The sequence below is a fragment of the Sarcophilus harrisii genome, chromosome 3 (genome assembly GCF_902635505.1).
Source record: "Sarcophilus harrisii chromosome 3, mSarHar1.11, whole genome shotgun sequence".
NCBI lineage: Eukaryota > Metazoa > Chordata > Mammalia > Dasyuromorphia > Dasyuridae > Sarcophilus > Sarcophilus harrisii.
The window spans coordinates 244,922,132-245,147,499 of NC_045428.1; the positions used below are offsets into that span (position 1 = coordinate 244,922,132).

General features: G+C 34.1%; 3 protein-coding genes across 12 annotated transcripts; all 3 read left to right on the plus strand.

The window, feature by feature from the left end:
* The first annotated feature begins 5,682 nt into the window (after window positions 1-5,682).
* PAXBP1 (PAX3 and PAX7 binding protein 1) lies at window positions 5,683-44,930 on the plus strand. Of its 2 annotated transcripts, none has more exons than XM_023498900.2 (18): window positions 5,683-6,162; window positions 7,447-7,575; window positions 12,961-13,137; window positions 14,098-14,319; window positions 15,859-15,962; window positions 21,120-21,337; window positions 21,857-22,046; window positions 26,088-26,229; window positions 29,334-29,433; window positions 29,528-29,643; window positions 35,711-35,910; window positions 36,890-37,034; window positions 38,220-38,341; window positions 38,702-38,778; window positions 39,164-39,230; window positions 40,990-41,136; window positions 41,892-42,046; window positions 43,290-44,930. In XM_023498900.2, exons 1-18 carry the CDS (start codon window positions 5,808-5,810, stop codon window positions 43,405-43,407), a joined length of 2,784 nt encoding a protein of 927 aa, XP_023354668.1. In that variant the 5' UTR covers window positions 5,683-5,807; the 3' UTR covers window positions 43,408-44,930. The 2 variants fall into 2 exon arrangements, with proteins under 2 accessions (XP_023354668.1, XP_003763478.1); XM_003763430.4 differs by having other exon boundaries at window positions 5,687-6,162; window positions 26,106-26,229.
* Window positions 44,931-51,476: 6,546 nt separating this feature from the next.
* SYNJ1 (synaptojanin 1) lies at window positions 51,477-169,100 on the plus strand. Of its 8 annotated transcripts, none has more exons than XM_031959349.1 (32): window positions 51,477-51,581; window positions 52,553-52,694; window positions 80,882-80,968; window positions 81,881-82,148; window positions 83,220-83,445; window positions 84,412-84,495; window positions 90,002-90,063; window positions 95,433-95,529; window positions 100,412-100,581; window positions 103,523-103,604; window positions 108,701-108,853; window positions 113,129-113,294; window positions 115,556-115,579; window positions 121,372-121,563; window positions 123,929-124,013; window positions 125,846-125,986; window positions 126,296-126,488; window positions 126,755-126,913; window positions 127,976-128,132; window positions 134,298-134,415; window positions 134,531-134,746; window positions 137,739-137,817; window positions 141,067-141,229; window positions 143,287-143,508; window positions 145,636-145,773; window positions 146,514-146,552; window positions 148,600-148,647; window positions 149,914-149,952; window positions 150,070-150,140; window positions 156,600-156,708; window positions 156,981-157,201; window positions 166,125-169,100. In XM_031959349.1, exons 2-32 carry the CDS (start codon window positions 52,571-52,573, stop codon window positions 166,923-166,925), a joined length of 4,734 nt encoding a protein of 1,577 aa, XP_031815209.1. In that variant the 5' UTR covers window positions 51,477-51,581; window positions 52,553-52,570; the 3' UTR covers window positions 166,926-169,100. The 8 variants fall into 8 exon arrangements, with proteins under 8 accessions (XP_031815209.1, XP_031815210.1, XP_031815214.1 ...); XM_031959350.1 differs by having other exon boundaries at window positions 113,138-113,294; XM_031959354.1 differs by lacking the exon at window positions 166,125-169,100 and adding an exon at window positions 163,530-163,553.
* A 3,332-nt stretch (window positions 169,101-172,432) lies between these two features.
* Window positions 172,433-192,950, plus strand: CFAP298 (cilia and flagella associated protein 298). Of its 2 annotated transcripts, XM_003763431.4 has the most exons (7): window positions 172,433-172,684; window positions 179,278-179,445; window positions 181,230-181,297; window positions 182,066-182,224; window positions 187,262-187,393; window positions 192,225-192,320; window positions 192,666-192,948. In XM_003763431.4, the coding sequence occupies exons 1-7, from the start codon at window positions 172,546-172,548 to the stop codon at window positions 192,774-192,776; spliced, it is 873 nt and encodes a 290-aa protein (XP_003763479.1). In that variant the 5' UTR covers window positions 172,433-172,545; the 3' UTR covers window positions 192,777-192,948. The 2 variants fall into 2 exon arrangements, with proteins under 2 accessions (XP_003763479.1, XP_023354671.1); XM_023498903.2 differs by lacking the exons at window positions 172,433-172,684; window positions 181,230-181,297 and having other exon boundaries at window positions 179,368-179,445; window positions 192,666-192,950.
* The last annotated feature ends 32,418 nt before the right edge of the window (window positions 192,951-225,368 follow it).

Genomic DNA, 225,368 nt, shown 5'->3' on the forward strand with positions numbered 1-225,368 from the left:
AGAAGAATGTATGGGATATATGATCTCTTCTCAGCTCAGTTGATACTGTCAAAGAATATACTCACAGTTAACAGGTTTTAATGTGAGAACAAGATGATTCTATACCCTGAGTTATACTTATTACTTTTAACACTGAGAACAGACAAATTTATGAAGACTGAACCCTTGAGTTTGAGTGCAAGTTGAAGGACTAGGCTAGATATAGGGGATTCTATACTTGCTTCACTAAACCAAACTTCTTTTCCTTGGTTGATTAGTGACTGATTAAACACTTTGAGAAATTATACAAGCTAAGACATAAAGGCAGTAAGGCTAAAAAGATTCAAGTTTCAGACCCTCTTTGACATCTTACTTTTGAGACAATGGCAGAAGCTGGAAATATACACAGAATTAATATACTGGATTGTCACTGATCCCACACAAAATACTATTCAGCACTTATTGCTCTATAGTCATGAAAACCCTACATAATGACTTTGAACTTATATAGATCAAGGGAGATAGGACCAGACACACCACATGCCTGGGGCTTTTTAAGAGGTCTGAAACCAGTGCTCTGGCAGCCATTTTTGCAATTACGGGAAGAGAAGGGCCATTATAGTGCCCAGATAGCCTGCTTCAATGGGCAAGCAAGAGAAAAAAACTTGAAGACACTAGGCAGTCAGACCAGAGTTACCTCAGGAAATTGGTTCAGCATACCATCCAGTAACTTTAACAACAGAGGGATCCTAGAAAGCCCTGAAACAAGTACACCTAACAAAGAAACCACAAAGGTCAGGGTCAGCACAAGACCCAGATAGCTTGTATTCCAGGAATTCACCATTAAGCCTACAGCTAATGCTAGTAACATACGAAGGGCCCAAGGTGGAGACATAGCAGGAGAAAGGGCTAGCACAATGCACAGGCAGTCTCAGTACTGGGGAACCTTATAAATAAGCTGAATGTAACTCTAGTGGAGGCATCACAAGAAACATGTGTAGGAAGCAACTGGGCAAACCCCAAGACTAAGGGCCTTGTAAGAACTGCCTATTGCTAGTACAATCTACAATACCCAATAGGGACAGTTAGGTGTTTGTGGAGAAAGTTAAATCTCAGAGAGAGAGAGAGAGAGAGAGGTGGAGACAGAAGAGCTAAAACCAAAATCTATGATAGGCCATGAGGAGATAAATCCCAAAGTCAGGTCTTTTGGAGGAGTAGGGGTAGGAATAGGGGCTTAGTCCTTCCCACTCAATTCAGTGCTGCAGTGATAACAAGACTGAGCCTACCATGCTCACCCAAGAATGTGGGAGTCTGCAGTACCTAACTCTAGCACAAAATTCCACCTCAGAAACAGTGGTAGGAGACATTAGTAAGAAAAGAAAATCCCAAAAACAATGAAGAAAAATTAAAAAATATTAAAAGCTGAGGCTCACCAAAGAAAATAATAACTGCACCAAAAAATACAAGTAGAGACATACAGAAAAGAATGGCTTACATTCCTCGATTGATAATAGCAAAAAGATATGAATCGAAAGTTCTTATAGCCATATGAAAAAATGCTTCAAATTAGTATTAAAGAAATACAAATTAAAATAATTTTGAGATTCAACCTTATAACCTTAAAAAGGAAAATTGTACACATTAGAGGCTCCAGGAAAACAAATAACTTGCAGGGATAGTAGCCTGTCTTTAGTTCCTGATGCTGGGGAGACTGAGGCTGGCAGAACATAAGTTCAGTTCTAAAATGTAGTAGGGGAAAATCTGATCATATGTTTGAACAAAGTCAGATACTACCATAGTGAACTGACAAGAGAGAAGAATCACTAGTATGTATAAGGAGGGAAGAAATCAGCCAAGATCAGAAAAAATGAAGGAGATTAAAGCTTCTGTACTGATAAGATTTGACATCAGGCCATTGAGTGGCTGATAAATATCTAGCTGGGACAAGCTAGGGGGACCTAGTTTTAAAAAAGAGGGTATAGGTACATTCATAAACCTTGAATTGGTGAAGCAATTCTGGAAAACAACCTGGAACTACAATTATTCCTCAAATGTTACTGAATTATGAATATCCTTTGACCCATAGATACCACTATTCAGCCTAAGCAAAATTCATCAAAGAAAAAAGGGAAAGGACTTATATGTACAAAAATATTTATAGAAGCTTTTTATTTTTTATACATTTTTTATTTTCGAAATACCTACAAAGATTTTTTTTTTAATTTTTATTTATTTATTTATTTTAATAGCCTTTTATTTACAGGTTATATGTATGGGTAACTTTACAGCACTAACAATTGCCAAACCTCTTGTTCCAATTTTTCCCCTCCTTCTCCCTCCCCTCTCCCCCAGATGGCAGGATGACCAGTAGATGTTAAATATATTAAAATATAAATTAGATACACAATAAGGATACATGACCAAACTGTTATTTTGCTGTACAAAAAGAATCAGACTCTGAAATATTGTACAATTAGCCTGTGAAGGAAATCAAACATGTAGGTGGGCAAAAATATAGGGATTGGGAATTCAATGTAATGGTTTTTATTCATCTCCCAGAGTTCTTTCGCTGGGCGTAGCTGGTTCAGTTCATTACTGCTCCATTGGAACTGATTTGGTTCATCTCATTGCTGAGGATGGCCAGGTCCATCAGAATTGGTCATCATATAGTATTGTTGAAGTATATAATGATCTCTTGGCCCTGCTCGTTTCACTCAGCATCATTTCATAATACATACAAAGATAGTTTTCAACATTCACCCTTGGAAAACCTTGTGTTTCCTATTTTTCTCCCTCTCTCCCCACCTTCCTCCTGCCTTAGATTGAAAATAATCCAATACAGGTTAACATGTGCAATTCTTCTTGAACATATTTCCATATTTATCATGCTACATAAAAAAATTAGATAAAAAAGGAAAAAAGTGAGAAAGAAAAAAGCAAACAACAAAATAGGTGAAAATACTATCTTGTGATCACATTCAGATTGCATAGTCCCTTTTCTGAATGCAAATGGCTCTCTCCATTACAAGCCTATTGGAATTGGCCTGACTCAGCTCATTGTTGAAAAGAGCCACATCCATCACAGTTGATTATCATATAATCTTGTTGTTGCTATGTATGTTTTCTTGGTTCTATTCATTTCACTTAGCATCAGTTCACACAAGATTCTCCAGGTCTTTCTGAAATCATCCTGCTGATAGTTTCTTTTATAACAATTCCATTGCATTTATATACCGTAACTTATTCAGTCATTCCCAACTGATGGGCAGCCACTCAGTTTCCAGTTTCTTGTCACCACAAAATGGGCTGCTACAAACATTTTCGCACATGTGGGTCCCTTTCCCTCTTTTATGATTTCTTTATGACACAGGACCAGTAGAAACACTGCTGGATCAATGGGTATGCAGTGCCTTTTGGGCAGTTCCAAATTGCTTTCCAGAATGGTTGAATTTGTTCACAATTCCACCAACAAAGTACTAGTGTCCTAGTTTTATCACATCCTCTTCAATTTATCTTTATTTTTCCTCTCATTTTAGCCAATCTGAGAAGTATATAGTAGTACTGTACAGTTGCCTTAATTTGCATTTCTCTAATCAATAGTGATTTAGAGGATTTTTTCATGACTAGAAATGGTTTTAATTTCTTCATCTGAAAATTGTCTGTTCATACTCTTTGACCATTTATCAATTGGAGAAGGCTTATATTCTTATAAATTTGAGTCAATTCTCTATATATTTTAGAAATGAGGCCTTTATAAGAGTCCTTGGATATAAAAATTTTTTCCCAATTTATTGTTTCCCTTCTAATCTTCACTGCATTGACTGTTAAAAAAATTAAATTTAATATAATCAAAATTATCCATTTTGCATTTCATAATGATCTCTAGTTCATCTTTGACCATAAATTCCTTCCTTCTCCACAGATCTGAGATGGAGATAATTCCTTGTTCTCCTAATTTGTCAATATTATCACTTTTTATGTCTAAAACATGAACCTATTGTGACCTTATCTTTGCATAGGGTGTTAGGTGTTGATCAATGCCTAGTTTAACAGCTCTTTTTATAGAAAGAATTGTAAACAAATCAACCATCAACTGGAATATAGTATATGAACATCACAGAATTCTACTATGCCATTAGAAAATGACAAAAGTTTTCAGAGAAACTTATTTAGTCAAGTGAACAAAACCAAAACAATTTACACAATATCAACTTTGAAAGAGTAAGAACTCACATCAATGTAACAACCAACTGTGATTCCAGAGGACTGATGAAAGAGATGCAAAATGAAAATAGGAATTGATTGTTTGACTATGTATATTTGTCACATGGTTGTTTTTCTCCTTTCTAATGGGGGAGCAGGAAGGGTTATAGAAAGAGAAGGTAATGCATGTTAACATAGAAAAAAAAAGTCATTTTGTGTTCTCCCCCCCCCCCCAAGACTTCTTCCCTTCCCATGTTAATCTGCCTCCAAATAAATAACTGGATAGCGTTTATGTATCACTTTAAGGTTTGCAACAACAAAAAAGGCTTTACAAATTTATATTATCTCATTTTTACTCTCACAACTCCTCTGAGACAAAGGTGCTTTTACCATCCTCGTTTCACAGATAAGGAAACTGAAGCAATGTAAAGTGAAGGAACTTACCCAGAATTACAAAGCTAGTATCTAAGACTGGATTTATACCTACTGATCCAGTGCTTTATCCACTGCAATACATAGAAATGTTTCTCTTGGGTAAAGGTTAAAAGATCTTGGGAACGCGTCAGCAATTTAGAGGACAGAGGTTGTGTCAGTTTTGAAACGAGCTTCTAGTCTTAGCTACCGGAATACTTCAGTCACAGAAACTTAAGATAAAATTACTAACAAAGGCTTTCTTGGACTACTAACTAAAAATAGCTAAAGGTCAAAAGATGTCTTCAAAAACTCAAATTCTATCAATATTTCACTTTCGCATCAGGGTGAAGGGACCTGTTCGTGATCACAACCAAGAGGAACTGGAATTTGAACCCAAGTCTTTTGACAAAGAAATCCAGCACTTCTTTACTCTCTGGGTCAGCTTTGAGACACCCTGTATTTCCTACCACCATGCTTTTGTCGTTCAGATCATTTTTTTTATTGGAAGGGAGGGTAGGGGAGCCAATAAACCAATCAAAAATTGTGCAAATAAGTCAAGGACGCATCTGCCTACTAGAAAACGTAGCAAAAGAGGGGAGGAGGGCAGAGGTTGGGATGGAAGAGAGAGAAAGCGGGTTTTTGGTGGTTTAAAAATTAATTATAATTTTAAAATAACTTTCTATTCTCAGGGGTGGGTCCAAAAAAACAAAACAAAAAGCTCCGTCGGTTGCAGCTTCAGCTGTTCCCCAGCTCCCCGCAAAATCGCCCGCCACAGTCGTTCTCAGGTCCTAGTCTCTTCTGCTGGATTACAAATACCCACCGGCTCTCCTCTCCTCCTCTCAGGGCGCGAGGTGGGAGACCAGACCACGTGACGTCTGACTATCGATCCTGTAGGCCAGAGGGCAGGCCGTGACTTTCTAGCCGCACGTTCCCTTCATCTCTATGGTGCTCCCTGTTGTCGAATGCGAAGTTTTCGGCTTCTTTACCACCTTTGAGTCTTCCGGGCCGGCAGGGGGCAGAAGAGTAAAGTGCCTGTCCCGCGGGGAGCCGGGCTTCAGCCTGCTTGTGCGCGGGTTGGGGAGGAGGAGCACCGAGAGCTCGGAGTGGGCGCCTGCGCCGTGTTGGGCTCTGCGCTCGGTGCCGCGGCGTGTGAAGGCCGAGGTCCCCCGGACGCTGTGTCGGTGGGCGCCACTGCCACCTCCGTAGCGGCGATGTTCCGCAAGGCCCGGCGGGTGAACGTGCGCAAGCGGAACGACTCGGAGGAGGAGGAGCGGGAGCGCGATGAGGACCAGGAGGCGCCGGCGCTGCTGCCGCCGGGCGGGGGGGAGGAGTCGGGCGCCGGGGACAGGGCCCCCGGCGGCGAGCTCCAGTCGTCCCCCCTGGCCCCCGGCCCGCCGCTCCTCTCCTCCTCTTCCGCTTCGCTGTTACTTGGCCCGGGGGCTGACGCCGGGCCCGGCTTCCCGGCCAGTGCCGAACAGGGCAACGGCCTAAAGCCGCGCAAGAGGCCGCGGGAGAACAAAGAGGCGCCCCGGGCCAGCCTGTTGAGCTTCCAGGACGAAGAAGAAGGTAACCGCCATCCCTGCCGCCGGCGCCTCAGCTCCCGACTGGCTCCGCCTTCGGGGGGCGCCCCGGGAGTCCCCAACTCCCGCGGGCATTGGGGGGATCCAGGTTTTCCTGACACCCCCTCCCCCCCAGACACTCATACCGAGCGCCCTCCTGCTTCTTTGCCTCGTGTCCCCTCGGGAACGTGACAGATCTCCTCCCCCTCCCTCTCCCCCTCCCCCTCCCCCTCCCCAGATGAATTTTGTCCTTGTTTTCTAAATATTCCCACCTCGAAGAAGAAAGGCTACATTTTAGCTCCCCTCATCGGGAGAAGTTATCGGCCTCTACCTCTTCGCAGCTGGTGCTTAGTGCAGCAGCAGTCTGGTGGGAATTGGAAACCAGAAAAGGAAAAAAAATTTCTTAGAGATAATGTCACGAAAAGGAACAGTTTTGATAGAGATATAGACCTGTGCACTTTTTTTTTCTTTTTTCTTAAATGAGGAAGAATCCATGAAAAGTTAAAGGGAGCTCATAAAACCGTCCTATTATTTTTTCTTTACTTTTTTTTTAAACGAATTTGTCCAAGTGCATCTGATAGGCCAGTAGTGAAATGAATTTCTGATTCCTGGAAATACATACTTAAGGATAATGACAGTCGCTTTATATGAAATGGAGATGTCAGTTTTTCTTTCTGTCGAGTCTTTTGTTGCTTTGTATTTTTGAGGGCAGGATTTCTTTGAGCTAGAGACTGCTTTTTCTACAATTAAATGAAATTTTTGTAAGTGGCTTTTATAAACTTTAGGGTGATATATGTATTAAGTTAAGAGTTCCACCCCCTTTTTTTGCTAGAGTATCCCAAATTTTTAAACAAAGTTGATATGCCATGGAATGTTGGACTCCCTTTGAAATACCTTAAGCTAAAAGTGAATTAATTGACAGATTTTTGAGTTATTAAAAATATTAAAAAGTTTTAATATTTGGAATGTTAAAATGCTTTGTTGTTTCAGCTGTTTATTTTATCTTCACTAGCATAACAGCTTGAAAGTGATATAGAAAATTTGCTCTCTTAACTCTTTATTGAGGGGAAGAGGGGAGGGAAAGGGGAGAAAGGAGAAGACCAGAAATCACATTTATTCCTTTGGAGTTCCAAGTGAGTGAGAGATTAAAAACATTTTCAGAAGGGGTTAATGATTGCAGTGTATAACAGTTGATCTGAGCGATTTGGTTTTTGTAAATTGAATATAACATTTGGCAATTTTGAATATGACAAATATAGATGTCTTACATAAATATTTTCTCTTTTTAAAGAAACTGAAGAAGTTTTTAAAGTGAAGAAATCAAGTTATAGCAAAAAAATAGTAAAACTACTTAAGAAGGAGTATAAAGAAGATCTTGAAAAATCAAAGGTTAAGACAGAACTCAATTCATCAGCTGACGGTAAATAGAAAAGAATATAATATAATGACTGCATAGTTTGAATATTCACTGAATGTGAAATAATTTTGGGGGAACTTCTTTCCAATAAAATAGGTTTATTACATAGTTATGAAATCATAATGTGTCTAGTTAAAGAAAATATTAAATCTTTGTCACTAGGATTTTTTTCATTCCTATGGCATTATCTCACCTATCTCAGTCAGAAATAATTGTGATAATAAAAACAGAGAAGATTGACACCTTAGTTCCCTTCATCTTTCCCTCTTCCCTTTACAGGAGATATGTGCAGAGGTGATTTTGAATTTCAAGTTGATATTTCAATTTTCCAATTTCCAAAATTTTTTTTTTTTTTTTTTTAATGCATCTTCATGAGGATATGTGAATACATGGAAGCTGATGAAATCACCAACTGAGAAAAAAGAGGAGGCTTTTGACAGAACTTAGTGCATGCTCACTAATGGAGGTGAATAATGACTTTGCAAGAGAGATTGAAAAAGATCTGTCAGTTGGTAGGAGGGTTATAGTGACAAAGTATAGAATTTTATTTCTATAATAGAAAACCTCAGTAGGTGAGAATTATTAGAATGAGAGTATGGTCCATAGATTCAAATAATAACAAGGAGTCAGGGAAGATATGACCAAATAGATAAGATCTTTGGTGACCTTGTAAAGAGTATTTTGTTGTGTAATGGATAAACGTCTAGCTTTGAGAGGTTAGGAAGTTAATGAGAAGTAAAAAAGAGAAAGCAACATATGTAGAGAGCTTTTTCAGGGAGGTTGGCAATGGAAAATAGAAGAAGCTAGATATGGATATTGGAGTAAGGTAATTTTTTTTTTTTAAACAATTGGGGTTATCTGAATGTGTTTAGTGCAGCAAAGAAGAATGTAGTGGAAAAGGAGAAATTAAAAATTAGGAAGAGAAGGAATGAATGAAGGGGCAGAGGAGGAGACAAGAAGGGATGGGATAAGATGTAGAAGTAGAGGATTTTGGTACTGGCAAGGAGAAGGGCTATCTCTTCCTCTGAGGAATGAGCAGAGGAAAGAATAGCAAAATATTGATATGGTATGAAGTATAAAGTTGATGAGTCAGTAAATTATTAATTAAGCTCTTATGTGGCTTGCTAAGCAGTGGCAAATTTTTTTTTTTTTTTTTTTTTTTTGTAAAACACGTTTCTAGCCTTGTAGAACTAAATTAAACTAAAATTCTAAAATGGGAAACAACATGAACAATGAAAGTTATGAAATAAAATAGAACATAAAGTAAATTCATTACAGTCCAATGTGGAGTGAAACACTTAAGGGTAATAATTAGGTCAAAGTATGACCATCCCCCTTTGGCTGAAGTGAAACAAAGGTGCACAATAAATCATGAGCTTTTGTTTGTGAACTGGGAAGCAGAAATATTTGAATGATGGTAGCAGTTTAATTTGAGATTCTTAAGAGTAGAAAGAGATTAAGGTGGAGACAAATATAAATCATGTGTAGAACTCCTTGAGAAAGAAGAGGAAAAACATCTAGAAGCCATTAGAGAATAGCCATCAAGATCTGGATTGACTAGTGTAACTAGATGGAGTGAATCTGAGGTTTCTGATTGATGGTAAGGAAAGGCAGTGAAAAACATACAAAATTATTTTTCTTTGTGACTCAGGATGTTGAAAAAAAATGAGAAAAGATACTACTGGATAGTACTGGAGAAGATGGCCAGGGATACAGTATTTTTGATGAATATGAGGATACAGATCTTAATGATTGCAAGATGAATGGAGGATGAGAGGAAGAGATTTGTAAAAGTCAATTTTGAAACAATGGAATGGAGATCCATAGGATATAGTTAAAGGAGAGAATAGTAAGGGTAGGATGAGGCTAAAGTGGCACTGATATGAGGAGGGTAGTAGATATTGGTAGCATGGGAAGAAAGATTCTTCCTGGGTATTGATTTATTTTATTGGACTATGTGTGTGTTTTTTTGTTTTTTCTTTTTTTTACTGAGACAATTGGGGTTAAATGACTTGCCCAGGGTCACAAAGCTAGGACGTATTAAGTGTCTGAGGCCAGATTTGAACTCGGGTCCTCCTGACTTCAGCACTGGTGCTCTATCCACTGTGCTACCTTGCTACCCCACCACGTGTGTTTCTTATGAGGATGGCTTCTATATGAGGAGATAATTAAATTTGATCGTTGTTATTGCTAACATTTTAAAGAACAATTGTAGTCTTGGTCCCAGCGATTATAAAATGAAGTAGCTGTTGAGAGAGTAAATGTATGTGACAGGTGTAAAGTGGTTATTTGAGAAATTTAAAAAGGAACAGAAGAGGAAAAGAACAGAGTAAGAACCCTTAACGTAGAATTTTTGGATCAATGTATAGATTTCCAAGAGATCTATCAATTTAGATAAGAAATAAAGTATATCTTTATTTTCCTTAATCTCTACCCTTAAATTATGAATGTAGCCAGCAAATATTCTGAGAAGGGATCCACAGACTTTATCAGACTACAGGAGTCCATAACACAAAAAAAAGCTTAAGGAGGCTTGCACTAGATAAAACAACAGTCATATATGTTCATAGTTTTTTTAAAAAGTACCAGTAGAGATGAAAACCGCTAAGGAGGAGGGATAAGTATAAGAGATAGAGCAAGGTTTCAAAGACGAAAGAAAATAATGGAATTAAAAGAGGTATATCTCTTTCTGAGACTGGAGAAGAGGAGAGAATGGGTATAAATAAGTCTCTGAGGAAGATAAGCCAGATAATGTGTGTGGGATAACCTGGATCCAATTCAATTCAGTACAATAAGCATTTAAATGTCTGTTATTTGCAAGGTATAATTAAGAATTGATGATTTTTTAAATTGGGTCCATGTTTTAAGCAACTTTCTATTTGGGGGATAAAGTATATATACAGAAAGCTATCTACAGAGTACAAAAAAGTAATCTTTTGGGGGACCAGAAGATGGCGCTAACAGCTGCCAGTCATCAGAAAAGGCTTCCAGTAGAAATGAATACCAGAATTCAACCTCAAGTGAATATAGAGCTCTTAAGAGTTGGCATTGTAGAGGAAGAATATTCCAGCCATAGTGACAAGATGAAATGTTATATATAGGAAATCTCAAATAGGCCACTTTATCTGGTGTATTTGTTTGTCCCTTGTTCTTGAAGAGGACCATAACATCAGGAAGGTGATATCATGACTTGCAAGAGAATTGGATTCAGTAGCTAGATATAGATCAGGATGGCTGAAGAAGGCTGGAGATGCAGTGGAACACCTTAGCTTTTTTAATGTATTGTCTAATAGACCATGTCTAATTCAGTGATTAAGACTGGGTGAGAAATTTGAGAAAGAATGGCTTCTTTTACTTAGTCAAAAAACAAAATCAATCCCAGCAGATTCTCAGGTTTCTGGCCAAAACAGAAATAATTGCTATTTACACTCACTCTGAGCTCAAATTATAACCAAAAGAGGCTTGGATTGGGATCTATTATTGGTCAATCAATGAGAACTACAATAAGTTGGGTTTTAAGGCTTGCTTCTTGAAAGAGAAATGTAGCCTAAAAACCCCAAGATATTTTGCTAGATTTCAAAAATAAAATTTTATATTGCTTTGGGCAGAGCACCCACATGTAAGAATGATTCTTTGTGGACAGAGGAAAAGGAGGAAGGGAAAGAGGAAAGGAAGAAGAAAAGAATGAGTGAGTGAGCTGCATTGCTCAACAGGAATTGGGCAGTTGGGTCCCCAGTGAGGCAGATAGTACTAGAACCAATGGTTTTTTTGGTCCTTTATTTTTGAAGAGGACCATGATATCAGGAAAGTGATGTCGTGACTTGCCTCCTCCTAAGCTGTCTGGGCCCAGTATCAAAATAGATCCTCTTTTTGTCTCCCTCCCCTCATCCCCACCCTGCCTACTATGAAGAGTGTATGAAAGGGAGTGTTAATGTCAATTTTTCTTGAAGTAGAGGGGAAATTTGGAAAGAGTTAAATAGTTGTGAAGATGAAAATTAAAAAAAGATTGTTATGGATAATTTTTTTGTTTATATTAATAGCTTACATTAGCTGTACATCAGATTTTTAAATTTTTCACTGCTTAAAATATTAAGTGTAATAGCATTATATTCATCTCCTTAGAAATCTTCTCAGAACAAAGATTATAACAGTTGTCCTGGGTAAGAAGATTTAATAACAGTCTGGCTTCTAGCACAGGGGTCATAAATGGCTGAGAAAGAAGCATTGATGCTTGTGTAAGCAAGCTGTCCCAGGCCTGACTGAAGAAGGTACACATAAGACTTGATAAGTAGAAGTAGATATCTAGATTGTAGATTACTAAATGTCTATTGTATAACACCTCCTGCTAGGACTTCTCAACTCATAATATAGGTCTTAGAGTCATAGATTAGAACTGGAAAGAACCTTAAAGTCATCTAATTTAGGGTGTAAAAATAATTTTTAAAAATATTGATAATTTTCAGTTTAATTGATTTTCTTTAAGACTGTCTTTTCTTTAAAAACAATCTGATTAGAGTTCCATGGATTTCATCATATTGCCAAAAGGTAGATTATAACACAATAAAAGAATAAGAATTTATGATCTAGTCCAGCACTATCCTCTTACAGATGATGAAATTGAGTCTTTGGGAGTGAAATGATTTTCAGTTACAATTAGGAAATGTTAAAAAAGAAGGAATTCAAATACAAATCTTCTGACTCCAAGTCTAGAATTTTTCCAATTGCCTTACAGATGTTTTATTACAAATGATTGTTCTTCAAATTAGAAAAAAATGAATGAAAACCTTATGGTTTTTAAATCCATAAAACATATACTTGAGTAAGACCCAGTTTTAAAAGACTATTGGAGCTTATTCACCTTGTCATAGACAGCCAATTGCTTCAAATTCTAGAATTTTATGAGGAAGTCAAAGTTATTTGTACTATATCTCTATGTTCACCCACTTGAGCTAAAAAAGATCATTTTTTATACTGTTTAAGGGATTCTTAGAGTTAGTCAAACCTAATCAATACTCAGTTTACCAAGAATTGAACAAATCAGATCAGCTTTCAATAAACATTTATTAAGCACCTGCTATATGCAGGGCATTGTGCTAAAAATTCTTTAATAGTCATTGGAGAGGAAGAACAATTTTTATCCAAAACTTTAGGTAAAGAGCAAAATACATAATAAAAATGGAGTGTATGAAAATATTAACTTGGTATTCAAGGTAAATCTGCACATATCCTAGAGGCAGTGGAGATGGGAGGATTTAGAAATTTTCAAAGCATAGTTCAATAAGGGAATCCTTTTCCTTCAGTGCATCCCTTTTCCTCCTCTGATTGTATTTCTGATAATGAAATTTGGGGTGAGGAAATGTATCCTTTTAGAATTCTTTTTTCCTTCAGCTGAACAGCCTTTGGACAAATCAGGGCAGCCTAAGGATCCAAATCTTGAAGATGGGGCTATTATTTGTGAACATGGTGAAGAAGAAATGGAAGTGGAGAGTGAGAAGGAAGAAGAAAAGCCAAAAGTTGGTGGAACTTTTTCAAATGCTCTGTCTTCTTTGAACGTTTTACGTCCAGGTATGTATTTACAAAAAATTGATAATGCCAAATTAGCATATCAGTTGTAGAGTGACCTAAGACAGGTTGCTGGAGATCTCTATTTTCTGAAGGAGAAGACAGGGTTGCAATCAGTTTATTTTTTGTAACGTTGCTTAGAAGTAGATGTAATACAGAAGATTGTAGTCTCATTTCTAGATGGGGGTGGGGGAACCACTAAGGTTTTTCCAAGATAATGTGCATGTTGCAAATTTTATCTGTACAGAAGGAGGTTATAACTTGAATAAATATAAGCATGGAATTACTTGAAAATTGATTACTTTTCTTCTTTGTTCAAAAGAAGTCAGAATTCCAATTTAACCATATAAATGTTAATATCTAAACATCATCACTTTAGCCCAGTTCTGAAACTAATAAGCACTGTTCAACTGTCTTTTAAAAACTATTGATTTTAAATTTTGGCAAATTACTAAGAACCTTAAGGTTTGTTTATTTCCCTTTTGAGTAGTAAAACCTTTTAAACAATTTGTAGTAACATAATCAGTTTTAAAAGCAGTTGCCATATTCTTTATTTTATTTTATCCTATCCTACCCTTTATGCTAACTCCCTGCTCCTTGATCCTGTACTAACATTCTCATAGCCAGGTGCTCCTCAATTAAAAAAAAATACCTTTTTATTGATTTCTTTTAAAAAATTATTTTCAGATATCCTTCCCTGTCTTTTAGCTAGTTTAGCTTGTAACAAAAAAATTTTTTAAAAGAAGGGGGAAGAAAGCAGCTCAACAAAACTAATCAATGATACAATGTTTTAAACCCATAATTGCCTACTTCTACAAAGCAGGGAAGTACATTTTCTCTTCTGCAGGACAGAGCTTTTTCATAATAATTACTTGCCGTTAAGTTTGTTTTGTTTTGGTTGAACTTTAACATGGAAGAGTTTACCTGCCGAATTATATTTAGAAAACAATTATTTGTTTTTAGGGGAAATCCCAGATGCTGCTTTTATTCATGCTGCTAGGAAGAAACGTCAAATGGCTCGTGAACTTGGTGATTTTGCACCTCATGATCATGAACCTGGTAAAGGCCGCCTTGTTCGAGAAGATGAAAATGATGCCAGTGATGATGATGACGATGATGAAAAGCGTCGAATAGTTTTCTCTGTTAAAGAAAAGTCACAGAGGCAAAAAATAGCAGAGGAAATAGGTAACATTTTAATAGAGTAGTAATCTCATTAAGATCCTAATAAATGAGCCATACATTTTTAGCAACTACAGTCATCTTGTTAGCATGGGTATTCCCACACAGTTGGCACAAATGCCTTCTCATCCTCTACAATTTTTGTCTATGGAATTCAGGGAGGGGGAGGAGAGAGAGAAAGAGAGAGTGTGTGCGTGTACACACATGTTAAAAAAAATTGATGGATTCTAGTGCAGCTCTTAGACTGTCCATTTGGGCTTTCGTTCTTACTACATATCCTGCCTACCTTCTTGCCTGATCATACATTTCTTGGATGTTGTCTTTAGTATAGTATTTTATGTTTTAGTTGTCATTGCTGTTATTCTAGTACCTACTTTTTGCCTACCTTGCCTTTTATTTTTTTAAATCTTTGATTTTATTTTATTTTTCGCTTAACAAGTATTTCCTTTTTTTTTTTTTTCTTTTCTACCATGCCCTATATATCATCCACAATTTTGATTCTTTAGAGATTGCCTTGTTTGGAGCCATGCAGTATCAATCAATAGTCAAAGACAGGTGGTTACAAAAAAATATATTTGTGTTAGGAAACTACTGCAGAATTTTCCAAATGCCATTTGTCCTGCTGTTTTACTAAGTTTTAGATTCAGCAGATATTGGAGAGTCTGTCCATATAATTCTACATAATAAGTCTGGCAAAAAACATTTTTAATTCATTTGTTTTTTCCAGTGTAGATTGTTGAACTTATCTCATTAAAGGAGTCTTAGGATCTTGATAATGCGGCGGTGAAAAAGGGGAAGGAAAATTCTTGTAATTTTCTCTATTTTTAAGTCAGTTTTGTGACATAACTAAAGAGACCTACTAACAAAAATATCTGCAAAAGTCTTCCTTTTCCCTGCTCATTTCATGAACTAGAGCCAAATTTGTACATGTATATCATTTTCTTAAGTTTTTGATCATAAGAGAAAGTTAGAAACATGGATAATTAGTTCTGATGTCCTTATAATCACTTTAAAAAAATACCATCTTGAAAGTTGGTCCCACAGTTCTTTTATTGTCACTGCCAGCATGAATTTCTTTTTTTGTGCATTCGGTTTGGTCCAAATAACTTCTGAAATTTTAAGTACCAAGGTATAGTTCCACTGATAATGATAAGAATAGATTGCTTTTCTGTCAGAATAGCTGACAGATCTTATTTTCCATCATTTGTATTTGTATTATAGGTCATCTTAGTCAATGAAGTCAGTAGCCAATCTATTGGTGATGAAATTCTGGAATCTCTTTATACTTAGGAAGGCTAATCTTTGAAGAGCAGACTTTGTAAATGACATACTCAAAGTCTTTCCAATATCATTGAATCTATCAGGGCTTCAGTTACACTGGCATAGCTTTAAAGAACCCAAAGATATTTCCATATCAGGCAACAAAGTGTAGGACATTTATGTAAGTGTGTTCTATGTGAATGAAACTCGTAAGCAAGAAATTGAACTTAAGATAAGGCTTATTGGGATATATTTCGTATTTTTGAAAAATTTATGTTTGTTTAGGTATTGAGGGGAGTGATGATGAAGCCTTAGTAACTGGGGAACAGGATGAAGAACTAAGTCGATGGGAACAAGAGCAGATAAGAAAAGGAATTAACATACCTCAGGCAAGTCCTAAAAATTAATTTTATAATGATTTCTTAATGTATTTTTAAAGGTATTAATCAAAATCATTAGTTTTAAAAAATTATATTGAGTATTCTTTGTCAAATTACTTCAGCCAACCTTATTACATAAAGCTGTTAGCTATATCATGTATTATCAGATTTTTGAGGGGAATCCTATTAGAACATAGTCCTGTGGGGAGGAAAAGGATATTGAAATTCAAGTAATTTTATTTGATTATTGAGTCTGGCAACCAGTGAGTTTCCAATAAAATTACATATGGCTAATAGAAAAATGTTTATTGGAATTTTAGAAGAGGCTATATTAATGTTTTGTTTTTTCCAGACAGAGGAAAAAAAAATAGATTTTTCTGTTTCCTCAGATAAAATTGTTGGGTAGAGATATACCCATGCCTGTTATTATAACTCCTACTTAAAGAAGAAAGTGATAACTAATTTACACTTTTAGAAAATTGTAGACTACTTAACAGAAGATAATACTAAGTTGTAGATTCAAAGTAACAATGCCCAGAGGATATAGCTTATCTTGGAATATTAAGACCTGATTATGGGTGCTAACACTGAATAGCTCTGTGACCTTGAGCTTCTCTGAGCCTCAGTTTCCTCATCTATAAAATGGTACTAATAATATCGGTTTAACTCATTAGGCCGGTAGTAAGTTGAAAAGCACAGTGGTGCATGGACAGTTATTTGACATCTTCCATTTAAAATATGTAATATAAAAGATTTCTAACTTCATAATATAAATTACAGCTGATACCACCATTCTTGGTAGAGGTGTTCTGGTAAATGTTTAATCATCAACTTTCTATTGAAGGGGAGGAAATATATATCCACAATTTACTTTAAATTAAATACAAGTTTAATTTGCATTATTAACATTTTCTCTATTTTCTCAAGTCTAGACAGTCAACAAAACAATAAATCAAGCCCTGATTTGTAGCATTGGCTCACTTTGAAATTTTAAATAGTCAGCTCTCACAAGCCAGTACAAGCTGGCTCTTGCATACCCCAGGTTCTTAATCTAGGCTGCCTTTCCTCCTGTAAAATCCTGAAAAAAAGGCTGAAGGGACTTAAGTGACCCTTCCACACACTTTATTTGTTGGGACAATGAAGTGTTCTAAAGAAAGCTGAGACAGGGTTTTAGTGGAATGACATGGTGATCAGAAGAGTGGAAATTCTTGACTCTTGATAGGAGGTTGGAGAATAGATAAGTGTAATACAGAATACAAAGGATAAGAGAAAGACAGGTATACACTTAGTCCTAAAAACACAGATTTCAGGTTCCAGGAGGTAGCTGGATGTTCTGAGGAAAAAGCAGCTATCTGTCCTCCAAGGAATGAAAGCGTCCCAGAAACAGTCAGGTGAGATCATCCAATAAGGTTCAGAGGAAGAAGTAAAGAGTAAAGGTGGTGATGTTTAGGGAGTCTTTGTTCAGGGAATCATATCTCTTGTCTTTCTGGGACATTTATCAAAGACATAATAGAGACTCCCAAGATTCATCAATACAGATGATTCCTATGCATTCACATGGGTACAAATTATATTGCCAGAAAGAAACTAAGAAGTATTACCAGAGTTGATGAAATCATGGGCAAGGGGCCAAAATTATATTTTTCACTGAAGGCATTTTTGTAGAAGTGAGAAATTCATTTTAAAAAATGAATAACTGGCTAAAATGATGTTATCTGAGAATGAATTTTGGATTTCTGGACCACAGCTTTTAAAATACTGAAATGGAGTAAAACTAACAAAGACTGGTAAGAATGTATTTGCTGGCTGTCTTGCAGATCTAATCAAAAGGACTTTAAAAAGCAGAGATGAGGGAGAAAACTGCTTATGTATATCTACCAAGCTAGACACCATAGAGAGTAGCTACAATGAAGGCAGAAGAATAGTAGTCGGGACACCCAGAAGTTCACAGGAGACAAAAATCTAGGAAAAGAGCCAGTACTAAAACTTCACAGCTTGAAATGGCTATTCAAATGCCCACAGAGTAGGCAACAAGCAAGAGGAACAAAAGGTCCTAACAAAAGGTGAATTTGACCTCATAGGCATCAGAGACTTGGTGAGATGAATCCCATGACTGTAATGTTCAACTGAATGATTATACTTAATTCAAAGAATGAAGCTAGGTAAAAAGGGGGGAAAGAGGAGGAGGGTTAGTATCATATATTAAGGTGGTGTACTACTGAGAAAATCAGGAATCACAGGGAGGAAGCATGGTGGAGAATGTACAATATAATAACTGCAAGGGACCTCAGAGGCCATCTAGTCCAACTCTCTCATTTGACAGATGAAGAACTGAGACCCAGGGAGATTAAGTGACTTGCCCAGTGTCACACACTATATCAGAGGCAGGATTTGAACCCAGGTCCTCGTATTCTAGTGCCAGTTCTCTTTCTACTGTACCATGCAATCTGGGTGAAGATCAATGGAAAGAAAAACAAAAATAATGTCATTAGAATGTAACATCACTTGGGCACAAAGAGGAAATAGAGGAGAGAGGGACATGAGTCACCAACCTGGCACATTGGTTTGGTATAGGAGTGATAGGAAGATTCATCCATCCAGATATCACCTGGGGTCTGACGAAATTAGAGCTGCTTATACCTTCTTGAATTGTCTTAATGATAGTACTTCATCCTTTAAAAGGTCAAAGAGCCAAAAGGGGGACATTCTAGACTGGAGATAGAGGTTATTGAGATGGAAATGTTGGTAATCTTGGGGAGATCAGTTTGTCCTTGAGTTTGGGATACAGGAAGGGAAAACCAGGCAGTTTGGCATGCTCCCTGGATTATGAGGAAGGAGATTTCAAAGGAAAAATAGATTGGAGCCTGTGTATTAAAATATAACAAAGCTATCATTCCACAAACAATAGGAAACTCAAGAAAGAAATTTTGAAGACAAAGGGAAATAATTTCAGTGAGAAGGAAAAACAGACCATGGTTGAAGATAGTGATGTTGGTGCACAGGGAATTAACTAAGCAACTTAGATTTTAAAAATGAGTACAGAAGATGGAAGCAGGAGAAAGTAACCCAGGATGAATGTAAGTGCCTGGCACAGTGCTGTGATAACAGTGCCAGCAGGGCTGTTGACCAGAAAAGCAGAGGGTCACAGAGAGGTTTACCTAGCCATATTGGGAGAAGAAAGGAATAGAGCCTTGGGGTGAACTGGATGATGATCACTGACAACTGAGAAGGCTGTTCACTCTCATTTTGTTTTCTCAATAAAGGAGAAACACAGGAAATAACAGTTAAAAACAAGGAACAGGAATTTGCTACTCAAGATAAGTAAAGGAGATAGAGAGCACCTGACTGACTTTGAATTCAGATCATTTGGCAAATGGAAAGCACATTTTTGTATACTGGACAAATAGCAGGTGTGATTGCTGAGAGATCACTGCAAGATTAGAAAACAGTGTCCTGATTTTTATAAAAGGAGAGAGAAGGAGTTTATAAATTATAGGCCAGTCAATTTGACTTTGGTTCTTGGAAACATTTTAGAATGGATAATTAAAGAAGCGATTGGTGAATATTCAACTAAGAAAGCAGAGCTGGCATAGCAGGTTGTGCCAAATTAGACTGCCTTCCATCCCCTTTTTGATCATTATTATTAAATTGGTAGATTTGAAGGTGTTGAAAATAATTTACCTAGATTTTGGGAAATCATTTGATTAAAATCTCATGGGGAAAAAAAGGAATATAGACTAGGTAAAATAATAAAGTTATATATGAATTCAGAACAGATAGAATGTCTGGCCTCAGAGTAGTAATAAGAGAGGAATACCTTCCAGACATAAGGAGAAAGCAAATAACACCTCTGTGCTCTACCCTGGTTTAGATGTACTGTTTTTATATTGTTGCATAGTGATTTAAGAATGGATATTGATAAATTGAAGAGAATCCAGAGGAGGGTACTTAGGAAAATGAAAGACTTGATTTCATCTTATACATAAGGATAAATTGAAGGAACTAGAAATAGATGAAGGAGGCCTGTAGAAGAGGTGCTCAGGAAAAATATGAAAGCTGTCATTAGGTATTTTAAAGACTTTGATTTGCAAGGTGTGATTTGATCCCAGAAAGCAAACACTAGAACAGTGGGTGAATGCTGCAAAGGGACAGATTTAGGTTTGCTGTCAGGAAAAATTTCTCACAATTAGAGCTGTCCAAAAATGGAATCACCTGCCTCAAGTTATGGGTTTCCCTTCATTAGAGGTCTTCCAGCAGGAGCTGCATCACCACTTGTCATATGTGTTTTGACAGTAGACATACCTTCTGACTTTGGGTTAGCTAAATGACTGCTGGTAACTCTACAGCTCTGAGATAAATAGCTGACATTGGTATGTGACTTTTAAGGTTTGCAAAGTTGCAACTTTGTAAGGTAGGTTATGCAGGTTACAAATGTCACTGGATACAACTGGATACAAGTAGCATCATGTGAGGAAACTGACGCTCAGATGTTAGTGACTCATCCATGATCCACCTGTGTGGTAAAAAAGACTTCCTGACTCCAGTCCAGTGCCCTTTCTGCTAGTTGATGCTGCTTCCCTTTAAGGAGAGCAGAATAAACACTTTGGAATATTTTTTACAAACCATACTGATAAAAATTATCTTAATCTTGACTAAATCTTTTTTGATGATGCCAGAATTTTACAAGTCCTTAATTGGTATGCTGGGCTAAGAAGAAACTAGTAAAAAGAGCACAGGAATCAATATGAGGAGACCTGAATTCTAATCCTAACTGTCACTAACCAGTTCTGTGATCTTGAGCCAAATAATTTTACTTATCTGATCCTCAGTTTCCTCCTCTTTACATATGGAGTTGGACTAGATAATTTCTGAGGGTTTTTTTTTTTTTTTTTCACTTTTAGCGTTCTCTAATAATAATTCTGTCAATTGTTAGGCATCAATTGAAGGTCTGTTAAAATAAAAAATATATCTCTGTAGGCTCCCTCTTTTGTTCCCTTATGGTTTTTGTTTGCTTTTGAAGAAAGTGCAATACTAAATTTTAACTAATTTAAAATTTTAAATGCATTTTAAGTCTAAGTTGGGGGAAGTTTCTATTGGAATTGTATTTTACTCCATATTGACAGTTGCGTTGTTAGTATTTCATGTATCACATGCCTTCTTTTATAGGTTCAAGCAAGTCAGCCTGCAGAAGTGAATATGTACTACCAGAATACTTACCAGACAATACCTTATGGTTCGTCGTATGGCATTCCTTACAGTTACACAGCCTATGGATCATCAGAAGCCAAATCTCAAAAAACAGATAATACAGTCCCTTTCAAAACTCCCAGTAATGAGATGACTCCTGTTACTATTGATTTGGTAAAGAAACAGCTTAAAGACAGGTAGGGCAGATCAGCTTCTTAAAGACCTGTCTTCTAGCTTTCTGTTCCCTCAGGCAACATTTAGTCTGGGGTAGCAGATGCAGAATATCATCATTGAAGAGCCACTGGCCCATCTTCAGAAACTAAACAGAAGATGACATCATACTCTGTTCTGCTACCTCCTTGGATTACTTCTGTGGAAGCCTGGAAAAAATTATAAAAATGTCACCATATGATCTTGTTGAAGACAAATCTGATTTTCTACCTTCTGGACACTGAAAAAGTGTAGTCAAGATTTGGGGGGAGAAAGCAAAACAAAGAATGAGAATTTGGTTAGCCTATCAAATGTCTCTGAAAAGTCCTTAAACTGCTATATTTGAAAAGAAAAAAAAAGCAGTGCAGATGAAAAGTGCATTTGAAATTTTTTCATACTCTAACATTGGAACTAATTGCATTATAATGTAATATTGCAAGTGTCCTGACAACTTAAAGTTTTGGAGATGAATTTGCTATATTTATCCCTTTTTTTCCATTTCTAAGGTTAGACTCCTTGAAAGAATTGCACAAAGCAAATCGACAGCAACATGAGAAACATCTGCAAAGCCGAGTGGACTCTACCAGGGCTATTGAAAGATTGGAAGGGTCTTCTGGGGGTATTGGTGAACGGTATAAATTTTTGCAAGAAATGCGAGGGTATGTCCAAGACTTGCTTGAGTGTTTCAGTGAAAAGGTAAGAATGCAAAAATATTAATCTCTTTCAATAAATCAAAAGTTGGGGAATCTAGGTTTTATTTAGCACCTTTCTGGGTTTTGTTTTGTTTTTTTGTTTTTTTAAGGATTTTTTTTTTTCTTAAAGAAACAATGAAAAGATATGCTGCTTTACTTTCATGATTTTGTTAATAATTTTAATAGTATAACCTTTGATGAGTGCCCTTTCTCATATTATTTGAAGCATTTTTGGACAAGTTTTGATTTAATCATACAGTAGATTACTGATTTGGCTTGCCCCTAAAGCATTATAAGTCAGGTACTAATGTGATGGGATTTTTTTTTCAAGACTAGAGTTAAACTTTGCTTATTATAATTCTATACATAATTCCAAATACATACAAAATGACTTAATAATGTTTTTATTTCTTAGTATAGATTTGGTTATTTTTGTTTCCAATAGTATTCTGCTTTAAATTATAGCATCATCCATTTCAAGAAGCATTCATTTTGAACTACCATTTTTTTAAGTTGTCATTTTATTCTAAATGTTTGCTTTTAGAAGAATGTATTGGGCACAATTTTAGCATTTCATTTTGTCACTCATTGATTACATTTCTAATAATTTCCTCAGAATCTCCTTTCTTTACAATTGTCCTTTACTTAATTTTTCTTCCAAATTAGAAATTACAATATAGCTAAATATTTCTTTCCTGAGATTATAATGGAAAATGCAAAAAATGGATTATTTCATCCATTAGTTGATAAAAACCATACAGCATTTATTTTGTTCTTAGCTTTAAAAATGATAGTCCTCTTTTTGTCTCCACCTGCTCCTTTATCGTTTTTCCCCATGAAATAGTGTTTGGAAGAAAATTATATAAAGTATTAATCTTTATAGAGATTGAAAGGCTTTTTCTTTTGTCATTGTCTATGTAGATCAATGTATAATCTGTTATATTGTGGAAACATGGCTTGGCAAAACATTAACATTTAAGTATTTTATTTCCCTGCTATTTAGATATTGTAATATCTAAAACTAGGGATTAGTAACAGATAGTTTTCAGGCTGAATTTGGCTTCCTTAATGAGCCCAGGTCGCTTATGATTAAAACGAGTCCATGACTTACAGTAATGTATTGATATCCTGATTCAATCTTAGGGTTTTATTATATGACTGGCCTCGCTCTTAATATCTAAGATATATGGTCCCTCGTTAAAGCATTCCAATGAGTAGGGACGGTACATAAAGGAATAGTGAAGACATAGACTTAGTTTTGTTCCTACTCCCCAAGTATATAACTAGCAGAAAACAGAGTGATGTTATTCCTATCAACAGAGCTGAGCTAAACCTAGACATCATTGGGGTGGTCACCTTCTATGACTCAGAGATTACTGCTTCCTCTTTATCTTTTATGTTTTCACTGAAAATAAGGAATTTGGGGATTGGGTCTTATTGTACAGAGACTTGCATATTTGCACATATTAAGGTAAAGCCCAGTTATTTGAGAATATGAGCTTCTGAAAGAAAATTAACTTTAAGACAATTAAGCTTAAATTATACGATACTCTAATCATTAGTTGGATATCTGTTTAATGGATAATACAGCATTTTAAGTAACAAACAAGTAATAATTGTTAGCATTTAGGTCACTTGTGTTTTCAACACTTTTTTTATTTAAACTTAATAAATGTTAAGTTAAATCACACTCCATAATTAAGACAAAGACATGTAGTTTTGTAAAGAACTATGTAACATCTCAAAAAAAAATCCAATTTCTGGGAGTTTCAGCCCCCTTTTGGCTCTTTTCCCCACTTTTGTCCTTTCATTTATTTGTACTAAATGCTTGATGAATTTTTCCAGTTACAGAAAAGTTAAAAGAATGTATTGCTGTGTTATGTAGAAATTATTCTTCATACTTCATATTATTCATACCATAGGTCACACATGAAAAACATTAGAGGAGGGGAATTTATATTTATCTGTTGCCATACATATATGTCAGACCAATATAGCATTTGATTTTAATTCATCTCATGTAGATAGTTTATCTTTTACCATTGAATATTGTTTAGTTTTGAATAATTGCATATATACAAGTTGATTATGAAAATGCTGCAGAATTAATATTGTCATGAGTCATCTATCTTGGAACTATTTTTGGAACAGAGTTGGATTATAATCTTGAAGATTCAGATCACTGATGACACTGCAAGGACATTGCTTCAGTGCAAGACTACAAATTTGATCATTCCTCTAAGTTTTCCTCTTAAAGCTGAATTGTGCAACAGTAAAAAGTTCTAATGCTTCTAGATTTTAATCAAAGTCAGAATCTCTAGCTTTTGTTCTAGTTTCTAATTCTAATTTCTCAGTGTCTTTGTTTTTCCTTCTACATCTAGCCATCATCCTGGCTTCCAGCTTAGTAAAAGACATACTACTAAAATAATACTTAGTCATGGGGTTTTGTTTGTTTGTTTTTTGAGGTTTGAAGAAAGGAATTTTTTTTGGCGAAAGTCATTAAAGTAATTCTAGTTACATTTAAGTTTTGAATTGTGTGGATTCTTATGTTCGGTAGAATTTTCTGTGGATTTTGTTAAAAGGCATCCAAAATTAGGAAAATTACATTATGAGAAACTCAGAAATTTGAAATAATATTTACATTAATTCCATTAAAGAATTAGTATTAGAAGTGAAGGATGAATTTTGTAATTCTTTACAAAATATGGTTTGTCTTTAATCCTGTTTCTTGTGAGTTTAAGCATATTAGTCTTTGTTCTTTTTTTTTTAGTTGTTGAATATAATTAGAATTTTTCAGGGAGTAGGGTGTTCTCTGTTAAAATATAACACAAAATTACTGTAATTTCATCTGTAAAAACTGCTTAACAATAGTAAGTAAAGATTTGGGGACATTGTTGCCCTGTCTTTAGGGGCAAGAATAAAATGACTACATCATTTTCACCTTTCAGTGAACATTTGCTTTTTTTTTTTTTTTCTTGCAATAATCTCATGCAGATGTACAAAAACTTGTTAAACTGAGATGTTCTTTTTACCTGCCCTTTTTTGTCTTTGGTTTTATTTTGTTTTTTAATTATCCATTTCCAGTCCATTCCATTCAAGAAACTGCTTTAATATTTGGGGCCAATGTTTTTTAAAAAACAAAAACAAAAAAAAACCCAAAACTCTTAAGTACTTTCCATTTGTACTCACTATCAAGAAATCATAAATTGTAGCTATGTACATGTAATGGTTAGTTTTTTTCTGGAAGCTTCATGTCACTTAGGATTAAGAAATAAGCATTTATATTTTGTTGTATTATACTGTATTAATATGCTTTTTATAAAAGCTTTTGTGCTAAAGGAGAACCAGTAATATATTTAACTATAATGTTTTAATAAATTAGAAGCAGAGTTCATTGATTTATTATACTGATAATTTATGTGAAAACTCACTGTCTTATAATAAAATAAAGGAAAATAATTCTTTGGTGGCAAGAGGTGGAACTTCCTGACTATGCTTTAAGACATTAGTGCCTCATAACAGGAAATCCTGGTTGCTAACAGAGAGGTTAGTGAAACTATTGTAGTAATATTACCCTATTTGTTGATAGTTGCTTAAAAGTTCAATAAATCACTGAGTTATTTAGTGTCTATAAATTTTAGGGCAGTACTAAGATTATCTTAAATTATTCATTTGCCTTTTAGATTAATTTAAGAAACAGATGATATATATTATTTTTTGCACTGCCCAGTGATAATTGTATAGTTGACTTCTTTGTATTTTTGAGAATCAGACCTTTCTGCTGAGAAATTAATGATGCACTTTTTTAAAAATTTGAGATATTCCAAAAAATTTGGTAGGCAAATTTTATTGGAAAACATATTCAAAGAGACTTTTGGAATTGTGAACAGAATTTATTTGTGAACTATAGAAACACAAATTAATTTCTTGCATTTTTAAAAATTACATTTTTTTATTCTGACCATAGTTAGAATACTTTTTCAGAATTCTTGGATTAGTATGGAACCCCCGAATACTTAAGCAGCTAGAATTTGATGTTACGTAGTGTGTTGTATTTTTGCAGGTGCCACTGATTAACGAACTTGAATCAGCAATGCATCAGCTGTACAAACAGCGAGCTTCCCGCCTTGTCCAAAGACGACAAGATGATATTAAAGATGAATCTTCGGAGTTTTCAAGCCATTCAAGTCAGTCCATCTTGAAGGTTTTTATTATTCATTAAACAACCTTGTTTACTTAGTGCAGCTTAATTGAAAAGTAGATGTCTCAGAGTACTTTTTAAAAACAAGTTTCTTTCCTCTTGTGACAGGAAGATCTAAAAATAACATAGATTCAAAGTGTATTTTTTAAATTCCTCATCACACAAGAACTCTGAGATTTTCACTATTACCTTTTTTCTTGTAATTATTTCTGTCTTCTCTAGTCATGTTTCCTCTTCTTTAGAGTTCAGTCAATACCTCATATTCATGTTTTAACTTGAAACCATCTTATCTTTTTTTCCTACTTTTTTCAATTCTACACATAGTTAAGGCTAAATATTATCTTAACTTGATCACCCAAAGTTTGAAGACTTTAACTGATTGATAGGGGAAAAAAAAATTTTTTTAACTACAATTTTATTTTGTAAAAATTGTTACTATATGAATCAAATGTCAAAACTATAGCTTTCTGGAGTTTACAGTCTTCATTTAAATATATCTTGGATAAAGTATTTTTCCATATTTTTTTAAATGTCCCTTTCCATACTATGCTAACTTTAGCATACTAAATGTTTTGCAATATTTAAAATTGTAGGCTAAAATTTTAGTCTTTCTGAAATATTTATTCACTTTGTAAAAGTGATTTGAAAATGTAATAGTTATTTGCATATTTTTTTTAACCTGATAAGGGTCACATCCATATAGTGTACCAACAATACTTTTACTTTGGCCAAAGAGTAGTTTTATTTAAAGAAAAAATAGTACTGCAAATTTGAAGGGAAACGTGATTGTTAATCTCTGTTTATGTAGACTAAGTTGAGACTCTCATATTTCTTCCTGGAGACACCCACACTCATATATATACATATACATATACATTTACATATATATACACATACACATATATGTAGTTAGCTCAATCCATAAAAATACGGCTTTCTTAATTTCAAATCTTTGAGACCCTTTTCTTTTTGCCCATGCACTCTAATATGTTTTTAGACCATCAGAATTTTTGCTGGTGTGAAAATTAATTTCTTTTGCAGTTTCTTCTTTTTTTTTTTCGGGGGGGGGGGGGGGGGGGGGGTCTGTCTTTGCTGATATCACTTAACATTCATGATGACCTCTTTCTAAAAGAAGTGTTTGATTAGCAAAATAGGCATATCCTGTGAATTTGGAAGAGGCAAAGAAAAGAAGTGGTACCATTAGTGGCTTCCAGAATAAACTAGCCTGAGTTGAGAGCCACAAATGGCTTTTGATTTTGTTTTGAATTGTTGTTCTGACGTTTTGAAGATTTTGCCTTCTGCATCCTACCCTAAACATTTTGCTCAGGTCTAAACTAGATTTCTCTAACCTGAGCCTTTTGTCATTCAGTAATTAGCAACTTGTTGGGAAAAATCTCCTTTAAAATGATTAACATGAATTACACATTTTAGATTCTATAAGCAATTTCCATTGCTGCTTATAAAATGCTCATCAAAATGTATTTACACTATTTAAAGTGTTGCCTGTAATATATATGGGATTGTATATAATTAAACTGAAAATTAAAAAATAAATAAATAAATAATGAGTCAAAGAGTGAACATTATCAGATTTGAGGAAAAATAATGTGGGAAATGGTGAAAATCTCTACTGCTTCCCAAAGCAGTGTTAACATCCATTTAAAAGATTCTGAAAACTTATCACAAAGATTGCCTGCATAAATTAATTTATACTTTTGGATAATCCTTGCTACCTCAAAACAGAGGGATTGGAATAGAGATAAAAGGATCTCTTGACTTAGATGTTTTCCTAGATATTTTCCCTCAAACTTTATTATTTTTGTAAAGCCTATAAATGATGATAGTTAAAATATTATAGTACTATCCATACTTTAAATCATTTGTTTATTGAAGTTTGTTTTTAAGAAGTATGTTGGTTTGGGTGCCAAGGAGTTCCTTAGTTGAAATAGTAGATTGGGGAAATTTACAGAGCTCATAACCACTTTGGGGAGCATTCATGATTAAATAATTCCTCATTATTTATCCAAGTGGATAGGAATAGGGACTGGATCAATTTTTGCATCAATATAGGAAACTCCCTGTACCAGTATAGATTGGCACCTTCTCTTCAACTTGTAGTATTAGATTTCCTAAAGCATGGGGAGATTAAACAGATTGCCCCAGGAATTTGTCAGAAGCAAGTTCTGACAGATATTTTTAAAAATCCTGCAGACTATCTTAAGACTTAATTTTTTCTTTTCTTTTTTTTTTTTTTTTTTTAATTCTATCTTCTTCAGTAGTAATAGGACATTTTGAAAATAAGCCATTTTGTTTTGTTTTATTTTGTTTTGTTTTCTGCTATTGATTGTCTTGTTTTGGACAAACCCAGAAAACGAGGTGTGAGGGGGGAATCTTCACAAGCTTTAGTTGGTACCTTTTCATGTGTTACTTCTTCCCCTCAAATATCTCCTCATTTATCTCCCTTCTAGTCCTGTATTATTTCCTTTCAAAGATTCATAATTTAGAAATTTGGAAATAGGGATGAAAAAAGTATAAAAGGAAGAATATTTTGGAATGGTGAAGTTGGACTTACTGAGATCTCTCCTTCATGGTTCCAAAAGATAGTTGTGATTAAGAAATCTAATCTTGTTAGTATAGACAAAGTTTAAATAGAATTTAAATCACAAAGCTGTTTTCTTTCTGTGTCCTTGCCTGTCTTTCTTTGCTGTTTTTCATTTTATTAAGCACACCACATTTGAAATCTTCTTGCTTAAGGAAAACGTTTCCTTTGTTTAGTCAGGCAATTTAGATTTTTTAATTTTTGTGTGTTCATAATAGTATGCACCATTTTCAGGACTTAAGATCTGAAAAAAGATGAAAAGTGTTATATATACCTAGAGTTGTTGCCTCTTCTAAAAGCAAATTCAGTTTTTCTGCTGCTTCCTCTACCCCTTTCCCCAGGAACACAGAAATAATCAGGTTTGTTAACTGGAACCAATCACATTGTATTGAGATTAGCAAGCAGTCTGTCATACTAGTTTGTTCTATGCAAACTCTTTCCCCAGTATTGTTGATAGGAGGCTTTTAATTTGAGTCATTGATGTCTTACAGATAAAGCTCTGATGGCACCAAATCTTGATTCTTTTGGACGAGACCGAGCCCTGTATCAAGAGCATGCAAAGCGTCGGATTGCAGAGCGAGAAGCCAGAAGGTAATGCTTTCCCAAGTTTGTGGTCATTGTATGTGATGAGAGAGGTATTTTTTAAAAATCTGTTTTGGGGGAACTTGATACTGTTTATGTTTAGGACCCGTCGCAGACAAGCCAGGGAGCAAACCGGCAAAATGGCAGATCACCTTGAAGGTCTTTCCAGTGATGATGAAGAAACATCGACAGATATTACTAATTTCAGTCTGGAAAGAGGTTAGATATTTGTGTATTTAAATATGAAATTTGGGCATAGGGGAGAGAGATTTGGCCTGAAAGGCCAGGAAAACCTGGGTTCAAATCCAGCTTCTGCCTCATCCAGCTGGGTGATCTTACACAAGTGACTTTACCCCCATCGGACTCTAGGTAGCTCTGTAAGACTGAAAGTTTCGCAGAAAGTATTCATCTGCACTGGTATAGGGAATTTCCTGAGCTTGGAATATGGAGCCAAGGAAATTACAGTTCCATTCCCTATCCCTTTGTCTGTATTTTAGTCTTATTTACAGTTATGGAAGTAGAAACATAGAAGCTGACTGTGTGATTCTTGTTAAGTATTGTTGGAAGATGTTGAGTAAATTGCCCCTATCAAACTAACATAAATAAATACAGTGTTGCCACTGCCTATAATAAAATCTTGTGGTATGTATCTCGGATTTTGACATCTGAAGGAAAGAATTGTGTACCCCAGTTTGTTTCATTTGTAGGTTGCTCTGACCAGAACTTGATTACATAAGACCTCTTTTCATGTTCCACATGAATTAAAAGTGCAATCTTTTTTTCTTCACAAAAAAACTAATGGTATTAGTTGGCTGGTGTAATTCCTGAAAAATACAATATCATTTTTATCATGCATATAATTCAGCCACTAGGTAACTCCGTTGGAGAGGTAGCTGTAGATCTGTGAATCCTCTGATCCTTTTACCTGTCCAATCATTCCTCAACCTTCTTTGTAGGATCTGTCAGGACTCTGTTCTAGCTCTTTTCTTTTTTTTCCTCTGTACTTTCTTAGTAATCTTATCAGCTCTCATGGAGTCAACTATCAACTTTGTGCAAATAACTCTCATCTACATACCCATTCTGATATTTCTCCTGGCCTCCAGTTAAGCTTTTCCAGATGGCTGCTGAAAATTTCACTTGTCTCTGGAGACATCTCAAACTCAACAAGTCCAACCCTACAACTTATTTCCCCCCTAAACTCACTTCTTTTCTCAATTTTTCTATTCCTATTAAGAATACCATAATTTTTATAGAGTCCCAGTTTTGCGTCTTACAAGTTACCTCAATTTTTCTTTTCCTCACCTTCCCATTCAGTCATTTTCTGCATCCTAATCTGCCTCCAAAATATCTCTAATATCTATTCCTTTCCCTTCACTCACAACCACCATTTTGGGAATTCCTGTCCTCATTACCTTTCACTAAGGCTTTTGTTATAAAAGCCTACCAGTTGGTCTGTAGTTGCTCCTCTCAGTGGATCACTCTCAGGTATAAGAAAAACTTCTCAACATTTGGAACCCTTCACATTGTCTCCAGTCTGTCTTTCCAGGCTTACATGATACGTTATTCTCCCTAACACTATGATTTAATCATACTGGTATATTTGTTGCCTATCTCTTTTCCTTTGCACAGATGTCTTTTTTTTTTTTTTTTTTAATTTAATAGCCTTTTATTTACAGGTTATATGTATGGGTAACTTTACAGCATTAACAGTTGCCAAACCTCTTGCTCCAATTTTTCACCTCTTATCCCCCACCCCCTCCCCCAGATGGCAGGATGACTAGTAGATGTTAAATATATTAAAATATAAATTAGATACACAATAAGTATACATGACCAAACCGTTATTTTGCTGTACAAAAAGAATCAGACTCTGAAATATTGTACAATTAGCTTGTGAAGGAAATCAAAAATGCAGGTGGGCATAAATATAGGGATTGGGAATTCAATGTAATGGTTTTTAGTCATCTCCCAGAGTTCTTTCTCTGGGCGTAGCTGGTTCAGTTCATTACTGCTCCATTGGAGATGATTTGGTTGATCTCATTGCTGAGGAAGGCCAGGTCCATCAGAACTGGTCATCATATAGTATTGTTGTTGAAGTATATAATGATCTCCTGGTCCTGCTCATTTCACTCAGCATCAGTTCGTTTAAGTCTCTCCAGGCCTTTCTGAAATCATCCTGTTGGTCATTTCTTACAGAACAATAATATTCCATAATATTGATATACCACAATTTATTCAACCATTCTCCAACTGATGGGCATCCACTCAGTTTCCAGTTTCTAGCCACTACAAAGAGGGCTGCCACAAACATTCTTGCACATACAGGTCCCTTTCCCTTCTTTATGATGCACAGATGTGTTTCATGCCTCGGGATAATCTTTTATCTCTTGGGTGTACCTTAGCTTCTTGAAGGCTCATTTCAACTGTTATTTTCTGCAAGAAGTCTTTCCTGATTTCCCCCAATTGTTATTGCTTCAGTCTTACCTCAAAATTACATTGTTTTTATTTTGTACCTACTTAACTGGGTATTTGCTTTTTCTTGAGTGTAAGGACTGGATCTTTATCTTTGTATTTTTAGTGCCTAGCATAAGGCCTAGTAACTTATTGAAATTAGAAATTGGCAAAACAAAACATTGAAATGTTTTAATTGCTAAAAGTGTGTTAAATTAGGTAGTATTGAAATATGGTAATAGCTGTTGAAAAGAAAGCACTAGTAAAATAGTTGAGAGGAAATTTGAATTTCTCACTGAGGGGAAAAAAACCCTAATTCATTTAAATTTAAATGTATAGCCAATACTGTTTACTTGCAATTAAACGCTAATATGGCAAGTCAATTTTAATCCTATCTTATACATACTTTAGACCGTTTTATCAAATTTCATTGCTTTTAGGTGACAGTATACACTTCCATTTGTACTTTTAAAAAACTAACTTTCCAAACAAAGCTGATAAAGATAAAAGGAATCTTAAGTGAATTATAAAACTTGAGTTAATTTCTTAATTATTGACATTATATTGTGTTGCTTCATTATAATGCCTTCATTTCTGTAAAGCTTTCAAGTTTGTAAGACATTTTCATGAATCTTCACAACAGTTGTCTAGTCCTCTGATGTTGATAATATGCATACTATCTTCATTTATTGTTTAGGAAAAGATGTTTTAGAACATTAAATGACTTTCCCAGGACCACATAGATGTGCACAGAGAGACTATGAAAACTTGTTCTTTGCTTTGTCCCTTTTTAGTTTAGTTTTATGGTATGAGGTTTAAAGATTGGAAAAGTATAAAGCATCTAATGAAATGCATTTTCCAATTGTTATAACATTGCAGATTAGAATCTAAATTTCTGTTCTTGTTTTGTTTTAAATTGAATTTACTAACACTTGCTACTAAGTAAGGTAATTCCCTCTGGATACATCACCAGCAGGGCCCTCCTTTAGCTCTTGACTGGCCTAGCTGCCAAAAGCCTAAACCTTGTAATCCCCTACTACAGCTGCCTGAAGTCATACCTGGGAGATGCCAGCAAAACTTTCACACTGATATTCTTGTGATTTATTCATTCAGTTAGCATTTACTAAGCACCTTCTTAGGGACTGATTTAGCCTATACTGTTATTCTTACTGGCTTACAAATTCCTTCTTTCTGTTCTATTCCAATCCAATGTCAGCATAAGCACCCTTCCCCACCCCACTTTTTCTGCTCTCTCATCCTTGATCCTAGCTTTTCAACAAGCCATCATACGATATCTTTTTTTCTTTAAATTCATTCAAAGAATAACTTTAGATTTAATATCTCTTGCTTTAATTTTGGTTCATTTTTTTTTCCTTTATACTCTGGCTTCCAGGCCTAGCATGAAACAGACATGGCACTCTCCATGCTTACCAGTGATTTCTTATTTGTTAAAGTAGACGGTTCTTTTTCAGTACTTACCTTGCTAGACCTTTCTACATTCAATATTATTCTTGTCTCCTTATTTCTACTTCTTTTTGTTTCCTGGTTCTTCTACTTGTCTAAACTTTTGGGTTTCCTTGATTGGTTTGTTATTTATTTATATTCTTTCAGGCGTCCCCAGTATCCCAATACTTGTAGATAATAGCACAATTATCTTCCCAAGCATAAAACTTGGAGTCCTTATTTTCCTTCTCCTTCATATCTTATGCATATCCAGTCAATTGCCTTATTCACTCAATGCTTCCTTCACAACACTTTCATATCTTTTCTGTTCAGTCACAAAACCACCATTTTAATTCAAGTTCTTATCATCTCTTTCTTAGACTGGTCTTCCTGCTTGCAGTTTCTCTCCTTTTATCATCTGTCCCTTTACATAGCTGCTTTCAAAATAATTTTTTTTTTCCTAATGTATAACTGATCATGTCACTCTTCTACTCAGAAGCTTTCAGTGCTTTCTAGAGAAAATATGTACTTACTAATAACCTAGCCATATAAAACTCTATAGTCTGTTTCTAGCCTGCCTTTCTGGTTCTTTTTTCTTTTTTTTTTTTTTTAGGCCTCATATTTTTATTTTACTTAAATCTCCATTAAATCTTTTCCCTCTCTAATTCTCACAGTCTTACCTTAAAGGAATGGGGAGGGGGAAAGGAAAGAATAAACAAATAATCAAAAATTATTAACATAGGTTTCATGAAGTCTAACATTATATTCAGTGTACCCTATTATTAGTTCTCACCCCTGCTAGGAATAAAGGAAGACCAGAAAGTATGAGTACACATACTCTATTACAACACTATACATACATACATACTCAAAGGTATATTCAGAGAGAGACAAAAAAATAGGAAAAGGGCCTTATGTATAAATATCTTCAATGCAGCACTTTTTGTTCTAGTAAAGACTCTCAGAAAGGGGTTGCCCATCAGTAATTGGAATAGCTGACACAATTATGAAATGCCAATGTAAGTGTAATATTATTTTATCCTAAGAAATGCTGTGAAGAGGGACAAATTTAGAGAAAGCAGAGAAGACTATATAAACTGATAGAGAAAAATGACTAGAGCTAGGAGAAAAAATTATTCAACTGTTATGACATTGTAAAGAATAACTATAAAATACTTAAGAATTCTGATTAATATAATTTCCGATCAGGACTCCAAAGACATGTGATGAAACATATTTTCCACCTCTTGATAGAGAGGTAATGGACTAGAGGTACAAATGAGTCATGTTTTCAGGCATGAACAATATATACTTTAAATTTTCTTGACTAAACTTATGGGTTTGTTTTTGGGGATAAGTGAGTGGGGAAGGAGATACTTATGAGAGGTCCAGGTAGAAGTAGAAGAGTATGTTAACCTAACTCCTGTTTCCAAAGAAAAGTAGAAAAAAAAAAATCAAAACTTTTTGCAGAAATAACAAAGTTTAAAGAGACATTCTTTCTCCATTAATTTTCTTCCCATTTCAGTCTTTCAGAAACATTTTCCTTTAAGGCTTAGCTAAAGTGGCATGTTTTATGTAGATCCATTTCTCATTTGCCCAAAGGGAAGTGTTTTCTCCTAATTGTAGTAGAGCCCTTTTTCTGACTCTTGTGTCTTTTGTACTTAGTCTACTGCTATTATGCACATTTTCATTCATTCCTGTCTGACTTTCTGTGACCCCATTTGATTTTTGTTTTCTTTTGATAAAAATACTGGAGTAGTTTACCATTTCTTTCTCCATTTCATTTTACACATAAATAATTGAGGTAAACAGGATTAAGTGACTTGTCCAGGGTCACATAGCTAGTAAGTTTTGAGGCTCAGATTTGAACTCAGGAAAATGGGTTGGTTTTTGTTGTTTTGTGGTTTTGTTGTTTTTTGACTCCAGACCCAGTGCTCCATCCATTGTGCCATGTAGTTGCCTGGTTTGTATATAATAGGCTCTTTTTGAATGTTAATTTAAATAGAGTCTTTAAGAATAAAAATTTGCTATAATGCTTAAAATAATGGCAAAGAAAAACTGTTAGAATTTATATGGTACTTAAAAGCTTATAAATCACTTTATATAAAAATATTTCATGATGACACTATGAGGCATGTACTCCAGCTATTGTCCCTGTTTTATAAACGATTAAATGAATTTACGGATGGGTATAGCGATAAGTATGAAAGTGGAGATTTTAACTCAGGTTTTTAATGATGATAAGTCCAAGGATCTTTACTATAACAGATATGTATTGTTTTATTAATGGTTGTAAAAACCTTATTTTTGATTTCCTTCAGGACAAAATGTAGGATATTTTTCTTTTATACTTAAATACTTAGTAATGACCTTAGTGGTGTTTCTTTCCTAGATCGTATCTCAAAAGAATCCAGTAAGATTTTTGAAGATGTCCTTGAGAGCTTCTATTCGATTGATTGTATTAAATCACAGTTTGAAGCATGGCGTTCTAAATATTTCACTTCTTATAAAGATGCTTATATTGGTCTGTGTTTGCCAAAGTTATTCAATCCTTTAATAAGGTTGCAACTTCTTACTTGGACTCCTCTGGAAGTGAGTAGATATAAAAACAGTTACTTTTTTTTTTTTTTTTTTTTTTGTAATAAAATCGTATGTTTGATTAAATTTTTTTTATCTTAGAATAAGAGCTCAATATTTTACCCAATATACAATTTAGTTCCATCCTGGAATAATATGCAATGCTATTCTGGGCAGAGAGTATTATGTTAGTTACTAAGGATTATATCCATTGTAACTTTTGGCCCTACATAATAAACTACCTTTTGCTTTATAGTTTCTCAGCAGTTCTCCCATTTTTAGTCAAGTTATGAGTAGCTATATCATTGTCTTCCTTCACTTCTGTTCCAGTATACTGAAAATTAGAAACCAATCTTATCTCGCCATCCTGATGGTAAAAATACTTAAAAATACTTTTGAAATTACAAATAGTGTAATCCTATTCCTATGTTCTTCATTAATACTTATTAAAAACTTAATATTTTGAGGTAACAGTAAAAGGTAGATTAAATAACTGTCATGTGGGAATAAATGCCTTTGTATTCTTAGTCATAAAAATTTTGGAAGATATGCTATGACATTTAATTGTTCATAATAAAATAAAATGCCTTATATTTCTGTAATTTTTTCTACTCTTGAGACTATTTGCACATATGCTATTTCATTTGATTCTTGGCAAACATAAATACTTTTGAGGGAGGTAGAATTAATATTCTTTTCTCTTGTAATGTAGGAAAATTAAGACACAGACTAAAATGACATGTCCAAGGCTTAACATTTATTTTAAGTAGTAGAACTAGAATCTTGATGTTTTTCTTTTCATTTTTAAAAATAATTATCCACTGCTGAATTTCTGGAATATGTGCAGATAGAGTAAAAGGTGCTTAGTTCCTATTATAAGTTGTTGTCTTGGTAAAGTGTTTTAATGTACTGATACCCTTGTTATATTATTTCTACACATGATAAAAATAATTTGAATATATTATTCTAATGACATTCTTACTTGTTTTGCAAGGCAAAATGTCGTGACTTTGAAAGTATGCTATGGTTTGAATCCTTGCTGTTTTATGGCTGTGAAGAACAGGAGCAAGAAAAGGAAGATGTAGATGTTGCATTACTACCTACAATTGTGGAAAAAGTGATTCTTCCTAAATTAACAGGTATCATTTATTAACATAGTGACTTTTAAAATTTTTCTCTATTGTAATACATTTGTGTGGGAGGAGTTCTCAATTTATAAATAAGTGGCATTCTTAGGTTGTGTTTATAACTTGTTGGGAAAATTTTCTCATCTGAAACATTATTGTAGATATATTTAAATTCATCATCTTTAGTCCAAAATGTATAACATTAGTGCTAATTCTATCATATTTTTCTGTTTCTCTGTTCTCCAAGTTTTAACTGGAAATTTGTTCTGATGACAAATCAACCTTCTTAATATCCTGTTCTTTATTTATTTTGACTTTTATTCTAATTTATCTCAAATATTTAAAAGTTAAAATTTTTATACTTCAAAAGTTTTGAAAAGGTTTACAGATTTTTGTCTCCTTTGTTTCTCTATAAGATATTATCAGCAGAGCAGACTTTTCTTGAAAAATTCCATTGTTAGACAAATCCTGGGTGCTCTTAACTGTTGATGAGTATGACATTTATCTAGCTGGGAAATCTCAATTATGCTTTACAAAAGGGGTAGAAAACAACTTTCTGCTAATGTCAACAAATCAGAGTGACTAAGAATCTTGTTCTATAGTTAGTTTTTTTCTAATCATAGGAAGGTATCCTGCCCACTCTGTAAAAGATAACTCAGAACAGGAATTGAAAGTCACTTGTGAACCTTTAATCAAGAGAACTGCAATATACCAATGACAATTTTTAAAAACAGAATTTTGTTCAGGGAATGGGGATATCTTAATCTTTAATAAAGAATAAAGTAATAAACCTCTTTTCTATTTGCTAAGCAAAGAGATCTACACTAAGGATTGAATCAATAGACATCAGTAGAAGGTTAATGATCTTTGGGAACAGGAAGAGTAGAGGCATTTTAGGGACATTTTCTTTGGATTTAAAGTAGATAAAGGTGATGGGACAATCCAGGCCACCAACAAGGAGAAAGAGGAAGTAAATCTCCAGGAGCAGCAAGAGAGTTTTTCTATAGCTCTATTAACTGGGAAAGTAAGTTCCCAGAAGTCCTTGAATATAAAAAGTATTTGTAAGCACAACTTCCTGATTATTAAAACTTATTGAGTATTTTTTTTTTGTTTTGCTACTTAGACGTTTTTATATTTTTATTATATACAGTTTGCCTTTACCTCTATTTCAAGTAAGACTCATTCTTACCCAAATAGGAATAGCTGAAAATACTTGGGATCCCTTCTCTACAACACAGACATCTAGAATGGTTGGGATTACGTTGAAATTGACAAGTGGATATCCTTCAGTGGTAAATGCAGAAAATAAAAACACACAGGTAATTTCTTTTCATTACTAGTTGAGAAGCATTATTATGTTTAGATGGCTCTTTATTTTTGCCCATTGAAAATGTGAATGAGTATGTTACAGGTTACAACTTAACAACTGTCTATCTTCTCCCTTTACACTAGAAGAAACACTCTTTGTTATTAGAAACAGTATTTTAAGTTTTAAGTAATTCCTATGAAAGACAACTTTCATAAAAATTAGCACTTAGCAATTTTCATGAGTTTAAACTCCTGCAACATAGTTCAAGCATTGAGAAATGTGATTTGTTATAAGTTTTTATATTTTAACAAATTCAAAAATTACAATTTTTTAAATGGTCATCAATTTTTTTTTTTTTTACTATTTTCAGCTATATTTAAAAGCACTCTTACTAAGAATGAGAAGAACATTAGATGATGATGTATTCATGCCCTTGTATCCCAAGAAGTAAGTAAAACTTATTTATTGTCTACAACTTTCCCATTTTATTATAAATTGTCATTTGATTTTACTCATTTAATGAGTTTCAGGAGCCCAAAGAGACTTTGATAATGTAGTAGGCAAATTGTTCATTCATGAATAGGTAATAATATTTAGTAATTGATTTTCCATCAAATATCTCCCAAGTTAATGAGAACATATTATTTTATCCCTTAAATGTCAACTATATTTTAAAAAATATAATTAAACAGAAACCTAGTGCTGCCTTTTAAACCTTTTTTTGGCCTATTTTGTTGCATTGATGCAATAAACATTAATCAATGTTTATATCATCTGACTTTTAGAATAAAATATTTCAATTAATATTTTTTTCTTTCTTTTGTATATATAGTATCTTGGAAAATAAAAACTCTGGCCCTTACTTGTTTTTCCAGCGACAGTTCTGGAGTTCGGTTAAGGTAAGTGATCATGGCATTCTAGGGATATGTAATTCATAAATGCTGCCTTTTTGAAACAATCTTAGTAGTTAATAAAATTAATTCCAATATAAAAAAATATATTTACAGGAAAGCTTCCATTTGAAACAGGCTCATTTGCAGTTTTGTTATTTAAAACTCATAAACTTTCCAAGAGAAACAGTAATGGTTAGATTTCTTGGCTAACTCAAAAAAATTTGTTTATGAATTATAGGGTGATTGAACTCGTTTTTTCTGGGCATAGAGAAATTTTTTAAATTTGATTGACATCCCACCATTAATTTCTCCCCCCCCCTCCCCCATATCACTTTAGTCTCTTAAGTATCTGATATACTTGTAACTCATCATTTTTACATTCTTCATTATGTTTATCATGTTTCAGAATTATATAATCTTTCCACTTAACACAGACATTAGAGAATGGGTTGCAAAAAAGGACTATTATTGAACTTTTCATATAAGTATAAATGACTGATAATCTTCCCAGAACAAAGTGAGGTATTTTGCATTTGATTTATTGATAGAGAAGGGGCTATTGAATGCTTGGGAATCTTCCTAGATAGTCTGACTCTGGAATCAATGTCCATAAGCTGTTGCAGTTTTTTAAACTGTAGTAAGCAGTATGATTTATTTATAAAAGCTCTGAACTTAAAGTGGGGAGAATTGTTGTTCAGTCTCTGGCTCTTACAACCCTATTTGAAGTTTTCTTAGCAAAGATACTGGAATGGTTTGCCATTTCCTTCTCCAGCTCATTTTACAGATAAGAATAGCAAATAGGGTTAAGTTACTTGTCCAGCACAACTACTAAGTGTCTGAGACTAGTTTTTAACTGGTCTGGAACTTTGTGCACTGTGGTATCGCGTAGTTTTCATAGTCAGTTGGGTTTAAATCTACTCATCTGTAAAAGGAAAGTGATACTGATAATAGAAATTGTAATTTAGGGTTGGTAAAAATCCATTGTATAAACTATATGTAGTACTTTGTATCCTTATTTTAGCCACTGAACCTGAGTGTTCTCTAATGGCTCCAGGTTTTTTCAGTGTCATCAATAAATAGCAGCTGGTTCTGCATGTGAACCTTATTGGAGAAATTTCTGTGTGTTGACTATAAGTTTGTAAAGTGTTTTAAGTTTTAAAAACAGACCTAGAGAGGTTAAACTCATCTATTTAACTCAGTAAGATTTGTTCAGACATTTTTTGATAGAAACTTTTCAAAATCAAGCTACTTTTCAGTTTATATTTCTCATAAATACTGACTTGTAAGGATTATAATCAGTGTTGCTGATTTATGTGTAGATAAGAGGGTTTTCCATATTAAAGCAGTAATAAAATTGTACTGAATATGCCTTATTTGTTACAAGTAAAGCATCAGTGAGATATAATCCATTTCTTGTTTCACCTTTCTCAAATCTTAAAAAAAATATTAAGCTGCTCCCACAAAAGTCTTTCATTGCTTCAGAGTGGCATACAAATAAGAACATGGGTTTTCTATTCAATTGTAGTGTAGCTCATATCCTAGCAAGACCTACAATCTGGAAAGACTTCAAAATTGCTTTTTGAGAGCCTCTTTATTTTAGGTTAAATCATATTAAAACGTTTATTTATTTTTTTTTAAATGAAACCTAGTTCTAAAATGTTTTTACCCAATACCAGCATTTTAAAAAGTATTTTCTACAGTATACATATATACAATCTAACTTCTTATATTGCCTCACTTCTGCACTTTGTGCTTTTCTCCTCAGCTGTTAGGAAACTTTCTCCAGTGGTATGGTATTTTTTCAAACAAAACCCTTCAAGAATTATCCATAGATGGTTTGCTAAATAGATACATCCTTATGGCTTTTCAGAATTCAGAATATGGAGATGACAGCATCAAAAAAGCCCAACATGTAAGTTAACTAAGACAATATAATTTATTTTAAATTTAAAAAAAAAAAAAACTTTTGAGTATTTTGTAAAGTTCTCTACAACACTAGTAGAAAATATAAGAAACTAGGATTGGAAATTAAGTTAACCCACAACCAGTTCCGAATCCAATTTAGCATCCTGGATACCATATTAATAATTTTGGGGGTACTTTTAAGTACTTAGGATTAATTGTATCTGGTTAAACTAACTAAAAATGGTCAAATGATTATAAAGCAAACTGGTTTTCTTAATATTTTCTTAAGTATGTAATTTTATTTGCGTATTCCAAATTTTCAATCCTGTTTTCGAATGATTGTGCAGTTGATATGAAAAATAGTATAGGGCAGCTTTACTAGCTTTATTAGTGGTATTTTCTTGCTGGGATAGTTTCATCAGTTCTGATTCTTTTCAAGACTTAGGAAGTATTATGCTCTTTTCATTTCAGTTGTACTAATCAACTTGGTATCCATGATCCACAGAATAGGATCATTTAAAATATACCATACCTACATTAAAAAGTTGGTTTAGCTAACACATTTAGTTGATTTAGCTCAACACATTTAATTTCCAAATATGAGTATACTCCTATACTCAATTTGACATTGGTGAAATTAGTTAATCCTTTTTTCAAGTTATAAGCATCATCCCTTTAAAATAAGCCTCTTTATCTAGAACGATACAAAGTTACATAACTATATTACCTAACCTTGCTCACTACTTTTTTTCTACTCTACAGGTAATCAATTGCTTCCCCAAACAGTGGTTTGTAAATCTGAAAGGAGAAAGAACTATATGCCAGCTAGAAAACTTTTGTAGATACCTAGTTCACCTGGCAGATACTATTTATAGGAATAGCATTGGATGCTCTGATGTAGAAAAAAGAAATGCAAGGTAATTATTTGTAATCATTTAAAGAAGTTGCAAAATAAGAGATCATTTTATCAAGTAGTATTTAATTAAATATTTTAAAGTTGTGTACTTTTTGTTTTTGAATTGTTGGATACCTGTATATACACATATATAGTCACACAAAATACACATAAAAGGCATAGTATAGTGGCTGAAAGATTGGCCTTGAAATTTGGAAAATCTGAATTCTTGTCCTATGTATATGACCATGGACAAGTAAATCTTTCAGTGCTCAGATTGCTCAGTTGAGGGAATTTGCACACTAGAAGTTGGCTACAGGGTACATTGTTGAAATTTTAGGTTTGGATTTTTTCCCTTCAAAATGTGTGTCTATCTATGTGTGTGGTTTGATTTTGATTTTACTCCTACTCAATATATGCACATTACATAATTTATATATAAATATATGTATATGAATTGGATTGGCAAATTATGAAAGCTTGTTTTAAATTTGTTTGTTTTAGTCAATCTATTTTCAAGATGAAATTTAAGAAGGATGAAGCAAAACATTTAAGGCCAGATTTGGCTTGGGTACAATAGTGAAAAGGAATCTCTGGATGCCTATAAGTCAGCGGGGGTGGGGGGGTAAGGAGAGATCCTAAGAATCTTTTCTAGATAACTTATTTACTTGGTGGAGTACCATTCATGGTCCCAATTTTGGCTACACTAGTATTTACATATTAATAATAGCTAACATTTATAGAAAGTCATATTTGCAAATATAAAGTGGATTAAATTCATCAGAATCGCTCCAGTGATTGTGAACCAGGATAAATACACTTAGTTTATGTTTTTCATTTTACTTTTATTTACCCAAATCAACAGAGGTCATTTAATGAGACTAGTTTACTCAGTAATTATTTCAGGTTTGCAAGGAAAAGGATTTAATCCTATCTCAATATGGATTTCTTAATGGAAAAAAACAAATTATACTGATTATAGTATGCAGTAAAGTTTTATACATTTTTTTCATTTGAAGAGACTATATCAGACCAATACATATAGCATGTTGTAAGCTTTTTGAATAAACATTTTTTTCCTTAACAATCTGTTAATTAACTGTTAAAATTAGTTAATAATCTGTTAGTTAACAATATGTTAATAGATGAATTTTTAAACTAATCTTGTAATCAAAATGGAATAAGTTTACTTATGAAAATTAAATAATCAACTACTGCTTTTTTATTTTAAATGTTTTTCTTTTTTTTTTTTTTTTTTTTTTAAGGGAAAATATAAAACAGATAGTAAAACTTCTTGCAAGTGTACGAGCTCTGGATCATGCTACGACTGTTGCAAATGACCACAATATGAAAGAATTAAAGACTTTAATTGAAGGAAAATAGAACTTTCATACTGAAAAACCCAATAAGAGCTTTAAAAATCCATTCCTAATGTACAATTTTTGTATATATGTAAAGTTTCTTAAACTGTAAAGTATTGATTCTTGTTTTAATAGAACATAATTATATATAGTACTACAACCTTACAGGATGAGGAGGCCAGAATGATTACATTTAGGAATGTAGAGTGTTTTCCTTATTGTCCATCATACCTCTCTTAAAAAAATTTTTGTAACCACATACCATATTAGCCATCTATTCAGTTTATTGTCTTCCAGTACACTGGGTGTGTGTGTGTGTGTGTGTGTGTGTGTGTGTGTGTGTGCGCGCGCGCGCACATGGCTGTACACACATGTAAAATGTGTAATTATGCGTCTGTTTATACCACCTGGAAGTTACTTTCACACTGGAATTTTTCGGCATTTTCCTACTAAGAAAAGCCTTTTGATATCAGAAAATTCTTCAGTAGCACATTTTTTTAGGAAATTACTGCATTATTGCAACAAAGGGCTTGACATAAGTCACATAAATATTTAAACATCCATCAGTTAGAAACCAGAGATAAGATGATGACAATGACAGTATTTCCTTGAAATTGAAATGGTTCAACTGTGGAACTTACTGAGTTAATATGAGATTTTTCTCCCATATATTAGCTCTGTAGTTGAATGTGAGATTAAAGGGAGCACTAATAAATGTTATAGAGTAGTGTATAGTTGGAATGTGTAAATTGAATTTTGAAAACAACAAACCTACCATTTAATTGTCTGATCTGACTGCCTCATTTATGTTCTATTATCTGACCAGCTCAAACACATATATGGTTAATATCAGCAGTTTGTTGTTTGAATCCCACATACGTGAGAGATATATGCAATAAATACATAAAACACATTTCTGGTAAGTGGGTATATAAATAAAATTATAGATGATTGCCCCACTAAGGTGATTTACAATCCCATGGTCTTTAATATTTATATAGACATTGTAAATATTCAGAAATTTTGTTTCAAAGTTTACACTTATTCCGTGATTTTCAAGGAAAAAAAATAGCATTTTTTAAAATTAAGGAATATTAGTTTATATAATCAGATATAAAATTAATGTTTAGCCAAATAATTTTTAAATTTCCCTTTTGATGTACATTGCTGCTGGCTACTTTTGTTAGAATTTATGACACTTGTTTGGTAAGAATATAATATTTCCAGATAAAGCACTAGGCATATGACAATATCAGAGAGCACAGTGCTATGTACTTGCTCAGTGAATTCTGAAGGCTTTTGTAGGAAACATGCCTTCCCTTCCATATACAATTTAATGGAGATTTTTGTACTTCTTTGGTGACCTACAAACATTAGAATCAAAGCACTTCTTTACAGTTTGCATAGTGTAAATGGGTATGTTAACATGTATGGATGACATGCACACCAATTGGAACCTAAACTGTTTTTAATGATCCCCTTGGATTCCCATTTCTCATTATCTGCTTTTAAGAATCCTTTCAATAAATTGGCATTGAGACTTTTCTTTTTGTACAGAACATCCAGTTACTTTGGCTTTAGGAGTTGGAAAAAACAAACTTCTCTATAACATTGCTTTAGCAGTATGAAGTAGTTTTGTCTTTCCTCTTACCCAAAGGGTTTTCATTAATAAAATAAGGACTTCATTATAAAGTGAAATCAACTACCTATACTGAAAGTCTCTAAGCAACATCAATACGTTATATTCTGTTCACATCTTTTATCACATTTTCCTTGCAACAGCCATCTTGAATGATTCCCATTTTTCGAAAAGGTACTTCATGGGTAAGTAATTTAATTGGTGTTAGTACTTCCTCCAGCAATACAGATATCTATTTTTCTGTTACTTGGTTGACGGTCTCTAAGAATTTCTATGTTTTGAAAAATTCATCTCCCTGCAGCCAGGGGCTTGGTCTTCAGACAACAGTACATCCGGCTTGTACTGAAAACATTTCTAGCTTAATTTAAAACTTAGAGATAATCTCCATACCATCATGAAGCAGTCCTACTATAGTGGAGAGCCTTTAATAAGATGGTTGCACTGAGGCATGAATGTTTTAGTACTGTAACCTGTGGTCAAAACTAATACAGTGCTTAGCGCACATCTGCACTCAGTAAATTATTGTTGACTGATTTAACCTAGTTTTTCATTCCTAGTTCATGTGTCCTTGGTTCTGTTTACTTTGCATCAATTTGTGTAAATTCAGGTTTCTTGAAAAATTTCTTGTCGTTTCTTACGGTATAATAATATTGTATTACTATCACATACCACAACTTGTGTAGCCATTCCTCAATTGGTGGGCATTATCTCAATGTCCAATTCTCAACCACCATAAAAAGTTACTGTAAATATCTTCTTTCTCCCCCCACTCCCTCCCCTTAAAAAAACTAACAAAATACTTTGGGATGCAGGCCTAGTAGTGATTTATTGCTGAGTCAAAAAGCACCTTGGAAAACTAATCAAGGAGAGAGTTTAGGAATTGTTGGACTTCCTGAAAACCATGACCAAAAAAATAGCCTGAGCACTATATTTCAAGAAGTCCTAAATGAATAGGCAGCTGAATGGTGCAGTGGATGGACAGAGCACCTGCTCTGGAGGCAAGAAGACCTGAATTCAAATCCACCCTCAGATACTTAACACTATTAGTGTGACCTTAGACAAGTCACTTAACCCCAATTACCTCTCCCTTCCCCCCCAAAAAAAGTCATGAATGAATGAAACCTCTCAGATGTTTACCACAGGTTAAACTAATAATAGGATTCACTTAAGCTATGCCCAAAAAGCAACCAAACTTTCCCCTTAATTTGTTTTCCAAGGTGTTTTTTTTAAATATCATAAACATTTTCTTCTATTTGGAAATGTTTTATTTTATTCAAATATTTCTTGTCTCATAAAACCATTGACTTAATTTTGAAGAAGTAGGTCACTTACATAAGGCTTATCACTTTCTCTTCTAGAGTACTTATTTTTCTAATTCTTTTCTCCAGAGTTAAATTTTCTCTTCTTGGTTTCATTTTTTCTGAGTATGTAGTCCTTGTGAAAAATTCATTTTCTTTTGTTTGTAAATTTTAATTACTTCTTTGGAATGATCTCTAGACCAGTAGTTTTTTTTGTTTGTTTGTTTGTTTTTTACATTGGTAATTGTTTTCTTGATTATTTCATCTGTCCAGGTTTAGTTTTTAATTGAGGCTTTGTGCCCAAACCACACTCGGCTCCCTTTTGTTTGGAATAGTTGATGATTCTTGATCTACCCTTGAATTTTCCTTTACTGATCTTCTGGGATTCTGATCTTTGAAATTCAGAATTCTGACTCTTCAAAGCCCTTGATAATGTCTCAGAACATCATCAGGCATGCCAGAGCCTTTAAGCTCTAGTTTCCAAATCTGAACACTATGGCACTACAATAACACTGGTTAGGGCATACTGCTACTCCCTTGGATATCCAAGGACCTGGGATTTTTAAAAAAAAAATTTTTTTTTTTAATCACTTTAGACTTTCTCAGGGGATTCATCAGCTGTTGTTGTCTCCTTATTCAGAGCTTTGCAAGTTACTTACTTCTTTAACTTATCTTTGTGCAGGGAAGTACCTTGCATTGGCAGTATCACTTTGCTATTGTCCTTGGGCTTCTGCATGACCTCTTGTACAGTCCTAGGGTTGTAGAAACACAAAAGTTTTTCATTGTATTTCTTGATTACTGGAGGCAGCTGATGTCATACTTTTTTAGTGCTAGGCCTGGAGTCAGTCCAAGTTCCAATGTGGCCTCAGACACTTAATAGCTATATGACCCTGGGCTAGTCACTTGTGCCTTAGTTTCTTCAATTGTAAGATGATAATAATGGTAATACCTATCTTGAGGGCTTGTGATGATCAAATGAGATAATATTTGTAAAAAGTGGCGTAGCACAGTGCCTGGCATATAGTAAGTACTATATAAATGTTAATTCCCTTCTCCATTATTTAAATTGGTGTGATTTTGTTGGAGTAAGTATGTGGAAGCTGGACACTTTGCCTTCCACCAAAGCAGCTCTCTTGGTTAGAAGTTCAAATTGATAAGATAAAAGCCCAGTTGTGACTATGTCATTTTCCTGCTCAAGAAGTTTCAGTGACTCTTGTCTGCATTTTAAACCTTGGCAATCCCACTCCAAACTATCTTTCCTAATTGATTTTATATTTTTCCTCATTCTGTATTCTGCCCAAACTGTCATATTTGGAATTTGGTGCTCTGGAACGTGGCATTCCACCTCTGGCTTCCTTGTCTTTGTATATGCCCTACTTTTGAAATTTAATTGTCTTGGAATCTCTTTTATCAGGGCTCACCAAGGACTACCTCGGTCCTTCAAGAGGCCTTTCCTTTCTTCCCTTCTTTTACAGTTGGCAGTAATCTCTCCCTCAAATTAATTTACTTTGTATATATTTTGTATTTATATTTGAATTATTTCACCTTCCTCTAATAAGAACAGTGTTCATTTTTGTGTTTTTATCCCTATCTCAAGTGTAAAGGCTTATACATGATGGGCTTAAATGTTTATCAGATCTGTGGATGTCACATCAAGTTGACTCATTTAGCCTATTTGAATTATCTCCCTTAATTGTAAGTTTCTTCAAGGTAGGGATTATTTCTTATGGATTGTTTCTTTAGAACTAGCAAAATACCTAGTAGGTACTATATACTAGGAGGTTCTTATTGTGATTAAAATGATCAAAGTATTCCTTGATTAGGTACTCCTAATAACACAGTCAACATAAATCTGCAGATTTTATGTTCAGAACATAGATTCATCTTCATGACAAATCTTAAGAGCATCAGCTTCAGCAGCCATTTATAGAAAATGACTACGTAAGTAGCCCCCCCCCCCAAAAAAAAAAAAAAGATGGAATTTTACCAAGAGAATTAAAGGAATAAAGATAAGAGTATACACATTTAAGAACAAGTAACAATAAAAGGGGGATGATAATAGGCATCTACAGCTGACTTGGGTTTCCAGGAACAATATTTGGAAAATCAAAATGGGGACTGAATAATATAATCTTAGGATAGTGATGGCAGTGAATCTGAGCCAGAGTTTGTCCCATTATACTCTTTCTTTTATCATAATGGAAGTAAGAGACTTGAGCTATAAATTCTCTTGCCACATCATAAATGTTTGCTGTACTGGATTGACTCTAAACTCATTAAAGAATACCATTTTGGATGGAATTAAGAATTAACATATTTTATTCAGAAGTGAGCAATTTTTCTAACCATTTAGGGAATAAGATTCTTTTGGGGGGGGGGGTAGAGAGAAGCATTTTTTTTTTTTAACCTTTAGTGGTTTCAGATGTTTGTGATTGAACCAGATGTGGAGGAGGAGTATTTTCAATTCTTCACGTAAATTTATATTTTGAGTACCAAATTTGTCCTCCCCATTGAGAAAGCAAGTAATATTACCTTAATTATGCTTGTGAAAACAAGCAAGATATTTCTATATCAGCTATGTTGTAAAAGTTTAAAATATAGTGAAAACTATGCTTCAATCTGGACTTAAGGATGTGAATCTCCATATGATTCACAGTTTGTCATGAGTCCTTTGGAATTATCTTGTATCCTTATATTGATTAGAGTTAGTTAAGTCTTTTATGGTTGATCAGTCTCAATGCTACTGTTTTTGTGTATAATGTTCTGGTTCTGCTCCACTTTTCATCAACTTGAAGTCTTTAAGGAATGATAGGAAAATTTTTTTGACAGCATTATTTTATTATCACACTGTTCTATATTCTGGACAGCATAAAACAGTGGGATCCAGTCCCACTATTTTTTAGTCTAAATCAATCTTTCTTCACGTGGGATCTTGACACCCCTTTGTGTCAGTATGGATAGGTATCAGAATCTATGTGAACCTAGATGAGAAAAACATTGATGACATCCAAAATGGCTGACTTTTTCACCTCTGTCTTTTCCAAAACTTTGATTTGATGAAGAACACCCAGTCTGGTCCTGTTAATTTTTAACTTAGTTCTACTCTTGACTGAGCTTTTTATACTTTGCTTCCTTTTGGACATCTTCCACTTAAAGTTAGAGATAGTCATTTTGCTTTTAGTTAAATTCCTAGTGTTTTAACACTACACCTGGCACATAGTAAGCACTTAATAGTGCTTTATTTATAATTGTATTTCAACATAATTGGTTTCCTTAATAATCCTGTGTATTTTTATGTTATATTTCGCTAGACTGCCAAAGAAGGATCCATGATACGTAATAGATTAAGAACACATAATTAAATTAACAGCTCTTAAATTTTTTGGTTTCAAGTTTACTCTTAAAAATTGCTGTGTACATTAAAGATTTTTTCATTAATATTTACCCTATTAAACTATAAACCCTATTAAATCTAACAAGATTTCAAGTATTTATTTAAAATAAACATATTAGCATAACATTTTATGAAGAAGAACCAAATGCCCACAATTAGGTGGTATTGTTTTGCATATTTTTACAAATGTCTTAAATGTTTTAATAGAAGACAATCATTCTCATACTTGCTTCTACATTCAATTCGATTGCAGGATGTCAGGAGAATCCAACTTCGTCATACAATTATGTAACTGGAAAAGGAAATATCATTTTAATAGACAAATAACTTATAGGTATTGTTACATAAATAGTACTGAACTTGTAGACCTCTAAAAAGGTCTTGGTGTCCACTCTACCCCCAAATGGGGTTCAAACTACATTTTTAGAACTTTGATAATTATTCATCTAGGTAATGAAACCTTTTAAACCTTTCTTCAGAAAATGTTTAATGCAAGTTTTGATTTTTTTATATTTTAATATAAGAAAAGATTTCTTTCCCCAATGAGTTTAATAATCTGTTTGCAAATGACTTCCTACAGCAGCAGGTTTCATCTCTTTCATTTAGTCTAATCTCACTCAACCTTACCTCCTCTCATCAGTTTTGTCAAGTCAACAAGCATTTGTTAAGTATGTTACTATATGTCTGGCATTTGTTAAACACTGAGAATAGAAAGAAAAGCATTACTTGCCCTCCAGAAGCTTACATTCTAATAGGGAGAAGACCATTAAAAAAAACTGGAAAAGAATGAGTGGAGGGGCGGGGAGGGCAAGAAGATAATACCTAGCTTTAAACAAAATCGGAGATAGGCGGAAAAGCATCCTAGAGGGCAATGAAAGGTTTTCTGGACGGCCTCTTTAAAAGACAGGTTTTCTGTATTGGGTTGCTTGCCCTTGGGAGCGGGGAGGAAAGAGGAAGGAGAAAAATTTGGGCACAAGTTTTTGCAAAGAAGGAATGTTGAAAACTATCTTTTCATGGACTTGGGGGAAAAAAACAATTAAAAAAAATTTGGGGGCAACCACACAAAGGGAGAAGCCGCTTCTAAATTATGAAATTCAGTTAAGTCCGAGAGTAGAGTCAGGAGTGCAGGCAGGGGAAGAACTAAAGATGTACAATATTTATCTGTCAAATTATAGGGTTGGACAAGATTCCTCTAAAATCGTATGATGTGTACAATTTTTATAAAACTGCTTGCCATCTCAATGACAGGGAGAGAATTTGGAACTCGAAAGTTGAAAAAAAAATGATAAAATTGATAAAAATGACAATTTTATTGTTTTTACAAGTAATTGGGGTAAAATGTTAGAAGGTGCAAGTAAAATGAAATTTTTAAAAATATGATTCTCTGTGGAGAGTCAGAACTCTTGAATACTTAAGTTCTATCTCCTAATTTCAAGAACTCTAGCAGAGGGAAAGATAAAGGCATAAGGTTGGAATTCGCAGGTTCTGGAAAGTCTCGAGCTGGGTGGGGAGGAGCAGAAGCGGAGAAATTGAAGCTTCCAGAAGGCGGAGCCTCCCGTAGCGGATCTCTTCTCATTCCCCTCCTCCCTCCCTCAATGGGGTGTGCTCTTCCGACTCTGTAGACTGCGCAATGCGGAAGAGATGGCCCCTTCGGAGCGGAAGTGACGCTTCCGCCGGTGGCGGCGGCGGCGGCGGTAGCTGCGCCAGTGCCAGGGACACGGACAGCCCGGGCTACGGGGCTGCAGCCGGCGGACGGAGCTAGGGCTAACCCACAGCAGGCGGGTTAGCTCGGGTGCAACCAGTTTCCAGCCGCTTGAAGAGAAGCCTGACAGCGCCAGAGGTGGCTCAGATAGAGACCCGGGAAGGTGAGGCTGAGGCGGCGGCGGCGTCTTGTCCGCGGGTGCGGGGAGGAAGGGAACTGGCTGAGAGTGACCGCGAGAGGAGAAAAGGAGGTCGTGACAGCCGCTGTCAGGGACTACCGAGAGAGTAGCAAGGGAGCGCCCTTCCGGGGTCTTCCCCTCGCTCAAAATGGAGGAGTCCGCCTGCCCTCTCGGGAGCCAGCAATCCCTCCTGTGACAGGCCCCGGGGGTGCAAGGGTCCCAGGGACGCGGCCACTTCTTTTCCTTGTTTTCCCCGATTTGTGTGTGTGAGCGGGGATGGGGATGGGGGTGGGGGTGGGGGATGGGAGGGCAGGATCCCGGACAGCCCTTCCTCCTCCATCGGATCCTTGCAACTCCTTCCCCTGCAATCTCAAGGGTCTAGGGTGCCTGAAAGGTAGCTGGTGACCTCTGCCCAGCTTCAGCTCTCGGCAGCTTTCTTTGGATAATCTTATCTGTCCTCTCAGTAGATTGGGTATTTTCCATTTTATCCTTCGGCGTCTACTCTTTCTTCCTCTTCTTCCCACTGGGGCCAGTTGAAGTTTCCTTTAAAATATAAATGTGTGCGCACATATTCAAAATGTGTAAAGCAAGAAGCTGATAAATTATTTTCTAGTAAATAAGCTCCGTAATTTTTCTTTTCTGTAATCCTGATTATCTGTCAAAACAGTACTGGAGCTCCTAAGTTAAATTAAGCCCTGCCTTGTCATGGGAACTGAGAACCTCTTCTCCCCCCACCCACCCCGCTTTTTTTTTTTTTTTTTTTTTTGTAAAAATGAAGTGGTGGTTTGTTTTTTCGTTTTGGTGTCTTTCTTCTCCCTCCCTTTTCCTCCTTCCCCATCACTCCAGACGGACAGACAGACAGACCTACGCAAAACCTGGCAGGAATTTCTTGGTGCTTTGCAGTCAGTACTGCAGAGGGGAGCATCAGCTTCATTTGCTGCTTTTGGCTTTCCTAGGCTGCCTTTGAAGAAAGAATGGCGTTTAGCAAAGGATTTCGAATCTTTCAGAAACTGGATCCTACACCATTCAGTCTCATAGTGGAAACAAGACACAAGGAAGAATGTCTTATGTTTGAGTCTGGTGCTGTAGCAGTGCTCTGTAAGTCTCTTCATATATATACACACACACACATACACACATATTGTTAAACGTTATGACAGCTAGATTGATTTTGAACAATGTAAATTCAACTATTTTGTTTATAGTCCATTAACAAAAGTCATGAATTGTCTTGGATGTAATAAGTTATTTTCGTTTTTTTCATCCTAACACCTTTCTAATGAATTTCCATTTTTTTTTCTTCCATGCTGAAATTTTTTGAAGTTTGATTTTTGTTGTACCTTCTAAGTAAAGTTAAAAATTCAAATTACATCAGATTCTTTGAGTTGTTAGTTAGGTCGTTAGTTAGTTGTTAGTTAGTCATTTTTCCCTCTGCTGTTGATGTTGAAATCTACTAGAAAGGTCTTTATACAATTTTGAAAGTATCAGTCAATCTATAAGCGGAATGGCTTACTAGAATTCCTTCTTTATATTTTAGGTTGCATAAACATTTCTGAAATTTAATGAGATGTATGTGGTTGCAAGTTAATAGGAAAGAACTTAATAGACTACGAGGATAGTATCATTTACTACAGTTATTTGGAGAGAGATGAAAAATGTAAATGTTTTATTTGAGTATCTGTCCACTATTTCTAATTTTATAGGATAGCCAGTAAATTTGGGACATTGTCAGTGAGTCAAATGTTAAGAAGTAATTTCTGGTAATAGTTACTGCCCATTCAGTGAGGTTGTACCGTTCTAAAGTCAGCTTAGCATTTTACCTATCATTTAATTTTTTTCAAAAAAATCTTATCTAATTATTGGTAGTTGTTTTTCAGTATCATTGAAACATCGAACCAATTGATGACATATCCTAAAATTGTTTAGATTTTGTTGATGACACTATTGATATTTAATGGATTAGATTATTAGTTTATATACTGTTTGGAGAGAAAGGCAGGAATATATTTGAAATATAGTTTTATTTTAATGTACTGGAGAAGGATCTCTGATTTTAGGCTGAAGTGCTTTAATAATTATTCCTAATTAACATTTTCACTGGTTTTCATTTATACCAATTTTGATGAATTGGAATCGAGGACAGAGGAAGATAAAGGTTTTATTATGTATCAAAAAGCTCAGAATGTTTTTTGCAAACATCTACTATAGTCCTTGCAAATGTTTTAAATTATGACTTGCCCTAGTAAACTAGAATCTGGGTTTCAAATGTTCCGGTAACTTAAGGCTCAATTATGTCAGAAATCCATCAAAGAATCAATGCTCCTATTTTCAGCCATTATTGAATGAGATTAAAAACTGCTTTTCTTTGGATTCCCAGCACTTAGCACAGTGCTTGGCACATAATATGGGCTTAATAAGTGCTATTTGACTTGAATTAAATTGACTGGAAGGGACCTCAGAGGTTATCTAGTCTTATAGCTGAAGAAACTTAAGCCTGGAATGGTTCAGTGACTTGACCTAGAGTGCCAGTAGTAGTAAGTAACAGACTTGAGATTTGAACCCAGATACTCTGGCTATAAATCCAGCAGTCTTTCCACTGCACCTCTTCTTATTTTATCTTGTAATTGTAAAATTGAATTTTTGGAATCAAATGTAGGACTTCATATTTATTCCTATTAAATTTCATGTCAGAATTAACTGATATGTTGCAACTGTTGGTTTCTTTGGATCCTAGTTCTGATATCCTGTATGTTAGCCATCTTTCCCTTAGAGATTTGTAATCTGCAGATTTAATAAGTGTATCATCTATTGATTCTGCTCTCACATAGACAATACAGTTGTGGATGGAAATTATCCATTCAATAAATAGAAAGAATCGAAAAAATATATTTTATTCCTCATGATCCATCCTTTTTTTAAAAAAAGTGATGAGATAGTAAGTACCATATGCCAGTGAAGAAGACAACTATTATTGTTTAAAGGAACTTTAGTACAATCTGCTTATTTTGAAAATGAAATCTCCTACTGGGAAAGACCAGAGATTTAATCCATATCTGCCTCCCTGTTTTAAAATCATGTTGGAACTTGGGCTATAAATTGAATGTGTTTTTGTAAATCTTATTATTATTTTTTTTAATCTTGAAGGAGTCATGTTAGGTTTTTCATTCCAAGACAGAAAATCTTGAAATAATCACGATTTTGAATATATACATATGCTAGTTATATAAAAACATTATATGGTAGTGTAAAGGGATTTCATTATCAGTGCTCAAGGGGAAAAAAATCACCTGAACAAAAGACAATCTATTTTTTGAAAATTTTTTAATTTTTGAACTTAAATTTTTGCAGAAACAATTGGCTTTAGTTACTGTTCCTGTTCATTTTCTATTAGATTTAAATCGCTGTACGTTTCTTTAAAGAAAAAAACATTGAGTAGATATTCTTTCTGTAAAGATTAAAACCAGTTTTTATGTAGCTCATTAATTCTTTAAAATAATTTTCAATTACTAATGAAAAGTTTGAAGTAATGCTACAGAACCATTAAAATAAACCATAAAAGTTTATTTGGAATTTAGTCTCAAGATAAATACCAAAAATATATTGCAGCTAAATATGCTTTTCTACCAATAAAGTGAAAATGACTCTTGATTCTTAAAAGTTATACCAGTGAAGCTCTGGAAAGTTTCAAGTATAGACCTGATAATATTTTTGAAAGTAGAGAGTCTAAATATGGAAAACCTCATTACCAGGTGACCTCAGTGAATTGAATTTTTCAGTAATTTTTGAAGAACATTTGCTAAGGCATAGATCAGTTTCTTGAACGAGTAACCATACTAATAAATCAGATTTCCTTGAGGCACATTTTGAATGGTTTTTCTCTTTATTACCAATAATAGCAAATATTTATTGACTGGTAGTTGTAAAATGTGTGCTCGGAAAATAGTACTAATGGTTTCCTTGCCTTAAGTCTGTTTCCTTATCTTCACTTCATACAACATACTAAGAATGTTCCTGAAAATCCATTTCACTATCCTAAAACTTTAGTGATTCCAGTTTGCCACAGGGTAAAGAGACTTCTCCACCAAGAACAGAAGGTTCTCAGTAATTTGTATATCCTTAAGTCAATAAGTATTTATTAAGCACTAAATATGTGCCAGGCTTTTTGCCAAGCCTAGGGGATATACAGAAAAGCAAAAACAATCCCTGCCTACAAGAAGCTAACATCTGTTGGGGAAGTCGGCATTTAAACAGCTATATACAGACAAGCTGTGCAAGATAAGTTGGAGATAATCTTAGACACTAATAAATTGAGGGACCAGAAAAGACTTCTTCTAGAAAGTGGGATTTAAACCAGGATTTGAAAGAAAATCAGGCATTTATAGATGAGGTGAGAGCCTTCTGGGCATGGGAGATGGCCATAGGAAATTGTGTGGAGTCTGAATAGCAAAGAAGCCAGTATCAGTGGGTCATGTATGTGGAGGGGAGTAAAATGTAAAATTTGAAAGGTAAAAAAGATTGTGAAGATTTTTAAAAGTCAAGGAGAGAATTTTATATTTGATCCTGAACATTTGATACTGGAGTGTCTTGATTAGCATATTGGACATCTGAGTGGTAGAGTGGCTGTCATGTTGGGCCTGAAGTTAAGAAGACTGATCTTGCATTCAGAACTAACCTCACATACTTACTAGCTGTGTAATCCTGAGCAAGTCATTTAACCCTGTTTGCCTCAGTTCCTCATCTGGAGAAGATAATTGGCAAATATTCCAGTATTTTTGCCAAGAATATTCCAGATGAGATCATAGAAAGTCAGATATGACAGAAAAATGACTGAACAATAGGAAAAAAAAATTGAATATTGATAATATGGTCAGAACTTGTACCTAAGATTTGATATGGTCAGACTAAACTCTTTCATAGCTGAATGGAAGATGATAGAGGATGTATGATAGGGCTAGGTAGAAAGTCCAGTCAGAAGGTTTTTTTTTAGGGTTGAGGTCCTGAACCAGAGTGGTGACAGTGTCAGAGGAGAAAAGTAGATATACTTGAAAGATACTGTATAAGTAGAATCTACCAAACTTGGCCACAGATTAGATTTGGAGGAGAGTGAAGATTTAGAATGACAGAACCACTGGAATCTCCTGTTTCCCTAACAAACTGTTCTAATCTTTGCTCATATCATTCCTTGCAATCTTACCAATCATCCAGTAACTTTCGTTGCCTATTTTTCTAGGCCAAATTCAAGCCCTGTAATTTTCATGAAAATTTTCTTAAATTATCTGTCTATGCTGATCTCTGGATTCTTATGTATGTCGAATTTTAATATAATATATGTGTGAACTTTAGTACAAAACCCAAATTATTTTTTAGCAGTCTTTCCCAATATAATTTTTTATAGAAGTTTACTTACTTAGAATTTTGTGAAGATGTTGGGTAGGGTGATTTTTAGGAATCAATAAATAAAATGGCATGCCCACTGATTTGGAATTGTTTCCTTAAATTAGTTTTTGTATGTTATAAAACAATCATTTTAAGGTTAAGAGGGGAAAAGATTTCAACCAGTATGAGTACAGGGACTGGGGCAAAAATAACTAGTATTAAATGTTTATTTTTGTCATTACTTAAATGTTTATTGATATATTAAATTCTGCATGTTTTGACTCCTTAACAGTTCTTGAGTATGAAATTATTGTATTAAGGGTAAACTTAACTTTGGAAATAAATCTGTTAAAAAAAAAAAAAAGATTCTCACTAATTTTCATCTTTTAGATAAAATAGGTTTGAAAGACAAAGCCCATTTACCAAATTCTCTCAAGTAGTTATTTTGTGTTTTAACTACCTTATCATAAAACTAATTTTTCTTTAAAAAAAAAAGAGAGAGAGAGAGAGCTAGAGAGCTAAACTCAAGTAAAATAATAAACCAACATCTTTTTTCATTATACCTTTCTGATTTCTTTATCTTATAAAATATTAAATGGCTCTTGTCAATTTAAATACTTTTTTTTGGTTGTATTTAAGAGTTATATGTATTTGAATTCCAGTAGACTTTTTGAGAGTTATATTTTAAAATTAGAGTATTTGTTTTAAATCGAAATGTTAATTATAGCTTTCAACATAAACTTGTAGTTATTAAAACATTTGTTAAAACTAAGCTTTGATTTATAGCTGTTAAGAATTTATGTCTGGATGTCCTTTGATACAAAATATTTCTTTTGTTTTTTTATCTGAGCATTTATTTGAATGTTAACACAAGGACTGAGTTTACTATACGTTAGAGCAAATTTACAATAAATAGAATTTTATGCAATGCAATAGAATAGTTATTGTCAAGAGAGAACTCTTTGAGTTCTGCTTTACACCAGTCTTATAATGTGAAACTTTTTCATTGGTTGCCTTTTCTTTGATTTTAATACTTTCTTGGAGTATAATCTTTATTCTTAGTTAATAGATTGGTAAATTAGCCAGAACCTCAGAGACTTAGGAAACTATAACTGAACAAGTAGGTGGTACAGAAACATGAGAAATCATTCATCTTATTTAACGATGATATCATTCTTAAGAACAAAGATGTAGAGGTCACTTATAAATAGTCCACTATAAATAGTCAGCAATAATTCAATATTCTAATTTAATATTTATTTAAATATTATTTAAAATAACATTTAATAATTCAATATTACCTAATAATGTGCTACACAGTGATTTGACCTTTCTATTAGAACTTTTCCTTTTACCTTCCTTCTATCTTCTTACATTCACAAAAATATGTCTCTTACCAGAAGACATGGCATTATGCAGTATATATTTTCTTTTGTCCCCCAACATTATAGGACAGTAAAAAAGAATAGGCATATTCTTTATTCTTTATTTGCTCTTTGCTATTATCTTTTAGACTCTGCCTCTTTTGTCATTTGAGCAACTTCTCCTCCTTTGAGGGTTACTTCATCTATCTTGCCCTCTCCACATCCTTCTAGTTGTTACCTTTAAGTAATCAATTCTTTCTTCTCCTTTCCTAAGGAACTCAGAGCTTCAGTTTATCTTTACAACAGCCCTGCCCTCATTTGCAGACCTCCTAGTTCATCAACCTTGTCACCTTCCATAATCTGTACTCTTAGACACATACAGGACTAGAGTGTGTGTGTGTGTGCGTGTGCGTATGCGCGTGGTCATGCGCGCATATATATAATCCTACCTTTGGTCTCATCATCATATGAAGCTTAAGACTTGAAATTCTTCTCTTGGACCATGACCTTTTACCCCGTTGTTGCCTCTTCATTAGGAACCTGACACTTCATCTTTTTCTAGTCTTCCCAGACTCTCTCTGCTCTGACTTAACTTTTCTCTCCTTGATCATATAGTTAGCCATTTTAATTTCACATTATCTTTTATCTCCTTGTCCTTTATCACTTTTGTCACCTCTACAAAATATCCTCCTAATTGGTCTTGCCTTCTCTAATTTCTCAATTTCCCAGTCCATGTAACTGTCAGTTCTGACACTCCTCTGTTCTAGAGTGCTATCCTTTCCCAACTGTCTTTTAAAATTTTTAGATGCTTTAAAGCTCAGTTCAAGTTTCTTCTCTTACATAGGACTGCTCCCTAGCTATTGTGCTACACCCTTTTCCCCTTCCTACAATTCACCCAAAATTACTTGGTATTTAGTGATCTATAGATATATTGTAACACCTCAGTAGCTTAGGTAAGAACTGTTGTGTATTTATATTGATGGTCTCTAATAGAGTATCTTTCATGTGTTAATTGCTTAACAAATACTTCTTCAATTGGATTAAAAAATAATGATGTAGTAGAAAGAGAGGTTTGGAAACAAGTCTTAACTCAGCTAATGTCATGCTGTGTGATCTTAAATGAATTATTTAACATCTCTGGGCTTGAAGGGTCCTTCTTCTAAAATAGACTTGCATAATCTGGCACTGTTTTGACTTGATCATTTCTGAATTTGGTAATGAACAAACTTAGATGTATAATTTTAGTGGAAAAAACTTCATTAGGTGGCATAGTGGATAGAGTTACTAGAACTAGGGTCAAAAAGATTTGAATTCAAATCTGGCTTCAGACACTTCCTAGTTGTATAACTTAATCCATGTCTGTCAAAGTTTACTTAAATATAAAATGGGGATAATAACAGCACCTACCATGCAGAGTTATTGTGAGGACCAAACTTTGTTTTTGTTCATTTGTTTCAGGCCTGCTCAACTTTTCATGATCCCATTTGGAATTTTCTCAGCAAAAGTATTGGAGTGGTTTATCATTCTTCAGCTCATTTTCCAGATGAGAAAATTGAGGCAAACAGGATTAAGTGATTTGCCCAGGTCACACAACTAGTAAATGTCTGAGGCCAGATTTGAATTCAGGAAGATGTATCGTCTTTTCTCTCAGCTTGTCACCCTATCTACTCTACCACCTTGATGTACTGCCTACCTGGCACTAATAGGCACTTAATAAATGCTTGGTTCCCTTTATTTCCCCTTTTTTCTTATTGTGAATTTTAAGTACCTCTGTTTGCCTATTCTGGAGGCATAATTGAACTACTAAGAGAATGACAACTGTAAATTTTCAAGGATAGGTGGAAGAATATCATAAATAGCAAGGTTGATGATAATGTTTATTTAAAAAAAAGATCTTTGTTCATATGAAAAAGCATAGAAGAGTTTTTTTGGTTCTTTTTTTACATTTAAAAATTTGCTACTTAGTAAATTGTTGATTTGGAAATGACCATACATTTCTACTAGCATTATCTAAGTTTTTAATTGAAAATCCTATTTGAAAATACCTATTATTAAGTTTTCCTTTAAAAATAATTTCTGTTTAACTTAAATTGTTTCTGAGGAATGCTTATGAATCTGGTTTTTGTGTTTCCTTTTTTAATTTAAAGGATCTGTTGAATCATCAGTGTAGTGAGTATTCCTCTACTAGGATTGCAGTTTGGTAGATGGTATTTTGAAAAAATACATTGTATTCAACCTGGTAATAAGTTTCCCTGAACTCAACTAGGCTAATCCCTGAGGAGCAGACACAAAATTCATTTATAGGGACCATACGTCATACCTTTTCAGCTTGGTAGAACCTACAAGAGCAGACTCCAACTGGGGCTGACCATCTGTTAGCCCTTAAATGACTACTGCCTCCTTCCTTTGCTATTAGTACATTTTCTAGATACCTTTTTGATCGGCTGGGTGCATTTCATACATAGTATATTAAATGAAATATGTATAATAATTTCCTTTTTTTCCTCCAGATTGATGACCTCTTTGGTATAGCAAATTCTTGATGAGATCATTCCTTCTACCAATGCAAATTTGTTATGCAGTCTTCAGTTTGCCCGATATTCATAGTAGCACAGCCAAAGTTGAAACTTGAACCAAGGTCTTCCTAATCCTGTCATTCTATACATAATGCTATTTTTTACTGAGGAAAAATCTGTAATACTGATTTTCTACTGTTTTATATCTCTGTGGTCTTTGAAAAAGAATTTGTAGACCTAGGTTTGTATGATTAGATAGGAAGCGAATTTATTTTTTTATCCATCTTATGTTGACCACTTAAGAAATATTATTCTAGTAAATTGCTCAGTTAAGTTGAAATCTGATGTCTATGGCAGGATGATTAAAAAAACAGGAACAAGAAACAGGAAGCAAATGGATCAGCATAATCAGAATGTGTTATTGTCAGCAAATTTTAGTTACAACTATATATTTTTTGAATGCTTTATTTCCCCCCCACAGCCTCACTCCCAGTAAAACAGCTACCATTAAATTTTTCTGTCTAATTTCCCTGGCCTTCTAAATTTTTACTTAGATGAAATAGTTGTGGGGAAAGCAGAAGTAGTCTGATAGATGAATGTAACTTATCATTCACCTATGACTAAAATAAAAAGAATGATTTTCATTTTTGGCTTTGTGATCAGTTTTATTGCTCAACAGTTTATATAGTAAGAAAGGAAAAAAAAAACCCTGAAATATAAAGAAACTGAAATGCCAGTATAGATTTAAAATAACATTTCATAATATGTATCAAGATTTTGCTTATCTATTTTGTGAGGGTCTTACTTTTATTTGCCAGTTTGTAAGATAAATGACCATACTGCTGGCTTATAGTATGAAAATAAATCTGTGAGGTAGCCCAAAGTATTGCAGTTATTCTGACTTAAGGGACCATGATCCTATTGTTGGAAATGCTACCTCTAAGTTTCTGCCATCAGGTATCCAGAGGGGAAAATCATGAGATGGCAGAACATCCTACTTGCCTACCTTCTTCAATGGAGTTCTTCCTATTCACTTTTTGCTCTTTTTCTCAGGTAGTTATCAAACTCTTAAGTCTTCATATTTACCCCATCTCTCTGCTAAAAAGAATCCTTCCCCCTCCCCATCTCTATTGTCAGTGATACAAGAACGTATTTCCTTAAAATTTTCTTTGTTGTTCTTTTTAAGTTACATTTATAAATGTCCTTAGAATAATCTTACTTTAATCTCATGCTTAAATTGTCCACATACCTGGTTTTTCCCTCTTCTCCTTCTTTAATATTGTGAATTGTTCATAATTTTCTATCTTCCTTCATGACCTTACATTTATAACTATTTTACATATTTGATGCTCGTTTATCATTGATTGTCATGAGTTTTTGGTAGGAAAATTAAGTATTTCCTCTTAGTTAATTTTTAGACTTTTTTGATTTTTTCATTTAATGTTTCTTTTCTAAAAATTTTTTGCTGAGGCAATTGGAGTTAAGTGACTTACTCAGGGTTACACACAGCTAGGACATGTGTCTGAGGCCAGATTTGAACTCGGGTCCTCCTGACTTCAGGGCTGGTGCTCTATCCACTGCACCACCTAGCTACCTCAATAGAGAAATTTTTTAAAAGAACCACTAAATGAGGCAGCTGAGAAATTTTTTAAAAGAACCACTAAATGGGGCAGCTAGGTGGTTCAGTGGATAGAGCACCACCCCTGAAGTCAGGAGGACCTGAGTTCAAATCTGGCCTCAGACACTTAACACTTCTTAGCTGTGTGTGACCCTACGTAAGTCACTTAACCCCAACTGCCTCAGCAAAACATTTTTTAAAAATTTCTCTATCACAGTTTTTAGACAGCTTTGTGAAAAGTAACATATTAACTTTTATCCATTCTCATTTTTCAGATGACAGGAGAAATTGGGAGCTATTATGGATATATTCTTTCTTCTGTTTTTGACCTTTGACTGACACTGATCAGTGTCTGATCAGTAGCTCAGTACATAAAGTGCTGGGTATAGAGTCAGGAAGACTTGACTTTGAATCCAGCTTTAAACACTAATATTGTAACCTTGGGCAAGTCATTAACTTCTGTTTGCCTTAGTTTCTTCATCTGTAAAATTAAGATATGATAGTAGCATGTGCCTCATAGAGTTATTTTGAGGATCAAATGAGATAACAGTTGTAAAACCTTAGGAGGGTGCCTGGCACATAGTAAATACTTGATAAATATTAATTTATTATTATTACAGTTAGTTTCATTTTTTGTATGGGATTATAGTTTCTTGAACTTTCCACCACCCTCTTAACTCTTGTTGAACATTTTCATGATGTTAAATCTTTGACCTTTTTTATGTCTTCAATTTGAACCATAGTTTCAAGGCTTTTTTTCCCCCATTTGTCACTGGAAATACAAATATAAGAGCTAATTCTCCCTTTTAAATAGTTCATATTCTATATGTTCATATGGTAACTAAAAACAGTAGATAATGTGAAAATATATGCTTAGTGATAAAGAAGAGCAATATTAATTGAAGGAACAAAGAAGGACCTCTTGAAGGGAGTGGAACTGAGCCTTAAAGAGAGCTAAAGGGGAATAGAGATAAGGAAGAACATTTTGGGCATGGAGGGCAGCCTGAGCGAAGGCATGGAAGCAGAGTTGTCATAGACAGAAATGTCAATTAGGTGAGTTGGATGAGGATGTAGAATTTAGGAGAAAGTAAAGAAAAAAATATTGTAAAAATATCCCTGCCTAGATATACTATATTTTTCTTAACTCTTAGATTATAAGGCTTGTTGTTGTTCACTTGTTCATTTGTGTATGACTCTTTTGTGACCTCATTTGGAGTTTCCTTGCCAAAAAATCCTGCAATAGTTTGCTTTTTCCTTCTCCATTTCATTTAGCAGATGAAGAAACTCAAACAGGGTTAAATGACTTGCCTAAGATCAGCCACCTTAAGAGTCTGAGTACAGATTTGAGCTCCAGTCTTCCTGATTCCAGGCCTTGTGTCTATATACTGTGCTGCCTGACTGCCTTAGGACTATGAGGCTAGCTTAAGACAAAAAGAGATCCCTTACTGCAAACTTAATAAATCGCATTACACTGAAATGGTAGGTGATTTTTAGTTTTAAGACTTATTACTTTATGTAGCCACAGAGTTTTTATGAGTATTAGACCAAGAGTTGGGAAACCTAATTCTAAGTTTGGCTCTTTTATCACCTTTCTCAGACTTAATTTCCTAATTTGTAAATAATGGATGATATTTCCCTATCTACTTTATAAAGTTATTTTGAGGACCAAATAAGATAAGATCTGTGAAGATGATTTATAAAATGGCAGAAAGGCATTTCCTTTGTACAAATCTCCAGAGAATACCTCTTAAACTTAGTGTTTTATGTTCCCAAGTCTATTACTAACTTGTATTTGTAATCACTCACATGTGTCCTGTTTTTGAACTATAATGCATACTTTAAGATGAATGGTTCCAAATAGATAAAGAGACTGTAATTATCAGCTTTGTCACTTATTGACTGATCTCAAGTAAGTCACCCTATGTCTTTGGATCAGTTTTCTCATCTTTAACATATGTCACTGGATAATGTGATCTCTGAGGCTCCTTCCGGCTTTAATGTTCATGAATCTGTTATCAGCTACAAAGTTAACATTCTCAATTCTTTTATTTAGGTTAGGGATGTAGGATATCAGTAATAAGATTGATCCCTATAGACAAGGCTACCTTTATGTCAAAGATAAGTTATCAATCTGTATATGATTTGAAGAGTTTGGGAAAGATCACCTCCAAATGCTTTAAATTCTATCACTAGTGATACACCTAAGGAGTACAGTAGGTAGAGCATTGGACTTGCAGTCATGAAGTCCTAAATGTTAATTTAACCTTAAATATTTAGTAGCTCGATGACCCAAGTAAAGACACTTAACCTCAGTCGGCCTCAGTTTTTTTTCCAGCTATGATGGATATAATAATAGCACCTGCCTGTGGCATTCTCTTCGTTAAAATATAATGATTCTCTCTGGGAGCAGGTTTCTTGGGGAGGTTTTCTGGAGGCAGCCTTAGTTTTGGTTCAAAGTAATAATCACCCTAAATGCATCCAAGTGCTAAAAGTTCAAATCTTTTATTGTGTCCTTCAATATAGCCTGGTTGGTTTTCTTAGAGGCCTCTCTTCCTCTTTGGTTCCAAGAGTTCTTGCCGCTAATCTTTTGCCTCTGCCAGCTTCAGCTTCTCTTCTTCCAAATATCTCCAGCGAACACCAAGGTGAAAGTTGGAATGAATCTGTCTTGCCTCCGAGAGAGGGCTTGTGGGCTTCTGTATCTCCCAGAGTGCTCCTCTCCTACTCTTGACAATGTTCCAAACTGAACTAACCTGAAGCTAAAAGCTTCTTTATATATGATCTCCCAAAGATTGACTCCTCCTCTGAGAGAGGGATTAAGGGAGGTGTGAATTCACAGTTACAAAGTTAACTTTGTGAATATCCCATACTTGTGAACTCCAATGAGTACTTAAATACATTAGTGAGTTAGAGGATTTGCTGAGTTCCATGCTAAATTAGGCAACTGACTTATCACTTTGTAAGGATTCCAACACCTGCCTATCAGGGTTATTGTAAGCATCAAATGAGATAATATTTGTAAAGTGTTTAGCACACTGCCTAGTACATAATTACTTAATCAGTGCTTGTTCCCAGGCTAAAAAAATAGATTGGAGCAAGGTTATGAAATTAAAAGTTAAAACATAGGAATTCTTGTATATCATAAAGGAAACAGGGAGCCACTGGAATTAATCAAATAAGGAAGTGACATAGTTATATATGCCTAAGGAAAATCACCGTGATAACAGTTTTTTGGATGGATTTTAGATTGTAAGGGGCAGCTAGAGGTGGCACAGTGGATAGAGCACTAAGCCTGAAGTGAGGAAGACTCATTTTCCTGAATTAAAATTTGCCCTCAGATACTTAATTGCTGTGTGACCTTGGACAAGTTACTTAATCTTGTTTGCCTCAGTTTCCTCATCTGTAAAATAAGCTCGCAGAATTAAGTGGCCAGCTATTCCAGTATCTTTGCTGAGATAACCCAAAATGATATCACAAAGAATCAGATATGCCAGAAAAACAATAATTTAAAAAAAAAAAAGGTTATAAGAAATTTGAGCAACAATACTATATGACAATCAATTCTGATGGACATGACTCTCTTCAACAGTGAGATGAACTAAATCAATTCCATTTGTTCAGTAATGAAGAGAATCAGCTACACCCAGTGAAAGAACTATGGGTAATGAGTATGAACCACACCATAACATTTCCACTCCCTCTGTTTTTGTCCACTTGCATTTTTGATTTCCTTCTTAGGTTATTTTTACCTTGTTTCTAAGTCTGATTTTTTCTTGTGCAACAAAATAACTATGGATATGTATACATATATTGTATTTAACATGTACTTTAACATATTTAACATGTATTGGTCTACCTGCCATCAAGGGGAGAGGCTGGGGGGAAGGAAGGGAAAAGTTAGAACAGAAGGTTTTGCAAGGGTCAATGCTAAAAAATTACCCATGCCTATATCTTGTAAATAAAAAGCTATAATAAAAAAAGAAAGAAAGAAATTTGAGGCAGAAAAACTAATCAGGAAGCTTCTAGTAATAATCAGGTGTGAGAGAATAAGGGCCTGAATTAAAAATGTGAGAGATGCTGTAGAGATAAAATTGGTAAGATTTGTCAACTGATTGGTTCTATGGGGTGAGGGAGAGTGAGAATATGAATATAATGCCAAAGTAATTAACAAACATTTGAGTTTGAGATACAGGTAATTAGAAATAAAGCTCACATCTAGAACTTATTTACATTTATATAATTATATCCGGGAGAGTATAGAAGGAAAAGAGAAGAGGGCCTTTGGTGGAACCTTGAATTATACCCATAAACAAAAACAATAGTTCTGTGTCCTTTTTTTCAGATCTCTTCTAATAGCTTTTGGCTTTATTTTTTTTTTTTTCGTCTTTAATATGCTTATAGTTGTAGTTAATTTACATATAGTTTTGGTTTTATTATTCTTTACTTGAATTACTTTGTAGGTTTTTTCTCCATACTTCCTTTCATAAGAATGAAAGTGTCTATTTTTTGCCTTAATAATAACAACCCATTACAACAATGTACCATCATCTTTTGATCCTTTTTTTTTTTCATTTAAAAAAAACCCACTATTTTAAACTTAACAAGCATGAATAGAAATGAACATTTCAGTTTAGAAGAACTAAATATATGTGAAACTGAATTATTTTAGGAGTTAGAGTTTTATAAAGACTATATTAAATTTAACAGAATAGTAAGCAAAATACACTGTCTATCTATGTTCCTTTAGGAAATTCTTTGATATTGTTGACATATATTTTTAAAAATTTTGGTGTCCTTATTACTACTCCCCACATCTTTCTCTCCACACAGAAACCTAACCTTATAGCCTTCTAAGTAGAGTCAAGCAAAATAAATGCACATATTGGCTCCATTTAAAAATATCTGATTCATTCTGTAACTCCAGTCTTGTCACCTCTCTGTCACACAGAGAAAGAATGCTTCTTTCAATAGCCTTCTAGAGTCATGACTGGTCTTTATTTGGGTAAGAGGTCTTTAGTCTAAATTGTTTTCCTGTACTGTTTTATACTCGTGTAAATTATTCTCACTTCACTCTATATCAGTTCTTACGGGTCTGAGTCTCCTCAAGTTTTTTTGAATCTGTAATTTGTCATTTCTTTTAAAGTAGTAGTATTCCTTTACAATCATATACTATAACTTATTTAAGCTCTTCCCAGTCAGTTGATAACCACTTTGTACTTAACTCTTTTCTATGATAGAAAGTGCTGTTATAATTTTTCATAACTGAATATATTGACAATTTAATGATTTTTCATTTATTCCCAAGGTTCTTAATCTTTCAGCTTCAGCAACCAGTTTTTCCTTATAAATCAAAACCATGTTCTCTTAGTCACTTGTTTTCTCTCTGTTTTCAGATGAAATTATTACGACAGCAAATCACCAATTTCTCAGCTGCCCTGCTTTGGCAGCAAATATTAGAGTAGTTGATGTTTCCCATCATGGCTCCATTCTAAGTTTGTATTCTGATCTCTGAATTCTTTGTCTAATTATCTTCCTTTCCATGTCATCTACACTATATTTAAATGGCATGATTCTTTTTCTCCTTGAAATTGATTTCTCACCTGGCACATTAAGCCATGTTTCTTCCTTCTGATTCTTAATGTGAATAGATTATCTCATATATAAGTAGATTCTACCAGCTTTCTTATTTGGGTCCTTTTGAACAAGGTACTATACATGTTGAGTTGAAATATACATGCATTTAACTTATATGAACTTAATTATATTCTCTTCACCAGTAAGTTAAAGAAATAAGTATACATTTAATTTATTACCACAGTTACAGAACTGCTTTGCATGTCTTGGTCTCCTTCTGAACTTCCTTCTGCTCTCTTCTATGTATTTTTAAATAATTCATTAATGTGCTTTATTTTCTTGGGTATTACTGCTACTATGCTTCTTTACTCATTTCCTTTTTACTTTTCTTCCAAAATAAAAACAATTCCTTGTTACAAATAAATATAGTCAGGCAAAACAAATCTACTTATTGGCTATCCATATGCTTCATTCTGGAAGAAGAAAAGGAAGCATGGGCAAAGATAAACTAAATTCTTTGGACTAAAGCAAAAAACATAATAAAAACTATTCAAAAATTTGGCACTAAAGACAAATAATATTGTACCTGAGAAGAGAACTTGTTTAGAGATAAAAAGTGAAATGGGAATAACAGTACATACCTCAAATGAAATATTAACAACAAGATGGACTAGGACTATTTAATTGTCCTCTTAAGTACTTTTTAGTGTAAGTATATTTGAAACTTACATGTTTGTTAATGAAATTCAACTCTGCATATTGAAATGTCAAACAAATAGTATAATTTGCAGAAAGGCCTCCAAAGACTGACTTGTTAGGAAAATGCCAGATGAGCTTTTTCATGGGCAGTTTAAAATTAATTAGGGACAATTCATGTAAAACATACCTAGAAGATGTAAAACTTTAAGCTTTATACAATTTTTAAGGTTAGGCCCTAGGAAAAGTGTTTAGGACTCCTCGTTGACTTTTCCTTAAAAGATGGTTGATTGATTATTGTTCTGTTGAAGTCTATGGTTTAACAACATGGGCTTCGGGCAGATTATCACCCTATTTTGTTTCCAATAATCTGCCTGAAGCCCATGTTGTTAACAAGGAATCCTAGACAAGCAATAAATGCTTTTTGATTGACTACCATTCTGCTTCTTTCATGGCCTTTGTCGTTTTAGTTGGCCTTCTCTAGATTTATTATAGCTACATTTGTTTTTTCTAAGGGGTGATAAGCATAGATATATTGAATATTTTTGGGTCACTGTGGTTTTGTACAAGAACAGACTTAACTGTATGCCAAACATTGTGCTAAGTACTGGAAAGTCAACAAAAAGATTAAAAAAAAAAAAAAATCCCAGCCCCTGCCTTCAAGGACCTTACATCCTAATGGGAAAGATAAAGACAAAGTATTAGACAGAGACCCAGTGAATGAAAACTAGAGAGACAGGAAAGTCTTCTGTAGAAAGTGGAATTTGAGAAGAATCTTGAAGCAAGCCAGGGAAACTAAGAAGCCCAGGTGAGGAGAAAGCATTTCAGACATGAGGGATAGTCAAGGGAAATGAAATAAATCGGGAGATAGAGTTTCATGTCTTAGGAATATCAAGGATGTCCATTTGACTGGATCATGTTGTACATGGAGTTTAATAAAATGTAAAAAGATTAGACAAATAGGAAAGGACCAGGTTGTGAAAATCTTTGAATAGCAACCTGAAGACTTTGTAGTAGATCTTGGAGGTGATAAGGAATCATTTAGTTTATTAAGTAGGGGCACCATAATCAGATCTGTGCTTTAGGAAAACTAGTTCAACTGAATGAAGGATGGAAAGATAAGGCAGAAAGACCAATCACAAGACTATTTCAATAGAGATGATGAGGATAGAACAGTGAGTACAGAGAAGACATATATAAAAGGCATTGTGAACGTAGAAACAAGATTTGTAAATGTACTAGACATGTGAAGGGATTGTAATAGAGAGTCAAGAACGACATATATATTTTGAGTCTAGATATGAGAATGATTTATAATAGAGAAGTTTGAAGAGGCTTTGTGAAAAGATGACTTCTGTTTTGAACATTTTGAGTTTGAGTTGGGAGCCAGTGATATGGCCAAACAAGATAATTTAGAAGGATAAGGAAGGAGAGTCTTGGAAAAAGCCTTTAATTAGTGAACATGATATTTATAGTCTGTTATATGTTTCCATGGAGCAATTAAGGTAGTTCCTTAGGGTGGGAGCTGTCTAATGCCTGTCTGAAGTCAAATAATAAATTTAGGACAATAAAGAGGGGAGAAATAACAGAGAGACTGAGAAGCAGGGTGGAGACTAAGTGGCAAACAACTGGCCTTCCCTGATATGACCAGCAATAAGATAAGAATGCCATAAGCCAGTTAGTAATATATACCCCTCCCTCCCTTGCCTGGAAAGTACAGTGGCTAAGGAGCATCTTGTTTGTCTCATTCTCTTTCCTCACTCCATCTGTACAGTAAGAATTGGAAAAAAAAAATGTATATATGTGTGTGTGTATAAAATTTTGTTACCCACCACTGCTAGTGGCATTTTATAAGTCTGATTTTCTTTTTGTAAATTAGTTTAGTCCCAGTGTTTTTGGACATGTCTTTACTTGACATTAATGTGCACAAAGGGATGTTCCTGAGATGATTTTGTTTTTTATAAACTATGTGCTTGGATCCTTCAGTTCTAGCTAGGAGGTTAAAATTTTTTCCTGAATGTAATTGAGTCTCAGTTTAGCTTATAATTCTTTTTCCAAATTGAACCCTAATATCTGAACTAGGGTCCCCCTAAATTTCCTGTGAAAAAATGAACCATTGGAAGATGGTGCTGTTGCTGAAGTGCAGGTCTTAGAAAGTAAATTCTGTCCTTGTTACCCAAAAGGAGGGGAAAATAAGGAGAGCATAGATCCTCATGCTACACAGAATATTTTACATATGAATGAAGAACCAATCAAAGACATAAGAGTAATAGATAGATAGGAAGAGATCTAATGGTACAATTGAATGAACATGGAATTTTATATCAGAGGACCTGGATTTGAATCTTGGGTCTAATCTGCTCTTCATATATAATAATCTTCAGTTAATCACTTAACCTTTTTAGTTCATAGTATCCTCATCTGTCCAAAAAAGGAAATCATTTCCACCTTTAAATTTGTTTTGTGATCATGAGAGAAAATTTCTGTTGTCAACAGATTCAACAAACATTGTGGCTAAAAGTCACTATTCTAGTGATGATAATGATGATGATGATGATGATGATGATGATGAAAATTAACATAGTGCCTTCTGTAAAAGTAGTTCATTATCTGGTAACCTGAGTAAGATATATAAGGATAACCTTAAAAAAGGTTAGAATTCAAATTTAGAAAGGCAAAAGTAAAACCAAGAAATTAATAAAAAATAATGAAGGCTATTCTATAATTTCAAAGTCCTTTTGAACAAATTCTCGAATATCAGAATGAAAGGAAATCAAAACACTACTTCTTTTCACAGATAGTAGTACATTTTTGGAGTACATATTCCAAGTATTATAGATACTTAAGTGCTCCAAGCTTAAACATATAAATATCTTTTTAATTTAAAATGTATGACTTACAGATCCATACCAAGACAATATTTTTTAAATGACTGCATTATTATAATTTGAAAGTTTAAGAACTTAGATTAATATAATGACCAGTTATGTTCCAAGGGCACCACTGATGAGGCATACTTCCAACCTCTTGCCAAACAAATGATACAGCAGGGGTGCAGAAGGAGGCATACTTTTTTGATATGGCCAATGTATGGATTTGGTTTGTTTGACTATACTAACTTGTTGCCAGGTAACTATCCATAACAAGATAATAAAGGTCTTTAATGAAGGCTTTTTGTCCCCTCAAGATTTTTCCTCTATGTCATACTGTTCTCAGGCTTGGGATATGAAGTTTTAACAAAACATTTTCATATCTTTGTATTTGTTTTTGCTTATTTTTTACAAGAAAAAATTATTTTTCTTGTCTTTTTTCTAGAATTCAGGTTCTCAGAGGGGGGAAAAGACCTTATGTTTTTGTTTCAGGTCCTCCACTAAGTAATTGTGTAATCTTAAGCAAATAAATTTATTTCACTTCCGTGGGCCTCATGAGTTTCATCTCTAATATAAGAAGTTGTACTAAAAATGGTCTGCAAGATTTTTTCAACTCTAAAAGTCTTTGCTTTATTTTGTCCTCCTGAAATTAGATCACACAATCATAGAATGTGAGGGTTGTCGGGTACCTTGGTTGGACAGTTAGTGCAATTATATATGAAAGGAATGAATGCCATAATATATTTGATAAATAGTCACTCAGTTTTCTTCTCCTCAAAACTCCCCAAGTTGGGAATATCTTATCACCTCTCAAGGCTGCCCATTACACTTCTGGAAAGCTCTAATGGTCAGGAAGTTTTTTCTGACATCAAAATTGCATTTGTCCTTTCTACCTGTTACTTCTGATTCTGCATCTCTGGGTCCATACCAGGAGAGGACTAATCCTTCTAACATGTGACAGAAACTGAAGACAGCAATTAGATCCTTTCTGGGTCTTCTGTTCTCTAGTCTTAAATTTCCTTTTTCCTTCAGCTAATCTCTGCATGATATGTTACTTATTAACTCTTTTCACTATTCTGTTGGTCCACCTTTGAATTCTCCAGTTTATCAATGGCCCCTTAAATTGTGACTCTACTGATATGACAAAAGACTGGTTTTGCTAGCTAGATACCTAAATCAATTTTTGCTTAAAATATATATATATATAGTATAATACAAAATTGTGATAATTTGAGGGTTAAATTTATTTTAATTGCTATATGGTTTTTAGTTTCTTCCGAATGAAAAAGTCACAACTAAAATAGAAAAGTTGTAGATAGAACTCTGAATAGATATAACTGAAATAAGTTATTTCCTTGGCCAAAAAGACCTAGTAGGGAGGGGAAGTTGAGAGGCTCAATTAATAGTCACTATTAGACATAATTATAGAAATACTTTAAATAAACATCAGTTCAAAAATTTACTAAATATATCAAGTTTAATATAATTAAGTTTCTAGTGGGAAGAGTACTAGATGGGAGTTAGAATATTTCAGTGCTGCCATGACTAGCTGTGTGACTTTCCTTCTCCACTTCAGTTTCTTCAGTTATAAAATTGAGGAATCAGATTAGATAGCTTGAGTATAGATTTAAAGCTAGAAAAACTATAATAGTCATTTAGTCTAACTCCTTAGTCCAAACCTGGATCTTATCTGAAGTTCCTTTTTTGCTCTAAAATTGTATAGGTCTGTGTTCAGTGTACTGTCAAGTACTAGTGATAGAAAAGTTAAAACAATCTCACAATCACATGAATTTTATTATAAAATGGGTTGACAAGTTTTCAAGTAAATATAATTTGTTCATTCTTAGAGGAAGAAGTCACTTTTAACTTGGAGGGAAAATCAGAAAAGGCAGTACCATATATCACATATTAATAAGAACTTAATGAATTCCTGAGCTGGTCTTTAATGAGAGGGAAAGCTTTCTAGGTAGAAATATAAGGGAAAATCATTCCAGGAGAGGAATAATATAGTTCAGAAGTAAAAGAGGCACCAGGTTCCTGAATAAGCTTCTGGGTCATATAATTAATAATATGAAAGAGGATTCTGTTACAAAAAAAAATTATGCATAAAGGAAAACAATTTTTACTGACAATGGTCTAAGATGTTGAGGAACCCTAGTGAGATCACAACTTAATGAATTTACAGCAAAAAAGGCTAATCCCTAATCTTCAACCTGCTCACTCCTGACTCCCTTCCCCCACCAGTCTTGCTGATTGGTATAACCTGATTTAACCATTCTCCCGGAGAAAAGTGGGATGCATTCTCTGCCTAGGATAGTAGGATGGCAGATAACTTTACTGAAACACTCGTTAGCTAGAAAACTGAGGAACAGAAGGAAACTACATATACTAAAAAGAACCAAAGACAGCAAATCACTGTTAGTATTAAACTTATATTCCATATGTTTAGCAGCTAAATTCATAAAGGAGAAATCAACTGAATTATAAAAAGGCATAGAAATTTATAAGAGTGACAGGAGATTTTATTAGAATTCTCTTAATTTTGGATAAAAGGAAAAATATAGAATGAAGAAATAAGAAGACAGTGAATTCAAGGAAATAATATGGATATGTAAAAGTATTAATTGAGATGAGCCTAGAAAAAGAGAATAAAGTCATCTTGTTGAGAGCTTTAAATAGTTGACAGGTTAGTAGCTTTTAAAAAATTTGCTAGACTGTTTCTTGTTGCCTTTGAGAGCATGAAGAAACTTACCCTTTTGTGTGATTTTCTGAGAAGAATTTGACAACCATCCTTCTATTTAGTTTCAAATTCCTTCAAAATCTTCTGGTTTTGATTTTCTCAAATATCAACATAAATCTGCTTCATTTGTCTTATATCAACTGAGTCATTTAGAGTCCCAGTATTTAAGTTAAAACTAAAAGCTGATTTGACATACCTCCAGACTAGACTGTCCCTTCTGAACATTGCCCATATGGAATATCACATGACTAACCTGCTAAAAAACTTCAGCTGATTCCTCATCAATCATCTTCTTAGCATTAGGCTCTTATAGTTTAGCATTAATAAACTTCCATGGCATAGCTTCAGAAACCTGAAAAAGGGAAAACGATTATTTGGTCAAGAGGTGCCAAATAGCTCCATAATCTGATAGAATCAACACAGACACCAAGCTAGAGGTTGTCCCCTCTGGTAGTGACCTAGAGTCAAATGTTTTTCATGAATCAAGTGCCCCCATTGTGTCACGTTATAAATTAGGTATGGGAATACAAAGGCTAAAAGTATAATTTCCTATGCTCAGGAAGTTTACATTCTATTGGGGGGAAGGGGAAGGAATAATGTACTTGAAAAATTAAAAACAAAATACATTCAGTGTAATTTTCAGAGGGAAGGTACTAGGAGTGGGGTGAGTTTGAGTGTAGCAGAAAGAATAGACTTGCTTAAAAAGACAGTATATAATTTGATCTCAATATGTAAGGTTTGATGAGGCATGATAGGGATGGACTATGCAAAGGCAGAGATGAGAAAACAAATGTGTCTGGAGCATAGCAGACTATTGTGACTGGCATGTAAAGTATGTGGAGAAAAGTAATGAGCAGTTGGTTTGAAAGGCAGGCCAGAGCTTGATATTATGGAGTTTATAAGTCAAATTGAGTAATTAATACTTTATCCTAGAGAAAAAAGGGAACTATTGATGATTCTTGAGCAAAGGAGTGATGTGGCCAGACTTGCTATTTAAACACTTTTATAGCTACCTAGAGAAGGGGTCTGTGTAGGGGGGTGAGTTTTGAGGCAGGGAATTCAATTAAAAAGTTACCAAATTAGTCCACAAGAGAAGTGTTGAGAGTCTGAATTAGGATGATTGTTGTATAAGTAGAGAAAAAGATAGATTCAGATACATTGTAGAGGTAGAATTGGTTAAGGCTTTGCAAGAGATTGGATGTGGAAGTTGAGGAAGAAAGAAGAATCAAAGATGACTCAGAGATGGCAAATCTGGGAGGGGGTACCCTTATTTAAAAAAAAAAAAGTTGCAGGGAATCAGGAAGAGGGGAAGGTTTTAGGAGAAAAGAAAATTGTGATAAAAATGGTCTGAGAATCCATTGATAAGGTACTGCTATCAATAAGAATAACAAATGATGCAAATCTATAGAAAAAACCAATTTATTATTATCTGAACATAGGATTCACTGAAATAAAAATCAGTGAACTCTAAACAAAAGTTTCAACAACTTTATATAGATTTTAGTTTCATAAGTAGGATGGGAACAATGAAATTTCAAAGAGTGAATAAGGGAAGAATATGACATACAGACCAAAGAGCAGATAGCAGAAGGGAAAGGTCTATATCAGATAAAATAGGAAATTAAGCCAGACCTATAGATGTTATGTCATTTGTAAACTTGCAGACAAAAAGGACAGGAATTAACCTAGTTAACATTGAGGCTATACTTAAGTTTCATTTAGATTTTGCAGGCTATAGCTAGCTCTATGCCCTGCTCATTTTAAGTAAATGATGGTAATAAAGTGAGCCAGAAATTCTCTCATCATTATAATCATTTCTGTCTTGGACATGTTGAATTCGAGGTTCCTGCTAGATATATAATTGGTAATGCAGGACTGAAGTTTAAGAAAGTTTGGACTACATATATAATTTGGAAAGAGTTTGCATAAAAGTAATGGTTCAACTAATAAAATCTGAGGGAAAAAAAATAGGATGATGAAGAGAGATAAGGTTGGTGATTCTGCAGAGGAGGCAAAAGTAGAATGCCCCAACATGTAAAAAAAAAGATTTGGGAGAGAACAGTATCAGGAAAATCCAAGGAGGAGAGGAGTGGTTAACAGTGTTGAAAGCTATAATGGTCAAGAAGACTTGATTATTAGAATTTGACAATTAATAGTAATTTTGGAGAGAGCAGGTTGGAAATTAGTTTGCAATGTATTGGGAAATAGCAGAAAATTTGGAGTTTATAATGTAATGTAAATAACTTTTTAAGTCCTAATGGGGAAATCCAGAAAAATTATAGTTAGTCATGTGTTCAGCCCAATTCACTATAGAGAGAAGAAAAGTCTGTACACACTAGGGACAGGCTCAGAAAGGTACAAGTCATGTATGGAGTATTCCATTACCTAAGAGAGGAGCTGTGCACCAGGGTAAGAAAAAATCCTTGACCAAACTGGGGCCCCATAAAGGAGACATGTACCAATTCTTAATTTTGTTGTCCATTACCCAGTGTCCAGTCACAGATTCAGGATAGATTATGGAAGGAGAACTGCACAAAGAGTGACATTTCTTAATATAGAAAGCCTGGATTATGTACCAGAAAAGAAACACGTTCAGAAGCAAGCAGCAGGAATATGAGCCAAGCAAAGTTTTAAGTCTAGCAGCTAGCCCAGACTGCAGAGCTAACACTTACGTAGGAATCCAAGACCAAAGGGAGACTGCAGCTTTGTCAATGATCAGCGTTCCAGGTGACTGACAGATAGTCTCCAAGTGCACTAGCAAATGTTTTTCATGAATTGAGTGCCCACTGTGTCAGCTTATGAATTAGGTACCGGAATACAAAGGCTAAAAGTGTAATTTCTTATGCTCAGGAAGTTTATATTGAGTTGATTCAAACCAGTTCCAGTTTTCCAGTAATGAAGAAAGCCATCTTCACCCAGAAAGAGGACTATGGGAACTGAGTGTGGAACACAACATAGCATTTCCACTCTTTCTGTTGTTTGCTTGCATTTTTGTTTTCCTTCTCAGGTTTGTTTGTTTTTTCTTTTTCTTTCTAGATCTGATTTTTCTTGCTACACAAGAAAACAATATAAATATGTATACATGTATTTGACTTAACATATACTTTAATATATTTAACATGTATTGAACTACCTGCTATCTAGGGGAGGGAGTAGGGGGAAGGAGGGGAAAATTTGGAACAAATGGTTTTGTAAGGGTCAGTGTTGGAAAAATTACCTATGCATATGTTTTGTAAATAAAAAAGTTATAATAAAATAGAAAAAAGAAAAAAAAAGAACAATAATATTCCATAATTTATTCAACTATTCTCCAACTGATGGGCATCCACTCAGTTTCTAGTTTCTTGCCACTACAAAAAAGGGCTGCCACAAACATTTTTGCATGTGGATCCTTTTCCCTTTTTTAGGATCTCTTTGGGATACAGTCACAGTAGAGACACTGCTGGATCAAAGGGTATTCACAGTTTGATAGCATAGCTCCAAATTGTTCTCCAGAATAGTTGAATCACTTTACAACTCCACCAACAATGTATCAGTGTCCCAGTTTTCCCATATCCCCTCCAACATTTGTCATTATCTTTTCCTGTCATCTTAGCCAATCTGAGAGATATGTAGTGGTATCTCAGAGTAATCTTAAATTTGCATTTCTCTGATTAGTAATGATTTATGCACCTTTTCATATGATTAGAAATGGTTTCAGTTTTTTCATGTGAAAATTACCTGTTCATATTGAAAGGGAGAACTTTATTATTTCTTTTTTTTAAAATTACAGCTTTTTATTTTCAAAACATGCATTTATGATTTTTCAGCATTGTCCCCTGCAAAAACCTTGTATTCCAAATCTCTTCCTTCTCCCCACCCCCTCTCCTAGATGGCAAACAATCCAATATATGTTAAACATGTTTAAAAATATATGTTACATATTTCTGCCGTGTTTAACATATATTGGACTACTTGCCATCTAGGGGAGGGCATGGGGGAAAGGAGGTGAAATTGGAACACAAGGTTTTGCAAGGGTTAATTAATGTTAAAGAATTGTCTGCGCATATTTTGAAAATAAAAGCCTTAATAAAAAACATACGTATATGTTAAATCCAATGTGTGTATACATATTTATACAGTTATTGTGCTGCACAAAAAAAATCAGATTAAAAAGGGGAAAAATGAGAAAGAAAACAAAATGCAAGGAAACAACAAAAAGAATGAAAATGGTATGTTGTGATTCATGTTCAGCAAAAGGGAGAATTTTAAATATAATATTTTAGAAGGCAAAGGATATGAATTTACAACCAAGAATAACTTAGCCAGCAAAATTTAGTGCAATGCTATAGTGCCTGGCATATAGTAAGCATCTAATAAATGTTTATTGAGTGATTTTTAAAAAAAAAAAAAAAGACCTTTAATTTTTCAAAATTTCCTTATGAAGAAACCAGAGTTGTATAGAAATTTTTTTAATTCAAATATAAGTTAAGAGAAACATAAGAAGATATATATGAACAGTAATAAGGGAATTTTAAAAAAAGGATAAAATGTTTATGTTCTAATATAGGGATATACATATGTCCCCTCTGAATCAAATAATTGTCAGAGGTCAGAAAAAAAGATTAATTATCCAAGGCCTTAGAGTAATTCTATTACATAATCTTGATGATCTTAAGAGAAGAGTGGAAAGAGAAAATAAGAGAAATTCAGTGTCAGGAAAGGAAAGGAATGTTAGTGAGGAATACAATTGAAATACACAAATAAAAGTTATACAGTGAGATGGAGGAGGCAGGGGAAGCAGCTAACACTTCATCTTCATTCTCATCTGAACTAGTTAAAGGAACATTTACATTTACACAGGTACAGCAATATACTTTTAACTAAACAGTGAAATAGAAGGGAAAGAGAAAATGGGTAAGGATAGATTAAAGAGGGATTAGTCCTAATCAAAACAAACTCCTAAGGATGTACAAAAAATACTAAAGTTCTTTGTGAGGTAGCAAAGAATGTAAATTTTGAGGTGCTGCCCCATAAACTGAAGAAATGAATAAACAAATTATGATATATAAATTGTTAGGATACTATTGTGCCATAAGAAATGATGATGGGGAACAGCTAGGTGGCATAGTGGATAAAGTGCCAACCCTGAAATCAGGAGGACCTGAGTTCCAATCCAGTCAACACATCCTAGTTGTGTGACCCTAGGCAAGTCACTTAACCCCTATTGCCTCAGCAAAAACAACAAAAACCCCACAAGAAATAATGATAACAATTTCCAAGAAACTTGTATAAACTGATGCAAAAGCAAGTGAATAGAACCAGGAGAAAAGATTTATTCAGTGACAACAATATGTTAATGATGAACAACTTTTAAAGAATTAGACATTTTTATCAGAGTAATCCCCAACTACAATTCTAGAAGATTAATGCTATACCTCCTCATAAGAGAGGGAAAGGGCTATAAAGTACACAATAAGATAAAATGTTTTGGATAGGTAGGTGGAGCAGTGTAGAAGGTACTAATTCTGGAGTCAAAAAGACCCATCTTTCTGAATTCAAATCTGGCCTCCGAGTGACTATAGGTAATGCTTCAGTTTCCTCACTTGTGAACCACTCCAGTAGCTTTGCCAAGAAAGCCCCCAAATGGGATCATGAAGAGTCAAATATGACTGAAAAATACTGAACAATGATGTAGAAATTTCTTTTGACAGACTGTACTTGTTTGTGATGAGTTTTATGGAAGGTTCTAGTTCTCAATTAGGAATAAGGGTGAGTATGCAGATTTTTGGTGATTGCAAAAAAAAGAAAGAAAGAAAATTGAGAATGAATAGCTGGAGGAGAGGGCACTAAGGGCTTATGTAGAAGAGTTGCATTTACAAATAGAGATGCTATTTTTTCCCCTAAGAATTAAGCCAAAGAGGAGAGAATAAAGAATAGTTATAATTTAGAGACAGACAGAACCTTAGAAATCATCTCGTCAAACCCCTTCATTTTACAGATGAGGAAACTAAGGCTTAGGGAAACTAATGTCAGAGGAGGAATTTGAACCTATCTTCTTCTCTCAGATCCATTGTTCCTTCCAGGTACCACTCTGATATTTAGATAATTTCGAGTATAGAATTGGTAAGAAAAAGAAGCTTTCGATGTCTTCATTTTTTTTCAGTGAAATATTTTACTTTTTCAGTAAGGGATGGAGAGGAAGTTATAAGTAGGTTATTGGGGAAGAAAAGAGTGCAAACAGCCACATAGGGTAGTAGGGTATCACATAGGGTAGAGTTGCTAATCAAAGAAACTCTTCTCTTCATAAAGAATTAATGTGCAACAAGAGAGCCTAGTTGAGATTACAAATCATACATTTGTTGTTGATCCAGTATGTTTTGCAGCATTTAGGAGCAAAGGAGTTATAATAGTTTAACAAAATAGTTCTGTGATATATTTGTGGTATGAATGACTGCCTCGCTTCAAAAGACTGAGTTCTTTAAACTTTAGATCCAGTAGGGAACTGTTTAAAGTTCGTTATTTTTTCTAACATTTTAAAACTTTTTTTGGTAGCATCTGCAGAAAAAGAGGCAATCAAAGGCATGTATTCCAAAGTAATGGATGCATATGGACTCTTAGGTGTATTGCGACTAAACCTTGGTAAGTTTATTAAAGCAAAATTTTTCAATATACTTTTTTTTCCCATCCCTTTTTTTATAGATTTTAACCAAAAAAGACAGCATGTAGAAAAAAAAACTATTCGACACATTATTTCTTAGTTTAGTATATTTAGATGAGGAGTTTAGATTAAATGATCTCTGAGACCCTTTCTAACCTTAAATATAGTGATCTTCTGATTTAGATGATAATGTCTATATTATTTGAAATCTCTTTCAAAGTATTGGTGTGACCTGAATAATTATTTGACTTGATTATGTTGGATAAAGCTTTCAGACTATCTACCATATAAACAGTAAATATATGTGCCTATTATTAAGATGGAAGAATGACTTCCATTAAATCACTATTAGGTATTAGTGTTTCTCTTTTCTTTTCCAGCATAAAAATTTCTTTTTTTTTTTTTTTTTTTTTTGAGAAAAAACTGGAAAATCCAGCTGGGAAAATGCATACCAGTAGAGAAATCTTATTTGAGACTCCTTAGAAGATTTGGACTACATGTTCACTGATTAGATAAAAGTTCTTCCCTTACATATATCTAGGATAAAGTGTTCTTTCAGGAAATTATATTGATGTCCCCTGGGACAGAACACCTAGTTCTAGGCACTTATTTCTAATGCCTTAATTAGAGGCTGAATACAACATCTAAAGGGTGCCAAAAAAATTTAATAAATATTGATATTATTCTCTTTATACTTTATATTGAATATTCCAAAACAAATGTAATAGTTCAGGTTAAAATTTTTCTTCTTTTTTTTTTAGTGGGTTTTTAGTTTCTCTGATATTTCTCAGTGAATAAGTAGAGCTGTAGATACGATAAGACTACCTAAGAAAAAATTTTAAATTGTATTTAAAACTACTAGAAATTTATCAGCTTTTATTTTGGTTTTATAGGTGATACAATGGCTCAGTATTTGATTCTAGTCACAGGATGCATGTCTGTTGGAAAAATCCAGGAATCTGAAGTTTTTAGAGTTATTTCCACTGAATTTATATCCTTAAGAATTGATTCTTCAGATGAAGATCGCATTTCAGAAGTTCGTAAAATTTTGAATTCAGGAAACTTTTATTTTGCATGGTCTGCAACTGGATGTAGTTTGGATTTGAGTCTTAATGCCCATCGAAGCAGTCAAGACCGCACAACTGATGATAGATTTTTCTGGTGAGTTCTTGCTTCTCATTATATTCATATACTATAAAATTTTTCTGGCTAATAGCAGGTATTTAATTAAATTAATTTAATTAGATAGTGCTAGATTTAATTGGATATTAGATACTTAGCTATATCTGGTCTTTGATGTAGAATATGATTTTAAATTTAATTGATTTTAAACTATCTAAACTAGGAATATCATTAGTGGAATTTGTATGCTATTAATAATACCATGGCTTTATAATAATGTATAATAATATGTCAATTATCCAGAAGTCAGATTTCTGACAACATAAACCTTCTGGAACCAGAGTTCCCAGTTTTGCTTTGTTTTTTATAATGGAATATCATATTACAAAGTGACTTTGACAATGTGAACAGAATTTATTATTTTAATAAAAGTGGAAAGAGATTTTTTTCACATATATCTTTCTCTCTGTCTTTCTCTCTCTACACACACACACACACACACACACACACACACACACACACATCTCAGAAGGCTTCCTAAGATTTCTTCATAAGCACCTGTTATTCAAATAAATATACTTATTTACTATCTCCTTTCTTGATACTTTTCCTATGAAGATTATATTTGGTGCCTTAATTATCTTCTTGAGGATGACACAAAAAGACTTTGTTTAGTATTTAATAAATTTTTGCATTTCTGTAGCATTTCATATTTTACATATATCAACCTATTTGGTTTTTACAACAGTTGTACAAGAAATATAAAGTAGCATTCTCATTTTTAAAATAAGAAAAGAGATCAAGGGATTTGCCCAAGTTTACAAAGTATGGAATGCAAATCAAAATATAGCTAGATGTATGCCCATCATTTACCCAACTTTTTGGCATCCTCAATCCATATTCCCTAAAAGGACAGCATATTCTTTGTCCAACTGTTGTCTAACATCCATGTTAGGTGAATTAACTCAATTATACTATAATTAATTTCATCTGCATCACCATTTTAAGTAATGATATTTATGCAAATCTACCCATTGAGGGACACAAGTTGAATTGAAGTTTTTCATGTTTTATTTTCATTAACCTAATCTAATTTTTTTTCCCCATTAGGAATCAGTCACTACACTTACATCTCAAGCACTATGGTGTGAATTGTGATGATTGGTTATTACGACTTATGTGTGGAGGAGTTGAAATTAGAACAATTTATGCTGCTCACAAACAAGCAAAAGCTTGCCTTATTTCACGTCTAAGTTGTGAACGAGCCGGGACTAGGTTTAATGTTCGGGGAACAAATGATGATGGTCATGTTGCTAATTTTGTAGAAACAGAACAGGTATTAGTTTGATTTTTTTTTTTACTTATTGTTTCATTTAGTGTTCCTAGAAACCTAAAAACAATAGGCTAATTAAATATTTTCTACATAACTCAAAACATTTTTCATACCTGTAACAAAGTTATTCTGTGGTCCATCATTGCTTTACTGATCATTGTACTGTGGGTAAAAAGTTTCATCTGTGTTTTTTTTCAAAATGAGCGTTTATAGCTTTACAGTTATATAGACCCAGCAAATTATCTAACTGCTGCCTTAGCTTAATTATTGTAAGATAAATACTGAATTATATAGTGCTAGTGAATTTTTTAAAAGGATTATTTTTGGTTAAATCAAACTTACTTGAAAACTTTTTTTTAATGACACAGGTATTCCATGCTACTGTTAGAAGTTTGAACTGATTTAGCCCAAAATATTTGTGTAATCCTGGCATGAGGTGTGTGTGTGTGTGTGTGTGTGTGTGTGTGTGTGTGTGTGTGTGTGTATACACAAAAACATTGAGCTCGGCAAATTAGTTTTTCAAAGATAGAGAAAGCATATTTTTAAATTATAAAATTGTAGGAGTAAAGAAAGATCATATATGGGTAGGTACAATGCTAAATTAGAGAGTTCACTAGAATGTTGTTTCTGTTAGAGAAGTGACCAAAACACTATATTTACAATGCAGCTTTATTAGTTTTAATAATTTTCAATTCCTGTTGTTTTTGTTGCCTTAAATTCTTTTTGAAAAATTATATATTGATTTAAAAGTTATCAAATTTTAGTCATAAAACATATGATAGAATATTTCTAAACATTTTAATTACAAAAATAATTTTGTCCAAAAGCTCATGAATTATAAATTAATAGAATTAATTGTTTTATGAAGTAAAGCAAGTATAAAATTTGTCCAAGATACACAGAATTTGAAATTTTTTAAATAAGTAAATATATTTTGACTATGAAACTTTTATTTTTTTTCCTCCTCAGGTTATATTTTTAGATGATGCTGTATCTTCCTTCATACAAATCCGTGGATCTGTACCATTGTTTTGGGAGCAACCTGGTTTACAAGTATGTTTTTGACATTTTGAAACTTTTTTTCTCTAGGAAAATTTTCATTGAGTCCAAAAACTTCATTCTTTTCTACTCTCCTCATCAATAACATCTTCCACCCCAGATCATTTAATGGCTTTTTTTTTTTTTTTTTTTTTTTTTTTTTTTTTTGGCTGTAATTTAATTTCCTATAAGACATTTTCCTCAAGTTGGAACAAAGCACAATGCCATTTTGCTATACATTTTAAAATAATGCCTTTAGGATTTATACTCGGCAATATGTAAAACTTATTAGCATTGTGACCATGTGGAAGTCAATTAGTCTCTCTGAACTTCAGTTTTTCCATATGTTTAAATGAGGTAAAAGTTACACTAATTACTACAGAGAATTATTATAAGGAAGGTGCTTTGCAAACTCTAAGTCTGTATACTTCCTTGAAATGTAAACCATAGATACACAATTGTCCTCAAAGTGACATTTTGTCATGAATGATTTTTATAATCTGTAGTACACTGAATTTAAATATTACAAAATTCAAACTATATAACATGATCTTCAGCATCATGCTATTAAGTTGTCCTTGCTAATTTATTTTTATGTCTGTTTAAAAGATCCTTATTCATCAGAATGTAGTGGATTTTATTTTGCTCTATATGTGCTTTTTTTTTTTTTTTTTTTGAGTCTTTTGACCTAGTTTACAGAGGAATTGATCAGGCAAATAGTTTGCCTTTCACAAAAAGACATCTTCTATTGGACATTTTGACTAGGTTTGTCAATCTTAGACTAGGTTACTCTGATCCATCTACCATTAACATAACTGTTGTTATTCTAAATGTCAGAACCTGCCTTTTGAGTTGACAAGCCAGTTGAACAACGGAATCTCCCATCAACACTGACATTCTTGTTTTAAATGAAACTAAGTCACTTCAGCAAGCATTTATTAAGTGCTTCCATGTGTCAGACACTGTATTCAGAGCTGTGGATTCAAAGAAAGGCAGAAGAAATGGTTATTGCTCTCAAGAAGCTCTTAGTCTATAGAGACAATATACCAACAACTATTTACAAACAGGGATGGCGGATGGGGAGTGGAGATTGGGAATGAAGAAGAAGAAAGAAAAAAGGATATATATACACCTACAGAATAAATTGGACATAATCTTAAAAGTCACTTACTCACATTAAGGAGGATCAGGAAAGACTTCCTTGTAGAAGTTAAATTTTAGCTAGTACCTGAAGGAAGCTAGGAAAGCTAGCAAGAAGAGATGAGTGAGGAGAGAATTCCAGGCATGAGTCATAGATAACCCAATGAAAATTGCTGGAGTTTCAAGATGAGAATTCTTGTGTAAGGAACATCAGAGTCTAGTTTTGCTGAATTGCAGAATACATAGTGGGGAGTAAAATATCGGAAACTTGGAAAGATAGGAAGGGACAGGTTATGAAGGGTTTTTAAAAGGCAGAAGAAAATCCTCGAGGATCATAGAAACATTGGAGTGATTTGGAAAGATATTTGCTTTAGGAAGATCAATTTGACAGGTGAGTAAAGGATGAACTGTAGTGGGAAGGAACTTATCTCAGGAAGACCTACCAGAAGGCATGAGGTGATAGAAATGTGCACCAGGATAATAGCAATATTAAAGAAGAGAACTGGAGCATATACAAAGATAGAATTGACAATACTTAATAAGTGATTGGTTATATAGAGGTGGTGTTGAGAAAGGGATAAAATGAGGATGAGATCTAGCTTTTTGAATCTGGGTAACTGGGAGAATGATGGTTCCCTGATCCTCAATAATTAAAAGGAGGGGAGGGTTTGGAAATAAGTTAATAAGGTTAAAAAAGAAATTATAGTTAAATGGAAGGATGGCTTTATGTCCATCTTGAAGAGGAAATAATTTTTTGTCTATATTGTTTCATGGGACCTTTGATCTTCTGATAATGGTGAGAAATTGTTAAAAAGATTACCATGGACATAATTGGGTTAGTTTCTATTATAAAATATGAAAAGATTTGTTTATGCATATTGTATGTATTGATATACATTTTTGGATCAGTGCATGAACAAGAGGCAATCCCCAATCACCAGTCAAAGAAGCAGCTTGTGGGCATGATATCTGCCAATAGGAGGAGAGCCAGCCCAGCCACATTAGCAGCTCACTCACAGGAGAGAGGCCCCCTTCAAGGCATCTTTGTTTAAGAGAAACTTGGGCCATTCCCCTTCCCAGTTGCACATCACTGCTCCTTGCTCTAAAAGGGCATTTCTGCAATGTGACAGAAAACTTACTGTGTACCAAAGATCGAGGTGGCCTTTGGGCAGAGTCCCATGGCCTAGCAAAGATTATAAAAGTTTCTAATATAGAAGAAATCCTAACAAGATTAATTCTCTGAATTAAATAAATTTTAAAAAATAACAGTAACTTCAGTGCTGTTGTTGGCATAAGGGAAAAATGGAGCAAAAGATGTCTTACAAGTTAGAAACCAAAAGCTTCTAGAATATGTAGACATTTCATCCTTATATTTGATGAATATTTGTATCAAAAAGAGAGAGTTAATAGGAGCAGGGTATAGGAAACAACACAGAAAATGAAATTTATAGTTTCCTAAGACTTTAATATTAATTGTATCTCAAGATTTATTACTAATGTAGTCATTTTTGTAAGGGCACTGGCTTTTTAGAGCAGAGATCAAAATAAATGCCAAATTAGAAGAAAAAAGTTGTAGGTAATATATAGTCAAGAAGACTTGAGCTCAAATCTGGCCTAAGATTCTTTTTTTTTTTTTTTTTTTTTTTTTTAAAGTGGTAAATGTTTTTAACCATGTGAATTAGATAACTCTTTCCTTTTTTTAATTTTTTTTTATTTTTTATTTAATAGCCTTTTATTTACAGGATATATGCATGGGTAACTTTACAGCATTAACAATTGCCAAACCTCTTGTTCCATTTTTTCATCTCTTACCTCCCCACCCCCTCCCCCAGATGGCAGGATGACCAGTAGATGTTAAGTACATTAAAATATAAATTAGATACACAATAAGTATACATGACCAAAACGTTATTTTGCTGTACAAAAAGAATCAGACTCTGAAATATTGTACAATTAGCTTGTGAAGGAAATCAAAAATGCATGTGGGCATAAATATAGGGATTGGGAATTCAATGTAATGGTTTTTAGTCATCTCCCAGAGTTCTTTTTCTGGGCATAGTTGGTTCAGTTCATTACTGCTCCATTGGAAATGATTTGGTTCATCTCGTTGCTGAGGATGGCCAGGTCCATCAGAACTGGTCATCATATAGTATTGTTGTTGAAGTATATAATGATCTCCTGGTTCTGCTCATTTCACTCATCATCAGTTTGTGTAAGTCTCTCCAGGCCTTTCTGAAATCACTGGCCTAAGATTCTTACTAGCTTTGTGACACTGAGCAAGTCACTTAACCTCTATTTGCCTCAGTTTCCTCCTCTGTGAAATGAAAATAATAATAGCACCTAACCTCCTCCTTCCCCCCGCAGGGTTGTTGTGAAAATTAAATGATGTAATAATTGTAAAGCATTTGGCATAGTGTGTGATACATCTTAAGCTCTATATAAAGGTTAGTTACTATTATTATTCACAAAATTAAACGACTCCCACCTGACCCATTTTAAACAAGTTACTTACTAATTCTGAAAAAAAATGGGAAAAGGATTAAAGAACTGACATCAATACAAGGATAATTTTCTTCCCATGTGGAGAGAGGCAGTAACCAGTATTTTTTTTTTATTATTATTATTTTAAAGCTTTTTATTTTTCAAAACATGTATGGACAATTCTTTAGCATTAGCCTTTGCAAAACCCTGTGTTCCAATTCCCCCTCCCTTCCTCCATGCCCTCTCCTAGATGGCAAATAATCCAATATATGTTAAACCTGGTAGAAATATATGTTAAAGCCAATATATGCACACTTATTTATATAAGTTTCATGCTGCACAAGAGAAAAAGTGAAGCAAAATAAAATGCAAGCAAACAACAACAAAAGTGAAAAATGCTGTGTTGTGAACTACACTCAGTTCCCACAGTCCTCTCCCTGAGTGTAGATGGCTCTCTTCATCACTAAACAATTGGGGCTGATTGAATCATCTCATTGTTGAAGAGAGCCATGTCTATCAGAATTGATCATTATATAATTTTCTTGTTGCTATGTACAATGATCTGGTTCTGCTCATTTCATTCAGCATCAGTTCATGTAAATCTTTCCAGGCCTCTCTAAAATCATCCTGCTGATCATTTCTTAATAGAACAATAATATTCCATAACATTCATATATCATAACTTATTCAGCCATTCTCCAATTGATGAGCATCCATCCAGTTTCCACTTTCTTGCCACTATGAAAATGGCTGCCAGAAACATTTTTGCACATGTGGGTTTCTTACCCTCCTTTAAGATGTCTTTGGGATATAAGCCCAGTAGTAACACTGCTGGATCAAAGGGTATGCACAGCTTGATAACTTTTTGAGCATATTCCAAATTGCTCTTCAGAATGGTTGGATCCACTCACAGTTCCATCAACAATCTATTAGTGTCCCATTTTTCCCACATCCCCGCCAACATTCATCATTATCTTTTCCTTCATGTTAGCCAATCTGAGAGGTATGTGATGGTATCTCAAAGTTGTCTTAATTTGTATTTTTCTGATCAATAGCAACTTAGAGCATCTTTTCATATAATTAGAAATAGTTTCAATTTTTTCATCTGAAAATTGTCTGTTCATATCCTTTGATGGATACCATTAATTTTTAAAATAAAAGCTCTATTCAGTTTTTGAATTTTACAGAAGAAGAAATTAGATAATTTAGCATTGTTGCCTTATAAAACAATGTGAAATGATTGAGGAAAAAAATTCCTTCTTGGACTATGTAATTCCTGTTGATCTCTATAAATAGCCAGCCTAAGTATGTTCTGTTTTGACCATCCTATTCCATATGAGTATAAAAATGCCTGTATAATAATAAATGGTGAATGCTTCATGTCTGTAGACCCATATGAGTCAATGGGAAAAATAAATTTTAAACCAAAAATCTAGTTAGTCCTTTTGATTTTACTCTTTCATCATCTATTTTTGTCCCCTTCCTCTGACAGTTGTACCACTGGTCAATTACTCAACATCTCATGTCTGTTAACTTTTATTCTCTCACCCTGACCTTCTTTGTGTTATTAAATTATCCGGTACTATTTGTATTTACTTTGAAATAGAAATGACAATTTAATTCTTTATGAGTAGAATGTAAAAAAGGTTGCCATTTATCAACTTTATGTAAAGAAGGAACATGAGTCTCTTTAAAAAAAAGAAATGCCCTATAACTTTATATTTGACCAATAATAAAAATACCTCATCCTCAAAAGGATCTGTGTAACTCTGCTTCACTATAGTCCTTTGAAGGAAGGAAAGGCTTTGCTTATTCAGAAGCAATAGATTTTATGAATACATCTGTCAATTTATTACATGTCTTTTTCTGATATAATTAAATATAACTTTCTTTTTTCAAGGTGGGATCTCATCGTGTTCGAATGTCAAGAGGATTTGAAGCTAATGCACCTGCTTTTGACAGGTAAAATTTTTTTTTTTTTTTTTGCCAATTGTTTCACTTTTGTGGATTTAGAAATTAAGTATTTCTTAAACAAGGGTTTCATTTTAGCGAATTTGTCATAAAATAAATTCTGTAATTCAATTCTTATTTTCCCACAAACTTTCATTTAAAATGGAAACTACTGGCATTCAGAATTGTCATCTCTAAGACTAGCAGGACTGTGTCTCTTTTCTATATCTGTTTTTATTTATTTATTATCCCTGTGTAACTTTTTCATTGACCCAATGTTTCTGTGCTGTCATCAATGGCAGAGGGTACAGATTAATGCTTTTTCTCAAGAAGTAGAGCCTGTGGGATTGAAGGTAGACCAACCCTCTATAGCTAAGATGCTATAATTTCTCCAGGCAAGGAAAAGGGTTGTGAAAATGCAGCAGTGTGAGCTTACATATTTCTACCTGTAGAAGATACTTGATGGCTTGTAGTACATGCTGACATAAGACATAGTCCATAAACACAAAACTTACAAAGGTGGAAGTAAAATAGCATCCTGCTGCTGCATTGGTAATAGCCACTAACCACATTTATATAGCACTTTAAGTTTACAGAGTACTTTTCTCACAGTAACCTTGTGAAGTTGGTGGAGTAAGTTTAATATTCCTATTTTATAGGTGAGGAAAATGAAATTTGGAACCATTATCATACAGACAATTAATTGGGGGCAAGATTCAAGGCCAGATTGTCTTAATTATTCATTCCATCCCTGTTCTATCACATTATCTTTTTTGTAGCAGGTCCAGTGTCTGAACCCAGTTCCTCTGATTCCAAATTCAGGTCTCAAACAACAAGCATTTATTAAGTGATTACCATGTGATCCCCATTATAGTAGACATTAAGGGTAGTACAAAAAGTTAATTCATCCCTTCACCTAAGGAGCTAGGGGAATATATTCAAAGATAGCAAATAAAGGCTCTATACAAAGTAAGGATGCAGTTGTGGTGATAGAATACTGAAAAATGGAGGAAATCAAGAAATGCCTCATGAAAATAGTTGGCCCTTCAACTGCTAAGCTTTGCAGGGAACTAAGAATTCAAAGAGGTATAGCTAAGGAGGGAGAATATGCCAGATGTGGGAGACAAAATTTGCACAGGAGATAAAATAGGGAATAGCAAAGACCAGTTCACCTACATCGGAGAATATATGATGGTTAGGATTACATGTTATTAGCTTAGTAACATAAACATAAGCCATACTGTGAAGGGCTTTAAATGTTAAATAGAGAAGTTTGCATTTTGTCCAAAAAGTAGTAGGGAACCACTGAAGCTTCGTGAAAAATGAACTGCCATGGACATACTTGACCTTCAAGTATATTACCTTAGCAAACTGCATCTACAGGATGGGTCTAAATAGGGGAAAGGAGGAAAGAGATAGCATGATAACAACAGAAAAGGCATTGGAATTGGAATTAGAAGACCTGGAATCAAATCCTATTTCTGCCAGTTTCTTTTCTTTTTTTAAATTTTCTTTAAAAAAAAATATTTTTAATAGTATCATATTTTTTCAAATACATGTAAAGTTTTCAACATACGTTTTGCAGAACTTGGTATTCTAAATTTTTCTTCCTCTCTATCTCCTTTGCCATCTCCCCAGAACAGCAAGTAATCTGATACAGGTTAAACATGTGTAATCCTTCTAAATATATTTCTATATTTGCCATGTTGTATAAAAAACCCCAGACCAAAATGAGAAAAAAAAAAAAAACAAGAAAGAAAAACAAACAGATTAAAATACTGTGATTCAATCCACATTCAGTCTCCATAGTTTTCTCTCTGTATGTGGTTGGCATTTTGTAGCCCAGGTCTATGGGAATTGCATTGAATCACTGCATTGTTGGGAAGAGCCAAATCCATCATAGTTGATCATCATATTATCTTCTTGTTACTGTGTATAATGTTCTCTTGGTTCTATTCACTTCATTCAGCATTAGTTCCTGTAAGCCTTTCCAAGCTTTTCTTAAATTGTCCTGGTCATTAGTAGTAATGTCCTGCTCAGTAGTATTTGATAACATTAATATACCATAATTATTTGCCATTCTCCAGATAACAATTTCCATTTCCTTGCCACTGCAAAAAGAGCTGCTACACAGTTTTATGATCTCTTTGGGATATAGATCCTGAAGTGACACTGCTGTATCAAAGGATTCGCACAGTTTTGTAATCCTTTGGGTATAGTTACAAATTGCTCTCCATAGTGGTTGGATCAGTTCACAGCTCTACCAACAATGTATTAGCATCCCAGGTTTCCCAACCCCCTCCAACATTTATCATCTTTTCTTGTCATCTTAGCCAAACTGAGAGATATGAAGTGGTACCTCAGAGTTGTCTTCCTTTGTATTTCTCTAATCAACAGTGATTTGAGCACTTAACTTCTCTTGGCTTCAGTTTTCTCATCTGTAAAATTAGAGGATAGAATTAGATAATATCTAAGGCCATGTCTAGCTCTTAATCTGTGATTCTTTTATTTTCAAAAAGATAAGGTAAACCCATGAGAGCTGGCAAAATCATCAAGAAAGTTGAATGTATTGAGAGAAGAGAGGTCCTAGGACAGAGCCATGGGGATGTATTAATGCATCAGGGTAGTGGAATGGGTGGTGATTCTTCAAAGAGGATTGAGAGGGATTGATCAGCTAGGGAGGAAAGGATCCATAACAGAACTGTGTCATGAAAACTCAGGGATAAGAGTCTCCAGAAAAAGGAGTGAAATGACTGAGAAGTCAAGGTAGATAGGACTGAGAACAGACTGTTAGATGTAACAACAAAAAGATCATTGATCTTGGAAATAACAATTTCAGCATAATAATGGGGTTAAGGTCAAATTGCAAAGGGAAAAATGAGTAGAAAATTTTAAAAATGGAGGCGACAGATTTTTAAGGAATTTGGTGGTGTAAGGGAAAAGATATGATGGAAATTTGAAGGGATGATGAGGTCAAAGGAAGATTTTTTTTTTTAAAGATTAGAGATTGCAGGATTTATTTGAAGGCAACAGGGAAAGACTCAGCGGTTAAAGAGAGGTTTAAATAGAAAAAAGGAAGTTTGCAGGAGCAACTTTCCAGAGAAGAAGAGATGGGGACAAAGCTATACTTTAAAGTTTATAAAGTGCTATTCATATTTCATTTGAGAGGGGTTAATGTTAGAAGAAGAAAAGTCATCCTTTTAAATTAGAATAAAATAGATGATTTGTAATATGGAATTGGAAAGAAAAGGAGCTCACTGTGGGTGGTCCCTTTTCTCTTACCTTGCTACCTATTTATTTTACTTAAGAGTTTCTTGAGTGTCAAATATCAGGCCCTGTGAAATTGTATGGACAAAAAAATTTTTGTGGATTCCATATCAGAATATTTCTTAAATGGAAACTTTTTTCTTTCTTACCACTGCCATCACTGTTTTAAACCCTCAACACATCTCCCTAAACTCTTGTAATAATACAAATTCTTCTTCTTTTTCTCTTTCCTCTCTGGTTGAACCTTCACACAGCTTCTGAAATAATCCCTAACTTCTGGGCCCCCATCTCCTGCTGCATGCTAGATATTTCCCTGGGTAAGCAAAATTGGCTTTTTGAATGTGGCACATCCATACAGAATCATTATTTTGCCCTCCCCCTTCCTCATAGCTCCTCCAGAATTTCATATATGCCTTTTTTGTTTGTTTCATTTTAGTGTATTGCCATTTACTCAGTTTTGCAACTTTGGAGTTGCTCTTGATTATTCACTTCCTTAACCTCCCCACCATCTATCAAATCTGCCTTCATAACATCTCTCCTCCTTTCTACTTATCAGTCGCTATCATAGTTAAGCCTTTTATCACTTCTGGATTATTGCCTCATGATTGGTTCCCCTATCATCAATCTCTTCTTAGTCATAACACACCACATCTTCCTAAAGCATTACTTTAACCTGGCCACTCTCCTGCTTCATCTTTCACGGTTCCCTATTCCCTCTAGGACAAAATTCAAATTCCTCATCTTGGCAATTAAAGCCCTTCACAGTCTTGTTCCATTCAACTTCTCCAGGATTATTTCACATTGATATCCTTCATGCAGCTAGATGGTGTACTGAATAGAGTGCTGAGTCTGGAATCAGGAAGGACTGAGTTCATATCCTTCACACACTAGCTGTGTGACTCTGGATAAGCCACCTAATCTGTTTCAGTCTCAGTTTCCTCAACTATGGGGCTAATAGTACCCACCATTCCATGGTGATTGTGGGAATTAAATAAGGTAATAATTGTAAAACTCTTAACACATTGCCTAACGTAGTAATTGCTATTACAAATGTTAGCTATCATCACCTGATCATTATCAATGATTCTGTTCAGTCAAATTTTAATATTACCCAAATTTATCATTCTGTTTTTTGCCTCAGTATCTTTGCTCAGGTTTTCCTCCATAGCTAAAAGTATGAATACTTTCCTCATTCCCACTTTTTACATCCTTTAGCTTCTTCCTGCCACCTGTATAGAAAACCTTTTCCTAATTTTCCTAGTACTTAGTGTTCTCTCCTCAAATTGTTTTCAATTTCTGTTTTCTATTCTTTCAGTAAAATGTAGCTTCTTGAATGCAGAACTATTTTCCCCCTTCTTTCTGAGAGAGGAAGGGGGATGTGTCTTTCCCTCATGCCTAGCACATAGGTAGTTGAAATGTGTTTTTTAAATTATATTAAATTAAAGCCTCTTAAAGTTGGGCTTTAGCTTGCTTTTGTAGTCTTTTTCATACTACTTCTCTTCACATATTCTGTTTCTTAGAATTGTTTGCTAAGGTTTTGCAAGGGTGAATGTTGAAAATTATCTATGCATATGTTTTAAAAATAAAAAGCTTTAATTAAAAAAAGAATTAATTGCTAACCTTACCTATTTTCTTCTCCCATGAATTAATCAGAACTATGTACCCTAATCTCCAACTATTTCTTCTATCTTTTCTGCTTCTTGCACCACTTTCTTGATTCTGCCTTTCCTTTCTTTCCTTAGCCCCTAACTAAAAATTATATTTTTCTCTCTAAATTTTCTTATCATTCTTGGTTGACCTTAGCATATTCTATCTTGTGCTTAACTTGTTTGTGTATGTGTTTGATTTCCTTTTCTTTCCCATGAGAATGTAAGCTCTGTTGACTGTTGTTTATATTGATATCCCAAGTGCTTTATACATAATAGATACATAATAAATGATTATAGATTCAAATAGAAGTGAATTTGAAATTATTTTTGCTCTGATTTGTTAGATCCATAAGTTAGACATACTGCTAGTTGAGCATTTTGTATAGATTGTGATATCTATATGTTGAATTTATAGCATTGTTAACTTACAGTATTAAGTATACTGATTTTATCTTTGTTTAATAGGCACTTTAGAACACTTAAAAATTTATATGGCAAACAAATCATTGTAAATTTACTTGGGACTAAGGAAGGTGAAGATATGCTAAGTAAAGCTTTCCAGGTATGTATGATTACCTCTTCTCTTCTATGATTCTTAAAAATAAGTAGCCATTATAAAAGAAGATGACTAGGTGCTTATTAAGTATGTAAGTTACTTTCTGAGAGAAGTATTGCAGACTACATTAATGATAATTACAAGCACTTATAGAACACTTTTAAGATTTAAGAAGTTCTTTGTTTATATATATATAATTTTTTATTGTTGTTGTTGTTTGTTTGTTTTATCCTTCCAATAATCTTTGAAGTAGGGAGACCTATCATTTTCATAAAGAAATTTTCAAAGTTACAATGGTAAAAATCTTATTTACAAAGATTGTTAGAGTTGTTCCTGATCCCTCCATTCTTATCATCCTTTCAAATAGTTCTAAATAAGTAATTTCAAAAATAAAAAAGATGCTGTTCTCCTTGCTCTACTTGTTTAAGTGCTTCACTGGGGCAGCGAGCTGATATAAATACATTATCCATTCATAATTAATGCAACTTGTATAAAGCCTTCCATAAATTCTCCAAAGAGGATATATCTAATGAGCTGGATTCCTTACCCTTTATCTTTTAATATTTTGTGATTCTTATATCCACATAATGAACTTTGATTGTCATCAAAAGACTAAAATAGTAAAGGTAGAGAAATTGAATCACCTACCACTGAAGTTAATCATTTCCTCTTCCATCTGTCTTCATTTTTTTACTTCCTTCTTAGCTACAATATTTGACTTTTCCATATTGTAGAAGCTTCCTTCCCTGAATAGTATCTGAAAATAATGCCACAGGTCCTTTGTTTTTCTTTATTTAAAGAATGGAATTAAATAGTATTATCCTAATTTAGTCAGCTAAACTTCCAAATATTGATTTAGGGCATATTCTCATAGAAATTTTTAGGTATGTGAACAGAAATAGACAAATTAGTAGATTAGAACTAATTATAAGAAATAGCAAAACAAGTTTCAGCTTTGTTGCATACTAATTAGTCTCTCTGGGAAAATAATCAGAATGGATAAATAGCAGTGTTAGAATCATTTTCATGTTAACAGTGGTTAGCAAATAAAATTGCAAACTTGAATTAGAATTGTAGTGTAAAAATCCGAATTGTAGAATAGCAACAAATATTAGAAATCATGAAGGTGATAATAATTTTATGTAACTAGGGAAAATGTACTTGAAATCATTTAACATCTGATCATATTTTACAACCAGAGAAAAGACCCAAAAATTGGAAATAAAAATCACTAAAATAAAAGCCAGCAGAAAAAACTTCTTAAGGATGTTGTTAGCTAATATGAAAGAAAGAAAAAGATTTGCTTTGCCATTTTAAAGAGGAGAAATTTATAAAGCTGGGGTATGGATAATTAATGAAAAATTAGAATATTTTCCCTAAAATGCAATTTAATGATTAGAAGATGAAATTATGTTACTACTTCTGTATTAAAATAAAATATTTATTAAACATCTATTGTGTGCTAGGCACTATGCTAAGCACCATGGTTACAAATACAAAAAAGAAAGCTAATTTCTGCCCTGACAGAGTTTTTAATCCTTTAGGAAGATAGCACACAAAAGGAATCTGAAAAGTAAAAGATAGCAAATGTCAGGGGATGGCAAGTAGTGTAGACACATAAGAAATGAGGGGATACTCTGAGCTGAGCTCCCTATATCAAGAGAAATTTTGAAATTCATGACACCATCCTCCATTCAGAACAGAATGATAGTGGTGAGGTAGAGTATCAAGGTTGATGGAATCTTGAAAGTTTTTCCTAGAAAGGAACTTCCTGGGGCATAATTGGAAAGTCAGAATAGAAAATATTGCAGCAAAATGAGAAATAAGAAGGAGTTTAAATGTAAGAAATAACATCAAGTGAACAAGTGTAAAGATTTCAAAGTATTTTACATAACTTAAAGGACTTTATTTTGACCACAGACTTTAGTTAGGCTATTATTTAGAATGTTTACTTAGAATATTTAGACTATAATTATTTCCCCTAAAAGTAACTGTAAATTAATTGAAAACTAAGAGCCAGAAACCTCCTTAATGTGCAAACATCTGATTTACTTTAAAAATTAAGATAAATGGCTACAAAAGGTAACACCAGGTTAAAATATAAAATCAGTTGTAAAATTTTATCGAGAAAGACGATGGATAATTATGAATAGAATCATCTCATAAAGTAGAAAGAGGCGGTGGAAGATAAAACCACTTTAAAAATTTAGCAAGATATTCAACTAAGCAAAATCATGGGTTCAATTAAGTGTTATGATGGGAGGAGGATTACAAACATAAGAAAAATGGAAACAATTTGCAAAAAACACTTGAACAAACTTTTCTTTGTCAAAGATAGTCAAGCCACTATTCCTGGATCCTAAGATGGAAAAAGATGTCCAGATAGGACCATGTATCAATATAAAGAACCGTCTATGTTGAAAGCAGAACAATTGTAAGATTATTGATATCTAAGGTATCTAAAGGATGGAAAGATACTAAGAACGTGGGGGGGGGGAAATCTCACACTTCATTAGTACTGAAAAAGGTGGCCAAGAGATCAACAACTTATCCAACTTATACAAAGTCTTGGGAATCATTTATATGTGAAACAAGGACATCTTCCTGAAGAATTTTAGTAGAGAATAAGCAGTCTTTCCATAAGTAATAGTCAACAGCAGACTTCACCTTTATTCTTTTATAGTTAATTAAAGATATTAATAGATAGATATTAAAGATATTAATAGATTATTAAGGAATATAAGATTTCATTGTTCCTATTTTTGATTACATAAAGCATTTCATATGGGAAAACAAAACAATTTAAAATATTTTTTACCAAAAAAAAAAATTAAAAAAAAATCTGAGATCTCTTCATTAAGATTATTCAAGATTCTCTGGAAGATTTAGCAGAAATGACTTCCTTCAGTGATTTTTTTTTTAAATATATACTATTTGGGGTTTTTTCCCCTTTTTAAAAAAAATTTATTTTTAACCATCTTTATGTGTGTTAAATCCTTTATGAATCATGTTGGGAGAAAAAAAATCAAGAGCAAAAGGGAGAAACCATGGGAGAAATTTAAAAAAAAAAAAGAATTAAACATAGTATGTGTTGATTTACATTCAATCTCCCTAGTTCTTTTTCTGTCCAGAGTTTATTAGAATTGCTTTAGATCACTGATCCGCTGAGAAGAACCAAGTCTTTCATAGTTGATCATCGCACATTCTATTGTGTACAATGTATTCCTGATGCTATTTGTTTCACTCAGCATTAGTTCAGATAAATCTTTCCAGGACTTTCTAAAATCAGCTTGTTCATCATTTTTATAGAACAATAATATTCTGTTACCTTCATATGTCACAATTTGTTTAGCCATTTCCCAATTAATGGGCATCTCCCCATTTTCCAATTCTTTGCCACCACCAAAAGAACTGCTATAAACAATTTTGCACATGTGGGTTCTTTTTCCTCCTCTATGATTTTCTTGGGCTACAGACCCATTAATGGCACTGCTTGGTCAAAGGGTGTGCACAATTTTATAGCCCTTTGGTCATAGTTCCAGATTGCTTTCCAGAATAGTTGGATCGTTTAACAACTCCATCAATCCAGTGATTCTTTAATAAATATTAGGCAAAACTAAGGGAGATGTGTAGTCAGCACATAGAATTTACATTGGGGTGGACCCACTATAGAGGAGAAGTGATAAAGACTTCCCTATATAGTATCATTCAGTGAAGAGAAACTCTGAAGTCAGAGACCTTATTTCAGATTCCACCCTTACAGTTCCAAGTAACCATGGTCAGATCATTTCTCCTCTCTAAATCTTAGCTTTCTCATTTGTAAAAATGAAGGTATATCCTCAGATAGCCCCAGAAGTCCCTTCTTGCTCTACATCTATGACTTTTTTTTTTTTAAATTGTTCAGTGAGTATTACAGAGCCTCATAGGAGAGAGATATAATCATGGGAAGGAATTTGACCTGTCTAATCAGGAAAGACCAAGAAGATAAAGAATGCTATATTATTGACTCCTAGCTTCTCATGAAATCAAAGAGCTATTTTGCAATAGTAACATTTTTACCACTATTGCTTTATGGCAGTAAATCAGTGAATATCCCTAATTCCAAAGAACTAGAAGTGAGTTATCACACAAAAATATCACAGAGAGAGTGGGGAGATACCTGGTGGATGTGGGCAGAGGAGCCCCAAAGAAAAAGTGTAAAAGATATCATCCAGGAATTATATAATATAATAATGATGATAATAATAACAACAATAATAATGTATATTAGGAAGAGAAATGGGTTTCCATGTGACAAGAGTGGGAAATAGCAACAGTTGAACAGCCAAAGAACTCTGTTTATGCTATCATTGCAATGTAAAGAGAAAACAAGGAAGGCCTGAAGTATGTTGCATGAATCACCTCTGTTGAAGCTGGGAGAACATAGACAGCAAGAGTCACAAAATCAGCAGGCTTGGATAGGTTGCATTGTTTGTACTTGGAGATAATCTCCTGAATCAATGAGATCACAGACTCATTTGAATATTTTAGGGTATTTGAATGAAGCAGACAATATTATTTGTGCTCCATTAATTCATCTAATAGGCTTTATTCTAAAAGGGGTAACATATGACTCTTGTCACTAACTTTAGGTGTATTAGTTATTAAACTTTCTGAACAAATTGGAGTACTGATGATTTAAATCAGTTCTTCCTCTACTATCCTGTCAAAAATAGCATGTTAGGCTCTATGATACAAATCATTGTCATCACTGAAGACAATGGAGACCATCTGAGTAGTTAAAGTGATCTGCTAACTTTATAAGCAATATATAAATAATCTATATTTATAGTGCTTGATTGAGTCTTTTGTCAATTCACATTTTAAAAGTATTTCCTTTTTTTTTCAGAGCCACTTGAAAGCTTCTGAACATGCTGTTGATGTCCAGATGATCAATTTTGACTATCATCAAATGGTTAAAGGAGGAAAAGTAGAGAAATTACATAGTGTGCTTAAACCTCAAGTCCAAAAATTCTTAGACTCTGGGTTTTTTTATTTCAATGGAACTGAAGTTCAAAGGTTTGATTTTTTTTTTTAATTTATATATTCTTTACTTTAGAATTACATTATAATTTTTAACTGCTGTTAAATTTTTTATTAGAATAAATGTTTCAACATATCATTTATATTAACTGATCTTTTATATTTCAGTTCTATGTTCATTCCCATTTTCATTAGAAATATAAAGTTATAGGGGCAGCTAGGTAGTACAGTAGATAGAGCACCAGCCCTGAATTCAGGAGGACTTGAGTTCAAATCTGGTCTCAGACACTTCCTAGCTGTGTGACCCTGGGCAAGTCACTTAACCCCAATTACCTCAGCACCCTCCCCTTCCTCCCAAAAAAAGAAACCTAAAGTTATGCTTCCATTACTTTAAAAAATTGTTTTAAGTAATGGATGTTTTCCTTTTGTTAATGTACAAAATTGAATTTGCAATTATTTTTTGCTAAAATCATCATTTTCTAAGATGTACTTTAAGGAGGATCTTTAATGAGAAGTTGAATAATTTTTCCTCTTATGATGTAAAATAATTTTGATATTATCATTTGTGAAAGAATATAGTCCTAGACTCATTCAACCTAGTAATATCCCTGTTCTGAGCTTTTCTATTGGATAGAAAGTATTAGGTTACTGATCCTTTGGAACAGAGTCAGGATTATGTCTGCGGTCCACATAAGGCCCACAGTGGTATTTTCTAAGGCAGCCTCAGGGATATGAGCTAAAAGCTAGATAAAGTAATCTTCCTCTGCTTGAGTTCTATAAGTTGATAATTTTGTATGGCCTGTTAAAGATGTTATAAATACATATAAATATAAATAGCTCTTGACATAAAAAAGGTTTGCCTCCCTTCCTCCCCTTTATGGAAAGAGGCATTGCCTATTTTCCCCCATAATTATTGGGGGGTTTGAATATCCTAGATGTAAGTTCCTCTTATCCCATCATAGGTTCTATAAAGTAAAATTTATTCTCATGAATTACCTCAATTTTATTTGAAATAATAAATAATAAGTAATTGAAATATTACTTTGGTCATTAGTACTGTGTTGTTAATATTAAAATCGGATTTAGTATGCTCCTTGCTTAAAAAACTTGTAGTTTAAATATAATTAGTTAGGTTTATATTGCATATGACTTCCTTATTGTATCCGGAGCTCATTGTCAAAGCAAAAGAAAAGATAAAATGGTCTTTAGCAAACTAGCATTGAAATTAGCTTTGTTTCAGCCTCTCTTGCCACCACACCCATAGTTTTTACCATTAAGTATATCAAAGTGAAAAGTTAAGATAGAAATATTAGGTTTTTTTTTTTTTTTTAACTGAACTACGACTTACAACAGTCTATTGTTTTAGAGTGTTTGTGAACAAAATATTGGTAATCTAGCCATCATATTTGAGGAACTTTTGCCAGATGCCTATATAAATAAGCTTTTGTCTTGGTATCAGTTTTTAATTTAATCATTTTAGTTTTGAAAATAAATAGGGGAAATGCTACAAGACAGAGTAAAAACTTACTGATAATCATGTTCCAAACTGATACTGTTGTAAACAAGTCTCAGTACTCTTGTAATGCCGGAGAAACTGAGCCAAGATAGAGATTAGAGAGTTTTTAATATTTTATTAATTGGAGAGTATAATGGACTGGACAGAACTCTCGTCTCAAAGTATCCAGTGGTGAATGTGAGTTCTCAATGACATATATACCCACATGGCTCAGCTACCCAAGGCAGGGACGGAGTCAGAACATTGAGAGTGGGAAGTTTCAGGACCATAAATTTGTTTCTATCAGGATGGGAGGAAACTGGAAGCCAGAGTCAGGATGTCTGAATAAACAGAAGTAAAGATGTCAGTGAGGTATCTGGGGTAGTCGTATTTTTTAGAATATTTTAGAGGGGATAGTGCCATAAATTCTTGAGGACAGAAGGAGTTAGGGGCCAGGAAGTCTGATATCCCCCTTATCTCGAGTCTTACATTGACAATTTATAACCTTAGAGCAAATGGTCCTCCTCAGTCTTAATGAACCAGCGGGGGGGGGGGGGGGGGGGGGGGGGGGGGAGAAGGAGGGGAGCAAGGTTTACAACTAAGGGGATTGAGGCAGAACAGTTAAGGAGACTGAGGTAGAACAATTTAGGGAAATGGGGGCAGAACCAATTAGGAAAACTGAGTCAGGACAATTAAAGAGAACTGTGGCACAACACTATAACATGATAGTACAATTCTGTTTAAATTTTGTTGTAGCCTAGACATTATTTAGGAATAACTAAAGATTTGAAAACTTTTTAATATGAAATTCATTTATAGGTAAGTATTTTTATGTATATATTATCTAAATTAGACAAAATAGAAATGTTGTAAAAGAAAAACTTTTTGTGAAATCGCAGAAGATAATTCTTCAGTGCAAATGCCAGAGCTCTAATTTTTGTATAGCTGTCTAGCTACAAACCACTTGTTTATTTTTTAAATTTTTATATCATTTCTGAATGCATCGCTTCCTTATTCACTCCAGGGAACTTATCTTTGTGATCCCTTTTTTTTTTAAAGCCAGTTAAACTAAGCCAATTGGTAAGCCAACTTTGTCTGATATCCAAAATCCCTCCACTCTTTTTCCCACCAATAATGACTAAGATTGGTCATTTTGATTACATTGCATTAAATTTCTTTGTTTATATTATTGCTTTATAAAAATTCCTGGTTCTTCTTAAGTTCATACAGTTCTCCCGTTTTCTCAATTCCTTGTACTTGAGGTTTCTTACCATACAATGATTTTCCATTAAATTCATTTAACAGAATTTTTGCTTCATCATTCTCAATTTGTTTAGCTATCCCAAAATCGATGTGACTCACTGACTTTTAAAGATGAGTATAATGCTACTGATTAGATTATCTTGATTTTCTTCTAAAATTTGTTCTGTTTATATTGATGAATTTTTGTTGGTTTGCTGTTTTTCGGTTAATTTGATACAGATCTCAGACTGGAACTATTCGAACAAATTGCTTGGATTGTCTAGATAGGACAAATAGTGTGCAAGCTTTCTTTGGCTTAGAGGTAAGAAAACCTTAAAACATTGTTAGCCTAAGTTTGTAATCACACTTTGTACCATTGGTTAAAAAATGAATTATATTGCTGCTCAGATTCTTAATATATAAGCCGTTGTATAGTGGAGTGAGTATGAAACAGAAGTGCTAGACTTGGCTGTTGTTACTGGTTATGTCACTTCCAATGAATCACCATTTCTCTCTTTTGGCTTCCTTATCTGTAAAATTAAGAGGTTGTAACAGATGATTTTTAAGGTTCCTTTTAGTTCTAACATTCTATGATCTATCTGTGAAGTACCTTTTAAAAATATGTTGCTAAAATATATATATATATATACACACACACACACACACACACACACACACACACACACACAGTTGTCCCTCAATGTGGGAGGAATGGAGTGATAGGAATGCAGGACTCTTGCTGTTGTGAAAAGCTGCAGATAACTCTGGACCCTATCCCAAACCTTCATTTTTTTTTTTTTTTTTTTAACAATTCTAATCATATTTATTTAACACAAAACAAGTAAATCAATGCATTGTATTTATAAAATAGTTGCAATTTCTATAGGAGAAAGAATAATATCTCACTATGTAGTCTTCAAAGTTGCTGATGTAATTGCAACAATTGCTTTTCCTTTTGCAATTTTCCTTTCCTATCAAGATGGAATGATCACTTTGGGAGAAAATTCATGTGACTTGAGTTTAGATCAGGGGTCCTCAAACTACGGCCAGCGGGCCAGATGCAGCAGCTGAGGATGATTATCCCCTTCACCCAGGGCTATGAAGTTTCTTTATTTAACGGCCCACAAAACAAAGTTTTTGTTTTTACTATAGTCCAGCCCTCCAACAGTCTGAGGGACAGTGAACTGGCCCCCTATTTAAAAAGTTTGAGGACCCCTGGTCTAGAGGGTAGAGACAAAGAGTACAGAGCCCATATTTCTTTAGCTCACTGAAATGTAACAGAATTTAACTGTTTATAATAAATTTATGTATGTATACTTATGGTAGTAACTGATGTCAGATTAATAATATATATGCATTATAACTTAGTAAAAAGTTTTTTAGTTTTCTTTACATTTGCATGTTGTCTGATTTTCTACAGTTATGCTATAAAACCCCAAATAATCCCATTTAATTAAATGGCCAACTTGTGAATAATCTAAACTGGGAAATGTGAAATGTCGAGGAGTGACAATAATAGTATCTGATACAAAATTACTTAAGATTTAATGTATGCTAAGAACATAGATTTAGAATTGGAAGGAATCTTAAAAGTTACCTAATGCAACCCTTTTACTTTTGTTGTTGAGATTAAAGGTTCTGATTTTTTCCAAGGTCATACAGTAATAGGTCTTTGCTTGTCATTCCTGCTTCCAGTCCAATCCTCACAACTCTTGTCAAAAAGAGTCCAGCCTTCTCTGCCAACTTACTTCTAATCTAGTTTTTACTTTTTTAATATTTTCAGCTAGATAATTCCTTTTGTACTTCCATTTTCTTACAACATCTTTACAAATCCAGTGGTTATTTTGACATTCTTTTGAAAACCATTACTTTTCTTGTGTTCTCACTATTACCTTAATACACTTGTTTTGGAAATTGGAAGAAGAGCCATTTTCTTATGAACAGACCTAAACCTAGACTTGTGAATCTGTGAAAACACTATGACATTGATTATTACAGATATTTACAGTATCCTGTGCTCTGGCCATCCTTACCAACAGCCACACGCAGGACAGACAAGACAGCCTAGCTAAGCAATAAGGCACTCTGGAGAAGACAGGATGTGCCAGGCACCTCAGTCTGCCACCACCCTGTTGGCTTCTGATCCCAAATCGGGTTACAGCCCCAAACTCTGAACCTGAAAGTCTTGAGGATAGCAGTGTTCCCCTCCCCCACCCACTAAACTAACTTCCAGTCCAACTCCACAGCTATCATCTAAGGGAAAAGTCATTGTGGAGAGGAAACTCATCTTGATGAATTACTGCCACCAAAACAGAAATAGACACTAGAGCTGGGAAGGCAGGGAGAGCAGCATCCTTCTAGATAGTCATTCTAAGACCTTTGTTTACAAAGACCAAGGTCTTCCACTGCACTAAGACCATCTCCAGTTGCCCTGATCCTGAACCCAGATGACTTTGAAGAAAAAAGTGAGACAGGTGACCTTGCCCAGCCCTCTCTCACTTAAATCCAAATCATTTGTATGTCATCACACCACCTCCCTGGTGTCAAGGTCCTCTTCCAGAACAAAGGACAAACAACAACTTTCTTGTAGCAGCTGCCATAATTGTCAGAAGCAACTATTGTGGAGAAAGATTCAGCCAAGTACCACCCACAGGACAGATAAGCCAGTCTAACTGAAGCAACATAGAGCTCTGAAGGGCCATGTGCCAGAAAATGCTTATATCAGAGTCTGATAGAACCAACCCAGGAACCTGTAAACCCAAAAGTCTGTGTGCTAAGCACCATGGGACTTTTCAATCTGGCCTTCAGCTGAAACTTTCTCTTGTCTCCTTTCTCCTCCATTAAGATGTGAGGTCCTTGAGCTCATTATCTTACTTTTCTGTTTGCATCTCCAGATGCTTAGCATAACTTTCTGTAGATAGTAAATGCTTAAAAAATACTTCATTTATTCTTCCATTAGGATGTGAGCTTCTTGGGTGCTTAGCGCATTAGTAAATACTACTAAATACTTGTTGCTTGTGGCTTGAATAATAGTCATCCAGCTTTACAATCTTGAGACATCCTTGAGTCTTTCCCTTATTTGCCTAGTTTCATTCAATTTACCTCTTATAACTTCTTTCTTATCCATATCTCAGAATACATCCCTTTCCTCATCACCTCTAACCTATCACAAGAGCCTCATAATTAGACTTAGAATTTTTCTTTCATCTTCAATCCATTCTCAACAGAGCTACCAAATAATCTTCTTAAAGCAGAACCATGTCCATAGCATTCTCCCACTCAAGTGATTTCCTCCTGCTTCTAGGGTCACATACACCTTTTTTACCTTGTTATCTAAAACCCTTCAGTCTGTCTGCTGCCTCTCCAAGATTATTTTACTCCATTCCTGTTCACATTCTATTATAATCTGGGGCCAAACTGACCCATTTACTCTTCCCCAGACCTCTGTTTTCTTGAACGCTGTTTTCTCTTCCTCTCCAACTTTAAGAATGTCTAGCTTCCTTCTAGGATTAGTTCTTCTGCAGTCTCCTGGAAGAAGCCTTTTCTGATTGCCCCCTAGTTTTAAAAGCTTTTTCTCTCCTCCAATTATCCTGCATTTAATTATCTGTGTACATTTTGTATTATCTTAGTTAGATCTAAGCTTGAAGGTGGGGGATCTGGTTTTAGTTTTGTCATGCAAATCCTTTCTTGCTTATAATAAGTGTTTAGTAAATGAACAGAATTTTCAGACATACTATTCAACTGTGAATGGCCAAAAGTGTAGCCTTTCACTTTGTGTCAGTCCACTTTCTTAGTCTTTAAAAAGAAGTATTAGGGGACAGCTAGATGGCACAGTGAACAGAGCACGGGCCCTGAAGTCAGGAGTATCAGAATTCAAATCTGGCCTTAGACACTTAATACTTCCTACCTGTGTGCCTAGGCAAGTCACTTAACCTCACTTGCCTCATCAAAAAATAAATAAATAAATAGATAGATAAATAAAACAAAACAAAATATACATACAAAAAAGAAGTATCAGGTCTCCTGTAGTCTTGGAGTAAATGGTTTAATTTTGCTTGTTTATCTTATTTATTTTTGAGCTGTTAATAATAGTTTACCTCTCTAAACCTTTTCCCCTGAGGTCATAACACAATTGACTTGGATAATCTTCCAAAGTTTTCTTTTAATGATTAACAGCCTTCTCCTGAGGCTCTGACTTTTGTTTATCTGATGAGTGTTTTGTTGTTTTACTTCCTCTGCTGCCTTCTCTCAACCCTTTTCTTCATCTACTTACTCCTTAACTCTCTATCCCTCATCTCTTTTTTGCTCTTCCTTAGACTAGACCCTTAACCATCCTGTGTTCTTAGGGACCCTCCCTCAGGAGTTGGATGCTCTCCCTCCTCATTTCTGCCTTTGTTTTCCTAGTTTCCTTTGAGTCCCAGCTAAAATCTCTCATCCTGAAAGCTTTTTTCAGTATCATATCTCTTTTGATTATTTCCTATTTATAATATGTCTTGTTTATAGATAATTGTTTACTTTTTGACTCTTAACTAATGAATTCCCTAAGGGGTAGGGAGTGTCATTTGCCTTTTTTTGTACCTGCAGTTCTTACCATCCTGCTTGACTCATAGTAATGACTGAATAAATATTTATTGACTGATTGAAATGAAATAAAAAAGAATCTTGTGTCATTAGATTGCAGTTTGTAGAGGGAAGTAAGGTATTAGAAGATGAGGAAGGTCAGAAGTGCCAGGTTATTAGAGACTTGGCTAAAAAGAGTTTTCTGTTTCTTCCTAGAGACAATAGGGAGCCACTAGAGTTTACAGAAGAGGTTATTGACATGGTTAAACCTGTGCTTTAGGAAGATCACTTTGATTATTGGGAGGAATTTGGACTGGAATGGAAATAGACTTAATGAAGAGAGGCCAACCTACAGATTCTTGAAATAGTTGAGATGAGAGGTGATTCTTTACCAGGGTAGTGGCAGTGTCAGAAGAGAAAAGGGAGCATATATAAACGATCTTATTAATCAATGGGAGGTAGCCACAGATTGGATGGGGGAGAAGGGCTGAAAGGGAGTGAATAGTTGAGAATGATGCTCTTGGGTGCTTGGGGAGATACTGGCATTCTTGGATAATTATAGGAAAGTTAGAAAGATAAGATGGTTTCTGGGGAAAGAGAAAGCTCCATTTGGGGCATGTTGAGTTTAAAATTTCTGTGGAACCCCTAATGCAAGATGTGCAATAGTCTGTTGGAGTTATAAGATGGAAGATTAGGAGAGAGCTGGAGAAATAGGTCTAAACATCATTGGCATAAATGTTTTTCCTATAAACAAGTCAAGGAGGCTGGTTCTTTTTTCACTTTGGAGGTAGTATTTAAAACTATCAAATTATTTTATGAAATCTTTTTTTCTATAAAATTTCTACTTTTCTGTTTCAGATGCTAGCTAAACAACTGGAAGCTTTGGGCTTAGCTGAAAAGCCTCAACTGGTGACTCGTTTCCAGGAAGTTTTTCGATCAATGTGGTCTGTGAATGGAGACTCAATCAGCAAAATTTATGCAGGCACTGGAGCTTTGGAAGGCAAGGCTAAGGTAAAAAAAAGCAAAAGAAGAAATATTTTAAGTGTATTACATGCAGTAACTTTTTATTTCCAATTATGTGCTAAGCACTGAGAACAAAAATGAAACGGTATTCACATTCATATAGCTTTTTATACAGATAGGAACAGCATCAGGAACAAAATATGATATATTACATATATATATTTTTCAGGTATTGAAGTAACCTTGTGGTAAGCCATGTAGATAAGAAATAGCATGAGGGGAATCGTGTGGAGATGAAGAGTCATCATTTTGTGGAGATGGGCTAGCCAGGTCTTTAAGTGCATTTTCTCTCTGAGGCCACAAGGAGCCATTTTTCTATCAGGGCAGTGACTCACAGTATGATATATATGTTAGGAATATTATTCCTAAGGATGATTTCTCATGTATGTGGGTGACTGAAATCAGGAAGATCATTTAGGAGTCTTGTAATAGTCTAGGCAAGAAAGGATAAAATACTAAAAGAAAATGGCAGATGTCTAGGTAGACAGAAGAAATTGGATGAGGGCAAGAATTACAAAACTTACCAGTTGGCTATGGAGAAGTTAGGGAATAGAAAGAGTTACACATGATTCTGAGGAGAATCTGAGTAATTCTTCTACAGAAATAGAGATCACCATCTGATCTAATTACTTTAACACCAAGACTTTATTCAACCCAGTCAGCATTATATCACCAATGGATAGCAAAAAGAAAAGAGGAACAGAATAAGCATTCATTAAGTGCCTGCTGTGTGCCAGGCACTGTGCCAAAAACTTTACAATTATGGTCTCATTTGATTGTTATTTACAAACCTGGGAAATAGGCACTATTATTTTTGTCCCCATTTTCCAGATGAGGAAACTGAGATCAAGAAAAGTTAAGTGACTTGCCTAGGGTCACAAATCTGGTAAGTATCTGAGGCTGAATTTGAACTCAGATCTTCCTGACTCCGGGCTCAGAGCTCTAGCCACTGTGTTATAGAGCTGCCTCACACTGAGCTTTGACCATATTGAATTCCTCATTTGCCCCAAAACTAGCCTTAAGAGAATGGGGGCTCCTTTAGACTTTTGCCCATTAAACTAGCAATACAAAGGAAAATGCAGTCATTTCTGAGAAAGGATAGTGAAAGTGATCTGGCATGTTTCCTAGCTAATAGTTCTTCCTTACCTTCTGCCCACTGTGGCACAAGGTACAGGAGACAGGAATCTCTAGAGCACCACTTTTTCTGGTGTCACAGTAACTGTCCCATTCTCTTTTTCAGGTGTCCCAAGTGGGTTTGCTAAGACCTTTGTAGGGAGACTGGTAGGGAAGGTCTGTAGCTAAAGATTGACATTAAAAAGTCAGATCTGTGCCTCTGACATACACATTGGTCATATAGAATGGAGAGGTTATGGTGGAAGGACATAGATCCAGGTCACCAAACCCTTTTATTTTAGGACTTATACCTCCTTTCTTGCTGAGCCCCATTGGAGAACAAATAATAGAGGAATTCCACTTAAAAATTAAACAGGATACACTTATTGATTCATGAGGCTCTACTTCAGCACAGTGGCAATGCTGGATCAGAAAGACAAGGAGATTGGAATTCTAGCATTCCTCAAGAGCACCACTCCCCCCCCCATAGGCTAGTAATTATTGTTCAGTTGCCAGGGAAGCCACAGCAAGTGATTGAAACCTTTGTCCATCAAAAAAAACAAAAGAAAGAAAGAAAGAAAGAAAAGAAAAAGGTCCAGATAGCTTTAATGGGAAATGAACCCAGTTTAGGTAACACAATTGCAATTTTTATCACATTTCTATTCACACAACCACCACAGTCATTCTCTGTATATCCTATCTCTCCTTTCTTCAGTCATATCTCTGCCCAAATGGTCTTCATAAAGACATAGGTTTGACTATTACTCTGCTCAGAAATCTTCAGTGGTTTTCTATTTTCTCCATGGAAAGTACAGACTTCTTTATGTAGTAGTTAAGACCTCATAGTCTGGCATCCACATTCTTCTTGGCTTCAACTTACATGATATATATACAAACCTGTTGATTTCAACCTGGAACCAATCTTGCCTCTATGTTTGCACTAGCCATGACTAGAAGCACTCTATTCATTGTATTTCTGAATCTTTATTTTCCTTCAGTTGGGATCTCCACAAAGCCTTTCCTGTTTTGTCTAGTTTTTAGTGATATTTTTATTATATATTGTACTATATGTTTGGGTTTGACATTGCATAAAATATCATTTCTACTAGATAGAATATGAATTCCTTTAAGATAGGGCCTATTTTTTTTCTTTGGTTTTGTTTTCCCAGAGTTTTGCATATAGTTGGTGATTGATAAATGTTAGTTGAGTTGAATTGTTCTAGGATCTGCCTTTCAATCTAGGTTTTAAAATATTTTAGTGACTACTTATTTTCTAATCATTTCTTCTTGTTTTAAATACTGTTTGCCTGAAATACTATGCCATCACTCACAAGTATTTATCTTTCTCATATTTGCTTTTGAACAGCAGCATGATAGCCCTAGAAATGTATGTATACATGCATACATGTGCGCGTGTATTTGGATACAAATAGCCTGACTTGAAAAATGGAAAATTTGTGGTTTCCATTGCTTTTTTAGTGATGATAGACTTTTCAGATTTGAACTTTGCTTCTATACAAAAGTATAATGTTTTCTTCTTGAAGGTTTAGTTTATTATTTCTTGAATAATAATTCAGAGTTCCCCAGCCATTTTATGCACCTTCATTCCTCAGCAGTCTAATATAAATGTGTATCTTCCAAAAGGTGCATATATTTTCTCTCTAACATAACATATAAACATGGTGATATTTATGTATGATTTATATATCTTAATTTTCATAAAATCTAATCTCAACTGCTCTTTCTTTTGCTTTTTCTGGATTCCTTTTGATTAACTTCCTAACAATGGTGAGTGTCTTTTTGGAATATGTTGAATGTCCTATGCTAATTCTATTTTTAAAAATCAAATTGAGTGTTCTTTTACTTATTCTCTATCCAGTAATGTGATTTTTAAAAATACTTTTGACTCCTTTACCTGAAAAGCAAGCATCTTGATATTTTAGAAATGATCCCTTTAAAAAGGCTAAAATTCAACATTGAAATTATCTGAAGATTTTGCGCTTGCACTCTCTCTCTCTCTCTCTCTCTCTCTCTCTCTCTCTCTCTCTCACACACACACACACACACACACACACAGAGACACATACACACACACACTTTTTTATGTGACCGATGACTGTTCATTAAAGATTATATTAAAAAGTCATCTTTTTCAGTGTATAGCTTAATATATGTTTTTAGATAATAAAATGATGTATTAAGAATGCTGAAGTGGGTTGAAATGCTCCTAATCAGCAATTGTTGAGTTTTATTCCTGGTTAAATCACTGAACCAATTAGCTGTATGGTTTTGTGCAAGTAACTGAACATTGCAAGTTTTCAAATAATGAGACTGTCATTTTAAAAGTCTCTTCTAGTTCATTCTTTGGTGGCTAGTAATATGTATTTTCCCTCCCTCCCCCTTCCCACCTCAATCTCCAGTGATGAATTGTTTTAATTTGGAGAATTTAGCAAGTCATGTGCAAGTTATTGTCCCTTGGAGAGAGACACTTAATGGAGAGATAAAGTGATTTGATCATGGCCACACAGGTAGTGTGTGTCAGAGGTAGGACTTGAATCCAAGTTTTCTGATTCCAAGGATTTGATGCTATTTCTCTTTTACTGTTTGCCTAAGGAACAGATTTATTTAAAGTAAAGATTACAAAAGATACTTCTGTAAGCAACTTAAATTTCTTTTGAATTAAGCAGTATAGAATGTTTATTTTCATTAAGAATTCTCATTCTAGAATATCTTTTTTAATTTCTTCATTTTTTAGCTCACAGATGATGTTTTTGGAACAGTTTGTAGATACTTTATGTCCTTGAATTTCATATAAGGAAAATTTTTCCTTTAAGCTTCTTTCTTTTTAAGTATTTACACTTTTTAGTTGCATTATAATGTAGAAATTTGATATCACACAAAATCCATAATTATGTGCACTTTTTGCATTATTCTGTTTAACTCATTGTCCTGAATTTTTCTCACTTTCACAGTCATCTTAATAAAAAGATGACAGGTTGAAATGTTGTAGTTAATAAATGATAGATTTATTTTCAAAACAAAAAGTTTAATTAGTACACTCATGTAAATAAATTAAGTTTCAAAATGTCCTTTTGAGTTACAGTAATGATTTTTTTTACTTAGGATTCATGCATATTCTTTCCTCCGCAGTCTGGAAAGTTAAAAGATGGTGCTCGATCTGTAACCAGAACAATTCAGAACAATTTCTTTGATAGCTCCAAGCAAGAAGCCATTGACATTTTGCTGTTGGGGAGTACTTTAAATAGTGATTTGGCAGATAAAGCCCGAGCACTACTAACTACTGGAGGTTTACGAGGTATGTGTATTTGTCATCCTATTTACTGATGGAATTATATTTTCTATCCTGAAAACTCAAGAGCCAAAAATAAATAAATAATGAATGAATGAATGAATAAACAAACAAACCTGTACAGTTTATCTTTTGCATGAGTATTTTAATAATTTAATAATTAATAAAATTTTAATAAATAATTAAAAATATTTAATAGTTAAATTATAGTAATTTAATAATTAATAATTATATTTAATAAATGATAATTTTAATAACGATAAAATATTGTTAACATGTTTCAAGTACTAACAATAAATTTATCACTTCTGTAAAAGTTTGCAGTAAAAGTGTAATATTGTATTATTATTGTTAAAACTCATGTTGAACCATAGATATTTTTGTTTCCTTTAGTTAAATCAACTAGTTTTAAGGTATAACTGTGTTTATTTGAGATGAACATAAATTATATGCTTCATAAAATATTCAATGAAACTGTATAACCCTATCTTATGAATTGGTCTCATCTTTTAAATTGATAATGTTCCAATAATTTGACATCAAGCTTCAATACAAAACTGTCCCAAATTTGTCTATTACCATTTCATGTGTCAGAATGAATGAATTCTCATGTAAGTGATTATATTAATAATGCCAAAAGCTCAAAATGTGACTCTAGAAATTGATTTAAAAAGGAATCTCTTCAAGGCCACTTTCAACTTTAACTTGGGGTGACAGTGGGAGAGTAGGGAAGTCTAGACCTGTGATTTGATTGGTATAGGAAACTTCTGATGAGAAAACCTTCTCCACCAATACAAATTATTAACTGCACAACAATTTATAATCTTAAATAATTGCCGGGAACAGAGATGTCAATTGCATCCAATTCTTCTTGACCTCATTTGGGGTTTTCTTGGTAAAGATACTGGAGTGATTGGCCATTTCCTTCTCCAGCTCATTTTACAGATGAGGAAACTGAGGCAAACAGGTTAAATAATTTGCCCAGAGTCACATGGCTAGCAAATACCAAGGCTGGATTTGAACTCAGAAAGATGAGTCTTCCTGACTCCAGGCTTGGTGTGCCACCCTACCTGCCCTAGAGAGATGTCAAGCTCACTAGCAAAACTTGAGTGGAATAAATCTGAACCAGATTTTTTTATAACAGTGTTTAACAAAATAAATAAAAATAAAGTACAACATAGATAATGTTAATTTGAGGTTTTCTAAGTTAATATGCAGCCACAAGGATCCATTTCTATTTGAATTTAACATAGACGACCAGGAGCAGTAAGAGGGTAAGTGACTTTCCCAGAGTCACACAGAGATGAGAGATGGGATTTGAACCCATTTTTTCCTTGATTCAGAAACTGTATTGACTGCAAGTAAATAACTTGCATAATAAGAAAAAAATTTTTGTTGTTAATCCATAAAATGATCCAGAGGTAATTTATATTCAATCCTTTTGTTGTGAAATCCTTTGCAGTTTGGATAGTTTAAACTGATTAGTCATCTAGAAATCTTAATTTACCAATTTATGCTATCTTTTTCCTCTATCATACTTGGAGAACTGTTTCTCTAACAAGTAGAAAAGTTTTCATCACTTTTTTTCTGCCCTTGACCAGTATTCTGGTGGTGTTAAATCCATGAAAAATCAGACAAATGAAAGGAAGAAAAGGGAAAAACAAACAGATCCAAATCCATAGGCTAACCCATTAACCCCTGGATATTCAAGAATTGGCTGCAGATAGTATCCTGAAATCTTGGAAAGAATTAAGTCACTTCATTTAGGCGACTTAGGTTGATTCCATGAGAAAAAATGATTCAGCCAGGATTCCCATGTTAAAAAGTTAAAATTTTACATGGCAGAATCTTTCAGCGTTGCAAAATTACTCTTAAAAAGACAAAGTAAGTCATTTCAAAGTAACACTGTTTTCTCATTTTCTGCTTTGTCTGCCAGAGTTCATATGCACATAAATGTTTGCAGCCTTTGGAGCAAGCCAAGGAGTAATACAGCCTGCTATAGTTGTGAAACAATGAAATATCCCTAGTCAATAGAGGACTGATAGTTATCACACTGTAGTGTTATTTTTTTGATAAGAAAAAAATGCTTGCTGTCAGTTATTTTTAACTTCTTGCTAGTAAAAAATAAATTTTTCGAAGTAATTTTTTTTTAAAAAGTGAAACCATCTCAAAAATATTTTAGAGCATGTTTTCTCACGTCATTATGGATTTTATGACAATAACTATTTTACTAATGTCTTCTTGTTTTTTTCTTGATGCATCCAAAGTTTCTGAGCAGACATTGCAGTCAGGTATAGTATGGCAAATAAACAATATACAAAATAATATTTTTCTTTTTAATGTTCTCTAAAATAGGTCTTTTGAATAACAAGTAAAAAATACATTTCTATAGTATAAATATTGGCTTTCATGAAGGGAAAGTTTATGTGTTTGGGAAAATGAAATAAATAAATATGCTTTTCTACAATCAAATGTGAAGCTTTCCAAGTCCTTGCCCTCATAAATGTTGTAGTTGAGAAAATTAGCTTTTACATTTACTTTTTTTTTCTTTGAATCAAACAAAATCAGTGTTTTTGATATTACTCTTAATAGAAAAATTCAGGAAATCCAATTGCTATAGTATTAGTCACAATAGAGAATGGATTTATGAGGGTAGTTGTAGAAGCAAAATAATTCACCTAAGATCTTTCTTTTATTGAAGAATAAAAAAGTTTGTTTTTTGTTTTTGTTTTTTTCTGTGAGTATCTATGTTAGCCAATTGTATGATTTGAAATTTTTTGACGTAAAAAAGGATTGAGATTGTTAATTAAATTAAAGGGCCTGATTATTGTTCTGGTGAATGGTCACATGAATTATCTGAGTGGTTTGATAAGCCTATTCTTTTCATCTAAATATATAACTTGTGACAATGGCCAGAACTCTTAAGATATAAATTTAAATGAAACATTAATCTTACTTTTCTCTCCTCTAAAGTGTTGTGAATATATATTTTAAGATTTTCCTCTCCAAGATTGCTTTTCTTTACTTCCTATCCCCTCTCTTCTCTTTTCTTCTTAAAAATGACTTTAGAGCTAAGGACTCTGCTTCCTAATCCATTGAAAAAATTGGATTCATTAGCTCAGAACTGTTTCTTCACATCTCCTCCTCCATCTTCTCTCCCCCAACTATAGCATCTCCCATTATCTTATCTTTCACTCTGATCTCTGATGAAGAGATATCTCACCAAAATTAACTCTCCTATATGAATGAATGAATAATAAAAAACCTTTGTTAATCACTTCATATTTGCAAAAATTTGAAATACAAGTAGAAAAGTAATACAATCCCTTCTCCCAAAGAACTCATTGTAATACAGGTCATAAATGTATAGAGTTTTTAATCTACAAATAAAATTGAAAGGCCCAGTGGTTTTTAGGGTATAGTACTGAAGCAAATACTAATGAATCTTCCTTAGTGTCATCTCCATTAATAAAATCATATTTGCATAAAATTGGGAGAAAACTGAAAACTGTAGCACTAGAACTGTTCTTTAAAGGAAGTGATTCTTTGAGGCAGAGTTGAGGAAGTAGAGTATTCCTGACCTGAGGTAAGAGGAGACAGCCTCTGTAAAAATACAGAATGAAATGTATGGAAGACAGCACATAGAACAGTTTGGATGCAACAAGGTGTTCATGGTGGGGAATATGGGGTCAAACAGGCAAGATAAGTTAACGATAACTTGTAAAGAGCTTTAAATGCTAAACAGGAATTTTATTCTAATGGCAATAAGGAACCACTGAAAGAAGGGAAGACCTGCCATTCAAGAATGTAGTTTTGTCACTATGTAGAGCAAAGGTGTCAAACTCCCAGCCTGAACCCAGTGAAATAGAATTGTTTTCTCTTTCTTTTTTGTTTTAAGTTATTCCTTCTTAGAACCAAAATTGATGAGACCAAGCTTCTGACAATGCTCACCCCCCCCTCCCTTTTTCCCCTCAATAATAATAGGTCTTTTGCACCTCTTCATGTGAATTAATTATCTCATTATACCTCCCCTTTCCTCTTTTTCCAATACAGACCTTTTCCTACCTCTTAATGTCTTTTTCTTTGATGTTAACATCATGTGATGCTCCCCTTTTTCTGCCCGAGTAACAGATAAAGTTCTCAAGAGTTACAGATATTGTTTTCCCATCTAGGGATGTAAACAATTTAACCTTTAAATAATATATATTTTCCCCCTATTTACCTTTCTATGCTTCTTTTGAGTCCTGTGTTTATAGATTAAATTTTCTGTATAGTTCTGGTTATATCAGTAGAAATGATTGAAAGTCTCTTACTTCATTGAAGCTCCATTACCTTCCCTGAAAGATGATGCCGAGTCTCCCGGGGGGGTTATTCTTAGTTGTAACCTCCGGTCCTTTGCCTTCTGGAATATAGTATTCTAGGCCCTCCAATCCTTTATTATAGAAGGTGCCAGAAGCTAGGTAATCCTGACTGATGTTCCTTGATATTTGAATTGTTTTTTGTCTGGCAGTTTGCAGTATTTTTTCTTTGAGATTGTAGTTTTAGAGGTTTTCCTTGTGGGATCTTTTTCTGAAGGTGATCAAAGGATTCTTTCAGTAGATATTTCCCCCCTCTTTTTCTAGAATATCAGGCATTTTTCTTAATGATCTCTTGAAGAATGCTATCCAGGCTCCTTTTTAGGTCATGATCTTCAGGTAAGCCAGTAATTTTTAAATTATCTCTTCTGGATCTGTTTCCCAGGTCAACTGTTATTCCAATAAGGTATTTCACATTTTCTTCCATTTTTTCACCTTTTTTTTTTTTTTTTTTTTTGATTGTTTGGCTGATTTTTGCTTTCTCACAGTCATTAATTTCTATTTGCCCTGTTCTAGTTTTTAATGTGTGATTTTCTTCAATTAGTTTTTATATCTCTTTTTCCATTTGATTAATTCTACTTTTGAAAGTGTTATTTTCTTCAGACAATTTTTTCCTTCCTTTTCCAAGCTCTTAACTCTCATGCATACCTCTCATTTTTTTCTTCAACCTCTTATTTGCCTTTTGAAGTCTCTTATGAACATTTCCAGGAAGCCTCTTTTGGGCTTGAGACCAATTTATATCATTCTTTGAGATTTCTTCTGTGGACATTCTGTGCTCATCTGAGTTTGTGTTTTGATCTCCCCTGTCACCATAGTAGCTTTCTAGAGTCAAGGTCCTTTTCTGTTTCTTGCTCATTTTCTTTTGGTATTCCTTCTTTTTTACCTTTAAAATGCAGCTCTGCTCCTGGGGTATAAGGGGCTCTGTCCCAAGCTTCCTATGCAGCTTTGAGCCTTGGCTCTGAGCACAGGGGTCCCTTGTGTTTGCAGGGAATAATTTTGCCTGGTCTGTTCAGGAAACAGCCTGGTTTCCCAATTTGCCTTCTGAGCTTAGACTGAGGTCTGTCTCCTGCTGGGCTCCTCTCCTGAACCAGGACTGAGGATCTTAGTTGCTGATTGACTGTAATTAAGGTTTTCTCACAGGCTTTCCTAGTCTATCTGAGCTGGGCTGAATACCCTTTTCACCCCAGTGAGACTGACCTTTCTTGAAATTTTTCTAGTCTATCTTGAGCTGGAAAGGGGTTCCATTCCATCACTGTTCAGAAGCTTGGTTTCATGTGGTTTTTGAGGGAAACTCTAGGATTATTTTTTGCAAAAAAATACAGTAAAACATAGATAACGTTAATTTGTGGTTTTCTAAGTCAGGAAGAAGATGAACTGGAGAAGGGAGTGCTTAAGGCAAAGCCAAAACCATGAGCATGACATTGTAATAGTCCAAGCAAGAGATAATGGAAACCTAGACTGGAAGGTAGCTGTGTGAATTATTCCTAGGAAATCAATATAAGAGGTGATATATAGGCAGAACTTGGCAACTGATTTAATAAAGGCCATATGATAGAAGTTATATTATGTTTTTGCATATAGACTGAATGGGCAGTTGGTTCATAAACTATGAGTATTAGCTTCCTTTTCTTCTGAAACAAAAAAGCACAGCCTCTGGGGAGATGAGATGCTGTTCCTTAGGTTTGGACAAAAATCCACTATGTGGGATACCTTTCTTATCCAGCGTTATTACATGGCAGATGTGGAGATAGAAGGGAAGAGCTTCTGTTTTAATTAGTAATTATAGAATCATTGAAATGGCCTGGGCTAAGCTTAGCCTGGAACAAAAAATGAGGGAAAAATGAGTCTAATATAATTCTAAAACTTAGAGGGAATAGAGGGCAACCTGGGTGGAATGGAGTAGGAGGGCAGTGTTCTGCAAAGGAAGAATAGCATATCACAGGGAAATGAAGGAAAATTCTATATCCTAGAAAAAATTCCTATGTCTCTGGTTAATTTCTAGATTTGGTAATAAAGTTCCTAAAAACATGTTGAGTACATCTTTGTTAATAGAAATATCAGCATATTTTTCTAAGTGTCTCACTAATTCCAGTACATTTGGATAAATGTATTTGCTGACTAAGTTATTCAATGATTTCAAAATCTTAACTCTCATGTGAAGTGAGGTTGTCATACTCAAAGTGTACATGTAGCAGCAATATGGTACCTTGTGGTTAATGGTAATTTATAAGCCAGATAGGCTTAATTAAATTTGTGGAAAGTCAGTCTGTAAAAAATACTGTACATATTTACACTGTGTATATATATATATATATATATATATATATATATATATATATATACCCTCTGTGGTCACAGATATTTTCTCATAGTACTTGAGTCCAGCAATCATATTTTGAGAACAATTTAACAGTAAATTTGTTATTTCAGTTGTACTTTCTCCCTTTAAAATTTACAAACTAGCATCTTGATGTGTGACTAAATGAAGAATAATGAATGGCACGTGAGTAAAGTGTGTATATGGTTCTGAGTTATTCTCTCTCTGGTCACTTAAGTATTAATGGTCCCCTTTGGATACCAAGGTCTTTAAATTGTATTTATCTTAAATCCTAAGGTAGAGTTGGAGTCCTTGAGTCAAAAGATAAATTCTTAATACCAATTTCACTACTTACAGCTATGTGTTTTTAGACTGGGCACCTCACCTCTCAAGCTGTTTCCTCCTATAAAATGGGGATAATACTTGCATTACTATTTTACAAGATAATTGTATGAATCAAATGAGATAATATATCTATAAAAGCTCTTTAAAGCTACAAATAAATGGCAGTTATTATAAGCATCTATCTTTATTATTCAAAAGTAACAAAAATGAAATACAAATGACAAATAAATATTAGACTTGCTTTTCTCACAACAGTCCTGGGAGGTATGTTGATGCAACTTTTATCTCCATTTTAAACATGAAGGATTTAGAGAGGCATAAATGATATGCCTGTAGTCAAATGGAACTCAAATTTGACCCTAGTTTTTCTGATTTTGGATATGTCTACTATACCACAGAATAGAGGCAGAAGAAAAATGAAAGATTTGTTATAATCCAGGATAAAAAAAATAATCTTCTGTTTTTAAAAATGTATAGACTTAGTGTTATCATTTTGCATATCTATTTTTCTTTTCAGTTTCTGACATCACATTTATTTTATAGTAGTTATCTAGATATTTTATCAGTGAATAATACTTTGCAAGACTACTAGCACTGAGAACATTAAATATAAATAATTCTTGAAGAAAATTCTGTTCCCAGTATAGAAAATTTAATGATTCTCTAATAATATTGTTAAAAAAAAAAAAAAAACTATAAAGAAGTAGATCAAACTTTATATTAACTTAGGTACAACTCTAAAACACTTCAGAAAAATAATGTGCCAGTTCATTTGAACAGAACTATTAATTAGGCATATTACATTGCCTCATGTTTAATGTAATAGTTTTTACTTTTGCTTATTATGATGTCCTTTTTGTTGTTGTTTTATTGGTTAAGTGCATTGTGTTGGAATTTGCTTTTACAACTGATAGTTTTGTATGCCTTTGCAAGTAGTTTATATTTATATGTATGTTTTGTTGAGAACTTCATCATCCTGGCATGTTTCCTGAGTCATTTTGGTTGATCTTAATAAATATATTCATGTAGACAAAATGAAATTTTTTTTGTTGTTGTTTTTATACAGCTTCTTCAAAGGTACTAAAAAGTATGTGTGAGAATTTCTATAAATACTCAAAGCCAAAAAAAATTCGAGTATGTACTGGAACGTGGAATGTGAATGGTGGAAAACAGTTTCGAAGCATTGCATTTAAGAATCAAACACTTACTGATTGGCTACTAGATGCCCCAAAATTTGCCGGTGTCCAAGAATTTCAAGGTTTGATACTTTTAACGTCACTTTAATAAAAGTCTGATCCTAGGAGCAGCTAGTTGGTGTAGTGAATAGATCACCAGCCCTGAAGTCAGGAGGACCTGAGTTCAAATCTGATCTTAGTCACCTGGCTGTGTGACCCTGGGCAAGTCACTTAACCCCAATTGCCTCAGCAAAAAATAAAATAAAATAAAAGCCTGATCCTGATTTGCTAATCTAGAAAACAAAAATTATAATTAAAGAGATGTAATTATCTTAAAAAGAAATTTGAGTATTATGACAGCAAAGCAATTTGTAATTAAATTATGATTTAATTTTATAATTAAAATGTGTTATATATAATTGTGTCTTTTGAAGGCTTTCTTCTTTGAAAAATGTATTGTAACAGTAGCTTTGGAGATTTTTGTTTTAAATTCCATTGCCATTTTGGGATTAATTATAGATTAGAGACTTCCAGGATCAATGTTCCTTTGGTAGCTATCTGGAAATGAGTGTAATAGACTGCTAGAAGTAATATTTGAAGCTGTCCATAGGTTAAAAAAAAAAGCTAGCTAGTTGCTTTTACTCCTTTTTTTTAACCTAATATAACCTATATTTCTTGCGTTTTGATGGTTTCTGAATTTTTTCCTCCCAAACCATGGTAATTCACACACACACACACACAGTCATAAACACAAACTTACAAAACAATCCTGTGCTATATTTATTGATACTTTACATCTTTAAGTTTACAGATTTCCTATTCCATTTCTGCCCACCCTTTTCACTGTATCTTTTAGAATTCCTGCTTTACTATGCCCAGAGAAAGAACTCTGGGAGATGACTAAAAACCATTACATTGAATTCCCAATCCCTATATTTATGCTCACCTGCATTTTTGTTTTCCTTCACAAGCTAATTGTACAATATTTCAGAGTCTGATTCTTTTTGTACAGCAAAATAACGTTTTGGTCATGTATACTTATCGTGTATCTAATTTATATTTTAATATATTTAACATCTACTGGTCATCCTGCCATCTAGGGGAGGGGGTGGGGGGGTAAGAGGTGAAAAATTGGAACAAGAGGTTTGGCAATTGTTAATGCTGTAAAGTTAACCCATGCATATAACCTGTAAATAAAAGGCTATTAAATTAAAAAAAAAAAAAAAAAGAATTCCTGCTTTATAATGAACAAACTCAGATCTCTTCCTTTCATTTTCCTTTCAACATTTGGCAATTATTAAGTGCCAAAGCCCTTCTTTTCAGGAACTGAAAAGTTCTAGAGGCAGTGCATTGTCCATCTATATTTACTTCAATCCTTGTGTGCTGATGGGACAGCTCTATGTATTAATGATACAGCTGCCCAGGAGGCAGATACTTTTCATCTTTCTGGTTTTTCATGTATGACTAGTTAGGTCAAATTTTTTGGAGTGATATTAATTCTCATTTAAAGGCTCTACAATATTTATGATTTTATTGTAATCAAGAATATCTTAGAGGACCTCACCATCTATAAGGAATAATGCTTTGATTTTGTGTGTGTGTGTGTGTGTGTGTGTGTGTGTGTGTGTGTGTGTGTGTAGGTAGGTAGCAGTTGGGGTTAAGTAACTTGCCCAGGGTCACACAGCTTCTAAGTGTGAAGTATCTGAGACCAGATTTGATCAGGTTCTCGTGTTTCCAGGGCTAATGTCTCTGAAGTCACTTGTGCCATTTAGCTGCCTCTAATGCTTTGATTTTAACTATGCTATGGAAATCCTCTTTGAGGATGTAAAACCCTTGAGGCAAACATACATTTCCTTGCTTTATACCTGATATATTAATAATCAAGAGAATTGTTGAACAAAATTATATTACATCTTTAAAAGAATCCTGTATGATTTTGTTACAGAAAACATTTTGAGAAGAGTTTTTAAGGCTTTGTTTCATCCTACTGAACTAAATTCTTTTTTATAATCAACAAACAAATACAATTAGAATATTAGCTATGCCGTTAATTAAATAGTATGACTGTAAAGATTTAGTATGCTGTGACAACATTTTTGAAAGCCTGACTGTATCCTTCATACCTTGTCAAAAAAGTGTGTACATTATTCTCATGAAAATTTTGTAGCAATGTGAAAGTAGTCAGATGTGTTGGCAATTATTAAGACCTGCTTTAGGAAAGGAGTTCTGATTGCAAAGGGTTTTTAATTTCTATTTGAATAGAATATCAAGTTTAAAATGTATGGCATTTGAACAAAGATGTAAAGTGATGTCATCAGATTTGAAGTTGTATGCCTTTTTAATGGATAGATTTTGATCAACTTAGGTTTTAATGGAATCTTAGTTATTTTTTTTAATTTGCTTGTGAATATGTGCATATCAAAATACTTTTCAAATATTTAATTGTAGATCGAAGAAATAAGCCTATCGACATATTTGCAATTGGTTTTGAAGAAATGGTAGAATTAAGTGCTGGAAACATTGTGAGTACCAGGTAAGCTAGAAAAGTAAAACACAGAGAAAATGTGTAATTCTACAAAGAGAAGTTAATTTACATCAGATTTGTGAAACCAATTTGGCTGTGAAATAATTTGGAATTCAAAGCAGGTAAAACTATAAATAGGGATTTTTGTTTTTGTTCTTCTTGACCCAGAGGGTAGCATTGAGTTTGGCCCTAACTAGCTATGTAGGAAAAACTCAAATGAGAGAAGAATGCCTAGTATCCAGACTGTGATATGCAATTGTATGGATGACATAAAAGGCTTGTCACTATAGAACATAGGCAACCAGGAAGGAGTCAGAGGAATTTCTAAACAAATGCTTGCCTTAGCATAAGGCAAATTCTTCCATGAATAGAGATTGGTAATTATAGAAGAGTTCTTAAAGGTATCTTAGGCCAAATCTCCTTATGCTATAGGAAAGGAAAACTGTTTGCCAAAGGGAAAAATTCCCAGGATCACACAGGTAAATTTCTATCTTTCCTTCTGTTTTCTCTTAGGTGATAGTGGGAAAGAAACAATGGGAAGTGAAATGTAAGGAAAGGATTGTTGTTATAGTGATAGTGTCCAGAATTCCTGACTCTTGACTTATACATTATGCTCATTATTGCTTCTTTTTCCTCTCATAGCCCGACTTACCTTTTATTCTACTATTTTTAGTATCTTATATATGCTGACTTGAAAGTTATTTTAGGCCTTCAAACAAATGGAAACTTATTTTTAATACCCTATACTTTTAGTGATATCATTTAAGTATGGTTGGGGTGCTTTAATGGGGAAAATTTTTAAAATTTAATTTAATGGGGAAAAAAATTGAACTCTAAGTCCCCTAGATTTAAATCAGACTAATCACTCTCTTTAGAAGTAAATTTATTATCAGGTGTCATTTGATAATAAATAAACTCCACAGAGTTGATTGAATTTTTTTATGACTTTGTTACTTTATTACTGTGTTACACTTTATTAGTTTGTTGTACTTTATTATTCACAGTTGACAACTGACTGGGGGGAGTAAGAGGATGGAAAGGATATATTGGAAAACAAATGTAATTAAAAATGAAAGTTATCATTTTTTACATATGCACACACACACACAAAACACACACACACTTTTAGAAAGTAATAACATTGTCATTGTTTGGGATTTCAAAGTGCAATTACTTATGTTTTTGTCACTAATCAAACACTTTGTAGCAAGGATCCAAAAATGTGCAGCTTATACTTAATAAATTCTTCTCCAAGAGAAATTAGAACTATATAATGGTCTCTCTAGTGTTGCTAATCATAATAAAACTTTCTTCCAAGGTTCTGGCATTCATTAATAGAATGATAGGTCAGGATCCCAAGCTGTAGCTCTATTTTGCTGAATCCCAGAAAAAAAATATTCTTGGTCATTGAGCCTATTATTATGGCATATATGTAAATTTGAAAGCTTTATTGCTCTGCAACAATGAAGATCGTGTTTTTTGCGAAAGGGAAAAAAGTATTGACTTTGGATTCTTTTCTAATGTACTTACTAAGTGTGTGAGGCACTGTATTTTTCTGGAATTACAAAGGTATAATAGAGACCCTGATATCAAGGATCATATAAGCTAATGGATTGGAAAGAAACAGACATGTAGTGAAAAATTTGAAGAAGGATAAAATATTTTTGCTTGAAGTGAGAAGGAAAAATTAAGAAATACTCAGGAAAAAAATAACTAGGTTATTTAGAATTATGTTATTGTTTGTATGGCTTTCATCATTATCTATAGTGATTATAATATAGAATAAATAAATTGTGAATTATCAATGCAATCTTTTTAAACCTTTACTTTTTTTATGATAGTACAACTAATCAGAAATTGTGGGCTGTTGAACTGCAGAAGACTATCTCCAGAGATAAAAAATACGTGTTGCTGGCTTCTGAGCAATTAGTTGGTGTCTGTCTCTTCGTTTTTATCAGACCCCAGCATGCTCCTTTTATCAGGTCAGTAAATAGCAAGCATTAAGAATACTACTTTTTGTACTACAGCATGAATTGATGATGGAACTAGAAAATGTGGATTGCTGTTTCAGAAATGCTTATATAAAGATGGTTCTAGATTTTAAAAGGAATGATTGTTTATTTTATAATGTACTTTTAATGGACCCCAAGTTTTTTATATCATCACAAAATTCACCTGTTAGACATATAGCTTGTATGTATTTTATAATACATAATACTAATATATAGTTGCTCATTTCTAAGGAACTATTACACTTGAATAGTCTTGGTTTAGAATTCTTTGTTTTAAAGGGATGTTGGAGTTGATACTGTGAAGACTGGAATGGGAGGTGCTACTGGAAATAAAGGAGCAGTTGCAATACGGATGTTATTCCACACAACAAGCCTTTGCTTTGTCTGCAGTCACTTTGCTGCAGGGCAGTCTCAAGTCAAAGAAAGGAATGATGATTTTGTAGAAATAGCCCGAAAACTGAGTTTTCCTATGGTAAGTTTATGTTGCTGGTTCCTAGAGAATGTAGCTTGTCTTGGTATACATGTTAGGATTTGCAAAAATATCTATACTAATATTGTCAGGAGACTCTTAAGATTGTTCTCTAATATCGTAATTATGGATAAAAATTTGTACTATTGTGTCATATTTAGATAAAGCAAGGTCAAAGACATGGATCAGAGAGAATAGTGTGTGAGGGAAAGTAATGTTTTCAGTGGGTTTTTTAAGTTGTTTAATATCCATTTCATTTTTTTCCCCAGGGGAGGATGCTGTTTTCACATGACTATATATTTTGGTGTGGTGATTTTAATTATCGTATAGATCTACCAAATGAAGAAGTTAAAGAACTAATAAGGCAACAGAACTGGGATTCACTTATAGCAGGAGATCAACTTATCAATCAGAAAAATTCTGGACAGGTACACCTTCAAGGAGGTGGTAACTTTTAAAATCATCAGTAGTTTTCATATGTTGAAAAAGGGACCTTTTTTTGTTTTGGTGATAAACATAGTTAAGAATATCAGAGACTTGAGTGATAAGATGTTTAAACTATTATCAGAATGTTAGATAACAGTAAAAATCATTTTTAGAAGGCTTATAAGAACTTCCATTTTATATTTACAGAATTGTCTCTTCTTTTTGGGAAGAAAAAGTAAAATCTTATTTTTGTAATATGTATTCATGGATTTGGGGAGGGGATAAACTTTGACTAGAATTTAGATATTTTAGACTTTTTTTTTTTTTTTTTTTTTTTGCTTAAAGATCTTGTGCTCTTCTACTTTTTTTTTTTAACTTAACTTTTTTCTCCTACTTCTTGTATTTTTAACTTCTAGCCATGCACACTGGTACCTCGTAAATTTTTCTTTAAAGTTTTTAACCAGAAAGTCCCTACACTTGAGAATTACCTCCATATATATATTTCTCACGTTATATAGGCAATGCAGATACTGTCTTTCTCAGAAGCTCTTTCTTGATTAATGATAACAGGTATAGATTCATATTTAGGTTTAACACTAAGAAAAATTTCAATATTGTATCTACTTGTTCAAACTATGGTAGAAGGAATGCAGTACAACTTAGGCAACTGGGTTCTCTTCTTTGTTTTCCTACTGCCTAGCTCTGTAGGCCCTAGACAAATCACCTTCACCATTTAGAGCTTCATTTCCACCTACACAATGAAAGGATTTGATTTTATTTCTAAGAATCCTCTGTACTTTAACAACCTACTCCACATTAAAAGGAGTTCTGATGGAATTTGTCATGTTTAATTTTGTTAGCCTGCTGTACTTAAAAAAAAAAAAAAATGAAAATCATTTCACCTTAGGCGATTTTGCTAATTTTTATTCTGTTGATTTAGAAAAGTGATTGATAGGTACATATTTTTGTGCCCTTTGGAGAGTAAAAGAATTGTAGCAATAGCAAATATTTAACTTGGATTGTTATTTCATATAACTTAAAAATTTATAATTTGTTTGCTACAGATCTTTAGAGGATTTTTAGAAGGAAAAATAACTTTTGCTCCTACATACAAGTATGATTTGTTTTCTGATGACTACGATACCAGCGAAAAATGTCGTACCCCAGCCTGGACAGATCGTATTCTTTGGAGAAGAAGGAAATGGCCTTTTGATAGATCAGGTTGGGGAATTAACTATTCAAATAAATAGTATTGAATAAGATTAAATTAGTAAGTAGGAAAATAATTTAAAGTCAATTGAGAAGATAAACATAGTCTATAGATTTAACTTGTCCATTTTCTTTCAGAATTAGCAAAATAAGAAATTAAGCTTCTCCATACTTGATTTGATAAGGTTTTTTTACAATATTGAGTATTTTTTCCATCCATATTTTTGTGATATTTTTTTCTCATGAAAAGTCAAGAGGAAATTAAATGTTTTCACTAAGGCTATCTATTGAACACCAATACATTCACATAATTTTATTAAATGTCTCTAATGTAGTATGTATAGACACTTGGAAATGGTATTTTTCTCTTTCTTGTCAAAGGATTTTTAAATTTTCTGGAATAGATATTACCATCTTTGGAGCTCTTTTTGTTAAGTTAAGTAATAGAACTCCAACTCCAGTTCTTCATAATGATATAAAGGTAATCCTGAATTCTCAAAAGCTTTGTCAGCTGAGCATCAGCTCTGATAATTGCTACTAAGCTAAAAGGGCTTTGAGAATAATTCTGACAAGAGATTGCTAAGAGGCAGCCTAATTATCAGCCTTCTAATTATTCATTGATGTCAAACAATAATTGCATGTAATAACTTTAAAACTTTATAACCTCTGATGACCTCAATGTCATTTTTAGATGATACAATTTTAAAAACATTAATATGAAGGCATTTTGGTAAGATATCACACTATGCTTACTTCACATTTCTTAATAGGCTCACTAGATTGTCTATATTTTTTGTTTCTTTACAGATTATAGTCTTTTATGAGGCACAGCTACATAGCATGATCAAAAAATAGGGGATAGGAACAAGACTCATGATTTTATTGGTAAAAGGAGCTTTCAGCTATGGAATAATTAGTAGTAATTATAGCAATAGCAAATATTTAACTTGGATTGTTATTTCATATAACTTAAAAATTTATAATTTGTTTGCTACAGATCTTTAGAGGATTTTTAGAAGGAAAAATAACTTTTGCTCCTACATACAAGTATGATTTGTTTTCTGATGACTATGAGGCTACTAGCTAAGAGTCAACCTAATTATGGAAAAAATTTTTTTTTTTTGGAAGATTCTTCAGATGCTTCTGGTTGTATATAGTATTCTGCTGATTTTCTCATTTTCTCAAATTCCAGATTACTCTGCAGGAGATTTGTGACCACTTGAGTTTGGTATAACTCTATTTTGGAAAAGTCATATGGATGGAGGAGCTTAATGTCCAGAATGTGATATGTAGTTGGATAAGTGGCTCATTGAATTGGTCTTTTATTCCATATGTCCTAGACAGACTCTGCAGATGGAGAGCATGCCGGGGTGTATTCTACAGCATGCTGGAATGAAAAGACAGCAGGATTAGGAATCAGAGGACTCATATTCAAAAACTGCCTCTGTCATACATAGCTGGTCCTATGTGACTTTAGGCAGGTCACTTGATCATTCTGGGCCTGTATCCTCGTATGGCATAATAAGACAGTTTGACTAGATAGCTTCTAAGGTTCATCCTAGTCCTGAATCTGATCCTATGAATAAGAAGGAGAACAAGCTAGATTCTTTTTTTAGAAATCACATAGAACTTGTTCAATTATCCTTAGGTACTTACTGACAGAAAAACCTATCTTTTAAATAATATTATAGCCAAGAATACTTGGATTCTACTCCTGTTTCTGATATATAGTGGCTTGTGACCCTGGGCATGTCTTACAACCTCTCATTATTCTGGCTACTCTCTAAGGCCCTAAGTTACACAGAAGATTCAAACCTATATGGGTAAAAGGAATTTCCATAGCTGAAAGCTCCTTTTACTGATAAAATCATGAGTTTTGTTTCTATCCCCTATTTTTTGATCATGCTATGTAGCTGTGCCTCAAAATACTACAGTCTGTAAAGAAACAAAAATATAGACAATTTAGTGAGCCTATTAAGAAATGTGAAGTAAGCATAGTGTGATATCTTACCAAAATGCCTTCGTATTAATGTTTTTAAAATTGTATCATCAAAAAATGACATTGAGGTTATAAAACAAAAGTTATTGCATGCAGTTATTGCTTGACATCAATAAATAATCAGAAGCCTTAGAGGAAGACCTCTGACATGTTGAACATAGTAGGTAAATAATTTATGAAGGATTTAGGAGAGAACATGGAAAAGAATTCACATAGGATAAAAAGGTGTTGATAATTTACCATCTACTTTCTACAAAGCATACCTACATTAATGATCTCTCAAATTTATTGAAGTAATTTTAAGGAGCAGTACAGTTTTAACTGAAGCCTAATGATCCAACTAAACCTTGTTTCAAAAACTACTATTTCTAATAAGTGGCTATCTAGAGGTTTTTCTTGCTAAGAAATTTATCTTATGTGACTCTCTTCAACAATGAGATGAACCAAAACAGTTCCATTTGTTCAATAATGAATAGAACCAACTACACCCAGCGAAAGAATTCTGGGAATTGAGTGTGAACCACTACATAGCTTTTCTAATCCCTCTCTTTTTGTCCCCTTGAATTTTTTATTTCTTTCACAGATTAATTGTACATTATTTCAAAATCCAATTCTTTTTGTGCAGCAAAATAACTGTATGGACACGTGTGTGTGTATATGTGTGTGTATATATATATATAGAGAGAGAGTGTTTAGCATATTCTTTAACATATTTAACATGTTACTTGCCATGTTGGTGAGTGGGAGGAAGGAGGGGAAAAATTGGAACAAAAGGTTTTGCGATTGTCAGTGCTGAAAAATTACCCATGTATACATCTTATAAATAAAAAGCTATTGAAAAGAAATTTATCTAAGATAATACCTCAGCTCAGTTGAGTTAATAATTAACAATCTGATAATGATCCTCAAGTATATCCTCATTGCCATCAGCATGTTTTACAATACCTTTACACCAGATCTTCCTACCTACATTTTTACCCCACATCAATCTGTCTTTAATTCTTTTGCCAGACTAGTATACCACATGTCTTGTTATGTTTCTCTGCTCAAGTCCTCAGTGCCTCTGCTGGTCATCGAGTAAAGTGAAAATTCTTTTACCTGGCATCTACAATTTACCTGGCATCTACAATTACCATCTACAATTTGGTACTACTGTATATACCTCAGTCTTATATCACCGTCCTTTCTTCCATATATCCTATTGAATTACTCTGCCTCCTGAACACTTACTCTATGCTTGTTCCCTTCTCTGTGCCTTGAATTACACCTTTCCCTCTGACTGGAATGGCTTTCCTCTCCTTCTGTGCCTTTTCTCTTCCCATCCCTCTATCCAGCTGAAATACCACCACCTTCAGGATAGTCCCTTTCTGTTCCTTTCAGAATTCACAAAATATTCTGTTTTAAATCTCTCTGGTGTACTTATATATTATTATGAATCATTTTTTTCCTTCCAATAGGCTGTGAGCTAAATGAGAGGAGTAACTATTGTAACCTAATGTTGTATCATCATATATTTCATCCACTGATTGTGGATTCTGTCCTGGAGCCATCCCCACTCCCCCATATGTACACCTTTTTTTTTTTTTTTTTTTTTTTTTTTTTTTTTTTTCTCTTCCTTTATTTTTGGTGTTCTTTTTCCAAAACACAGCCAGGTGATAAAAGTTCAGATCTTTTATTGTGTATAGCCCGGTTAGCTCAGAGGCCTATCTCTCTGCTTGGTTCCAAGAGATCTTGCAGCTTTGTCCTGGCTTCTGCCTCTGCTTTCTTCAGCCTCCAGCCAGCACCAAGTTGGAAGATGCAATGAATCTCTTTTGCCTCGAAGATAGGGCTTGTGAGCTTCCTCCCAGAGTGCTCCTCGATGACTCCAGTCAGTGTTCCCAAGTAACTCTTTTCAAGCTCTAAGAGCTTCCTGTATATATGATCTCCCAAAGGTTAACTCCTCCTTCTGGAGAAGGAGGAATTCTAGGTTATCTCCTAGAGTGCTCTCTGGCCCTAAGGAAGGTGTGAATTTAGATATCTCATACCAGCCCTGAAATCTCCCAAACGTGTGAACTCCATTGAGTACTTAGATACTTATGAGTTCTCTAAAGGTGTGAACACAAGTATCATTTCTATCAGTTGTACTTAGTACCTTGTTTCAAGTTCTGGCCCAAAATATCTCCTTCTAAGATCAAATCAATCATATTGAACCATGCTAAATTAGATAATTATTGTCTCTATCAACATACAAATGGCTTAACACTTTATAAAGATTCCAACACTTTATACTCTCTTGTACATCAGCTTCCAAAGTACTCTTTACAGATCATTCAAAATCTTTATATCTAAACTTAGGCAGTCTTCTGAGTTCCAGTCCCACATCACAACTTCCCATTAAACAATGCCCCATGGACATGTCAGATATCTAATATTGACCTCACTATCTTTCTCCACCAAACCTTCCCCTCTACCAAATTTCTCTTTCTGTGGAACGTATCTCTGCTCATCTGCAGGGCCAGCTCCAGTCATCCTGATTTCTCTCTGGCCACTGAACCCAGATGGCTCTGGAGGGGAAAGTGTGGCAGATGGTCTTGCCCAACCTCCCTCATTTAAATCCGTTCTCTTGCATGTCTCTCCCTGATATCATAACCCTCTTCAAGACCGAAGGACAAACAGCAACCATCATTCATCTCATCTCTCATAATGACTTGGTATTGACCTCAATCTTCTTCATTTGCATTGCCCCATATTTTCATTTCTACCTCTAATAAGATCTCTCATATCCAATTTTTTTTTTCTATCACACACTATCTCCAGTACCCCTTTATTTAAACTCTTATCACCATTTACCTAAATTACTATCTTGGTAATTAGTGGGGCAAAATGGATAGCACACCTGCCCTGGAATCAGGAAAATCTGAGTTCAGATCTTGCCTCAGACACTTACTACTTGTGTGGCTCTGGGCAAATCACTTAATCTCTTTGCCTCAGTTTCCTTATCTGTAAAATGGGATCATAAAAGCACTTAGTTGCCAAAGTCATTGTGAGGATCAAATGAGACAATATTAATAAGGCTTTTAGCATAGTGCTTGGCCTTAAATAGCACTATATAAATTTAGTTATTATTATTAATTCGTCTCCCTCCTTCAAGTATCTGCTCCAATCCACTTTATCTTCCACATAGTAGCCAAAGTGTTTCCTTAAGCAGAAATCTGACTATTTCATTCCTCCTCCATCTTGCCCCCATTCCTCATTGCCATGCATACAATCCAAAAAACTCTGTTGCATTCCTTATTTCCTCTAGGATCAAATCAAGCCAACTAGCATCATTAAATGTTTATAATGAGCCAAGCACTGTGTTAAGTGTTAGGAATTCAAAGAAAGGCAAAAAAATAAAAAAATCAAGCATTTATAAGAAAGTCCCTGCCCTCAAAAAGCTCACATTCTAATGGAGGAGAGAGCATGCAGACAGCCATGTACACCTAAGATTTACTCAGTGTAAATTGGAGGGAAGGTAATAGTAGATTTTCGGTAACAGCTAGTTTGGCTTTAAAGCTTTCACAGCCTGTCCCCACTCTTTCTCTCTAGACTTACCCTTTTTTTTCCTTCCCACACTCTGTGGTGCATCCAAATTGTCCTTAATATTCCTCATACACAACACCCCATTCCCCATCTTTGCATCTTTGCACTGGCTGTTTTCTAAGCTCAGCATGTGCCTCATCTCACTTCCATTTCTTAAATTCCCTTCCCTTTTTTAAAACAGCTGAATCTTTGCCTTCTACACAAAGTCTTTTCTAGTCCCCAACCCTCATTTCCCATGCCCTTTGTCCCTAAATATCTTATATTTATTTTGTATTTATACTGTATATATCTTTTGTGTGCACTTAGATTTGTATATGGTGTGTCCCTCAAGAGTAGTGACTGTTTCCTTCTTTTTTTGTGCTTGTATCCCTTACATCTAGCATTGTACCTAGCACATAGTACACATTTAATAAATGTTTATTGTTTGATTTTCCCCAGCACCTAATCATCTACCATAGTACTTTGAATAGATACTTAATAAAGGTTTGTGCAATTTAAACTGATAAGGAATTTTTCTCACATATTTAATGGTAATTTAAGTACATCCTTTTACTACTCCATAATCTGTATCATATCTAAATAACTGCTCCGTTGTTTTTGTTGTATGTTGTTTGCAGCTGAAGATTTGGATCTTCTGAATGCTAGTTTTCAAGATGAAAGCAAAGTCCTTTACACTTGGAATCCTGGTACTTTGCTACATTATGGAAGAGCTGAGCTGAAGACTTCTGATCACAGGTTTAGATAGCTTAAATATTCCTAAATGAGATTCTAATTTGAAATCTGATTTATTTTCACTTTAGTATCTTCAATATGTCCCAGACTGACGATTTCATTTTCTTTGTATTTTAAGACCTGTTGTTGCACTAATAGATATAGACATATTTGAAGTGGATGCTGAAGCACGACAGAATATTTATAAGGAAGTCATTGCAACCCAAGGACCATCAGATGGCACAATATTGGTCTCCATCAAAAGCTCATTACCAGAAAATTATTTTTTTGATGATATCTTGATTGATGAGCTTCTCCAGCAATTTGCAAACTATGGTGAAGTTATCCTCATAAGGTAAGTGCAACATTTATTAATTATAATCTAATCATGAAGCTTTTACTATAATTCCAAAGTACCTAATGATTCATGACCTAATTCATTTTTCAGTTTATCTTCAGATTAAACTGTTCCCATTTTTTCAAGATAAACTAGACTACATAATGCAGATGTAAGAATGTTATAACTGCCTTTTGTTATTAATAATTTTATTTAGTACCTACCTTTGTTGTTTCAAGCTAAAAATAAGGCATAGTGCTAGAAAAATTTAGAGATTTTAAAATCTAAAATTTTTACTTAAAAAATGTAAAGTGAAATTGGAAATATTCTTTTAAGTGAAAACTATACCAGAATTTAGATAGGAGCTACAAAGATAGAACTAGAAAATACTATGAAAACTAGAAATTCTATGAGAATTAGAAAATTCTAACCACTGTGCTAGGCAATGGGAAATAAAAATGCAAAGAATTAAATAATCTCTTTTAGTCATAACCATTTTAATAGTAAATAAATCATTTTTTTAAAAGGTAAAGTATTCAATTTGGACAACTTTCAAGCTATTTAGTCAATAAGTATTTATTAAGCACTATGTGCCAGGCACTGTCCTAAGTAATGAGGATACATAGATAGTCTCTGCTCTCCAACAGCTTACAGTTTAATGGAGCCTGCAACATTCAAGCAATTACCTACAAACAAGATATATACAGGATAAATTGAAGGTAATCACTTGAAGGAAGGAGCCACCATTAAAGGGGAGTTGAAGTAAACTACAACATGAAGATAAAGAGGGACAGTATTCTAGCCATGGGTTATATATAGCTAATTGAAAATGCCTTAAGTCTAGAGCCAGGAGAGTCTTATTTGAGGAGCAGCAAGGAGTCCAAGGTCACTAGATTGCATAGTGGGGGATAGGATGGCATAGAAGGGGGAAAAGAGAAGAAAGAGAAGCAAGAAGACTATAAAGGTCAGAGGGAACTAGGTTGTGAAGAACTTTGAGTTGGAGCTGATGAGTTTACCAAGTAAAATAGTATTGAGGGAAAAGAGGAAGGTGCAGGATAAATGCAGAACACCCACCTTTATCCAATGTGACCTGGTGAAGACCCAACAAAGGATACTAAGAAGGGTTAGACAGGTAGAAAGAGAACAAGGAAAAAGGTAGCCTTAGAAACTAAAGAAGAGGATATCAAGGAGAAGAATGTGATCAACAGAATAAAAGGCTGCAGATATCAAGAATTTTTATTTCCCATTCTCAGCTTTCTCATTAACCTGAACATCTTCCCCAAATGGGACATGTGCCCAGGTTTCTTCTCTTATAAAATGTGCTTTTCCAACTTTGAAATAATATTAAGAGAGTGAATAAATATGTGAAACTTTGAGCTTTCTGGTAAGTTCAATTCTTTCAGGTTTGTTTACTCAAGCATTTGTTAATATATCAACTGTATCTAGTATAATAAGCTAGACTACATGATGCCTATTTACTATTTATTTAGAGATGGCATATGCATCCACATGAACATGTTTGTGAAGATAGATTTCTTATATCCTTAAACATAATATGAGAAAATTAAACATGATTTTTGTAAAGGGAAAAGTCATGTAACTTAATGTGTGAGTTCTTTAGATCCATAAGTATTTGGATAAAGTAGCTACTTTTAGATTTTTAAAATATCTTTTAAAGTCTATACCTGAAGACATTTAAATAGCTTGTCAATGAGACAGTTATTGAGATCAGGGGCTGACTTAGACTTAGCACAAAGCCTTAAATGCTTATTGACTGATGTGCCCATTTATCTTTGTTTTCTGTTTCTTAGCAACCACCTTATCCAAAACAACAATCCAAATCATACATCTAAGACTTTTAAGTCTTATTTAATGATCTAGAAAAGGTTCCTGGTTATCGTTCAAAGACTCTACTATCTAAATGGCTTCTGTTTTGTGAGGATGGGTATTAAAAACAAATTAAAAACCTTGACTTGTCTATACTTAGAGTACTGTGGGCAATTCTAATTATACTTGACATTTTTAGCCTAGAAGGTTCATAAAATCAAAGGAAACACTGCATATTGAAAGATTAACTTTGCGGTATGCAAAAAGGAAGACTGAAGTGCTTAAGATTGTCAAGTATTGGGATGGGTAAATAGAAACTTCAGATATCATTATTCTTGAATTCCAGAGGAGATACGAGGCAAGGAAGTTCAACCTTTGAAGAGGCAGATTTACCTTAAAGACATAACAAGTAACCAACTTTAAAACCACCATACTGCAAAGAGTGATAGGTTGAAAATATAGGATGTTGCCAGCCTATCTATCATTTAAGAAAAGCTAGGGAAAAACACTAAAGAATGTGAGGATATGATTTTCTTATCGATATAGAATACCATCTAACAGGTATCTACATTGTATAATCCATAGTAGCAGTTTTTATAATCTTTTATGTATATGTAAGATTATCTTTAATTCTTTTCTGTTATCTGCAAGGATACTCCAGAAAATATACATAAAACTTGAAGAAAATTGAAGGACTTAATACGTTTCAGTTGATATTAAGGAGCAACTTATTACTTTTATGTTGAACAAATTGAGTATCGGATAGTTAATATCTCATTTCATAAGACTACAGTTAAGTAGTTATGGCAGTCATACCATGGCCTTTGAGCAGAAAAATGATAATCTACTTCAGCAGCTTTCCCTCTAAATATCCATAATTAGACTGTTAAATTTCTTTTTTCATGTGACCTTAGAAAAATGCTGTCTCTAAACCTAGAAAAGTTTCTCTAAGGAAAAGACCGATATTTATATTTTGTTTCTTTTCCTAACATTAAAGAGCTATGTTTAATATTTGGCTTATAACTTACCTTTGAAATTAGGGATTTATTAAAATTACCCCTAAGATTTTTTTTTTATCTTTTGGTATTCACACAACCATAAATTCAAATGAATAAATCAGTGAGGTGTCAATTGCATTGAGGTACAGTAAAGATAACTGGCATCCTTTGCAATTATTTTAAAGGTTTGTAGAAGACAAAATGTGGGTAACGTTTTTGGAAGGAAGTTCTGCTCTGAGTGTCCTGAGCCTCAATGGTAAAGAGGTAATGTAATCTTTATTCAATTTAATAAACATTTATAAAATGCTTATATTGGGTAAGGTACTGTTTTATTGATTCTAAAAGATTCTGAAATGGTCTCCTAAGCAGATTTAGAAATATTTATTTGTTCTAGTCATGCTAGTAAATAAAAAAATAGGCATTCTTAGTCTTACACAATCTTAGATAGAAATATTTTCTATTTAAGTACAAGTGTCAGACATACCATACTTCACAGTATAATCATAAAATATACCTGCCAATGGGTATCATAATTATAGCAGACTACATATTTTCATACATGCATAGATAAATAGATTGCTTTAAGGTTTACAAATCACTTTCTGTAAATCATCTTATTTGACATCCTGAGAGATTAAATGACTTGCCCATGACTATATAGCTAAGAAGTAAGATTTGAATCTTTGTTTTCTGACTTCCAAGTCCGACATTCTTTCTACTTCCTCACACTGCATCCTTATATAATTGTTGTTGTTTTTTAATTATAGTTTGTTGTGTAATTGAAAATTTTAAATATTTTTCAGGGAGCATTTGTATATCTCCTATAGAATATGCAGTCATCTAGCACTTAGCTGGTGTTATGAAATAGTGAAAATGAAGCCAGGTAGGAAGAAAATCATTCAATTCAGTTTATCTCATTATGTCCCTATTTCTTATAGATAAGAATTTTTAAAATTTCATCAATAAATAATTTTGGTAGCTTATTAAATTTTGGTTAGACTATCAAAACTATTCTTTGTTTGAAAATATTACTGACTTATTAGCTACAAATCATACTATTGGCATACACAGAATTGTCTTAATTTCTACAAATTAGGCTATCAATAAATTTATTATGCATGCTTCCAGTCAGATCATTAATTTCTGAAATATATAGTCATTAGGTTAAACTGGAAGAAAACCAAAAGTAACTCAGGAAAATTATTTACTGTGATACATGAACACATTCTCATTATTATGTATTACTTAAATTAATCACCACCCATAAGTTGAGTAGAACATTTTTTTGTGTGTGTGTTCTTGGCACAGCCTGATGGAATTTTTAATATATTATTAACTTGTATCATAAACCACTACTTCTGTTATAATTAGTGCTGAAATATAGAGAAAATGTATTTTTTTTTTTAAGAATTATTCATCACATATTTCCAGGTTAGATTTCACTAAAAGGTTTTAAATCAGTACTTTAATGGATCTGTGTTATCAATGTGGATTTTCCCTACTCTGATGTAATTCAGAACTCATTGCTATTTTCCATTCTCTGCAACTTGTCCTTGACTTCCTATAAATCTTCAGTGGTAAAGAGTTGTAGATTTGGGAGTCAGGGAGACTGGGATTGTAATTCTGATCTTGACACTTACTAGCTCTGTGACCATCAGCAAGTCACTTTTAACCTCTCTGAGCCTTAGTTTTCTCATCTGAAACTTAAGAATTAGGTAATAGTTTTTACTTAAGAGTTTTTTATGAGAGTCAAATGAGGTAATTGAGATAAAAGTAGATAAAATTCCTTGTAAAATTTAAAGTGCTATAGTTTTTGTTTTGGTTTGGTTTTTGTTTTTAAATTACAAAACATGCTGGAGGCTTTGTGTAGTTTTGCTAATGTCATGTGGGTACCAGTAGAGAACACAATCTGTCTTCCTGTTCTCTCTCGTTATTTGACTAATCCATCTATTTTTTCCAGTCATGCTTCTTTTTTGTTCTTTTATTATACTATTCTTTTGCATAATTCTTTGGTATTATTTATACCTATTTATGCCCATCCCATGTCTTTCCATTACATTTGGGAATTTTGATCCTTTGAAAACTGTTCTTTGGTGCCATTTGCAATGCTTAAAAAATAAAAAACAAACACAACTACCACTACAATAAAAATATGAATAACAAAAATCACCAGAGTAGTTAAATTCAAAGTTGAGAGAGAAGATACTAGCAGTTGGGTACACGGAAAATTTCATGTAAAAAGTGATGCTTTAGTTGCATTATAAAGGAAGGAGGAATAGCTCTGTAGAGAAGGTGATAGAAAAAGTCAAATAGGGAGTAAACTTGCTTTGGTGATTGGATATATGAATTTGTAGAGAACATAGTTAGCTTGGTTGCCGGATTTCCTCCAGCTCACATTTTCTCTTATTCACATTTGGTACATGAATAGTAGCAGATCAGGTGGATGATAAGACTATCCACAATTAAGACTTCAACATGGCATCAACATCAGTAGGCCAGGAGTATAGAGGAATTGGTTAACTAAGGAGTTGAGATTGGGAAAGAAGAAAAGAAATGTGATAGTTTGGAAGAGTACGTGAGAGATAGAGAAGAAGTGAGGTTGAAGAAGACTTAGGACAAATAAAGCATAGGAAGAGATGAAACAATAGGAGGGTATGAATATGATAAAATCATTTTGTAAATTTGTTTAATTAAAGTAGGACATTTGAAGGTGAGCATGAGGTAAAGAATGAGAGCTGTGTACACAATAACTGGGAAATTATTGTGAAGTAAAGGAAGTCTCAGGAATTAAAGAGATTGAGGAGTTGAGAAGGGGAAGTTAGAATATGTAGAAGGTATTAGACTGAAGAGGAAAACTTGAATTCCTTAGAAAGGAGGGCAGATTCCATAGGGTCGAATAAATAACTGCTGTTAGAATTTTGGCCAAAAAGTTAAAATGGATTGAATTTCAAATGGAAAGAGTATTGATTGATGGCATCAAACAAGGAATCTGGAATTGATAATGGTGAGCAAGAAGTATTCCAACTGTCACTCTTGGATCAGGATGAGGAGTGAGCTATGTAACCAGTAGGAGAGAGAATGGTTTGGGATTCCATATCATCTGGTGGATGCCAGGTCTCCACAAATAAGAATAGACAGGAGTCCAAGAGGAAGAAGTCTAAAATGAAAAGAAATTTTATTGAAGAGAATGCGTTTTCCAAGTTTACAATGAAAGTAGGTGGGCTGGGCTGGAGTGGGACATAAGAGGAAATACGACAAGTACAGGTTTAGGTGGGATGCAGCATACACTTTGGTAGCTGGTGATTCATCAAAGCTGGGTGAATACTATTCAGTGAAGGTTCTCTTCCTGTTGTGACTCCATTTATCACTCCCTGAGCAGGGAGCAGGGAAGGGCTCCTATCCTATCTGCTCTGCAGCCACTCTGGGGACTGAAGAAGAATGGAACAAAAATATCTTTTATGCAGAAGGTTTAATTTTCATATTGATAAGTTTGTATTTTTCCTCCAAATAAAGGTTTTAGATCGAATCATAACTATTACCTTAAAAAACCCAAACTGGATTGCTGACTTGGAAAAAGAAATGAATTTGGAGAAAATTAGCATTACATTGCCAACATCAGCAAGCTCAACTTTGCTTGGTGAAGATGCAGAAGTTGCTGAAGATTTTGTCATGGAAGGTCGGTTGATTGAACAAGTAAATTTTATAGCTCTATATCATTCATGGGATCATAGATCCATAAGTGAAAGGGAGCACGGAAGCCAATTTTTCCAACCTTCTCACTTTATAGATTAAGGAAACCAAGGCCCAAGGAATTTAAGTGACTTGCCCAAGGTCATACAGGTAATTGTCAGAGGTAGAATTTGAACCTACATCCTTTGATTCATAGCTAGTTCTCTTTCCACTTTAGCTTACTGCTTCTAGCAGTCTCATATTTATTAAAAAGCAGTATCTTCTTTATAATGCCTTTTTTAAAAAAATGTTATGCCAAGACACTTCTAAAAATTTCATTGAATTCATTGTTCATTGTTCTTTCTCTTCTACTTTTTTGGGATATGCATTAATAGTGTCCATTTTTATTTCATATGCATTTCTTGTTTCAAATACTAAAAAACAAAACTTAATTTGAATGTCAGTAAGTCATATGCAAATATAAATAAGAATATTTTATTTTGTTATTGTGATAAAGCCAGAAACTGGCACTCTGATCCCTCTACTTTCAATATGAATTTGAAAATGGCAAATTCACATATGATATTTAAGTAACATAACACAGCTAAAGAAATCCACTTCCTCCCCATTGCCACCTTCCCCTATTGCTCATTAAGTAATCTCTTTTGATTTATATTTGAGAATACACAAGTGAGTAATCAGTATGGGCAGGGATGGATAAGCTTGATCTATATTTTTAGACAGCATGATTGATAAAATCAGAGAACTCATCAAAGTAGAAAATAGAAACTGTTAAACTGTTAGAGAGATTTGAATGATAAACACATGTAACCATTGTATAAGTTTGGGGCAGAACTTAGTTACTTGTTTTCCCAGAAGATGAATGGGACAAAGAAATAGCATAGAAATGAAAGTACACCTTTACATTCTCAAATTCATAGGCTCTGCTGGGCATTTTCTTCCTTAAGCTATCTTTTATAATTTTATATAATTTTAATTAGCAATAAATATATTGGTTATTGAAATATTATATTCAAATGACTTCCTATAAATTGTATTGTTTTTCTAGAATTGAATTATTTCTTACCCTTTATAGAATTGTGTAAGTAAATTTGTCAAACAGAACAACAAGGACTTGAAATGTTGAAAAGTAATATTACAAGTATATATACATTAAAATACATATATGTAATAAAGATGTATATGTATAAAAATATACAAGTATACAAAATGATACAAATCATTAATCACATCTTTTTAATGATACATTTTGTATACAAAAATATGTATATGTAATAAAGTATACTTGTATAATTCAAGTATACTTGAAAAGTATATAATGATCTCCTGGTTCTGCTCATTTCATTTAGCATCACTTCATGTAAGTCTCTCCAAGCCTCTCTGTATTCATCCTGCTGGTCATTTCTTATAGAACAATAATATTCCATAACATTCATATACCACAATTTATTCAGCCATTCTCCAATTGGTGGGCATCCTTTCAATTTCCAGGTTCTAGCCACTACAAAAAGGGCTGCCACAAACATTTTTCCACATACTGGTCCCTTTCCCTTCTTTAATATCTCTTTGGGATATAAACCCAGTAGTAACACTGCTGGATCAAAGGGTATGCACAGTTTTATAACTTTTTGAACTCAGTTCCAAATTGTTCTCCAGAATGGTTGGATCCGTTCACATCTCCTCCAACAATCATCATTATTTTTTCCTGTCATCTTAGCCAATCTGAGAGATGTGTAGTGGTATCTCAGAGTTGTCTTAATTTGCATTTCTCTGATCAGTAATGATTTGGAACACCTTTTCATATGAGTAGAAAGTTTCAATTTCATTATCTGAAAATTATCTGTTTATATCCTTTGACCATTAATCTGCATTTATTTATGAAGTTGGTAGGTGGCTTGAGTAATTTAGTTCTTCAAATTCTGGTTTCTAAAATTTAATCCTTTGAATTATAGAATTAAGGATTACAGAAAGTAAGACCTTAAAAAGAAAATTTAAGTGTCAATTATAGAAGTTTGTTAGTAAAAGAAATGTTTTTTTCTTTAGGTGATGTTGATGACTACAGTACAGAAGTGGAAGAAATTCTTCCTCAGCATCTACAACCAGCTTCAAGCTCTGGTCTTGGAACCTCCCCAAGCTGTTCCCCTCGATCCAGCCCCTGCCAGTCCCCTACGATAGCTGATGCTCCTCCACCTCCCCTTCCTGCCAGACCAAGCCGAGGTCCATCAAAGGTTTCTGGGCCTCCTGGGCCTTCTGTTCCTTCACAAAGCAAGTATCCTTGTACATTAACTTAGTCCTGTGTGTGGTTTTTTTCTATACATAATGGAAATATTTTTGACATTGCAAGTAGGACAGAGAACTATCTTTTCTGCATCAGAACTTCATTGAAGATCTGGAATATACAGGAGACTCCAAAAATCTTAGTGCAGTTTTAAGCTATTAAAGCTTTAAAAGCTGAACTGTACTTTTGGCACATCCTGCCAAAGAAATTCATTCACATCACCAAAATCTAATTTTTTCATTACATGTCTTTAGACCTTGACCTGATATTATTATCAGATACATGTGTTAGGTATTATTCTGCTATAAATTCAATTATTTGCACTTACTTTTATGTTATTATGGTATCAATTTAGGCCCAATGGTGTATCTACTGTACCTCCTAGCTACTTAGATAGTAAAACAGAGAGGAGACAAAATCTCATAAGATGTGAATGTTTTACCAAATGATATTCTTCCCACTGTATGTACTTTTCAAGAAGAATACCTTTAGAAATAAGAAAGGAAGGGTAGGGAGTGATTCTTCCCTACTCTGGAAGTAGATATAATCATTCTGGGGAAGGGTAGGATGGATTGTAGATCAGTGCCACATTAAATGAGCTTCACATCTCACTTCCAGAAAGTACAGGGATTCTACTTTTAAGGAAACTATGACATTAAGGTAATGTTAGAAGAAATACCATCATAATACTAAGGGAAATGGGCCCAGAATTAATATACTGATTTCATTTACAGGGTAAAGGCAAAGAGAAGGGTTAGCAGCCTGTTCACCTGAAACCAAGTCTATTAGGGAAAAGAAGCCACTTGTGAGAGGTTGGCTAGACACCATGGCTTCTATGCTTGGTAGATAACTTGGTGGATAATTCTAGTATATTGAAAAGTAAAGAGGGGAAAGTACTGTGCCATTAAACTAATACCCAAAGAGAAAAGAAGAAAAGAGTTTTGTTGCCTTTTTCCTATGATTTATTTAACCAGCAAATATTAAACACTTGGACTAGGTGAAATACAAAGATAAGAATAAAAGTCTCTATTGAAAGGATACACAGTAATTAGAAATAAAATAGTAATTGAAATGCTTGTTGTTTTTAGATTTTCTTGAATTTCAAAAAATTCTTTTTTTTTTTTTTTTTTTTCTGAGGCAATTGAGGTTAAATGACTTGCCCAGAGTCACACAGCCAGGAAGTGCTAGGAAGTGTTAAGTGTCTGAGGTCAGATTTGAACTCCGGTCCTCCTGACTTCAGGGCTCTATCTACTGCGCCACCTAACGACCCCAAATTATCTTATTTTTATTGATACTTTTTGTTTTTATATCATGTGCACTTCCAAATATCTACTTTCTCCCTTCCCTTCCCATGAGTTACCCTTTGTAACAGATTTTAAAAGAGGGGGGAAAAAGGCACTTCAGCAAAACTAGCCAAATCATTGACCACAGCTTAATATATGCATACCATATTCCTTCCTCCATCCTGAGGGGAAGAAAGTGCATTCTCACTTCTTTTTTACGGCCAAACTTGTTCATTATATTTTCACAGTAGAACTACTCTTTAAAACAGACTTACTATTTAAATTCTTCTTGAGTTTCATCTTAGAACCAAAGAATTTTAGATCTGGAAAGTACCCTAACAACTTTGGTCTTTTTCACATTATCACTGAAGAAATTGAGACTTAGAGAAGGTATAACTTGATGAGACTGACCCAGGTAGTTGCAGAACTAGAATCTTCTCCTTGACTTATTGAGCTTTCCACTATATTCTGCTATTATATTGCTGACTAAGCAATTGAACTCTTAGTGCATCTGAAAGCTTTAGGAGCCTTACACACATGTTAAATAATATCATTAGCAACTTCCTTTGGTAGAACTGAACCACTTGGAATCCCCCCCATGCTACTTTATCTATAGATGTTCTTTAGTGACCTAGATTCTAGTTGCAGTTCTAACTTAGCTTTAGACATCGTGTCTTAAATTTTCCACTTGCAAAATGAGGGTATCTAGTTCTTTTTCTGCCTTTTTGAATTAACTTCCTCCTCCAAAAAAAAAAGTAATTATCTTAAAGTACATCAGGAAAAATAATTTTTCAAATAAAATATATGATTTGTTTTGTTGTTGTTTTTTAGGCTCTCCTGTTGAGACTCAACCAGTAGTAGCACAGAAAGAAGCTGTCCAAAGCCTGGAGCCTAAACGCCCTCCGCCTCCTCGTCCAGTTGCCCCACCTACACGTCCAGCTCCACCACAAAGACCACCCCCTCCTTCAGGTAACTGCATTGTTATTTATTGTGTGTGGCATGAATTTTTTTCTTTTCCAGTAGACTTTTTAAAAATTATACTCAGCCCTTTTATATTTCAGTATTTTGGTTGTTTTTAAATCTCTGGCTCTTATATCCTAACTCATTTCTGTCAGCCTTGTCAGCCTTTTCCTGAAACATATAGTAGACATTACCAAATATAAAATGAATGTTTGTAAATGAGATTTTTCTAACATAATTCTTTTCTATCCCTATTAGTTTGTATATATTTGAGGGTTTTTTGTAATTGGATATAATAGTTAGGTATCTAGAGTTTCTTATTGAAATCTAGATTTTTTTTTTTTTGTGCAAACCAGTCTTAATCAGTACTAATATTTAATAATAACTAATATTTCAGTACTAATATTTAATATAATCAGTTCAGTAATTCTTTACAATTTATTATTAAATTTTGGATTAATAAATTGTGCATGTATGTGTCTACGTGTGTGATAAAAGAAAGTTTCTCTCTTAGGAAAACACCTTTTTTCTGTGAAGTGTTAATAAGACATCAGATTATTCGAAGTATATGCATATCCATATTGGCTGCCATCCATAGCTCTTAGATCCTTTGTGTATTCCTAGATAATTTATTTAAAATGATAAATGGTTTTAATTAGCATTTAAACATCTGATTCTCCTAACTTCTACTTCTGTTATTGATTCTGTTTTTCCATTGTGCTGCATACTTTTCCCATGACTTTATAAAGGGAGTAGGAGTCCTGCACCTTCTAGAAAGGAATTTGGAGGTAACAATTTATATGTGTTAGTAAATCTGGATTTTGGTGTGTTCATAATATTGACTGACATAGAATTCTCCTTTTAGACAAAGGATATTTAAATCTTAAGGGTTAAAACATTGCTTCAAACTTAAGAAGGAATTTTTTCCCCCTATCATTACAGCCTTGAATATAACTGGTTAAGCCATCAGTTTTCTAGATAGTTACTACTTGGTCTGGTTCACTCATAAAATTCAACAACAGCTCTATTTCAGTGAAGAAACGTGTGATGCATAGTCGACAAAGAGGAGGGTTTAGTATTGGGAAGACCTAGATCCAAGTTCCATCTCTTATACACAGTGGCTCAGTGACCCTGAACAAGTTGTTACTCTTGGTACACTGAACATCTCAGTTAGACTCTTTAAATTATAGAATGGCTCCTAATCTCTTTTGGTAGAGAATGTTTCCTCACAGAAGATTACTTCTACTAATGAAATCACACATGTAAACAACAATAAAAAATTATTACAGAGTTTTATATAGAAGAACATCTTAAGCGTCAAATAAATCTTGCCTGTAATAGTTTTTGATTCAGAGTTTTTACTCCATTACTGAAATGCAAGAATTTAAAAATATTTGTATTGGACTATTATTATAAACAAGCATATTTCTTTTTATTATCTTCTACTATAATTTTTTTTAAGCCCATTAACTTTAACAAAGTACTAATAAAATCTTCCTTTTCTTTTTCCTTCTGGGTAAGACAGTAATTTCAAAGACTATTCATATGCCATTACACAAAGCAAATATTTCGACCTTTTCAAATTTCTTATCACCACATATCCAACATTGAATGTTTGTGATTATAGAAGAATTAAGTTGCTTATAGTATGTTTCTCTGTCATGCAATTCTGTTTAAAAATCTTTAAATTTTTAATGTTAGTTTGAAATCTAAGATAGTAAATTTTGCATACCTTTATTGTTGCTTGTCATAAATCATGTCATTCATCTCCTAAATCTTTAAGAACTATGTACTTTTATTTTCTTTCATTAGAAAGAATGAAGAAAGAACAGTTAATCACTGTTAGCAGTGTTACTTTTAATTAGAAGTTTCAATTTCTATTGAAACCACACAAAATATTTTAATTGGAAGAAAAATTTTAAATAGTTTGATTCAATTTTCCAGGAAAAGAATAAGAAAAAGTATTATACTATAAAAGAAAATTTGCACAGGATATTTTATTTTTTCTATTGTATATATCAGGGTAAGCAAAAAGAAGCTTATGTTATAAAAATAGCAAAATAGTTTCATTAACACATTTTCTGCAAGGTACAACTCTAGAGAATTTCTAGTTTCCTTATACAGAATATTAATATTACCTATGTACCATTGCCCTCATATATTATTTTCTAGTTAAATTTCATGTACATAGAACATTAATTCAGGAAAGAAAACATGATAAATATAAAAAATTCTCTGAGTGACTTAAATAGAAATTTATAACTCAATAATAATAGTGAATATTTTTAATCTTCATATTTATCACTCACTGGAAAAATAACCTTACTAATGCAATGTATTTAAGAGTTTAACAAACTCTTTAATTCTTTATCAAAATTCACTTTCTCATATATAGTCTCTTGGCAATTCAGAATGACATAGCAGCATCACTCAGGCACTTAGACCTTTTATATAAACTGGTCATTATTATCATTTAATGTTAATACTAGAAATATAACTTAGTCTTATAAGAAATAAAGTTGAGTCTTGGTGTTTTTCCTTTTAAAGAATGGGACAAGCATGAAATAAAATATTCTTTGTCCTTGCTATTCTGTAAAATCTTACATAGAAATATATAAGGCCATTGAGAGTTAGAAGCTAGAATAGGTATCCATAAGTGTTATTTCAACTTGGTTTGCCATAATTGCCTTAAAATATTTAAAACAACAAAAATCACATTATTAAAAAGTGTGTTTAGTTTAGAAATTATTTTAAATTGTGCCTCTTTTGTGCTTGCTTTCCATATTTTTCTGCTTATGCTATGCAATATACAGCTTCTATTCTTTCTCTAAAAAGGTCTTGGAGGTCCTCCCAGCCCTGGGGTAGCTAGGCAAGAGATGGAAGGTAACAAGACTTTTGCATTGTAGAAATGTGTATCTCATTTTATCATCTCAGTACATTGCTTTCCTGTATCTGAAAATATTCTTTTAAGATTCTGTCTTCATGTTTCTCCTTTTTGTGTATTAACTTCTTATTTTTTAGCCTTTTCAGAATTTGTCCATTTATCTTTCATAAAATACCAATGCTACTTTATTAAAATTTTCTCATATATTTATTTGGAATCTTTTCCTTTTAAATGTTACAGAATATTGCTATAATAAAAGTTCTTGTTTTTTTTTTCATACAAGTTAAAGATTTATGAATATGTGATATTAAGAGGAAGTTTTTTAAACTAGTCAATGTATTTAAGCCATGTAATTAAAAGTCCTAGAATATAATATATAGATAATGTAAGTGGCTTATATAAATGACTTTCTAATGTAGGATAGCTCTAATTGTTTCTAAGCGAAATTTCATTTAAAAAGACTAAACTCTGGTTTTGAAATTTAAAATTATCAGAAGAAAAGAAAGTGGGCAAATTTGGTCCAGGGTCTTAGTTCATAGATCTTGTGCTCTGATAGTTTTCTCCTTCTATTTTTCAGATTTCATCTTTCATAGTTATTTACACTTAAGCCTGCTTTAACGCTATTTGCTCTTGCTATATTGATAAAGCAGATTCTTCTTATACCTCATCTGGGAGAGTTAATTATAATGATGCTAAACAGTCATCATTATGAGATAACATGATCCATAATATTATTGTATTGCATGAACCCCAATGATAGTATTATATATTGAGACTCCAGTTTAATTTTATAGTAATCATATATAACTTGAATAATTCAGAACTTGCTTAAAGGAAAACTGTGTTTGATGTGGCCTAGAAAAATGACCAGGTACTGTTAATTTATCATTGTACTGAAGAATCAAGTATTAAGAAAAATCTTCCCTTGAATAGGTCAGAAAATTGCTATGAATGGCACTGTGTTTTACCATGAGTATATCTGTGTCAGAACCAAAAGCCAAAATTGTGTGCATTTGTCTTAAAGGATTTTTTGAAATGCACGTTCTAGTTTTTCCATATTGCAGAATGATATCTGAAAAAATACTGTCAAAAACCAATTAACAGAATTGTGTTAGTTTCGTCCACTGTAATAATTTTATCTAAAACAGGCTTAAGAAATTTCATTCATTCATTTCATGCCCTTAGAGTTTTCATTTAATTAGAAGTGAAATTATGCCATGAAGTATTATTCTCCAGACTGATTTTCCTTTCTTTCCTGTTCAAAGCACCCAAAAGCCCTGGAACAACACGAAAAGATGTTTTAGGTAAAAAAAAACACAGAGATCAAAAAATCTTCCATATAAACTTAGACCATAAAATAGATTTCTAAAATATATACTTAAAAAAAAAAAAACAACGATATCTTTATATTTTTATTTTAGGACGTAATCAGCCCTCACCTCAAGGAGGACCAACAAGCCCAGGAATTGTTGGGTACAATGCAGCAAAGCCGGTATGAATTAAATCCTGCTTAATTTACTACTGAAAGTATAAGACAAAAAAATACCAAATAAATTAATTTAAATATATGGTTAAGTGTCATGCTAGTGAAATTACAAAGGGCTAAGCAAAAATAATATCAAAATTCAATCCTATCAAAAGGATAGAAAAGACCAAAAAATCCCTCTACAATTTCAGGGAAGTAGTGGGAAAAGTGTGAATGAAATGATCATGAAATTATCAGGCTTCTAATTTTAAAAAAGTAGTCATTAAAACTATTTTGTTAAAAAGAGAAAAGCCGATCTGTGGGTTAAACTCCTCTAAGCAAGAAACAGAAGCAAGTTCAAAAAGAATTGTAATATATATTATTGTATATGTTGTTTATAATTGTAATATAAATATAAGAATATAAATTACTGTGAGAAGAACTCCTTTTTACATGAATTTCTGAGAAAACTAGAAAGCAACTAAAGATAAATTAGGATTAAACAAACATCTTACACCATATGCCAAAATTTGCTCAAAATGGATACAAAACCGGAACATAAAGTTATATCATTTAAAAAGTTATAAAATAATATTAGATACCTTTTTCTTTTTACTTAATAGTATTATATTTTTCCAGTTACATGTATAAATAGCTTTCAGTGTTCATTTTTGCAGCATTTTGACTTCAAATTTTTTTCTCCCTCCTCTTTTTTCCTCCTCTTTCTCCAAGACAGCAAGCATTCTGATAAAGGTTATACATGTGCAATCATTTTAAACATTTCCATATTAGTCATATTGTGAAAGAAAAACAAGAACAATTGGGAAAAACCATGAGGAAAAAACCCCCACAAATAAATTTTACAAGGTGAAAATAGTATGCTTTGATCTTCATTCAGTCTCCATAGTTTTCTCTCTAGATGTGACTAGCATTTTCCTTCCCAAACCTATTGGAATTATGATCACTATATTGCTAAGAAGAGCTAAGAATGAAGTTGATCAATATATAATCTTGGCTATTATTGTGTACAGGGTTCTCCTGGTTCTCTTTACTTTACTCAGCATCAGTTCATGTTAGTCTTTTCAAGTTTTTCTGAAATGCACCTCTTCATCATTTCTTATAGAACAGTTATAATCCATTACATTCATATATATCAGGTATCTTTCAAATCAGTGACTAACTGAAGAAGTCATTTAAAAAAAGGATAGAAAAGACCATGAAAGATAGGCAGACAATTTTGACATCAGTACGTATAATTTAACAGTTTTAGCACTAGTAAAATCAATTACTATTTATATAAGTAAAGGAGAAATCGTAGAGGGAGAAGATCAAATGAAAAATCAGTACAGGTCACAGAGTATTGAAAATGAAATATATCTCCTACCTTGTTACAAAGATGTATATAGAAGACCTACTAGAACACTGAATATTATTTATATCAGCAGAGCTTCTAGACTAGTTTTTGTTTATCTTTGTCCTGTAATAGGGTGGAGTAGGAGATAAAGTACAGTGCTGAAACAGTTGGATTGTACAAAGATGTCCTCAATGAAATGTATTGACCACATGGTAGGAGACATATCTTGGCAGCAAGGTGATAGATTCTAAGTGTGGCATGAGGCAGGCATACATTTTCAGACATGCCCAGTGTGTTGATTTGTTTTGCTTAATTGTTCTTTGCTGCAAGAGTGAGGTCCTGTATAGGGAGTTATTGAGAATGGTGGCAATATTTTTTAAACTTTTAAAAAATAAAGCAAATCAAGATAGAAAAATATATAGGGAGTAAAAGATGACTAGAAGAATATAAAAAGAAGTAGCTGGGACCTCCTTAAGTGTAATAAAACTAGATACTTTGGAGAGTAGAGAGTTGGGAACCATTAGTAAAGTGAGGAGTTAAGTTTATGAGTAATTTGTAATTTGGAAAGTAATTAGAGTAGAGATCCAGGACTAGGAGTTATAAAAGAACAAAGTAGCCATAAAGGGTAGGAACTCAATTTAGCATTTATTTTTATTTATTTTATTTCTTTTAATATTTTATTTTCCCTGTTACATGTAAAACAGGTTTTTTCCCCCAATTCTCTACTTTCCTCCCTCATCCCTCACATTGAGAAGGCACATGTCAAGTTCTGCAAAACATTTCCATGAAAGTCATGTTGCAAAAGAAAATATAGATTCTACCTCCCCCCAAAAAAATTCTCAAGAAAAATAAAGTTTAAAAAAAAATATATGCCTTATGAAGGGGTGCTCCAAATCGTTATTGATCAGAGAAATGCAAATTAAGACAACTCTGAGATACCACTACACACCTCTTAGATTGGCAAGATGACAGTAAAAGATAATGACAAATGTTGGAGGGGATGTGGGAAAACTGGGACACTGATACATTGTTGGTGGAACTGAATGGATCCAGCCATTGTAGAGAGCAGTTTGGAACTATGCTCAAAAAATTATCAAACTGCGCATACCCTTTGATCCAGCAGTGTTTCTACTGGGCTTATATCCCAAAGAGATCTTAAAGGAGGAAAAGGAACCTGTATCTGCAAAAATGTTTGTGGCAGTCCTTTTTGTAGTGGCAAGTAACTGGAAATTGAACGGATGTCCATCAATTGGAGAATGGCTGAATAAATTATGGTACATGAATGTTATGGAATATTATTGTTTTGTAAGAAATGACCAACTGGATGATTTCAGAAAGTCCTGGAGAAACTTACATGAATTTATGTTGAGTGAAATAAGTAGAACCAGGAGATCATTATACATGGCAACAAGATTATATGATGATGGATGTGGCTCTTCAACAATGAGATGAATCTAACCAGTTCCAGTTGTTCAGTAATGAAAAAGATCAGCTACACCCAGAGATAGAACTATGTTAAATGAGTGTGAACCACAACATAGCATTTCCACTTTCTTTTATTATTTGCTTGCATTTTTATTTTCCTTCTCAGGTTTTTTCCTTTCTTTCTACATCTGATTTTTCTTGTGCATGAAAATAATTGTATAAATATATATACATATATTGGATTTTTAGAAAGTATGCTTCACTCTGTATTCAAACACAATCAGTTTCTCAGGATATGGATAACATTTTTCAACATTAGTTCTTCAGAGTAGTCTTGAATCATTATTTTTTTTTAAATAATAGCTTTTAAATAAAAAGTATGTGCAAACATAATTTTCAACATTCATCCTTACCTCTATGTATATGTTAAACATGTAAAATTCTTTTATACATATTTCCACATTTACCATGCACAAGAAACATCAGATCAAAAAAGGGGGGAAATGAGAAAAAAAAATAAAAGCAAACACAACAACAACAAACACAACAACAACAAAAAAGGTGAAAATACTGTGTTGAAATCCTCTTTCTGGATACAAATAGCTTCTCTCCATCACAAGTCTAATAGAATTGGTCTGAATCACCTCCTTACTGAAAAAAGCCAAGTCCTTTGCAGTTGATCTTGGATCATTGTATTGCTGAGAATAGCAAAGTCATTTATAGTTGATCATCCCACAATGCTGCCATTACTTTGTACGTTTCATTTTGCATGAGCTCATAGAGGACTTTTCAGGTTTTTCTGGGACCATCCTGCTCATCATTTCTTATAGAACAATACTATTCCATCATAATTACATTTCACAATTTATTCAGTCATTCCCCAATTGATGGGCATCCCCTCGTTTTCCACTTTTTTGCCCTGAAAAAAGAGTTGCTATAAATATTTTTGTTCATATAGCTATTTTTCCCATTTAAAAAAAAATCTCTTTTAGGATACATACTTAGTAGTGGTACTGTTAGCTCAAAGGGTATACATGATTTTATAATTCTTTACGCTCTACAGTTCCAAGTTGCTCTACAGAATAATTAAATCAGTTCACAGTTCCATCAACTATGCATCAATGTCTCATTTTTCCATATCCTCCCTAACATTTGTCATTTCCCTTTTTCTGGCTCATTAGCCAATCTAATAGGTACCTCAATCAATTCAACATTTATTAACAACCTACTGTTTGCCAAGACAATGTGCTAAATCTAGACTATACAAAAACTGAACAGTCTTCCTTTCAGAATTCTTACATTCTCCAAAAAGAGTGTAACATGCACATCTAAGCTAATATAAAATAATTTCAAGAGGTGGGAATTAAAGACAGGGTGAGGTAGGAAGGCTTTGAATACAAGAACAACCTCAAGCTGAGGTTTGAAGAAAGGTAAGGACTATAAAAAGAAGAGGTGAAGAGGAACATCTGTCATATTTATATCTATCTATCTATGATTAGTGTTAAAAAGTTAGTAGGGTAAAGTGCTTTAACTCATGGCTATGTCTAACTATTGCAATTTGATATACTAAAAGAAATATTCTTGGTGTATCTCAAGGCTTTTTGCTTTCATAGGTCTAGCAAAGCAGATTGTGTAATGAAAGGTAGTCTCTTTCTATGAACAAGATCTAACAAGACCTCAGTGCTTTTCCCACCATGATGAAATCCTTTCCCCCGTATCTTCTGCATAGTAGCAATCTCCTAATTTCTTTTTTAAATGTTTAAAATAAATTAATTTTAAAATAACTGCTATTTTGCAATAACCTTCCCCTCTAAGAGGATTTTCCTGTATAATAAATGCAGTTAGCCATTGCATTCATTTATTTTATATTTTAAATTTATTCTGTCTTGCCCTACCAAGCTCCAGTCTTAGATTATTCCTATTATCCACTGCCTTGGCTCCTATTAACATGCTTCTGAACAAAACTGGAGAAAATCACAAAGCCATGCTGTTTGGTTTCACTGCAAAATCATGTTGCATATCTCAACTGAGCCTTCAAGTTATAAGGCAATCTTTTTATAACACCCTAATCAATTCATTTTCTTGCTCCACACAGCACTTTTCTAGACCTTTTCATCATTTCTCCAACTTGTAACAGCTTCCTCTCCTCAGGCCTTTCAACTGTAGAGGAAATATTTCATAATTTCACTGAAAAAAACGAGGCCATTTTGCCAAGAATCCCTCTTCTCCCTTCCTTCTTATCTATCATTATGCCAGTCCTTTCTGCCACAATCTCCTCCTTTACCCCTGTTTCACATAAAGAAGTGGCTCTTCTCTTTACCAAAACAAACATGCACAAATGGTCTCATTCCATACCTTTTTTTTTTTTTTTTTACATTGGCATATTTTGGTAAACTAGTTTATTTAAAAGAAAAAATTTTTTAGAATATTTAGCATATTCTCACTGATATCTACATAGATATAAAGAGCTGATAAAGAGAGGAAGCAAGATTTGTCCCTCAAATCTCTGTCCTGAGTACTCTTTTCATCTCCTTCTATACTGTTTCATTTGGTTATTGAATGAAGTCCTGTAAGTTCAATCATCATCTGTTTGCAGATGATTCTCAGATATTTATCTAACCCCAACTTCTGTCTGACTGATGAACTCACTTCTCCAATTATTTATTGGATATCTGTAACTGAATGTTCCATAAACATCTTAAAGTTCAGAAGTGAACTCATTCTCTTTCTTCCAAAACCCTCCCATCTTCCTAACATCTCTATTACTGTACAAGACACCACAGTCCTAGTTACCAAAAATCACACACCTACATGGCATTTATAATGCCTCATTTTTTCTCAACTCCAATATCCTATTTCAAATCCTATTGATTCGGCCAAATCCACTTGGATATGTCCCCTTTTCTCTTTCATCACTGCCATCACATTCATCAAATGACTCCTTTTGATTGACCTTCCTACTCCAACTCATTCTCCACTCAGCTGACAAAATGACTTTCCTAAAGCACAGGTCTAATCAGGTCACTCCCTGATTAACCAAATCCACTGACTCTGTTGCATCCAAGATCAAATATAAACTCCTCTGTTTAGCTTTTAAAGTCGATAGCATAAGAGCCCATCTATCCCCTTCTTATAATTTATTCTCTTCCAGGTACTCTGCTATTGAGTAACTGATCTTCTTGTAGTACCTCACTCCATTTCCAAGCCTTGAGTGTTTTCTCTGACTATCTCCTATGCTGTCCCTCTTCATCTTAGCCTCTTGGCTTTCCTGGCTCCCTTAAGTCTTAACTGAAATCTTACTTTTTATAAGAAGGCTTTCCTATTGCTCTTTAACTGTTAGTACTTTCTGTGTGAGATTACCTTCATATTTTAATTCATTCTTGAATGTGTGTATGTGCATATGTAAAATTTTTTGCACATTGTAAGCTCCTGGAGAACAGGAACTGTTTTTGCCTTTCTTTGTATTCCCCCCCACAATGCTTGGTACATAGTAAGAACTTAAAAACAAATACTTGTTAATTTGACTTGACTCATTCCATAACTTTTATTGAGAGGAGAGAAGAGGCATATTTATTTCATCATTAATCCTCTGGAATCATAATTGGTCATTTTATTAATCTGAGTTCTCATGTTAAAGAAAATATTTATAATGAAGTTTATGCTTATTTGAAATAAATTAATTTCACAAGTTTTTCATTTGCATTAAGATTATCCCACCACGTGCTGGAGTAATTAGTGCACCACAAAGCCTTGCCCGTGTTTCTGCTGGGAAGCTCACTGCTGAAATCCAAAGTAAAGCAACTGAATTACCAAAAGGTAACTACCTTAGAAGTAACCAGTTTTCCCTTGTTTTCCTCTAATTCTTTGATTGATGTTTGCTGATTAAATAAAAGCCGTAACAATAATGAAAAAATTTTCCAAGCCCTGAAATTATCTATATTCTAATACATTTTTTATTAAGTGCCACAGACTAAAATTGTTACTTCTTGGGAAAAAGGGACCAGGATGTCCCACAAGTATTGTATTGTACTGAGGAGAATCAAACACGGGGTCTCTAGAAATTGGTAAACTTTCCGCTATATTTTTAGGTTCAGCTTTACTTCCTGAACCACTAAAGCCTCAGACTGTCACTCCTGCTCTGCCCTCCTTTACTCTACCTGTTCAAAAGCTTCAGGAGCCTCTTATTCCTATAACATCAACTATGCCTCAACCCACTTCTCAACAAAATCTTGAAGCACCACCACAGCCACCGCCACGTAGCAGATCATCCCACAGTTTGACTCCTGAATCTGCTTTGCATCAACAACAAGTAAGTATATATTAAATATGTTATCTTCAGTATTTATTTTTGTCTCTGTATATGACCTTCATTAATTTGATATAGAAAGCCAAGGTTTTCCACAAAGAAGGCATTTTGTAATTTTATTTACCATAAATGGCTATTCACTAAGGTGTCTGTTCTGTGCAGCAGACATTAATTGAGGTAAAAAAAAGATTGAATGTGATATTGTCCCTGCCTTTATGGAATTTGCAACCTAAAATGGATATGTGACACATGCACAATTAAACTATAATTCTAAATACGTGAGATTTATAAACAAAGTACTAGGTGAATTCTAAAAAGGGACATTTCCTTGTGAAGTAAGAGAATTAGGGCAAACTTCATAGAAGAAGTAGTATTTACTTTTTTTTTTTTAAGTTACCAAGACTGAAGTATCAATCTTAGAATTAACATTATTTTAATAGAAGAAATAATTTTGGTTTTATTTTGTATGCTTGGACATTTGCCAAAATTATATCCTATGATAATACTGTTGCGTGTGATTTATGAGATCTCATTAGTTAGTTATTATATAAGTTGGACATTGAAAAGTTGTTAACCCTTTTATCTTTGCTTTTGTTTCTTAGGAAAACAGATTTGAACCATTTAAATTTAGTATTGCCACCAAGAATATATTACACTAAACATTTAAATAAATCATTGATCTCATTGATTGAATAGTTCCCCAGATACAGATTAGAATCTATCCATACCTACACATATTTTTCTGTCTCATAAATCAGCTTTCATTTTTCATAAATGAATCAGACAGAATGTGAATGAATGTTGGATCAAACATTTTCAAGGTTGTCAGTTTCAAATGAGCAGATATCAACAATAGTTTGTGGGAATTTTAGCAAACTTTTGGAGTTATTGGGCCAACTTAAATGGATGGGATGAAGAACAATAGACATAAAAATGAAACAGATCCCAAACTAGATCTATCACTGATATCTCATCAAAACCAGTACCTTCATTTACTCCAATTTTGTAACATTTTTACTCTGTCTTACCCAGGTGTGTGGTGGATGGTCATTGAGATCCTTGCTCTGCCAAAATAATTTTCAGATTGAAAAAGCTTGAAGGTCTCTAGTGTTAAGTTAATATATACACATACATATATAAGTGAATACATGCACATATTTTCAGTCAAGTTGAAATTTATTATTTTTAGGTTTACATGCAGAGTACGTTATAAAATAATGGAAGTTAATGTTTAGTGTTTTAAACTATCAGATTTTAAATTTAATGTTTCATTTTATCTTGGAAATGCCACCTTAAGCAGAAAGAAATGTAAGAACTGTTTAAAGGTTTATCCTTAAATTTTGGCATTAAATGAAAATTTCACTTACACATGAGATTGCCCATAATCAATTTTACAAAATTGTATACATTTCATTTATGTTCATAAAATATTCCACATCATGTTTCTGTTGAAATTTCCTTAAAGGACATGTTTGTGAAACTTGCCATATCTTGTGGAATAGTTGAGAGATTACATGGGATGATGGAAAGAGTGCAGGGTTTGAGAGCAGAAGAAACCTAGGTTCAAATCTTTTTTCTAACATTCATCAAACAGGTCATTTAATCTTCCTCAGCCTTATTTTCTACATTTGTAAATTAGACATAGTAATATCCATAATAAGTGGCAGTGTTGCATAGTGAATAGAATTTCTGAATCAGGAAGATATGGCTTCAGCATACTAGCTGGGTAATCCCCTACATTTTATCTTTGGTCTCTATCCTACCATAGCCATACCATCTTTTATGCCTACTGAAAAATGACCCACACTATGGTTCTAGAAATTAACAGGTCAAAGACTTCCAGGAATAATGGCACATCAGGAAGGAATACTTTCAGAAAAAACTAGTAACAGAAAAGAAAAAATAAGTAGTCATGGCCAAAAGTACAATCACCTCATGAGATCAATATAGTCGTAGTGTAATGAAATGATTGAGAGGTCACAGGAGCTAGGAGCTGGCTAAAAATGGCGCTCAGAAATACAGTATTTTTAGTTTATAAAGAAAATCAGCTACTAGAACCAGGGGTGAGGAAGTCATACCTGGCAAATATCTTCAAGATTATATTTGGAAAAACAAGTTATGTAATTAAATTTTAATTCTCTTGATTGCAATTTGTTTCTCAGCCTTAGGCCACTATCTCCTTCCTCCTACCACCTATTCTGTATTTCCCAGTCATTTGGCTGCTATCCCTTCTTCACAGAGTCATCTACCATAAGGGAAGTAAAATCACTTTCTGATGCCTAGGTGTCCCATTACTCATTCTTTGACTTTTATCCATGAATTAGAGAAAATAATCAATTAGGCAGTATCTTACCCTATCAGATCATTCAAGGTCCCAATCTCAGATGAAGGTGGAGAATGAGACCAAAATGAGTAGAAAAAACCATCCTCCCTTGAGTTTCTTTTTCCCAGATCTCATCTCTAATGGCTTGTTTCCCGGAGGAACAAATTATGGTAGAGACTCAATCATGGCTGCAGCAGCATCCTTCCTCTCCTATCCCTCTCAAATGGGCTATCCAAAAATCCACTATTTGGCCTCCTGATTTTTGTTCAATAGCTAACATGGTTTCATTTCATTTCAATTTAGTTAATTCTTAAGCTAGCTTTTTAATGGCAGTTAGTAGCAACTAGGGAACAATGAAATGGATGGTGTTCTTGCCTTCCTGCTTCTTCTTCCTTCAGACTCAACATGCTCACCACTCTGGGTCTGTGAGAGCTCCACACAATAATAATTGTATTATAACAATTAGGAGCAGTGCTAAGCTACCTCAATAATCAGTGAGTCTCCTTTCCTTTGCCAGTGTCGCCTTTCTTAAAACTGATTTAAAAACAAAAATAAAGTTTCCTTTTATTTTTATTATTGAATTGTTTTAGACTCATTGTGACCTCAGTTGGAGTTTGCTTGGCATTTTCTTCTCTAGCTCATTTTTACAGATGATGAAAATGAGGCAAACAGGGTTAAGGGATTTCCCTAGGATCACAAAACTAGTGTATTTGATCTTAGGTCTTCCTGATTCCAGGGCCAGCGCTCTATGTATGCATTGAGTTGTCTCACTGCTATGTTGTGCCACCAACCTTTTTCTAGATTACAGCAGCTCTGAGGAAACATTTCATGAAGATCATAATGTGTTGTTGAGTGCAGCTCTTCCCTCCTGCCCAGTGTTCCCATCCAGGACCTATCCAAATCACTGAGTTGTCTGTCAAGTACATCCCCTTTTCAGCACAACTTATATAGGATGTCTTGAAGCCTTGAGATTTTAACCAATCAATAAAGCAGATGGGATTCAGTCACCTAATTTGGAACTTGATAAAACTACATGTTTTTAAAGAATAATATTAGATTATGGTGCTGCATAGATGCCCATCCAGGCCACTGTTTTATAACTATAATGAGGGGCTGTGTAGTATGCCTTCAGCATATAGAACAAATAGGGCCCACTACTCATTCAGTCTTAGCTTTAGACATCAAGTTTAAACCCCCTCGTTGGAAGGATGAAGAAATGGCAACTTAAGAGAGGTGAAGTATCTGTAATGATGTAAGAATTCAGACTTTGACATAAATAAAGTTTAAAAGAGCAGTGGGATTGGGAGGGAAGATAAGTTCAGTTTGGGACATTTTGGGTGGATGCCTTTAGAACATCCAGATTGAAATATCTTCTAGAGAGTGTAGAATTGAAACTCCAGAAAGAGGCTAGGTCTGGATAAATAGACCAGTGGTATAATAAATCTTTAGGAACTAAGGTGATTTCTAAGAGAGAATGTGTATAGAAAGAAACACCTAGGACAAAGTCTTGGGTAACACTCCTCATAAGTTGGGAGTATGATCTAGATAATGAACTAGCAGGAGACTAAGGAGCAGTTGATTGGCTATCTTCAATTATCTTCATTTTACTCTAATAAGGAAGAAAAGTGTATAATATATTTTAGAATGATTCCTTTTCAAAATTATGGAAATAAAAATATTTTAAAAGATAGGGTTCAGTCATCCAGAACATTTACTCAGAATGCTATAAATTTTGGCAGTTCTGGACATGATATTGGCCTTATCTCTTGAAAGAAATTTTTTTAGAAACATGAATGAGCCAATTTGTTATTAATAATAATAGCTAATATCAAAAAGTATTTTGAAGTTTTCAGAACACTTCACATCTATTATCTCATTTGATTCTCAAAACAACTGTGAAGTAAGAGCTATTATTATCCCTATTTTACAGATAAGGGAACTGAAGCACAATGATCAAATGACTTAGCCATTTGATCATATAGCTAGTGTCTAAGGCAGGATTCACAATCAGGTGTCCTTGACTCAAGGACATTCTATCCATTTGTATTTTCTTCACTTATCCTACATTCATCTTTCTATTGATAAATGTTCACCCAACAGACAAACAAGTTTATAAACAAACCCAAAATGAGGTATCCTCTCTGAAAACAACAAAACTCAGGTTTTAAGTTGACAAACTATTCTTTGGCCACCTCATATGATATATGAATTTATATGGAATTATATAGAAATATGTTTATTTCTGTTGGAGGAGTACCTTTGCAGAATTTTCATGATTGATATTTTCTATGATAACAGGCCTGTGAAGATATTGTGAGAATTAAATAAAATGTAATTAAAGGAATGAACATTTTCTCTCCTCACTTTTCTCAACAAAAGCTGGAGGAGAAAAAGTTGGTGAAAAGACTGCCCTTCAATGTCAGTTTTCTTGTAAAGTTTTTAAATCATCCCTCTTTCTGCCACTGCCCAACAAGACCCCATTCATGTGTTTATACAGTAAATAGCCTGAGTTATGACAATTATTTCTGTAATGTATTTCTGGGGCAGCAAATCCTAGGAGATGAATATTTTGAGCTTTGTTTGTAAACTTTCCTGTGTTACTAGCCAAGTTAAAAAAAACATCATACCTTGAGAAGTTCATTTCCCCAGTATAATCATGTAGGTTTTTATGAAGGCCTATGAGCTCTTAAGGCTTGCTCCTCTTCAGTTTTTAAGAACATCTGGAATATCATTTCTTTTTGTAATGACTTTGAATTAACTATATCCAGAGCACCAAAAATTGTTAAGATTCCTAAACATCATGTTACTAACTAAAGTGGATTTCTCATATAGTCTTTTTTTTAAGTAATAGTGTTTTTTTATTTTCAAAATACATGCAAAGATAGTTTCCAACATTCACCTTTGCAAAACCCTGTGTACAAAGTTTTTCTTTTCCCCACCCTTCTTAGCTAGACTGCAAGCAATCCAATATATGTTAAACATGTACAATTCTTTACACATGTTTCCACATTTATCATGCTGCACAAGAAAAATCAGCTCAAAAAGGAAAATAATGAGAAACGGGAAAAACAAAAAGTAAGCAAACAACAACAAAAATGGTGAAAATACTATGTTGTGATCCACATTCAAGTTCCATAGGCCTCCTTCTAGATGCAGATAGCTCTCTTCATACAAGTCCATTGGAATTGGCCTGAATCACCTCATTGTTGAAAAGAGCCATGTCCATTAAAGTTGATCACTATATCTTATTGCCACTATGTACAATGTTCTCTTGGTTCTACTTACTTCAGTTAGCATCAGTTCGTGTCTCTTCAGACCTTTCTGAAATGATCCTGCTAATCATTTCTTATAGAACAATAACATTACATAACATACATACATCATAATTTATTCAACATTCCCCACCTAATGGGTGTCCACTTCCTTATAATGGCTATCCAGTTCCTTAACACTACAAAAAAAAAGGCTGCTATAAACGTTTTTGCACATGTGGGTTCTTTTGGTTTTTTTATGATCTCTTTGGGATACAGACCCCATAGAGACACTGCTGGATCAAAGGGCATGCACAGTTTGATAACCCTTTGGCATAGTTCCAATTTGCTTTCCAGAATGGTTGAATCAGTTCACAGTTCTACCAACAATGCATTAATGACCCAGTTTTCCCACATCCCCTCCAACATTCATCATTATCTTTTCCTGTCATCTTAGCCAATCTGAGAGATGTGAAGTGATACCTCAGGTTTGTCTTAATTTGCAATTCTCAAATCAATAGTGATTTAGAGCATTTTTTCATATGACTAGAACTTTCATATAATCTTAATAGTTTGTATAAAAATTTTAGAATTAGCTCTTGAGCCTGTTATTGCACATAACCTGTGAATATTGCTCTTCTTTCATTTATTGTGTGGTATGCTGTAGTATTGAAAACAGTGTTAAAGACTGAATTTTTAGGGCTGTTCTGATTTTCCTCCTAACTCTTTCCTTTGATGTTTGTCTCCTTTCTTAAAGCAGGAGCAATCGTCAGGGTAACAGGTATCTGACTATTTACCAATCTTCTATGTGCTCTTCATCTGTCCTGAAAGATCAGATGTATGAAACTCTTTTGCTTCATACATCTACTCATATTTTTTTAAATCACCTATTCACATTAATAAATATGACTATCATCATAAATTTGCTTTTCCTTTTCTTTAGCATTTTAGATTTTTTTAGGAGTCATTTTAGTTATATTTGCTAGTGTTGTTTAACAGTATTTTCCCCCACTTCATCTTTTATGAACAGTTAACAATGCCTTAAAGAATAATCGTGAGAGAATAACTTGTTGGTTTTTAGAAAGCTTGTTTACCTAATCCATAAATGCTTTCAGAGTTAAGATTATTTAGATGTAAAATTAATTGTTCTGTCAGGCTGCTTATGGAGAATGCAATTTTCTGGTAACAAAGATTTCATTCTCTTAATACAAAAAAAAATAGAAAATATTATTTAAAGATCTTTCAAGAACTTTTTCTTTCATAAGAAAAATAGTTCTAGTATGACCTAATTTAGATTCTACTTCATTTACAAATCTCAATGCAATGAATGGTGTTGTGGTTGTTGTTGTACTTTGAAAATTACTTAACTGATAATAGGTAGAAAGATTGTGCCTATGTCAAATTGCATATGACCTTCATTTTTAGTTCTAAATTTGCTCCCCTTAAACATGAAGATTTACATGTTTATGATATTCGGCAAAAATTTTGATACAATTCTAAAATATATGTATCTTCATCTGCATTATCTACATTGTGAGTCCTTAGTATGTGTTGTGAGTAGGGGTCACAGTCCCAATTTAGCTAATTAATTTAAGGATTTTCTTGCTTATCTATGTTTATGTATCCCTATGATACAATTAATTGAGGTGACTGATTAATAGGCAAGTGGCTAACCACTTCCCATCCACAAACAAAAGACAATTCGAATCATAAAAAAAAATAAAAATTCTTTCTCTTCTTTGTTCCAGGCATTATGTTACTATTCACCAAGATTTGAGCTTTCACTCATTTATAAGAGTGAAAAACTTGACTTACTTGCCTGGAACATAGGCCTAAAAATCCCTTCATTTTTTAATTCTCTTTTTTTGCATCTCCACATGATGCCCCCTAACAGGCAGCCTGACCTTTGTCTCAGCTTTGACCCCTTCTTCTAGCTCACCTTTCCCCACACTTCATATATTTCTTTATATTTGAAGTTGGCGTAAATACCATGTGCTACAGAAATGGGTGAGGAATTTAATGATAATTCTTAGATACTTTTGAAAAGAAATTAATAATGAAGAGATTGATTTGTTCATTTTTTAGGACATGGTTGCTCTAAGGCTAAGACCATAAAAGTTATTTCCCTCATAGACCAATTATGACACATTCCCAGCTTCTACCAGTTAAACCACAGTAGATAACAAAAAGGGTACTCACTAGTATAGGATAGTGAATACATTAACATTATAAGAGGTTAATCTTACACTGTTTGACCCACAGAAACAAAGATAATGAGTAGAAGTTATAAACAGTTATATTTCAATTCAGTATAAAGAAGATATTCCTAACTGAAGGTCCCCAAAATGAGATATGCCACCTGATGAGAAAGTGACCTTATCATAATTGGAATCATTCAAGTGAGCTATTATAAAAGAAAATTCATCATTTAGTCAAGGTTTAGGGTAATTTCTAAAGGTTTCTTCTAATTGATCTACCTTTTCTATGAATTCTTTCACCAGAATTTGAAAACAATTCAAGGTCATGTCTTTTGTATATTAAGGCAATAATATAAACCACCATCAGTAAGACCATATTCATGGTCAAGGGTTTGGTGGACTTATATCTATTTTAAAATTATTTCTTTTTCTAAAAAGTCTGTTATCTTATCCTTTAATATACTTTATAATGTTTTTAAATCTGAGGAAGATCCCTAAGAGGAAATCTTCTTCTGTGGCATTTTAGTTCTAAAAATGAAATCTTGCCTTTAAAGTCAAAAGCTCCTTCACAAAGCAATTCATCTGCTCTCAAAGATAAAGGTAAGAAGTGCATTGACTTGGGCTTATGATCCTAAATATGCTAACATACTAATTTTCATTCATATGAAATTTCATATTAACATTTATAATTTTTCATATGAAAGAACAATGAAACCACAACATCAGTATAAATAGATGTTGAGAGATTGCTACAAATGACAGTACCAGCATAAGATCATTCAGAATGTAATTTCCTTATTTTGTGGCTACCATTTGGACAGCTAGTAGGTTAAGCAAATTATAGTTCCTAATGTTATTTGTTATTTCTCCATTTGGTTGTCAGTATTTGCATGAAGATTTCCATCTTTTTTTAAAGGAGGTTTTAACAAAAGATTTACTTGGTGGGCTGGTCAGAGGGAACCAATAATGTAATAGAATTTCAGCCACATCATTTCACAAAGAATAATGAAGCATGGGAAGTTTTTTATATTAGTACTCAGATTTCTGAATTTGCACAAGGAAATGAGGAACATTAAGAGGATATTAAGAATGGAGTGGGGGAAGGTAGTAGAAGAATCCATCTGAAATATTCAGCATCTTTTTTTCTATTTCAGATAAAAACAGATGAAGAGTATATTAAGTATCAGACACCATTAAACAGTGACCTTTCATTTAATCTATTTGCTCCATCAAAGTCTCAGATGTGTAGTCAAACATTACCAGTTCTACCTTCCACATCACAAAGCTTTACATATTTCTCGGATACTGAAAATTTTATGCCAGAAATGCCACCTGTCCCAGCTCGGAGCAAATCCCAGGAAAATAGAAAAAATTCCTCAAACCCTTTTGATACTGACTTAAAGAAAACAAATCCTTTTACTGATAGAACTTATCTTGGAAATCCATTTAGTTCTGACTCTCAAGAATCTCAGATAATTTCGTGTCTCTCTCGAAAAGAACCTGATAACAGTCCTTCCGCCTCTTCATATGTTCTCAGTCGTAATGTAAGCAAGACTTCGTTTCCTGAGGATGGATTTGAGGACAGTTTTGATTTGCAGAGCACATCTTCAGCAGTGAAAAGTCTCAAACCAAAAGACTGGGTAACTTTTGAGGAGGATAATTTCAGTGTAAAACAGAAATCACAGGACAGTGCAACAGAATTGAATAGAGCAATTTCATCTGGTTGTTCACACTTAGTAGACACTCGGTCAACTTCATTTCATGACTCAGACTTGTCCTTGGACTGGAATAAAAATTCAACTGTTCCTTTTTGTATGTTGCCATTAAGAAGACCACCTAAGCCTCCTGCCCCAGTAGTAACGCCTAGCCCTCCAGCTCCTATAGATCCTTTCACCCCTTTGGCATCTAAGACTTCATCAGCCATAGATTTACAGAAAGATAATGTTAAGAGATGAAAGGTCTTTTGGGCAAGATATATTCCCAAAATTGGGCATTAAAGTTACACTATGTGCAATAATTAAGTGCACTGATATCTTCATGAAATACCACTATTTAATGTGTACAAGTTTGAATATGTATATTTTGGGAATACACAAAGATAATTTTTATGGTAAAGTTGTTTGTTTATTGGGATAGGTAGCCAAAAATAATTAGTTTGTAATCCCAATTTAAAAATGCTTAAAGCTGCTTTTAGGAATACTACTTATTCTTCAAATTATCTCTTATTCTCCCCGTCAAAAGAATATGAAAAAAAAATGATAATTTTCACCTGACATAGTCATAAACCCTTTCATACAGATTAGAAACTGGTATTTATAAATATTTACCAAAGAACTGCCAAAAGTATACTGAAAAAACATTTGACAGGTATTTTTTTTTAATTATATAACAAATTATTTGCATTATTTGTTAAACTCCTTTTATTTATATGGCATAGATTCAAGGCAGATTTTAATTATCTTCAATGCCCTTTTGTGTCTATTGTTATAGAATGAAGAAGATTGTAACTATAACTGAGACACTTTATATTTCATTTCAGTTATGTGGAATATTTTCATTTCCTGCTTCTTAAGCTTTCCTTCCCCAAATTGGGAGAGAAAAAAAAAAACACATTAAAGAACTCATTTTTTTTCTGCCCTTAAGTTATTGGTTTCTCTTCAGCACCTCAGTGGAACCAGAAGTTCCCTGCCATGGGTAGTTACCCAGACTACTTTGAAAATCTTGTGGTTCTTTGAAAACATCTGGAAAGATAATTGTTGCATAATTTACTTAATAGCATTTTAACTCCTGGTCTTAAATATGAGTCTCTCCTTGCTTTTGGTTAAGGCACATTTTACCCCACACCTATTCTCACTGCTGTATTTGCTAATTTAGTTATAAAACATCGCTTCCACCAGACAAAGCAGAAGACCTCACTGCTGATGAAGCTCTTTTGAATGGAGGATGTAATCCAGTACTACTTTATCCCATTAAGAGGCTACTAATGTGAAGCCCCAAATCAGCTGTGGATTTTATCTCCTGCTGTGCACTGCCATTATGCAATTGATCTTGCTTCCATTCTTTTATCAAGAAATGAATGTGCAAAATTTATACAAAATGTGGTATTTTGATAACATTGAGTAAACTCAAGCAGAAAATTGCTTTCGTAATACTTCTGTTGCAAATATAAAGTGATCTTTTACCTTATTAAAATGTCTCTCCAATACGCTTTTTAAAATAAGTATAGTTTATAAAGAATTACCTTTTTTTTGCTGTCAGTTTATTTATTTAAAGATGTGCATTCGTCAAGGAAAAGAAAGTAAGACTCACTTTTATTGGTATAATTTCAGAGTTTGATCATAGGCAGAAATAAGATAAAAAGCAGAGATGATTGTGTCACTTATGGGAAACATTATGTAAAAGACATCTAAATTCATAAATGTTATCAAAATACTATATTTGTAAAATTAATTCACACTTCTCTTAGCAGCCAAGATCTGCAGTTAAATAGAAAAGAAACCCTAGTGGATTTTATATTGTGCTTTTTGTTGTTGTTGTTGTTCTTATCTGAACAATAGTATTTGTACATTTTCAACAGCAGTATTACTATAAGCAGTGTGCTTCAAAATGTGAATTAACTTGTTAAAATTGTGGCTGCTAATATCTGTGTAATGATCCGTATTCAGATATGCTCTATATTAGCAAGACAATTCTTTGAACTTTGCTAGTGCAAATTGAAATTCTGTAAGCAGTGCTTCCTGTTGGATATCTAATGATAAAGTGCAGTCTAAAGTGTACATGCAGCTCATCATTTAACAAGATAATCAAGTTTGCAGATTACTAAAAATTCAGAGTTTATTGGATTTAAAAGGTATGCTGCAAGTAGCTAAAATAGTATGATGTGTATTAGTAAAATAACTAGCATTTCTTTAAAAAAAAAAATACTAAATTGAAACAAACACTAAACTTTTCACTAATTCTTTGTCCTTTGTGGTAAGTTGCTATTTATATGTAACAATGTTATTGCTTATGTGGCACACTATTTATAACTATACACTTTACAAAACTATCATATTAAAATGCAGTGGTATGTGACATTCTGTACATATCCTGTGAAATGTGGCATCTTAATTAAAAATACCTGTCTTTACCATGTTGATCACTTTGCTTAAAAACATATTTTAGAACAAGAGTTCAGACACTAATATACTTCCAGGAGTTTTCAAAACAATTTCTGTGATAATTAGTGGAAAACAAGTAAACTTATTTATCATATGTGAACAGTAGTAACCCACTTATTCAACAGTAAAAATATTCCTACCTTGGATCTAAAAATAAAGAGAAAATTACTTTTGGATAGCCAAAGGAGCCCCATGCCATTTATTCAGTAAGAAAGACTTTCAGTTTCACATTTGATTCTTATTTTTTAGACATAAGCTTGATTATTTAGGCAAACTGAACTGGTTTTGAAGGATGGAAAAGAACATACAGAAGTTTGAAAAGGCAACCTAATTGACAGAGGAGATAATAATTACATTCCAAGATACTAAAAACTAATTGGTATGTTTTTTAAGTCACTGTCTTTGATTTTGGAAAGTTTGTGGAGAAGAGCAAATGTTATTCCCCATTTTCAAAACAGTGAAATTTGAAAACCATAAGTAATATATTGATTGAATTAATGGTAAATCCTAAAAACAATCATTAAAGGGATGGACAGTGAGAAAAATGTGATCGAAAAGAACTGGTGTGGTTTCATTAATAATTCATGTTGGATACTAAATCTCATATCCTTTATTGAAAGTCATTAGGCTGTAAGGAAGAGGAACCACACCAGTAGATAAAGCACCAGCTCTGAAATCAAGAGGACCTGAGTTCAACTTTGGAATCAGACATTCACTAGATTTGTGACCCTGTCCAAGTCATTTAATCTTTATTGCCTCAAAATCCCTACATCCTCCTACCCCCAAAGTCATTAAACTGGTAGATCAGGATAATACTGTAGAAAAGAAACAAGCTAAAAATTCTCTTATCACAATAAAATGAACAAACTAGGGTATATTAATTTTGTATCTTTGGGTCTATTTATTGTTTACAATTTAGTTGAAATTCTATTCATTATCTGCCTACAAAGAAATTTAGCATCTCATCACATCTATTGTATTCTTATTAAAATCCTGCAAAATATCTAATCCCCTTGATATTGACTTTCAGATATTTTAATGTAGCTCCCCTCTTGTTGCACCTTGTGTCAGGAAGAGAGATGTAACCTTGACACAGAGGTGCTTAACTCAAAGTCAAGGAAAGATAGTTGCAGGACAAAGACTATTATATTGTTCTTTCCACACTCCCATTGTGACTTCAATGGGCTAAAGAGGTTGGAAGGTGTCAAGACAGCTAGCTCCTCACCAACAAGCATTAGGCCAAGACAGGATTGATCCTCTGGAATTTTGATTCACACTAGATTGGAAATTCCACAATCAGAAGTTGAAATTCCCAAATTCATTCCATGTGTTGCAATTTCCAGATTTGGAGGCTTTCCAGACTTTCTGCTTCTTTGGCCAAAAAATCAAGGCAATTAAATGTTCCAGAATTTAGGATCACAGATTTAGAGCTGGAAGGATCATAGAGCTAGAGTTGCAAGGGTCTTCATGGCCATCTAGTCCAACACTGTCTTCTGATAAATGAGGAAACAGTTTTAGGATTACATTTCAAGTGGTAGAGTTGGGATTTGAATCTGGGTTCTCTAAGTAAATCTAGCTTTCTACTATATATACCACCCTGTTTTCTTATGTGGAGGTGGGGGTGAGAGATGGGAGGATGGTTGTTGGGAGTTCTAAAGCCGAAGTAAATTAGTTGGCATACCGTGCCTCTTGTTATAGATGGCCATTATATCTAATTTTTCTAGTTATTGTGTACTGTTTGTTTAAAAAATCCAAAAAAAACATGTAGAGGGTAGAGTTCTGAAGGAAGCCATGACTAAGCCAGCGTCATCAGATCTTATTGAAAATCGGCCAATTCATTCAAAAGGAGCATTGACTTTATAAAGAATGGGGCTTTTATTTGTCCTTCGTTCTTGAAGATCAATCATGGCATCAGATAATGCCATGACATGCAAGTGAATTGGATTTGATAGATGGGGAGCCGTGCCTCACCTCCTCTGGAGCCATTTGGGTCCAGTAACCAGATATATATCAGGACCAGTGGTGACGGCCCTGGATGTGGTGCGACATCTGAGCCTTTTTAAACTAAGGTCTTTCCCAGGTCTCAGTTTGTCTGAGGCAACCACCCATTTGGTGATTAAGGCTAGGCAAGAAAGGATGGGACTAGAGGTTCGGAGAGCCAGTCCTAATAGCTTTTGAGAGCCCATCGTGATGCAGTGTGAGCGTTTACACCTTAAAAATCAGCAATAAATACGAATCCGTACTTGAGTACTGTTTCGAGAGCCAGTTTAATATAATATTAATAATATAGCACCTTGAACTGCTAACTCTAGAGATGGCTTGAGCTCGGCACCTGAGAAGTCTCAGGTAATGAAAATGTCAACATATCGGAGGCTAAAAATAACTGACATTTATATTCACCATTTAAGTTTGCAAAGCGCTCTACGTCCGTTCTCTTTTGAGCCTCTCAGTGTTGATGAAGGTAGATCTAAAAATCCACACTAGTATGTTAGAGAGAGCTCTCCCTCCACAGCCACCCACTACCTGGGGGTTAATTGAACGCACCAACCGAGCCAGGCAAAACAAAATGGGAAACGGATTTTCAGCTTTGATCAGAGAAGTGAACGAGTCTGGGGGTGCCTTAATAACATAAAGCGTATTATTATTTCCTTTTGTCCTCACGACAACCCCGAAGACCCACGAAGCGGGTGTCATTCTTATTTCCCTTTGAGAGACGGTGGGGACGCGGGGAAGAAGGGAGAGAGAGTGCTTGTGCGGTTTCGGAACGCGGAGTTTAAGGGGAGGAGTGCGTTTCTGCAGCCTCCTTGGTCCGAAGAGCAGCCAATCCCTGCTTCCGCTCTCAGGCCGAGAGGGCGGCGCAAGAGAGCCACAGCGGGAAGAAGAAGGCGAAGGCGGGGGAGGAGCGCAAGGTTACACTCGCGTGACGTCACCTCCGGTTCTGAGAGGTGACGGACCATCAGGTCGCGTCTCCCCGATGGCGGTGCGGAGCAATCCTTCCCGTTGCTGGTCTCGGAGGCGTTGAAGCGGTGGTAACGTGGTTCCAGCTTCACTTAGAGAGACGAAGGCGGGGGGGAAGGAGGGGCTTCCTCGGAGCGGACGCGGCCTCCGCGGGGCACCGTTTCTCCCATTCTCCCCCTCTCCTTGGACACTTGTTAGAGTCGGTCGCCCTTAGCAACCGATAGTTCCGGAAGAGCGGGTGGCGCTTTTCTACACTTTTCTCGCTTCCCCAAATTGTGGGATCGCACCTTCAAACCCCTCTTTTTACTGCGCATCCTGCGGCCAACACTTTGACACCCTTTGACCCCAGCATCCGGAGATCCGGCCTTGCGTTAACTCGGATATTGTTTCCGATAGCGCCCATCTGCGCGTGCGCGGCATCCTTCCCTACGGTACCCGAACAACTCCTGAGGTAGTGATGGTTTTTCTCCATGTAAAGAGGGGCGATGAGAGCCAGTTTCTGCTGCAGGCTCCCGGCAGCACCCCGGTGGAGGAGCTCACCTTGCAGGTCACCAGGATCTACAATGGGAGGCTCAAGGTGGATCGCATCTGTTCAGGTATCCGCGGCCAGATAGACTCGCCCAGCCCCTTCAAAAACCTTCTTAGGGTCTTCCACCCTTCGCAGAAATAGGAGTCGTCTGTTTTGTTGTTGCCTCCTTTTAGTAAAAGCGTGGAGAGTAACCCCTAAATCAGCAAGTCCTGTCTTGTGCAGGCTCCTATATGTATTGACGGAGTAAGTACAAGTCAGTTTAACAAAAATGCTAAGTTGCAGAGGTTATAGGGGGCAAGCCAGTATTCCCTAGAGAGAGTTCCCTTCAACAGTAAACAAAAATGAGCACGTGCCGGCCAAAGTATACATACAGGTATATCTATGTAAAGATCTAGATTTATATAGAGAAATTAAATCTATATGTCTATATTGCCTTATTTAAATACATTTCCTCCTTTCCCCTCCCCCAAAAAAAATAAATAGAGAAGTCTAGTTTTAGAGCTTGGTTTCAGTCCTATATCTTGATATATACCAGCTTTGCGAACTGGTAAAAGTTTTAGTATGCTAGGAAACCCTTATACTTATTGACTACAAATTACACATGAGTTACAGATCTGTCCCACAGGAAGGAGTTTCCATACTGAAATCATACAGATTTAATGGTGAATTTTCATCCACAAAACTACTGCTTCAGCCCCTTGTTGAAAGTGCAATTCTATTCAGGCATTTGTGAAATACACATTATGGCTTGAGCCAGATTGTAAGGGGAAGGGGAGGACAACACAGATTTTAGGTCTTCTGGGAGCAAAACAAGTATGTATATATATATTATATATATTTAGATCAATAACCTATGATGATCCAAGTTTAGGCTCTCTCTCTCTCTCTCTCTCTCTCTCTCTCTCTCTCTATATATATATATATATATATATATATATATAGATAGATATATATATAGATATAGATATATATATAGATAGATATAGATATAGATAGATAGATAGATATATTATTTTTATGAGTATGGAAGAGTACTTACAACTGGAAAGTGGGAGGTCAGAAGAGTCTTAAGTTGGCAGTGACAGTTGAGCTAGAGATGCCAAAAGTAGAGATGAGGAGGGAGAATGTTCCAGGCTTAGGAGATAACCTTTGTTAAGGTAGGAGATGGTATGTTGTACTAAAGGAATAGTTCAGCCAAGTTTGATGGTGGCTGAGTGACTCAGGAAGCCCAAATCCTGCCACAGACACTTAGCTGTGTGACTCTGGGCAAATCACTTACTCTTCAGTTGGTTGAAGAGAGCAGGATTCTAGATAAAGTTGTTTGTTTGTTTGTTTTTTTATTATAGTAACTTTTTATTGACAGATCTAGATAAAGTTTACCTAGATTTTATCAAAGTATTTTACCAAGTCTCTTATTCTGAGCTGTAGAGTAGATGATAGATGGATTTGGAAGTGGTTGAATGGCTTGGCCAGAAGAATTCAACATTGTCCTGGAAAGATGTCTCTAGGAGAGTGCCTCTCTCCTGGGATTTATGCTTGGCTTTTTGCTGTTTAAGGTCTTTAGTATTAAATGAGAATAACTAGAGAGATGGCATGCCTTTCAAAATTTGCAAGTGTGCTAAAAGTGGTAGGGATATGTTCCAAGTCAGACAGATCCTGAGATTCTCTGATTTCTACCTTAACCAGCAAAACCTTCTGAAGCCATATATGTGTAAGACATGTAGAAGGCAAATAGAAAGTAACTATGGTGAGGAAAACTCTAGCAGTGGAGAGGAACAGGAACGGCCTTTGGCAGAAAGTGGTGCTTGAGCTGAGTCATGAAGTAAGGCCGGAAAGTATTCTAGGCATGGGGAACAACTGTACAAAGGCCTGAGTCCGGCGATGCATGCACTATGGCTGGATCATAACATCTGTGGAAGAGAATAAAATGTAATAACATTGGAAAAGTTAAGAAGAGGACATGTGAAAAGCCTTAAATAAAATGCTTGGTATTTGGTCCTAGATTTAGTAGGGAGCCACTGAAATTTATTAATAAGGAGATGATATGGTCATTTTTATGTTTTAGGAAAATCATTTTACCAGCAGAAGAGAGAATAAATTGACATGGGGAGAGAACTGAAGCAGAGAGACCAAATGATTCAGCATGATATTTGACTAAAGTGTGTCTTGAGATCAAATGGAAAAATATAGTTCGAATGATTAATTGTAGTTGTTGAGTGTTGAATGTTGATTATTTTCAATTTAATTAAACAAGCTTTTTCTAGGCATGGGAAACAACTAGAAGGGGTAGTGTTGTGTGTGTAAGGATTATAATAAGACCACTTTGACAAGACCATAGTGTACTGGAAGGGGAATTATGTATAGTAAAACAGGAAAAGTTAGTTTCATCCACATTATAAATAGCTTTAAATGTCAAGAGGGGAGTTTATATTTGATCCTGGAAGTTATGGAGAGCCACTGAAGCTTCTTGAGCAGGGAAGTGATTTTTTTTGTCATCTGTGCTTTAGAAATATTACTATCACCCTTTTCCTCACTGAGTTCCTTCCACTCTTGAGTTTCAAGATTTACATTATGAGCCATTAACTTTCTCACTCTGAAACATTAATCACTTGCCCTTTGCAGCCCTTCCTCTTTTTGGTTAGGTTCGTCCAGAACCTTCATTTTAAAGAGGCCAGCCTCTCTCTCTGAGGTTCCACTTTGACTCTCTTCTCTCTCATCTTCTCTCCTTACTCCTTTCTGCTTCTTTTTAGGTGGTGTTTTTTCTCTGTGTACTTTGCTTATAAGTCCTTCACAGACAGGGACTGCCATTCTTCTTGCTTATATTTGTATTCCCAACTTTTAGAGCTAGACAACATGATTAATAAATGCTTCTTGATGACTTTAATGGTTGCAAGATAGATTGATCATAAAGGGGAGATACTTGATGTAGGGAACTCAATCAAAAAGATGTTACAATCATCCATGTAAAGCAATGAAGAGGGCCTAAACTAAGGTTGTCATAGGGTTATTGATTTAAGCTGGAAAAGACCTCAGTTACCAATGAATCCAAAATCCTTCATTTTACAAATGAGAAAACAGGGCTAAAGGAGTCCAGTGAACCTGGAGTCATCTGTTGCCAGAGCCGTTGTTTTTTTCCACCATTTAGTGTCGCCCCTGAGGAAGCTTGTTGGCACAGTGGTGAGAGCATCAAGCTTGAAGTCAGGAAGACAAATTTGGCCTCAGACACTTAATAGCGGTGTGACCCTGAGCAAGTCACTATTTGCCTCAGTTCCCTCATCTGTAAAATGAGCTGGAGAATGAAATAGCAAAACACTCCAATATTTTTGCCACAAAAACCCCAAAGTGGGGTGATGGATGAAGTAAGTCACACATAATTGAAATGACTGAACAACAACAAAGTGCTGCTCCTTCTTTGTGCATGAATTACATTAGTAAAATTACACAGCATTTATTTTCATGAGAGTAAAGAAAAGAGTATAGGTGTTAGAGATGTTGAGAATATACCAATTTCTCCATCTGGATGTCCCATAGTCATCTCAAACTCAATATATCCAGAACAGAACTTATTTTCCTCCAGAATTTCCCACTTACTCTTGATAACAAGACTATATACTTCCTTCCACTTATTCAGTTTTACAACCTGAGTTACCCTCATCTGTTTTTCCTCATTCCATATATCACAAATTTTGGTCTTGTTAATTGTATCCCATATAACTCTAGTTTAGATGTAAGCCTGCTCTGTACTTGATTCTGTTCATTAACATCTTGGATGATAGCAGAAAAAGGCTCAACTTAAAGGCTAGAAGGGAGTATAAAGATCATAGATGTTAAACTGAGGGGATCTGAAATAGCAGTGAACTCCACCCCCTTATTTTATAGATGAGGAAACTGGTGCTGTGGCGGTGAAAGATCCCAGAATTATTCAGGGAAAGTGATAGGACTAGACTTTAAATCCAAGTCCTCTCACTCTATGTCTGGTGCTTTCCCCTGATGTCACATGGCTAATTGACTAGTAGACTTCATCCTGTATCTCTCTGTGACTCTGGATCCTCCTGTTCTTCCTTATTTCCCCTTTTCTTTCAATGTTACCATCATCATTCAAGTTTCCATTACCCGAGATACTGACATTACCTTATGTCACCCTTCTCCATCCTCCTTTTCAACTTGTAGTCAGATGCCAAGTCCTGTCACAAAATTTCAGAGTTGGAAGGGAGTACAAATATTACTCCTTCCTTTAATCTGAATAGAGATCTTTCTAACCTCCCCAACAAATGAATGAATGAAAAAACATGTTCTAAGTACTTTGTAAATGCAGAGAGCATTGTGCTGAATGCTAGGGTTATGAATAGAAAAGTAAGAATCTCTTCTCTTAGGGAACTCACCTTCTTTAGGAGGAACACGCCTAGGAGATTCAGCCACAAGTCAGATGAAAGCATTCAGTAGTGGAATTTGAGAGCAAAGCAGATGGTAATATACTTTCTAAGTAGACATTCAACCTCCACTCAAAAGATTTTCATTGATGGGAAACTTAACTATCTTTATCAGGCAATCTACACTTTTGGACAAGTATATTTACTAACTTCTACATGGGGTAAAAAATCTTTAATTATTGTTCATAGAATTCTCTTTGGTAGTCAAATTTTTAGTCTTCCTCCCTCTAGAATAAGCATTTCCAAGTTCCCTCAACTGATTACACTTCTCTAACAGCTTTCACATTTGTTCCATCCTTTACATTTATACCTACACTACACAACTACACTTGCTATGCTCAGCCCTCATCTCTTTTTATCTGAGCTATTATAAAACCCTCCAAAGTGATCTTCTTGCCTACAGTCTATTTTTCCTCTCTAGTACATTATTCATGTTGCATTAGTAAAATTATTTGAATGATATGCTGACCATACCTCTCCATTACCAAAATAAAATATAAATTTTTTATTATATCCAGACTCTGGCTTCCCTTTCTAACTTTAGTTGTACTTAAAAGTTTTTTTTTTTTTTCCTTTGTACATGCTGTATTGTAGTCAAGCTATCCTGCTTTGAAAAGTCTTTTGTTGTGATCATCACCTTTCCCCTGTCTGTGCCTTTGCTTTTTTTCTTTATTTCATCTTGAATGAAAAATCTTCCACACATCACTTTGGCATTCTTTAATATGGTTTTTTTTCTTATTCTTTGCTATTCTTTGGTTGTCTAAATTGGAAGATAGTGTTCTATCACATATGAATGAGTTAAATTTGGGGTTCATTCCTGTTGGTGCCATTTAAGTTTTGTTGCACTGCAGCCTATCTTAATTCTAGGAACTTCTTGCACAGTTTGCTAAAATATTCCCTTAAAGATTTTTGGAGATGCTGATAATTCTCAGCTTTTCTGTCTTGAGTTCTGTCCTCTTATTTCCATCATCTTTGTTTGACAAAGCTTTCAAGCACCAGTTGTATTGTTTCTTGCAGTTGTTTTGCTGTTCTCTTGGCGTTTTTGCTATCTTACCTTGTAACATAACAGTTCTTTTCATAGTTTTATTTTTAATTTCCACAAATATTTTTAACTCGATAAAAATAGTTCATTGTCATTTTATTTTGTTCTTTCTTCACTGATGTCACTTTTTCCTTTCTTTGATATGTTTCTTATCCAGATTGTTATGTGCTATAATACATATTTATTTCAGGGGTCATAGTTTTTGTTTTTTTTTTTCCTTTCTTCTGTATGACTTTTTAAATCCTTATTTTTTTGTTGGAGTATTTTTACTTTGTTGATTTCTTTAAATGTACATTTTCCTTTTTTCTAAAATGATGTTCTTTTGAAGTTTACATTCTCTTAAAAGTCTCTATCCTGTTTCTGAGGGGAATAATTGGAGATTATCTGTCTTATCTCTCTCCCATTACCTTCTTGGTGGGAGTCTCTCCTTACATTTCTAAATAGTACCTTTTAGAGTGCTATTTAGGTGCTATTAGAGCATCTAGTCATTCTCTTTTGTATTTCTTGCTTTCTTCTCCATTTAATTATTTGCGTATACATCTTTTCCCTACCTTTTAGTTTTTTCAGTTCCTTGAAAAGAATAATTATCATATCTGTCCTTGTTTCATTAGTACCTTTAAAAAGTGACTTATACATAGTATGTGTTTAGTAAATATTTGTTGAATTTGTTGATCTAAAACCAATGAATGGAAGTCATAGATTACAGTTCAATTTAAGAAAAACTATAATAATTAGAGCTGTTCAAAAATAAATTTGTATTCTTACTATAGTTAATTCCTTGTTATGACGTGTTCGGGCAAAAGCTGGATATATTCTCAAGGAAATTCCAACATATGCTGGTGGGTGTTTGGACGGGATGATCTTTAAATTCTTTTCCAGCTCTAGAATTCTAAAAAATGTTATATGAAAGACATTCACAAGATAATAAATGGAAAGAACTCTTCAATAGGGGTTTAAGGACCTTGATTCCAGTCCTAGCTCAGCCATTTCCTAACTGTCTCTTATTCTCAATGAATCTGAGGTTTTTCCTTTGTAAAATGCAGGATGAGAGCAGTGATAATTCATAGTGTTACTGTGGAAACCAAATAAGACTGCATCTGAAGGTTTTTTAGTTACTATGTTTTTCAGATACTTGGTGGTAATGGTAATATAGCTCTGAAATATTTTCTCTTTTGTCCAAATTTTAAGAAATGGAAGAACTCGCAGAACATGGCATATTTCTGCCACCTAATATGCAAGGTCTAACAGATGAACAAATTGAAGAACTGAAATTAAAAGATGAATGGGCTGAAAAATGTGTACCAAGTGGGGGCTCAGTGTTTAAGAAGGATGAAATTGGACGAAGAAATGGCCATGGTAATTAGCCATAAATAACTTTTTTTCTTCTTTGTATTTGAGTAAGTTTGGGCATTATTGATAATTTGAAAATGTAGAATTTTATTATCTTTCAATTGAAAAGTAGTTTTAACATTTCAACACAAATTCACAAGCACAGACTTAATTTTATGTGTTCTTGCCCTAAAATCCCAATCTGATAATTCACAGGAATTTTTTAAGGATAGCTCAAGAGTTCTTTTTAACAATAGAATGACAGCTATGTCTTAAATGTAATGTGGAACAAAATTTAGTGGGGAAATTTTGAGGTTTGAATTCTTTTTTTAATTATTAAAGCTTTTATTTTCAAAACATATGCACAGATAATTTTTTAACATTGATCATTTCATAACCTTGTGTTCCAAATTTTCCCCTCCTCCATACCCCCTCCTCTACATGGCAAGTAATCCAGTATATGTTATATATGTTAAAATATATGTTAAATCCAATATATATAAACATATTTGTACAGTTATCTTGCTGTACAAGAAAGATCAGATCAAAAGGGAAAGAAAATGACTAAGAAAACAAAATGCAAATGAACAACAACAAAATGAGTGAGAATGTTATGTTATGATCCACACTCAGTTCCCTCAGTTGAGATTTGAATTCTGTTAAGATTTGCAGAAGTGTGAATTTGTTTAAATAGCCTTTCTATATGTATAGAAACAGAAAGAAGACTATAAATATATTTAGCCCCACTTTTTTGTGGAGACATATCTCTCTATAACCCAGCACTTGATGACTCAATAAGCCTTAATATTATGTTTGCAATGCAGTTATCCTCTTAATATATGAGAGATGGAGACATAAAATTGTAAAATATCAATTAGATTACAATTTCTTTGTGAAAATGAGGGTTTTATATATAAACTTTGAATTTAGAAAAATTTTAACCACTCCAGTATTTGCTGAACATCTATTGTGTACATGGCATATTCACAAATACTGTGTTCTAAGAAAGTTGTGACAATTGAAGATATAGTCCTTTTAAAGAATTTAAGACCTAAAATGACCTTGAAAACTGGTAATGGTAGAAGCATTTTAGTTCAGCAGATATTTATTAAGTTCCTGCTGTGTGCTGTGACGTATTCAGCTGAAGTTATTGCTGAAATGGTGGAAATGAAAAATGATCTCTGACTGAAAGTTTACATTATGCTGGAAGGTGCTATTGTTGTGTCCTTTCAGTTTCCATGTGTTCAGTCTATAAACCTACTCTCTATTCAAGATAGATGCTATCTAGAGCAAAGAAGTTTAATTCAAAAAGATAGTAATTCATAAATAAATCCTGTTATAACAACTTATTTTTTACAGTCCTTCAGCAGGGACTATTTTCAATTGACTATTAGCTTTGGCAGGTAAAATTCATGTCAGATACTTTCAGTATGCAATTCATTGATGAAATATATGAGGGCTCAAGTTGGTTTTCTCATATCTTTTGGTTTCTCAACTAAAAAATTTTAAACTGACTTTTAAATAAAGGAATTCTAACAATTTTCATTGCTTGCAATTTTTTAGCCTATAAATTCTCTATATCAAACTTTGTCATTTTGCAGAAAACTATATAATTATGAAGAGTTTCTGTTGTTACAGCTACTATACTAATTATAGTCTAGCTGATGTCCTTAACATAGTACCTTTTTGAATCCACTACTAAAACTTATTGCCTATCATTAAACTTGCTGTCAGATTGCTGCTAGTTAGAATTAAAGCATTCAACATATTTGAAACTTATCATAAAATCTTATCACTTCTCTTTTTCTAAGCTCCAAATGAAAAAATGATGCAGGTTTTGAAGAAGACTGTAGAAGAAGCTAAGGCATTAATATCTAAGGTAATGAATGCCATGTGTACCAATAACCCTTCTAATTTGAAATGTTCCCAAAGGTACCCATCTTTTGGATTTATCTACTTTTTGCTCATGGGTATTAATATTCATTAATTAATGAATTCTTAGTGTATACTGAAGTATATAGTTTTTTCACTTTTTTTAGTTTTCTTATTTTTTTTCCCCATAACATGGCTAATGGGGAACTATATCTTCATGACTTCAAATGTATAATATATACCATATGTCTTACCTTCTCATTGGATTGTGAAAGGAATTAAGGAAGGGAAAGAATTTGGAACTGAAAATAAATTTTTTTTAAAAAACTAAAAAAAATTCAAAACATGTTTGGGGTACTCCCTAGCCTACTGTTTTTATTCCTGTAACTATTTATCCCATATCCTTGAACCCCTTCAGTTTAGAGTTACTTGTATTATTTTTGATAAATTAGTAGTTCACAAGTGAGACAAATATGAATTATTATATTTTTATTTTTAATTACTTAAAATAGGTGATAATGAGAAGTTTCAATAATATATCCATAGATTATTCTTATATGTGCTTAGAGACATTCATCTTAATATTAGTATGGATTTGTTTTCCAGTTGAAAAAAAATGGATAATTTGAGAATCTGAAGGGAAGAAAATAAAAGGCTTTTTTTTTTCCTAATGGAACTGTGGGATTTTTTTTAGCACAAAATGTAAATGAAAGTATAGAAATGGTTTTGTTTATAGTTGTATTTTGCCTAAGTAATTGTGCTTCTTCAATTTCAGAAACAAGTACAAGCTAACGTATGTGTTACTATGGAGATGGTGAAAGATGCACTGGACCAACTTCGAGGAGCTGTAATGATTGTTTATCCAATGGGTTTGCCACCATATGATCCAATTAGAATGGAGTTTGAGAATAAAGAAGATTTATCAGGCACTCAGGTATATAGTTATCATGTCTGAGATGGACTTATTTTCTCTGAAAAAAAGGAAATGGAATTACAAATCACAGGAGCTAAGTTATGTTTTATACATTGTTTTTTATAATTCCATAACTGGAAGGAGCTTAAAAGTCCATCTTTTTGACTTCTGAAGTACAAGTTGTCTTCACTGCAATTTTAAGGTTTAATACTTATGAATAATTATTTATTTAATACTAATTTATGCCTAAAACAGCCTCAAGACTTTTGGCTCACTTTGAATATGTAGTCAGAAGAAATTTAGTACAGCAAGAGAACATTCTATTCTTTCATTAAACATATGTTTAGTAAACATCTATTATATACACTGCTGTAAGTGTGTATGTGTGTGTGTGTGTGTGTATGTAGTAAGATATTGTCCCTTGCAGTGAAGAAGCTTATAATCTAGTAAGAGAAAAGAGATACACACACACCAAAAAAAAAAAAAAATACCCATAATACAAATTAAGTTGAGATAAGTTCCTAAGAGTTATAAACTGCATACTAGAATTTAGAATGAGGTTAGAAGAAACTAATCCCAATTAAGGGAAGTGGGAAAAAGTCTTTATACAAATGGCATCTAACCTAGACCTTGAAGAGTGGATCAGATTTCAGTAGCCAGAAATGGGGGTAAAAGGAGGGCTTTTCAAGCTAAAAGGATGTTGTGAACAAAAGAATGACAGTATAGTTTGTGTTTGGGGAATATAAACCTGTGCAGTTAAACTGGAATATAAGGTAAGTATGGTCATTCTGGACAATTAAAAGTTTTTGAGTAGAAGAGTTAATGATTTGATCAGAACTGTGCATTCTTTTGCAGAACTGTGCACTCTAGCATCAGTGCAGAGAATGGATTGAAGGAAGACAAGAAGAGAGTCCAGGAGACTGAGAATAAGCTATGCAAGAAATCATGAGTGTCTGACAGTGGTATAGAAAGGGGTGGGGAATAGATTGAAGAGATAGCAACAAATAACTCATACTAGAATCTCTAGGGCTTTGTGACTGACTAGGTGTATAGGGTATTGAAAAGGAGTTATCAGAGCAATTCCAAGATTTGAAGCCTGGCTAATCAGAAATTTGGGAGAAAAAGAAGTCTTCATAAAAGAGGATTTTGGAAAAAAATATACATAGGGAGTGGAAAATGAAAATGCCCTTGCAAGGAGCAGAAATTAGAGGTAAATAGAGAAACAGAATAAAACAGTTTGTTAGGCAGTCTAATGTCTCTTCTTTTCCTTTGGAGCCTCCTAGATACTGAGCTTACTCTGGCAATTAACATCCATCCATTAATGGTATCCATTAACCACCTCATCCATGTGTATGTCACTAGAAAGTATAATGACAAGATAAGTAAACTTAGCCAGAGTATTCAAATTATTTCCATTTGTTCTAACAAATGGCTCCATGTATGGATGGCATATGTAGTTCTAATAGGTGGAAAACTTGTGTTTTCTTGGTGTTAATTATTAGGCCAGAATTGGCACTGGCAGCAGAAAATTGATTCATACTGTGATGCGTCTCCAGAGGCTTCACTGAGGACACGATCATCTGCAAACAAAAGGCTGCACGCCGACTCTTCCTCCACTTGAGTCTTGGCCTAGTTATCTTTTCAGGTTAAATACTTTATCATCAATACCTTGATGCCATTTTAATCCTCCTTGAAGGCATCCAATACCTTTACTGAAAGCATCATGCTAAAAAGCAAAGGAGCAAGTACATAACCATGTTTCACTCCATTGGTGACTGGGAAAGTCCAACAGCATTATTCATTATCCAGAAACTGCACAGGCTTGCTGTCAAGAAACCAATATACCATACTAATAATAATAATACTTCTCTGGACTAAAAAACTTCTCAGGTTTTGTCCTGATAGTCCATAAATCCTCACAACTGACAGTATCAAAATCCTTGGTCAAGTCAATGAATGTTACATCCAAATCTCTGTTGTGCTTCTGGTATTTCTCCTGGAGTTGTTAGGCAAACACTATATCAACCATTCCCTGGCTCTTTCTGACAGCCACTAAGGCTCTCAGGTGGATAATTTTTCTGGTGAAGGATTAGCCTATTAAAGAGGTCTCTGGCAATAACTTGAGAGAGAGAAAGATACTCCTGTGATTTTCACAAGGCAACCTATTTCCTTTTCCTTCATATAGATGGACCCCCCCCCCAAAAAAGACATCCTTGAACTCCTAGGGAAATTACTTCCTCTTGTCATAGTAACTCAGAAAATTTCTGTCCTCTTTTATATATGAGCAGTGGACTCCTGTTTTGTAAATCTTACCCGGAATAGAATCAGTACTGGGTACTTTGCCACACAAAAGGATCTAATGACAAAACCTCTTCTCCATTTGGAAGTTTAGTTAGAGAGATATTGGCTTCAACCTGAGCTCATGGCTTCAACATTGATTGATGATGATCTGTTGAGAACAACAGATGGAAGTGTTTCAGCCCATATCTCCAGGATCATGTCTTATCACTGTGAATCAGTGTGATTTAACAGCACTGAGTAGTTAAAATGCACCATAAGTTTTCAGCCACAAGTAGCCTTCAGAGCAACATAAAGGTACTTTGGTTTATTACTATTAATATAAAACTGAATTTCATCTACCTTCTTACTGAGTCAACAATCCTGTCTCTAATAAGATTGGCCTGCATTTTATTTTTGATGGAGTTAACCACAGCCGCCTTAGAAACACATGCACTATCCTTTGATATAAACCCTCTGTAGTTCCTGGGTTTTTTTCAATTTAGCAGGTTCTGAATTTCCCCATTATTTTCATCAAACCAATCTTGTTGTTTGCAAATATTCTGACCAGGATGTGTAAATACTGCATACCTTGGAGATTACCAGAAGTAGCAACAATCAGTCTGGATATGGTAGCTCTCAGATCAGGATAAGCCAGGTGTTCAGAGATTCTGAGATTCCCTCACACTCTGACCTAAGATGCCAGAAAAGGCCCTAAAACTCCAGCACTTAGAACCTCTTAAGATCCAAGTTGGGAGGGAAGGAGAGGAGAGGTGGCTAACCAGTGAGGTAGGATCAATGAAGAAACCTAGGGCAAAACCAAACAGGAGCAACCACTCTACCTAAATCCATATCAGGGCATGGAACCTGGCCCAGGAACAAAATGTCAATTGATGAAATAAAACTAGAACAATAAATTAATCAGAAAGACTACTGGCTGATATTAAAAATTACTGTATATCAATAAATGCCCCCAAATTCAGGCTATATGGAGAAAGTAACTCCATAATCACTGCAAGTAAAAAGAAAAAAAAAATGGTTATAACCAAGAACTACATGGAAGAAATGAAGCAAGAGATAAGAATGAAATAAAAGCTCTAAAGAAAAGAATTAAAATGATAAATATCTTAGAAGAGAAAGGGACAAAATTAATACTCCTTGAAATCTAGAATAGATGTAACATCATGAAAAGAGAAGGCAGATGAGAAGGGAAAGAAAATATTGCCAAATAACAGTGAAGGCTCAGCAGGAATAGCATAGCCTGAAATGATAATAAATACAAACAAAATGGTCTCATGCTTTTCTCCAGCCATGATTGGCAGCCTGGTATTATTGTAGGTGAGAAATTGGCAAAGTAGTTACAGAAGAAAGTTAAAGGGATATGAGGTGGTGCCTCCAGAGAAAAATATTGAAATGACTAGCTGGATCTTACGCTGCCCTTGAAAGATAAATTGAATGATCCTCTGAAAAATTATGCCAAGGCCAAGGACCCAGGAATGAGTAGGCTAAGTGGAAGGATAGGAATTTTCACTTAGAAGAAATTTTAGAGTTTGAGGTCTTGAATTTCAGGTCCTACTGATGATTTAAAAAAAGGTCAGCAATGTGGCAAAGCCAATGAGTGGTTGAAGGGAATTATGGTTGAGCTTCATTATAGTTGAAAAAAATGAAGGGACTATGAGGGCTGAATGTTGGTCCTCTAGGCTGTGTCATGTAAGCTCCCTATAGCGAGTGAGTTGGGAATAAGGGAGGGGAAATCTTTCTCTCCTCTTAATAGTAAAACATGGTTTATTTAATATGCCAGAGTCAGTCTCCTCAAAGAGGAGTAGGGTAAGGAGCAGTACATACCATACTCTCTGCTTCTGGGGACGGTCAGAGCTACCATGCCAGTCAGATCGAGGGGAAGGGTGTTCAGTCTGGTGAGATGGAGGGCCTGGTCTCTTAAAAAACATAAAAAGATTCAAATCCCCTTTGTATCTTAATGTACAAAAACAAGCTGCTTTTAATGATCTCTCTGTCATCTCCAAAAAATCTGCAAGACAAAGAAACTCCCATTTACTTGGGATTTTGAGATTTACTAAACACTTTTCCTAAAAAGAAACCTGTGGGGTTGAAACTTTACCCCATTTTATGGATGAGAAAAACTGAGGTTTAGAGAAGTAAAGTAACTTGCCTAGGATTGTACAATTCATGAGCAACAGGAATGAGAGTTGAACCTGCAACTCTGATCTTCAAAAATAGCACTCTTCTTCTTCATACGCCATCCTTCCTGTTACCTTAGAAATGTTGACTAAAATGAAATGTGGTTCGAAAGCAGGAATTTAATGTTCCATGAACAATGAGTTTAAAGTATGAAATAATAAAGATAAGTGTTTTAGATGCATCAAAAAGGTCTTAAGAGACTGGCATCTGTTTGGAGTGATAATAAGCCAAGCTGTGCTGTGTTTCAAAATTTGCCAATGTACATTTGAGTGGTATGGCAGTCCAATTATCTTTTCTTAAAAATATTTTTTTTTGTTTTTTTCAGTTATCTTCAGCTATATCTGTCTCCTTCCAAAGAGCCATTCCTTGTAATAGAGAATTTTAAAATGCAAAACAAAAGGCACTTTTAGCAAAATCAGCAGCATATCAGCTGATTTTGAAAATATATGCAATATTCCTTCACCATAGTTCCCCACCTCTATAAAAATTAGGGCAGGAGATGGCAGGGCAAAGGGATGCATTTTCTCATCTCTTTTTTGAAGACAAACTTGTCCTGATGCTGATTCTTTTATTTAATTGTAGGCTGGGCTTCAGATCATTGATGAATCAGAGGCACAAATGTGGTGGGCAGCAAAGGAGTTAAAAAGAACTCAGAAACTTTCAGACTATGTGGGGAAAAATGAGAAAACTAAAATCATTGTCAAGCTTCAGCAAGTAAGTCCTTATGCTTTAATGTTTCATTATTTTTTTCATTTAATATTTTTATTTTTCCTAGTTACATGTAAAACAATTTTCTTTATATTTTAATGTTTTATTTTTTATTATTTTTATTTTTCCCAGTTACATGTAAAACAATTTTGTTTATATTTGTTTTTAAACTTTGAGTTCCAGATTTTCTCCTTTCCTCCACATCCCATTAAGAAGGCACATATGAAGTTATGTAAAATATTTCCTAAAAATCATGTTGCATAATAAAACATAGATCTCCCCCTCTCAAAAAAAAATTCTCAAAATAACAAAGAAAAAAAGTATGCTTCAATCTATATTCAGATACAATCAGTTCTTTCTCTAGGTATTGATAATATTTTTCATCCTAAGTCCTTCAGAATAGTGTTGGATCTTTGTATTGCTGAGAATAGCAAAATTTATTCCCAGTTAGTCATCCTAGAATATTGCTATTACTTTGCACACACACAGTACATTTCACTTTGCTTGAGTTCATGAAGGACTTTCCAGGTTTTTCTGAGACTATCCTTATTATTTCTTATAGAACTCCATCATAATCACCTATCAGAGTTAATTCAGCCATTCTCCAATTGGTAGGCATTCCCTTGATTTCCAGTTTTTTGCCCTGAAAAGAGGGCTTTTGAATATACAAGTCCTTTTACTTTTTTTTTAAACTCTTTTGGGATTCATGCCTAGGTAGTGGTATTATTAAATCAAAGATAAGCATAGTTTTATAGCCCTCTGGGACATAATTATCTTTTAATCATTTATCAATTTGGGGAATGGGTTTTTTTATTTTTTAATTTATTTTTTTTAATAAGTTTGACAGTTGCCTAGAAATCAGACCTTCATTAGAGAAACTTGCTTCAAAATTTTTTCCCAATTACTATTGCTAACTATATTTCTTCCCTGTTTATTCTATTCTCTCTCTCCTTTCACCCTGATCCTTCTCAAAAGTGTTTTGCTATGGACCATTTCCTCCCCCAGTATGCCTTCTCTTCTGTCACCCTCTCTTCTTCCCATATCCCCTTTCACTTCTCCTTTCCTGCAGGGTAAGATAGATTTCTATGCTCCTATTGAGTGTATATGTTATTTCATCTCTGAGCTAATTCTGATGAGAGTAAAGTTCACTCACTTCCCTTCCATTGCCTTCTCTACCCCTCCACTGTAAAAGCTTTTTCTTGCCTTATTTATGGCAGATAATTTACACTATTCCACTTCTCCTTTCCCTTTCTCCCAGTACATTCCTCTCTCTCCCCTTTTTAAAAAATATTATCTCTTCATATTCAATTCACACCTCTGCCCTCTATGTATATATACTCCTTCCTAACTGCCATAATAATGAGAAAGTTTTTATGAGTTACAAGTATCATCCTCCCATGTAGGAATGTAAACCTTATTGCCCTTTATGATATCCCCTTCCTAATGACTTCCTTATGCTTTTCCTGAGTCCTGGATTTGAAAATCATGTTTCCTATTCAGTTCTGGTCTTTCCATCACGAATGCTTGAAATTCTCCTGAAGAATTATATTCACTTTTGCTGGGCAAGTGATTCTTGTTTGTAATTCTAGTTCCATTGCTCTCAAAAATATCATATTCCAAGCCCTTCGGTCCTTTAATGTAGAAGCTGCTGACTCTTGTGTTATCTTGACTGTAGCTCAACTGCATTTGAATTTTTTTTCCCTGGCTGCTTGCAACATTTTGTCCTTGACCTGGAAGTTCTGGAATTTGGCTCTAATAATTCCTGGTAGTTTTCATCTTGGTATCTCTTTCACAAGACGATCAGTATATTCTTTCAATTTCTATTTTACCCTCTGCTTCTAGAATATCAGGACAGTTTTCTTCATAATTTCTTGAAAAGATGATGTCCAGGCTCTTTTTTTGATCATGACTTTCAGGTAGACCAATAATTTTTCAATTAACTCTCTTGGGTCTATTTTCCAAGTCAGTAGTTTTTCCAGTGAGATATTTCACTTTTTTTCTTTTTTTTTTTTCATTTTTTGGGTTTTGTTTTATTGTATCTTTATTTCTTATAATGTCACTAGCTTCCATTTGCTCATTTCTAATTTTTAAGGAATTATTTTCCTTAGTGAGCTTTTGTACATCCTTTTCCATTTGGCCAATTTTGCTTTTTAAGACCTTCTTCTCATTAACTTTTTGTATTTCCCTTTGCACCACTTGCAATTCTCTTTCCAATTTTTCCTTTCTCTTTCTTTCTTGGTTTTCAGAATTACTTTTGAGTTCTTCCACGGCCTGAAATCAAATTATATTTTTCTTGAAAGCCTGGCATGTAGGAGCTTTGACTTTATTATATTCATCTGAGTGTGTGTTTTGCTTTTTCTTCACATTATGGTAACTTTCTATTGTCAGAATTTTTTTCTCATTTTGCTCATTTTCCCAGCCTGTAAATCAGCTGTTAACACTGTTAAAGTAGACTCTGTTTTCAGGGTAGAAAGTGCATTGTCCTAAGCGTCAGGGGTTTTGTGCAGCTGTTTTCAGAGACCCTTCTAGGGACCTGACCACCTGTAACTGTGAGGAGGGTCCCCACTCCACTTTGACTGTAAGTTGTAGTATGCTAAAGCAAGTAGAGTTTTTCCTCAGTGCTAATAAAGAGTTATTCTATGAGCTGAGGCCTCTAGAAGCTGCCACCATTACAGCCCACATCCATTCCTGGTTAGCTGATTTCCCAAGGCCCTCTCATTCTACTGACTTTCCAAGTTGTATGTGGTGTCTCAGAACCACCAGAGTGGTTCTGAAAACCACCAATACTGCCACTGATTCAGACATCCCTAAGTTCATTCCTGCTTTGCTGGGGTTGGGACCAAGGCCAGGCTCTTACCCTGGTGTCACAGACCTTTCTTCTGACCTTTTAAGTTGTCTTTGGCTGAAAAATTGTTTTATTCTGTCTTTTTGTGTGATCTGATGCTATAAAATTTGTTTAGGGTCATTATTTAAAAGAATTTGGGGTGGCTTGAGAGAGAACTCAGCAAGTTTCTACCTTTATTTTGCTATCCTGGCTCTGTCTCCATATTTTATTATTTATACATTTTAACTTTAATTGGTTGGTTACTTTCTAATTGGTGAAAAGTTATAATAAATATGATATTTTTGAACCAGCAATGCACATACAGTTTTACGTAAAGGGCTAAAACTCTATAAAAGGTGTGCTTAAATCCAACAACCAAGTACTTAAGGCTAATTACCTTTTAGCCAATAATTCTATTATCATATGCTTGGAAAAATGTCCCTTCTCATTATTCCATGCTGGCTCAATCTTTTGGTGTATACAGATAATTGTAGGGGGGGATTAAAGGGTAGAGTGAGACAAGCCAACTCATTTGGTCACAGGAGAGGGGAAAAGTGTGGAGATTCTGAACTCTAGCTCCTTGGCAAAACTCCTGGCAGTTTTGTCCATCTCCTTCACTCCTCCCCCTAAAGACCAAGGACTTGTGCTTATCCTGACTCTGGCTCAACCTGAGGCCTCCAGGGAGCTAGCCCAGACTTTACAGTTTTATAAGTCCGAGGCTTTATGTAAGTCAGTCTACATAAAAGTTTCTATTATCTTCACCTACAAAAGTAGAAAAGGAAGTATAATAGTAGCATAGAGTTAACTTTTAATTTACTTTTTTTTGCATGCAAAGTTGAATTGTTAAAAAAATAAAGAAGTTATTTAAAATGGAAAATGTGGGCAAAAACTTGTTGCGGGTTTGGGAATATTTTTCAAAACGTTGATTTTCAAAATTTAAAAATGATTAAAGATCATTAATACAGAAGAAGGCTGCTTTCAGTGTACTCTAAGCTCCTGAAATAGATTTATATGTTCCTAGTATGATGGAGATCAGAGGTACCATGTAGCTGTAATAAGTTCTGAAGAAGTAATTTGACTCATATCCTGGGGACAGTTGTTGACTTTGTCCTGATAATGAAAGAGACAGCTAGATGTCATGGAAAGAACTGTGGAGTCAGGAAGATAATGACCTCTGAGAGCCTTGTCATCTTTAAAACTTTGATCCTATGAATTGTAAACTTCCCCAAAGACTGAGGCCACCATAACTCCAGACCCCTCAATACCTGTAAAATTAGTCCCTGCAATAACTTTAGCTTAATTGTTCTATTTCAGACAACCATCAGTACTAGAAGAATGATTTCCAAAAAATCCAAGAATCTTAGGACTCAGAAGAAACCTTAGATATACACACTTATTTAATCCCTTCATTTTACAAGTGAAGATACTTAGGTCTACAGAAGTGAAGAAATTTGATTATTTAAGGTGACATGGCAAATAAGTAGATGAGGTGGGACTCAAATTACTTTCTTATTCTAAATCTGAATGTTCATATCCTACTGACCTACTAAACTTTGCTCCTCAGTAAAAGCCATTTAAAGATACTTTACTATATGCTATCCCTGCCATCTTAAGATTTTTTTAAATAAAGGATATTAAGAAATGACGTACAAAAATCATTCAAGAAATATGTGATTAATCACAAGTAGAATTCCAGGTCACTGACAAAATAGAGGAAAAGATATGAAGTGACAGGCACTGGGGACAGCAAATGGACCACTCAAGTAGTGTTTTGTTATGTCATACCCAGGGAATAGCAAAGATCTAGAAAGAAGAAGGCCTTCAGCACCTTGAGGAGCTCCTCTGAGGAGGATTTATGAAAGGAAGTAAACAAGAATCACCTAATATGAGCAGTTCAGTGGTTTGTGTTCTGTGTGATTGAAGGGAATTATCTCCATCTAGGAGAGCAGACTTATTGAAACAGAAGCAAATTTTACTTTAATATGCACTTTATCTCTTTCCACATTTCAACAGAAAGGTCAAGGAGCTCCAGCCCGAGAACCTGTTATAAGCAATGAAGAACAAAAACAGATGATGCTGTATTATTACAAAAGGCAGGAGGAACTCAAGGTAAGACAAAAGAGGCTGCTTTTCATCAGAGGTCTTTTTAAGATTAGTGGGCCAGTTCTTTTCCCAAGATCATTTGCATTAGAGAGGAAATAATATGCCTGAGGAGAAAGTGGGTCAGATTTTCAGAGTTTTGGGAGAAGAGGGAAAATCCAGAAACTCAAAATTATCTTTCTTTGCATATGGGCCTCCCTCCTTACATCTTCCAGAAGCCTTGGACTGAATGTGAGGTTGTCAGTGCCAAGCCTTCCAGAGAACATGGAGCACCTTTCTGTTTTATTCTTCCTCATACTTTATTATGCACTTCATAAAGTACTTCAAGTAAAGTATTTTATTTTTCCTTCCCAGAAACTGGAAGAAAATGATGATGACTCCTGTCTAGACTCTACATGGGCAGACAACACTGCTTTAAAGAAACATTTTCATGGTGTAAAAGATATAAAGTGGAGACCAAGATGAAATTCTGAATTAAGCTGCTGTTATTTTAAAAAATCAATTGGCCTTTCACTGTTAAAAAAAAAAAAAAAGCTGTGTGATAAAAATTTAGATTTCAAGTTGTTTAATTTAGAGGTTAAAATATGAATTACTAAAAAATTTTATGAATAATAAATCTTTAAATTCACATTTTATCTATTTTTCTAAATTTTTAAGCAAAGCTTATAAGACATTTTTGTAATATTGCATTTTTCTAATTCTGTAGCTTTTTATTTAGTATCCTTATCTAGTTTAGTAGGTTTTTCTTGCAAGATTAATTCATTCAACAAATATTTATTGGATACCTACATACTACATACTGAGCTCTGGTAAGAATATAAATATATGTAATACAGACCTTGCCATCACAGAATTTAAAAGTCTGGTAGGAAATAAAATATATACAAATACATACACACATATCTATAAAATTACAAAATATAAGTCAAATGTGAAAGGACAAAATATGAAAGTTCAAAATAGTCATTTTATAGGAGGGAGAAATTTTACTTAAAATGAATCAGGGAAGACTTCAATACTTGGAAACTGAACTTTTAAAGATTGGCCATTTAAAAAATGGCCAGGTACAGCTGAGAAGGAAGGGCTTTCGGGGGAAAGCAAATAGCATGAACAGTAGCACAGTGATAGGAAAACTAGGGGACTTTTGGAAATTTGAAGTCTTTAGTAAAGCAAAAGAAGTCACATGGAGACAGGAAGACCTGAGTTAGAATTCAGCTACTGACGGACTGGCTGTGAGATCATGGGTAAGCCATTTAATCCCCAAAATGTTCTAAGCAAAACTAATATGGAAAGGGGTGGTTCTTAACCTCTTTTTGTCAGGGAAACCTTTAGTATATGAGTTCCTTTTCAGGACAATTTTTTTAAGTTAATATATGCAGCAGATTGCAAAGGAAATGTTTTACATTGAAATATATCAAAAAAAATTAAAAGTTCACATTACCCCAGTTAAGAACCCCTGTTCAAAGATTAAATTTTCAAGGGATACCCACCTGCTTGGCTAAAAGAGTTTTCTTATCGAAGAATTCCTTCTGAAGAAATTATGGGCCAGGCCCTATCCATATGTCATGCCATTGGAAAGTAGTAAATTAGTCAGCTTCAAAGACTGGAAAACTTGGGTTTAAGGTCTTCCTCTAGCACAATAATAAAGCTCAAGTAAATGACTTATCAGTGCCCCCCAAGCAGTTCCCAACATTGGTTTTTTCTCACTTAATAGTATTTTATCTTTTCCCAGTTACAAGTAGTTTTCAACAATCATTTTTGTAAGATTTTGAGTTCCAGATTTTTCTCTTCCTTCCCAAGCCAGCAAGCAATCTGATAATAGGTTTTACATGTACAGTCACATTAAACCTATTTCCATATTAATCATTGTGTTATAAAAGAAAAAACCACAAGGGAAAAAAAAAAGGAAAATAGTGTGCTTTGATCTGCATTCAGACTCCATAGTTATTTCTCTGGATGTAGTCAAAATTTTCCATCATGAGGCTTTTGAAAAAAAAATTTTTAATCATTTTATTGCTGAGAAGAGCAAAATCTTTGAGTGTTGCTATTGCTGTGTCCAGTGTTCTGGTTCTGCATTTCACTTATATTCTTATAAGTCCAGGGTTTTTTTTTTGAAAACGGACTGCTCATCATTTTTTATAATACACTAGTATTCCATCACATTCATATACAACAACTTGTTCAGCCATTCCTCAGGATGGGCATCCCTTTAATTTCCAATTCTTTGCCACCACAAAAAGCGCTGCTATAAATATTATAGTAAAGTGTGTCCTTTCCCTTTTTTAAATCTTTTTTGAATATAGACCTGGTAGTGGTATTGCAGGGTCAGAGAGTATGCCTGGTTTTATAATCCTTTGAGCATAGGGCCATATTGTTCTCTAGAATGGTTGGGTCAGTTCACAACTTTGCCAACAGTGCATTAGTGTTCCAATTTTCTTACATCTCCAACAGCCTTTTCCTTTTGTGTCATAGTAGCCAATGTAATAGGTATAAAGTGGTGCCTCAAAAGTTGTTTTAATTTGCATTTCTCTAATCAATTCTGATTTAGAGCTTTTTTCATATGACTAGATAGTTTTAGTTTCTTCATCTGAAAACTGTTCATATCCCTTGGGATATGAATTTATCAATTGGGAAATGACTTGCATTTTTATAAATTTGACTTGGTTCTCTACATATTTAGGAAATGAGGCCTTTATCAGAAACGCTGGCTATAAAAATTGTTCCCCAGCTTTCTGCTTTCCTTCCTAAGACATGTTGTAGACCAATTGCCAGTCAGCTTTGGCAGGAGTTTACTCACTCAGTGTTACTGCTCTAAACAAATTGCTATATGAATGTAATGGAATTTTATGGTGATAGAAATTTACAGATGGTGTTGGCCAAGGCTAAGAAAGAACCTGCCTCTGTGCCCTATGCAACACTGTCTGGCCTGTCATGTAGTTAGACTTAACAGATGAGGAAACTAAGGCTCCTTTATCCAGATCTAATCAACGCAGATTAGATCTAGAAACACAGGATTCCTGACTACTATTTCACTGTTCTCTGCCCTGGTTTCTTCTCATCAACAGAAGAAAGTTGACAGCTTGAATCAGGTAACAAAGTCACATATACACATAAATGCTCACTCAGAATTTGCAGGATTTATTGTCGTGCCCACACTTATCTAAAGGATGGCAAATAGCATTAAATTCAACTTGACCAACATTTATTAAGTTCCTATGATGCCAGACACAGCACCTGGTACAGACATGGTACCAGATACTAAAGATACAAAGGCAAAAATAAAATAGTCCCTGCTTCAAAGAGTTATGCTCCTGGGGCAGAAATGGAGAAATAGGACATATTAAAAATTCAGTGAGAGCCAAATTCATGCAAACTAACCAAAATAAACTTGGCCCAGTGTCTCTTATATGTTCTGGGTTCAGGCCAATAAAAGAGAAATCATGCTGCCTTATTATTCCAGCAGACATTTCATATTACCATAAGACAGAAAACTAGGCCATCAAAAAAAAAAAAAAATGCAGAATGGACAATGCTTAAAAAAAAAAAAAACCTATATTTTTTAATTAATCCTTAATCCCAACGTCTTCTGACTCTACATTCATACAACACTGGTTTTTTTACTTTTTTCCCTCTCTCATAGAGCCCTTTAGTGTACTTGGCAAATTTGGCCAAGGTTTCTAAGAAGTTTTAATAGTATTCCATGGCTCACTGAACAATTCCATGTGCTATGGATGCCCATGTGCACATTTTTGCCCCGGGAGCCACTGACACAATTCTAGTGGATATGAATACTAATTTTGGTGATTATGTTTCTGAAATATCCTTAAGTATTAATGCCATGTTCATATGGCATAATAAATCTTCTCTACAAATGGTATTATGTTCAATAGAATGTTTTCATCTTCCTATATCCACTTTGTCCTTCCCAGTACCATCTCTGCCCCACCTCAAATAAAACCTACAGCCCATTGGTTAAACAAAGTAGATACATGATAACATTATTCTTGTTTTTGGTATTCTGTTGGCAGTATGTTAGGAAAAAATCCCATAAAATTAGATACTATAAGTTTGAATAGTATTAATATAACAAAGTATTTAAGACTTTTGTTGTCAGAATCATGTATCCTTTGAACCACAAGTATTGGACAGTGCATGATAAGGCAGTAAAAATTTGTATTAAACTTTGTCACCTACTCAAAGAACTGCTTAGTTTTCCTGCATTCTTAGAAAAGAACCTCACTCCTGCTAACTTGAAAGCAAAATTTATTTTTTACAACAGTTCCAAATTAGAAGGAATTTTAAAGATTCTCTGATCTTTATTTCTCAGATAAAGAGATGGAAAAGAATGTTTAATTTGAGTTCAGAGGTCCTTGGTTTCAAACCCTGATTCTGTCACTTATCACCTGTGTATCCTTAGGCCTTGGGCCTTGGGGCTAGGGGCTAGGAAACCCTATCACCAGGAAACTCATCCTGGAAAATTGCATCAGCATATGGTTTCCTAAGCACAAGTGGCCACAATTACCTTTATTTGCAAATTTACGATTTCATGAAGTTCAGACACATTAAATGATCTGCAAACACCTGAGAACAAAATTGGTATTCATTGATTGGAGAGTGAAGAAATTGTAGTGCATGTATGTCATGGAATATTCAGTCAAGTCCAGTTCTATATGACCCCATTTGGGATTTTCTTGGCAAAGATATTGAAGTGGCTTGCCGTTTTCCTCCTCCAAATCATTTTGCAGGTGAAGAAACTAAGGCAAACAGGGTTAAGTGACTTATCCAGGATCCATGTACTTAACTAGGAAGTGTCTAAGGCTGGATTTCAACTCAGGTTTTCCTGACTACAGGATTAGGATTTGTTAGAAATAATGTGGAAGAATCTGTCCTAAGTTTCTGAATAATGGGTTTCCACTGAGATGGGTTCTTGCTGCTTAGTTTATGCAAACCAAAATATAGATATAAATTGCAGATATTTATCTGGGTACTCTCTTTTCACAAGAAGCAGATTCTTTCCAAAACATATCTCTCTCTCTTCGTTTTGGATGGCCCAGAGTCAAGACCTGCTCCTGGGTCCTATAGGCAAGATTTCCTAAAGGTGCCATTTGGTCAATAGCCATTAAGCACCAACTATATGCTAGCCACTGTGCTAAGCCCTGGGGATACAAATAAGACAGTCCCTGCTCTCCAGGAGCTTACAATATAAAAAAGGAAAGACCCTACACAAAAGCAAGCAGAAAGGGAGTGGGGAGTGGGGTACTTGGCTTGGGGTATGATGGAGTCCAGTCCAAAGAGTATGGGCCAGGTGAGAAATGAAGAGACAACTAACTCTTTAAATGAAGATTTGGGAAGCATTCTTTGAGCTTGTCCTTCAGAAAGACAGAGAATACTGAAGTGTGGTTATCAAATCTGATGCAATTTTGCAGGATGAGTTTCCTGGTGATAGGATTTCCTAGCACAAGGGGAAATCCAATCTAAAGAGTACAAGCTTGTAGAAAACTTGCCAGCAGTTCTGACTCAGCTTTAATTGCAGAGTGAATAGTCTAATCTACCTATGAATAAGGTGTCTATGAGGTTCTTCTCCAACTTCAACTCATAGAGTTCTTGCTAGGTGTGTTATGGACAGGGATTTAAATACCTGGTTAAATTCTGTTTAAATTCAGTTGACCATTGGCATCCCTCTGTTTGGCCTCCCCAAGACAGACTTAACATATAGGGGTGTCATAAAGCAGTTTTTTCAATCAGATTATTATGTCAAGGAAAAGTGCTTTCAAAAACAGGAAGTAAATAAGGAAGTATAAATAAATTTGAAGAATAGAATACACCTGGGTATAAATGCCTGCTATTTGCAGAAGACTAAAGGTGCAGGGATAAGGGAGGAGAAAGCATAGCAAAGAAAGAAGAGAGAGATTGAGATATTTCACCAATTCCTGAAGTTTTTCAGAGAATAACTGTCACCTCTTATGCAGGGATTTGATTACTTGAAGGCGATTTCTTGGTCCCTGCAGACAACTCAACAAAATAGTTTTAATCTTCCTTCAAAGGGCTCATACTCCATTTATCTGAAACTCTTCCTTTCTGTGATTGAGTTCCCCTTCATAATCACCTGCCACGATTCAGCTTATTAAATCCCCAGAGCAAGGGAGAACCTGGATAAGGGTGCTAAAATCAACTTAAAACGTGTAGTAGTACTTCAGGGCAAGAAAGGAAAGGCTGCATCTCTGGGGCTACAAACTGCAGAATGCCACTTGAGTTTTTATTCTGCCCACAGCAGAGTGATGCCCCCCTTTTTGTTTTTCTTTTCAATTTGGACCTATTTTCTCTAACCTCTCAGCATATTTTTTCCTTCAAAAGAAAATTCCAATATCATACATACTTAGTTTGGTATAGAAAGTAGGAGGAGAAAAGAGAAAGGAAAGAAGAAAGCTAATAGAAGGGAAGGCAGAAATGGAAGGGGAAAGGGATAAGAAATGCTGAAAAAAGGAAGGTGGTGATTAGCAGCAAAACATTGGTGAGATGGGAAAGGGTGAAAGGAGAGATAAAAGTATAACTTGGGAAAAATAGAATGGTGGGAAATACACAATAATTTTAACTACAAATGTGAATGGGATGAACTCTTCCATAAAATGATAGTGGATAGCAGAGTGAATTAAAAGTCAAAATCCTATAATCCTATTGTTTACAAGAAACACATTTGAAATACATAGAGTAAAGGTAAAGGGCTAGAACAGAATCTATTATGCCTCAGCTAATGTAATATTAAAACATTTCTGTAGTTCTATTTGTAAATCAAAACATCTAGCATAAACATTTTACCTTCTTGGAAGAAGTTTTGCATTTTCTTAAGCAGTATAAAATGTAAGAAAATATAAAGGTGGAGAATTCTAATTAGTATAGGAAATTTTGCTGTTTGCATCTTTCTCCAAAAAGGAATGCTAATAATATTATTAATAAATTATATCTGACAGTTTTTTTGGCCAAAATGAAGAGTACTTAGCTTTTCTCCCTACAGAGTGCAATAATATTTCATTACATTCAAACAGCACAATTGTTTAGCCTTAAGTATTAAGTACTGACTTTGTTTCCAGTTATTTGCTATTTCAAAAGGTACTACAATAAATACAGTTTTTTTTTTACATATGAATCCTTTCTTTCTGACTTGGTATGTTATTTTCTACTTAGTATTTTATTTTCCCCAATTATGTGTAAAAAAAAAACAATATTTAGCATTGGTTTGTTAAATTTTTCAGTTCCAAATTCTTTCCCTAACTTTCTTCTTCCCCTCTCCATGACAAAGCAAAAAATTTGATAAAGGTTATACATGTGCAGTCATGCAAAACATGTCTATATTAGTCATGTTATGAAAGAAAACAAAGACCAAAGAAAGAAATAGTTTCAAAAATTATGCTTTGATCTGCATTCAGAATCTATCAGCATTTTCTCTGGAGGTGGACTTTTTAAATCATAAATCCTTCAGAACTGTATTGGTATTACTGAGAATAGGTAAATCATTTACAGTTGATCATTGTACAATATTACTGTGACTGTGTGCAATGTTCTAGTTCTACTCATTTCACTTTGCATCAGTTTACATAAGTCTTTCCAGGTTCTTCTAAGAGCATCCTGTTCCTCATTTCTTACAATACAATAATATTCAATTACATTCATATATCTTAATTTATTCAGCCATTTATCAATTGATGGGCATCCCCTCAACTTCTAATTCTTTGCCACCACCAAAAAAAACTGCTATAAGTATTTTGGTACATATAGGTCCTTTTTCCTTTTGTTTTTTCATTTCTCTGGGATATAAACCATAATTATTACTAGGTCAAAGGGTGTATATATATATAAACTATATATAGTTTAATAGCTTTTTGGGCATATTTACAATTTGCTCTCCAGAATGGTTGGATCTGTTCACAACTGTACCAACAATGCATAAGTATCGCGATTTTCCCATATCCTCTCCAATATTTGTCATTTTTTTTCTGGCATATTGACCAATCTAATAGGGATGAGACTGTACCTCAGAATTGTTTCAATTTTCATTTCTCTAATCAACAGTGATTTAGGGAATCTTTTCATATGATTTATAATCAATATATTTATAACCAATTTTCATAATCAATAGCTTTGATTACTTGATCTGAAAACTGCCTGTTTATCTTTTGACCATTTATCAATTGGGGAATGGCTTTTATTTGTATAAGTTTCACTCAGTTTTCTATGTACTTGAACAATGAGATCTTTATCAAAAACTTGCTGTAAATTTATCTTTTACATTTATAATTAAAAACTGTGCATTTCCCTCTGTCCTATTTCCCCTCTTATTTATCTCCTTTCATCCTTTCCAGCTTCAAAGTGTTTTGTTTCTAACCATTACCTCCTACAATCTGCCCTCCTTTCTATAAATCCATCACCCTTCTCCTATCCCTTCACTTCCTACTTTCCTGTAGGGTAAGATAGATTTCTATGCCTAACTGAAGTATTCCCTTTTTGAGCCAATTCCAATTCAAGTGTTTCTATCTTTCCCACTCCTGCTTCATTGTAATAGCTCTTTGAACCCTTTTTATGGCAGATAATTTACCCCATTCTACCCCCTTCTCACTTCTTCTCACTCCCCCCTTCTCACTCCTTAATTTTATTTTTTTCCTTAATAACATTTTTTAAAAATATCATATCATATTAATCTCACACTTATATCTTCTATCAATGTATGTGCCTCCTAATTGCCCTAATATTGAGAAAATCCTTAGGAATTATAAGTACCAGCTTCCTATGTAGGAATATAAATTATTTCATTTTCCTGCTTACTTGTTTATGTTTTGTTTTTTTTTTTTTTGAGTCATGGTTGAAAGTAAAATTTTCTATTCAGCTCTGGTCTTTTCATCATTAAATTCTACTTCATACCTTGGCTTACTATTAATTAACTTCCCCCCTCCCGTGGATCCCTTGTCTTCTTCCCTCACCCTTTGCCTCCCCATCCATCTACTCCCTTCCTTATTTCTTCATAGAGTTTGGAGGTTTCTATACCCTTCATGGTATATATGTAGTGTTGCCTATTGAAGCTATTCCTGATGAGAATAGGTTTTCAGAACTACAAGCCCTCCTCCCCGCTTTAATGCCTCTGAGTCTATTCTTCCTCTGCACCTCATTTTTTAATGATTACCATTTTTACCTTTACCTCTCAATCTTTTTTTTAAGCTTACCCTATTATCAATATAAATCTTAAACATAAAGTATGCATTTCCCATTTAGAAAAAACATAAACAATTTATCTCTGTTTAAACAGTTTGTCCATGTTGAGTTCCTTAAAATTGCTCTTTGATATTGGCTCTTATGTTAAATTTTCTGTTAAATTTGGGTTTGGTTGATACAAAGTCCTGAAAATCTGCATGTTCATTGTTCATTTCCCTTCTTTAGTATCTCTTTGGGATATAAGTCCAGTAGTAACACTGCTGGATCAAAGGGTATGCACAGTTTGATAACTTTTTGAGCATAGTTCCAAATTGCTCTCCAGAATGGCTGGATGTATTCACAATTCCACCAACAATGCATCAGTGTCCCTGTTTTCCCAATATTCCCTCCAACATTTTGCAATATCTTTCCCTGTTATTCTAGACAGTCTGGCAGGTGTGTAGTGGTATCTCAGAGTTGTCTTAATTTTTAATAATGGGTTGATAATGGCAGGGTTGGAGTACAATCACTCAGGAATTCTCGGAAAATCTGACTTCAAATTCTGATCCAGAAACTTATTAGCTGTGTCCCAGGACAAGTCAGTTAATCTTGTTCAACCCTACCTTCCTCATCTATAAAACAAAAAATAGTATGTACTTCACCCATGTGTTGTGAAGATCAAATGAGATTCCCTGTGTGAAGTGCTTTGCACACATTCCAACACTCTATTAATGCTGGCTATCATGATTGTATCGTCCTGTCTCCCCAAACTGAGGCACACACTTCCCAGGAACACAAGTTCCCTTGGAAAAGCAAGCTCAAACTTAGACATCACATGCAGCCAAAGAGGATGAATTCATAGCTTCTTAGTCTTGGAAATCCTAGTTTCCTCTTCTGGAGTCTTCCCAAAATTCTCATTAAACATAGATCTCCTCTGTGCTCCAAGGGTCAGTGCCATTGTGGAGTGCTGAAAATGCCTTTCTCCAGTGTCACTCAGCTCTTAATGCAGACACTGCCATTAGCTACTACTGCTTCAAGGGATGCTGCTACTGACTCCAGGGGGAACTTCAGAGCTCACCCTATTTCACAAGTTCATTTCAATTAGGTTATTATGAATGTAGTAAATAGAAGGTGGAGAGAAACTTGATCCTCCCCTCCCACAGTGCAATTCTTTTTAGGAGCCCTTTACTACTTCACCTTCACTAGGGTTTACCAAAGTGGCTCATCCTTTAAGAGTTGGGAGATGGGCTGTTGTGGAAATGGCCAAAGCACAAGCTAATATGTAGTGGGAGATGCTCTAGCAGAGTGGGCCAAGGAAATCTACTTTTTACCTACCATGAAAAATGCCACCCACCATTTCTGGTTGATAAAAGATGCCATCTGGAACATATGTTGTGAAAGACGTCAACGTGCTCCTTCACTAAGGGTGGGGAAAGGAAAAAGGAAGGAAAGATGCAGGTAGATGGTATTTCTGTCTCTGATCAGGCAAGTAAATCTGAGATCATAGCATTGATTTTAGTTAGAATTCTACTATCACATTACAAATATTCCTTCCATTAGTTTGGCTGCCCAAATACCAAATGAAAGGAACTACTGAAGAATCCTACTCCACTTGAGAAAGGCTTGATGAACTGTATAAGTAAGAGGGCAAACACCTGACTGGGTGCTAGCATCCAGAAGTGTTCACTGTTAGCTATGAATTAAGGAAACAGTAATCCTAATGGATAAGCAGAAATCAAATATAAATAACTAGAGGTCCTCCATGAATACTTCCCTGTTTCCCATTATAGAAAACAATCCTTTTCTATAGGATTTATACAGTGCTTTGATTGGCACCTCTCATTTATCATTTAATAATTATTACTGTAATGGCTGGTGGTGAAGTTAACTAGTCCGAGCATTCTGGAGAACAATTTGGAACTATGCCCAGAGAACTATATGATTGCATATCCGTTTTAACCTAGCAGTATATTAAAACTGTACCCCACAGAGATCAAAGAAAAAAGGACTTTTATGTACTAAAAATATTTATAATAGTTCTTTTTGTGGTGGCAAAGAATGGAAAACTAAAGGGATACCCATCCCCTGGGAGATGACTGAACAAGTTATGATATATGTATGTGATAAAGTACTATTGTGCTATAAGAAATAATGAAGGGAATGGTCTCATAAAAATCTGGAAAAACTAATGTGAACTGATACAAAATGAAGTGAGCAGAACTAGGAGAAAAATATTCACAGTAACAGCAGTATTGTAAAGACAATCAACTGTGAAAAACTTGGTAACTGATCAGTATCAGTATTACAATTCCAAAGGACTAATGATGAAAAATGTTACCTACCTCCAGATAGAACCTTATGGACTCAGTGTGCAAACTGAAGCATATATATATTAGATTGGAGGATATTTTATTTTATTTTATTATAGCTTTTTATTGACAGAACATATGCATGGGTAATTTTTCAACATTATCCCTTGCAATCACTTCTGTTCTTGAAGCATATTTTCCCCCTTTATTTTTTGTTGATGTTTTTTTTTTTTTTGGGTGGGTGGGGGAGAACATGGCTAAAGCAGAAATGTTTTGCATGACTTCATATGTATAATGGGTAAAAGGTTTTTTGCCTTCTCAGTGAGTGCAGAGAGATAATTTAGACCTAAAAACAAAAATTAAAATAAAAACAAACATTTAGGGGGGAAAAACAATTACAGTTACTACTAAATCCTGGGGCTAGAATAACCCAGTATTATGTTAATTTCTATTTCTTATCCACCTTCTGGGTTATGGGCTCCATGAAGTCCCAGATGCTGTTTTATCTACACACCCATCTTGCACAGTGCTTTGAACATAGTGTTTAACAAATATTTGTTGGTTAGATAAATAGATGTATTACTGGGTGTTGGAACATGTCTAGATCACCTAACATGGATTCATTCTACTTTCAAGAGAAGGCATCCGACATCCCTCTGTCATTAGCCATCTCCAATATGTTGCAGAGCCAGATCAAGCTGCATCTTTATAACTGCCAAACTGGAACAGTCTTGCTCTTTTCTACTCTGTATCCAAAGAGAGTAAAAGGTTACCTCCATCCCCTTTAGACCCTTGTGGCCTGAGAAATGGATTTGGTGTTTCTATTGGTTTTCTTTCATTTACCCTTTTCAGTTTCCAGTGCAGGAGCCAAAATCCCCACTGCATCCAGAATCCTCCAGTCTTGGGGCCTTAGAGCCAGTGTTCTGGGCTGGCGATTGCAGACAGCTAACCCAGAAAGGTAACCCTGAGAGACCAGAGTATCTGGGATCAAGCCCAACAGGGCTTTGGACTTAGAACTTGAGACTGTGCTGCAGGAACTGAGCTAAAGAGTGAACTTAATCCCTTCCCCTCCCCAGAGGATGAATTGATGGAGGATTATGCCCCAGTAGTATAATTTTTTGCAGAATAATTTTTGCTTGATTATCTAAATACTAATACTTCTTTGATATTGAATCCTATATAAATATTGATATCAAGTTAATATTGTATCTTTGAAGTAAATATTCCTTTAAAAGCTGTTCAATGAAGTAGAACTAGAGGACATTCAACAACTGGGGGAATGCCATCAGCAGAGGCCGGAGAGAATGGTAAAAAGCTTATATAACCCAAACCCCCTTAAGTGTGTCAGAGAATCCTGGAGAAGGGAGAGATGTAATACAGCTGGCCTCCAAGCAAACAGGGATCAGGGGAGTCACTTACAGAAAAATGTAAGCTGGGCAGCTAGGCAGCACAGTGTATAAAATATTAGCCCTGAAGTCAAGAGGAGCTAAGTTCAAATCCAGCCTCAGCTATTCACTAGCTATATATGACTTTGGACAAGTCTTTTAAGCCTGATTGCTCCCACCCACTGCAAAACAACAACAAAATCAAAGGAATACAAGTATGTATAGGGGTAGAGAAGACTAATAGTCATTTTATTCACTTGCCCTGAAATAAAATCTCATCATGGAAGTGGATTTGCAGTGTATGCTTTATGATGATGTATAATTTTCCCTGTGAGTAGCTACAGAATATAGGGCAAAAGGAGGAGGTTATGAAGTTGAGGGAAGTAATCCCAAGTCATGGTCCTTCATTCCTTTCTGGTAACAAATCAACATTTTAAGGTCTAGTAATTTCTTTCTTCGTTGCATCTTAGCACATGACTGGCACTTCTGCAGTAGGAAACAGGATACACACAGTGGAACTGGATATCTGCCACTGCCTTCATGAGCCACCACCGTTCAGAACTTTTTCCAATCAGTACTTCTACAGAATCTTAATTGCATCACACTACAGGTCACCTATTGGCCTTTTCAGTGGAGTCGATGTGGTAAGGAAGCCAAGATGGGTGTATCTGGACAGGTTTACAATCAAGAACGCCTGGGTTTCCCGTGTGTACTTTGGAAATTGAGTTCACTTTTTAATCTTTAAGAAATGTTCACAACAATGAACTCATGAGAGTTCATGAGCTGTTTCAGTAAAAGGAAGTTTATATAAAGCAGTGGGAATCTTAGCACTTCCTTGGAAAAAACATATCACAATTATGCATCCTTCCAAGATCTTGTTATTACAAGGAAAAAACTTTCATTACCTAGAGATGGGGAAAAACACAAGTAGAATGCATTTAAAAATCCATTACCATTATTTTTAGAAGTGATAACTATTCTACCAGTAATCTCTGCTGGAACAGTTCTTCCTCTCTGTGCTCCCCTAACAGGTCACTCCTGGATATGAGTAAACCCTAACATTGACATTTCAGCTGTGTTTCAATCAATACTTTTTAAAATAACATCAATGTTGTTACAGTTCTAAAAATAATTATCTAGAAAAAAAGCAAGGATGAGTTTTAGATGCCTTACTAATGGAAACAGCCCATCAAGATTTTTCAGAAAGCATTCTGTTGATAGTGAAAATACCTTCCTTCCCTCAGTAGATCAGTGAGCTATGGGGATGGAATATTCATATACTATCAGATAATATTGCTGTATGGTTTGGCTTATTTAACTTGTTCTTTGTTGAAAGGAATAATCATACAAAAGGAAAAGGACCTATATGTACAAAAATATTTATAGTAATGTCTCTTCTCAAGGCAAAAAAAATTGGAAATTTAGGGGACACCTATCGATTGGGGAAAATCTGAATAAATTGTGATATGTGATCATGATGGAATATAATGAGAAATCATGAGTTCTAAGATGCTCTCAGAAAAAAACCTGGAAAATCCTCCATGAGCTGAAGCAAAGTGAAACCTACAGTATACAAAGTAAGAACAGTGTTCTGGGATGATCAGCTGTAAATGACTGCATTTTCAGCAGCACAAGGATCCATGACTACACCAAAGAATTTATGATGAAAAATCCTATCTCTACCCAGAGAAGGAACTAATTGTGTATGAATACAGATTGAAGAATTCTCTCTCTCTCTCTCTCTCTCTCTCTCTCTCTCTCTCTCTCTCTCTCTTTCTCTCTCTCTCTTTTACTTTATTTTTCTTGAATTTTTTTTTTGATAGGATGGGTTATGTTTTCTTTCATAACAAGACTTTTACAGAAATGTTTTGCATAACTTCCCATGTGGTTTCTTAATGAAGGCTGGGGCTGGGGATAAGGGAGAGAATTAGGAACTCAAAAGTTTTAAAAACAAATGTACAAAATAAATTATTTTAAATGTAACTGGGGAAAATATTAAATGTGTTCATATACCACAGAAAAAAGACCTTCAAAAAAAAGAAAGGGAGAATCATTTGTGGAGGTATAGTGAAAAAAGATTAATATAAAATCAAAAGATATCAGTAAAAATTTTGTTTTAAAATGAAAGTGTTCAGAAAGTTCACTTCTCCTTGATCTCTTAAATTGGAAAAAGTATATATTGCTACTGATATGTTTCAAAGAAAACATAATGCTCCATTCTTTTAATAAATCCTAAAGCTAAGACATCTTCTTTAGAATTGTAAGAATGGATTCTTACAGAAAGGGAATTCAGCTGACCAAATTCATAACAGCATTAATTCTTTGCCTGTCAAGGTGAACAGATGATGTCTAGCTGCCACATTTCTAGTCAGGGTTAGAAAGAGACACTTCTAAATCTCTTATGGAAAAATATATTCCCATCTACAGATCTGCTTGCCAATAGCAAAGAGAAGGTACTGAAATATAGATAGAAAGCAACTCTCTTACTGTATTTAAAACTAAGTAAAGGGGAGGTGTGTGAAGACCGTGTATTTTTAAATCAGCAGGAGTCAGGAATTCAGGTTAGGGGAAAATCGTCAGTCTTTATTCTCAGTGAAGAAGGATCGGAGGTGGAAGAGAATCGGCAATAGCAATGTGTGCAGCTGAGTCAAGAAGCTAGCTGGATCAGCAGCCACACAACCAGCAGCTAGGAGAAAGGAACCCAGGCCCAATCTCTCCCAGCTTCTCTTCCTGTTCCTCTCTCTGCCTCCACCCACCAAAATCGTCATTTCCCATACAACACATCAGGACTTGCACAGAGAGTGGGCGGGGGCCATTCTTTATCCAATCATGTATATTAATAGAGTATAGCCCAATTACTATTTAGCCTCACGTACTTGGGACCTCAGTGCATCAACTCAAACCTCAGCCCATTACAGAGGTGTCTTTGGGAGAATGCCAATTAATCTGAATTTTTTATTAATCAGGATGACAAAATGAAAAAATGGGAACTTTGTCCTGTTCTCTCCTCATAACAAGTGTAAAAGTACTTATTGTTACCCATGGAATCCTTTTGTTCTGGTTTTGAAGATGTGTCCTATATGAGTTTTGTGAACTCTTCTTAATCAGATTATTTCTTGATCCAGTGACGCCATTTTGAATAACATTTCTGTTTCCCAGGTTGCCACATACAGAACAAGGCCTTAGAAACATCAGAGCTTAGAAATTGCTATAAGTTTCTGTCCCAGAGTTTACTAATATGGTGATATCTTTTTGAACGTAGCTTTGGGGACTTTTAGCACTAATCACTTTCCTGAAATTCAATCCTGAATTACCTACATTTTGCTGAATATCTCCTTCTGGATATCCCAAAGGTATCTTGTGGTCATCATACCAAAAAATGAACTCATTACCTCCCACTTTTGGACTGGGCCAATCCTGATTTGGCTAGCTCAGTGGTTCAGGTTTAGGACTGGAATGAAATGAATTACTTGTAGACAATATATCATTTAACAAAAGGAAGTTTGCTTAACATCATCATGGAAAAGATATTCAGAAAAAAAAAGACAGCATTGCTTTAGGTGAAAGAAACTCTCCTTTCTCCAAATGTATATGTATCTAGTCAGATGGTGTATATGGAAACAAGGAATTTATCTATCAAGCCTGAAGAATTCCCAACTTCTTTTGCAGTGGACTTATAAACTTATTTAACCAGCAATCTACATCAGTTTTCCAACCTTGACCCATTAAATCTTGAGGATAATTTCCATGCACTTTAGGGAAAACTAGCCACACCAGATTTGAATAGATGATTCTCCTATAACCTCTATAAATTTCCTTCTAAAACTTCATTCAAATTTCCTTTTTTCTATTAAGAGTATCACCATATTTCTAAGTCTCAAGTTTAAAATCCAAGAGTCATTCTGTATTTACTCTCCCTCTTAAGTCCATATCCAAACAATTGCAGGTCTTGAACATTTTGCCTTTACAACATCTCTCCTCTGTTCCTTCTCTCTATTTACATATATACCATGTGCGATTGATAGGATCACTAACTACCAGGTCTCTCCTCCACCCCTAATATACACACACTGACCACTGACCATGTGGATAAGGCTAATTCTTTCCCTAAAATGTTAAGAAGTCTCTCCTGAGTTTTGACTGACCCAAGAAGATAAGGCTCAAGCTGTGCTACTTTGGGAACAGCTTTCTGATGGCCTCAGGCCATGTCGTTATGGCTTTCTAGTCACATAAGGACATAAAAGGCTCACCCATTTGAAATATAGTTCCTTCAGAGTTGGCAGATGTCCCAAGACTGCAAATCACCACACCCTGTTCTTTTTGTCTCTCCATATGAAGGCTAGTAGTGTTACCTAACTAATTCGAGTGTTATATCCTTATTTATCCTTTCTTTATTATGGCCAAGAAAATCTCCTTTTGTTAACTGTTGAATGACTCACAAGAGTTTAAATTCATTAACTCCTGGTACACATTCAATAAACATTAAATGCCTTCCATGTACCAGCACTATGGTAAGTGCTGGGAATACAAAGAAATACAAAAGATAGTCCCTGAACTCAAGGAGCTTGCAAGTCCAACAAGGAGAAAGATCCCAAGTGAAGAAATATATACAAACTATTTGTATATAGTTTGTATATTGTTAAATGGTCACACACACTATAAATTGGAAATAATCAACAATGGGGAATGCAGTAGAATTAAGAGCCATTGGGAAAGAGTTCCTGTAGAAGATGGAATTTTAGCCAGGTGAAAGAAGCTAGAAAAATCAGGAGACAGGGATGAGGAGGAAGAGTATTCCAGACATAAAGGAAGTCAGCATCACTGGATCAAAGAATGAGGAAGGGGAGAAGAAAACCTTGGAAAGGCCTTAGTTGGGATCTTGTATTTGGTATATAAATATCATTGAATATTGCTGTGCTGTGAGGAATGATAACTATGAAGAAGAAACATGAGAAATGTGTTCAAATTGATTAAAATTGAAGAAAACAAAATAAAAAAATAAGTATAATTAAAATATTGCAAAATAAAACAAAACCAAAAAACAACCAACACAGACAAATTCTGGTCAAATATAGTGGCCAATACTAATACAGTACTGCCCAAATTAAAGGACTTATGATATCCTTTTTTTGTTAACCACCAATTAACTATTTTTCATAAATTATATACTATGTGGGGAATTCATTGGAAAGTTCATGTTTTGTTGAAATAAAACATGATAAATGTCTAATAATATGTAAAATTATACAATTTTGGCAAAATTGTAAAAATGTATAATAAAATTTTTTTAAAGAAAAATGCTTAGGGGGTGGAGTCAAGATAGTGGAGAGGACACATGTTTTCTTCTGACCTTTTCTCACAATCCTCAGACTAATTAGCAAATCCAGCCTATGAATTAATTTTGGACTGGTAGAATCCACAAATATTGGGAGTATAACAAATTACCAGCAGAAGATAATTTTGAAGTTCTCCAGAAAAGGTCTGTTTCAATCAGGCATGGAGGGAGGTGGGCCAAGTGCAAGCAGGCCCAGCACAAACTGGGAAGGTGTGGGCTCCATGTGCTGGAGAATTTACAGGGAGGATTCAACAACAGTGTTGGCTACTCTAACTTGGTTGCAAGCCAGTAGATAAGCAGAGAAGTTATAAAATATACAACACAAACAGAAAAGATAAATAGTGAACCCCAAAATGCCAAAATTTCATGGGACCTGGCCATACCCATCCAGCACTGGGAGTGAGTCAGCACTGACCCAGCACAGTTGCTGCTGCTTATAGAGGAAGTTTGGGCAATCTTACTTGCCCTAAAAGCAGATTTCAACTTTTAAAAAAATGAGTAAAAAAGCAAAAATAACTATGACCATAGATAGTTTTTGTGGTGAAAGAAAAGAACCAATTTCAAACCCTGAGGAGACTAAAAGCAGATTGTCTCCAGATGAAACCCCAAAGGGTAATATAAATTGGTCCCCATCACCCAAAGCTCTCCTAGATCTTAAAAGAGAGCTGGAAGAAAAATGGGGAAAGGAAATTAGAACTTTACAAGAAGGTTTGGAAAAAGGAAACACAGAAACTATCTCGAGAAAATTCCATTACAAAATAGACTTAGTGAAATGGAAAAAGCATATAACTCCTTAAAAAATAGAGTTGACAAAAGGGAAAAAGAAAACAACTCATTGAAAAACAGAATTTGTGAAATGGAAAAAGACAACTCCTTAAAAAACAGAATTTGTGAAATGGAAAAAGAAAATTCCCTAAAAAACAGAATTTATGAAATGGAAAAAAAAATCCATAGAATAAAACTCATTTAAAAATTCAATTGGACAAATAAAAAAAACTTTAAAAAGTAAATGAAGAAAATAATTCACTAAAAATCAGAACTGAACAAATGAAAATGAATGACTCAATGAGACATCAAGAATCAGTCAAGCAAAACCAAAAAAATGAAAAAATAGAAGAAAATGTAAAATACCTAGTTGGGAAAACAAATGACCTGGAAAATAAATCTAGGAGAGACAATCTAAAGTTCATTAGACTTCCTGAAAACCATGATGGAAAAAAAAAGAGCCTAGACATTATTTTACAGGGAAATCATCAAAGAGAACTGCCCTGATGTCATAGAATCAGAAGGAAAAATAGCCATTGAGAGAATTCAATGAACATCTCCTGAAAGAGACCCTAAAATTAAAACTACAAGGAATAATTTTAAAACTATCAAACCAAAAACAAATATATTGCAAGTAGTCAGAAAAAAAAATTCAAATACCAAAGAGCTACAATAAAGATTACCTAGCATCTAACAGCTTCCACCTTAAAGGATCAAAGGGCCTAGAATCTGATATTCTAAAAGGCAAAGGAACTTGGAATGCAGCCAAGAATAAACTACCCAGCTAAACTGAGCATTTTCTTTCAGGGAAGAAGATGGCCATTCAGTGAAACAGATAAATTCTATTTATTTCTGATGAAAAGATCAGAGCTGAATAAAAAATTTGACTTCCAAATATAAGACCCAAAAGAAGCATAAAAGGCAATAAAAAAAGAATTCTTGAGAACTATATCTCTGTTATGAGTATACGTAGATAGTACATGTATAATTTGATTTTACTGTTATAATATAGATAGACATTGAATAGATAATGAAGCAATATCAATACTAAAAATATATGCACCAAGTGGTATAGCATCTAAATTCCTAAAAGGAGAAGTTAAGAGAAGTGCAAGAAGAAATAGACAGCAAAACTATAATATTGAGAGATCTCTACCTTGCTCTCTCAGAAGCATAAATCGAACCACAAAATAAATAAGAAAGAAATTAAGGAGGTAAATAGAATACTAGAAAAGTTAGGTATGATAGATCTTTGGAGAAAATTGAATGGAGACAGAAAGGAGTACACTTTCTTCTCAGCAGTTCATGGAACCTATACAAAAAGTGACCATATATTAGGATATAAAGACCTCAAAATCAAATGAAGAAAGGCAGAAATAGCAAATACATTTTTTCAGATCATGATGCAATAAAAATTACTTTCAATAGAAGACCAGGAGAAAATAGATCAAAAAAAATTAGAAACTAAATAATCTCAGCCTAAAGAATGAATGGGTGAAATAGCAAATCATAGACACAATCAATAATTTCATCCAAGAGAATGACAATAATGAGACAACACATGAAAATTTGTGGGATGCAGCCATCATGAATAAGGGGAAATTTTATATCCCTAGATGCTTACTTGCATAAAATAGAGAAAGAGAAGATCAATGAATTGGACTTGCAATTAAAAAAGCTAGAAAAAAGAACAAATTTTAAAACTCCAATCAAATACCAAATTTTAAATTCTAAAAAATAATAGATTAATAAAATTGAAAGTTTAAAAAAAACTATTGAATTAATAAATAAAACTAAAAGTTGGTTATATGAAAAAACAAACAAAATAGATAAAACTTTAGTAAATTTGATTAGAAAAAAGAAAGAGAAAAATCAAATTGTCAGTCTTAAAAATGAAAAGAGAACTTTCCACTAATGAAGAAGAAATTAGAGCAATAAGGAGTTACTTGGCCAACTTTATGCCAATAAATTTGATAACCTAAATGAAATGGAGTAATACCTACAAAATATAGATTGCCCAGATTAACAGAAGAGGAAATGAATTAAAGAGTCACATTTTAGAAAAAGAAATAGAACAAGCTATTAATCAACTCCCTAAGAAAAAATCTCCAGGGCCAGATGGATTTACATGTGAATTCTACCAAACATTTAAAGAACAATTAACTCTAATACTGTATAAACTATATGAAAAAATAAGGAAATAAGGACTCCTACCAAACTCCTTTTATAACACGGACATGGTACTGATACCTAAATCATGTAGGATGAAAACAGAGAAAGAAAATTATAGACCAACTTTTCTAATGAATATTGATGCAAAAAATCTTAAATAAAATATTAGCAAAGAGATTACAGAAAGTCATGCCCAGGATAAAACACCATGATCAAGTAGGATTTATAACTGGAATGCAGGGCTGGTTCAATATTAGGAAAACTATTAACATAATTGACTATATCAATAACCAAACTAACAAAAACCATATGATTATCTCAATAGATGCAGAAAAAAGCATTTAATAAAATTCAATGTCCATTCCTATTAAAAACACAAGTACAGGAATAAATGGACTTTTCCTTAAAAGAGTTAGTAGCATCTACTTAAAACAATCAGCAAGCATCATATGTAATGAGGATAAACTGGAACCATTCCCAATAAGATCAGCGATGAAACAAGGTTGCCCACTATCACTATTACTATATAATATTGTATTAGAAATGCTAGTTCTGGCAATAAGAGAAGAAAAAATGATGAAAGAAATTAGAATAAGTAATGAGGAAACCAAATATCACTTTTTGCAGATTGTATGATGGTATACTTAGAGTATCAACTAAAAAGCTATTAGAAATAATCCACAACTTTAGCAAAGTTGCAGGATACAAAATAAATCCACATAAATCATTAGCATTTTTATACATCTCTAACAAAATCCAATAGCAAGAGATACAAAAAGAAATTCCATTTAAAATAACTGTCGATAGTATAAAATATTTGGGAATCTATCTGCCAAGGGAGAGTCAGGAACTATATGAGCAAAACTACAAAACACTTTGCACACAAAGATCTAAGCAACTGGAAAAATATCAAGTGCTCTTGGATAGGTCAAGCGAATATAATAAAAATGACAATACTACCTAAACTAATCTATTTATTTAGTGCTATACCAATCAAACTCCCAAGAAACTATTTTACTGACCTAGAAAAAATAACAACAAAATTCATCTGGAAGAACAAACGGTCAAGAATTTCAAGGGAATTAATGAAAAAAAAAAAAAAAAAAAAAAGCAAACGAAGGTGGTCTAGCTGTGCCAGATCTAAAACTATATTATAAAACAATGGTCATCAAAACCAATCTGATACTGGCTAAGAAATAGAATAGTTAATCAGTGGAATAGATTAAGTTCACAGGACAAAACAGTCAATAACTTTAATAATCTAGTGTTTGACAAACCAAAAGACCCTAGCTTTTGGGATAAGAATTCACTATTTGACAAAAACTGCTGGGAAAATTGGAAACTAGTATGGCAGAAACTAGGCATTGATCCACACCTAACACCATATACCAAGATAAGGTTAAAATGGGTTCATGATCTAGATATAAACATTGATATTATAAACAAATTAGAAGAACATAGGATAATTTACCTCTCAGATCTGTGGAGGAAGAAGGAATTTGTGACCAAAGAAGAACAGGAGATCTTTATTGATCACAAAGTAGATAATTTTGATTATATTAAGTTAAAAAGTTTTTGTACAAACAAAATTAATGTAGGCAAGTTTAGAAGGGAAGCAATAAATTGGGAAAACATTTTTATATTCAAAAGTTCAGATAAAGGCCTCATTTCTAAAATATGTAGAGAACTGACTCAAATTTTTAAGAATTCAAGCTATTCTCCAATTGATAAATAGTCAAAGGATATGAACAGACAATTTTCAAATGAAACTGAAACTATTTCTAGTCATATGAAAAGATGCTCCAAATCATTATTAATCAGAGAAATGCAAATTAAGACAACTCTGAGATACCACTACACACCTCTCAGATTGGCTAAGATGACAGGAAAAGATAATGATGAATGTTGGAAGGGATGTGGGAAAACTGGGACACTGATACATTGTTGGTGGAATGTGAATGCATCGAATCATTCTGGAGAGCAATTTGGAAATATGCACAAAAAGTTAGCAAACTGTGCATTCCCTTTGCCTCAGCAATGTTTCTACAGGGCTTATATCCCAAAGAGATCTTAAAGAAAGGAAAGGGATCCACATGTGGAAAAATGTTTGTGGCAGCCCTTTTTCTAGTGGCAAGAAACTGGAAACTGAGTGGATGCCCATCAACTGGAGAATAGTGGAATAAGTTACAGTGTATGAATGTTATGGAATATTATTATTTTGTAAGAAATGACCAACAGGATGATTTCAGAGAGGCCTGAAGAGACTTACATGAACTGATGCTAAGTGAAATGAGCAGAACCAGAAGATCATTATACACAGCAAAAACAAGATTATACAATGATCAAGTCTGATGGATGTGGCTCTCTTCAACAATGAGATGATTCAAACCAATTTTAATTGTTCAGTATTGAAAAGAACCATTTACATACACTCAGAGAGAGGACTATAGGAACTGAGTGTGGTTCACAACATAGCATTTCCACTCTTTTTGTTGTTTGCTTGAATTTTATTTGGTTCACTTTTTCTCTTGTACAGCACAGTAATTGTATAAATATGTATGCATATATTGGATTTAAAATATATTTCTGCCATATTTAACATATATTGGACTACTTGCCATCTATGGGAAGACATGGAGGAATCAGGGAAAAATTGGAACACAGGGTTTTGCAAGGGCTAAAGTTGAAGAATTGTCCACATATATGTTTTGAAGAATAAAAAAGCTTTTAAAAAAAGAAAAGAAAAATGTTTGACCACAATAATAAAGTAGAAAAGAGAAAACTCTTTGGCTGCTGAAGATCATTACTAAAGTTATCGAAGAGGAGCTGTTACCCAAATCCAATTGCCTCTATCCACTTATGTTGAAATTTTGTGACATTAAAATCTGGGCTGCCTGTTCCATATAAAACCAGATGGTTAACTAGAGGAAAAACTGGAGATTCATGGAAGAGGGGGTAGATAACACATCCTGCCAAACAATCATTTCATGCTTCATTCTTAAAGAGACAACTAAATTCAACATGAAGTTGCCAAGATAACAAAAGTGGGAATATCCTGTTATCCCTGAGTCACTCTTCAATCTGGTGGCCTTTTCTTTTTGCGTTACTGAGAATCTTTGAAATGTTAAGAGAAGAATGTGAGCTCAAAAAAGTGACCATTTAACAAGTACATTTCTTTTAGGAGAATTTATATGAAGAAAAGATTAAACTGTGACATAGAGGAGATATTGGCTTATCAGCTCAGTCACCACTTTTTACAAAAGGCTTTTCCTGACTTTGTCCACCCCCAACTGCTATTTCCCTTTTTCCCAAACCACCTTGTACTTAACTGCTTTGTGATTATTCTCTTTATATTCATTCTGTGTGTTTTTATATATAAACTTGTCTTCTCCATTAGAATAGAAATTCCTGGAAAGTAGTGACTTTTTCCTCCTAATTTATAGTTCTATCCCTATTATCTAATGCAATGGTAATGGCAACACATAGGACAATCCTTCAACAAATGTTTGTTGATTTACTGACCGTTAATTTTGATTACTGCTAATGTCCAATTTAGGGTAACTAAGTAGCAAAGTATGTATATTGCTAGGCCTTCCTAAGTTCAAATCTGGCCTCAGACACGACTTTTGTGACCTTGGACAATTAACTTTCTAGTTATATAATCCTGTTTGACTCAGTTTCCTCATCTAGAAAGCGAGCTGGAGAAGGAAGTGATGAACCACTCTAATATCTTTGTCCAAAAAGCCCCAAATGGAATCACGAAGAGTATTAAACAACCCAACAACAATATCTGATTCTTATACCTTGTAGTGTTATCAATTTGAGGAAAATAGAACTAAGATCTAATTTCTCACTCTTGACTAGAGCAAGACAAAGTATGAAAAAAATGTATAAAGAGAAAAGTATAAAATATCCAAATGGTCAAAACAGGAAATGTTACCTAATTTTTTTGTTCAAAAATAAATTGATCAAACTGTAAATGAGCTGTTCTGTTGAAAAATAAATCAGACATCTATAACTGAATTATATCAACTGTGTAAAAAATAAATAATTCTCTTATATCATATAAACTGCTTTCAAAAATGGATCAAGGTATCTATATCAATTCTATGAGACAAATGATAGCCAAAGTAGAGAGAAAGAACTAATGACCAATATGATTAAGTCCCAGTTAAAAATCCCACTCTACTACAAAAGCCCTTCTAATCCCTCTTAACTCTAGAATCTCTTTTTCGTTGATTATTTCATATTTACCTTATTGGAATACCACTTGTTGGCATGTAATTATTTGAATGCTGTCTCCTTATTAGATTGTGGGCAACGCACCTCTAATACTATTCCCTACAGGGAAGAGGCTGGAAATACTTTGGAGAAACTTTGGAGTATGGCTAAACATTATGTAACAGGTTCCAATCTGTTAGCTATGTGGTGAATAGAAGTTTCTTTAGAGGGTTGCAACTATGCAATCAATACTAGAGATAAACTTCAAAAAACTTTAATTGAGGTTGGCCTTTTTCTCTTTCTGGGTTGGAAATCTGCTTTTGTTTTGACTCCTTCACTGGCAGCATTTGGTGAGAGACAGTGCAATGAAGAGATCTTGGAACCTCTCTGTTGCCAACATATGACAGTTATTTGCATACTGGAATTTTTTTTTAATTTTCAGGTGAAGATTAAGCTGGAGATTCCAATCTTGTGAATTTTAAAAGGCTAGAAAAATGAACCAATCTCTTGAAGCATTTCGAGAGTCCACAAATTTGATGGGATTAATGTTATGTGAAAACTGAGTCATGTGTGAACTCACTCTTCTCAAAGACCAAATTCATGTAGAGAATGCCTCTGGAGGCACTGGAGGGGAAAATGTACGTTAGTTCTTACTATACCTTACATGTAAATGTACCTTGATAAAAACCAATTGAAGTTTATTGATTAAATGGAAAAGAAATCTCAATCTCTGTTAACTAATAGTTGGGGGAGACAGAACTATAGAATAATTAACAGTGTTGAAGGAAAGACAAACCCATCCCTCAGGAATATCTGAGAACCCTGAGGGGAGCATGTAGCAGCCTGATTCTGGGTTAATAAATTAAATTGATTTAATGATTAATTTTATGTAATTATTAAATGATTAATTAATTAAATTAATTAATTAGAAATTTAAATAAATTAATTAAAAATTAAATAATTAAAATTATATAGAAGTAGGAAACTTCTGTATGGTCTATCAATCTTTGGCCTCTCTTATTTCTTACTCCCAAACCATACTTTTCTATATATTTCTCTTTACCTCTTTTTCCACTTCTGGATTGAAATCTTACTTGAGGTCACTCATTCAATATCATTAGTATGTTGATTTGATTTGAAAGATTTTATCATATTCTTCATAGTGTGTCTTCATGTGTCCTCAGTAACTGATATTGTTGTATAAGTTATGATTATTTTCATGATAGTTTTTTTGGTAAATACTTATTTTAAGTACAATAGTACATAATTAATCAATAAATATTTATAAGGTGCCTACTATATGTCAGGCATTGTGTTAATCAATAATACTTCTTGTAGCTTTGGATATACAATAATATCCACCCCACCAGCTCCTTTTGTTTGTCTCTCTAAAGAGTAACTGTGATTCATTCTTCCATTTGGTTGCAATTTCCTTTTTGTCCCCTAATTTTGTTTTAGCAAAAATGTCAAAATTGGTAAGATTTAGCTTCTCTAGCAGAGTTTTTCATGTATCATTAGAAAAGGAGCTCCCCCATTTAAAGAAATTAAATTAGAAAAGGAGCTCCCCCTAATGGGGGAGCGGGCAAGGGAATAAAATTTTGTTTATGATCTACTATAAGCCAGGTACTGTGCTAAGCACTTTACAAATATTATTGCATTCACAACTATCAAAAAAGACAACAAGACAAACTAAGACAACAGAAAAGAAAAGGCTGAAGGGAACTGTGGAAATAGATATACTAATTCACTGTTGGTGGTGCTGTGAACTAGTGCAACCATTCTGGAAAGCAATTTGGAACTATGTCCCCAAAGTTATAAAATTGTGCATACCCTTTCATGCGGTAATAGATATATACCCCAAAGAAATCAAGTAAAAAAAGAAATTGACACATATATAAAACAATAGTTATAGCAGCTCTTTTTGTGATAGAAAGAATTGGAAACTAAAAGATACCCATCAATTAGGGAATGGATGAACAAGTTACAGTATATGAATGTTAACAGAATACTACTGTGCTATAAGAAATGATGAAGCCACTCTTCTCTGAAAAATCTGGGGAAAATTATATGAATTGTTACAAAGTGAAGTGACCTGAACCAGGAGAAAAATGTTCATAGTAACAGCAATATTATAAAGATATTTAACTGTAGAAAATTTTAGTAATTGATCAGTATGATGATTGCGCCTCCAATAGACTAATAATTAAAAATGTTATCCACCTCCAGATAGAGAACTGATGTTCTCAGAATGGAGGTTGAGGCATTTTTTCCTTCCAAAATATGGAAGGAAATCCATATGAAAAATATGGATTTTTCTGGCATTAATGCAGAAATGTTTCAGTGGAGAGGATGGAAAGAATTATATGAATTGATGCAAAATAAAGTGAGCAGAACCAGAAGAACAATCTAGATAATAACAGCAATATTGTAAAGATAATCAAGTGTTAAATACTTAGCAATTCTAAATAATAGAATGACCCACCACAATTCCAAAAGATTCATAATGAAAAATGCTATATTCACTTCCAGAAAGAGAACTAATGAATGCAGATTGAAGCATTTTTCCTTCTCCTTCACCTCCTCCTTCCCTTAGTTTCCCTCCTCCTTTTCCTCCTCATCTTCCACTTCCTCCTCCTCGCCCTCTTCTTTCTCCTTTTCTTTTGAATGTGGCTAATATGACAATTTGTTTTTCATGACTTCATATTTATAATGATTTTCCTATTTTTTGCCTTCTCAATAGGTGATTGAGAGCATGGGAAGAAGAAAATAATTTAGAATTTAAAATAAAAATAAAATTGATCCTCATTGATCTCATGATAGTTTAACAGTAAAATTAAAGTTTGTTGATCATTTAACAGCTTCATGATCTTTTCCTTAATTTATAGATTCAGAGCCATAGCTATCAAACCACAAAAGATTAACTTTGCATCATTGTAGAAATTTTCCTGTATTTTGTGCGTCATTTATATTTTCTATTCTCCCCATGATCATTCTCTTTCCTACTTGTCAAGAAATCTTTTTATGGTTCCACAGTATCTCACTTTTTTAGATGCCAATTGCCCCTAGGAGCTTGGATTCCCCTTCTCCTGGGGAGAGATTCTTTCCATATTCTCTTAGAAGTAGTGACCACATCAAATTCCTGAAATTCAAACACATTAAAAAGTCTCCAGCTCTCATTAAAGGATATCTCTTTCTCCCATATTAAAGTGTTTTTTCAATTCCCTGACCTGTTCCTGACTTTCTCCTCTTCAAATATATGTCTTTTCTTTTTAATTTTTTTTCCTCTAATGTTATTGGTTACATGCCTAGTTCACTGATCTTTTCTTTATTTTCTTGAGGAAATTGTTTACTAATATAAACTCTACCCTGAGAATTGCTTTGGCTAAATGCCCAAAGTCTTGGTATGACATGACATTGTTATATTCTTTCCCAAAATTATCTACAATTTCTATTTTTTGATTTTTTTTGATTCACCAAGTCCTTAAGGTTAAATTATTTTGTGTCCACTGAAGCTTGTTTTCTTTCTTCAAAGCCCATTTTATTGATTATAATTTTTGTAACACTTTGGTCAATAAAGGATACATTTAATATTTCTGCTTTTCTGCATTTGTGTTTCAATGTTTTTAGCCTTAGTAGGTAATCAATTTTTATAAAGGTGGCATGTACAGTTTCTATTCATATTCAATAATCATCAGATATATGTAATTTCTAAATTTTATAAAATACTATTTAAGACCTTAACTTATTTTTCTTTATCATTTTTAAAGATTTTTTTAATTAAATCTGAAAGGAAGACATTGAAGTCTTCAACTATCACAATTTTGTTAACTATCTCTGTTAATTTGATTAACTTTAAATAATTAGATTCTATGACATTCAGTGTACATATGGTTAGTATTCATTAGCTTTGGTTCCTTTCAATAAAAAAGCATTTTCTTTATTTATATCATTTAACCATGTATATTTCCCCCATTGCTTTGCTTGTGATTGTTAATCCTATCTCTGCTTCTCTTAGTTTTTCTGATACTTAATAAATTTTACTTCAACTTCACATTTTAATTCCATGCAAATACTTATATTTCAGTTATGTTTCTTATGAACCACATATTGTCAGAAAGGTTATACCATGTTAAAGCTTATGTTACTGTTAAATAAAGGTGTTATGTGACAGAATCACGGTTTCATATGTAATTTTCTTTTTCTCTTCTTTGTATATATGAAAATATTCAAGTTTGAGAAATATAAAGTTCATCATGAAATTATTTGAAAATAAAAGCAAAAAAAACTCTAATATTATTAATTCTGCTTTCTAAGCTACTTTGCTATCCCATTCCAATTCATATTCATAGTTTGATTGTTAATTTTGTAATTCCTTTCATCATATCCTGTTATTGATTTTCCTTTCTTTGCCCTTTCCCTCTTTACAAAGAAAAAAGGCCATGTAAAACAAGGAAAGTATTCAATACTTACCACTATTTTAGAAAATGGATGAGAAGCCAAAGTAGTGACAACTAAAGGTTGGGAAAAATCAGGTGGTTGGTATATTTGTTCCTAAATATATTGGAGAGACCCTTATATTTCTGTATTTATTTTGCATGTTATTATGTGAATACACCTATATTTACCCATATACATGCATACTCACCTATATATATTCAATTTCTCCTGATAAATTATAATCTACTTGAGAGAAAAGGATAGTACCTTGCATACAGTCAATGCTTAGTTGATTATTTTATTGATTGTTGATTATTTGATTGAATATTATATAGTATATGGGGCTTCACAATTAATTCAATGAACTGGATAAAGGGAAAGAGCCAGAAATTATGTCAGGATTTCAAGTCTGGATAGAAGAAAAAGATATGATCTTCTCTTCATCTGGAAAATGAAAAGGTTGGACTGTATGGTCCCCAGTCATCAGTTGGGAAAAAGGAGAAAATATGATGGATTCTGTTTGGAACAAATTAAGTGTTAAATATTAACACTTTATATTAATAAATTATTAACATGATAGACAAGCAATGTCCAGCAAGTAACTGGAAATATGGGATTGGACTTCACAATAAAAAAATCAGTGTTGAATGTACATATATACTTGGGATAGAGAAATATCCATTTCTCTAATCCCAACAATTTTTGGGTGCTATTGTGTGGCTGTCAGTCAAGACAGGGGGTTACCCAAAAGTCAATAAAGAGGCTTATTTTGAATGTGAGCAAGCTGCAACACATTATAAAAAAGAAATTACATCATGCGAAGGATGTCATCAAAAAGTGTGTGAACAAAAAAGATGGGCTTATCACTTGGCAAGTGCAAAGGAAATTAGCTTCCTTGTGTCACAAGTGTACTCTGTGACAAATTATTGGAGACCCTGAATAAAAATCACATGACACAGGGGCAGACAAGGATGGTTTGTGATTTACAATGTTGAAGGGAATCTGCAGACTTATGAGATCACAGGTCCTTTGGACTGTTTGAGTGTGTGGATGCTATTATTTATATTTTTCCTAGAAACAACTTTTTACATTTTCCTCTTCTTCCTATTCATCTTTTTTTGGAGTTAGAATTCTGCCCAAGATTTATAATCTTGAAAAAGAAATTTCCTATGTGAATGATCTGGCTTATGTGGACAAAAATATTTTAAATATTTTAACAATCTAAAAATCCACCACTAATGCAAAATCAGGCCTTTGATCTCTCCTCTGACCCCTACATGCCACATCTTCCCATTAATATCACCTATATAAACTGAGGTCACATAGCTTTATGAATGAAGTTTATAAGTTCAGAGGTGGAAGGTGACATCAATTTGCAAATTCTTGCTTGATTAGAAATACATTCTTCTGCTATTTTATTGTCGGTGATTTGAGAAACGAAAAGTTTTAAATATATTTAGTGAGCTAATGCCATCATTTTTTTTAACATGACTTTCTTATTGAAGCTCCTTTTCTCCCTTCCCAGGAAACAGTCTAAATATTTTCCAGTTTAGTGGGTGAGATTGATGCTGACTTACACATTTGAATTAGAGTCACTTCCTCTTTTCAAAATCTTTCCCAGGCTGGATTTTTACTTTTAAACAATAGGAAATGACAAGCTCTATTTTCCTTTTCTTTAAAGGATTTGATACATGGAGCCATGGGTTTTAAACATAGAAAGTATGGTGAACTAATAAGTATTAGCAATAGGAAGTGACATTTTTCCTCCTTTTGTTCTGCTGAATCCTACCAGGCAGCATTTGCAGTTTCAGAGCAGGAAGGCTGAATTTTCACCTAAAGAAAAAAAATTCCTAGTTGAATTCTTTGTTGGGCCAATCTGACTAAAATGTGATTCAGTCCTACATGCTTTTTAGGCAAAAAAAAAAAAAAAAAGATGTCTTTTCCAAAGATATTTGCTAGTAATTATGATTTATGAATTTGACCTTGATGAAATGATTACATTTTTTAAAATGCCCACAAGGATCAGACATAAAATTTTCCTCCTAACAATGTCAGTTTCAATTCTCTGAGTTGAGTTTAATGAAGATATTTCAAAAGACAAACTTGAAGAAACACTGGCAAGTTGGTTAGTTCCCTTGTGTTGACTAAGAGTCAGACAGGATAGACAGGCAGAGAAGGGTTGCGATCAACATCCCATCTATTACTGGAGGGTATGTCCACAGAGATGGTATTTTACCAATCTATTGAAGCAAAGGAGTACTGCACTAATTCAAAAACATTAACATGATTTAATATCATTATTAGTTAAAAAAAAACTTCCCCACCTTTTTTTCCCTTAAAGGATTGTTGTGACATTTAGTTGTTAGCTTCTTGGATTCTTGTGTTTTTAACTCACATCTATATATGGACCTTATCTCCCAGCTATCTTCTACTATTTATTTACTATCTTCTGTGAAAAACCCTCAATGCTATTAAGTAATTAATAGATTTATTAGTTAATTTATACATTGATGTGCAATATGTTGATATTGATTACATTAACAATTAATTAGTTAATGAAATTAATTCTATGCCTTCCCTCCAATATATCTTGTGTATAGCTTTCTTGACATAATTGTTTTCATATTGTCTTTCTAATTAGAGATTCTTCAAGGACAGGGACTGACTTTTGCCTTTCTTTGTATCCCTAATGCCTAATATACAGTAGGTGCTTAATAAATACTTGATTATCTTATTATTAATTTTTTTGTCATGTTAGATGGATCTCTGGATTACATGAAGTTCTTTCATCAAAGGATACTCTGACATGCTAACTGCCCAACAGAGGGGTAAGTCTGGATAAATGGTGGAATTTTGAATTTAAAATTCTGTGGTCACAATAGAAGATTTTTGACGACAGATAAACTGCCTCTTCCCAAGTGTTTGTAGCATCAGTCAAGCAACTTGTCTATGTAAGTGAAGAAAGTTCATTATTTGGTGTTTTTTCTTGAGACTCTAAAAATATAGTCATTTCTTCCTCACTTAGGGGCATATTATTTTATTAATTCCTTCAGCAATTAATAAAAAAAATATAAATCTAAAGAGGGGTATGTAGATCAGCAACATTCCTGCAACTTATAGTTTTAACTTCCTGAGGTAATAAAAGGTCAAATGATCTGTTGACCAATTTGTACAAGGTGAAAATTGAACCCTGGTCTTAAAGATGTTGAAACCAGTTCTCTTTTCATCACATCAACCTGTATCTCATCTTCCC

Bases quoted from the DNA above. Each gene is read 5' to 3' on its own strand.
- PAXBP1 (XM_023498900.2), top strand. From the start codon at position 5,808: ATGTTCCGCAAGGCCCGGCGGGTGAACGTGCGCAAGCGGAACGACTCG. The intron at 35,911-36,889 runs GTGAGTAGATAT...TTGTTTTGCAAG, and splicing joins TTACTTGGACTCCTCTGGAA to GCAAAATGTCGTGACTTTGA. The intron at 38,779-39,163 runs GTAAGTAAAACT...TTGTATATATAG, and splicing joins ATGCCCTTGTATCCCAAGAA to TATCTTGGAAAATAAAAACT.
- SYNJ1 (XM_031959349.1), top strand. From the start codon at position 52,571: ATGGCGTTTAGCAAAGGATTTCGAATCTTTCAGAAACTGGATCCTACA. The intron at 113,295-115,555 runs GTATGTGTATTT...ATGCATCCAAAG, and splicing joins AACTACTGGAGGTTTACGAG to TTTCTGAGCAGACATTGCAG. The intron at 128,133-134,297 runs GTTGGGGAATTA...TGTTGTTTGCAG, and splicing joins ATGGCCTTTTGATAGATCAG to CTGAAGATTTGGATCTTCTG.
- CFAP298 (XM_003763431.4), top strand. From the start codon at position 172,546: ATGGTTTTTCTCCATGTAAAGAGGGGCGATGAGAGCCAGTTTCTGCTG. The intron at 179,446-181,229 runs GTAATTAGCCAT...TCTTTTTCTAAG, and splicing joins TGGACGAAGAAATGGCCATG to CTCCAAATGAAAAAATGATG. The intron at 187,394-192,224 runs GTAAGTCCTTAT...ACATTTCAACAG, and splicing joins TCATTGTCAAGCTTCAGCAA to AAAGGTCAAGGAGCTCCAGC.